The following is a 288,358-nucleotide window of genomic DNA, read 5'->3' as shown; positions in this document are numbered from 1 at the left end:
AAAAACAATATGTTTACTTTATACATATTTATGTTCATGCAAATTATGTTGAAATATTATTTGTTATATACCTACGTAGAACCGCAGTAATTCGGAGTATTTCCTTAATTTTTCTTTATTCCGGGTCAAATGAATGAGTTTGATTGGCAGTTATATGCGGTTTACTTCGGCTATGTCGAGCTGTTGTTAGGCTTTCTTCAAACCCGATGGAAACCTTAAAATGGCTCGAACACAAAATGATTTTGTCACAACGGTAACGGAACCCATAAAAATGTCACTTTCCTGCCATAAAGCTCCGACTAACAAAGTTAATAATTGAAAGTGATCCTTCAGTTGCATAAAATACATCCTGAGTGTATAAAAGGCATTTGAAGTGATAAATGCACTAGTAAGAGCACACCGGAGTAGATGCTCGAGGATAGAAGATAAACACAGAAAACGGAACAGTCCATCCAGTCAAAATTCCCTTTTTTACATACCATAACACATTAATCATCCCTTTAATGCGTTTTCATAAATATAAAATCCGATTTGACTAAATTGAAATATTAAATAAATATATTATTAAAACATGTAAATTTATATACAATGTAAATGTACACTTTATATTAAACAAAACTATTACGAATAAAAAGCAGCCCGAATAGACCTCTTCGTTCGTTAACAAGCCAAGTGAAATACATCGATAAACGGTCCCGTATATTTTGTTTTGAGATAAGCCAGTAATAAAAAGTTAACGTTTTCCAGTAAAACCCTTTGGATGCCTAGCGCCAGGGGCGAAGGAGTCATTTGTGGGATATGTGTCTCTGGTATGTCTTTGTCATAGTAGGAAAAAGGCAAAAGGTTTACGAATGAGCTTGTTTTCTGGATAGTTGTTGTTGTTGTTGCTACTGCTGAAGCCTCTGATGCTGCTACGAGTATAGTATACCATTAAAATATTGAAAAAAGTATTCTCTCCTGTGTGTGTGTACGTTTTGGCAAAAGGATTGCATCGTTAAAATATAATCAAATCTAAACTACTAAGTATTTCATTCGTATAGAAGCAGAAAATAGCATAGTCTTTTATAGGCAAAGAAATGTTTTTATATCTTTTCTCTCAAAAAATTAATTTACAAATTGATGTCACTCTTTAGCTTGTTTACATCGGTTTTGAACTATGGTGACCCATGTGAAAACCCCGATGAAGTCACGTGATTGCTCACCCTGTAATTGTACAGATTTATAAACAATATGTTTTTAATAAACAATTATTAACTTGAAAAACCCTTTATATGGTATGTTGTGAACCGAACCTGTATGTCTTCGTTCTCTATCGTTCTGATGTTGTTTATTTTATTTTTAGAGATAGCTGAGCATGATCCGATTCTTTGCCTACAAATCATTAATTGTGGCATTATGTCATTAAATCATGTTAATAATGTCTGTCTATCATTATATTACAGAAAAACAAGATATCTAGATGAATAAAATAAACAAAATTATTCTTAACAATGCAGTTCATTTGAAAATCATTAATTAACGTTTCTTTACACCTGATTCGATGACGTGTTCTAGCATCATTTAAGTCATTGACATTAATATAATTATTTTGGCATGCCTTTCACTCTCCTGCCAATGGTCCATGTAATTGAACGTATGTTTATATGTAAATGGGCTTGTACGTTTACGTTTTACTCTCCTGTCAATTGCGGTGGAACGGGTCTTAATACATCAACTGGCTTGTAGTTCAATCATCGAGTATTTTAGTTTAATCTGTACTTTGTTTGGAATTATGAATTAAAAGTTATGTACTTCAATGTAACAATTTGTGCCCTATTTCTCGTGACCTTTACCTGGCCGTGTATTACAAAGACTGATATTATAAAGTGGTTGATGACAATGAGGAAATGTGTTAAATGTTCAAATGAATAATATGATATTGAATGTGATCTCATGTAAATATTATATTAACCATTTAATTTTAGCAATACATCACAAATCACTCGATTCATTAACGGTCCGGATTAATTCTTATTTAAATGTTGTGAGTTCACAATGTGTCTTTTCAGTTTTCATTGAGACTTGGGTCATTCGTTTCTGCATATATCATTCGGTCAACTCTGAAAAGAAAAGGAAATAAGCCTGTTAAACTATGCCATAATCATAACGTCAATTTGACGGGACTGAAACAGGATATACCGTCTGCGAAACAGATGATTTTATAAAATATAACTTAGAATAAAATGCAAAAGCTTTACAAAAGGCCGTGGTAACATTATTTTCCTACAACATTAATCAGAAACAAAGATACGGAAACAAATGACTAAATGCCATCATATTGTGATTATAACATGGAGCAATCTTCAATTAAACAACACGAATATCCCTTACGTTTTACAGACGGACGGACACACTGTGCGGATGAGAATCGGGCTAGTGTTTGCTGCCATGATGTTTGAGCAATGAAATTCACAAAGCTCTGGTTTGATGGTGGACATGACCAGCAGTTGACGGAACTCAGCTGAAACAGGAAGTTGGGCCCATGTAGAGGACACACTTAAGTGAGCCAATGATTGTCGAAAGTGAATATTATCATGCGCTTTGTGTCTTTGGCACTAGCACGATTTACATTTTGATACTTTACCCGACAAAATATACGATGTTTTACCATATTGCTTTATTTCCTAAACCTTATAATTATTATGACTAAGGCCTCAATTCAAGAACCGCTATTACGTTATTCGGAACTTACTCCTCTTTTGCCTTTATTTTTGAGTAGTACATGATATATTATTGTACATGATATTAATTATAATATGAGTAATTATACAGTGTATATACCCTTCAGACAAACTACTCCTATATGATCATATATGCAACATCACACATATTATACATTGCATACCTTCAGACAGGAACCTGCGGCAGTCTGGCGGACACTGATGTAGCTCCATGTAGGACTGACTCTGAAACAGGAACCTTTTGGCTGGCGCGGCAAAGACGGAAACCACGAGGACAGCCAAAATACACTGTGATCTGTAATTTGGAAAATACGATAAGAAAGCTAATTTCTTATTTATTTTTACGGTCTCTGAAGGACTGATTTATTAAAAAAGATGACACTCTCAACTTGTGTAGTCTCACCAGAAACAACGAGGCCGATGGCATCAATAAAACAACGTATCTGATATGTTATAACTTTTGATAAGATTACCGGTGTGGTAACACGAAACAACGCGAACGCTTTCATGTTAACTTACGGCAGTAATATCTTACCATTACTCAACACTAAGCCAGCATTTTTACCCATATTTGTAAATGCAGTATTATATATATGTTTTGGTTTATCAATACTCAAAGATAACAAGGTAATAAAAGGTATTTGATAAAGTTGTTCAGCAGAGATATGGTAATACTTATGTGAAAAACTACAGAAACAAGCTCAGTAGCCAAAAGCCGTATATTTCTGTGAGCTTCCTTAAATTATTGTTAAAGATTAATGTCATAAATCTGTAGAAATGAATACAAAGTTAGAACAAATCAAATTCTCATACCGAAGCATTGTTGTTTATTATTCAGATGTCTGGGAGACGATCAATTCTGAAAAAATGTAATGCCCTTCAGACAACATTGTTTATATATATATGCGATAAATGGAAATGGGATGGAAGATTGTAGTGGGTGTGTGTCCGTCCCTATATCGCGTGGGATTGTTTCCTTGACCACACAGTTCCGTTTACCTTTACTTCCTTATCTCTAAGCTTAGATACAACTTGGTATATATGCAACCATGTACATTTTCTGGTAGGTTTCCCACACTAATAAGGTCTTAACTCCAGTATTTGTAAAACTAGTAGTAGTAGTAGTAGTAGTAGTAGTAGTAGTAGTAGTAGTAGTAGCAGTAGTAGTAGTAGTAGTAGTAGTAGTAGTAAATATCACAAACAATACAACGGTTGTCAGCGTAAGAGCATTGTTTTTATGCATTTCCCACTAATTCCACTAATTTGATACGGGAGTGTAGTCTTGTGGGTGTTTGGGTATACCTGTTCAATACGGGAATGTAGTCTTGTGGGTGTTGGAGAATTCCTGTTTGATACGGGAACGTAGTCTTGTGGGTGTTAGAGAATTCCTGTTTGATACGGGAATGTTGTCTTGTTGGTGTTAGAGAATTCCTGTTTGATACGGGAGTGTTGTATTGTGAGTGTTTGGGAATTCCTGTTTAATACAGGAGTGTAGTCTTGTGGGTGTTGTAGAATTCCTGTTTGATACGGGAGTGTAGTCTTGTAGGTATTGGATACTTCCTGTTTGGTACGGGAATGTAGTCTTGTGGGTGTTTGTAAATTCATGTTTAATACGGGAATGAAGTCGTGTGGGTGTTGGAAAATTCCTGTTTGATACGGGAATGTAGTCTTGTGGGTGTTTCAGAATTTCTGTGTGATATGGGAATGTAGTGTCGTGGGTGTTTGAGAATACCTGTTTTAAACGGGAGTTTAGTATTGACCAAGCGAGTCCGCTTGTCTTATCTGTAAAAATGGAGGCAGCTTTGAACAATTTTATCTGCGTAGGCTTCCCATACTGATAAGGTATTATATCCTATAGTGGTGATAGAGTTATCACCAACAAACAAATTAGTTTTAAGGTATTAGCATTGTTTTATGGGCTCGTTCCACTAGTTCCTTAGTTTAAAAAGTTCATAAACAAAGAATAACGAATGTATTGTGTATAGCATTGCTTATTCAAACAAAACAAAATAATTTTTGTATACTAGCACAAATTGCCAAAAGATCATACAAAATATTTAGCACGTTGCAATGTATGAAACTTATGCATTTTTAAAAGAGCTTGAATGTGATTTGTTAATTTAAGGAACATGAGAAACGTACTATCCATGTGAATATTCACTCTTATCTATTAAATGGAGATAACCGTTTTCACACATAAAATATTTCTTGAAGTGACGTTTTATGGCGGCCATCTTATACGCCATCTTGGATTTCACTGTTCGCACTTACGACGCCAGTTCCATATACTACATACTGTGCCGAGCAGTTTGGGGTAAAACATTGCTTGTTCAGTTTTGTGGCCACCTACTCGTCATTAAATAAGCAAGTTTGAGCTGATCAAAGTTGATATCCTCTTACCTCAACGAAAAGACTCAAACATCAAAATGTATACCTGCTAAGAATGTAGCAAGTTTAATCTGTGTTTTTCAAAGTAAAACATAAAGAAACAAGCCGTTTTCACTTTATTACAAAAACAATATGTTTACCTTATCCATTTTTTTCTACGCAAATTCTTTTGAAATGATATACCTACGTATAACCGCAATAATTCGGAGTAGTTCCTTAAGTTTTCTTTATTCCGGGTCAAAAAAATGAGTTTGATTGGCAGTTATATGCGGTTTACTTCGGCTATGTTGAGCTGTTGTTAGGCTTTCTTCAAACCCGATGGAAACCTTAAAATGGCTCGAACTCAAAATGATTTTGTCACAACGGTAACGGAACCTATAAAAATGTCACTTTCCTGCCATTAAGCTAATACTAACAAACACAATTATTGAGAGTTATCCTTCAGCATTCGGCATCTGTAGTGCTACATGCACTCGTAAGAGCACTCTGGAGAATAGATGCTCGAGGGTAGAACAAACACAGAAAACGGAACAGTCCATCCAGTCCAAATTCCATTTTTTACAAACCATAAAACATTAATCATCCCTTTAATGCGTTTTCATAAATATAAAATCCGATTTGACTAAATTAAATATTAAATAAATATGTTATGAAAACATGTTTATTTATATAAATGTAAATAAACGCAATATATTAAACAAAACGAATACAAAATAAAACAGCCCGAATAGACCACTTCGTTCTTTCATTAACAAGCCAAGTGAAATAACATCGATAAATGGTCTCGGATAATTTGTTTTTGGGATTAGCCAGTAGTTAACGTTTTCCAGTAAAAACCTTTGGATGAAAGCGCCAGGGGCGAAGGAGTCATTTGTGGGATATTTTTTTGTCTCTGGTATGCCTTTTTCATAGTAGGAAAAAGGCAAAAGGTTTACGAATGAGCTTGTCTTCTGGATAGTTGTTGTTGTTGTTGCTGCTGCTACTGAAGCCTCTGATGCTGCTACGAGTATAGAATACCATTAAAATGTTGAAAAAAAGTATTATGTCCTTTGTTTAAATCACTTGAAGTGCGTTCGTCTTCATTTCTCAATCATACACACTTTATTTTTTCGTCAATAAAAATTTAGAGAAAAGATATGAAAATAGTTCTTAGACTATAAAGGACTTTGCTATTTAAAACAAAGAATCACGGCGCACACAGCGTTGCACCGTTCTACAATACGTTCTACAATGAGTAACTGAAATAACTATGGCTGAATACACTGACAGTGTAAGATGAATACTCTCTATTACTATCCAAAGTTACTTAAAGCTGCCCTCTCGCAGATTTACCGTTTTTTTAGAACTTTTTTTCTTGGAAAGAGCAAATTTCTGCGTAAATATCTGCAAACCAATGCCAAAAATTGCTGACGAAAGATCAAATAGCAGAATTTCATATTTCTGTTCGAAAAATAGATAGTTTTTAAACATGTGTTTCAATACACCTTTAATTATACTTTAAATAGCCTATTATCAAGAACACGATGGTTTAAAAAAGTACTCAAAAAGGTTACTATCTATATTGGCAAGACATTAAATTAAGATTATAATGAAATAATGGTTCCACTGTATGTGAAAGAGAATTACACTACATTCGAACCCCGTTGGCTCGAACTCCCAGGGACCGGTAAAAGCTTTCTCGAGCCTCGGAAAAACCGAGCAAAGCGGGAATGCTCACCTTCAGTATAGAGAAATTCGTCCTCAACATCCAGTTCGAGGCAACGCGGAATTGGAGTCAAACGAGTTCGGGCCAGCAGGGTTCGACTGTAGATACTTATTTTTGAATAAGAGTCAGAGTGGGGCAGCTGAACCATTGGAAGGTAAACTATATAAGATCGTTATTAAAGCTGCACTCTCACAAATTGACCGTTTTGACAGCTTTTTATATTTTTTTTTCTTGGAATAAACAAATTTTGGGTTAATGTCTGAACACCGGTAGTACAGGACTACTGACAAAAGATCTGATCGGAGTTTACATATTAAAGTAAACAAAATGATGTTTCATGCCGAAAAATATTTTACTTAAAGCGTTAGTATCGCTTTTAGCCCTGATACATTTTCGAACGTAAACATAAAAAACTGCGTTCTGATCTTTTGTCAGCAGTCTTATGTCACCGGTTGCCATACATTTCCGCAAAAATTGGTTTATTCCAAAATAAAAATGAATAAAAAAAGTTGTCAAAACGGTCAATCTGGGAGAGTGCATCATTCATAAAGAGGGGCAATAAAGGTAGATGCAAAATTAGTTTTGTTGGTTAATGTACTGATATGTTGAACTCATTTCATTTGATACATGTTGTTGATTAAATTTCACAAATATTGTAAATAACATAATGGAAAAGATCACGTGGTCATTTAAGGTAATTGTAGGAATATTATGATATTTAATGCGGTGACCATGACGTTATTTGTTTTGTTTTTCAGAAAGTCCGAATTTATACACAGAGGAAAGTTCAGGAAGATTTGAAGGCGATATTGACATTTTTCCCGGTGAAAATCAATTCGAAGTTTTATTTGATGCATTATGCTGAAGAAATTGTATTATACATGTAAAATGTGTCACTTAAATTAAATATGGACTTATATATGTTTTGAGCATATCGTTGGCTTGCACTACTTTTCCACAAGAGCAATTGTGCGTATTTATATGTCAAAATATGGCGCAATGAAAATATTTCGTCTTCATTATCATCTATTAAGTTTTAAGCATTTTATTTTAACGATTTAATACGAAATGAGGCATGTTTTTATAATTCCAAACTGCTATTTGCAATTTAATAACATTTTAAACTACAAAAACAATGTTCATTTTTGATACACTGTGCTGAATGAAGAGTTTATAGCAAGCATCGAAAACTTTACTAGAAGGATACTTCTGCTATTGCCACTGCCACTGCCACCGCTACCAATACCACTACCACTATTACCACCACCACCACTGCCACTACCACTACCACTTCAACTACAACTACTACTACTGCTACTACTACTACCACCACCACCACTATCAATGCCACTGCCACTACCACTACCACTACCACTGCCACTGCCACTACAACTGCCACTGCCACTACCACTACCACTACCACTACCACTGTCACTGGCACTGCCACTACCACTACCACAACCACTGCCACTGCCACTACAACTGCCACTGCCACTGCCACTACCACTTCCACTAACACTACCACAACCACAACCACTACCACAACCACTACTACTGCAACTGCCACTGTCACTAGCATTACCACTACCACTACCACTGCCACTGCCACTGCCACTGCCACTACCACCACCACTACCACTACCACTACCACTGCCACTGCCACTACCACCACTACTACCACAACCACTACCACTGCCTCTACCACTACCATTGCCACGACCACTGCCACTGCCACTACCACCACCGCTACCACTACCACAAACACAGCAACTACCACTACCACCACCACTTCCATTACCAATGCCACTGCCACTGTCATTGCCACTGCCACTACCACTACCACTACCACTGCCACTATATGGCCGATATTTCGTTGTTTAAACACCTTACATGTTGGGCGAGGAAGTATTATGCTGTTTTTGTGTAATGCAGAATCACACCAACCAATTTTTCATGCTTTTGCAAGCAGACTCATATCGAAGATTATCGGGGCATTTTATTGTCCTAGTGAATTTATACACTCTTTCAATCGCAACAGTATAGTGTATATGGTACTATAATCATTTGGTGTTGCCACTTGCTGTTGCGTCAAACATTGTTTTGGCATGAAACACATCCCATGGTGGATATACACTTTATTCTGAAAGATCATAACAGAACACTGAGCATCTGCCAAAACTGTAAAGTAACTTTTTCAATCTTGATTGAGTTACAGCTGGTGTGACGGTTGGTTTGACCTCCTCTAGAGAAACAACATGTTCAAATGTTGGGCATGGTCTGTTAATTGGCTTTCTATACCGAGTGACGTTGCACAAGCTACCTCCTGAAACAGCAGAAATATTATGATATCTTATTCCGCTACATTATTATACATTGTCGCACATTAATACATAGTACGATGTGCAGTCAAAAAGTTCCCGGTCTGGTTATATATTGCACACTTTTGACGTCTGACTATGACGATACTTGTCACACATAAATCCTAACAACATGTTAACATTTTGTAAGCATAATTAATTACATAGCATTCATATTTTGAAAGAAAAATATGTTCATTGTAGTATATAACCTACTAAATTATTAACGATTACGAAACTATTTTCACTGTTATAAACGCTAGATATGCAATATTTTGGCGCCGTTTTATCATGTAAATTTACATGACGTCTCACTAACGTCATTTCTAAACACACGTCCAAAACAAACATCATCGCTTAAAAATTATTTAATTAGTATGCATTGTCTGAAGCCATGGAAGATATCGCCGGTGAAGAAACGTAAACGACATCCGAGCAAACGGAGCAACGGACAGTCATTAACTACTCTGCGAGAGCGGGAATGACACCAAAGGACGCATGGAAATTAATAAATCTGGTAGATGGTTTACGTAAATGTTCCCGGGCACTCGTATTGGATTGGCACAAGCATTTCCGGAACGGTCGTGACGACATAACTGACAGTAAAGGAACAGGATAGTAGCAGTTTTGACAAAATGCAGCGTGTCATTTCGGTAGATCGGCGGTAATCGATCGACGAAATAACTGATGTGTCGGATTTAGCCATGGGAATATACAAAACATCTTGACAATTATTTATTTATAATTGATTCCTGGCATTTCTTATGATATACATGGGGTTCATATTGAGTTAACATATGTTTGTGACTTTTAAGACGTGCAGAGACATCTCACGAACTCATTGAGAAAGAAACGTCGGACTGCGAAATTTGATCTTTCATCAAGACCACGCTCATGCACTTCCGGCCGAAGACTCATTACTAACAATAGATTTATCGGGTATGAAAGACTGCATTATCCGACTTATAGTGTCGACCTAGCGCCTTTGGACTACTGTGTATTTCCAAGATTAAAGGCCGACTTACGAGGTGGCAGATTTGAAGCGGCAGAAGAAATGACATTTGCCGTCATGTCGGCGGTAAGCAGCTGCGAAAAGGGGTGGTACGCAGACATTTTAAATAAGTGGGAAGATTGGCACAGAAGATGCATTGAATTTCAAGGGCAATATACTTTGAAACTCATTGACTAGCATACAAGCGCCTACATTGACGTAATTTCATTAGTGAACGTCAACAGTGCGTCATTTCCGTACGAAGTGATCCGTACAGTGTGAGTTATGTTTATTTGCTATGTAAAAAATGATTGTTTTATGTGTGATTAAAAGTTAATATATGTACAGTCATGAAGATTATAGTTTCAGCTTCAGTTTGATGCAATTTTATTTTTTCAAATCCCAAAAATGACAACAGTACAAAGGCAGTCCGGGATCATTTTGACTGCACCTCGTAGATATATATATAATTTTAAAGCTGATATTCAATATTTATGCAAAAGCTACAGAAACAAGCTCGGTAGCAAAAAGTTAAAACATAACCCGGTTTAGTGGCACTGGGTAAACGCCAGACATAGAACATAAAATCACAAACAAGAAACATAGAAGAACAGCACAAAACTCCACAAACAGCACAGTGCATACATACTATATATATAAAAAAATATAAATACTTTATAATTTGTACTTTTATTTATTAATTCTTAATTACATTTTATCACATCTTTCATGGCTTTTTTAAATTCATAGCATTAGTTTTATTTGATATACGTGTGTACATGCACTATAAAATATACTATCAGTGTAAATTATTAACCTGGGACGCAATTTTTCTCAAAACTTCAATTTGTCGATCTTTGCAGCCTCGGAATCTGCCTGTCAGCGCTGACCTTCGGTGAAACCAGTATAGATGTCGGGGCATGTGTGGGGCCCTTGCCATCAGCTGTTTTTTCGTTGTGATCCCAGTTGTCTGCTAACACTACAACAAGTTGGCCACCATCGCGTTTGTGTATTATATTGTCAAGAACAAGACCACCTGTTTCAGTTATGCATTGTGTTTTGATTGCATGTTCAGCAGCAAAGGAGAGAAACATTCTGAGTTCCGAATATGAAATTCCGTACCCTAGACTGTTCATATCTTCAATTAAGTGGCGGCTTCCAAATGCATTATACAATTGCACTGTAAGTCCAAGATGCTTTAGCGATTGAATTAAGTGACTAAACGTGTTACATCACAGGCAAGTACTAGGAGTTTAACTTCTTGTTTCTCATTTGGAATTTCAGTAGCATTTTCATAGTCCTAAGAATTTGCCATCCAACATATCATTTTGTAGTAGAGAGGATCAACAAACTTCTTCTGAGATGACAGAGACAATTCATAAACAGAAAAATATTCACTATCAAGTGGTTCAGATTCGTTTTTAATACACCAAAAGCTTTGTGTACTATGCTTTCATCAGTACCTACGTCAATTTCAATGTCCTCATCACTTGCATCATGTAAACTTTGTTCCAACTCTTTGTAATATCTCAAAGCTTCTCCTACAGTAACATATTTTGAGCAAACTAAGTCTGATTTACCATTTTGATACACAAATGTCAATTCAGGCCATACATCTTGCAGAATAATTTTGAAGTAAAAGCTTCTGTATGTTTCTACATTATCACCAAAGTCTTCTTTTGCAATTTAAATAAATCTTTTCCCCAAGTCAGTAAGTTTGTAAACCTTCTTTTGGTTCATGATAGAATCTGCATACTCTTCTTTTAATTGAAATGCTGCTGATCTATATCTAAATTTCTGAGAAATGTTGCTATTAATTTGGTCTGTCGATTAGTATCATAATATTTGGTAAGACAGCCTTTGTCCCTTATTGTATCACACTTTTCACCACACATAAAACATTGTGCCTTCCAGTCAAATGCAATTGAGGATGATCTTCTTGCTATTGTGACTTTTTCATTGTTATTTATTTAAGGATCAGTTTGCTCAGACATGATGAAAATGATTGATGGTACAGGCTTTGATATGTTGCTCTACAATTACGATGATAACTTAAAGGAAGATAGCCATCTTTTATAAATTCTTGATTGGCCAAAATCTGGCTGCCTATATAGTCGGCTCTTGATTTACATGATTGAAAAAAGAGTGTCAAGTTTTGAAAGATTTGGGTTCTGTACACATAGGTTACTGGTAGAAAATCCTCTTAAACAGAAGAAACATTTTTTAATGTTAAAGTCATAGTTATTATTTTCACTACTGAGATCATCCATTTTCCTGGTGGAAATATATGACCTCGTCTCATCAGTCCATCATCTGGATGTAAAAAGAAGTATATTTAAAAACCATAGATACTTTCCAACAACAGCAATACAATCATTGGTTGTTGTGTTTGATATAGCTAATAATATAAATGATTTTAATATCAATAAGAGTTTAATTGCTTTAACAAGTCATACTTATTAAATATGTCTATTAACAGTTTTTATAATATGTGTTGACTTAAATATACTCCAAAATAACAGTTTTTAAGATTTTGAAATTTATCCGGTAACTAGTGCTTGTCTGAGTGCTATTCAAGTTCAATGGAATATTTTTTAAAAGAGCTACGTATATAATTTTATTTCTTGTGATATTTATTTAAATTATGATCAAAATTTACTTCACTTGTATTAAAACAATGTCATTATTGTTAAAGTGATTCATGTATATCAATATATATATATATATATATATATATATATATATATATATATATATAATTAGTCTATTCGTCTTCGTCTTGGCCTCAATTAGCCGCAATATCATCCGGTAGGACTTGTTCACCAGTAAATGTCAACAAATAAAGTCTCACAGGTACATTTGTTTTAGTGACATCACATTGCTGAGTTATCAATTTGAAAACCGTTCTGTACTTTCGATGAAGGCACTTAATTCTTCAGCGTTAATTTGTTTATGCTCTTCCCATGAATCATCTTGTCCAGAAGTGAGGAGAAGGTGTTCTGTGACCTCTTTGTGCTGTATTCCAGTTATGTTGTAGAGGTTAGAGAACTTTTTTTCTCTTTAAGCACAGAAGAGATTGCAGTCAATTAGGTAATGAGAAATGGTTTCTGGTTCACGACATATACACCAGGGTGTTTCTTTGCCTCCAATTCTGTGGAGGTGATCATTCAATTTGCAGTGCCCACTCTGAAGCTGTAGCAGAATGCATTGGTTTGGGAGAGAGTGGAATTAAATTTTCTTCTGTTTAACAGAAGAGCGGTTGGAATGTAGTATTCTTGCTTTTTCTGAAATATCCCATCGTCTTGCCCATTTGATGTAAAGCGCGTTTGTTGCTGCAGATTTGAAGATCAAAAACATCGTATTGTCTTAATTCAATTAGCCGCAATAACTTCCGGTAGGGCTCGTTCACCAGTAAATGTCAACAAAAAAAGTTTCACAGGTACATTATCTATTGGAATAATAGATTTCATTTTTGTGGTAAAAAAACTTTAATAAAACAAAATATAAAACTGTTTAATAATAAAAATTCAAAGAGTGATTTTCATAAAACTTACCTTAGCCAAAAAGATGTTCCATTTTCTTCATTTCCTTAGTGAAAATACATCCAAAAAAATGCAATGTTATTGAACAATGACCTTCTGTTGTTGACATAAACCATTACAAATGTTTAACAAAGGGCAGCAACTCTTAGACCTTAAAATATTTTTTACTGTCATGGTATGTCATAGCATGCGTTAAAATGCATGCATCAATTACCTTTTCAAATTCATATACTTCTCTTAATGTTGTTCATATAATATATATCTGTTAAATTTGCTTAAGCTTAAGGTTTTATTGTACTCTTTCAGACATACTATCTTCATTTGAAATTTATTCCGGTCTTTTTCTGTAAAAATCTTAGATATTATGGGTAGAGTTCTATAATTTTGACACAATAATGTGTTCCCATTATCAATAGTATGTATTAAATAATGTTTTTATGGTATTCTGACCTTATTAACTGCATTTTTAGTCATTATGAATATGTAGGCTATAGTTGAAGCTTCTGATAATTTATGGCGGCCATCTTGAACGCCATCTTTAATTGCAATGTTGAACCACTGTGTTCACAATTGCAACATGCGTTTTTGTAAACTACAGACTTAGCCCGTTATTTTGATGTATAGAAACCCTTGTTTACAGACAGTGCCCGGTATGGTGTCACATTTACCAACTTATTTGCAGGAATATATGTATATATACCTAGTAATCTTTTTAAATGGTTACTTACGAAAAAACTGCGAAAAATTAATTATTTGTAAACTATGTGGTACATCAGTAAGTAAGTTTCAATGCATTGTAAACATCGATACCAAGTTTATTGCAGTTTTCGACAATTTTCTTTTTTTTCCCGCTATTTCATCATACTGAGTAAAGCCCCTTTAAAAGTATGTAGTTCTGAAAGTTGATATCACTCCTTATTTTGCATTGAAAATATCAAATATTTTCACTGTTGTTATTTCACTGATAAAACTGCATATTTCATCGAAAAGCATGAAAGAAAAAAGAATCTTCGAATATAGAAACTACATTAACTTGTTAATTAGGCGACATCAAAAGTCACTTGCAGACAAAGGGAGGGGTGGAGGTCTTCCATACGTCAAAGTTTACTTCTATGACAATATCGGAGGAAAAGGTTATAAAATACGTTATATACGGTAATACGTTATTATATATATATATATAAATTGTGGTTTTTACTCAAGACCATATTTAAGTCAAAACACATATTATAAAAACTGTTAATAGACATATTTAATAAGTATTACTTGTTAAAGCAATACAACTCTTATTGATATTGTAATCATTTATATTATTAGCTTTATAAAAAACAACAACCAATGATTGTATTGCTGTTGTTGGAAAGTATCTATGGTTTTTAAATATACTTCTTTTTACATCCAGACGATGGACTGATGAGACGAGGTCATATATTTCCACCAGGAAAATGGATGATCTCAGTAGTGAAAATAATAACTATGACTTTAACATTAAAAAATGCTTCTTCTGTTATAGAGGATTTTCTACCAGTAACCTTTGTGTACAGAACCCAAATCTTTCAAAACTTGACACTCTTTTTTCAATCATGTAAATCAAGAGCCGACTATATAGGCAGCCAGATTTTGGCCAATCAAGAATTTATAAAAGATGGCTATCTTCCTTTAAGTTATCATCGTAATTGTAGAGCAACATATCAAAGCCTGTACCATCAATCATTTTCATCATGTCTGAGCAAACTGATCTTTAAATAAATAACAATGAAAAAGTCACAATAGCAAGAAGATCATCCTCAATTGCATTTGACTGGAAGGAACAATGTTTCATGTGTGGTGAAAAGTGTGATACAATAAGGGACAAAGGCTGTCTTACTAAATATTATGATATTAACCTGAAGACAGACCAAATTAATAGCAACATTTCTCAGACATTTAGATATAGATCAGCAGCATTTCAATTAAAAGAAGAGTATGCAGATTCTATCATGAACCTAAAGAAGGTTAACAATCTTACTGACTTGAGGAAAAGATTTATTTAAATTGCAAAAGAAGACTTTGGTGATAATGTAGAAACATACAGAAGCTTTTACTTCAAAATTATTCTGCAAGATGTATGGCCTGAATTGACAATTGTGTATCAAAATGGTAAATCAGACTTAGTTTGCTCAAAATATGTTACTGTAGGAGAAGCTTTGAGAGATTACAAAGAGTTGGAACAAAGTTTACATGATGCAAGTGATGAGGACATTGAAATTGACGTAGGTACTGATGAAAGCATAGTACACAAAGCTTTTGATGTATTAAAAACGAATCTTGCGAAATACTGAAACACTTGATAGTGAATATTTTTCTGTTTATGAATTGTCTCTGTCATCTCAGAAGAAGTTTGTTGATCCTCTCTTATACAAAATGATATGTTGGATGGCAAATTCTAAGGACTATGAAAATGCTACTGAAATTCTAAATGAGAAACAAGAAGTTAAACTCCTAGTTCTTGCCTGTGATGTAACACGATTAGTCACTTTATTTCAATCGCCAAAGCATCTTGGACTTACAGTGCACTTGTATAAAGAATTTGGAAGCCGCCACTTAATTGAAGATATGAACAGTCTAGGGTACGGAATTTCATATTCGGAACTCAGAATGTTTCTCTCCTCTGCTGCTGAACATGCAATCAAAACACAATGCATAACTGAAACAGGTGGTCTTGTTCCTGACAATATAACACACAAACGCGATGGTGGCCAACTTGTTGTAGGGGTAGCAGACAACTGGGATCACAACGAAAAAAACAGCTGATGACAAGGGCCCGACACATGCCCTGACATATATACTGGTTTCACCGAAGGTCAGCGCTGACAGGCAGATTCCGAAGTTGCAAAGATCGACAAATTGAAGTTTTGACAAAAATTGCGCCCCAGGTTAATAATTTACACTGATAGTATATTTTATAGTGCATGTACACACGTATATCAAATAAAACTAATGATATGAATTTAAAAAAGCCATGAAAGATGTGATAAAATGTTATTAAGAATTAATAAATAAAAGTACAAATTATAAAGTATTTATATTTTTATATATATATATAGTACGTATGCACTGTGCTGTTTGTGGAGTTTTGTGCTGTTCTTCTATGTTTATTGTTTTTGATTGTATGTTCTATGTCATTGGCGTTTACCCAGTGCCACTAAACCGGGTTTATGTTTAAACTTTTTGCTACCGAGCTTGTTTCTGTAGCTTTTTGCATAAATATTGAATATCAGCTTTAAAATTCTATATATATATATCTCGTACTATGTATTAATATGCGACAATGTATAATAATGAAGCGGAATAAGATATCACAATATTTCTGCAGTTTCAGGAGGTAGCTTTAGCAACGTCATTCGGTATAGAAAGCCAATCAACAGACCATGCCCGACATTTAAACATGTTGCTTCTCTAGAGGAGGTCAAACCAACCGTCACACCAGCTGTAACTCAATCAAGATTGAAAGAGTTACTTTACATTTTTGGCCAATGCTCAGTGTTCTGTTATGATCTTTCAGAACAAAGTGTATATCCACCATGGGATGTGTTTCATACCAAAACAATGTTTGACACAACAGCAAGTGTCTCAAATGTTATGCATTTAACCCCAAAATCATGGCAACACCAACTGATTATAGTACCATATACACTATACTATAAATATATATGTATAAAGAGCGCATGAATGCCCTAGAACAACAATATGTCCCGGTAATTTTCGATATGAGTCTGCTTGCAAAAGCATTAGAAATTGTTTGGTGTGATTCTGCACCACACAAAAAAACTGCATAATACTTCCTCGCCCAACATACAAGGTGTTTAAACATCGAAAAATCGGCCATATAGTGCCCATGTATTAAATGGTAATGGTGGTGGCAGGGGCAGTGGTAGTGGTAGTGGTAGTGGCAGTGGCAGTGGTAATGGAAGTGGTAGTGGTAGTGGTAGTTGTTGTGGTTGTGGTTGTGGTAGTGGTGGTGGTGGTGGTGGTGGTGGTGGTGGTAGTAAGTTCCTATATGTTTCTCAACCTATTTTGGTGATCTACATGCATGTCAAAAATACTCGGGTATCATTGACGCATTCCTAATGCTGTTTAAGACACGTGTAATAATTTTTATTTTGACTGAAACAAAAGGATGCTAAACTATTCCGAAATAATTTAACTCAACTTAACTGATCTTTCATGGATTGTGATAAATAAATAATGTAAAAATAATGATTAATAATGACAATTATATTCACATGTTTCAAGCTTTTAACTTTACAAATCTCACTCACATACACATTTACTAGTTAACACATATAATAATGGTCTCAAGAAGTTTTAACGCAATGCAAAAAGTAAATGCCAGCAATTTCCACCGCCCATAAACAACACTGTGACGTCTGCAATGATAAACTGGTAGAATAGGGAGAAAATTGTGGAAAGTTACAGGTAGAAGAGGGGGAAGAGAGAGGGAAGTTGAAGGGTAGAAGAGGGGTGAGTCTATGGTGGGAAGAGGATGGGAGAGGGGAAGTTTAAGGGTAGAAGAGGGGGTAGAGAGAGGGGAAGAGAGAGGAGAGTTGAGGGGTAGAAAAGGGGGAAGAGAGAGGGGGGTTGAGGAGTATAAGAGGGGAGTTGAAGGGTAAAAGAGAGAGGGTAGTTGAGAAGTTGAGGGGTAGAAAAGGGGAGAGGGGGAATTTGAGGGTTAGAAGAGGAGGAAGAGATAGGAGACAGAAGATGAGAAGAGAGAGGGGAGTTTAAGGGTAGAAGAGGGGGTAGAGAGAGAAGGTAGAAGAGGGGAAGATAGAGGGGAGTTAAGGGTTGGAAGAGGGGAAGAGAGAGGGTTAGAAGAGGGGGAAGAGGGGTAGAAGAGGGGAAGATATAGGGGAGTTTAAGGGTAGAAGAAGTAGGGAAGTTAAGGGACGGAAGAGGGGCAGAAGAGAGAGAGGAGAGGGGGGGTGTTGAAGGTAGAAGAGAGAAGTGAGTATAGGGGTAGAAGAAAGAGAGGAAAGCTGAGAGGTAGAGGAAGTTAGATATAAAGGTAGAAGAAGGGAAAATGCATTTCGAAAGTTGAATGGAAGTAAGATAATGAGACTGAAGAGGGAGGGGTGCGAGGAGAGAATGAGGTTGAAAATAGGCTTAAGAGCAATATGAGTGGAGAGTAAAGGATTAGTTAAACTGAAAAGTAAGTGTTGGCAAGGGAGGCAGAAATGAGAACGACTTAAAGAAAGTCTAGAAAAAAAAACAGATCTCGTAGTATGCGCGACCACATACGCATGTACGATGCTGGCTAAAAGAGCCAGTAGGAAAGACAGAAGAGAGGAGACAGATCTCGTACCATGCACGACCACACGCACGAGTGGTGGCTCTGAGAGCCGGATCGAGAACCAGCACCGCTAGTTCCCGTACAAATTCAGCCAAGATTTGAAACCCTGGGGTATTGGTATAATTCAAAACTTGGAGGTTTATATGGCAAATTTATATTACACTTACCGTGGAAATGTTATTTATATAAAATCAAGCAGTGGTACGAGAAAACCCTACATCTTATAATATCATATTTTAATAGCACTATTCTGGGATGACATTTTTTTCAAAAATGAGTTATATGCCATATTTATGCGATTAAGTATTATTTGTCTGCTTCCGTTTATTGTTTATTCAGTCTATTTTTATTATTATCAACTTTTCTATAAATAAATGAATAATTATAATATCAATGCGTACAATGCAACTGTAGCGCGTTTTACCATCACAATGAAAGGTGCGAAAAAATGGCTATGAATGAGAAAATGTTTCTAACTAAATACCGGCAGTACATTTAAGCTTGAGCCTTGAAATACGAAAAGTGCTAAAATAGTGCCACATACAGACAGGCATGGAGGCACAAGGCCGCCGCGTGAACTACATGCGGCAGTTATGGCCACTTAAAGGTTGCCGCGAACTATATGCATTAAAGTGTCCCGCCGACAGCCTGTATGCTATGACAAACTGTATGTTTATTACCAGAAACCAAAAGTGTAAAATCTTTAACATTTACCATCCGTAACCATGCAATAGTTTAGCCGGCGGTCGAGGCGATCCTGGTGCGGCATCAGAATGCGGCGAAGCTTTTCGTGAATATCCGGTCGTACAAAACGTTGGCGGCAACACTGGAGAAGCACAACGTCCTCATAAATGTGGATACATCACGGCGTAAGAAGAGAGGAGACAAGGGTGTGGGGGCGTTTCTGCGGCTTTGCGTTCCGGTGAATCATTTCAACACTGGAAAATTAGACACTTTATTGCCAGAGTCATTTTACTGAGCAGTGTGTGTCCATTTATATTTGTGTGTAATGATTGTGCAAGTCAATAATCATGGGGCCGGGCAGGTAACATGGATACTGTCCTGAAATAAGATAGCAATATGATGTTATGTAGTGCGGTGTGATCTCTTGTCAATTCATTATTGTTGTTATCAAAACTCATAAACAGATTTCAATTATCTACAATGTTATCGTGGACAGGTTGAGTTTTTCTAGTAAATGAAGGTCATTCATAAGTTACACAAATCCTTATTAAAATGTCATCAGTGTCGTTGACATGTACATCGGGAACACTTTTCTCCCATGACTACAAAAACATATGAATCGGTATGATGAGAAATTTTTATAATTATACAAGTTCATTCATTATTACGGACAATGTGGTATGGAAATTAAATAAAACCGCCAGTTCAAGCCATTTGTTTACTTCCGGGTTTATGACAATTGACGAATATTTTCGCCTTTTTCTTTATCATTTTAACATAATAAAATTTAATATTAAATTTTTACAACTGCAATGATATTTACCTGTCAAAACTCGACAGAAGCATCCTCGAAAAGCAGCAAATGAAGACAAAAAACGTAAATGTTTGAAAATTTCTTGTTTGTCAAATACTAACCGGAAATTACGTATATGCATAAGGGAGATAACCTTGTTGTTATTATACTCGTCGCTATCGGTAACATCGTTGTCGGAGATTATGTATATTTTATGGATGCAATTTAAACAATTGTTGTACGTTAAAATTTAGAAATCTAACAAAGAAATGGTGACTTATACCAATTAAAGTCAGTGAAATAAATTAACAAAACTTTAAACACGTTTTTCTCGAAATTGAAATTGCCGACTTTGTACCCTTTTCTACAGGCGTCGTCACACTTTATGATTGTATTCATTCCTTATGTCGTTTCGTTGCGAAATAACGTACCGTTGTGTCAGACCTGTTATGACCTGTGATTAAGCACTGTGTGCGCGAGATCAGTAGCATGTTGTATTTATGGTAGTTTCCGATTATATTAGTTGACTAGGTCAATTCTATGGTTTCTACATGTTCACACAAAATGTTCTGTTTTCATCATCATTTCTTTTGATGCAGCACGAAACAGCACAAGAAAACTATGAACACATGTACTGTATGTAGTATATATGTACTTACCAGAAAGAGCTCGTGTATAATCTCATTATATCCTGCTGTGGGTGCCGTAACAGTAAACACATGTTATATGAAACGATGTGCTTTCAAGAGTAACATTCCATGCGACGTGTTGTTTTGCAAAATTTAATATATGGTCTTTGACGTTATAGAAGAGTGAAGACTTCGGATTTGCTATTAGTGAATTAAACGTTAACAAATAGATTAACGCAAACATTTGATTTAATACTTAAAGGTACACTGTTCGGGTTTGACACCCTTTAAAGTTATAGACAACCAAAATTTCCTACTAATAGTAGTAGTAGTAGTAGAAGTAGTAGTGGTGGTGGTTGCTGTGGTGGTGGTGGTGGTGTTTGTGTTAATAGTTGAAGCAGTGTTGTAATAGTAGTATTAGTAGTAGTATTAGTATTAGTAGTAGTAGTAGTAGTAGTAGTAGTAGTAGTAATAGTAATAGTAGTAGTAGTAGTAGTAGTAGTAGTAGTAGTAGTAGTAGTAGTAGTAGTAGTAGTAGTAGTAGTAGTAGTAGTAGTATAAGTCATAGTTGTACTAGAAGTTGTGGTGATTGAAGTGGTGATGGGGGGTGATTGCTGCGGTGGAAGTAGAAAAAATAGTATTAGATTCACTTCTACTTCATTTAATACCACCACCACCACCAACAACAACAACAACAAAAATACATTTATATTCAGATCGGGATGGGGAACGAAATTCTATACCGGGGGCGAGAGGGAGAGGAAGACTTTTTTTAAATTTCGAGAGCCATTTATTATATATACTAGATGAATGACCAGAGCTACACAGAAAACAAATCCCAGTCATTATTCTATATGGGTCATTATGTTCTGCTTTATAGACAAAGATTAAAGCAATGAATTAATACATAAACGATTATTTCCATCCATTGAATAGCTTCATTCCAGTAGTTTCCATTGTTTGGTTTTATTCAATTTTCATAACTTCATAGTCGTTATACTTCATCCAACAATCACTTCTTCATGGTTCAAATAGGACCTGTAAGATCAAAGTTGATATTGTATATCATTCTTTATGAGGAAATGAGAGCTGACATACTATCATGCATATTGTGTGATGAGATAATGAGGAGCACAAATATACTATTATGCATAATTTTGATGAGGTAATGAGAACTGACATATCATAATGCATATTTTTGGATGAGGTAATAAAACCTAACATATTATTATACATACTTTGTGATGAGATAATTCAACTATACTTTATTGTAAATAAAGGCCTCCGGCCCAGAATACAACATAATATTGTATATAGTATATAATTGAAACAGTGCCCCCTTGCTATCTCGATTATTTATCGGTTTTCAATAGCAATCATTATTTCTGAAACATAGTATGCTACTTGCTTTAAAGTGTATGCATCTTGGGTACTTATTAAGTTAATAAATGTTGACTGACATGTCTGACCATTGAACCAATTAAAAAGTAATTTGTTCTTATTTCCCCGTATTGAGGACACTCAAAAAAGGCATGATACTCATTTTTAATGATCTGTACGTTCAGACGTGTGAGACAATTAAAACAGATGCGATCATTACGCTGAACATTATAATGTCTGCCTAATTCTATATTTAGTATGGATAGAGTATCTAAATCGCGCTAGTGATCGTCTTATCTTAAATGGTATATCAATGAATTAATACTTCGCGAAGAGCTATCGATATCGTAATGCCAACTTTGCGCTATACAGTCTGTAACGCGCTGTTTGAATGAATATAAAAACATGGTCATGTCCCCGACCCAAACATACCCAAACCCAAACCTAAACAGCAAATCTTTAATACAAGTTGCCCATGTTCGTCTGCCAATGTCGTCTATGGATTTCAACATTAAATAACAGTTTACTGGAAATCTATGGTTTGGCATTTGCAGCAATGTACACCAATATTTGATACATTTATAATAATATATAGTGCAAAGTGGAAGACGTCCGCATTCACCCAATACCATGCTATTATTTATACTAGAATTAACACCCAAAAAGTATCTGCAAAACTCTACATGTGATCGTTCAATTATTTCACTGTGTTCATAGCCCAATATTTCAGATCCCAAGGTGAGTATTGGGGTGACAATGCTATCAAACAATTTAAAAATATCGGAATGGGTAAAATATCCAAATGGTTTTTGGTATTGTCTGATAGAGAGGCTAGCTTTGCGAGCCTGTGATGCCAAATATACAATTATACATACTTTGTGATGAGGTAAAAAGACCTGACATATTATTACGCTATGCATAACTTTGATGAGGTAATAAGACCTAACATATTATTATGCATACTTTGTGATAAGATAATGAGGAGCACAGACATACTATTATGCATAATTTTGATGAGGTAATAAGACCTAACATATTATTTTGCGTACTTTGTGATTAGATAATGGGGAGCACAAACATACTATTATGCAAAACTTTGATGAGGTAATAAGACCTAACATATTATTGTGCATGCTTTGGGATGAGATAATGAGGAGCACAAACATACTTTTATGCATACTTTGATGAGGTAATAAGACCTGACATATTATTGTGCATGCTTTGGGATGAGATAATGAGGAACATAAGCATACTATTATGCATAATTTTGATGAGGTAATAAAACCTGACATATTATTATGCATACTTTGTGATGAGATAATGAGGAGCACAGACATACTTTTATGCATAATTTTGATGAGGTAATAAGACCTGACATATCATTGTGCATGCTTTGGGATGAGATGATGGGGAGCACAAACATACTATTTTGCATAATTTTGATGAGGTAATAAGACCTAACATATTATTGTGCATGCTTTGGGATGAGATAATGAGGAACATAAACATACTATTATGCATAATTTGATGAGGTAATAAAACCTGACATATTATTATGCATACTTTGTGATGAGATAATGGGGAGCACAGACATACTTTTATGCATAATTTTGATGAGGTAATAAGACCTGACATATTATTGTGCATGCTTTGGGATGAGATAATGGGGAGCACAAACATACTATTATGCATAATTTTGATGAGGTAATAAAACCTGACATATTATTATGCATACTTTGTGATGAGATAATGAGGAGCACAAACATACAATTATGCATACTTGTTATGAGGAAATAAGAACTGACATATTATTATGCATAATTTGTGATGAGATAATGAGACCGACATACGTTTATGCATAATTAATGATGAGGTTATGAGACCGACATACATTTATGCATACTTAGTGATGAGGTAATGAGAACAGACATACTATTATGCGTACTTTGTGATAAGGTTATGAGAACAAACATACTTAAAGGCATATTTTGCGATGAGGTAAAGAGACTGACATGCAATATTGCATACTAAGTGATAAGGTAATAAGAACAGATAAACAATTATACATACTTAGTGATGAGGTAAAGAGACCGACATGCAATTATGCATACTAAGTGATAAGGTAATAAGAACAGATAAACAATTATACATACTTAGTGATGAGGTAAAGAGACCGACATACAATTATGCATACTAAGTGATAAGGTAATAAGAATAGATAAACAATTATACATACTCAGTGATGAGGTAATGAGAACAGACTTACTTTTATGCTAATTTGCGATGAGGTTATGACAACACACATACAATTATGCATACTAAGTGATAAGGTAATAAGGACAGATAAACAAATATACATACTCAGTGATGAGGTAATGAGAACAGACTTACTTTTATGCTAATTTGCGATGAGGTTATGACAACACACATACTACTGCTGTGCATATTAAGTGATGAGGTAATGTGAACAGACATACTTATATGCATATTTTGCGATTAGGTAATGAGACCGACATATAATCATGCAAACTTAGTGATGAGGTAATAGAAAACAGACAAACTATTATGCATACGTAGTGATGAGGTAATGAGAACATACATTCTATTGTGCATACTTTTCGATGAGGTAATGAGAACAGACATACTAATATTGCGATGAGTAAATGAGACTTACATACCATAATGCATACTTATTGATGAGGTAATAAGAACATACATACTATTATGCATACTTACTTCTTAGTGATGAGATCATACGAACAGACATATTATTTTGAGTGCTCTGGAATGAGGTAATGAGAATAGACCGACTATTATGCATACTTTGTGATGAGGTAATGAGCACAGACATAATATTCTGTATACTTTGTGATGAAAGAATTAGAAAAGACGTACTGTTGTGCATTCTTGTGAAGAGTAAATGAAAACAGACATACTATTATGTATACTAGGTGATGAGGTCATGAGAACAGACATACCATTATGCATACTTTGTGATGAGGTAATGAAAACAGACATACAATTATGCCACTTTGTGATGAGGTAATGAGAAAAAACTGACTTATGTGCATATCTTATGGTTGAGATACTGACGACAGACAAAGTATTATGCATATTTAGTGATGAAGTTATGTGCACAAACATAACATTAAATATGAACTTTGGTTTATGCTGTGACGAAAGACTGTTAACACATACAAAGATTGTTTAATTGATATGTTGAATTTTATTTCAATGTAAAAATACACTTCTACGCATGCTTCAATAACTTACTTTTTTTGAAATAATTTTCCTATCAACTAGGAAGAAAGTAAATTATAGACAATTGTTCAGAATGTCTGAAAACAGTTCAGTGATCGTCTAAAACAACACAAAGAACTGCCTAGTGTATTCTTAAACCACGTTAAGCAAATTTAATGAGATTAGAAAAAGTATCAAATACATTCTTATTTAAATACTCACGGTGTTTCACATAATGGAGGATATAAGTACGTATGTGAGCAGTATGTGTCTGCCCACTTGAAGTCGTATACAGAATAGAATATGGCACAATCCTCGCCATTTGTTGCGCCTTCATTGGGATGCCAATCTGTTCATGTAATGTACATTAAGATGGCATTTTCACCGTTCTAAAACCAATCCATACACAAAGGTCTACCTTTTATTATATCTAAACACGGTAAAAACGAATACATATCAATAGTCAAAGTCAATTGTTAAATGCGGTTAAAAAACAAAGCCATATTCAATGTTTTATAAAATAAAATATCATAATGTAAAAACTGATTCGATGAAGAGTGTTCATTTGGGATCGTATTTCATCAGAAAGTATGGAGAAAGCAGTCCACGTTTATCAGCAGCAATGTTGTTAAAAACCATAGCACAGGCTATTTTCAAAATTTGGAAGGATGGGCAATGACAACACTGTAGATAAAGAGTTGTTTTTCACGCTATTTGTCTACTAGAGATACATGATGTACAATATACAAAAACAGAAAACGTACCTAGTTAATTGAGACTGTTCGTTTATACAAATTGTTAGAACAACACTACCTAGGTCAACTAGTTTGTATTTATAATCACGGTTGGTGTCAAATATTCCCCAGGATATAGCATTTCACTAAGCTTGTTTTCTTTAAATGCTCGTACAGCTTGAAAATGTCATATCTTATAATGAGAGGTACAAAACAAAACATTCTATATTAGTTAGCACGTCATTGCGCGTTACCCGTTTTCATTAGGTTGTGGGGATTGGAATATCGATTTTCCAAGCACTAATCATATGACAATAAATCTTTATCCTGAATGCAAAAAAAACACAGTTAAACCTGTGAATGAGGCGACCGTGTCTGTATCAAACCATTTCCAAACTCCCTCGATATCTTCGTCAGTAAGTCCAATCCACCAGGTCGTTGCTAGACGAAGAAATACTCATTGCTAATTTGTTCATTAGTTTGAAAACAACTAGATTGCTAAACAATTAATTATCATTATAACGTCAATAAAAGGCTCGAAACAACAACAAATATATCACATTATAACTGGAGTGTAACTAATGCGTGATCATATATTTTGTTTTCGTCGTGGCTCAAATGCCGCGAATAGCTTAACTATATGAATGCCTTTGAATTTAGCAAAACTAAAAGCAGTCAATATCATTACGTTTTATTTCTCATTCAATGCAAGTTGTCTGGATTCGAATTCAATATGACCTAACGATACGACGTAGATTCATAACTCGGCATATGATCTAAATGGACCATGATCTGCTCGTTATTACGATGTAGGTCTCTGAGTTTGTCTTTATAACCTCAACTACTCGTTTTCATGCCATTGGTCTTTAAAACATCAAATACTCGTTATTACTTTGTTTTTCTCTGAGCTGGTCTTTGATAAACGCATTCTCCAGGGCATTGTTGACATGAACTAGATGTGCATTGTTGTGCTGGCGACAATATTGCTAAAACAGAGAACAGAGTTATACAATTATACTGAAATGTGTTTGTTTACCTTTAAATTTATTTATTTTACTTAAAACAGAACCTTTTTACGAGGTTTATTTTGTTGAATTCCAGATTTCAGTGTTTCTATTAGATCATAGTTTTCAAAAAGTTATTTTGTTCTTTTTTAGGACCAATACTTTGCAGGCGTACTAGACTTATCATTTTTACATATTTTAAAAAAAGCTGTGTTTGAGAGCTGATCGAAAATTAAATTCACTTATACAAATATTTACCTCAGCCCCTGTGAAAGTAAGCTGCATATGGTGGTGTGCAAACAAATAGCAGGATCCATTAAAGGGTATCCAGCCGTCCAGACATGTCGAGTAACCCTTTCCTGAAGAAATTATGTTCGTTGAGACACATCTTTCTAATAAAAAAGTTTTGTTGTACATGTGTATGTATGCATTTGTTGTAAGTTTTGAACTAGTTTTTACTTATATGTTTTTGTCATTAATTTGTCTGTGCAATCATTTTGAGAAATATTACCCATTTACCATAATATGCAAAGTTTATTTTTCGCTTACCGCATAAAGGAAGAAAAAATAGCAACAAACCCCAGCTTTTCAACAAAAAAGCAGCTTTCCAGCCAATATCGCAGCCTTCCAGCAAAAAAGTACATCTTCGTATTACAGTTTTTGCAAAGTTTATACATCAATTTAAGAAACCTTAAGGCTTTCTGATAAAGTTAATACAAACTGCAGCTTTAGTAACATATCGTTCATAAAGCAAGCGTTTTGCCAAGAAAATAGTCAAGCTTCCTTTTCTATGAGCTTAGTCTGTGATGGCAAAAACATGCTCAAGATACAATGCAGTATTTAAGCAAAAGTAATGTCCTATGTCAGAACAGCAAAAACTTAAATTGTAAGCCAGGCTGTGCTATTTATCAAAAGGAATTACATTTCTTAAGGTGTATGCATGCCTCTTCCCTGGTTTTACTTATTATGAACATATATCTATCTTACCATGAGTCCCTGAAGGGAAACTTAGAAAATACAAAGTTAATCCGATGCAAAGTAAGAGAAAAGCCATAATTTTAATATTTAGTCAATCGTTTAGGTGAGTCGTATTGAAATTTAGTACTGTTTGAGATAAAAACAAGCGATGTCATCAAGTTAGTGCAATTTAATATGCCAATCACTGTGTGCATGGTGCAAACACGTTTACTTATCGTTTTGCTCTAGATGAAAGACAATGCTTTGTAGTAAATTATTTCGATTGTATTGTAAAGATATTAGGCACAAGATACATGCGGTGAGTTGTATTTGGTCTGTCTTAAGTTGTCTTACGCTGTTGTATATGTATCAAACTATTCATTTTCTCATTTCATCATTTAAGATTCACACGCGATCGTTGTCAATTTAATGAAATATAATGTAATGCAATAACATGTAATGTATAGTATTACTGAATTTTAGTTTAATTGATTTTAATCGATAACTAACGCATGTCATATAAATCATATACCTGTATGAAGTATGAAAGCCATTGGTCCTAATTGTGTATGAGGTAGCTATTTATATATTTCTAGAAGGCGCTTTACTAACCAGACCTATTAGGTTATGTTTGGGTGAAGACCACATACGTCGTTTAAAGCAATTCATGGAATGATCAACGCAAAAGTTTTCTGTATGATCAGCATGCGCGTTTTCAAATAAATAACGATACACTATTCATTGTTTTAATAATAATAATAAGAAAAAAAAATGTTTAGTGGCCGGGCTTTGTGAAAGTTTATTTCCTTATCTCAAAATGTTCGGGTTTTGGAGCTTTTGATCTTTTGTAATTGGATTGATCACTTATATCATAACGGGTTGTTGTTAACCTTACGGTTGACAAAAAGTGTCTTATTATTCCCCTTTACTTGTTCAAATTGTGTTAACTCTTGGATAGGCTCGGGTAGTTCACCGCAATTTGTGTTTTAATGATCTCTGAATTGTTCATGTGACGTCACACGTCTGCAACGGTATTGCGAGTAGCTCAAGTTTATAAATAATTTTTATAAATCAACTGATACGTATTTGACGCGATAAAGGGACAATTGACGACAATATATGGCTAAACTGGCCCAATATCGCCCAAACTCGGCGACTATGAGTTTCCGCCGTTTTGATTGGCTACAAAACTCGCCAAATGCAGGATTAAAGAAATGGACCATTTTCATAGGCTGTCGAAACTCGCATAAATATTAGAAATATGCTGGAAATTATTTTAAAAGGCAGCCATTTTGTTTCCCGAGTTTCCGGCTGTTTTGAAAATTGTATGCCTCGTTTAAACATATTTGGAATAACTAGCCTTTTAAATACTTCAACCGTTTTGTACGGTTTGATATTACAGTTGTATTTAACCTGTTGGTGGAGTTTACGATAATTATCCTTTTGAACTTTTAGCAAACGATTTACAACGTAAAGACGAAAAGACACGCTTTCTTAGACCTGCACAGTGCATTATTCAGAAGAATGTGCAATGTCACCTAAAGGATGCATGTGAGAATCAGCATATTCAAGTCTAGAAAAGCACACAGCATGAATGAATATGGATAAATAAGCTTCAATATAAACTTAAGGTGAATTATTAGAATAAGGGCTTCGAAAAGACGTGTGACGGTTAAACCGTGTTCCAAGATCTCATCTTCACACTACATCATTTATTCATGCCGAAAACGGCGATGTTTAAGGGAATGAATAAACAGATACATTTATTTAGAACGTTTTATTCCAGTGGTTTCCCCTGTATGCTTGTATTCTAGTTATAATTCATCCGACAATCACCTCTTCCTCGCATGAACGCGAACTGTAATAACACAAAGATCAAAGAAATTGAATATCATATTATGTAATAAGCATACAACTCCTATCCAAATAATCATGTTTACATCTTGATGAGGCAATAAGCACAATTTGTCTGTATATATAATATGTGGTGAGTTGATCAACGAATAGTATATATCATTTGTAATCAGGTAACAAGCTCAAACCAATATTATCTGACCTTTGATAGCTTAATGAGAACAAAACTGAACAAATATGTATAAACACAAATCCAATGCTTTTGCCTCTCGGCCTCCAATAAGTACCACTGTTAAAAAGTGCTGTTTTACAAATTCACATCTATGACGTCAAAAACTTGCCCCATTCCTGCTGTAGACACGTTTCAATCTCAGTTAGCTAGACTTGTGAATTAAAATAATAGAGTAATACTATAACGCAACTGTGCACCAGATGACCAATTTGCAAGAAAAAAAGACGAAAACTGACATAAACTTGGTATTTATGTGTACAATGCATTTAAACTTAATAACTGAAACACCCATAGTTTACAATTTATTTAAGTTTAGCAGTTATTTCGTATTTTTCCATTTAAAAAGTTTACTGGGTATGTCTACCTAGTATAATTAATTCCTTATGCGTGATTGGCTAGTCGATGTTATCACGTGATATAGCTTATCATAGCTTAAATATACCACTCGTTTAGAGTAATTATTCGTAGCTCAGTGGATACAGCGCTCGACTGCAATTTTGGCGACACGGGTTCAAACCCGGTCTCCGGCACATTTCATTATTTCATATTTTGGTACTTATGATATTAAAGCGTAACACATTCTATTAAAGATTTGTCCCTAGATTCATTACAATAAGGTATTACATGAGGCTGTGTGTTCGCATTACACACGAATAAAAAAACATATTGACCTTTTGAAATGCGAAAGTGTCTTTTTGAACCACAAAATGGAAATTGATGGAAAAGTATATCCTCATACCAAATACTTACGATGTTTCACATATTGGAGGATACAAATTTACACGCGAGCACCATGTGTCTGCCCATTTGAAGTCATATCCGTAGTACATAACGACGCAGTCCTGGTCAGCTGTTGCGTGATCATTAGGTTGCCAATCTGACAATGCAAAAAGCAACATATATATAAATATAGTTTTCAGAGTGTTCAAACCATTATAAATAACAGAAGGCGATAAACAAAATGTACATATGCGATTTGGATGAGACATCATTTGAGAGCCTATATTAAACTAAAAGCTTAGATTTGCAGATTCCGTTCATTGGCAGCGATAAAGGTAAATGATTGCCAACAATCATAACACAGACTGAAACAGGTTATTAGCGAATATCATAGTATTTCTAAGTACCACAAAATGAATAACCTAACTGTACATAAAAAGTGTTGTTACTTTAAGCTAGTGGTAGACTAGTGATGTGTAACACTATGGAACATATAGAATAATGTTCTTGCTTTTTTGACAGCAATGGTAAAAGTAACCCTACAAAATGCCACCTAGTTTCCATTTGAAAAAAATCTCCTTTAACCATTGCATTTAACAAAATATGATTTTGTTTTTAAACATTACCAAATTATCTCTTTTAATGGGCGTGTTATTGCGAAATTCATCATCAAAGGGGCGAAATATTTGGTCACAATGCACCAAAAACCTACCTGTGAATGAGGCTACCGTGTCTGTATCAAACCATTTCCAAACACCTTCAATGTCTTCATCAGTTAGTCCAATCCACCAGCCATGTGCTAGAAGAGTTAATAGTTTTAAATGATTCTCATAAATACCAGTACTCCGAAAGCCTATTTGTAAGATATATCATGAATTGTACGAAACTGAATTCTACAGGTCGTATGTGAGTTATCTGGGCCGGAAAGCTCAGTTGGTATAAATCCCAATCAGCTCCGTTTAATTTCGGGACATAAAAATCCATACATAAACATTTAATACATTCCCAAACAAGTAATCTTACAACCAGGGCTTTAAATATATAAGTGACATACAATTCAAATGTGGCCGCGGCCCATGCATGACTATAAATAACGCTTAAATGCAAAATCAATTACTATAAATAGTAAGTGGTTCGACAATATAGTCGCTAATAGAGTCAACTTTGGTTACAAACAGGAACAAAGTGGTTAATATCATACTACTTATTTTATCATTTAGTATTAATGAATGAACGTGTTTACATTATAGATCTTTTATATCGTATTATTGAAAACTGAAATACTCTTTATTGTACCCTATAGTTCTTAGAGATGGCCTTTATTGATTTAAAAATTAGCATTTCGTTTTTAAGTTGTATATCTCAGAGACGGCCTCTTTTAAACATTAATTTTTCATTTTGTTACATTGTTCATAGATCGATGGGACACTGGCTGTGTTGTTGTAGATACATTGTATCTAGGTTGTCTAGTTAATCTAGTGATAAGCGCACTCGTTTATCGCATAGGCGTAACGGGTCGATTCGCGGCCTGGGCGCATGTGATTTTGGTTTGTGATCCCGAAGCTTGACACGTGGGTTTTCTCCGGGTCGTCCGGCACTACACAAGAAAACATTTTCGTGTCACATTGTGACAACGAGAGTGATAAAATAAATATTGAAATACCTTGTTCGACAATCATTGTTAAATAAATAAGTTTAATCTTTTGAAATACTTAAGTTTACGTTGTTTGTCTCTGAGATGGTCTTTGATAAACGCATTCTCAAGGGCATCGTTGACATGAACAAGGTGTGCATTGTTGTGCTGGCGACAAAATTGCTAAAAAAGAAAAAGGTTAATAATAATGAACAAAATGATCTATTTCCGGGTAACACGAAAACTATGTGTTTATTAATAATATATTTATGTATTTGGTTTGCTTTAAAATTTGTAAAACTAAAAACGATTGTGAAAGGGCAGTCACATATCTCTTCAAATGCCATATTTTATCTTAGAATCAATACGTTGAAAGTGTTCAACAAGTTTGCTAGCATGAATGTTATTAGCTGATGAAATGGGACGATTTACAAATTTAACAGTATTTAGTTCACCAAGCATTTGCATTCAATCGCATAACAACTTCCAAGTTAGTAATAGTTTAAGGTGACAGAACATGAGGCACAAAAGGCAATACATATTATAAGTTACGGGGTGAGTTGGTGACCCGACATGGGATATGGGGCAAAGGAACCCATATCGGGTGAGAGCGAAGCTCGAAGCCGAATATGGTTTCCTGCGTATATATCACGTCGACAACCTGTTTACATGTTTAAATGTTTCATTGATGTTATGCATCGGAATATTCATCGGAATCGGATAGTAAACGTCATTTTGGTACGATATAAATTGAGTGACCCAACATGGGGTCACCGCGTGAAAGTTCCTGGACCAATGGCGTTGCATCATTTATATTGGAGGCGTGGTATACAGTGATGTGTTGTGATTAATAACATTAATATCAATATATGTGTTCTTTTGTCACCAGGGTTAAATTAAGGTAGTAGTGGTCAGTCTGTGTGTTCTTTAAATATAGTATGAATAATCCACGATACATTTATTGGATACTTGGGAGTACCTTGGCAGACAAACTTTCTCGTGTATTACGTAAAACAATTTTAAACAAAATGATATCTTTAAAAAACGAAAATCTTCTTCAAAGAATATATATCTTAGCTTTGCAAAATACCCGAATGAAAATTATAGTTGTCAAAGGTTAACATCTCAGCCTACCTCACCTCCACCTAAATTGTCTACAATAATTAAACGTATTTTGTTTTACCTCAGCCCCGGTAAATGTTAGCTGCATATTGACGTGTGCAAACAAATAACAGGATCCATTGAAGGCTACCCAGCCGTCTAAACATGTCGAGTAACCCTTTCCTGAAAACAATCCATGTCTGTTGAAACGAACTTCTCTAAGGGAGAGGTCATACTCCAATATTACCAAACATTTAAAGCAAATGTATGATCGTATGTATGGAAACTTATAAAGATATATGTAATTTACATTGTAATGTTATTTTCCTTTTTTCGTTTTGTTTTTGTATAACAGTGAAACGATGTCCATGTTTGTTCTATCCAGTAACTTATCAATCAAGAAAGCAGAAGCCGTATTCATATAGCATTTTAGTGAGGTATGTTCTTTTACCTTTCAATAGAACTCTTTCTTTTTATCAAATATTTTAAACAAACTCGACTTTCGTTTATTGTATTAATATGTTTTTATTGTTTTAACCTTTTTCTGGCTTATGTTTATATGTAGGTATATAAGCATTGTTTGCCTTAAATTCAAGTCCGATATTTTTTTTGTATCTACTTTATAGTTAAAAAACAAGACTTTGTGAATACGGGCCAAGATCAGCGCTCTTGCTTAAAAGCAGAATCGCTATCGATTGCGGTAGTTATCAGATACATTTAACCTGTTACTTTCATTCAATAAAAGGTAGGCATCCTATAGCTTGGCATAAGGCTCTTGAGAAGGTGACATTCTATGTCAATGCGGGTAATCACTTGAATCATTGGAAATTCTTCAACGAGTCTTCCGTTGTTATTTCAATGAGTTGAAAATGGACGTCATTTATGACCAGGTGCTGCTTCCTTCACAGAATTACACGAGTAGCATAAACACATCGGGAAATGCTGTACCAGATGTAATTGACCATGTGTTGTGTTTAATGTTCCAAACAAAAACAAACTGATCGTATACAGCCTGCATAACTTTCTAGAAGTTATTGATGGTAATGGTAAATCCGAATTTTCGTTAAAAGTGTTATCGATCCATAGGTAATAAAACACATTTCTTAAGGCGTTTGCTTTCCAGAACAGTACCTTGCTGTGTTGTTAAAAGACCTGATACATGTCTTAATATGCCCTTCTAGATCCCAGTTTATCTTTTAATCTTTAAGAGATAAGGACATTTTATTTAGCTCAATTTCTTGCGGAAACTTGATTTTATAAACAAAAATTTAATTTGTCATAATTTATTTTGAATTAATTTCACATTTAATTGAGAACATTACAGTTAGTGCCAGTTATAAGAAAATGAGAGTTTTCGAAACTTAGGGCAACATACTTAACAGTTTACCGACTATTCCCAACCGTCATGGTGTAAATAACATAAATAACTTAGGGTCATATGGAACAAGCAGTGGAAGATTTCATCGCTTTTGATAAGCCTCCCACAGGATCTCCCTTCGTGACCATCAGTATTCCGATTGTTACACGTTACGATCAAGTTCAATATATTATAATCTATCATATGTTCTTTTTACCCTTCTTATTCACTAATATAACGTTTGATATTTTTCGTTTCTGTTACTGAAAAGTATGTTTGAATATGAAAGCTGTGATAAAGAAAATATTTTGTATATGTTTTTTATAGTTAATTATTAATCAACTGTTACGTATGTGACGCGATACGGGGACAATCGCGATACCATTACCAGACAATTGAAGACAATTTAAGCCAAACCCGGTCAATATCAACTAAACTCGGCTAATATGAGTTTTCTCCGTTTTGATAGGCTATAAAACTCGCCAAATATCGGATTTTAGAAATGGGCCATTTTCATTGGCTGTCGAAACTCGACTTATATGAGAAATATGATGGTTTGATATTACAGTTGTATTTAACCCATTGGTGGTTTTTACGACTGTTATGTTTTTTATACACCGGCAAAAGAGAGGACGAAGGTGATAAATAACGTTTTGACAAACGATTTACGAAATTTGGACGTTAAGACGTGCTTCCTTAGACTGCACAGTGCTTTATTCATAAGAATGTGCTATGTCAGTAAAAGGATGCATCTCAAAATCAGCATAATCAAGTTTAGAATAGCGGACACCATGAATGAATAGGGGATAACTACGGCTTCAATGTAAACTTAAGGTACGCAATTGAACGTTTAAACCAAAACGTCGTACCATACGTAAAAGTTAATTAATACAATACTTTTTAATTAGGTGTTTTATCTTAGCCGACTTATTCATCCTCGGTCAGCTGTATTTACCTTCGCCCTTTTGGGCTCTGGCAAGTACTGCTTTCTTCGGACAATATGAAATCACCTTATTAATGACATTATAGTATTACCTACGTAAATATGTTACTAACTGTATGTATCCATTTAAGGAATGGTGATGACACAATAACAAACTCTTTCTTTCTGGACAGATTGCGCTCCATGTGAATGCTGTAAACCTGGATCAAATTGCTCCTACAATGACAGCTTTCGCATCCAAAATTATTGCTCGGGGGGATGCGCGGACGGATACGGTGGCCCAACATGTGAACACGCTTGTGCTAGCAAGAATTGTATCACGTGCTCACCAGACGGGACATGTGATACATGTAAAGACGGTTTCTATGGCAAATCATGTAGAAGCAAATGCATTTTCAGATGCCAAGCTTGCAAATCAAGTAGATCTTGTACATCTTGTTCAAATGGTTACTACGAGGGAACGCTTGAGACAGGGTGTAATCATAAATGCCAACCAGAGTGTAGATCTTGCATGAATGGCAGCTCGTGTATTAGCTGCAAGAGCAATCAATACTTTGGTTCAACCTGTTCAACTCATTGCCCTAGTCTTTGCAAGCACAAGACGTGTTCAGTTAACGGCACGTGTGTAGATTGCAGAAACGGCTTTTATGGCATTGCTTGCAATGACACATGTTCTCCACAATGCTTAAATGGAGAATGTGAAAGAATAACAGGTCATTGTCTTCAATGTGTTGATGGCTACAAGCTCATTTCCGGGAAATGCGAAGCAAGTCATTGTGACTACTGCAGAGAGCATCTGTGTGATTTTGATACAAAGCACTGCTTGAGGGGTTGCGCTGATGGCTACAGAAGGGATACAAATCATTCGCGATGCACTGTAGACACAAGTCGTCATTCTAGTCATAAAGAAGGTTGTTTTTTCATTTTCTGCTTAATCATAACAGCCCATTAAACCAGTGATTGTAGATATTAACTCCAAACAAGATATGGGAGTTGTTTTATGACATCTCGGGTTTATACCTACATCGTTAATGCTATGATATAATTGTGCCAATCCTGAATCTGAATCTTCTTAAATAGCAGTAGCATGTTTTCGTCATTAAATCCTACTGAATTAAAAATCATTCAATTTTTTGTCATATATTTTCTAAATCTTATGCAAGGACTTACCTTTATTCAAACGTTTGCCTTTTAAAACGCGTATCTGTGTATCTGCTAAGCGATATACCTCTTAAGGCTACATCCTTTAAAATAATTCCAAAAATGTTTCAGTCAATTTGCCTAATGGTAAAGGAGCCATTGCTGGTGCAATTGTGGGTGCGATTTTTATAATAACATTTGTGGTAATTCTCGCTGTTGTTATTCATACAAGGTAAGCACATTTGGAGGGAAGTCATATTATAGCATGTGTTGCCGTTCTCGTTGTCTATACAAGGTAAGCACATTGAAAGTGAGGTCTTAAAATAGCATTTGTTGCCGTTCTCGCTTTTATTTTCCATACTAGGTAAGCACATTGAGAGGGAAGTCTTATAAAAGCATTTGTTACCGTTCCCGCTGTTGTCCAAACAAGGTAAGCACATTGAGAGGGAAGTCATATAACAGAATGTATTGCCGTTCAAGCTATTCTTGTCCATACAAGGTAAGCACTTTGAGAGGGAAGCTACATAACAGCATGTGTTGCCGTTCTCGCTATTGTTGTCCATGTAAGGTAAGCATATTGAGAGGGAAGTCTTATAACAGCATTTGTTACCGTTCTCGCTGTTGTCCAAACAAGGTAAGCACATTGAGAGGGAAGTCTTATAACAGAATTTATTGCCGTTCAAGCTATTCTTGTCCATACAAGGTAAGCATCTTGAGAGGGAAGCTACATAACAGCATGTGTTGCCGTTCTAGCTATTGTTGTCCATACAAGGTAAGCATATTTAGAGGGAAGTCTTATTCCAACATATGTTGCCGTTTTTGCTTTTGTTGTCAATATAAGGTAAGCACTTTGAGAGGGAAGTCTTATAACAGCATGTGTTGCCGTTCTCGCTTTTGTTGTCAATATAAAGTAAGCACTTTGAGAGGGAAGTTTTATACCAACATATGTTGACGTTCTCGCTTTTGCTGTCAATATAAGGAAAGCAAATTGAAAGAGAAATCTTATTATATCATTTGTTGCCGTTCTCGTTATTGTTTTACATACAAGGTAAGCAAATTGACAGGGAAGTCATATTACAACATATGTTCCCGTTCTTGCTATTGTTGTCCATACAAGGTAAGCACATTGAGAGGGAAGTCATATAACAGCATTTGTTACCGTTCACGCTATTGTTGTCCATACAATGTAAGCACATTAAAAGGGAAGTCATATAACAGCATTTGTTGCCGTTCTCGCTATTGTTGCCAATACAAGGCAAGCACATTTAGAAGGAAGCCATATTACAGCATTTGTTGCCGTTCTCGCTATTGTTGCCAATACAAGGTAAGCACATTGAGAGGGAAGTCATATAACAGCATTTGTTGCCGTTCTCGCTATTGTTGTCCGAACAATGTAAGCACATTAAAAGGGAAGTCATATAACAGCATTTGTTGCCGTTCACGCTATTGTTGCCTATACAAGGTAAGCACATTGAGAGGGAAGTCATATAACAGCATTTGTTGCCGTTCTCGCTATTGTTGCCAATACAAGGTAAGCACATTGAGAGGGAAGTCATATAACAGCATGTGTTGCTGTTCTCGCTATTGTTGTCCATACAATGTAAGCACATTAAAAGGGAAGTCATATAACAGCATTTGTTACCGTTCACGCTATTGTTGTCCATACAATGTAAGCACATTAAAAGGGAAGTCATATAACAGCATTTGTTGCCGTTCTCGCTATTGTTGCCAATACAAAGCAATCACATTTAGAAGGAAGTCATATTACAGCATTTGTTGCCATCCTCGCTATTGTTGTCCATACAAGGTAAGGACATTGAGAGGGAAGTCATATAACAGCATGTGTTGCCATCCTAGCTATTGTTGTCCATACAAGGTAAGCACATTGAGAGGGAAGTCATATAACAGCATGTGTTGCCGTTCTCGCTATTGTTGTCCATACAATGTAAGCACATTAAAAGGGAAGTCATATAACAGCATTTGTTGCCGTTCTCGCTGTTGTCCAAACAAGGTAAGCACATTGAGAGGGCAATCATATTACAGCATGTGTTGCCGTTCTCGCTATTGCTGTCCATACAAGGTTAGCACATTGAGAGGGAAGTCATATAACAGCATGTGTTGCCGTTCTCGCTATTGTTGTCCATACAAGGTAAGCACATTGAGAGGAAAGTCTTATAACAGCATGTGTTGCCGTTCTCGCTATTGTTGTCCATACAAGGTAAGCACATTGAGAGGAAAGTCATATAACAGCATGTGTTGCCGTTCTCGCTATTGTTGTCCATACAAGGTAAGCACATTGAGAGGAAAGTCTTATAACAGCATGTGTTGCCGTTCTCGCTATTGTTGTCCATACATGGTAAGCACATTGAGAGGAAAGTCTTATAACAGCATGTGTTGCCGTTCACGCTATTGTTGTCCATACAAGGTAAGCACATTGAGAGGAAAGTCTTATAACAGCATGTGTTACCGTTCACGCTATTGTTGTCCATACAAGGTTAGCACATTGAGAGGAAAGTCTTATAACAGCATGTGTTACCGTTCACGCTATTGTTGTCCATACAAGGTAAGCACGTTGAGAGGAAAGTCTTATAACAGCATGTGTTACCGTTCACGCTATTGTTGTCCATACAAGGTTAGCACGTTGAGAGGGAAGGCTTCAATATATATTTCGTAGAGGCCGAGTTTAAGCCTTCTTTCAGCGCCCCCCCCCCCAAAAAAAAAAAAAAAATCGGTGGAAAGTACTCAACCTCTGTGCATTGATCTTAATCTAATTGCCTGGTGTCGTCTTATTAGATCTCCGATATCTCTGAGTATCCTGCTTTGCAGTTTAGGAGGTTTTATTATAGAAATGGACCCTAAATGGCCCTGAGTCAGGAAATTGGCCCCTACTGTGACAATAGTGCAATTAGCAGGAGATGCACAACAAGGGATCGTCATGCCAAACATCCATTAAACAAGGCCTTTAAAAAAAGTAATTACGTTCAAATGGTATGATTTGTAATCAGAAATTTAATGAAAATAAAACATTATCTTTCTGTACCTTTCCTACGCTTAACAACTTTTTTGGGGAATTTACCGATTTTACCAATAACCTTCAAATTTGATTGTTGTTCGCATTTCAGGAAGTTTAAAACCAACTCATGTGATAAAAGCTTATTGATGAATTGTGTCACAACATTAGGAAGTTTTAAAGTAAACATTAATTTTGAACATTAAATCTTTTGAAGGTAACTGTTTATAATTATGATTATTATATTTTTATTTAGGCGACGAAATGCAAAAAGTGGTAGCGAACAAAGAAATTCAGAAAATGAAGGTAAGTTCGTATTCTAAAGTCTTTTTTAAGTGTCGTGTTTTATTTCAATTACTATACGAGTTATATTCTTTTATATAAAAACTGAATTAAAAAATCCCTATTTCGAATTTTTATTATTCACCTTTTTAGGGGTTTTATTCATGTTGTGTACGTTTATTTTATTTTAAATGAATAAAAATAAACCGTTTAACAGTTGTTGGTCATTTGTTTTATTCAAGTTATCAACATAAAGCTGCACTCTCACAGATTGAACGTTTTAACATCTTTTTAGTTCACCAGAGCACGAAGTGCTCAATGTGAGCTATTGTGATCGGTCTTTGTCAGGCGTCCGTCCGTCAGTCCTTCAGTTCGTCTATCCGTCCGTCCGTCAATCAGTCAGTCCGTCCGTCAACAAATGCTTAAAAAACTCGTCTGAAACTACTTAGCCAAATTCAATGAAACTTCCAGGAAGCTTCCTTGGGTGACCATCTTCAAAAATACAACAAGAGGTCACGATTGATCAACAACAACAACATCAACAAAATGGCAGACTTCCTGTTTTGCTATAAAAAACATCTTCTCTGAAACTACCACTCCAAATTCAATGAAACTTTACAGGAAACATCCTTTGGTGACCCTCTACAAAACAACAAGGTGTCACGATTGATCGACAAAGACAAATACAGCAGCAACAACAAAATGGCCAACTTCCTATTTTGCTTTGAAAAAACATCTTCTCTAAAACTACCTGTTCAAATTCAATTAAACTTTACAGATAGCTTCATTGGGTGACCCTCTACAAAAATACACCAAAGGTCATGATTGATCAACATCAACAAAATGGCCATTATGTTAAAATCTGATAGTTATTTAAAGTTTACTCTTGAAGCTAGGGCAGCAAGTCTTGCTATATTGTCTCCCTCTTTGTTGGAGATTCCACTACTTTCTATTTTTAGTAACAAGGGAATATATTTTAAATCTCATTAAGTCTTCAACATAGTCACTTAAAGGTAAGTATTGTTCTTGTTTTAGGTTCATAGATTAAAATAATGATTATACACTTAATTCTGTAGAAGAAATTTCTCATTTTTACTTAATGATAAATTTAAAAATGTTTTCCATTGAACTTCATGTAAGCTATTCTAAGCTATAATCTTATCTTCTGTGTGGATAGTGATAAGGCTTGATGTCTTTTAAGAAAATTTTGATTTTGAACATGTGATGGAAGGTGACGTTTACCTAGATGGAAGAAGCAATGATATTAGTGGAAGGTGCTGAATGTGTGCTGATATTTTATTTGTAGAGCTTAATGCAGTTTATTGATTTTATTGGATGGTGCACTGTTTGTTGTTTGTGTATCTATACTAAAAGTTCTCTCAGTGTGCCAGCAATTTGACATAGTTTTGTCAGTGTGCAGGCAATTGAACGAAGTCCTGTGTGTGTGCAGGCAATTGAACTAAGTCTTGTCAGTGTGCAAGCAACTGAAAAAAGTCCTGTCAATGTGCAGGTATCTGTATCAAGTGCTGTCAGTGTGCAGTCACATATCAAGTCCTCTCAGTGTGCATGCAACTGAACAAAATCCTGTCAGTGTGCAGTCAATCACCAAGTCCTGTCAGTGTGCAGGCAACTGAACAAAATCCTGTCAGTGTGCAGTAATGAGAATCAAATTCTGTCAGTGTGCAGTCAATCATCAAGTCCTGTTAGTGTGCAGGCAACTGAAAAAAATCCTGTCAGTGTGCAGGAAACTGTGACAAGTCCTGTCAGTGTGCAGGCAACTGTGACAAGTCCGTTGTCAGTGATTATCCAGGCAGCATGTTTGATCAGTATGTTTTTCAATATTCTTTGAGAAAAAATATCAAGCTATATTGATTACAAAGGTTAAACACTTTTACTCAGGTCAGCTATTTAGGGCCATTATGGCCCTTCTTGTTTTGTCTTGGAACGAGCCAATGTATTCGAAAATGCATAGAAACCAGTGATTTAAGCTGCTGACTAACAAATCAGATCTCAGATTTTCATATATAAGTTTTAAAATTGATGTTTTATGCATTTTTTTCTTAAACCGTTAGTAACGCTTTTTGCCATTAAACATTATTTTAGAACTGCAATATGAAATTCTGCGGTCTTATATTTTGTCAGCAGTATTATAAAACTGGTTTGCAGATATTAACGCAAAAATTTGCTCATTTCAAGACAAAAACTAAAAAAGGTGTCAAAACGGTTAATCTGTGAGAGTCAGCTTTAAGAGATGGAACAGCGTTTTGGTACACAGAAGTTGCAATTATTCATATGTTTTACTAGATGCATATTAAGTCCGTTATTTGGAACATCTTTAATATATCAATTGTTCTTATAACAATAACACAGGGTCCAAAACAGAGGGGGCTCCAAACAACATTGTTCTTGGGAATGTGATGGAACCACATAACTACGAAGACTTATGTGCAGAAACCGGGTGTCAGCCAGAGGCAAGTTACAACAGCATAGAAGACAAAGATAATGTAAGTTGATGGTTTAATGGGGAAAGACGGGTTTTGATCAATGAACCTTTATAGCTGCACTGTCACAGATTAATCATTGTAACAACTTTTGTTTGTCTTTGAATGAGCAAATTTTTGCGTAAACATCTGCAACACAGTGTTAAAAGACTGATGACATAAGATTAGATCGCAGATTTTCATATTTCCGTTCGAAAATTAATGTTTAATCGCTAAAGGGGTTACTAACGGTTTATGAAAAATGCATAACACATCAATTTTTGAACTCGCATAAATTGTCTCGTTTCAAGACAAACAAAATAATATAAAAAATGTCAAAACGTTCAGTCTGTGATAGTGCAGCTTTAAGTGACAATTTCATTTTAACAAATTAAAACTAACTGTACACAGATTTGGCCTAATATAGTCATATCGGGGTTAAATCGACTAAATGGAAAAGCCAAACTTGTAATCGTGTAAGAAACAGTTGGCGCCAGAAATCGGCCCATCAAATGTGAGCTTCGAATTGTGTAACCTTTCTAACATTACGGTTAGATGGGTTACATGCAATGTCGACCTGAAAACTCGAATTCTTTAGTAAGAACTTTGACGTAACCAATGTAACGCCGTTTAAACACACTTTTCAGCATACACGCCTTACAATAAACCAGTGTAACCAAGCAAAAATGCTTAATCTTTAAGCTCAACAATTTTATTATTAAAGGGCGCGTTACACTACGTGACACTCGTAAAGGGAACAGACCAACATAACTATGCAACCTTGCGCACCGAAAGTGGACGCCAGCCAGAGACAAAGTATTATAGCCTAGAAGGACATAACAGCGTAGGTTTAGTTCCGTTAAGTCATGTTATTTGTACCACAATTGCAAAACGATGCACACCAAACTTATTGCATTCGACTGCATACCAGCAAAGACATTCATAACATCGAAGTATGACGTTTACAAGATGATGGTCAGTCAGTGTCAAAGAAGTACAGTATAACTGTGTAAATTGAGTTGTGTTATGTCATACGATGTAAGCGTTGTTCAGTGAACAAAAATGCATGACTTCGAAGCATTCGTATACAAGGTGGGTTTCATTCAGAGGCAAAGTATAACAGCATATATGGCCAGGGCAGCATTACTATTATGTTTCATGTAAACTATATACTACAGAGGTTCGTCAGATCAACATAACCGTGTTTAGTTTAAACTTAATTATTTCACAACGATTGTGAACAAGTTATTGCAACATTATATTAATCACTTTCGTTGGCACGATTTTACGCGAGAGTGTGGTATTTTTTTGTTTGGGAAACCGGAGTTCCCGGAGGGAACTCACTTGTCCGGCATGGTGACCACAAATCAAACCAAACGCGCTCAGGCCGGGAATCGAACCCGGGTCGCCTAGGTGAAAAGGTAGTGCACAAACCTCTGCGCAAGCCGAATAACCGCGAAGTCTTGCGCACTAGGCAACTTATAGTACAGTTGGATAAAAGGGAGTAATACGAAGACTTATTTTATGAACACTAAATATATATATAATTGAGTGGCTTCATGAATACGTTTTACGTTTAATTGTGGATTTTTCGGAGTGTACGTATATACCGTATAGAACTCTTATCTTTTGAATAATGGAATTGATTATTTTATTTCAGATTGAGAAAACAGACAATGTTTACCAGAGTGTACACATATAGACAAAATAGACGAACACAACTTTGAGCAAGGTTTACGAAGGAAGATGTCTACTGTTATGTTATATGGTTTCGTGATTTTCTTTTTGATTTTTTATTGGGTTGGTGTTTGGGTGTGTTTTCCTTGACGAAATCCCACAAGTCTACAACTTTTCTCCCAATCCACAATGCCCTTAATTGAAGAATCTAACCTGAAAATCATACTTCTATATCTATTGTTGGTGAACATTTATAAGGTTTGGTGGCATAAACAAGTTTTTTTGTCGATAGCAGGTATGTGTATACAGTTACACATTTGGGTTCAACATAGCATCCGTCGTTTCTTGCTTGTTTTTTATTCAAAAGTCAGATGTACTATGTGGAATTATGTGCAAAGAATAACTGTAATAAATAAATCCTTTTTAATGTGTACTACAAGGCGCAAAGAATACTGTCACTTCTCTTGCAGGTTTAATGCTTACTAGTCCAAGTATGTTTGTAAGTGGGCATTTATTGAAATGTCATAACACATATATACAATAAATATAGAAAACATTATAAAGGTCGAGTTCTGATATGGCAGCAAGGACATAAACAAAGTCTTTAAAACGTCAATCACACCAACGTACTATAAGCTGAATCGAATGGTAGGTGGCCGTGTCCCATACAACACCATCTAGGTAGAACTACGCCTTCTTTACTCTAGTGAGTACCAGAACGAGTTTACGCGTAAACGAGTTTTCCCAGAATGATGAGAGTGGTAGGTTAGCGTGTCTCCTACAACACTCACTGGTGGTTTAGCGCATACTTAACTAAAGTGAGTACAAGATCATGCCGGAAAGCGTTTTTCGTGTCGTTAATGGTCCAATTCTATGCCAATTTACGGCATTTGTGACCATTTTGGGGCCTACTTTTCGAGTGCTTTGAATGAGAAAATGAGTTTTCCCCAGCTGGTTACCTATATGGAATGGTAGTCGATCGTTTCCCCTAAGACAGATAATAGGTGTTACTTTGCCTTTTTGATACTAGCGAGTGACCAAGCTGGAAAACGGACGTTATGTATGACCGATTTTCGAATGATTTCAACGAGTTAACCCAAAATGGTGACCCATTTGGTGTGGTAGGTGAACGTGTAGTTTAAAGTGACACTCTTATTCAGAATCAATACATACACATGTATAACAAAATATCAATTTTGAGTGATAATCCTTCAACTACTTACTAAATAATATATTTATGGAAAATACAAGTTACTGATAACAATATTGTAACCATGTATTTAATAGCATAAAGCGCAAATATACTAAACAACTGGTGACTGCTAAAATATTTACTGTGGCCTTCGATAGTTTTAAAAGGTAGAAATACCATTTTTTATGCTCATTTCTTTCAAATTCAACTCGGTATCCTTCATAAGAACAATTGTTTTCGACATTTATTCATCGTTTTTGGAATATTAAAACAATATTATTAATTGTGGTAAATCTTATTCGGGAGTTAAGAGTACATCTTTAAGATGGAATTCTAAACACTATGAGACGATATTATATACTTAATATTTAAAACAGTTATATGATACACTGAGTGTTACTGAAATTGAAAGTACCGCCAAACTTTGCAGTTTGACGTTCAGGTAATGAATGGTTAGAGGAAAATAGAATGTTGTTCTGGTGCGGTGAAGATAAAAAATATCGACCATTGCAATTATAAATTAAATATATATAGAACCTGTTTAAGACATCACGTCATACAGAACATTGCACATGCATGGAGAATACACCAAACAAATGACAATTACAGCACAAATGACAAAACAAAACGGACTGCTGGGGTGAAGTTGACCTGTCTACACATGTTTTATAGAAAATTAGCTACCAGAGTACAACCAGATGTGTAATTTGAAACACTGTATTCTACCGATAGTTAAAACACTTAGAGATACTGAGAAATCACTATGAGATGTAACAATGTAAGGAAATGAATTGTTATGACAATTTCTAAAATTTAGAAAGGAAGTTTATCCTCAATTTTTTCCATGTCTTTACGTATTTATGGAAAAAAAATGATGTTATATTCGATCAAAGCTTTCTCGGTAAAGGCATAATTATATAAACATACACATGTAAACTGAATTTTAAGGATATGTTGAATTTAAAGCACCTGGTATGAGTAGGGTCGATAATTTCCCGCAAAATATTTTAAAATTTGAGCATTAAAGCTAATATGTTTAAATTGTATGTTTTTTATTGTAATGTTCTCCGCCTATTTCATTTTAGTGAGTATCAGGCCCAGCAAGAAAACGTACTTTGTTTCGATTTTGGACTAATTTGGCGAGTGCTTTAAAGATGCACACTTAGTCCCAAATATGATGTACCACAATTAATACAATTTTACTAAAAAGGATATAGAAATATCGGAAACAATGGAAGAGCCTCGTTTTTGTTTCATTACCGGAGTTTGATTAGGTGGTTAGTTTCATCAAACACTTCGACATCCTGTTTCCAAAATAATGTTTTGACAGTGCTCCGTCAGGCGGCCGTTTGGTGAAAAGGTTTGTCGAAGTGAAGGGCGGGGGGACATATCAATAAAAAGGGAATTTGACCCTTAAATTTCTGGTCACGAATTTATGTGACATTTCAATCAAAAGAAGTACATTTTATCAATATACATGTAAACACATTAACGATTGGTTATCAGAACTGACTTTTACTTTTCCTATAACTTCAAAACTATTCATGCAATTCGTTTCTCACAAATTTAAAACGACCTGAACAAATATGTAAATTTTCATCAAATATGGTTGTATATTACGTAATTCAAAGTTATTTAAAAACAGACATGTCGGAGAAATTGGAGTACGGCTTGGTCTTTTACGCGATCGAATTTAGATGTCATACATCTACTTTACCAATTCAAATAGATCCGTAATATATTCTAGCTAATACAGCGGTAGACACTTAGATATATTACTGGCTGGTATTCCTCGTACTATTATTACATTTACATGTTCATAAACTTTTTATAAGCTACAACCTATGCAGTTACAATCGGATCATCTCAGCCACTTTCCATTAAAACAACCATGGATGTAGGTGACAAACCACTAAATAATATTCCAATATATTCTATAGTCAATTGACCATTTCACGTGCAAGATATCACTGAATTTTAGTGCTTCACGACCCCTAACACCATATAAGAGGAGAAAGCTCCACGTGAAGCTAATGAGTCGCCACATATGAAATATGTATCCGACACGTTTAACACACAGATTAACTTTGTTGACGATTGATTGACTAGGCAGTTTACTATTAATGTGCACGTCATTCGCTCTTATAATATGACATTCAAGGGCTGTATTTAATAAACACCTTAGATTGAACTTATATTTAAGATTTGAATCCAAGAATTTTGATTGGCCAGTATATTTAACTGACCAATAGATTGAAGGGAACCACTGAAGTATGTCTTAGAATAAGGATACAATTCATATTGAATACTGGCCAAAGAATTGGCTGCTTGAAAAATAGTTTAGCCATGGAGGCTCAATTACACAATATATAGAGGAAAAGTGGTTGTTTGTGCGCGCCAAATTGAATGCGAACGTAACGTCATCTCGTCGTATAATTTGTGTCCCAGCCGTGTGCGCGCTGGTGTTGGATATTGAATTGAGAGCCGACTAAAATTTCAAAACAGTGAAAAATATCAAAATGTTATTTTACTGTTTGAAACAGTGAAATATTATTTTTATTTCACTGATGAATCTCTATAAATCAACAAAAATCATATAATAAATAGAATTGCTATATTATTTACTCGCATATGCAAATACGATTATAAGTGTGGTCACCTGTGAAAGACCTCAGAGTGTGCTTGCTCCCTCCAGCGACGGCGTACAGTCGCAGTGTCTCAATGTTGGCGCCGTACATGTGTTAGTAGAACTTGACGCAGTAGTCGCCCCCTGGGTAGGTCTTGGAGTCAAGGTAAGCGGCTTTGTGTGTGTGGCCAGACGCTTCCAGGTAGATGTAGTAATTTGGGTTACGAAGCAGAATCTTTAAATAAATAAATGTATGTACACTCGCTATATGGTTGCACTGCCGAGCAATCACCGAGCGAAAGTATAATATTTATTAAGTTCGAGTAAAATTGGTTTACAAATGTAAACAACTATCGCCTTATAACATAGAAATACTTCTTTTCTGCACGGTATCCTTCACAAAAACCATTGTTTTCGATATGTATTCATCACTTTCGGTAAGTTAAAACAACTGTATTAATTCTGGTACTGATATTTTGGAGTAAGAGTGCATCTTTAATATAACTTTCTTCACAATCTTTATAAAATAAAGTTTGAAGTCTATAGGTAGGAGTACGAATGAAAACATTCGGAACTCCTCGGCCATTTAATCGAACACAAGTCGGCCGAAGAGCTCCGAATGCGAATGAGGGAAAAACAAATACGCACGTGAGGTACTTCCACTATGGCCAGCATTAGGCCCGGTGTGTGTGCTTGGTGTGGTGCCTTTGTTACGGGTCCAGTCCATGGTGTCAGATTGCGAATTGTGCCAGTCACAGAAACCAGATTGGAACGTGCAAACGTCCGCTGCATAGACAGGATAATACTCATCTTATTTCCTTTGGGAATGAAAGTGTTAATAAAATACAGTCGAAACCTATTGGCTCGAATTTGCTTGGCTCGAATTTCTCGTTGGCTAGAACTGGATGTTAAGGGCCGATTTCTTTATACTGAAGGTAAACGTTACCGTTTGGCTTCAATTTTCCGAGGCTCGATGTATTTCCGCCGTCCCTGGGAGTTCGAGCGAACGGGACTCGACTGTAATTTAATTAAATTGTGCTGATATGGGGCGTTGTAGCTACTACCAATATTGCCCATGTACAGCTTCAATTAAACCTAGACTGCTGTCCTTAAGGAACTGGAATGTAGAATCTGCTTCCGAATGAGCTATTTCCTATAATGTATTCATATACAGTCAAAACTCGCTATGTCGAAGTCGTTCGGACCTCGGGAAATACTTCGAGTTAACGAACATTCGATATAACCGAACTACAAAACATGTCTAGCAAAACCCAACACATTCGAAAAGTTCGACATAACCAGAACATTGTGATAACAGAGTTCGAGAAAACGAGTTTCGACTGAAGTTATACATAAGTGTAGGATCAATATGTTAGTCAAGTCCAAGATTAAATCTGGGACCGATTTCACGACCAATCTAAGACGAGAACATATTTTACCGTCTTAAATAATATAATTCGATAAGATGATTACACGCGTCCAATACGGTAGCCTTAAAGGGACTCACTCATAATTTTGTAAACTGCACTTTTTTTATTTATGACGACATAAAGAGTCGCAAATCATGAACGAAACCCTTAAAGTATCCTTCGTCTGCAGATAAAGTTTGAATCCTTAACCATATCTGTATTTAAGGCTTACCCCGTATTCTAATTGTTATTTGTTTTTGTTTTTAATATATTTCGAGAAAAAAACACACTGATATAATTTACAATTTTGTAAAATAGTTTTTTTAAAAATAAGAAATGTTTAGTTATTAGATATGTATGCAAAAATAGCTTATTCCAAGACAAAAAGTAAAAAATAAGATGTCAAAACGGTAAATCTGAGAGAATGCAGCTTTAACGAATTTCGAAAACTAAAATACCTGATTTGATATTATTGTAGTGTATCATGACGTTATTGTCCCGGTCTGGTCTGCTCTGTTCATGGTGGAATCTTAGCGAGTGCAATAGCTCGTGGATGATCGTTTCCGCGCACATCCGTGACCAATTGTGACGTCAGCATTTCGGTTCACGTGACCCACGTGAGTAAGGCAACTTAACGAAAAAACATGAACATATATAAGCAAAAAATGTAGCAACTAAGTGGTGTACATGTATGTTCTCTTAAATGTATTGTTATCGCTCTCTTTGCTTGATTTCACACACCAGTGAATATCAATAGCATATGTCCTTGGTCCATGTCTTTTTCGTATGTAAGAAATATAGTGATAAACGTCAGCAATTCTTATTTAATTGGTATTCTAATGGCACGGATTTGAATGGTTTCTACACTCCTTCGAAATCGAACCATTCCGAAACATTACACAAATAAACTTCTTATGCACCAGTCAATTGTAACCACGGTCCCTATTACCGAGGAATAGCGGGGACTTTGACTTTCTGTCCAGCCAAGCCCTGGTTAAATCCCCTCCCTGCTGGTAAAATGCCTGACAAATGCCGCCACACCCCTTGGACCTTAGGTATGGCCCATTCCCCGTTATTTTTGGTGCGAAGACAAAACCACCCAATTCACTCGGTAATGCGGTGCCACCTTGTAGGTAAAAACACGGCCCATTTCCCCGGCTATCCCCGGAAAATCCCCGGACTTGGGGGCCCCCGGTTACAATTGACTGGTACATTATGGCACACGTATAGTCAAAGGAAAGTAGCCATTCCCGTGACACTACTTCATATATGCTATGTATTTTGTGGCCTTATAATAGTATGACCAATAAAACAATTTAGTTGACCTGTCCGGTTGTTGTCTCATGTTTAGAAGGAGGTTGGGGAGATATTTAAACACATATTTTGGGTAAAGGTGAACGTTTATTTACACAACATAAAAAACACAAGCTTTAAGCTCGATTTTCAAAGGTAGAAATTGTCAGTCTGATTAAACCCAGAACATTTGTCTTCCATCTAGCGGTCTATGATAATTAACAGCAAGGGAAATTCACTCGAAACGCGTGATATCACATATGTTTCTTTCGCAACAACAGCCAAAGGACCAACTTTGAAATAACGACAGTATAGTTTCCGGGGTTGCTATTAAGAAGGCTGATTGCATCATGTTTCTTTTGTATTTCGGATAAGTCGAATGGACGTTCTCTCGAATATTTCACAAGGTATCGACGGCTTCGACATAACGGGTTTAGATTGAGCTACTACCACTTATAATAAAACTGTCTACGGACGTTATACGACGGACGTGTTCAACTATAAGTGGTAGTACTTGAACGTGCAGCTCAACTCCCAAGATCATGTACAAATAATGCTCTCTAATTACGATCATACACGTACAAGAGCACGTACACGCATTGTTTAGCAAATTCTCTACAGTCGAAACCCGTTAGTTAAAAAATGCTTGGCTCGATTTTCTCGTTGGCTCGAACTAGCTGATAAGGACCGAATTTTTTATAATGAAGCTAACATTCCCGATGGGGTTCGACACTGTAGTCACAACAACATACCCATCTCCTCCTACAAACTTGATGAATGAGGTCTCGCCGGCGTTGGGTTTGAAATGGATACAGGTTTTACCATTGTGCATGGCGGCGTGCATGATGTTCTGTACCGTGGAAGCTGTGAGAAGAATAAACAGACGACAGTTGTGTGTTGATGTAATACAGTGCATGATGTTCTGAACCGTGGAAGCTGTTGGGAGAAGAAACAGACGACGGTTGTGTGTTGATGTAATACAGTGCATGATGTTCTGTACCGCGGAAGCTGTTGGGAGAAGAAACAGACGACGGTTGTAGTGGGTGTATACCGCGTGATAAATTATGTCTTAAATTATACGTTAAAGTAACATGTTTATTTTTTATTGCGTTTAACTGCTTCATTGAAATGGCTTGATGCATCATTATCTATGTATATTGCGGCGTGTGATGTTCTGTACTGTTGGTGTTTGCATTTGTGCATGGGCCAATGATAATCGAGGATATTTCAAAGATTGTATTCATTAATTGTACGTATATTGATTCTGACGATTCTGACGAATTTCACTTAAAATAGTTTCAAAGAGTATATTTCAGTCAGTGTTTGGCCTAGGTACGACCTCGGGGGAATTTTAAAATAAGTAGCAGCAGCAGCAGCAGCAGCAGCAGCAGCAGCAGCAGCAGTAGCAGTAGCAGTAGCAGTAGCAGTAGTAGTAGTAGCAGCAGTAGTAGCAGTAGCAGTAGTAGTAGTAGTAGTAGTAGTAGTAGTAGTAGTAGTAGTAGTAGTAGTAGTAGTAGTAGTAGTAGTAGTAATAGCAGCAGTAGTAGTAGTAGTAATAGTAGTGGTGGTAGTGGTTGTTTTTGTGGTAGCCGTGGTAGTGGTAGTGGTAGTGATAGTGACAGTGGCAGTGGTAGTGGTAGTGGTAATGATAATGGTGGTAGTAGTGGCAGTGGCAGTGTAGTGGTAATTGTAGCGGCAGAGGCAGTGGCAGTGGTAGTGGTTGTGGTAGTGGTAGTGGTAATGATAATGGTTGTAGTAGTGGCAGTGGCAGTGGTAATAATAGTGGTAATAGTTGTTGCAGTGGCAGTGGTAGTGGTAGTTGTAGCGGCAGAGGCAGTGGTAGTGGTAGTGGTCGTGGTAGTGGTAGTGGCAGTGCCAGTGACAATGCTATTGGCAGTGGCAGTGGTATATATATCTACAAGTACATTCCCGTATCAATGTCCTATGAAATGGTTCCATAATTAAAACAGGTAATTTTTGCCATGATCTGTATTTTTGTCGAAGGGTTTTATAACACCCGTTATTTGACGATGGCCTTGAAAATACCTCTCAATACATTCAAACCCAATTCTGAAGGCATTGTTATTTTAAAATGGTTAAATATGAATAAACTGCAAACACCGTGCAAAGATATTGCACAAAAGTACGCTTTCAAACCAAACCAACATAAAAACATAATTATGTGTGTTGCTACCGTCAAACAGAAAACATAGCGTATTTATGTAGACACATGATTATTTTGAGTATGTGATCATGCATTGCGTTATGTCGAAGGTAAATGACCTCCGGATACCATTTTGGGTAAGTGCTTTCAACATTGCGCAATAAGTTTTGAAAACAATGCCTTATATAATGTGTTTGAATGTGTTTTCGTAAAACTAAATATTCTGCTTATAGCAAACGTTGGAAAGTTTTAGGCCATCCGATTTTCAGTAAAACATTATGTCTAAAATACATAATTATAACATCAGATTTCGTCCAAATTAAAACGAACACATACCTCTGCGTTGAGTTATAGTTTTTCGACATACATGTAAAACAATTTTAGGGGCATATCCTGTACCTGACATTAAAGGGGGCGTAAATTTTTAACTTGCGCGCCTCCCTAAAATACGAAACGTATTTGGCATTTTAGGGGCATATCCTGTACCTGACATTAAAGGGGGCGTAACTTTTTAACGTGCGCGCCTCCCTAAAATACGAAACGTATTTGGCATAACATGTTTGGGGGTTTGGGGTTACTCCTTCAAGAAATGTTTCCCAATTTCTAGTCCAAAATAGAGCATGTTAAACTCAACGCAATACTATTGTATGATATCACAGTTTACATTTAAGTAAAAGCATATGAAAACTCAGTATTACTACATCAACAAGTATAAAGAGATGGATGATAGCGGCTTAATTAAAGGTTTGGAATTTATCATTATTCAAAATAATTTTGATGAAGTAGGGGAATGTGGTAAGATTAATTAATATCATTTGTTTTAATAAACATGTAATCAAATGGTTAATCAAACTCACTTATTTAACTAAGATTTTAACAAAAAATACTGTTTTTCTTAAGGTATCTTACAGTTTAAAACTTCTCTAAATCCCGAGCATGACATTTGGTCTTGAGTAAAAACCACAATTTTTATATATATATATATAATAACGTATTACCGTATATAACGTATTTTATGACCTTTTCCTCCGATATTGTCATAGAAGTAAACTTTGACATATGGGAGACCCCCTCCCTTTGTCTGCAAGTGACTTTGGAGGTTTGCCTAATTAACAAGTTCATGTAGTTTCTATATTCGAAGATTCTTTTTTCTTTCATGCTTTTCGATGAAATATGCAGTTTTATCAGTGAAATAACAACAGTGAAAATATTTGATATTTTCAATGCAAAATAAGGAGTGATATCAACTTTTAGGACTACGTATTTTTAAAGGGGCTATACACAGTATAATGAAATAGCGGGGAAAAAAGAAAATTGTCGAAAACTGCAATAAACTTGGTATCGATGTGTACAATGCATTGAAACTTACTTACTGATGTACCAAATAGTTTACAATTAATTCATTTTTCGCAGTTTTTTCGTAAGTAACCATTAAAAAAGATTACTAGGTATATATACATATATTCCTGCAAATAAGTTGGTAAATCTGACACCATACCGGGCAGTGTCTGTAAACAAGGGTTTCTATACATCAAAATAACGGGCTAAGTCTGTAGTTTACAAAAATGCATGTTGCAGTTGTGAACACAGTGGTTCAACATTGCAATTCAAGATGGCGTTCAAGATGGCCGCCATAAATTATCAGAAGCTTCAACTATAGCCTACATATTCATAATGACTACAAATGCAGTTAATAAAGTCAGAATACCATAAAAACATTATTTAATACATACTATTGATAATGGGAACACATTATTGTGTCAAAATTATAGAACTCTACCCATAATATCTAAGATTTTTACAGAAAAAGATCGGAATAAATTTCAAATGAAGATTATATGTCTGAAAGAGTACAATAAAACCTTAAGTTTAAGCAGATTTAACTGATATATATTATATGAACAACATTTAGAGAAGTATATGAATTTGAAAAGGTAATTGATGCATGCAAATTAACGCAAGCTATGACATACCATGACAGTAAAAATGTTTAAGTTTAAGAGTTGCTGCCCTTTGTTAAACATTTGTCATGGTTTATATGTCAACAACAGAAGGTCATTGTTCAATAACATTGTATTTTTTATGTATTTTCACTAAGGAAATGAAGAAAATGGAACATCTTTTTGGCTAAGTTTTATGAAAATCACTCTTTGAATTTTTATTATTATACAGTTTTATATTTTGTTTTATTAAAGTTTTTTTTTTACCACAAAAAAAGAAATCTAATATTCCAATAGATAATGAACCTGTGAGACTTTATTTGTTGACATTTACTGGTGAACGAGCTCTACCGGAAGTTATTGCGGCTAATTGAACTAAGATGAAGACGATGTTTTTGATCTTCAAATCTGCAGCAAGAAACGCGCTTTACATCAAATGGGCAAGACGATGGGACATTTCAGAAAAAGCAAGAATACTACATTCAAACCGCTCCTCCGCTGTTAAACAGAAGAAAGTTTAATTCCACTCCCTCCCAAACCAACGCATTCTTCTTCAGCTTCAGAGTGGGCACTGCAAATTGAATGTTCACCTCCACAGAATTGGAGTCAAAGAAATACCCTGGTGTATATGTCGTGAACCTGAAACCATTTCTCATTACCTGATTGACTGCAATCTCTTCTGTGCTGAAAGAGAAAAAAAGTTCTCTAACCTCTTCATAGCTGGAATACAGCACCAAGAGGTCACAGAACACTTTCTCCTCACTTCTAGACAAGATGATCCGTGGGAAGAGCATAGACAAATTTACGCTGAAGAATTAAGTGGCTTCATCGAAAATACAGAACGGTTTTCAAATTGATAACTCATCAATGTGATTTCACTAAAACAAATGTACCTGTGAGACTTTATTTGTTGACATTTACTGGTGAACGAGTCCTACCGGAAGTTATTGCGGCTAATTGAGACCAAGACGAAGACCAAGACGAAAAGACTAATTATATATATATATATATATATATATATATATATATATATATATATATATATATATATATATATATATATTGATATACAAGAATCACCATAGCAATAATGACATTGTTTTAATACAAGTGCAGTAAATTTTGATCATAATTTTAATAAAAATCACAAGAAATAAAATTATATACGCAGCTTATTTTAAAAAATATTCCATTGAACTTGAATAGTACTCGGACAAGCACTAGTTACCGGATAAATTTCAAAATCTTAAAAACTGTTATTTTGGAGTATATTTAAGTCAAAACACATATTATAAAAACTGTTAATAGACATATTTAATAAGTATGACTTGTTAAAGCAATAAAACTCTTATTGATATTAAAATCAATTATACTATGAGCTATATAAAACACAACAACCAATGATTGTATTGCTGTTGTTGGAAAGTATCTATGGTTTTTAAATATATTTCTTTTTACATCCAGACGATGGACTGATGAGACGAGGTCATATATTTCTACCAGGAAAATGGATGATATCAGTAGTGAAAATAATAGCTATGACTTTAACATTAAAAAATGCATCTTCTGTTTAAGAGGATTTTCTACTAGTAAACCATGTGTACAGAACCCAAATCTTTCAAAACTTGACACTCTTTTTCCAATCATGTAAATCAAGAGCCGACTATATAGGCAGCAAGATTTGGGCCAATCAAGTGCACTAACCGTCGAAAAAAAATATGCAAAAATTCAACGAAAAATAGCTAAAATAGGTACAAGAAAGGTGCCCTTTGACTAAAAAACACAGTTTCAAGTCACGCAATTTTCTATTTCCACTTTGTAAACAACTAATCGCTCAGCTTATACATTCAATAACTGTTAATGCCTCTAGAAACATAACTTAAAAAACTAAGAGAAGCTTACATGTGTGGCCTCTGGGTAGGCGCTTTTATATTAAGAGAAAAGTGATCAAACTTTCTTACCAGGTAAAAATATCCTCCCAAAACACCAAAATCTCTTCGAACACCGCCATTTTATTCCGCATCACACATTTCCCCAACTTAAAATTCGACAGGCACAAAATACGTCGGACCCCCTGAATTGGCGGTGTAGTAATTTGGATATGTATTCATACCACGCTTAAAATAAATTATTTTCGTTATTATCGAAACATGAATGCACTTATAAAACTTCATTGATAACTGTTCATTATATATTTGCACTAAACAACGAGCGAATAATAAGCTATAAAACAGAATATCAGAAAACTCTGTCTCAATAAACCGGAAATAGAAAATTGACAGCTATAATTTTGCATGAGGGGCTTCGCCATTCGTGAAGATATGTTTTTCTATGACACTCGTGAAATAAAATACGATCTTACACTAAAATAACCAAATAGCCTTTATATCCTATTAAACAATTGTGAATCGATACAACGTAGGCAAAACACCTAATTGCTTGCTAAACACTTTTTTACTAAGCCTTCGAGTAGCATAAAGGCTTTTTTTTTTCAAAATATTTTCTACAAACCATCAGTTTGGATGTAAATAAAAATTGACCAGCCAAATATTAAAAAGACAATAAAATTCAAAAAAACAAAATCAATTGTTTCGCGACCTTTTTAATTTTGAACTTCAATGACCTTGATCTTCAAGAGGTCAGTTATGTATTTTAACATGAAGCACATTGTAAAATACATATATGCCATGCATTTAGATATACTTTTAAGTGTTATTCTAGAAAAAAAAATTGCCAAACGCTCTTACAAAAAAGCGTTTAAAAATGTATTGAATGTTATATGTCAATTTCAAAAACATGAGAGACAGATTATCCATGTGGATATTCACCCTTATCTATTCAATAAAATTTTCCGTTTTCACGCATAACATAATTGATGTGGCGTTTTATGGCGGCCATCTTTTACGCCATCTTGGATTTCACGGTTCGCACCTATGCCTCCAGTTTCATATACTACATACTGTGCCGAGCAGTTTGGGGTATAAATTGATTGTTCTAGTGTTGAGACCACATACTCATTAAATAAGCACGTTTGAGCTGATCAAAGTTGGTATCCTCTTATCTCAAAGAAAAGACTCAAACACCAAATTGTGTACCTGCTAAGCAAGAATCAAGCTCAATATGTGGCTTTCCAAGTAAACAAAATCGTCTAAATTTAATGGTTATTGCTCTTCATTTTCTAGTTAAAACACTGATGACAACTTCTACAAAGGGCTTGAGCGAAGCGAACGTGAAGTTGTATGTTCATGAAGTAAAAACGATTCGGACGTGACATTTAAAAATATTTAATAAATAGTGTTGACAAATAATAAATTTAGATCCATTATTAAATTTAAACAAAACAAAACGATTTTCAGATATTTACAAAAACAATATGTTTACTTTATACATATTTATGTTCATGCAAATTATGTTGAAATATTATTTGTTATATACCTACGTAGAACCGCAGTAATTCGGAGTATTTCCTTAATTTTTCTTTATTCCGGGTCAAATGAATGAGTTTGATTGGCAGTTATATGCGGTTTACTTCGGCTATGTCGAGCTGTTGTTAGGCTTTCTTCAAACCCGATGGAAACCTTAAAATGGCTCGAACACAAAATGATTTTGTCACAACGGTAACGGAACCCATAAAAATGTCACTTTCCTGCCATAAAGCTCCGACTAACAAAGTTAATAATTGAAAGTGATCCTTCAGTTGCATAAAATACATCCTGAGTGTATAAAAGGCATTTGAAGTGATAAATGCACTAGTAAGAGCACACCGGAGTAGATGCTCGAGGATAGAAGATAAACACAGAAAACGGAACAGTCCATCCAGTCAAAATTCCCTTTTTTACATACCATAACACATTAATCATCCCTTTAATGCGTTTTCATAAATATAAAATCCGATTTGACTAAATTGAAATATTAAATAAATATATTATTAAAACATGTAAATTTATATACAATGTAAATGTACACTTTATATTAAACAAAACTATTACGAATAAAAAGCAGCCCGAATAGACCTCTTCGTTCGTTAACAAGCCAAGTGAAATACATCGATAAACGGTCCCGTATATTTTGTTTTGAGATAAGCCAGTAATAAAAAGTTAACGTTTTCCAGTAAAACCCTTTGGATGCCAAGCGCCAGGGGCGAAGGAGTCATTTGTGGGATATGTGTCTCTGGTATGTCTTTGTCATAGTAGGAAAAAGGCAAAAGGTTTACGAATGAGCTTGTTTTCTGGATAGTTGTTGTTGTTGTTGCTACTGCTGAAGCCTCTGATGCTGCTACGAGTATAGTATACCATTAAAATATTGAAAAAAGTATTCTCTCCTGTGTGTGTGTACGTCAGATTGAAATTTTGGCAAAAGGATTGCATCGTTAAAATATAATCAAATCTAAACTACTAAGTATTTCATTCGTATAGAAGCAGAAAATAGCATAGTCTTTTATAGGCAAAGAAATGTTTTTATATCTTTTCTCTCAAAAAATTAATTTACAAATTGATGTCACTCTTTAGCTTGTTTACATCGGTTTTGAACTATGGTGACCCATGTGAAAACCCCGATGAAGTCACGTGATTGCTCACCCTGTAATTGTACAGATTTATAAACAATATGTTTTTAATAAACAATTATTAACTTGAAAAACCCTTTATATGGTATGTTGTGAACCGAACCTGTATGTCTTCGTTCACTATCGTTCTGATGTTGTTTAATTTATTTTTAGAGATAGCTGAGCATGATCCGATTCTTTGCCTACAAATCATTAATTGTGGCATTATGTCATTAAATCATGTTAATAATGTCTGTCTATCATTATATTACAGAAAAACAAGATATCTAGATGAATAAAATAAACAAAATTATTCTTAACAATGCAGTTCATTTGAAAATCATTAATTAACGTTTCTTTACACCTGATTCGATGACGTGTTCTAGCATCATTTAAGTCATTGACATTAATATAATTATTTTGGCATGCCTTTCACTCTCCTGCCAATGGTCCATGTAATTGAACGTATGTTTATATGTAAATGGGCTTGTACGTTTACGTTTTACTCTCCTGTCAATTGCGGTGGAACGGGTCTTAATACATCAACTGGCTTGAAGTTCAATCATCGAGTATTTTAGTTTAATCTGTACTTTGTTTGGAATTATGAATTAAAAGTTATGTACTTCAATGTAACAATTTGTGCCCTATTTCTCGTGACCTTTACCTGGCCGTGTATTACAAAGACTGATATTATAAAGTGGTTGATGACAATGAGGAAATGTGTTAAATGTTCAAATGAATAATATGATATTGAATGTGATCTCATGTAAATATTATATTAACCATTTAATTTTAGCAATACATCACAAATCACTCGATTCATTAACGGTCCGGATTAATTCTTATTTAAATGTTGTGAGTTCACAATGTGTCTTTTCAGTTTTCATTGAGACTTGGGTCATTCGTTTCTGCATATATCATTCGGTCAACTCTGAAAAGAAAAGGAAATAAGCCTGTTAAACTATGCCATAATCATAACGTCAATTTGACGGGACTGAAACAGGATATACCGTCTGCGAAACAGATGATTTTATAAAATATAACTTAGAATAAAATGCAAAAGCTTTACAAAAGGCCGTGGTAACATTATTTTCCTACAACATTAATCAGAAACAAAGATACGGAAACAAATGACTAAATGCCATCATATTGTGATTATAACATGGAGCAATCTTCAATTAAACAACACGAATATCCCTTACGTTTTACAGACGGACGGACACACTGTGCGGATGAGAATCGGGCTAGTGTTTGCTGCCATGATGTTTGAGCAATGAAATTCACAAAGCTCTGGTTTGATGGTGGACATGACCAGCAGTTGACGGAACTCAGCTGAAACAGGAAGTTGGGCCCATGTAGAGGACACACTTAAGTGAGCCAATGATTGTCGAAAGTGAATATTATCATGCGCTTTGTGTCTTTGGCACTAGCACGATTTACATTTTGATACTTTACCCGACAAAAATAAAACAAAATATACGATGTTTTACCATATTGCTTTATTTCCTAAACCTTATAATTATTATGACTAAGGCCTCAATTCAAGAACCGCTATTACGTTATTCGGAACTTACTCCTCTTTTGCCTTTATTTTTGAGTAGTACATGATATATTATTGTACATGATATTAATTATAATATGAGTAATTATACAGTGTATATACCCTTCAGACAAACTACTCCTATATGATCATATATGCAACATCACACATATTATACATTGCATACCTTCAGACAGGAACCTGCGGCAGTCTGGCGGACACTGATGTAGCTCCATGTAGGACTGACTCTGAAACAGGAACCTTTTGGCTGGCGCGGCAAAGACGGAAACCACGAGGACAGCCAAAATACACTGTGATCTGTAATTTGGAAAATACGATAAGAAAGCTAATTTCTTATTTATTTTTACGGTCTCTGAAGGACTGATTTATTAAAAAAGATGACACTCTCAACTTGTGTAGTCTCACCAGAAACAACGAGGCCGATGGCATCAATAAAACAACGTATCTGATATGTTATAACTTTTGATAAGATTACCGGTGTGGTAACACGAAACAACGCGAACGCTTTCATGTTAACTTACGGCAGTAATATCTTACCATTACTCAACACTAAGCCAGCATTTTTACCCATATTTGTAAATGCAGTACTATATATATGTTTTGGTTTATCAATACTCAAAGATAACAAGGTAATAAAAGGTATTTGATAAAGTTGTTCAGCAGAGATATGGTAATACTTATGTGAAAAACTACAGAAACAAGCTCAGTAGCCAAAAGCCGTATATTTCTCTGAGCTTCCTTAAATTATTGTTAAAGATTAATGTCATAAATCTGTAGAAATGAATACAAAGTTAGAACAAATCAAATTCTCATACCGAAGCATTGTTGTTTATTATTCAGATGTCTGGGAGACGATCAATTCTGAAAAAATGTAATGCCCTTCAGACAACATTGTTTATATATATATGCGATAAATGGAAATGGGATGGAAGATTGTAGTGGGTGTGTGTCCGTCCCTATATCGCGTGGGATTGTTTCCTTGACCACACAGTTCCGTTTACCTTTACTTCCTTATCTCTAAGCTTAGATACAACTTGGTATATATGCAACCATGTACATTTTCTGGTAGGTTTCCCACACTAATAAGGTCTTAACTCCAGTATTTGTAAAACTAGTAGTAGTAGTAGTAGTAGTAGTAGTAGTAGTAGTAGTAGCAGTAGTAGTAGTAGTAGTAGTAGTAGTAGTAAATATCACAAACAATACAACGGTTGTCAGCGTAAGAGCATTGTTTTTATGCATTTCCCACTAATTCCACTAATTTGATACGGGAGTGTAGTCTTGTGGGTGTTTGGGTATACCTGTTCAATACGGGAATGTAGTCTTGTGGGTGTTGGAGAATTCCTGTTTGATACGGGAACGTAGTCTTGTGGGTGTTAGAGAATTCCTGTTTGATACGGGAATGTTGTCTTGTTGGTGTTAGAGAATTCCTGTTTGATACGGGAGTGTTGTATTGTGAGTGTTTGGGAATTCCTGTTTAATACAGGAGTGTAGTCTTGTGGGTGTTGTAGAATTCCTGTTTGATACGGGAGTGTAGTCTTGTAGGTATTGGATACTCTCTGTTTGGTACGGGAATGTAGTCTTGTGGGTGTTTGTAAATTCATGTTTAATACGGGAATGAAGTCGTGTGGGTGTTGGAAAATTCCTGTTTGATACGGGAATGTAGTCTTGTGGGTGTTTCAGAATTTCTGTGTGATATGGGAATGTAGTGTCGTGGGTGTTTGAGAATACCTGTTTTAAACGGGAGTTTAGTATTGACCAAGCGAGTCCGCTTGTCTTATCTGTAAAAATGGAGGCAGCTTTGAACAATTTTATCTGCGTAGGCTTCCCATACTGATAAGGTATTATATCCTATAGTGGTGATAGAGTTATCACCAACAAACAAATTAGTTTTAAGGTATTAGCATTGTTTTATGGGCTCGTTCCACTAGTTCCTTAGTTTAAAAAGTTCATAAACAAAGAATAACGAATGTATTGTGTATAGCATTGCTTATTCAAACAAAACAAAATAATTTTTGTATACTAGCACAAATTGCCAAAAGATCATACAAAATATTTAGCACGTTGCAATGTATGAAACTTATGCATTTTTAAAAGAGCTTGAATGTGATTTGTTAATTTAAGGAACATGAGAAACGTACTATCCATGTGAATATTCACTCTTATCTATTAAATGGAGATAACCGTTTTCACACATAAAATATTTCTTGAAGTGACGTTTTATGGCGGCCATCTTATACGCCATCTTGGATTTCACTGTTCGCACTTACGACGCCAGTTCCATATACTACATACTGTGCCGAGCAGTTTGGGGTAAAACATTGCTTGTTCAGTTTTGTGGCCACCTACTCGTCATTAAATAAGCAAGTTTGAGCTGATCAAAGTTGATATCCTCTTACCTCAACGAAAAGACTCAAACATCAAAATGTATACCTGCTAAGAATGTAGCAAGTTTAATCTGTGTTTTTCAAAGTAAAACATAAAGAAACAAGCCGTTTTCACTTTATTACAAAAACAATATGTTTACTTTATCCATTTTTTTCTACGCAAATTCTTTTGAAATGATATACCTACGTATAACCGCAATAATTCGGAGTAGTTCCTTAAGTTTTCTTTATTCCGGGTCAAAAAAATGAGTTTGATTGGCAGTTATATGCGGTTTACTTCGGCTATGTTGAGCTGTTGTTAGGCTTTCTTCAAACCCGATGGAAACCTTAAAATGGCTCGAACTCAAAATGATTTTGTCACAACGGTAACGGAACCTATAAAAATGTCACTTTCCTGCCATTAAGCTAATACTAACAAACAAAATTATTGAGAGTTATCCTTCAGCATTCGGCATCTGTAGTGCTACATGCACTCGTAAGAGCACTCTGGAGAATAGATGCTCGAGGGTAGAACAAACACAGAAAACGGAACAGTCCATCCAGTCCAAATTCCATTTTTTACAAACCATAAAACATTAATCATCCCTTTAATGCGTTTTCATAAATATAAAATCCGATTTGACTAAATTAAATATTAAATAAATATGTTATGAAAACATGTTTATTTATATAAATGTAAATAAACGCAATATATTAAACAAAACGAATACAAAATAAAACAGCCCGAATAGACCACTTCGTTCTTTCATTAACAAGCCAAGTGAAATAACATCGATAAATGGTCTCGGATAATTTGTTTTTGGGATTAGCCAGTAGTTAACGTTTTCCAGTAAAAACCTTTGGATGAAAGCGCCAGGGGCGAAGGAGTCATTTGTGGGATATTTTTTTTGTCTCTGGTATGCCTTTTTCATAGTAGGAAAAAGGCAAAAGGTTTACGAATGAGCTTGTCTTCTGGATAGTTGTTGTTGTTGTTGCTGCTGCTACTGAAGCCTCTGATGCTGCTACGAGTATAGAATACCATTAAAATGTTGAAAAAAAGTATTATGTCCTTTGTTTAAATCACTTGAAGTGCGTTCGTCTTCATTTCTCAATCATACACACTTTATTTTTTCGTCAATAAAAATTTAGAGAAAAGATATGAAAATAGTTCTTAGACTATAAAGGACTTTGCTATTTAAAACAAAGAATCACGGCGCACACAGCGTTGCACCGTTCTACAATACGTTCTACAATGAGTAACTGAAATAACTATGGCTGAATACACTGACAGTGTAAGATGAATACTCTCTATTACTATCCAAAGTTACTTAAAGCTGCCCTCTCGCAGATTTACCGTTTTTTTAGAACTTTTTTTTCTTGGAAAGAGCAAATTTCTGCGTAAATATCTGCAAACCAATGCCAAAAATTGCTGACAAAAGATCAAAAAGCAGAATTTCATATTTCTGTTCGAAAAATAGATAGTTTTTAAACATGTGTTTCAATACACCTTTAATTATACTTTAAATAGCCTATTATCAAGAACACGATGGTTTAAAAAAATACTCAAAAAGGTTACTATCTATATTGGCAAGACATTAAATTAAGATTATAATGAAATAATGGTTCCACTGTCTGTGAAAGAGAATTACACACTACATTCGAACCCCGTTGGCTCGAACTCCCAGGGACCGGTAAAAGCTTTCTCGAGCCCCGGAAAAATCGAGCAAAGCGGGAATGCTCACCTTCAGTATAGAGAAATTCGTCCTCAACATCCAGTTCGAGGCAACGCGGAATTGGAGTCAAACGAGTTCGGGCCAGCAGGGTTCGACTGTAGATACTTATTTTTGAATAAGAGTCAGAGTGGGGCAGCTGAACCATTGGAAGGTAAACTATATAAGATCGTTATTAAAGCTGCACTCTCACAAATTGACCGTTTTGACAGCTTTTTATTATTTTTTTTTTCTTGGAATAAACAAATTTTGGGTTAATGTCTGAACACCGGTAGTACAGGACTACTGACAAAAGATCTGATCGGAGTTTACATATTAAAGTAAACAAAATGATGTTTCATGCCGAAAAATATTTTACTTAAAGCGTTAGTATCGCTTTTAGCCCTGATACATTTTCGAACGTAAACATAAAAAACTGCGTTCTGATCTTTTGTCAGCAGTCTTATGTCACCGGTTGCCATACATTTCCGCAAAAATTGGTTTATTCCAAAATAAAAATGAATAAAAAAAGTTGTCAAAACGGTCAATCTGGGAGAGTGCATCATTCATAAAGAGGGGCAATAAAGGTAGATGCAAAATTAGTTTTGTTGGTTATTGTACTGGTATGTTGAACTCATTTCATTTGATACATGTTGTTGATTAAATTTCACAAATATTGTAAATAACATAATGGAAAAGATCACGTGGTCATTTAAGGTAGTTGTAGGAATATTATGATATTTAATGCGGTGACCATGACGTTATTTGTTTTGTTTTTCAGAAAGTCCGAATTTATACACAGAGGAAAGTTCAGGAAGATTTGAAGGCGATATTGACATTTTTCCCGGTGAAAATCAATTCGAAGTTCACACTTTTATTTGATGCATTATGCTGAAGAAATTGTATTATACATGTAAAATGTGTCACTTAAATTAAATATGGACTTATATATGTTTTGAGCATATCTTTGGCTTGCACTACTTTTCCACAAGAGCAATTGTGCGTATTTATATGTCAAAATATGGCGCAATGAAAATATTTCGTCTTCATTATCATCTATTAAGTTTTAAGCATTTTATTTTAACGATTTAATACGAAATGAGGCATGTTTTTATAATTCCAAACTGCTATTTGCAATTTAATAACATTTTAAACTACAAAAACAATGTTCATTTTTGATACACTGTGCTGAATGAAGAGTTTATAGCAAGCATCGAAAACTCTACTTGAAGGATACTTCTGCTATTGCCACTGCCACTGCCACCGCTACCAATACCACTACCACTACCACTATTACCACCACCACCACTGCCACTACCACTACCACTTCAACTACAACTACTACTACTGCTACTACTACTACCACCACCACCACTATCAATGCCACTGCCACTACCACTACCACTACCACTGCCACAACTATTACCACTACCACTACCACTACCACAGCCACTGCCACTACAACTGCCACTGCCACTACCACTACCACTACCACTACCACTGTCACTGGCACTGCCACTACCACAACCACTGCCACTGCCACTACAACTGCCACTGCCACTACCACTACCACTACCACTACCTCTACCACAACCACAACCACTACCACAACCACTACCACTACAACTGCCACTGTCACTAGCATTACCACTACCACTACCACTGCCACTGCCACTGCCACTGCCACTACCACCACCACTACCACTACCACTGCCACTGCCACTGCCACTGCCACTACCACCACTACTACCACAACCAATACCACTGCCTCTTCCACTACCATTGCCACGACCACTGCCACTGCCACTACCACCACCGCTACCACTACCACAAACACAGCAACTACCACTACCACCACCACTTCCATTACCACTGCCACTGCCACTGTCATTGCCACTGCCACTACCACTACCACTACCACTACCACTACCACTACCACTGCCACTATATGGCCGATATTTCGTTGTTTAAACACCTTACATGTTGGGCGAGGAAGTATTATGCTGTTTTTGTGTAATGCAGAATCACACCAAACAATTTTTCATGCTTTTGCAAGCAGACTCATATCGAAGATTATCGGGGCATTTTATTGTCCTAGTGAATTTATACACTCTTTCAATCGCAACAGTATAGTGTATATGGTACTATAATCATTTGGTGTTGCCGTGATTATGGGGCTAAATGCAACATTTAAGACACTTGCTGTTGCGTCAAACATTGTTTTGGCATGAAACACATCCCATGGTGGATATACACTTTGTTCTGAAAGATCATAACAGAACACTGAGCATCTGCCAAAACTGTAAAGTAACTTTTTCAATCTTGATTGAGTTACAGCTGGTGTGACGGTTGGTTTGACCTCCTCTAGAGAAACAACATGTTCAAATGTTGGGCATGGTCTGTTAATTGGCTTTCTATACCGAGTGACGTTGCACAAGCTACCTCCTGAAACAGCAGAAATATTATGATATCTTATTCCGCTACATTATTATACATTGTCGCACATTAATACATAGTACGATGTGCAGTCAAAAAGTTCCCGGTCTGGTTATATATTGCACACTTTTGACGTCTGACTATGACGATACATGTTAACATTTTGTAAGCATAATTAATTACATAGCATTCATATTTTGAAAGAAAAATATGTTCATTGTAGTATATAACCTACTAAATTATTAACGATTACGAAATTGTTTTCTCTGTTATAAACGCTAGATATGCAATATTTTGGCGCCGTTTTATCATGTAAATTTAAATGACGTCTCACTAACTTCATTTCTAAACACACGTCCAAAACAAACATCATCGCTTAAAAATTATTTAATTAGTATGCATTGTCTGAAGCCATGGAAGATATCGCCGGTGAAGAAACGTAAACGTCATTCGAGCGAACGGAGACACGGACAGTCATTAACTACTCTGCGAGAGCGGGAATGACACCAAAGGACGCATGGAAATTAATAAATCTGGTAGATGGTTTACGTAAATGTTCCCGGACACTCGTATTGGATTGGCACAAGCATTTCCGGAACGGTCGTGACGACATAACTGACAGTAAAGGAACAGGATAGTGGCAGTTTTGACAAATGCAGCGTGTCATTTCGGTAGATCGGCGGAAATCGATCGACGAAATAGCTGATGTGTCGGATTTAGCAATGGGAATATACGAAACATCTTGACAATTATTTATTTATAATTGATTCCTGGCATTTCTTATGATATACATGGGGTTCACATTGAGTTAACATATGTTTGTGACTTTTAAGACGTGCAGAGACATCTCACGAACTCATTGAGAAAGAAACGTCGGACTGCGTTATTTGATCTTTCATCAAGACCACGCTCATGCATTTTGGCCGAAGACTCTTTACTAACAATAGATTTTTCGGGTACGAAAGACTGCATTATCCGACTTATAGTGTCGACCTAGCGCCTTTGGACTACTGTGTATTTCCAAGATTAAAGGCCGACTTACGAGGTGGCAGATTTGAAGCGGCAGAAGAAATGAAATTTGCCGTCAGGTCGGCGGTAAGCAGCTGCGAAAAGGGGTGGTACGCAGACATTTTGAATAAGTGGGAAGATTGGGACAGAAGATGTATTGAATTTCAAGGGCAATATACTTTGAAACTCATTGACTAGCATACAAGCGCCTACATTGACGTAATTTCATTAGTGAACGTCAACAGTACGTCATTTCCGTACGAAGTGATACGTACAGTGTGAGTTATGTTTATTTGCTAGGTAAAAAATGATTGTTTTATGTGTGATTAAAAGTTAATATAATTATGTACAGTCATGTAGATTATAGTTTCAGCTTCAGTTTGATGCAATTTTATTTTTTCAAATCCCAAAAATGACAACAGTACAAATGCAGTCCGGGATCATTTTGACTGCACCTCGTAGATATATATAGAATTTTAAAGCTGATATTCAATATTTATGCAAAAGCTACAGAAACAAGCTCGGTAGCAAAAAGTTTAAACATAAACCCGGTTTAGTGGCACTGGGTAAACGCCAAAGACATAGAACATAAAATCACAAACAAGAAACATAGAAGAACAGCACAAAACTCCACAAACAGTACAGTGCATACATACTATATATATAAAAAATATAAATACTTTATAATTTGTACTTTTATTTATTAATTCTTAATTACATTTTATCACATCTTTCATGGCTTTTTTTAAATTGATATTATTAGTTCTATTTGATATACGTGTGTACATGCACTATAAAATATACTATCAGTGTAAATTATTAACCTGGGACGCATATTTTGTCAAAACTTCACTTTGTCGATCTTTGCAGCCTCGGAATCTGCCTGTCAGCGCTGACCTTCGGTGAAACCAGTATTGATTATTATTAGTGATAATGGTGGTGGTGGTGGTAGTAGTAGTAGTTGTAGTGGTAGTGGTAGTGGTAGTGGTGGCAGTTTTAGTGGTAGCGGTGACAGTGGCAGTGGCAGTGGCAGTAGCAGTAGCAGAAGTTACCTTCTAGTAGAGTTTTCGATGCTTGCTATAAACTCTTCATTCAGCACAGTGTATCAAAAATGAACATTTTTTTGTAGTTTAAAATGTTGTTAAATTGCAAATAGCAGTTTGGAATTATAAAAACAGGCCTCATTTCGTACTAAATCGTTAAAATAAAATGCTTAAAACTTATTAAAAGATAATGAAGACGAACTATTTTCATTGCGCCATGTTTTGACATATTAATACGCACAATTGCTCTCGTGGAAAAGTAGTGCAAGCCAACGATGGCGAGTTTTTAAGCGGATGTTTCAGAGATATGCTCAAAACATATACATATATTAGTCCATATCTAATTTAAGTGACACATTTAACATGTATAATACAATTTCTTCAGCATAATGCATCAAATAAAATTGTGAACTTACGAATTGATTTTCACCGGGAAAAATATCAATATTGCCTTCAAATCTTCCTGAACTTTCCTCTGTGTATAAATTCGGACTTTCTGAAAAACAAAACAAATAACGTCATGGTCACCGCATTCAATATCATGATATTCCTACAACTACCTTAAATGACCACGTGATCTTTTCCATTATGTTATTTACAATATTTGTGACATTTAATCAACAACATGTATCAAATGAAATGAGTTCAACATGCCAGTAAATTAACAAACAAAACTAGTTTTGCATCTACCTTTATTGCCCCTCTTTATGAATGATGCACTCTCCCAGATTGACCGTTTTGACTACTTTTTTTATTTATTTTTATTTTGGAATAAACCAATTTTTGCGGAAATGTATGGCAACCGGTGACATAAGACTGCTGACAAAAGATCAGAACGCAGTTTTTTATGTTTACGTTCGAAAATGTATCAGGGCTAAAAGCGATACTAACGCTTTAAGTAAAATGTTTTTTTGGCATGAAACATCATTTTTTGACGTTAGTATGAAAAACTCCGATCTGATCTTTTGTCACTAGTCCTGTATTACCGGTGTTCAGACATTTACCCCAAAAAGATTTATTCCAAGACAAAAAAATAAATAAAAAAAAACGCTGTCAAAACGGTCAATCTGTGAGAGTGCAGCTTTAATAACGATCTTATACAGTTTACCTTCCAATGGTTCAGCTGCCCCACTCTGACTCTTATTCAAAAATAAATATCTACAGTCGAACCCTGCTGGCTCGAACTCGTTTGACTCCAATTCCGCGTTGCCTCGAACTGGATGTTGAGGACGAATTTCTCTATACTGAAGGTGAGCATTCCCGCTTTGCTCGTTTTTTCCGGGGCTCGAGTTTTTGCCGGTCCCTGGCTGTTCGAGCCAACGGGGTTCGAATGTATTGTGTATTTCTCTTTCACAGACAGTGGAGCCATTATTTCATTATAATCTTGTTCTTGATAATAGGCTATTTGAAGAATAGTTAAAGGTGTAATGAAACACATGTTTAAAAACTATCTATTTTTCGAACAGAAATATGAAATTCTGCTATTTGATCTTTTGTCAGCAATTTTTATCATTGGTTTGCAGATATTTACGCAGAAATTTGCTCTTTCCAAGACAAAAAAAACTTGTAAAAAACGGTTATTCTGTGAGAGTGCAGCTTTAAGTAACTTGGGATAGTAATAGAAAGTATTTATCTTACACTTTCAGTGTATTCAGCCATAAGAGTTATTTCAGTTACTCATTAGTAGGAGGGCGCCGACTATATTTGATATTGTCAAAAAATATACCTTTAACTTACGGATCAGAACTTGCAAGAGTGCTTTTCAAATTTTCCACGTTGCACGTAATGTACGGTGTGCTAAAACAAGTTCACTGTGTCTTAAATTGTAAGCGCTCTGAATATTGTTTTTTGAAAATATCGATTTTAAATAAGAAGTTTTCGCCGAATGAACGTTTCTCCGCACTATGACAAGTTCCTATATGTTTCTCAACTTTTTTGGTGATCTACATGCATGTCAAAAATACTCGGGTATCATTGACGCATTCCTAATGCAGTTTAAGACACGTGTTATATTTTTTTTTATTTTGGCTAAAACAAAAGGATGCTAAACTATTCCGAAAAAATTTAACTCAACTTAACTGATCTTTATTCTTTCATGGATTGTGATAAATAATGTAAAAATAATGATTAATAATGACAATAATATTCACATGTTTCAAGCTTTTAACTTTACAAATCTCACTCACATACACATTTACTAGTAAACACATATAATAATGGTCTCAAGAAGTGTTAACGCAATGCAAAAAGTAAATGCCAGCAATTTCCACCGCCCATAAACAACACTGTGACGTCTGCAATGATAAACTGGTAGAATAGGGAGAAAATTGTGGAAAGTTACAGGTAGAAGAGGGGGAAGAGAGAGGGAAGTTGAAGGGTAGAAGAGGGGTGAGTCTATGGTGGGAAGAGGATGAGAGAGGGGAGTTTAAGGGTAGAAGAGGGGGTAGAGAGAGGGGAAGAGAGAGGAGAGTTGAGGGGTAGAAAAGGGGGAAGAGAGAGGGGAGTTGGGGAGTATAAGAGGGGAGTTGAAGGGTAAAAGAGAGAGGGGGGTTGAGAAGTTGAGGGGTAGAAAAGGGGAGAGGGGGGAATTTAAGGGTTTGAAGAGGAGGAAGAGATAGGAGACAGAAGATGAGAAGAGAGAGGGGAGTTTAAGGGTAGAAGAGGGGGTAGAGAGAGAAGGTAAAAGAGGGGAAGATAGAGGGGAGTTAAGGGTTGGAAGAGGGGAAGAGAGAGGGTTAGAAGAGGGGGAAGAGGGGTAGAAGAGGGGTAGAAGAGGGGAAGATATAGGGGAGTTTAAGGGTAGAAGAGGTAGGGAAGTTAAGGGACGGAAGAGGGGCAGAAGAGAGAGAGGAGAGGGGGGAGGGTTGAAGGTAGAAGAGAGAAGTGAGTATAGGGGTAGAAGAAAGAGAGAGGAAAGCTGAGAGGTAGAGGGGTGATAAAGGAAGTTAGATATAAAGGTAGAAGAAGGGAACATGCATTTCGAAAGTTGAATGGAAGTAAGATAATGAGACTGAAGAGGGAGGGGTGCGAGGAGAGAATGAGGTTGAAAATAGGCTTAAGAGCAATATGAGTGGAGAGTAGGTTAAGACATCATACATGTAAAAGGATTAGTTAAACTGAAAAGTAAGTGTTGGCAAGGGAGGCAGAAATGAGAACGACTTAAAGAAAGTCTAGAAAAAAATACAGATCTCGTAGTATGCGCGACCACATACGCATGTACGATGCTGGCTAAAAGAGCCAGTAGGAAAGACAGAAGAGAGGAGACAGATCTCGTACCATGCACGACCACATGCACGAGTGGTGGCTCTGAGAGCCGGATCGAGAACCAGCACCGCTAGTTCCCGTACAAATTCAGCCAAGATTTGAAACCCTGGGGTATTGGTATAAATCAAAACTTGGAGGTTTATATGGCAAATTTATATTACACTTACCGTGGAAATGTTATTTATATAAAATCAAGCAGTGGTACGAGAAAACCCTACATCTTATAATATCATATTTTAATAGCACTATTCTGGGATGACATTTTTTTCAAAAATGAGTTATATGCCATATTTATGCGATTTAGTATTATTTGTCTGCTTCCGTTAATTGTTTATTCAGTCTATTTTTATTATTATCAACTTTTCTATAAATAAATGAATAATTATAATATCAATGCGTACAATGCAACTGTAGCGCGTTTGACCATCACAATGAAAGGTGCGAAAAAATAGCTATAAATGAGAAAATGTTTCTAACTAAATACCGGCATTACATGTACCTATAAATGAACGCAAATGCACATTCTGCAATGTGTTAGAAGATGAATTCCATTTTGTATTACAATGTAGAATGTACTCTCAATTAAGAACACAATATATCCCAATTTGTTACTGGAGATCTCCAAATATGTGTAAATTTATAGAATTAATGAATACTGAAAATCAATTGTTAATTAGAAAACTGAGTATATATATTTCAAAAGCATTCGTGATGCGCTCAGATATTTTATATGGAGCTGATTAGTATGTTATTGATTTTCAGGTGTGTCTATACTTTTGTTAAAGCTAGACTTATAGTACTACAGTGTATGTTTTCTCTTTTTATATCATTGTTCCAATTAACATGTTGATCAATATATGTTAGTCATATGAATATGTGATATTTCTTCAATTTCAGCCATGTAAATGTGTGATACATCCTATATAATATAATATTTTTTACAGCTCAAATATATGTATATCTAGATGTTTATTTTACAAGCGAAACTGCTGTTATCTAATTGTTCCTCCTCATATCTTGTCATTGATGGCAAGATCTGGGATAGAGGAAATACATAAGTAAACGTAAATCTTTAGATTTACCGGGTGGCTAATCTTGTATTTCGCTTTTTGACAAGATTATGTCCCTTAAGTTTTCAATCTATTCTTCATATAAAGTAGTTCAGTAACGCTATATACATTTGTTTGGATAATGCACATAAATATAGCAGTTTAATCTATTTCATTAGGATATCACAGCTAATCAATTTAAGAAATATATTATATTCCATCATATTGGTATAGCGGTGTCTATTTCTATACGGTATATTAAACGTTAAACAACGCGATATATAGGTCAGGTGATATGACCATATTGATTATCTCCCAAAAAATCGCACAATACGTAATGTTCGCTATTAGTAACCAAAATTGTTTGGACAATACACATTTATATACAAATTTGTTCCATTTTATTAGATAACTGCAATTAATTATGTTAAGAAATTATATTGTAACTATGTCAATATATTGTTAAAGGTATAGTGCGGCGGATGTTACATAACTCGATATACAGGTAGAGTGTTAAGACCATAGCAATTATCTCCCGTGCACAATCAAATCAAATTTGTTAAATAATTTCTTTAAATATTACTATTGCAAAATTGTCGAAAATGGTGTATGCAATATGTAAAAATGTATGTAAAATTCACACTTTCGTTATCAATGTGATTTAAATTCAATATGAGAAAGGTTTCAATTTGTCAAATTATCTACAGCACTAGTGATAGGTCTAGTCTAATATGTAATGTCAGTACAACTGGATTTTTGTCACACTTTTTATTTTTTTAAGTCTTATGTTGCATATATACTTTTGACACATACGACGAAAATGTGAATTATTATAAACATGTACATCATGTAATAGGTGAATATATGTCTTCATTTCCTATGTAAAATGTGCTACCGTAATGCATGTATGAGATCATGTCAACTTAATATTGATCCACGTTTGCCATATTATATATTTTGCAAATTGTACCACATGGGTCTATGACCTTCTGGGAAAAGATGAATAAACTAAAACTAAAACATGTAAGCTTGAGCCTTGAAATACGAAAAGTGCTAAAATAGTGCCACGTACAGACAGGCATGGAGGCACAAGGCCGCCGCGTGAACTACATGCGGCAGATATCGCCACTTAAAGGTTGCCGCGAACTATATGCATTAAAGTGTCCCGCCGACAGCCTGTATGCTATGACGAACTGTATGTTTATTACCAGAAACCAAAAGTGTAAAATCTTTAACATTTACCATCCGTAACCATGCAATAGTTCAGCCGGCGGTCGAGGCGGTCCTGGTGCGGCATCAGAATGCGGCGAAGCTTTTCGTGAATATCCGGTCGTACAAAACTTTGGCGGCAACACTGGAGAAGCACAACGTCCTCGTAAATGTGGATACATCACGGCGTAAGAAGAGAGGAGACAAGGGGGTGGGGGCGTTTCTGCGGCTTTGCGTTCCGGTGAATCATTTCAACACTGGAAAATTAGACACTTTATTGTCAGAGTCATTTCACTGAGCAGTGTGTGTCCATTTATATTTGTGTGTAATGATTGTGCAATCAATAATCATGACTTTATGATTGTATTCATTCCTTATGTCGTTTCGTTGCGAAATAACGTACCGTTGTGTCAGACCTGTTATGACCCGTGATTAAGCACTGTGTGCGCGAGATCAGTAGCATGTTGTATTTATAGTAGTTTCCGATTATATTATTTGACTAGGTCAATTCTATGGTTTCTACATGTTCACACAAAATGTTCTGTTTTCATCACCATTTATATTGATGCAGCACGAAACAGCACAAGAAAACTATGAACACATGTACTGTATGTAGTATATATGTACTTAACAGAGCAGTTTAAAAACTACCGTGCGGATATTAAACAACAGTATCCAAATGAACAAGAGCTCGTGTATAATCTCATTATATCCCGCTGTGGGTGCCGTAACAGTAAAAACATGTTATATGAAACGATGTGCTTTCAAGAGTAACATTTCATGCGACGTGTTGTTTTGCAATATTTAATATATGGTTTTTGGCGTTATAGAAGAGTGAAGACTTCGTATTTACTATTAGTGAATTAAACGTCAACAAATAGATTAACGCAAACATTTGATTTAATACTTAAAGGTAAACTGTTCGGGTCTGACACCCTTTAAGGTTATAGACCACTAAATAAATTTCCTACTTATATAAGTAGTAGTAGTAGTAGTAGTAGTAGTAGTAGTGGTGGTGGTGGTGGTGGTTGTGGTGGTGGTGGTGGTGTTTGTGGTGTTAATAGTTGAAGCATTGTTGTAATAGCAGTAGTAGTAGTAGTAGTAGAAGTAGTAAAAGTCATAGTTGTACTAGAAGTTGTGGTGGTTAAAGTGGTGATGGGGGTGATTGCTGCGGTGAAAGTGGAAAAAATAGAATTAGTTTCACTTCTACTTCATCTAATACCATCATCACCACCACCACCAACAACAACAACAACAATACATTGATATTCAGATCGGAATGGGGATCAAAATTCTATACCGGGGGCGATAAGGAGGGAGTTTTATTTTAAATTTCGAGAGCCATTTATTATATATACTAGATGAATGGCCAGCGCTACACAGAATACAAATCCTATTCATTATTCTATAGGGGTCATTATGTTGTGCTTTATAGACAAAGATTAAAGGAATGAAGTGACACATATACAATTATTTACAACATCCATTGTATGGCTTTATTCCAGTAGTTTTCATTGTTTGGTTTTATTCAATTATGACTTCATAGTCGTTATACTTCATCCAACAATCACTTCTTTCTGGTTCAAATGGGACCTGTAATTATACAAAGATCAAACTAAGTTGATATTGTATATTTTCCTTGATGAGGCAAGGCGACAACCCTACTAATATACATATTGTGTGATAATGAGGAGCACAAACATACAATTATGCATAATTTTATTGAGGTAATGAGAACTGGCATATCAAAATGCATATTTTGCGATGAGGTAATGAGACCGACATACAATTATGCATACTTAGTGATGAGGTAATGAGAACAGTCATAATAATATGCATATTTAGTGATGAGGTTATGAGAACAGAAATAATAATATGCATACTTTGCGATTAGGTAATGAGAACAGAAATAATAATATGCATACTTTGCGATGAGGTAATGAGAACAGACATTATAATATGCATACTTTGCGATTAGGTAATGAGAACAGACATTATAATATGCATGCTTTGCGATTAGGTAATGAGAACAGACATAATAATATGCATACTTTGCGATGAAGTAATTAGAACAGACATAATAATATGCATACTTTGCGATGAGGTAATGAGAACAGACATACAATTATGTAATTTAGTGATGATGTAATGAGAACAGACATGTTAATATGCATACTTTGTGGTGAGGAAATGAGAACAGACATTCTATTATGCATGTTTTGCGATAAAGTAATGACAACAGACATTTTATTATGCGTACTTTGTGATGAGGTAATAAAAACTGACAAACTAGTAAGCATACTTTGTGATTAGGTAATGACAACAGACAAACTTTTTTGCATATTTTGCGATGAGGTAATGCGACTTAAATACTATTATGCATACTTAATAATGAGGTAATGAGAATAGACATAATACACTGCATACTTTGTGATGAAAGAATTAGAAAAGACGTACTGTTGTGCATATCTTGTAACGAGTAAATGAAAACAGACATACTATTATGTATACTAGGTGATGAGGTAATGAGAACATACATACCATTATAACACTTTGTGATGAGGTAATGACAAAAGTCGTACTATTGTGCATAACTTGTGATGAGATACTGACGACAGACAAAGTAATATGCATATCTAGTGATAAAGTTATGTGCATAAACATAATATTAAATATGAACTTTGATTTATAATGTGACGACAGACCTATAACACATACACAAATTAGTAACAAAAAAACAACAACAAATGTATTCTTATTTTAAAACTTACGGTGTTTCACATATTGGAGGATATAAGTACGAATGTGAGCAGAATGTGTCTGCCCACTTGAAGTCGTGTCCAGAGTAGAATATTGCACAATCCTGGTCATTAGTTGCGTGATCGTTGGGCTGCCAGTCTGGTAATGTTATAACCATTTTGATAGTACTTTAAGAGTTCTATAAATATGTAAACACAAATGTCTAGTGGTAAAGCGAAGACATATCAATAGGCAATGCCAATTATTTAATGCGGTTAAAACAAAAGGCTATATTCTATAATATATTTAAAAATACATCATGCGATGACTGATTTGATGAAAAGTGTTCATATGGGATCATATATTAATCCCAATGTATGGAGAAAACAGTCAAATTTCATAGGCAGTAAACTAGTTAACAACCCTAGCACAGGCTATTTTTAAACTTTTAAGGGCCAGGAAATGATAATAGGTGATTGCAGACAAGGGATGACTTTTTTATTTAAAGCTATTTGTCGACTAGCGGTATAGGATGTACAATATACAAAAACACAAAAAAAGTATGAACAGACTCCCTCGATCGTTGACACCAATTGTATTTGGGTAACTACCAGCGCTAACTAGTTTGTTTTCAAATTAACGGTTGACATCAAATGTTCACAAATGAATAGCACTTTTACAGAGCTTAATTTATTAAACAATTGTACTGCTCTTAAATGTCATTTCAATATGAATGGAACATTTAAAAGAAATTGTCATTGTTTGTAAGCACGTTATGTCTTCGTTTTTTTCAAGCACTGAACATATGACAAAAAATCTAGTTTTCCCACCTCAGATAAGTAGATCCAATAATTTAACCAGGATATAAATTTTTCTCTTGCCCACGGGAAGATTAAATACCCGTATTAAACTCCTTTTTAATGGTCACCACATTGTAATAACCTCCCTTGTTGAAGACTGTCGTCTGTAGCATCATGGAAATCTTGTCTTGTGACAATATTTAAAACGCTAATTAAGTATTTCTCGCTTCAAATGTCACCATAAAACGGGTTTCACGCACATGTCAAGAAATAGTGCTTCACTCTCCTTAGAACTATTTACTTAAAAACCGATTTGACTATTAACTTAATCTGAATCACTGCGCGCATATCCACGACAACCACGAATTATTGCATATCCATACGCAATTATTTTCACTTAGCACAAAAGAAATCCAACAAAAATACATTTTTACTTAATTTTGTTTTTCTGAGGTGGGAGAAAAAGTATCTACCACAGCCGCTCGTGTAAAATAGGTTCATCCCGACCCTCGCGCAAGGTGTTTTGCAGAAACTCAGTAAACCTCATTTCCGCAAAACACCCTACGCTCGGGTCGGAATGAAACTATATTTCACTCTCGGCCATGGAAGATACTTATAATCCTGAATGCAAAACAACAACAGTCGTACCTGTGAATGAAGCTACCATGTCTGTATCAAACCATTTCCAAACTCCCTCGATATCTTCGTCAGTGAGTCCAATCCACCAGCTCGCTGCTAGTGGAACTTATACTTTTAAAAAATCATTGTCAACCAGATTATAAGTATTACAGTATTACATCTTTATTGAAACACGATTCCTTTATATTCTGATAACGTCAACAGGCGGCTTGTAGTGACAACACAAATATCGTGATATTTTTTTAGTGTAACTACAATGCAATAATATATTGTTGATGACGTGCATGTTGACAAAACGCTCAAATTCTAACATGATTCCTTTATATTATAACGTGAACAAACGGCTTGTAGTGACAAAACAAATATCTCGATATTATTAGAGTGTAACTACAAAGACATAATATATTGTTTATGATGTGCATGTTGACCAAACGCTCAAAGTTCGTAGTTTCAGTGTATGAATACCTTTGAATGAAGTAAACTGAAAACATTCAATGTTTATAAGTTCTATTTCTCGATCCTTGCAAGGTGTCCAGATTTTAATTCATTATGAATTATCGATATGAAGTAGGTTTATAACTCGGAACATGACCTTACTGGAACACGAACTACGTACGTTATTACGATGTAGGTCTCTGAGTTTGTTTTTATAGCATGAACTACTCCCTTAAATGTATGTTTTAGATCTCAGAAATGGACATTGAAAACATCAAGTACTGGTTATTACTTTGTTTTTCTCTGAGCTGGTCTTTGATAAATGCATTCTCCAGGGTATTGTTGACATGGACTAGATGTGCATTGTTGTTAAGTTTTGAATTAATCATTGGTTAAATGGTTGTGTTGTTAATTCTTACAAAATTAAGTTGGCGTTTGTGCAATTATTTGCCGAAATATAACCCAATGGCATGTGGCAAAAATATGCGAAGGTTTGTGATCACTTACATCATAAAAATAACACACTCCAGGTTTTCAACCAAAAAAACAGCTTCCAGCAAAAAAATACATTTTTGCAACAAAAGGTAAGCTTTTGCAATCCTTAAACATCTATTTAAGAAAACGCAAGGCTTTTGCAAAGTTTTATGATAAAGTAAAAAACAGCTGCAGCGTTAATAACATAGCTTTCAAAAAGCAAACGGTTTGTCCCAAAATAGTCAAGCTTCCATTTCTATGGACTTAGTCTGTGATCGCAATAACATGCTCAACATACAGTGCAGTATTTAAGCAAATGTTTTGTTTTTGTCCTATGTCAGAACAGGAAAACAAACGAAACTTTGATTATAAGCCAGACTGTGCTATTAAGCCAAATTAATTACATTTGTTAAGGTGTATGCATGCCTCTTCCAATGTTTTACTTAAACATATATCTTTCTTGCCATGAGTCGCTGAAGGGAAACTTAGAAAACACAAAGTAAATCCGATGCAAAGTAAGAGAAAAGCCATAATTTTAATATTCAGTCAATCACTTAGGAGAGTCGCATTAAAATTTAGTATTGTTTGAGATAAATACATGCGATGTCATCAAGTTAGTGCAATTTTCATAGTTAAATCACTGTGTGCATGATGGATACAAATTTACTTATCATCTTGCTCTAGATGAAAGACAACGCTTGGTAGTAATTTATTTCGAGTGTATTGTAACACAATTGAATAGGAACAATAAACATATGGTGATTTTTATAATGGCTAAGGATATATAACAAACTATTTATTTTGTTCTCATCTCATCAATAAAGATTTACGCGTGATTGTTTCAATGTATTGTTATAAAATAAAATGTATTGTTATAAAATAAAATGTCATGAAGTTTAATGGAATTTAATTTAAAGTTGTGTAAGGTAATGTTGTACTTTGTACGTTTATATATGTGTATGAAGCGGTCGGTCCTAATTTCATATGAGTTAGCTATCTATATATTTAGAACGAGTGTCTGGACGTAAATTACATGAAAATAAAATGATGACACTACCTTTTAAAACAGAGGCAGGTGTTAAAAATGAAATGTAGAATATTTCTCACATTAGAACTACAATAACGGGCCATATTCAAAGTTTAACAAACAGAATTATCGGCATTACGTTGAAATACAACATTTATTGGCAAAATGCAATAAATATCTCAAGTATAAATGAAAACGCGGTTTGTCGGAACAGTATTAACAGACTGCCGCCTACCGTAAACGTTCACAAGTTAGCATTCCACCGCAGCTCTCATTGAATTAACAGTCAAAATTCAATGTTTTACTCATACAATTATCTGAATTTCGTTCGGATAAAACATACTTGATACGTATAATTCATTATACAAGCATGATTTTAGGCGCTTACCGTCGAAGCTGTCATTAAACATCACCTCCAATTCAATGTTTGACAAACAATTCTATCTGCATTATGATCGGATATAAGACAACTGGTTCTTTGACGTCTGTGCAATAACAGATAGCAATTAGTCATTGACAAGATATGCTACAAATTCATGCAAAGATGCCTTACCTGACAGTTCACAAAATAGAATATCACCGTAGCAAGCGTTACAATGATTTAAGACTACATTCTGAATTAAATATTTTACAAACATTATTATCTGCATTTCGTTCGAATACAACATACCCGACAGTTGTAATTCATAATCCTAGCATGATTTGTTATTGCATTCATTCGTAGGTTCTATAAACATAATTTGATGCCGGTTCAAAGTCAACGTTTTCCTTACTACTACTACTATCTGCATATTGTTCGTATACAAGACATGACATCTTGTAGCTGTTTGTCATTGGCAAGATATACTGCATTTGCATCCAAAACAAGGAAAAATTCAAGAAACTGAAATCGCGGTATGTCGAAGCTTTGCTACACGACAGTCACCTGACGTAACAATTGACAAAATTGCATTCTACCGCAGCTCTCATTGAGATTACTTGAAACAACCATTGGAAATCATTGTTTTACAAACAAATTTAGCTGCCTTTCGTTCAAACACAACATACTTGATAGTTTATCATACAAGGATGATTTTAACAATTCCTGCATTATGGTTTGATACAAGACAAATGGAGGCAATTATTCATTGACAAAATATGCTAGACATGCAATAAAGACGAAAAATAAAATAAAAATACGGTCTGTGGGAGCATTGTTAAAAGACTTACGCCTGGCGTGACGAATCACATAATGACATTCCGCCGCAGGCTCCATTAAAATAACTTGAAACAATGGCCCTAATTCATCGTATTACAAGGACAATCATCTGCATAACGTTCAGACCAATATACCTGATAGCTGAAATTTATAATACTTGCATGACTTGCAAAATCATGCGATCGCAACTTCGATAAGAAATACCTCTATACACCTCCAAATTGAATGTTTTCCAAACCAATACTCTCCGAAATATGTTCGGATTCAAGACGCATAATAGCTGTTATTCATAGGCGCAATATGCTATTCAAAATTCAAAACAATAAAATGCGGTCTGTCAGTGCATTGTTAAAAGACTGTTGCCTCACGAAACAGTTCACAAAATAGCATTCTGCCACAGCTCTTCTTACAGTTTTCAAAGTTTTATAATCAGAATTACCTGATATTTCGCTCGGCGGGTGATTGATAATGTGCGTTCCTTTCCGACCCCTCAACATGATTAGAAATGGAATGACAATTTATCGAAAACTTAAACTTTATCGACACATGTGACATTCAGCTCAAACTCGTCATTTGTCTTTGTAATATGTAACTGTGTAGTAACCAAGTGACTGAGGCCAATCCTTGACGTATGAAAGGCAGGTGGGTGGTAATCAAGCGACTAAGGCCAATTATTGACGTATTAATGGCTGGTGGGTGGTAACCAAGCGACTAAGGACAATTATTGACGTATAAATGCCTGGTGGGTGGTAACCAAGCGACTAACGCCAATTATTGACTTATAAATGGCTGGTGGGGGGTTACCAAGCGACTTAGGCCAATTATTGACGTATAATTGGCTGTTGGGTGGTAACCAAGTGACTTAGGCCAATCCTTGACGTATGAAAGGCAGGAGGGTGGTAACCAAGCGACTAAGGCCAATTATAGACGTATAAATATTGGTTGGTTGGTGGTAACCAAGTGACTTAGGCCAATTATTGACGTATGAAAGGCAAGTTGGTGTTCCAAGCGACTAAGGCCAATTATTGATGTATAAATGGCTGGTGGGTGGTAACCAAGCGACTAAGGCCAATTATTGACGTATAAATGACTGGTGGGTGGTAACCAAGCGATTTATCTCAGGTACCCTAAGGGTATAAACCACACTGCCGCGCAAGAAAACAAATACGTTTGGAGAAGACAAGTTTGCGATAACTTTTAATTTTTCAATCTTAATTATTAAAAAGGCGAAATATTTGTTTTATCTATGTTAAATGAATGTACACGAACCTCTAAAATAACAAGCAAAGCTTAACGCTATACGAATAAAGTAAACATATACTGGTTTGCGCTTTGTACAAAAACAGGGTTATTTAATATATATACTTAAAAACAAACTTAACATTTTGGAAAGTGATCAATGTCAATAGTGTTTTCATTTCAGTGTACTCATGTTGTCTTAAAAGGATGTAATGGGCGTTATTTATACTGATATTGACTTTCGTGTTTTTACGCGTTTCGCTTTTGATTATTAATTGTCTTGTTTACTTAAAGATGCACTCTTACTCCCAATAAGATTTGCCACCATTAATACAATTGTTTAAATATACCAAAAATGATGGATAATGTCAAAAAGAATAGTTCTTAATGGATACCGATATTAATTTGAAAGAAATGTGCAGAGAACATAGTATTTTTACCTTATGAGACAATAGTAGATCAGAATAAATATTTTAGCATTTAATAGTTTAGCGTTTTCAGCTATTAAATACACGGCAACAAACTTCAGTGTTCAGTTATTAATAATCGCCATAAACGCATTATATCGTAAGTTGTTAAATATTTAACACTCAAAATGTATTTTTGTTATACATGTGTATACGTATTGAATTTTTAGTTTCACTTTAAACAGGACAGAAGCCCTTCTTAAGGTGCTTGACTGAAAGCGTTTTGCTTTTGAAAATATAACAAATGAAGATTATGCTTGTCCTTCCGAGGCTTTATAATATCATGCAAACTGGGGGAAATCAAAGGCAAAATGTCAACCAGTGTCAATCAAAACCGAAATATCCTATAATATTTCATTGAAGTCTTCATGATCACAAACGATTTTAAATATTAAATGGAAATATGAAACTCTTCTTAATTGTAAGAAGCACGTTGAATTGGATCTTATTCAACCTAAATACAATACTAAAACAATACTGTCTATGTGGTGTATTGTCCCAAAGTACACATTATTGCTATGTTAAATGATAGAATAAACTTTAAAACTAAATCAAATCATTTTGACACGATTCTTTAAATTGCCTTTCGACGAAGGATTCATGATGCAATTTATCACGTGGTATAGTACACCCACTGAGATAGATGTTCAACGAGCCATGCAAACTACCGATTATATAATCATCAAGCCCGGGTGTATTCTGCACTTCCATAGAGATACAACCATAGCTGACTGGTACGCTTTACAAACGGTGAACAATTGTGTAACATAAAGGAGTATTTGTTTTGCTGAGCGGAAACCTGCATGACGAAGTAAGTTTATAGTTTATTTTGCTTGGTTATGATGGTCTGCCATTATTTATTTATTCATTCTTTTATCTTTTTATTCAATTAAAAACTTATTTATTTAATTATTTATTTATTTATTTATTTATTTATTTATTTATTTATTTATTTATTTATTTATATATTTATTTATTTATTTATTTATTTATTTATTTATTTATTTATTTATTTATTTATTTATTTATTTATTTATTTATTTATTTATTTATTTATTTGTTTATTTATTTATTATCTAATGTCGCGATATATTCAACTCTGTTTTATGGATCATTTAACACATGTTAACATAATGAGACGTGACTTATATACAAACCTCGACCATAAGTCTGATATAAGTGCCTTACATTATGCAGCAAAATGTCTATATTAATGTTGCCCTTTAACATAAACATTTCCTTTCCACATTGCTACCATTAAAATATACAACTTCGGGATGTTGTTTGTGGCATGTGTCCCTTCAACAAAAACCGAAACAAATATGGTTTAAATGACGACAAAGTTATATGGGTTCTCCCCGAAGAACATTTTGGCTATGTTTAGTCTAAAATTGAGGATGTTCGTGTGTTTTTTTCTGATATTGACAAACAATATCTGGACAATTCAGGGTACGTGCGTCGAGTGAGCCAGTCCTCCCCAATAAACCCGCTAGTTTAAATATAGAGAATTAATTAGGTAGTAAAGTATTTTATTCAATTAAGGCTAGATTATTTGAAATATAGCTTTAAATGTGTAAATAACTGGTTAAAAGCATCAAATACCCGCCATTGCAAAAGATCACTTTAAGCTTTGCGCTAAAGATTTTCTTGAAAAACCACAATTGTTTCAGAAAGTTAAGTTGTCGAAGTTTTTGACTTTACTTTTGTTGGCCGTCTTGACAATATATAAATTTTGTCCATTATAGGGTTGTAATATATACACTAAACGACACTACCTTCGTACTCAGTTTAGGCATATTTCCTTCTTTAAACAGGGCCGGATGAAATTTGACAAACAAATTCAATTTATCCTTGCTTGCTATGCTTTCCTTTATTAGACCTTAATAAAATACATAAATTAAGCTTTGATTTGATAACACCAAAAATGAGAAACATTGATACAGTAATAACAATGGATACTATTAAAGTCACACTCGTTTTTAAAATCAATACATACACATGCAGATAAAACATAAATTTCCAGTGGTAAACCTTAAACTACTTACTGAATAATGCACTTATGGAAAATATGAATTAATGCTCACAAGGTTTTAACCGTTTTTTAATATCTCGAAACGCACATATCAAATCACTGGAGGGTCCTAAAAGATTTACAGTGATCAACTTTCCTAGAAACCCATATTTTGTTCCTCCATTTAACACGGTATATTTTATTAGAACCATTGTTTTTGATACATATTCATCCATTTCAGTGAATAATAACAATTGTGATACATCGCATTTGGTTGTAAGAGTGCATCTTCAAGATATAATAACTGGCGTATTAAACCCGTTCTACACCTAAGTGCTATCCAGTGAAAGTAAAGAACAAAAAAAAAAAAATAAATACAAATAATCTATTTACCAGACCAGTGAAGTGAAGAACTGGCCGTTGAAATCCCCTGTCGCAATAATGCGGCTGCCTGCGTTGATATAAGTAATGGTGAAAGGCCTCAAACTGTCCATTATATCAGAGATAGAACAGCCCACACCGCACGCAGTGCCTCTGCTTGTTTTGCGATTACATAATTGACAGTTTGAGGCGTTTAACATACTTAAAACGTGTAACCAACGAGGTTCAGCTCATGAATTTCTGACGCTATTGTCAAATTCATGGACACTGCCACAACATTTGAAAATATACTTATTATGTAAAACTCTTAGGCAAATCAAAACAATGTTGCGCTAGTTTACATGTTCATATTAATTTTAAATATGTTTTTTGGTTATTATTTAAAATAAATCCTTGTTGAAAAAAGCTATGTTAACAGCCAATTAATTTGCAGATAGGCAATGATTAAGTACTAGGCTTAATCAATAAGAATATAAACTCGCGGTTGTTTAAAGATCCGCCCACAATCCCTGCGTCAGATTTGCGTTGATAATGTGCTAGCCAATAAGGCTGTTTTCTAAGTCAGTGAGATGACCTGAATTAAAATTTTATGATTCAGAATTTGCTGAGTGAGCGTAGCGAAGATTTTAATTCATGTCATCTTACTATCAATTAAAACTCAGCTTAACGGATAAATAACAAGTGCAAATTAAAATTAACATTTTAATAATAATGTATTAAACCTAAAGGACATAAGGATTTAAAGTGTGTGTTTTTCTTCAAATAGGTGCATAGTTTTACACAAAACAAGAAGGACAAGTTTGTCAACACACGTCTTGATCCACCATACGGTATGCCCAAAAACGTTTGTCCTTTTTGCTGGGGCTGGGGTGGGGTTGTTATTCACTGTCGCGGTTACGTGGGATCAGGTGTTGCTCCTCCCACTCCTCCTTCAAACCAACTGCCGGTACTTGATTCAATGTCATCATTGATGATTGGCACCAGTTCTTCTATAATTCGAATATGCTGCATCGTTTATTCAGGCATTTGCTTTGATTTTCCCATGTACTGTCACTTCCTTCCATGGGCAGACCTTTCGGACGCACATGCTTATATACAGTCACCAAGCCACCGCTTACCGCTGAAACGCACCTCTGAGCATGATTTTCATCTGTGATGCGTTTTTAAAGCATAGTCTGCTGCCGTGTTCCAGTTAAAAACCTGGTCTAGTTGGGAAACAGATTTATCATAGCTTTCAAAAGCATTTTCTTCTCAAGCATCTGAATGTTATATGATCTCGGTCATTGTAACTTCGTCATCATTCAAATCTTCCCTATAACAAAATAAAAATATTTAATTACTACATTTACAGAAGTGTGGGGGATTTTTAACACCTTGGTTCGACAATAATGCTATCTCACGGTGTTCAAAACCAAATAATGTAAGGATATTAATTACCTCTAATCGTAATCAGCGGCTTACAAGTCATAATAATTATATGATAATCATTATTAAGCGTTTAAGACTTTATTCAAATGAATAAAATTAGTATAGGCTTTGTGATCTCGTCTACAGGGGTCCACTTTAATAAAACCATTAATTAATTAAATCCATGTGATCGCTGTGATCGCATACTTAATAAACCTCCCGCGTATATATATCTGATCTTAATCACGGGTAGCGTAAAACAAAACATGGCATTCCTCTGATAGCGTGTCAAAGGTAATTGAAGTCCTCTGATTGCGTGTTTAAGGCACTTGAATCAACATCAAACGTTTTGTTTTTAACATGGCTGATAGAGTGTATTTCGATGAAATGCTATCAAATTGGAGTGCTGAATTTTCGAAATACATTTAATGAACGGCTATTGCAATCTTATTTCAGCTCTAACTTTAAAGTTACTTTAAACAATTAAAAACATGCTCAATTCAATTTTTTGTTCTGTTCCTGAATAAAATAAAGAGAATTTAACTCGTCAAGTTGAAATGTTTAATGTAAGTTTTACAGTATTTGTTTTGACAGACAAACAAATATCTTTATTATTTCCGAATTCACTGCAACATAATATCGCCTTTAAGTACGTCTATTTATATCATTTATTTATATAGTATATCAGTACTATATTTTCAAAACTTAAAAAATTAAATAATAATTCCATTCCTTAATGTCCCTTCAACATGGTTTACAAAGCACCATTCAGGAGGCGCCTAAGCTTCCACAGCATCTTTCAAGTTGAGCTTAAGTCATCCCTCTCTCCTGCAGCATCAAAGCGTGAATCTCGTCAACAGCATGAATGCGTCTCTTTCTTCAGAAAGCTACAGGCCTGTCTTTTTAGTAGCCATAAGGCGTCTCCCTTTCAGCAGCCTTAGGGCGCTCTCTCTCTCTCTCTCTTCTCAGCAGCATCAACGGGGTCTCTCTCATCAACAGCAGTAAGGCTCTCATTCTCCTCTTATCAGCAATAAGGTGTGTCTTCTCAGCAGCCTTTTGGCGTCCCTCAGCAGTCTTAATGTATCTCTTTTCTCAGCAGTCCAAAGGCGTCTATCTCCTCAACAGCCTTACGGCAACTCTTACGTCAGCAGCCTTGATGCGTCTCTTTCCTCAATAGCCTAACGGCGATTCTTCCGTCAGTAGCCTTAATGCGTCTCCCTTCTCAATAGCCAAACGGCCACCTACTTGTCAGCAGCCTTTATGCGTCGCTATCCTCCGTATCTTGAGGCAATTCTGTCGTTAGCAGCCTTAATGCTACTCTCTCCTCTTTTCCCCAGCAGACTTAATGCGACTCTCTCCTCAGCTCCTCCGCAGCCTTAATGCGACTCTCTCCTCAGCTCCTCAGCAGCCTTAATGCGGCTCTCTCCTCAGCTCCTCAGCAGCCTTAATGCTACTCTCTCCTCAGCTCCTTAGCAGCCTTAATGCGACTCTCTCCTCAGCTCCTCAGCAGCCGTAATGCTACTCTCTCCTCAGCTCCTCAGCAGCCTTAATGCGACTCTCTCCTCAGCTCCTCAGCAGCCGTAATGCGACTCTCTCCTCAGCTCCTCAGCATCCTTAATGCGACTCTCTCCTCAGCTCCTCAGCAGCCTTAATGCTACTCTCTCCTCAGCTCCTCAGCAGCCTTAATGCTACTCTGTCCTCAGCTCCTCAGCAGCCTTAATGCGACTCTATCCTCAGCTCCTCAGCAGCCTTAATGCTACTCTCTCCTCAGCTCCTCAGCAGCATTAATGCGACTCTCTCCTCAGCTCCTCAGCAGCCGTAATGCTACTCTCTCCTCAGCTCCTCAGCAGCCTTAATGCGACTCTCTCATCAGCTCCTCAGCAGCCTTAATGCGACTCTCTCCTCAGCTCCTCAGCAGCCTTAATGCGACTCTCTCCTCAGCTCCTCAATAGCCTTAAGGCGTCTCTCTCCTCGGCAGCTTTTCAGCGACTCTCCCTTTAGCAGCCGTAATACGTCCCTCTGATAAGAAGCCTAAACGCTTCTTTCTCCTTAGCAGCCAAAAGGCGTCTCACTTCTCAAACAGCCTTATTGCGACTCTCTCCTCGGCAGCCTTTTAGCGACTCTCTGTTTATCAGCCGTAAGACGTCTCTCTCATAAGAAGACTAAATGTTTTATTTTTTCTCCCTAGCAGTCTGAAGACGTCTCTCTTCTCAACAGCCTTTAGGTGTCTCTCTCCTACTCAGCCTTAAGGCGTCTCTCTCCTCAGCAGCCTTAAGGTGCCTTTCTCCTCAGCAGCCATAAGGCGTCACTCTCCTCAGCAGCCTCAAGGCATCTCTTCTCAGCAACCGTATGGTGACTTCTCCTCAACCGCCTTTTGGCGACTCTTTCGTCAGCAGTATCTAGACGTCTTTATGTGTCTCTTTCCTCCGCGGCTCAGCAGAATATAGAAGGACAAGGGGTATAGGTTTTTCCATTTAGTGGGAGCCCTAAGAACGGTTCACGCCCTTTGTGACAGACTAAAATTGGCTTTATGGTTTAGGCTGTACCTTTATTAACAGGCCTAAGATGGGCTTGGGGCTTAAGTTTTGGAGTTTTAGAACTATAAGTGAGTGTTAACAATCTATCAAATTAATTTATGTTAATGTAGTAAAACATTCAGACTATTTTGAGAGAAAGTTTCGTTAACTTTTTTCTGATGAAACGTTTCTTGTTAAAGATCTTCATCTGTGTCAAGGATAAAGATCGTAAAAAAACGATATTGTATTATAAAAACAAGACAATAAAACTATTTAGCTTTTGGAGATAATATTAACGTCCCTTGAATCGTTTAACTAAACCAGATACAGTGTGTATACCACGTGGTAAATTAAGTCATAAAGCATACATGGGAAGGCATCATTAAAAACATAAGCCAAAGATAACTTTTCTTTTTCTTCACCATATTAAATGAACCCATGAGCAGTCCATGTCGCTCAAAGAGCCTCGCCTCGTATGATTACTGAAAATTGATTAGGTAGTTAGTTTACTCAAACACTTAGATAAACTTGTTTCGAAAATAATGGTTTTTCAGTGCTCCGCCAGACGGCGCTTTTGTGAATTAGTTTGAGAAACTAAACTTTCAATCAAACTCTGGTAAACGATCGTACGTGGGACTATTTGAGCCGCTTAGACTGCGCTGTGTTTAATCTAATATGGTTAAGAAATAGTGTAAGTGATCTTTGTTTAAAGTCTTAATTCGAAGCAAAAGATTGCCTTTTGACGTAGGATTCATGACACCATATATTACGCAGTATAGTACACCCAATGAGGTATATGCTCAATGACGCATGGAAACTGCCGATTATATAAACATCAAGCCCGGGTGTATTCGGCACTACCAAAGAGATACAATCATAGCTGGCTGGTACGTTTTACAAACGGTGAACAAATGTTTATCATATTGGAGTATTTGTTTTATTAAGGGGAAAACTGCATGACGAAGTAAGTTTTTCGTTTAGGTTGTGTTGTCTACATGTAAGTGCAATATAAAATATTTTCAGAAATGTACAATTAAACCTTTTCAGTTTCACTACAATAACTTTTGGCCAATAACCAGGGTTTCCAAAAGCTTTAACTAAAGGTTAATGCAACTATGTGGACAGTTATATATTCATTCATTCATTCATCCATCCATTCATTCATTCATTCATTCATTCATTCATTCATTCATTCATTCATTCATTCAATCATTCATTCATTCATTCATTCATTCATTCATTCATTCATTCATTCATTCATTCATTCATTCATTCATTCATTCATTCATTCATTCATTCATTCATTCATTCATTCATTCATTCATTCATTCATTCATCCATCCATCCATCCATCCATCCATCCCTATCCATGCATCCATCCACTCATTCTTTCATTAATGAATTCATTCATTCATTCGTTCGTTCGTTCGTTCGTTCTTTCGTTCGTTCGTTCGTTCGTTCGTTCGTTCGTTCATTCATTCATCCATTCACTCATTCATTCATTTATTCAAACATTCATTCGTTCATACATTCATTCATTCATTCATTTATTTATTTATTCATTTATTCATTTAATTATTCAATTATTTATGTTTTATATGCTGTCGCGATATATTCAACTCTGTTTTATAGATCATTTAACACATGTTAACATAATGAGACGTGACTTTATACCAACCTCGACCATAAGTCTTATATAAGTGGCTTACATTATGCAGCATAAAGCCTTAGTTCATGTTGCCCTTTAACATCAACATTTCCTTTCAACATTGCTACCGTTAAAAATATATAACTTTGGTCTTAAAATGCGCATGTTTGTGAGTTTTTTTTTCTGATGTTGACAAACAATATCTGGACAATTCAAGGGACGTGCGCCGGGTGAGCCAATCCTCCCCATACATCCGCTAGTGTTATTATAGAGAATAAATTAGGTAGTAGTATTTTATATCAATTTGAGCTAGATTCTTTGAAATGTAGCTTTAAATGCGGAAATAATTGGTTAAAGCAACACATACCAGCCATTGCAAAAGATCACTTTAAGCTCTGCACTAAAGATTGTCTTGAAAAATCACACTTGTTTCTGTAAGATGTGTTGTGGAATTTTGACTTTACTCTTGTTTGCCCTTTTGACCATATAATCCGGTGATTTTGTCCATTATAGGTATGTAAAATATACACTAAACGACACTACCTTCGTACTCAGTTCAGGCATACTTACTTTATTAACAGGGCCAGATGAAAGTTGACAGGGGAATTCAATTTATCCTTGCCTGCTATGTTTACCTTTATTAGACCTTAATAAAATACTTAATTTAAGCTTTGACTTGATAATACCGAAAAAGGATAAACATTAATACAGTTATAACAATATATACTATTTAAAACACACTCGTATTTAAAATCAATACATACACATGCAGAAAAAAACATAATTTTGAGTGGTAAACATTAAACTACTTACTGAATAATTCATTTGAAAATATGAATTACTGTTCACAAGGTTTTAACCGTGTTTTTGATATCTCGAAACGCACATTCAAATCACTGGAGAGTACTAAAAGATTTACAGTGATCAACTTTCCTCTCATAAGGTAGAAACCCATATTTTGTTCTAAATTAAACACGGTATATTATATAAGATCCATTGTTTTTGATACATATTTATCCATTTCGGTGAAAAATAACAATTGTGGTACATCTTATTTGGTTGTAAGAGTGCATATTCAAGATATAATAACTGGCGTATTAGATTCGTTCTACACCTAAGTGCGATCCAGTGAAAGTAAAGAACAAAATGAAAAAAAACAATTACATACAAATAATCTATTTACCAGACCTGTGAAGTGAAGAAACTGGCCGTTCAAATTCCCTGTCGCAAAAACGCGGCTGCCTGCGTTGATATAAGTAACGGTGAAAGGCCGAAAACATTCCATTATGTCAGAGATAGAACAGTCCACAGTGCACGCAGTGCCTCGGCTATTTTTTGCGCTGATAAATTGACAGTTTGAGGCGTTTCACTTACTTAAAACATGTATCCAACGAGGACCAGCGAGCTATATTTACAGCCTATTAATTTGCAGATCTGCAATCATTAAGTACTAGGCTTAATCATTAAGAATTTCAACTTTCGCGATTATTTTAAGATCCAACCACAATCCCTGTGTCAAATTTGCTTTAGCCATAAGGTTGTTTTCTAAGTCAGTGAGATGACCTGAATTAAAAATTGATTATTCAGAATTGGCGGAGTGAGCTTAGCGAAGATTTTAATTCATGACATCTTACTGTTTCTTAAAACTGAACTTCTACGGACAAATAACAAGTCCAAATTGTGTTTTCATTGTGCATTATTCACTTATTACGGAAACATTTGAAGTTTGAGATATGTTCTACTCTTCAAGGAACATACAACTAATAAACATTTTCCATTGCCCTTATTGCTGTGCAAACCTTAGGTACATCTTCATTGGGCATTGAGTTGTTACAAATTTTATTATTTAAATCAACATTTTAATTATAATTTAATAACCCTAAAGAACATAAGGGTTTAAAAGTTTTTTTTCTTCAGATATGTGCATAGTTTTACACAAAACACGAAAAATAAATATGTCAACACACGTCTTGATCCACCATACGGTATGCCCGAAAACTTTTGTCCTTATTGCAGGAACGGGGTTGGTAGGGGGTGGGGGGGTGGGGATGGTTTCTTCGCGGTGACGTGGCACCAGGTATTGCTTGTCCCATTCATCCTTCATGATCCACTGCCGGTACTTGATTACATCAAAACATGTCATCACTGATGATTTGCACCAGTTCTTCTTTAATTCGAATATGCTGCATCGTTTATTCAGGCATTTGCATTGAATTTTTTTATGGACTGTCACTTCTTGCCATGTACAGACCTTCCGGACGCACATGCGTATTAAAGGTCGCCAAGCCACCGCTTACCGCTAAATCGCACCTCTGAGCATGATTTTCATCTGTGATGCGCTTTTAAAGCATAGTCTGCTGCCGTGTTTCAGTTAAAAACCTGTTCCAGTTTGAGAACAAATTTGTCATAGCTTTTGAAAGCATTTTCTTCTCAAGCATCTGAATGTTCTATGATCTCTGTTATTGTAACGTCGTCATAAGTCAAATTTCCACTACAACAAAATAATAATATTTAATTACTACATTTACAGGAGTGTAGGGGAATATTAACACCTTTGTTTGACAATGATACTATATCACGGTGTTCAAAGTCAAATAATGTAAGGATATTAATTACCTCTAATCGTAATCAGCGGCTTACAAGTCATAATTATTATGTTTAAGACTCTATTCAAATGAATACAATTAGTATACGCTTTATTATCTCACCTACAGGGGTCCACTTTAATAAAATAGTTATCCATGTGATCGCTGCGATCGCATACCAAATAAACCTCCCGCGTATATCAATCTTATATCACATCTTACTCACGGGTAGCGTAAAACAATACATGGCATTCCACTAATTGCGTCTTATATATAATTGAAGTCCTCTGATAGCGTGATCAAACGTTTTATTTTCAACATGGCTGATAGATTGTATTCCGGTGAAATGCTATCAAATTGGAGGGCTAACTTTTCAAAATACATTTAATAAACGGCTATCGCAATCTTAATTCAGCTCTAACGTTAAAGTTACTTTAAACATTAAAAACTTACTCAATTCATTTTTTTTGTTTCTGAATTAAATATAGAAAATAAAACTCTTTAAGTCAAATGTTTTATGATAGTCTAACATTATTTGTTTTGAAAGACATCTAACTTTAAAGTTACTTTAAACATTAAAAACATACTCAATTCTTTTTTTTTTTGAATTAAATATAGAAAATAAAACTCTTTAAGTTCAAATGTTTTATGATAGTCTAACAGTATTTGTTTTGAAAGACAAACACATATCTTCATCATTTCCGAATTCACTATAACATAATATCGAGTTTAAGTACGTCTATTTCTTTCATAAATTAGTAATACAGTATATAAGTACCATTTGACCAAAACTTTCTTGTTTAAAAAAAAAGATAATCAATTTCCATTTCATAATGGCCCTTCAACATGGTTTACAAAACATCCTTAAGGGGGGGGGGGCTTTCGCCTTTCCAGGCATCTTTTACGCTGGAGTTGTGTCGTCTCTCTCTTTAGCAGCATTAAAGCGTATATTTAATCATCAGACTGAAGTCGTCTCTCTCTCTTCAGTAACCTTACGGCGTCTCTTTCCCCAGCAGCCATAAGGCGCTCTCTCACTCTTCTCAGCAGCATCAAGATCCCCCCTTCTCAAAAGCGGTAAGGGTCTTATTCTCTTCAAAACAGCAATTATGCGTCTCTTTCCTCAGCAGCATTAAGTCATCTTTCACTTCAGCACCATTATGGCGACTGTCTCCTATATAGCCTTTTGATGAATTACTTGCCAGCAGCCTTAATGCGTCTCTCTCCTCAGCAGCCTTAATGCGTCCCTGTCCTCAGCAGCCCGTATGCGTCTCTCTCCTTAGCAACCCTAATGCGTCTCTCTCCTCAGCAGCCCTAATTTGTATGTCTCCTCAGCAGCTGTAATGTGTCTCTGTCCTCAGCAGCCCGAATGAGTCTCTCTCCTCAGCAGCCCTAATGTTTCTCTCTTCTTTAATAGCATCCTTAATGTTTCTCTCTTCTCAGCAGCCCTGTGTGCCTCTCTTGAGCAGCCCGTATGTGTGTCTCTCCTCAGCAGCCTTACAACAGCTTTCTCATCAGCAGCCGTAATGTGTCTCTCTCATCAGCAGACTTAATGTGTCTCTCTACTTAGCAGCCCTAATTTGTCCCACTCCTCAGCAGCCTTAATGTGTCTCTCTCTCCTCAGCAGCCTTAATGTGTCTCTCTCCTCAGCTGCCCTAATGTGTCTCTATCCTCAGCAGCCTTAATGTGTCTCTCTACTGAGCAGCCCTAATGTGTCCCACTCCTCAGCAGCCTTAATATTTTTCTCTCCTCAGCAGCCGTAATGTGTCTCTCTCCTCAGAAGCCCTTATGTGTCTTTCTCCTCCGCCGCCTTAATGTGTCTCTCTCCTCAGTAGCCTGAATGTGTCTCTTTCCTCAGCAGCCCTAATGTGTCTCTATCCTCAGCAGAGTGCCTTCCAGCAACTCTCTTTTCAAAAGCCTTTGAGCAGCTCTCTCGTCAGCAGCTCTTAGGAGTCCCTCTTATTACCAGGCTTACTGCGACACTCTCCTAAACAGTCTAACGGCGACTATTTCGTGTGCAGGCTTAATGCGTCCATTTCCTCTGCGGTCTCATCGCGACTTTCTACTCGGCACACTAATAACGACTCTTTCCTCGGCAGCCTTATAACGACTTTCTATACAGCAGCCTTATAACGACTCTCTCATCGGCAGTCTAATAACGACTCTCTCAGGGAGTCTAATAACAAATTTCTCCTCCGCAGCCTAATAACGACTTTCTTCACGGCAGCCTAATAATGACTCTCTCCTAGGCAGCCTCATGGTATCTCTCTCTCTTCGACAGCCTTATAGCGACTCTCCCCTCATCAGCCTAAATGTATTTCTCTCCAAATTAGTCTCAATGTATCTCTTTACTCAGCAGCTTTAAGGTGTCCCTCTCGTCAGCTGCCCTAAAGTGTCTCTCTACTGAGCAGTCTTTAAGTGTCTTTCTCGTCAGCAGCCTTGAGATGTCGTTCCCCTCAGCAGCCTTAAGGCATCTCTCTCCTCAGCAGCCTTAAGCTGTCTCTCTCCTCAAGAGCCTTAAGCTGTCCCATTCCTTAGCAGCCTTAAGATGTCCCTTTCCTTAGCAGCCTTAAGATGTCCCTCTCCTCAGAAGCCTTAAGATGTCCCTTTCTTCAGCAGCCGTAAGGTATCTCTCTCCTCAGCAGCCTTCAGATGTTCCTTTTCTCAACAGCCTTAATGTATCTTTTACCTCAGCAGCCTTAAAATGTTCCTTTCCTCAGCAGCCCTAATGCATCTCACTCCTCAGCAGCCTTAAGATGTCCCTTTCCTAAGCAGCCTTAAGGCATCTTTCTCCTCTGCATCCTTAAGATTTCTCTTTCCTCTGCAGCCTTAAGACATCTCTCTCCTCAGCGGCCTTTAGATGTCCCTTTCCTCAGCAGCCTTAAGGCATCTTTCTCCTCTGCATCCTTAAGATTTCTCTTTCCTCAGCAGCCTTAAGGCATCTCTCTTCTCAGCAGCCTTTAGATGTCCCTTTCCCTCAGCAGCCTTAAGGCATCTTTCTACTCAGCAGCCTTAAGATGTATCTTTCCTTAGCAGCCTTAAGGCATCTCTCACTTTAGCAGCAGAAGGTGTTTCTCTCCTCAGCAGCCTTATAAGTATCTTCCATGGCCGAGAGTGTAAGATAGGTTCATTCCAACCCGAGCGTAGGGTGTTTTGCGGAAACGAGGTTTACCGAGTTTCCGCAAAATACCCTGCGCGAGAGTCGGGATGAACCTATCTTACACGAGCGGCTATGGTAGATGCTTTTTATCCCACCTCAATTAAGTAAAAATGTATTTTTTTGCCGGAACTCTTTTGTGCTTAGTAAAAATATTGCGTACGGATATGCAATAATTCGTGGTTCTCATGGATATTCGCGCAGTGATTCAGAGTAATTAAATGGTCTGATCGGTCTTTGAATAGTTCTAAGAAGAGTGAAGCATTATTTCTTGAAAGGTGTATGAAACTGTTTTCTGGTGACATTTGAAGCGAGAAATAATTAATCCGCGTTCTAAATATTGCCACAAGACAAGGTTTCCATGATGCGCTACAGACGACAGTCTTCAACAAGGGAGGTAATTACAATGTTGTAACCAATAAAAGAAGTTCCATACGGGCATTTTATCTTCGCCCGTGGGCAAGTTAAGAATTTCTAGCATGGTTAAATTAACGGATCTACTTATCTGAGGTGGGAGAATAATGTTAGTCTCTTCTAAGCAGGCTCAAAGTGTCCTTCTCGTCAGCAGCCTGAATTAGCCTCTCTCCTCCGCGGTTAATAGCGAATATCTCACAGCAGTTAGTCTTAATGTGCCTCTTTCCTCCGCGACTCAGCATACTTTAGAAGGATAAGGGGCTTAGGTCGTGAAATTAAAAAAACGGTTCAGTCGCTTTATGACAGTCTTTTGGGGTTAGGCTTTACCCTTAGTTACAGGCCTTAGATGAGCGTGGGGCATATGCTGTGGTAAAATAAAAACCTGAAGTATGCTGATAAATGAAATACACTTGCAAGCAACGCCCCGAGAAGCACTTGATTTTAATCTGCTAATAACTTTAAACTGTAATCATAAATTTAACAGACGAGGATTTGTTTAATAAACACTTACGCTTTTGCTTGCAAATATCACCGTTTTTTTCCAATATAAGGAGTTGAAGATATTTAACATTTTCAAAATAACGACATTATATTATAAATCAATTTCAAAAAATGCGTAATCAAGACAAGCCTTTTCTCTGATGTTCTTGACTATTGTGTTTGTTTAGACTATCATTCATCGCTTACCTGTTCTAGCTGATCAACAGCAATTTGTGCGTTAGGACATGAAGTTTGAAACGTAGGGTCACGGAACAAGGCCTTTAGATTAGAGAACCAGTTCTTGAGGTCGGCGTCAGTTACATCTAGACCCGGATGCGCTTTCCAAACTCACGCACCTATATTTAGAAGTTTAAATGTTAAGAATAAAAGTGAGATGCAATAAATAAAGACTTACGTTTGCTTTTGAATAATAAGAACGCTGCATCTGATATTGATCGTATTGTGTAATCGAATACCGCGCACTACTTCTGTGTCGAAACTTTTATGTTATAGGACACTATTAATGAATGTCTGGTACGAGTTTAGTTCATATTAAGTGTGTTTTGAATTGCTGTGTTCGCTGTACGCAAATGATAATGGGAAGCAGCATTGAATGTATGAATACATTAGTGAATTAGATACAACGTTATAGGTCATGTCATTGAACGCAAATGTGCATATGTTTTTGCATACAATTACGTTTGATTTAACCGCCATTTCTTTTAAGTCGACTAAATAATTTGCTAGATTTCCGTCCTCGCTCGCCCTACAATTTTATTGACTCCAATAAAAATGTCCATTCATACCATCCGGTGTCGATGTAAACACTCGCATATAAAAAGGAGAATTGTAACGATCGCTAACTACAGATGGATGAAAATCTAAAAACTAATTTTTATTGGCCTATGCTTATATTTTACTTTGGGCAGAACTTTATGTGATACAATCACATTACATAATTTACAGTCCAGACGGCAACCTATCTCTTAAAAAATCGGAGCTGCAACCTATCATTTTCTTTGCGTTCTCATATCTTTTAAAAATATTAAAATATTCGCTCACAAATGCACATACCTGGTATGTTTAAACAATACTTTAGTGTTTTATGCGGTTTTCCCGAATTATAACCTCATTTCCCGCTAAATCCGAGCCAAAATGATAAATGGGACTGTAACCTACCAGTCGAATTTCGTACATTTTGGAAACATTGCAGAAGTGTTCTCGATGACGGTTTAAGTTTCAAGGAAAACATGGATATGCTATAACACACTAGGTAGGTGGGCATATGACAGTCTATGTTAAAAATTAAAGAAACTATTTTAATTATATGAATTATCTTGGTTTTCGACTCGAGTCGAGCGTTTTGGTGACGCCATCTTGCACTGAAAACAACTATTTGGTCACGTGAATTACCCGCCCTGATGCGCATACATCCCTAAACGTTAATGAAAACGATGACCTCAATGACAATAACAACAACAACAACAACAACAGCAGCAGCAACAACAACAACAATAACAACAATAACAACAACATCAATATCAACAACAACAACAACAATAACATTAATAATAATAATAATAATAATAATAATAATAATAATAATAATAAAAATAAAAATAAAAATAATAATAATAATAATAATAATAATAATAATAATAATAATAATAATTATAATAATAATGTAATAATAATCATCAAAATAATAATATTGATCAGAATTCGAAATACCGCTAAACGTTTAATTTGAACCATTCTACCTTTTCTGAAGAATGTACCACTGGGGCGCATCCCTTGCTTTCTTTAACCAGTAGATAACAGTTTTCTTTATCTAATGTACATTATGGTTGAATAAATACAACAAACATCTGAATATTTTTTTTAAAAGTACGCCTCACAAACTGACCTGAGATCAACATTACGTTACTAATAGCAATGGTAAAGCTAAACTTAACCAGCACCTTTCGTCGGGTAGTTGACAGTGATGCATTAAATACTGCCGTATATGAACCGTCCCAATTAAACAAATGATGTATTTTCAAAAAATATCACCTTCTGGACTGTTTTTTACAAAACGGTTGAATATAAATGGCCAAATATTCTATTCTTTGAAATCAACCAAATATGTTCATATTATTATACATAAGCTTGAATTATTTTTCTTAAACATATTTCGATTTTGTTTCAGGTTTAAGGCAGCAAGGAGCCTATGCGGCAATTACATATTGATACCATGGATGATTACACGAAACACTTCGAAACACCAGGAAACAAAAACTGGCTCAAAGGAGCAGTTGCAGTGAACATTACAAAACGTGGACTAGCTTCGTTCGCGTGTCAGGTCTGTGACGAAATTCGGGTACACAATTTAAAATTAGCATTGAAACAATTATTTCCTGATCTTTGTGGGAATTGTTCAATTGTTGAAGCTATACCGTGTGACCCTGCAAACACCATCTGTAATGCAGGAAAGTGCCTCTTTCACAATGGGCGTGTTTTCCGTCCGTGTCCCATAGTGAAATGTAACAACTATCGTAATACCATCAGCGATAAGATTACTAAAGGAATAGATATAGGAGTTACTTGCAAAAGCTGCAATACACCAGAAATTGTCCATTGTAATCCCAAAAATAGAGTCTGCAATCATGGAAGGTGCAAATTCCATCATGACCCAACCACTAAAAAAGTAATCCTTAATAAACCGTGCCTGAAAAACATTTGCGATACACTTCGAAATGCTATAGAACATTCACACAGGTTTAGTAATCCATCTTGGAAGAATACCGATACAAGAAAATGGTGTGTCAACGCCTGGGATATTGCCAAGTGCTTTATGCCTCCAGATGGCTACGCTGACGTAGACAATCAGGACGACACTGACTTGAACGGGATAATCAGCGTCTTCATTAACTGTGAAGAGATCCAACCCTATTTTACAGCTGATTTGTCCCATGCACAGAACATTTGCGTGAAGGTAGTCATTAACGACTGTCTTTAAATATAATAAAGATGATTGCATATTTCTTAAACTGGTATCATTCTTTATTACAAATGACTGTAATAAACACTTAACAAATATAACGTTTTTAGAATAATTACTTTAAACACATTTCTTAGGAAGGCAAATAATCTAGAAAACTTCCGTATATTTGACATGGAAAAATGTATGCCATGCTTCCAATACCTTTGGAGGTGTTTCGATTTTATTTGGTCTGTTATTCTTGCAAGAAAGTTGTTTTTACCATATCTCATAAATATCGTTTATTTAGCAGTGGACACAAGTATTTAAACCATTAAATTTAGGTTCGTGAAGTTGGGAAGCGCCTTCGCCACGCTCCAGGGCTGGATGTGAATGACGCCGACCTCAAAAACTGGTTCTCTGATCTAAAAGCCTTATTTTGTGACGTAACGTTCAACACCGCATGTCCTAATGCGCAAACTGCCATTGACCAGCTAGAAAAGGTAATATATGTAGGTTTGTTTACACAACCTTGTAGAGTTAAGGAAAGTACTGATAGGCATTAATTGATCACGTTTTAAGGTATTCCTTTACTTTACAAATTGACGTTCTCTATATGTTGAAATAACCGTATATAATGTTTGGTCTAGTAAAATGGATGTGTAATGTTGTGAGCGTATTTTTTATTAAAATATATCTTAATAAGTTTTTTATATGTCAATTAAATACTGTTTACCTAACAACGATTCCAAAATATCTAATAATGTATCTCTCTTTTTTAACGCTTAAAGTAATTGCTAAATCATAATACAATGTTATAATAATGATATTATACTGACATCCTGCTGTCATAACTGTTTTATTTATTTTCATTCGCAGTCTTTATTTGTGAAACAAAATATGCTACCTGTGTTATAGTTCACGAATCGTGGTTATTCAGTAGATGATAAAATAAAATTTGACATCACTGATTACTGTACCAACTCAAAAGATAATTTATCCTTATTCCCCAAGGACACTCGATAAAAGCATGTCACTCGTTTAATGGCTTGTACATTTAAATGTGTTATAAATATGCAAACAAATTACTTTAGCTCTTGATAATGTGCATGACGTTATTTGCAGCATTTCAATCATTGTAATTTACAGCTTGAAAATGACGATTTAAAGATCGAACGTTCAGATATTATTGCAGCCATCAAAGACTCCGTGAGCTGTTTGAAAAGGCTGAAGCCTTCGTTTGATCCCGAAGCGCTTGACGACATACGTCATCAAATTGGTATCCTTGAAAATACACTCGAGGAAGTAATTGCGGAAGGAATACACAAGCTTGAGAGAGCCACTGAAGCTGGCGTCAAGGACATCGTGCATGCAACAGAGGAAGGACGGGAAGATATCAGGGACGAAATAAACAGAGGCATAGTAACTATACGAGGCTCGAGTGAAACAAGCGAAATTGCTGTAGATGAATTTACTAGAGGTCGGTTCATGTTTATATCAATTATTACTAAGCATATAAAAATGTATGCTATTAAAAGTTAAAATAATAAATATTACATACATATTGCATTTATACGAAATAATTTATTTTCTATTGTATTCACTTTCCAATAAGAGCAATTCCTTTTTGAATGCCTCTGACAGTATATAAACTTTAATGAGTATTGTTCAAATGAAGTGTAATTGTGGCTAATAGTATGCGACATTGAAGAAACAACCGACGTCACTACAGCTGCCTCTGTATATTCTGCACTACCGAATATATACTATATGTTCATTCAATTATCTGCAGAGATTTTTCACTTTTTTAGGTGGAAACTGTTATAATAAGTATTAATATAATCATCTCACCTAATGTCTTCATAAAAGAATAAACCGCCATTCTTAAACATTTAATTTTCAAGTTTGACTTACTTTTAATCGAAACAGTAAAATCGACATATTATTTGTGTACATATAAACATTATTAACCTTTATAAATGTGTTCAATTAAAATCAACTTGGCCAGAATGTTAACAGTTAAAATTAAAAAAAACGCCAAAATATCGCTTATATTATTTTATCGGTATTCAAATCATTTTTTAGCATTAAAGTCAAATGAGTTCAAAATATTGAGGCATTTCAATTGATAGCATTATTTTGTGCATACATCTAATGCTTTGTACCTTTAAGCAAAAGCGCATACCGTTCTGAAAGTTCGTACAATAGCATCGTTTTATATCGTGTGTAAACATGCTGGGCCTGATTGAGTTTATTTACTCTGAGTTTAAACGAGTGTAAACGTAGCACAGTCAATTTCGATTGCACTAATCTATTTCCATTTACAGAGCTTAAGAAGAACCTAATTAACTATCATCGGAAATACAACTCCACGTTAACACTTGGTCCTGTCCTCGAGCTTCATGATGCGAAACTAGAGGACTTCTATGTGCCGCCTAAGATAGTGAAAAGGAACCTAATTAACTATAATCGCGAATACATCTCCACATTAACACATGGTCCTGCCTTCGAGCTTGATGATGCGGGACTCGAGGACTTCAATGTGCCGCCAAAGATTGTGAAAAACATACAAGTTGCATTAGACAATGTAGAAGAAGGACACGGATATACCTCAGGAACTATTACAACATTTGAGCAGTTGTTTGATTCCAAACAAATCGTAGTCATAACGGCGGACGCTGGGGTTGGAAAAACATCATTATGTAAGTTTTTAGTTGTTTTGTGGTGCGAAGAACAAGCCGAAAGTGATAAGGTTATATCCAAATTCAAAACATCTGACATCTTTTTAAGCGATACCGAATACTTAAAACGATTTACTTACTTGTTCTATATTCCTGGTCAATGTATAAAATCCGATAATATCGAAGATATCATTTATTCACATACAAAACTAGTTCATACTGATTTGCGAATAAAGAATAAGTCATTCGATGAAATGTTGTCAAAAGAAAATGGTTTAATTTTGTTAGACGGTTTGGATGAAAGTTTTGTTTCGTCTATTAATCCCATACCAGCAAACAGGAAATATACTGTTGTCTTAACAATGCGCACATGGAAGCTTGCAAACATTACACTTCCCAGTAAACGTTCATATCAAAGTGTTCAGATTGAAAACATGGACGCAACTGCATCAACAAATCTTGTGTGTCATGCAAATGATTGTTTAAACAAATATGCTGGTACCTTATATGACATCGAAGATTTCATGTCTGCAGTGAAAAGTTACTATGTAGATACACTGCTTCTAAACCCCATGTTTTCCATTCAGTTGCTATGTGTGTATCACGACAGACGAAATGCCATTATGTCCCGCACAAAAGGGTTTTTAACAGACACACAAGGTATTGATTATGGAACACCTACTAACCTCGGTAAAACTAGGTCGCATATATTTGCGTACATTATTGAAATGTTGTTGCAAAACGTTCAAGAGACGGACAAAGAAGCAGTCAAGCAATTAAATCAGTCGTATGCGATGGCGATTAATATGAGAGATTCTCTTCCTATTTGCTTTCGTGAGAATACTCTAATATACAATGAATTGGCAAATTTCATTCTTCATATAGGCGAGCTTGCATTTAATTGTTTAATGAACGAAGATAACGATGTTATAAGGGAGCACGAAATGAAGAATTATCTTTCCTCAGAGGAAATATACGTACTTCTTAAATCCGGACTTCTAACAGCAACAAACACAGAAACATTCACTACAAAAAGTGTTATGTATTCTTTTTTGCATCAAACCTACAAGGAAATGCTTGCGTGCGTTTATTTATCTTCTCTTTCCATTGAATGTGAAAAATGGCAACGGTTTGAACAGCGAATAGGGATCAAATTATCACCTGATATGCTGTCCTTCTTGTGTGTGATGAACTACACACAGGGATGCAGGTGTTTCGATATATACCAAGCTGTAAAAAGAACGTTTCTTAGAGATGATACAATGTACATTTCTGAGCTGACAGACTACCAAACTGCTGTTCAAATGGCGTATGACGAATGCCGCAAAAATGGTATTGCTGTTCCTCAGCTCTTTTTAAAACATGCAATTTTTGGAAAATACTCAGAGGTCAAAATAGATCCCGCTTTATTGCAAAGAAGTTACATTTCCATTGAATCGGTAGCATTCATAGACCAGAATGAGTGCCTTGACCTCTCACATTATCAGAACCTTCGGGAACTGTATCTAAGCAGCATTCAATTCACAGACGATGTGCATTTAGATATCAGTGGTCTAAGAAATCTCTTTAAAATATATATTCAAGTCTGTCGCCTGGCACGAGTCACCATTAACCCATCTTGCATACATACATTTTGGATTTTCATGGGGCAAGAGTTTAAACAGGAGGTGCCGCCCATGAATGTGTCATTTGATGGCGGGGAACATTTCTCCAGCAGCTTACAAAACCTCTGCTTGTCGAACCTCATTGTGAGCGATCCCGCTGACCTCTTACATTGTCAGAATCTACACGTATTGCAGATTCACAAAATCAATTTCCCAACAGACGCGCATTTGGATCTCAGCGGTCTAATATATCTTACCGATATATATTTAACGAATAATCGTTTGGCTCATATCACCATCGATACGTCTTCCCTAGAGGAATTATGGATTTCTTTGACAAAAGAGTTGATAGAAGAAATACCACCCATGAAAGTATCATTTGATGGCCGGCAAGAGTTTTCCAGCAATCTAAAAATCCTTAGCTTAGTATACGTTGATATGGAGGTTCCCCTTAACCTGTTACATTGTAAGAAGTTACAGAAATTGCTGGTTCACAGCATTTATTTCACAACAGACGCGCATCTAGATCTCAGCGGTCTCACAAATCTAATTGATATAGAGATAAACAACAATCACCTGGTCCATGTCACCATCAATCCATCTCCCCTAGAGAGGTTTTGGACTTCCGTTACGCCAGCATTGATACAGGAGATACCGCCCATGAAGGTATCATTTGATGGTGGGGAACAGTTCTCCAGCAGCTTACAAAAGCTCAACTTATCGAACATCACTATGGACGATACCGCTGACCTCTTACATTGTCAGAATCTACAGGAATTGCAGGTGAACAACATTATTTTCCCAACAGACGCGCATCTTGATCTCAGCGGTCTTACAAATCTCTCCGAAGTATATTTAATGAGTAATCGTTTGGCTCGTATCACCATCAATACGTCTTCCCTAGAGACGTTATGGATTTTCTTGACAAAAGAGTTGATAGAGGAAATACCGCCAATGAAATTATCATTTGATGGCCGGCAACATTTATCCTGCAGTTTAAAACAACTTAGCTTAGTAAACGTTATTTTGGAGGTTCCCCTTAACCTGTTACATTGCAAGCATTTAGAGAAATTGCTTGTTGTCAACATTCCTTTCCCAACAGACGCGCACTTGGATCTCAGCGGTCTAATATATCTTTCCGTGGTATATTTAACGAATAATCGTTTGGCTCGTATCACCATCAACACGTCTTCCCTAGAGACGTTATTGATTTCTTTGACAAAAGAGTTGATAGAGGAAATACCGCCAACGAAAATATCATTTGATGGCCGGCAAGAGTTCTCATGCAATCTAAAACACCTTAGCTTAGTAAACGTTGTTATGGACGGTCCCCTTAACCTCTTACATTGCAAGAATTTACAGAAATTGTTGGTTGACAATATTCCTTTCACAACAGGCGCGCATCTAGATCTCAGCGGTCTCACAAATCTAATCGATATAGAGATAAAGAACAGTCACCTGGCCCATGTCACCATCAACCCGTCAGCCCTAGAGACGTTTTGGACTTACGTAACGCCTGCATTGATACAGGAGATACCGCCCATGAAAGTATCATTTGATGGTGGGAAACAGTTCTCCAGCAGCTTACAAAAGCTCAACTTATCAAACCTCACTATGGACGATACCGCTGACCTCTTACATTGTCAGAATCTACAGATATTGCATATTAACAACATTAATTTCCCAACGGACGCGCATTTGGATCTCAGGGGTCTAATATATCTTACCGATATATATTTAACGAATAATCGTTTAGCTCGTATCACCATTAACACGTCTTCCCTTGAGACTTTAGCTATTTCTTTGACAACAGAGTTGACAGAGGAAACGCCGCCCATGAAAGTGTCATTTGATGGCCGGCAAGAGTTCTCCTGCAGTCTAAAAAACCTAGGCTTAAAAAACGTTGTTATGGAGGTTCCACTTTACCTCTTACATTGCAAGAATTTACAGTATTTGCTGGTTCACAACACTCCTTTCACAACAAACGCGCATCTGGATCTCAGCGGTCTCACACATCTTATCCGGCTAGATATTGTGAACACAACCTTTGACCATGTCACCCTGAACACATCATCACTTGAAGAGTTCTGTGCCACCATACGGCCAGATTTGATCAAGAGAATGTCTCCCATAAAGGTGTCGTTTGATGGCGAGGAACAATTTTGCAGCAGTCTTAAAAAACTATGCTTAGTCAACGTCATTATGGATGCTCCTCTTGACCTCTTACATTGTAACAATCTACAGGAATTGCAGTTATGCAACGTTTCTTTCACAGAAGACGCGCATCTGGATCTCAGCGGTCTTACAAATCTTTCCCTTATATCTATAATGTACGACCGCCCGACCCGTGTCACCAGGAAAATATCTATAATAGAGACGATCTGGTCTTATATAAGGCCTGAGTCGATTAAGGAGACACCACCCATGAAAGTGTCATTTGATGGCAGGGAACAGTTCTCAGATAGTGTACAAATTCTCTACTTAGCAAACATCCTTATGGAGGTTCCTCTTGACCATTTATATTTTCAGAATCTACAGGAATTACACATTGAAAACATACCTTTCACAACAGACGCGCATCTTGATCTCAGTGGTCTCACAAATCTCTACAAGATCACAATACGGAACAATCGCTTGGCTCACGTCACCTTAAACCCGTTTTTCCTAAAGACTTTCTTGACTTACATAAAGCCTGAGTTGTTAAAGGAGATACCGCCAATGAAGGTGTCATTTGATGATGGGGAACAGTTTTCGAGTAGTCTACAGAACCTCAGCTTAGTGAACGTCCTTATGGAGGATCCCTTTGATCTCTTAAATTGTCAGAACCTAAAACAATTGGTTGTTATCCACAGTCATTTCAGGAAAGATACACATCTCGACCTCAGCGGCCAAAGATACCTTTCCAATATAAATATTCAGAACAGTCGCCTAGCCAACGTAACAATAAACCCGTCTATGGTACAAGAGTTTTTGATATACTTTAGGAGTGATTTGATACAAGATACACTGCCACTGAATATCTCGTTAGTTGGCGGGTCCCAATTCTCGAGAAGTCTACAAACACTGATTTTAGAGAACGTCACCTTAGATTCCCCCCTCGATTTCTCACATTGTCAGGAACTACAGGTACTTAATCTTAACCTAATTGAATACTCTGCTGATTCGTGCCTTTAAAATGATGGCCGTACACATCCATCCAAAACATTTTTACGGAGTAGCCGCCTGATACACATCACATTTAACTGTTAATAGGTACAGTATGTATTTGATCCACAGTGAAGATACATTAGGCCTATACAAGTTCAGCCATATATCGTTTGTTTATATATGTATTGGATCATTTAATCAAGTACTTTCTTTGATGAAACATCATAGATTCGACCGCAGTCGAATATCATATCACTACGCAAATGTGTCATTATTTCGATCGGCTTGTTTTTTGGAATACACAACGTTTTCAGCAATAATTTATTTAGATTCTTCATTTATGCAGTTTTAAAGGAAGTTTCCTCAAGAAATAATTGTAAAGTTTGTCAGAATGAATTTGGCATTGTTGAATATGGGCTAGTTTCTGTGCAACTCACAATAATTATTGCAGTACAGAACTGTTTGTTAAAATAAATTCATCACACATTTCTAAAGGATTTATGAAATATATTGGGGCTGACACAATACTATCGCATACAACGTTTAACAATCGTGAGGTGTTTTCATAGACTGGCTCGTACGTGTATTTTTGCTAGTATGCATTTTTTATTGCAGGTGTTCAAATACACTGATTCAATACGTAATATATTGCTATGCAATGTATACTAGATTCAGTTATTTTTGCAATAGAGCAATATATTAATAACATATAGCTATATCAGGTCATATTTGGATATTAATATCACTGGTATTTTCATGACTTTGTGTAAATACTACTCATGTAAATATATTATGTTTGGTTTCTATTTTTTAATCCGATTTTATTGAGTGGGCATTATTTACATATTTATGTGTTTAATACGGGTATATATTCACTAATGTATAAATTGATTGTATGTCGTCGGATATTTATATGATTTTTGGAATTGAAATATTATAAAACTGTTTGCACTACGCTATAAGTAATGCCATGTTGTTGTCTGTAACAATCATAAACTGTATGCATGTATGTAGATGTAATTGCTGATTGTTTTAACGACATATCTGTTACATACCATTATGATTGTTATACTGTGTAATATGATACTATTATAATACCGGACTTATTATTTTTAAACAATTTCTAAATGATCATTTTAAAATAAATGAATAGTATTCTTAAAGTAGTGTGTTTCTTTCTGTGCGAAAACAAAACAACTATGCTAAAGAGCATGCTACGCTGCATGTCCCGTGCGTTTTATATTCATTTAATGATATTACCCACGCTTCTAATGGTTTACTCAACATAAACATTTTATTAGCTAGATCATGGTATACGAGGGATGATTAATAATTACGAAGATTGATCACATAACTTTTCATACTACTTGCAACATCTTAAAATTGGTACCATTTGAATGCGTAAACCTTTCTCTATCGACTGCCTTGATTAGAATAGCATGACATAGCATAGCACGAAAGAACATATTATAACGCAACCATAGTAACGTAACGCACTACCGGCCCAGGTGACGTTTTGTCGTACGCATGCTGAACTAAAAACTTAATAAAATAAACATCAGCTGCAGAAATTCTTTAAAAAAAATCCGCGATTCTGTTAGACGACGTCTGCGCGAAGTCATCTGAAAATATGGCGTCAATCGACCTTTGCATTTTGAAATAAACAACGTCTGCTCTATGGCAGTCACACATGCGATGAATTTAAATATGCCGTCACAAGAACGTTTGGAAATTCGTTCAAATATTACATTTTGTAAAGAAATAGGGAAAACATCAACAGAAACGTATAGGGTACTAAAGCTGACACGGGGAGAAAAACTGCGTTTGCCGTGCACTGGTTTCAAGGGGCATAGACTCCTTTCTGATGGCCGACAGTCCCTTGAAAATGATGGAGGTCGTGGACGGAAGTCAACAATCGGACCGTCAGCCGTGACGTCAATTGAAGAGAAACTTAGAGCGGACTGCTGATTGACTGTACGGGAGCTGTCAGAGGCTGCCAATGTCAGCTATTGAACTGCACACAGCATTCTGACCACCGAAATAATTATGCGGAAGGTATTTTGCAGTATCCACTTCTCTTGTACAATAATTTTTAATTCGCTAAAGAATAGTAATACTTTAATATTGGATCGATTGGGAAATATTCAAATTGTTGCAAATTATTGTGATGAACACTTAATAAATGTTATAAATTGTTACAAGAAAGGCAACCGCAAACAGTTGTTTTTATCACATTCAAAATCGCAAAATCATATTTTTTATTCTGATACAGGATGCATTTGCAGACGACGCGCGCGTTGTGCCACGCATCCTGACTGGCATCGAGAGAGACAGGCGCGTGAAGGAGTCGGGGAAGTTTCTACCAAGGCACAGTCGGCTGTATGGAAGAGAGCTGGGTCAACCCCACCTGAGAAAACCCGAGTTTCACGTTCCGCCGGTAAACAGATGTACATGATGATTGCTAAATGACGGCGAATGATCCTGTGCCACGCGGTACCTGTAAGGAGGCCTGTAAACGCTGAGTATTATTCGAAGGAAATATTTATTTAAAGTAAAAAAACACAATATTATTGCTGCAGATGAAGTTCAATTAATTATAATTTGTATATTACATATTGTTACATATTGTTAAACCTATTCAATATATCAACAATTGGGGTAAATCCACTTTTTGCAAATTCTTAAATTATGAAAGAGATAATCATACCTATCTTGTAGCTGCCAAACACCTGTTATGAATATAAAATCAAATTAATTAGCAAACTTCTAGCTACAATGTGAAAGTATGACTCTAAAAATGGTTTTAACATTGTGAAAAGGTCGCCAATTTGAAAAATTACGAGAGTTACAGACGGCTGCAAACGCATTGATACACCAAAATCCGGCAGAGTACTATCGAGATATCATCTTCAACAAATGGCAAAAGAGATACGAACGCTATTTCAAATGGTCCGGTGCCTACTTTGAGAAGAAGTGAGATCACACAAGACGTACCTCGAGCACCTTCAGCATAGGCGACGTTTTTGACGTCGTCACATATATATGACGACTCGGGGCGACAGCGCGACAGTGTGCCTCTTCAACTCGCCGTGATTTGATGTAGGAGGGACAAACACGTCAATCGGCCGTTGCATTTTAAAATAAACAATGTCTGCTCTATGACAGTCACGCATGCTATGAATTTAAATATGTCATCATAAGAACGTTTGAAACTTTTCACAAACATTAAATTTTGCAAAGAAATAGGAAAAACACCATCCGAAACATATAAGCTTCTAAAGCTGACACGGGGAGACAACTGTGTTTTGCCGTGCACTGGTTTTCGAGTAGCATCGACGCTTTTCTGATGGCCGACAGTACCTTGAAGATGATGCAGTTCGTGGACGGAATTCAACAATCGGACCGTCAGCCATGACGTCAATCAAAGAGAAACTGAAAGCGAATTGCAGAATGACTTTACAGGAGCTTTCAGGGGTTGCCAATGTCAGCTATGGAACCGCACACAGCATTCTGACCAACGAATTAAAATGCGGAAGGTATTTTGCAGTATTCACTTCTCTTGTACAATGAGTTTTAATTTACTGAAGTATAATAATACTTTAATATTAGATCGATTGGGGAATACATGTATTCAAATTGTTTCAAATTATTGTGATGAACAATAAAATGTTTTAAATTGTTCCATGTTAGGAAACCGCAAACAGTTATTTTTATCATTTTCAAAATCACCAAATCTTACTTTTTATTCTGATATAGGATGCATTTGCAAACGACGCGCGCGTTGTGCCACGCATCCTGACTGGCATCGAGAGAGAGAGGCGCGTGAAGGAGTCGGGGAAGTTTCTACCAAGGCACAGTCGGCTGTATGAAAGAGAGCTGGGTCAACACTACCTGAGAAAACCCGAGTTTCACGTTCCGCCTAAACAGATGTACATGATGTTTGCGGATTGACGGGAAATGATCCTGTGTCATGTGGTGCCTTTTAGGAGGACGGTAAACGCGGGGTATTATTCGAAGGCAATATTCATTTAAAGTAAATAACAATGATAAACATTCAGTAGAAGTTCACTTATTTTTTTTTGCATTACATATTGTAAAACAAATTCAATATATCAACAAATGGGGTAAATCCTTTTTGCGCAAATTGCTAAATTAAGATAGAGATAATCATATTTATCTTGTAGTTGCCAAACACCTGTTATGAATATAAACGCAAATTAATTAACTTCCAATGTGACAGTATGACTCTAAAAACGTTTTTAACATTGTGAACAGGTACTCGACCGTGATCTCATCCGGGCGCTTAGAAAGAAGAGCAGTGACATCCCGGTTGATAATTTCATCCTCCATCAGGAAAATGCCCCACCTTATATGTGCTGACCACACAGCTTGTGATTAGCGTCCTACGATTGGAGGTTCTTTCACATTCCCCGTACTCACCTGACATGGCCCCGTTCGACTTTATCATTTTTCCGGAGTTGAAGTCCCACCTCAAAGGTCGCCGATTTGAAAGTTTGCGGGAGCTACAGACGGCTGCAAACGCATTGATACACCAGAACTCCGGCAGTGTACTATCGGGATATCATCTTCAACAAATGGCAAAAGAGACACGAACACTATTTACAATGGTCCGGAGCCTACTTTGAGAAGAAGTGAGATCACACAAGACGTATCTCGAGCACCTTCAACATAGGCAACGTCGTTGACGTCGTCGAACAGATTACGACGTTGGCCGACAGCGCGACAGTGTGCCTCTTCAACTCGCCGTGATTTGATGTAGGAGGGGCAAACATTTCTGATATTTACAGAAGCAGTTGTGGATAAAACGACGTTTAGTAATGCATGTCTTTTACTATTATTGAAATAGAGGCAGTCTACGTAATTATTGATCATCCATAGTATGCATACATTGTTATGGAGAAGACTAAGATAGATACTTTTTTAAATTAGATTTCATACTCAACTCAGCATGAATTTAGGATGAGGATATAAGTTTCCACTGTCTGTCTACTTCATAGTGGTTATTGCGAACCTTTCATAAAGCATTCGAATTTAAACGTTGCCAACATGTTTATTGCCCATCTTCTCTACAACTATATATGTTCAAGCATTCTTATTGAACCTTGGTTATGTAACAAGTCCTAAAAATCAAGAAACGTGTGTTAAGGAGACCCCATATTATTTTTGAAATCATCTGAATTGGTGTTGTGTGTGTAGAGACTATACAATAAATGTATCGAAAACAATATTTCAAACAATTATTTATTATGGACTATTGCAAAGTCGGCAAGCACACGTACGATTTCAGTCAAAATAAGGTACAGCTATACAAAGTACAATATCTATATTTGTGATATATTATAAGTTTAATATTGTGACGTAAAATACGCCGTACCCTTAAAATAATCTTTACTTTTTTGATCTTCACATTGAACCTACTGATTGACCTTGAACTATATAGACGATAGTATGCAAAATTGTACTGACTGAATGTCTGGTCATATAAGATGGGTCAAGTTCAAGTATCGTATGGCCGTTGAAATACACATACGATAGTTTGCGAGATTGTACGAGCTGTGTCTCGAGTTTAAATAGGGTCAAGTTTAACTATATGTATCATAGTATTCAACGTTGTCCTAACAGTGTTTCAGGTGACATAAACTGGGTAGCATTCAGCGCGTGTATGGCTCATGTAATATACAGACGATAGTATGCAACATTGTCTTTACTGTATTTCTCGAAATATGCGTTGGGTTAAATTCAAGTGTCTTACGGTCCCTGCCTATTAATATTTATTTATAATGTCGTATATACACGATGTGTATGTGTGCGTGCGTGTGTGTGTGTGTGCGTATGCACAAGTGTGTACATGCGTTTCTAACTTGTGGTAATCTCTGTTGCCAAAGGCACATTGCATTAAAGTTGGTGCCACCCGCATGTCACATGTACACATGTTAAAAGTATTAAATTGTACAAATTATCATATTGAACGAACTATTTGTTAGCCGTATCTTATCCTTTAAAATTCGTGTATGCCGCAATATGACCAGGAAATAGTGCCGTATACTTTGGTGTAAAATTCCATGTTTCGGATGACCTTTAAAAAAGGGTACACGATTCTACATGAGTACATCCTTATGACACACAATTGTACACACTTATCGTTCCGCATGAACTATTGGTTCGCCGCAATTTGCATTTAAATTCGTGCATGCCATTTATATGACCAAGAAATAGTACCGTTTCGTTTGGAAAATGATGCAATGTGTATAATGACAATTAAGACCAGGTACACCAGAATATATGTACATAATTATCCTTATGAGACAAAAATGTACAAACAATCGTTTCAAACGAACTATTGGCTGGCCGCATTTTGAATTGAAATTCGTGCATGCCGCAATATTACAAGAAAATAGTGCCGTATCGTTTGAAATAAGTGCCATATTTCTTATAGCAATCACTAAAGTACAACTTTGGTACCTTAGTTTTAGACGTTATCTGATGCAAAACATTACACTACGCTAAAGCTTTGATGATGTTATATTTAACTTGGTATACAACTATTGATCCAAAGCGCTTCAAAATGGAACTAGAAATGGACGTAGGCATTGTCTTTATTAGACAAAGTTTTACTTTTCACCTTTTACCAGCCGATGAAGAACGAACGTGGCTTGATCATTGTCGGGATACATTCAGACCAGCTGTAAGTCGGCATCTGTCGCAAGGATTGGCAATGATGCTGTCCTCTGAGTACCTCTCGGATACCCTAAAAAGATGTCTGAAATAATGATCAATGTTAGCATAGGTACTATCGAAATTTAAAGTGCTATTCCATACGGCTAAACCAAAGAGTCCAAATCATGCTAATAAAAGTTTGACTTAGTGCCCAATGTATATTGAAACTTTATATAATTAGGGGAAGATAGTGAAACCCTCGTTCGAAATATTGCTTGATGAAATTTGCGCTGCACATTTATGTTTTATTTTAATTAACAAAACGTCTACTGGAATTCATCAAGTGCAAAAATAGCATTATTTCAGCGAATACACGTCACAGAAACGAGATTTGTATATTTTCAATGAAACTCAACTACTTATCCGTACAGACATCTGCATGATATTTGAAGTCTACATAAATGGAAAGTTTTTGCAATAAAACAAATCTTTGCTTCATATTTCTTATGACGTTTGTCGACCAACAATCATATTTTTACTTATAAATATTCTTTTTTTAAGCAATTAAAATCAGTTTCATCTTTTGCAAGTTTATCAAAGTTTTCAAAGTATTTGTCTTATGCAAAACAAAACAATTTCGCGTAAGATTTGTACGTTAATTATCAAACGTTACGCGTAAAGATTACTTACAACTTTAAACTTATACCTTTAAAAAATACCTAAATATTTTCTTTTCCTTAGAGTATTATTATGATACAGAATAACTTGATAAATATCGCGATGTTCCGCTCTCTCCAGCTGAACTCAACTTATTGAAGACATGTATGAGTGATCCCATATGATATACGGCTTTTTAAACGCTTTTGATAAAGTTTTTACAGTTTGACGTATATTTTTTTTATCTAAAATCAAACTCTGGTTTGAAATGACACATGTCTAATTATTCAAGGCGCAAAAAACGTTTGTGTTGTATCAGTATATGTTAAGCTATAATATCTCAAGTTATGAAACGTTTCCAAATGATACCAAAATATCATTGAGTCACCAGGCCTGTTTATCGGATACCTCAAATACAAACTGCAATGCTGAAAGCTGAATTGATTAAGTTAAAGAAGCATTGTTGAGAAGTATAAATATTCACATCAAACCCAGTCTAGCTTATTCCATAATATGCAAGACAATTGCATTTAAGAACGTTTACCATAGGCGCTATGGAAATAATGGTCTTCTTATTGTAAAGAAAAGACAAAATATTCAAACACGAAGTTCGAAATGGTTTGCATTCCAGAAACGGAAGTATGATAAAACAAAGTTGTATAAGAATGAAACTCACTGACCCCAGTGTGCTACTATTCGATCGGCATGTCCGTACTAAATAAATTGATAAAATGTTCGATGGCATTGCACGGGTGCTGTGAACAAGTAGTAATTGTACTAACCGAAGCCTCAATAATGATATGTCTTAATCAATATGGAATCTCGACTAGCCCAATTTATCTTGGGGACCGAAAACTTAGATGGACGAAGATATAACTTCAGTCATACAGTGGTTCCAGATGGCCCTCTTCTCCGTTGTCGTGCCCTTTTTGTTTTGTAATGGCGGTAAGGAATCCGGCACGATTGAGCAGCTAACGCAGCAAGATTTCTTTCCTGGTACGGTAAATATAATATTATTAAGAGTATAAAGGAAACATGTGAACATTTCTGCAGCATGTATGATATCAGAGTAGACAGGACAAACTTCATCGTATAGATTCCCGTCAGGAAATCACTGGAATTTTAAATGTTACTTTGGTAAGGCATATCTGTAGATCATTGGGGCCATGGCATGGCGATATGCCTTGAACGCGTTTTCTGTTATTTGATAAATCAAAATGGAGTTGATAGTGTTCCCCAAATAATGAAACAGATTAAAATAGTTTTGTATTAACGCATTAGAAATAACAAAGGTCGTCCGAAGCTTGCATAACTTTCGAAAGGTGCCTATTTTCAATATCGCAATCTGGCATTATAAGTATATTCCATAGGCTTTTACAATATGGATTTAACCGTAACAGAGCGCATTATTTTTTACGGAAATGAGGGTTACAATCATGCGCGAGGGTATGGATAAAAATTATCTCACACGAGCATTCTCATGGATGTTGTTTCCGTGCAAGAAGCTGGTGGCAGTCTTGATGCCGTTGCATTTGGGTCAGGTCAAGCGTGTGCGACAGGTAAGGGTGCATGTCAGTTCAAACTGCCATTGCTGTGCGTAAACTGTTCAAGAGACATTCCTTAGCTTTAGAATGCAACTCCGCGAACACTAGCAACGTAATCTGAGATTAAAAATGGGCTGTGGTTAAGCGCCTGCATTTCTATCGGATACAGCATACCTTTAATGAGGTTGTTATTCATTATTCTAGAATTATTTGTAAATGATTTCCGACAGAGCATTTATAAACAATACCTTGATGCCGGTCTAAATTCAATGTTTTCTATAAAAAAAACTATATGAATTTTGTTTTCATACTAGATACATGGTAGCTGTTTTTATTGGCAAGATATGCTAATCATACATGCAAAAAAAAAAACATTCAAGAAAAAAACGCGGTTAATCAAAGCATTGCTAGACTGACGCCTGACGGAACATTTCACAAAATAGCATTCTGCCGCAGCCTTTATGAAATGGTCCAATTATAATGTTTTACAAATAGCATTACCTGAATTTTGTTCGGATACAACCTATCTGATAGTTGCTATTAAATATACGATCATGCTGTGTAAGTACCTTCCTTCGCTGATTCCATTAAGTTATACCTTCATGCGATTCTAAATTCAATGTTTTCCAAACAATATCATCTGCATTACTAGTATGTTCGGATACTAGACACATGGAAGTTGTTATTAATAGGCAAGTTATGCTAAACATGCATGCAAACCAATGAAATATTATGCAATTTATGAGGGACGATGGTCCAAATTCAATGTTTTACAAACAAATGTATCTGTTTTACGTTCCGATAAACATACTTTATAGCTTATAATAAATTAATGTTATTATCATGATATGTGATTGCAGTTTTCGTAGCTTCCATAAAGAAATACATTCATGCCGTTGTAATGTCAATGTTTTCCGAACAATACTATCTGTTTTACGTTCGGATAAAAGACACCTGGTAGCTTGTATACATTGACAAAATATTGTCGTCTGATGTAACCGTTCACAGAATAGCACTCCGCCGAGGCTCTCGTCGAAATGACAATGTCCAAATAAAGTAATGTACTAACAGAATTATCTGCATTTCGTCCGGGCACACATTTCTGATAGTTGTTATTCATTATACTAACATGGTTTGTAAGTGCATCGCGTCGCAGCTTCCATAAACATACCTTGATGCAGGTCCAAGTTAAACGTTTTCCTTACAATACCGTCTGCATTATGTTCGTATACAAGGCACGTGATAGCTGTTATTCATTGTCGAGATATGATGCATTTGCATGCAAATCAATGAAAAAACAACAACAGAAAATGCGACCTATCGGGTCATTATTAGAAGACTCACGCCTAACGCAAAGGTCTCAAAATAGCATTCCGCCGCTGATCTCATTAAAAAGTGGAACAAATGTCCATATTCAAGGTTTTGCGAACAATATTATCTGCCTTACGTTCGGATACAACATACCTGATGATTGGTATTGATTATACGTCTAGCATTATCTGTAAGTGTATTCCACCACAACTTGCATTAACATACCTTAATGTCGATCCAAATTCAATGTTTTCCTTACATTTTACTACTATCTGCATTATGTTCGGATACAAGACACATGGTAGCTGTTATTCATTATCTAGATATGCTACACATGCATGCAAAACAGTAACGAAGAAAAGTTAGAAGACGTCCGACTGACTCGACGGTTCACAAGTTAGATAGCATTCCATCGCAGCTCCCCTTGAAAAATCTTTAAACAAATGTGTTGCATCACAAACAAAATAACTGTTTTTAGTTCGGAAAAAGCATACTTGATAGTTGTAATTCATTATACTAGCATTGTTTGCAAGTGCATTCCGTCGTAGCTTCCATAAACAACACCTTGATGCCGGTCCAATATCAGTAAAATACATATCTTTACTTTATATTGTTGATATGGCCATACAATATAATCATGAAACAATGAACTCTTTTTTTCCTTTAAATATATGTTTTATTGACCTTTATTTTCCAAACAATTCCAAGTCGTTGTAACTGAAACAAAAAACAATATGGTAATCACATTTTATGAAGGTAACAGTTTAATAAAAAAGCTCGTTATTTGATTATTGATCAAAAACATTAAGGGAATGGTATCACATGACATTTGGGGATTTTATCACATGAAACCTTGGGATGGTATCACTTGGTATTTAGATATGGTATTAAAAGACAATCGGGGTTGGTATGACATGACACCATGGGATGGTATCGGGAATGATATAACATGATACTTAGGGAGGGTATCACAGGACACTCGTGTATAGTATCAAATAATACTCATGGATGGTATCACATGCCACTAGAGGAGGGTATCACATGGCACTCTGGGATGGTATCACATGACACTCGGGGAGGGTATCACATGCCACTAGGGGATGGTATCACATGAAACTCAGGGATGGAATAACATGACACCCGGGGATGATATCACATGCCACAAGAGGAGGGTATCACATGACACTCTAGGATGGTATCACATGACACTCGGGGAGGGTATCACATGACACTTGGGGAGGGTATCACATGACACTCGGGGTAGTATCACATGACACTCGGGGAGGGTATCACATGACACTTGGGGAGGGTATCACATGACACTCGCGGGTGGTATCACATGACACTCGGGGAGGGTATCACATGACTCTCTGGGATGGTATCACTTGACACTCGGGGAGGGTATCACATGACACTCGGGGATGATATCACATGACACTCGGGGAGGGTATCACATGACACTCAGGGATGGTATCACATGACACTCTGTGATGGTATCTCATGACACTCGGGGACGGTATCACATGACACTCGGTTGTCATGTGACTCGGGGATGGTATCACATGACTCTCGGGGATGGTATCACATGACACTCGGGGATGGTATCACATGACATTCGGGGAGGGTATCACATGACACTCGGGGTAGTATCACATGACACTCGGGGATGGTATCACATGACACTCGGGGATGGTATCACATGACACTCGGGGATGATATCACATGACACTCGGGGATGGTATCACATGACACTCGGGGATGATATCACTTGACACTCGGGGGTGGTATCACATGACACTCGGGGATGGTATCACATGACACCAGGGGAGGGTATCACATGACACTCGGGGAGGGTATCACATGACTCTCGTTGATGGTATCACATGACACTCTTGGATGGTATCACATGACACTATGGGATGGTATCACATGACACTCTGGGATGGTATCACATGACACTCTGTGATGGTATCACATGACCCTCGTGGACGGTATCACATGACACTCGGGGGTGGTATCACATGACACTCGGGGAGGGTATCACATGACAATCGGGGAGGGTATCACATGACACTCGGGGAGGGTATCACATGACACTCGGGGAGGGTATCACATGACAATCGGGGATGGTATCACATGACACTCAGGGGTGGTATCACATGACACTCTGTGATGGTATCACATGACACTCGGGGACGGTATCACATGACACTCAGGGATGGTATCACATGACACTCGGGGATGGTATCACTTGACACTCGGGGATGGTATCACATGACACTCGGGGAGGGTATCACATGACACTCGGGGATGGTATCACATGACACTCGGGGATGGTATCACATGAAAATCGAGGATGTTATTATACGACACTCGGGAATGGTATCACACTACTCTCGGGGATGGTATCACATGAAAATCGGGGATGTTATCGTATGACACTCGGGGGTGGTATCACATGACACTCGGTACAGATGGGGACCATATTTCCAGAACGATATATGCACTAATGCTTACTATATATCATAGATAAGGATTATCTAATTATACACATGATATCTGCCCTATTTATTACCGCGTCTTGCAGATGTGGAACATCTAGCCATAACAGTCGATATATGTACCAATGCCATGTGTTTTACAGATGGAAAGCGTCTGCCCATTACAAAATATATTTTCACTTATGCAAACTGTATCTTTTGGATGAGGAACGTCTTTTCATTACACACGATTTCTGCACTGTATCTGACAGATGGGGAAGTATATTTATTACACACGATGCAGGCACTAAGACTTACTCTATCTTGCAGATAGGGAATGTTTCTCCATAGCACACGATAACAGCAATAATGCTTAATGTATCTTACATATGTGTTATGTATGTCAATTACACACGATATCTACGCTCATGCCTTCTGTCTCCTACAGATGGGGAACGTCTGTCGATATACACGATATCTGCACTAATGATAACTGTATCGCACAGATGGATAATATCTGCTTTTACGCACGATATCTGCACTAATGTTAACTGTATCTTACAGATGGATAACATCTGCTTTTACGCACGATATCTGTAATATGTCTTACTGTGTCTTACAGATAGTGAATGTACATCAATTAAACACGATATCTGCACTAGTGCTTACTGTATTCTACAGATGGGGAACGAATATCCATTCTACATGATGTCTGCACTAATACTTACCGTGTCTTACAGATGGTGAGCGTACATCAATTAAACACGATATCTGCACTTACTGTGTTCAACAGATGAGGAACGTATATCCGTAACTCACGATATTTGCACTTATATTTACCGTGTCCAATCATGGGGAACGTAAATCCATTTTGCATGATGTCTGCACTAATACTTACCGTGTCTTACATATGGTGAGCGTACATCAATTACTCGTGATATAATTATGCACTATGACTTACTGTAATTTACACATATGTGAAACGAATATCCATTACACATGATATCTTCATCTTCACTAATACTTACTTAATACTTACTAATGTCTTACAGATTGGGAACGTCTGTCTTGAACACACGATATATGCTAACTTTATCTTGAAAATTGGATAAGCCTTGTAAGTAAATATCTCTATTATTCATTACATCTTTCATGAAGTAGCGAACAATTTACTGCACATTATCTGTATTTCAATTCATACTTTATCTTGCAGATGGGGTATGCATTTATGCTGCAGGCGACATCAGCCCACTGGAAATTATGAACTGAGGCATATATCGCACAGTCTTCTTGATTGTGGTCTCCTAGATCACCCGGCTTGAAATCTGATTAGAATAAACGGTATGTATAAATATTTCACCAATATACCATGGATTGTATTCAATAGTGGTCTTAATTGGGTATGAGAACGATATAGCTAATAGGATCACCCAGTTTGAAATTCGAATAGAATAAACGTTTAGTATAGCTGTGTCACCAAGCAACCATGGCTTGTATTTAATATTGGTCATGATGGGATCGAAGAGCTATATAGCTAATCGGATAACTTCTATTTATGACTGATCAATAGAGTAAATGATGTCAATGATGTATTATCATAAGATTAACTTACGTTCAATATTTAACACACTTTTATTAACTTTAAGTAAATAAAGATTGATTTCACCTGTAAATGTTGTTTGTTGCTGGCTAGCCACCCAGTGCCAAGAACCCTCAGTGTGTTTGTCCGTCAGTCCTAGCCACCAGTAGGTGGTTCCCACTCTCATATCACGGAGATAGTCCTTGATCCACGCGTTTTCATCCGCGCTGCTAACGTATAGCATTTTCCCCATGCCTCCGCTCTCATGGTCACAATGTTGCTGGAAAGAGTGATACAGCTATAAATGGTACAGTCACACACACGGATAAGTCCGTGCGTTGAGGTACGGCACAGATGATATTGGTCCGTGTGTGTGCTGGTGAAGGGCGAAGAAGTACGGAGAAATACAGAGAAGTCGCGGAGATATACGGAGAAATACGGAGAAGTCACGGAGATGTACGGAGAAAAACGGAGAAGTACTTCCTAGAACGGCAAATTGGTGTGAAACGGGGACGAAAACTTGCAGGACGAGGATAAGTAGTACGGATAGTTACGGCGTTCATCTGTGATCTCCATTTTACTGCAGCTGGCAACATGCCAAGCGCGTAGACGGGTCAGCGGTGATCTACGTTAAAGTACAAGGACGGCCTCGAAAAACTACGTTCAAGTACGGATCAATATGCATACAAACATAGTGAGCTGCGGTGATCCGTACCAAAACGTAGTTAAACGTATAAACGCGGGGACAGCCGTAGTGATCCGTACCAAAACGTAGTTAAACGTGTAAAATGGGGTGAAAGGCGGAAAGTGTAAGAACATTTGTCAAAATATGGATATGTACGTTTTAATACGGATAACTACATTTTAGTACTATTGACTACGGATTAATAATTTTCAACCAGGTTGGACAAAAGTCACGCCCAAATGGTCATGAATCGTTCCAAATTTTGTGCATGTTCACTTCTTTTAGGTACGTTTCATGCAGGCACAGATCGATTCGGATAACTACGTTTTTATCCGTGACATGACGTATCTACCCGCGCCATGTTTGTGACTGGTACATTATTAAGGCATACACGTTTTTGTATGGGAAAAATTAAATACAAAACATCTTCTAAAAACTTCAAATACGCTAATAAGCATGGAAATAAAAACAACTATAGCAACAGAGCAATTCAGCGATATTTTGGCGATTTTTAAGCTGGTAATATGTGGCCACGTAGCTATTAATTGAGAACCACCCTTATAAATGCTGGCATTTTAATACAAATTATGTAAACAAATCGTATATTATCGTTCTGTTTTTTATGATTTAAGTAAAAAGTGTTAAACATGATGATGCATTAACATAAATATTTGTTTTTCTTTTGAGCACAAATCAAGCTCAAAACTGAATTGATTCCCTTTTAAAAAGAACCTTTATTGATACATGTTTGGTTTTCACCATAAAACTGTCGGCAAACCATAGAGCTTACTATGGTCACACAATGTATTTACCTTGGCAGCGTCAAACGTCAATGGCTTATCATGCCGTATCCAGTAACACGATTCCTGGTACGGCACCCACCCGTCGGGACAATTCGCGAAGGCTTCACAAAATCCTGTTTATATAAATAAACACCGTTTATAGGTATCCGCTGTTCCAAACACGAGCCTCTCCTCTTAAAAATGCATCTTGATTTTTTTTTCGACGATAATTCATGATATAACAAGAGATGTGTGTTAAGAAACTTACAGCAAATAATGCATTAATGGAAAATATTAATAACTGATAACAAGATTGTAACAGTGTAGTACATAGTTGAAATCGCACAAATATTAAATGACTGGTCGGTCCTATAGATTTACATTGATCAACCATCGTCTCTTTCTTTCAAATTAAACTTGGTATCCTTCATAAGAACCATTGTTTTTATACTTATTCATCCTTTTTGGTAAATTAAAACAATTGTATTAATTGTGGTGCACCTTATTTGGGAGTAAGAGTGCATCTTTTGTTTTTGATATGCATTCATCCTTTTCGGTAAATGAAATACTTAATAATAATTATTGAGACTAAGTGGTATCAGCCAATGATGCCGAACGATGTTGAAATAATAGCGACTAACTGAATAATTTCGGCGTTATACTTTCACGTCCAGATTGAAATAAAATTGTCTTATATGAAAATCAATTACTTATCTGTTTATTTAAGGTAAAATGTTTGGAATAATGGGAATTTAATTGCAAAATTGCGTGTAGTCAGTGTCATTACGACAGAGTGTAGGCTATATTTCATCTTTTACACAATACGGCAATCTAAAAAAGCATAAAGCTTGAAGAACTAATTAAAATTGATATTTCAAGCGCTACACAATTATATCACCGATAAGCATAACACAAATCAAGCTGCCAACTGAGATATATGTACAACAGAATTAAAATCATGTAAACTCACCGAGATATATGTTTAACAGAACAAAAATCATGTGAACTCACCGAGACAAACGTATAACAGAATAAAAATCACGTGAACTCACCGAGATAAACGTATAACAGAACAAAAATCATGTTAACTCACCGAGATATACGTATAACAGAACAATAATCATGTGAACTCACCGAGATAAACGTACAACAGAACAAAAATCATGTCAACACACCGAGATAAACGTATAACAGAACAAAAATCATGTGAACTCACCGAGATAAACGTATAACAGAACATAAATCATGTGAACTCACCGAGATAAACGTATAACAGAACAAAAATAATATTAACTCACCGAGATATATGTACAACATAATTAAAATCAAGTGAACTCACCGAGATATATGTTAAACAGAACAAATATCATTTTGACTGAACGAGACCGACTTGCTAATGAACAGAAATTATGTTACCCAACGAGTCAAATGTACAGCAAAACAAAATTCATGTTACCCACCGATGCAAATATGTCGCAGAACAGAAATCATGCACACCCACTAATATATACGAAAAAAACAGTATGAAAAACATGTTATTCTAACGAGTCCGACTTACCGCAGAACAAAAATCATCTAACCTACCGATCCGACTTAAAACAGAACATCCATTTTACCCACCTAGACAAACGAGCAACAGAACAATCATACAATAAAAAGCTGATTGAAATTTCAACATTGTATCCCTCTGTCTTCCTGCCGTTATCCTTCCGACAATCGTTCTCTATTTAAATACTATTTATCTATGTAGGTCAACTATATGTAACGTCGACAATGTAGGAGTACGCATTGAGTTTATCAGTTACTACTCCCAACAAAGTTATCTTAAAGGGTCAATATAGGCTGATGCCATATTTGTTTGAATTCAAATGCATTCATATGTGTAAAAACTCATTTAATAAAATTTGTGACATGTTTCGGAATAAAAATTATTGCGATATACTGGCGAATATTTTGCCATGTTGCTATTACTTTGAAAATATACTTTTATAAAAGCTAAAAATGTTGTTCATGTTAACAAAAAAGAAATGCTATTCTTTTGGTTGCATTTTGAAAGTCAATTACTTTTTAGCATCAACTTATAGTGTGCCTCTTTAAAGCTGCACTCTCACATATTGAACGTTTCGACAACTTTTTTTTATTTTTTGTCTTGGAACGAGCCAATTTTGCAAAAATCCATGGAAACCAGATATATAAGACTACTGACAAAAACATAGATCGAAGATTTTTATATATAAGTTCAAAAATTGATGTTTTATGCATTCTTCTTAAACCGTTAGTAACGGTTTAAGCCAAAAAACATTAATTTTCGAAAGCAAATATGAAAATCTGCGATCTGATTTTTTGTCAGAAATATTTTATCATTGGTTTGCAGATTACGCGAAAAAATTCTCTTTCCAAGACAAAAAATAAAAAAGTTGCAAAAATGGTATATCTGTGAGAGTGCAGCTTTAAAAACAAGAACATAAAAAAAACAACATAACATCCCAAAATGTGACACTTTCTGGTCACTGATGATAGTTTTATTATTTAATAGCCTGGCCCCAATAACACAAAAATCAAATCTCAATCTCAGTCTCATTTAACCACAAAACATGAACAGAATATGTCGATTTAAAACTTTGGTCAAGATTAAAAAGAAAATAAAGATTCTACAGCATATAATGTAATTCAGTTCAACTCAACACAACTGTTTTTGACAATCAATCAAGTTTATTTTTGCCCTAAAATTCATAGAAATATGGACAAAAGGTTTATATAAACACATTTATTAAGAAAATATGTTTTAAAATAGTAAAAAACATACAAGGTTTTAAATCATATTTTATGCTTCTATGTGGCAAAATAAGTTGAGACTGAGTCTGAGATTCGACTTGAGTATATTGGTGATGCATGGGTTTGGTCATGAGTGTAGTAATAAAACTCGTTCACTTTTAAAATCAGCATTTCTCAAAAACGTGACCAAATGATGCTTTAAATACTTAAATACAATTTATATAAAACAACGAACTGACAGAAAGTTGACACCTTTTGCGTGATCATGGACGACCTATTACCTCACCCAGAACTCTGCAGTATTCAAGATCCGCCAACTCTATACTCGAGCGCGCTCATACTAGCAAACCCAAAATTTGCCATGGATTTGCGGACAATCTTACTCGGAGATAAACATGTTTCATGATACTGGATTTTAGATATTGAATTATTGCAGTTTTTTAAAATAAAAATCGTCTAAAACAAGAAATACTTGTCATAAACGTACATGGTAACATATTATTTAATAAAGTGAATACATAAATATATCATCTTTTGCATAGTGATGGCAAGTTTTAAAACCTTTTGTTGGATTTTGAACTTGAACTTTTTGAACTTTGGACTTTAATTAAATTACTCATGGCCTATTACAGGCATACAGAGTTAACAAACAAAATGCAATAATAAAATTGAATGACGAACAATGGATACACATAACATACAAATTATGACATGGAAATTACTCTCTACAACACTACAACAAGACATATATACAATGAACAATGACCGAATAGTTTGCATGAGAAGAAAAAAGGAAAGTTGGAACTAAATAGAATTTAAAATTTATATTTGAACAACATATTTTTTAGAATTTAACTAATCTAATTATAGTACAGGTGTCAGTGCTTCACATTTATTTCTGGAACTTAAGTGTATTTGGATACTGTCAGCAATAATTATCAATTAACTTTTTCCTATATACATCGAAAAAGAACATCTCAAAAGATAATGAAACTCATCACCAAGGTCATTTATATCACATAATGTACACTTTCGCAATGCCATATCAACATTCATTAACGACCACTCACAACAGTAATAAAATTGTTTAAACGTCTAAATTTACATATCATATAAGCAAGATTCCATAAAACATTTGTAAGATAGTTTTCCAACTTAAATTATGTTTTGAATAATCTGTAGCTCATATATTTAGAAAAACTGTTAATGACACTTGACAAGGTTTGCTTATTCTGATCTTGCAAAGACAATTTTACTTTACTTTTAAATGTATTTACATTTATAACCGACTGAGATAGCCAATATTCAGACAAACGTTTACCAATCCGTGGGCAACTGTATACATTATTGAAATGCAAATTATACATACATTTATATAGGACAGCACTATATTTATCTGCTTTACCGGAGACTAACGAACTCCAAAAGTTGAGCATTCTTCCCTCAATCTTGAGATTAATAGGGTAAACATCAAGTTCACCAAGAACAATAACAGTTGGAGTAGGTTGTTTAAGTAAAAAAGGTAGAAGGTACAATGTCATTTGTGCATAGCTTTCATTATGAGTTACATACGTTGTTTTCAATTGCTCCCTATCAACTGCCATCCATGCAAAGGCATGCTAGTATAAAGTGCACATGTTATATCTAATTTCTAGAGAAAACCATATTAAAAAGTCAGAGCTGTGAAGCCAATCTAGATGTCATTCATCGCAGGTCTCGCGGTATTTTGTGTACAAAATACTCCTTTGGCAAATTTTTCGTCAACTGGTGATGGCAAGACTCCCCCATTGTATTAATTTGTTTGTTTAAGTCACACTTGTGGATGTGACGGAGTCAAGCCACAATGCAGCCATCATAGGGCTTGTGAAGACTTTTATAAACTCAACGGCAACTTTTCTGAGTGTCAACTAGCCAGGTTAGGAGCACTCTAAAATATAACTCTACATGGCACTTTCCGGTACTCCCTGCCTGTACGACTCACCACCAACAACATGCTTCTAATTCCATTTATCTTCATGGTAGCGCAGTTTGTTTAAAATGTGGCGATTATCCTTTTGCAAGTTATTTTGGACACAGTTAGTCATTCCAAAACCGTTCAATGGTTTTATTGGTTTAAGCCTTTATAAACATTTTCGTAATATCTTAATATTAAAATTCAGAACGTCCCAATCTAAAAATAGATAAAGAACATTCACTCGAAACTAGCTGATGATGTTTTCCAATTTACTTGAACATTGTCATAAGAATTCTTGCGTTGATCGGACGAAGGGTACCACATAGACCCCCTCTAATATTCAGACATATATGTCGAAGGAAAAGTAAAATTTTATTTGTACATATCGGACCCAAAATAAATAAAACGTGGCAATATTGCGCCGTATGCGACGCAACCCCTGTAGACATATATAACTCATGTAAATGAGCTTCTTGTCAAAGGCTTTCATCGTAAGAAGTGTTATTTATTTACGGTGCAGTTTTAAGTGACGCCGAAATTGGGTTTACGACGACATGAAATATGCTATGTCGAATCATGTTTTTTGGACGATTCGATTCAATTTGACAGAATGATCACTGTGACAATCTGTTAATTTGTAAGAAAGACTGTGCACTGCAGGCAAAGCATTGGTAAAAATCAACATGCAAAAAAACAGATGTAATGTTGGACTATTTTATGATTTGTATTTGCGTCGATAGCAAAAAGCTTAATTTGTTTGAAGGTTCCATCACACGGATGGCCCGTGGCGGCCTTGTTTATTCATATTTAAAACAACATAATGGACTTAACAACTATTATCTTGGATAACTTTAGAAACATTTATTGAACTTATTTGAATATCAACAACCATTTCCATTTCTGTTTAACAAGCATCGGAAATAAGTTACATGCATTGTTAGAATGCTTTATAGTAAAATAGTACTAAGCACACTCAAAAAGCATGTACCCATGTTTTGAGCTGTTAACAATAAAACTATTCTGGAGATATTTTAGTTTTGTTTACCCAACCCGATAGACATATAGTGAGGTTTTTAACAAAGGCCTGATAAGGAATTTTTTAAAAACGATGTTTTATCCAATAAACAAATGATATTTCATACAATCTTATGTTGCAAACTTTTATTTATTTAGTGGGTTTTTTTTTACGAATGATGGATATGCAATAATCTTGTTACCTTTTTCTTATGAACTATAGGAACAACAATTAGCTTTTATTGGTACTAATAAAGGGATACATCCCACAATATACATTTTTGGGGAAATTTCTACTATAGACTTAAAAAATCAAATTGATCTCATATACAGTAACTAGATTCACAAATCCTACATAGAATAAAGACACTTTATGGGCACGATAATAGCAGTTTGTTACAAGTTTTTTTAAAGTCTCATTATGGTTTAGTGTTTTTTTTAGGTGTACCCAAAAGACATATCTTAAACTTTTTTTATATTTCTAACTCCCAGAATGATTTAAAAATGCATTTATGGGAATAACAAAATGCAACAAAAAATAAAATAAAACATAAATTTAGCGTGCATATCGTCATTACAAAACTTGCATATCACGTGACTTTTGTAATACCAAAACTTCTTGTTGTTATATATCCTTATGATTTCCATTTTTTAACGAAGATTTTTTTTTTCTTGGAATAATTTATAATCGAAATAAAAAAAACTTTCATAATAGATATAAAATAATTTACTGACAATAAGTTTTCAGACAATAAGTATTGACAATATTGGTAAGTTCTCATTCAAAAATGCTTGCATCACATTTAAATTAGAAACAAGAGCTTTATTTTCTTCATATGCAATTTCAGTTGATAGTATTCAATAATTCTCTAGTTATTTATCAAGTCTAATCCTGCAACTGCTCAGGAACAGTTTCCAAAGCACTACGCTCCGCCCACATATCTACCTCATTAGCATATAGTGAGTCAGTGGTCGAGGTGGGGATTTCGTTGGTATTTCCCATACATTTCTTTTTAATAAAGCATCGTTTTGACCTCTTGATTTTATCAGACTTATCTGATATTTATTTTAATTTTTTAAATATATAATGCCTATTAGTTCCCTTTTTAATATCCGATAGTGCCTCATGCCTTTTCCGTTTACAAAAATAGTAACGCAGAACTTCTCGTTTCGGCAATATCTCCCGGTCGTTGTGCGGCATGCTCGAATTTCAATGAAAATGCGGTGTACCAATAATTCGTTGCGAACGAAAACAAACCATTTAAGTAATCCTAAGGATGTCAACAGGTTGAGGGATGAACTTAGGTTTCAAGCTGTCACAAAAAAACACGACACTTCATACAAGTTGTCACGGAATTCCACCCCGGTCAAAATACATTTTTATAATCCTAAAGTAGTAAACTCGTCGAAAGTGGAACCCTATTCTGTCAGTCCCTAAAAATATTAGCATTTCGTAACGAATATTGACCACATTAGGATTACAAAGATGCTTATTTTTTCGTTCAGAACGAACTGCATTTTTTAATACACCGCATTTTACATTGAAAATCTTTCATGTTGCAATATGGCCTGGATATATTGCTGTAACGTTTGGAAAAAGTGCCGTGATTTTCTGTAACAACCATTTAAAAAGGTTCAACTTTTGACCTGTTGACATCATTAAGTATGCCGTCAAATAACTTGTACCTGCTAGTCAACGCGTTTGTCAATGTCTTCAATAAAGACTTTCTTTCAAACTGTTAACCAACATATTAATTACGTACATGCTGTCTGAAACCGACTTTTTCATGCTCTACATGACAGATATATCAAATATTATTTTTCGTATTTATTTCCTATTTTTGTACAAACTTTTATACAACTCTATAGTTACATGCTGTCTGATACCGGCTTTTTAATGAGATCAGAAACTTTGCTCTACATGACAGATATATCAAATATTATTTTTCGTATTAATTTCCAATTTCTGTACCAACTTTTATAAACCTATATAGTTACATGATGTCTGATACCGGCTTTTAAATTTTCGTTGTGATCTGAAACTTTGGTTTACATGACAGATTTGTTCAATACATAATCATGTTCTTATTTAATGTCCATTTAAAGCAATACTTAATCGATACTTTTGTTCAATACTAATACAATCAAATTATCTCCTTTTCTATTAAGTCACAATTAATCTCCTTTACATGTCGTATCATTTTCAAGAGAAGTCCCATGAAAGAAACTTTAACGGTTAGATTAAATATGCATTAGAGCAATAAATGTGTATTTTAAGCTCATATTCGGTTACCCTTATTTTGTCATGATTGTTTATTTAAAGCCCATGTTTGTTTCACGTTGTTTTTTTTTTTGGTATAATCCAGACCCGGAAGATATCTGTCAGCGATTTAATGTGTATAATCGTAAACCTTTTCATTATTCTTTAGCTCTCATTCAAATACTGTGCCTTCACGCTAATCCTGATCTAAATGCTTTAAGATATTTTGTACTCAGTATATCGTTTGAGAAGATCGAAAATGTGGCGCAATGCTTTACTTGTTGTGAATCTATGTGTTTTTGGCTTTGTTGCTGGCAAAAGGTTAGTTATTTTATTATTTGTAAAAAATGAGACATAATTGTGTTGTCGTCGATGGTGGTCGTATCGTGCTCAAAGTATAATGTTGGCTATACTATAAAAATATTTTACAGAATACTTGTGAAACATATACCTTTTTTTCTTCTGATTCAGTTGAGTTGAAGAATGAACAAATAAACCTATAGTGGGACTAATTTACAACCAATTCTTTCCTTTACCTCCACCATGTTCTGAAATATTCATTACGGTTTGCAAACATTCTTGAGCATTTTGAGGTTTTGAAGCAATTTATAATGGCGATGATCATCTGCCATTATTCACAATTGCATGCAAAGACAGTTAATACTAAATTACTCTTGTTGGCATGATGTTGAGCGAGAGTGTGTTCTTGGGAAAAGCGGAGTGACCGGAGAAAACCTTCTATCCGTCTTGGTGACCACTAACCTAAATTATATGCGCTTAGACCGGAATTCGAGCCCGGGTCGCCTTTAAGTTTCGAGAACATCCAATCGCAACCAATTATAGGGATGGAAGGGTATTGAAGCAAAATTAACATATTGCGTTCTTACTTAAACATATTGCTTCTTCCCATGCTGAATTCGTCAATCGAGCAACTGTATTTGAAGCAGCGTGAAAGTTCCCTCGATTTGTTTGGTTTATCCAAAGTGAAATACAATTGTAAACGTTTTAATATACATCAATGTGCATATGTACGTAAATATGTACGTGTTCGGAATTATTTGTAAGGCAATTATCAATTTATATATAAATATCAGACAAAATTGTGTTAAAACTTCTAATTTAAGCAATCTAAGATTATAGCTATCTTGATAGCTAACTTCCTACCTCACTTTCTTTACTAGCTTAGTATTCCACAACTCATCTTAACTCAGAAATGTCAACAAGCATCAGATAAGGACGAAAACCACATAGCCTTATTTAGATAGCATGATGCAAAACGTCTTACTTATGCTGTTTATATTTGTTATTCGATCAAGCCATTATTGCGCGGTGTAAACATAAGGTTTAAAATTAAGCTGTATTGAAAATACCATCAAACAGATTGACCAATATTACATATAAGAATGTAACTATACAGTCCATCGAATATGGAATTAAGTAAACAAGAAAGATGTTCGAGTAAAAAAATATATGTAAAAGTCAGAACACTTTAATACCCTTCATAGTAGGTATGTTATACGGGACAAACCGCTAAATTCCAACATATGGGGAAATTTCCGTTCCACAACAGGCAAAAACTGCATAAACTGCAAATTCTAACATGGCTAGGTCTTTAAATCCGTCTGTAGGTTTGAATCAGAATATTAAAGGGACTAGATACCAGATGGTCCTTAAATTGGCAAACACATTACTTCCTCAAAACAACAATACACTTGTCAATACCAGCTAGTACGAGGCCAACAATACATCACTTTACATAACTTAAATAATTTGTCGTTGTATCAGCCGAGTTTACCCTTTCAAAAACATCGCATAAGGGCTTTTATTGTGTATATATAACATGTGAAAGTCACTTTACATATACTGACACAATTTTGAAATTTACTGCGATCTACATGGCAGACAAACCAAGTAAATTTAGACTTTGAAAAACAGACATAATCTGTTAAAGATGCAAGCGATGTGATACATCAGAATTTCCGATTCAATGTGTTGTAAACAACGATATAAATTTTATGTCAGTTTTTGGCATTTTCTTTTGTTCAATGGTATCATCTAGTGTCTGTCCTATTCAAGTTTGATCGTGATATTGCTGTGTGTAACGGATGTTTATGAAATTGTACACTTCTAATACAACTGTTAAATACTATTTAAGTGCAAACAAAGTATCAAGATTAAATCATTGCATAACCTTTTCTATTCTGGGTTAAATTGACCTAGGGATGGCTTGAATTGCAAATTTTATACCGCACAAAGTGCAGAATACTCAAATATCACCCGATCATGTTTTAAAAACTTATTTGTAATATTTCGCACACCTCTGCATTAAACATTAAATTGATAAGACTTCGTTGCGCAATACGATCTGCATTCACTGTGAATTGGTATTTTAGTGGAACGTTTTATCTGTATATTTATGACTCGCTAGCGTATGAAAGAATACCCAGTAAAAAATACGCTTGCGTAATGACAATGTAATCTAATCTAAAGTATGGGAAAGTACACGTCTATTATTTTTGTTTAAACAAATTACACTCCCATTCAACATGTTGACGATAAAGTTATTTAAAGCTTATCATTTCGTTACGTGTTACTTAATTAAAAAGTAATCAATTTTAATGTAATACGTGTTTATTAGGTCCAAACTTAAGAAATAGGTATGTCGAATCTAAAATTAATTTTTTGGATGATAAAAAAAATCCCAACTTCGAATATAAAAGTCAATGGAGCATTTAAATTAGAAAGTCAGACCTAAATTAAACGAAAATGGCATATGTTCAAGGATTATGCTTGATTTTGGCTCTTGCCTGTGTTGATTCGAGAAGGTACTTAATGAATTTTATAACATTAATTGTACCACACATAAAACGTATAATTGTTAGATAGCATATGATTTGCAGATTCAAGAGAATAACATTAAGTGCAATTATTTGTAATGCATAAAAAAGCAGATTTATTTTTTTATTTCATTTGTAAACGTAATTATATTGCATTTCAAAGTTATCAAAAACATAATATTTAGTTAGTCCAAAATTATTTAAAAAATGAACACTTTGCGCAAATTCCGTATACATGATTCATGATATTTATACATACCTTGTTTATCGTGTAAAAAGTAGGCAAAACGCTCTTACAATATTGATTATTTTTCACCCTTCAAAATTTAAAAAAATACCAACAGGAATATGCTGGAACTGATAAACAAAATTTGATGTCGATAAATTGAAAACAAAACCATATAGATCACAAAAATACTATCATCTAACTGTATAGTATGCCAATATTGACATTATATGTTCTTAAGACCGGGTAAAATCAGTATTTTAAAACGTAACTGTTAATTTATAACTAGTTCGAACAATTTTCAGCTTTCCAGAGGTGAATGGTGGATGGCACATCCACGTGACACTACACGTGTTTTCCGGTCGGGCAGATCCCACGTGGACAATTCCATACAGTCACGTGGACTACAAAGAAATCATTCAGCTTATGGACACGAAACCTGACAGCCGTCTTTTTAGCAGTAAGATTTGTTTGGAATGTGAACTAATATTATTAAATAAATTGTATCGCATATTAAAACTTTTCCTCAGCAAATATTTTGCGTTTCTTTTTCAGGGCTTGGTTACAAGGGATTTACATTGGTGCATGTGCCGCCGGGACATTTTGTCACTTCCGGTTCTCATTACAATGCAACAGTGACGTCATATCCTGAGTTAGAAATGAAAATTCTTATGACGTCACTTGAGAAAAAAGAAGAAAGTGGGGTTGACGAATACATAATTGACCATACAAAACAAGCGATATTAGAGGTATTCTTTTGAAATTTAAGAAAAATCTAGAAATGCCGTTAGATTTTTGTAAACCATTACACAAAAAGATGCTGCTATTTCATATAATTAAAAAAGTACTTATTCCGAGTTTATAATACTTTTTATAGTAACCACATGTGCTATAGGACGGGTAATGCTAAAATAGCAGAGTTCTGACTAATGTATATTTTAAAATAAAGTTGATTTTATAATGACTTGTTTTTACTAGTCACGAAGACATCGTCGAAGTTCCAACAATCTTTATGATTCCCTTTACCCGGACTACGGTTACGGTGACCTACTTTTCCGCCCGTCCACCGCAGACCCCCTCAACCTCCTGACGGACAACGATATGTACAAGCTGATCAAGCTTCTTGGGGACGATAAACGTCTATTGAATAAATCGACCACACCCCCGCCAAGCGGCCCAACCCAGTTTGATCCTCTCAAGTGGAACAAGTACTTTGTGAAGGTGGGTTCAGAATAGAACAAAACATTTATTTAACTTAAAACATAATGATTTCTCATCACATACATACAATAACATATAAATACAGTCGTTATAGGAATGAACATGCCTGTGATGATGTAGAAAATAGATGGTGTAGAAAAAAGATCAATATTTAACTGAAAATACATATGTATATTTTTACAATAACACAGGAAGGTCGTCTGCAACATATTAATGTTTATTCAACTGTTTTATCGCAGTGAGTTGATCTATAATCATCTATCTATTTTATCTTATTTTAAACGTACTTAATTATCGTCAAGAAATTATCTAAAAAGAAGTACTCAAACTGTTAGGGTCTGGAGCAAATAGCAATCAGCAATTAAGAGTTTGTCATGAAGCCGAAAATGAACACTTATCTTTCACTACAATATTAAGGCTCACAAGCTAAGACCGTCAAAATATTATCTGATCAGAAATTCTAAAACTGTTAGGGTCTGGAGCAAATATTAAGGGTTGGTCGTGAAGCCGGAAATAAACACTTGTGTTTGTAATAATATCGCAGGTTGTGTTAGATTGCTATCTACAATTCACACACGTTTATGTAAAAAAACATCCTTTTTATAGGTGTTTAAATAAACTGCGTTCTATTCTTTTTAAGGACCATAACAATTGTTATAACTACGCCAACAACAAAATAACGGACACGTTTGCTCAGCCAGGACGTGCCGGAAGTTGCGAAATTGGCACACACCCTACCGGAAATGACTTCAAGCGGGCCGCTCTATGTGACGGTCTTAAAGAAATACTGACCCCTAGAGATGTGCCCGTTCCTGACAGTGGTTGGAACCTTGTTGCTCTCGTGTTCTGGCCGCCAAAACCAGGAAGCATGCTGTTCGACTTTCATTGGTATAGGTAAGTTTCCTATACATGTATTTAGAGACCGTTCCTAGGCGATAGCCAGTTTACTGGTGTTTTGTTATACGTGTAATGCACTTGTCTTGTGAGGTGGTATGATTCCCTTTTATTGTCTGTTGTACTTTAAATCAGGTTTATTGGTTAGATGTTAAGCTACTTGTCCCTCCTCTGAATAATTAAGTGCATTTACGCGTTCAAAAGTAGATAAAGTATACCATTTAAAACAAACCTTCATTGATGCCATGAAGAAAACTCAGGTTGTTCGATTAGCAACAGGTTAACCGGCTAGCGCAGTAGTTAGCGCATTCACTTCGCACCTAGGCGACCCGGGTTCAATTCACGGCATTGGCGCATATGCGTTTGGTTTGTGGTCACCAATTCGGACAAGTTGGTTTCTTTCGGGTTCTTCGGTTTTCCCCACAAAACAAGACCACACTCTCGCGTAAAATCGTGCAAACGAAAGTGATTGATAAAATGTTGTAAACAGAATTGTTTCGAAATCGTTGTAAAATATCTAAACAAACATTTCGAGCAATGGCATCTGGATCGAACAGCAAACAACAAAAGAGTAGCAACACTATTGACTGAACAAGACAGCATATTGATCAATGATGATAGTTAAAGTGACACTTTTATTCAAAAGCATTACATACACATGTTTAACAAACATTAATTTTGAGTGTTAAACCTTTACTACTTACTAACAAATGCATTTATGCAAAATATTAATTACTGATAGCACGATTGTAACCGAGTATTTACAAGCTGAAAACGCAAAAGTATTAAATGATTGGTGAATGGTAAAAGGTCTACTCTGATCTTCTATCGTTTCATAAGGTAGAAATACTCTGATTTCTGCACATTTCATTCAAATTCATCTCGTAATCCTTCTTAAGATCCATTGTTTATGACATTTATTCATCCTTTTTGGTATATTAAACCAATTGTATTAATTGTGGTTATTCTTATTTGGGAATAAGAGTGCATCTATAAAAGCATCCAGTAGGCAGTGATTTTACCGTGCAATAAGTATTACAAATAATAAACATATCAAAGGTATTTCAATATACCAACCTGTCTAAATGTACTGTATGCTTAACATCAGGGAAAAGGACAGTTAGTGCAGCCAACCATATTGATTGGAATAACATATAACTCGCGCTTCGCTATAGCCCGTGCAATAATAAATACTTGTTTCACTTGAATACTGATATATTGACGATTTAAGCAACACATATCACTTATTTTTGGCCATGTAGCACAAAAGCCAGCCGATGCCTAGATAAATGGAACCAAAATCTTATAAACGAACACAAAACAAGAAACACATAAAGTGACAATGGTAGTCTTTCTGAATTAAGTTGCTTTAATGGCATCGTTATTTATTGCTTTATTAGGCGCCAAGGCACCTTGATTATTTCTGGCAAATTATCAAATAATGTATATTTTAAACCAGATTGGATGGCAATTCCCGATGGTCGCATAAGCCTGGCCGAACTGTAGCTACGAATGTGGACGACAGCAAGAAAGCAATCAGAGACCCGCGAACTGCCGACAGAGGACCATACACCGAGTTCGTTGCCTTCTTAGAGACTCGCCAAGATAAAGTGCTCCTAATCTAACAGAAAAATCCACCTGAAGCCCTCGGACATTATACGGATTCAATTAAGCTGAGAAATAGCACATGGACATAAATTGATTGGTTTACAGAAATATTGGACAAATATAAACCAATCACAAAACAGAATTACGTCTTTTACCTACAATATGACAGTAAATGAGATAATATCGGATAGAAAGTGGTAACTTATTGTCAGGATTATGCAATTATGGCTAATATTAAATCGATACCAATAAACAACTAGATATTTTTTATTAAACCTGCATTCTCACAGATTTACCATTTTTACGACTTTTATTTTTTGTCTTGGAAAGAACAAATTTTTGCGTAAATATCTGCGAACCAAAGATATAAGATTGCTGACATAAAATCAAATCGCAGATATTCATATTTCCGTTCGAAAATTAATGTTTTGAACTTAAATATAAAAACCTGCGATCTAATTGTTTTTGACAGCAGTCTTATTTATCTGGTTTCCATGGATTTTCGCAAATTTTGGCTCTTTCCAAGCCAAAAATAAAGAAGTTGACAAAACGTTTAATCTGTAAGAGTGCAGTTCTAAGTAAAGATAGTATAAGTTGTTTGCAGTTGGCTGCAGTTGCTCAAATCTTGGATAGTTTATTCAATTGGACAGGCAAAATAATTTCATTCAAATTGTGTGTGTTAGGAAATGCAAAATAAGTTGTCATGTATTTAGTATCGTATTTGTGTTGTTTGGATTCCATTTAGTTACGCTTGATTGTGAGAATAGCTGAAAGCTGCCAGGAATCGCTTTAAATTCCGTTTCCTGGGATAAAATCAGTACCGATATTCGTTTTTAGAAGTTACGTGAGAGCACCTCGGTTTTGTAGGGGGGGGGGGGGTATAAAGTTGTATGAATTGTTAAATAATGTACTGAAATTTGAGGAACAAGCAAATTGCCAATATACACGAAAACTTATTGATTATAAGGTAGACTCTTGGATGAGACTAAGACTAAGGATGATAAACCGATTCAAGGGAAATAGTGCATACTGTTATATATTTCATGCTTTCCGTATGCTTTTAGAAATTCCAAATTGAAATAAATCTGATGTTTCTCTTTTTTAAAACAGTGGAAAAACATTTTAAAACAGTGAAATAACATTTTGATAGTTCACTGTTTTAAAAAAGGAGTTACTTTTTCCTGATTTGTCTCCCTGTTGTTTTTTTTAAATTAAACTTTAATTACCTTTCCTCCCCTGGTGGTAAACTTATAAAATACTAGAAAATAAAACTTTTTTTTCCCACCTAAACGTAGTAGCTGTCTGACCTTCTCAAATGAGCTGTGATAATCGGCACACCTTTCAGTAGCGTTCGTTCAGGGGGAAATGTCATGATCAATCCGAAGATAAAACTACGCTGCCAAAAACACGCAAATATTTATGTGAAAAAGATGCTTTATGCACACCAATTATTTCACAAAAATCCGAGAAGCTAGATATCATTAAATAATTATTGCAAAGCAAACAAGTTTTTCGGTCATCAGAAAGTCGCCATTCGCTAGTCTGAGTCTTTCAGTTCGATCACACCCAATCCGACAAATACAAACTATTCCTGACGTACAACTTTTCTCAATATTGAAATGTTACATGTTTTTAATAAATTAAAAAGAACAACAATCTAAGATTGTATTTAGTAAGCATCTGGACTGTCAATTGAATAAAAAGAACTGGCACCTTATTGCAAAACACTTGATGGACCTGCCTTGGAATCATATGCATCAATACAATCGTGTATTAACATCAACAAGTCACATTATCATGGGAGATTATCCACTCTGCAAGAAATATTTAAAAATCACAGTTATTTCGCTTTACTAAATCAACATGTTATGCTAGCATTCTGAATTTCAAAACAGCATTTCCAAACATCCCCGTTCCATTTCATATTTTACATTATATTGCTTCTCGGTGGGTTAATCAAAAATGCTTATAACAATGACGATTTCCAACAAGGACACACTAACAAACCTCTTGCACTATCGTAAGCCATTGTTTCAACGACTCTATGAATAACTGCAAAGGGCGGCAGAAACAATCCTAAGTGACCGCTCCAGTTTTCCGCAAATGCATCTATACATAAACAATTCGGATTCCAAAGTTTTGAGTAAAATATCGGTAATTTTGCAACTTGTAATTGACAGTAAATCTCAACAATCTTTTGCAAAATGATACTAGATGTTCCCCAGTCTTCAAAATTAGATACCCTTGACAAATTAGCAGCCTTTTCATTTCCAGACTAAGGTATTCACTTATTCTAGTGAAATAAATGTTTCATGTACCTGGAAAAACTGAAAGCAGCATCCTGTAATTCCCTTTTTATGGAACCTTTAACAGCAATTTGTCGGACGCCTTTATTATCAGTATACCATTAAACCTTTTGATGCCTTACAATATGTACCGACAAAAAAACTCTTAACACTTTTTAATTTGACCAGACTTTTGCGAAACTCCATTTACAGTACTAACCTCATACCCTGCGTAACCAATATCACTAGCATCTGAATAAACTAATTTAGTACGGCTATACAGGCAAGCGATTGGTAGAAAAATCACGGCCATTAACCCTTGAAGAGCGTTTCTTCTTGAGGGTTCTGCTCTCAGCCCTTTGAATTTTAGTTTCATCTTCACTGTCGCTTGCTACTGGAATAGTCTCGTACTGACGTTCTGTTTCCTATCCTCTCTCGGAACTATCTGCGATCATTATCCACTTATTTCTCGTGTGTAATTTGTCCGACATCTCACTTAACTGTGTATTGCAAAATTCAATTTCCCCGTGCTGTAAAGCCCATTGTAATTGTTTCACAGTATCTATAAGTTCATTATTATCAAGGATTCCGTAGCCATAACATAGCACGTGGTCGCGCACAATGAAATAAATCCGGTTTTTAAACACTAACAAAGAAGCCAAGTATTGCCAGTCTGACTATCCAAAGCTGCATAACCAATTCACTGACCAATACTACATTTCCTCGTGCTGACTTACAGTGCCAACTAGTGTTCGTTTCATTTAACTAAGGAAATTAATTTTCTTCTAATTCGTAAACTCAAACTCGGAAAATTACATATCTGCATGCTGTCCGACAGCAGTAACAGCGGCAATTTAAAACTGGTTTACTTCCACGTTTATAATCAGCAGACACTTTGAACGTTAAAGTGATACTCCTATTCAAAGTCAATACATACACATGTATAACAAACATAAATTCTGAGTGATAAACCTTTAACAATTTACTAAATAATGCATTGATGGAAAATATTAATTACTGATAACAAGATTGTAACCGTGTATTTAATAGCTGAAAACGCAAAAATATTAAATGGTTGGTGAATGCTAAAAGATTCACTGTGATCCACCATCTTCTCATAAGGTAGAAATACTGTGTTTCAAATTACACTCGGTATCCTTCATCAGAACCATTGTCTTCGACATTTATTCACCCTTTTTGGTATATTTAAACATTTGTATTAATTGTGTTAAATCTTATTCGGGAGTAAGAGGGCATCTTTAAAGTTATGTATTTATTTTCAAGTGTATGCCATAAACCCATGTTGCAAATTCATCCGTGACTTTCTGAATGAAATATTGATTTATTAATGTATTCGCAATCCGGTTTTTTTAGCAATTGCAAAACAAAACGTTTATTCAATAATACTCAGCATGTACTGAGTATATTACTTATTTGAAAGATTTTAAACGAACTATTCTTTCATATCAAAACATAGAATTATAATGGTGATAACTTCAATTGAAAGGGAAGTATTAGCTGCGTTGAGTTTTGTTATTTACACCAGCGTTACAACATATTCACTATAAATACAAGCAAATTCGTATTATCGCCTCAAAACACTTATAAAGATATTGGTGGAACTATCTGACTCGTTACTTTTATTGAAGATGTTAGCAGTTAGTATGAAAGCTATTAATTCGATGCCTGTCTAAATCACACAATGTACTCTAGATCTATTCGAAACAAAAGCAACATCACAAGATCATTGATAAGACCGTCATTAGATCTTAAAACTCGTATATAGGACGGTCCCTTATATTTGAAATACATTTATAAGGTCAATCGACTTGCTTATAAGACGATCCCTTTTACTTAGAATTCAAACTTTGGGTAAAATGACCCGTCATAATGACAACTTAAGCCTGTAAAACCATCAAAATTGATTTAATTTTAATTTCTGATTCTGGTAAATAAAAGTGCCTTCTTCATTATTTTAATGCATTTCATGTTGCACATTTAATAGAGTGAAGAAAATGTTAAGTTTACCCTAAATTATGATTTTATTACATTAAAATCTATCCTTCGTTCCAGTCCTCAATGTCTTGCCTTTGTAATTCTTAAATACAAAAACAATCTCATTTAATATCAATACTTTAAATGACTAATAGAGGTTACAAATACTTAACTTTTATTTTAAGTGTATCGTCATTAAAATATCGACATCAAGATATGGGCTTAATTATCAGAACGTTTTCAAGTTTACGATTTCACTAACCCATCCTTATGATAAACACTTAGTAGGGAATTTCCCTGATACGCATCTTAAACACAACATCCTGTAGCATGGGTTGTAAAGTAGAGCATATCGATGATTAAACCATATTTCTACGCTTCACAAATTTCACATTTAAAGTTAAAGCGACGCATAATCTTATGTATTAAAAGGCCCATCACTTATTTGCATTTAAATGAAATAAAACATTGTACATTAACTTAATCAAATTCTTCATCAGGTCTAGTCTTTTTTGTGTCAAAAATATACATAGCTTCGTTGCCCTTCGTCAACCGCATAATGTTACCAAATAAGACAATTCTAAATTCGTTTAAATAAAATAAAAAGATACATTGGTCAAGACATACATAAAAAATAATTGAGGAAAGAAGTTTGAGCTTTTATTATATCCTCTGTCCTAAATTTAAAATTATCGACTTATCCTTCAGTATCATGAAACTATATGCATGAACGTAATTATAGAAGTTGGATTTTAATTCGCTGGCTTGTAGACGTCGCAAAGAGGAGTTGCTTTGGAAGAGGACTATGTTATACAGTCGACAACCGATGGGATTAGTAGAGTTGTCTGCCCATCTGTTGAGCCACTGCTAAGATTGCGGTTTTCCACACCATATTATACCATATTTGCTTTATTGTAAACCTTATTAACCGATATGGGGTATATTTTCCAGTCCTATAGAGTCGGTGTTTTTTTCTTGATCAGGTTCATACATAAGTTATTCATGTTTGGCTGAAAATATGAAAAAGTAAACATAAATTAAAATATCCTTAGGAACACTTAAAACATACATAATATTAAATGGAGAATAACTAATCATCATATTAAAAAGTAAACCAATGGAAAAAATAAGCCAAAACCTCCGTCCAGAAGGTACGATATAAGATTCAATTAAATTCTGAACTAATTATATCACAATTTTCGAAGTGGATTGAAACGTTATCCAAAACGATAGGTAATGGACCTTTAATCAATGTTTGGTTTTGTTTATCAGATAGAACGTATGCCCGAAAGAAATAAAATAGTGTTTTATCGATGCAATTTAACGAATACAGCATGACGAATTTGTGGTATATTCTCAATATTCAAGCTGGAGGTTTAGAAAGAGATGTTAACGTTGAACACTCCCTGACTTTAGACGTAGTAGTTAAATAGATGGTACTTTTGCATGTTATAAATCAAAGAAAAGAAAAATCGTCTGTTGATAAACCAATCTATTCAGAGGGCGGTTAAGCCTCGCTACTATATGGAATTACCCAATTAGGAATTACTCATGATACTTATTCGAATAAAGAAACGCAAGGATCAAAGTGAACTCTTTCGAATAAATTTCGCATATAGTATTGATTTGTTTACTGCTGCATGATACAAAGTTTAAGTAGTATCTGAATTCATTGAAAGGTGATTGTTTACTTGTTACTTTTAATATGAAAAGGAAAAGAAACTTGAGATACGTACTCAAGTAGGCGTGACGCTTAAATGCGTAGACAGAACACTCAAATCTCGAAATACCAATTTGAAACGTATTAAACTTTAAACTGTTGCACCACATAGCTTTTGTAAACAGTGATTTGTGTGTTTTGGATTTTTTCCCGTAACACATATAAGGATGGGTGCTACCTTTTCCATAGTGTTAAGTGTTATTGGAGCTGTACTTGTAATAGCGGTCATTATCGCTGTAATATGTTGCTGTAGACGGTCACCAGGACAGCGAGGTCAAGTCAACCAGCTTGGTAATGCCCCGGAAATGATAGGTAAACAAATTGATGCAACAAGTTAGATATTGTTTACATTATCACATGACCTTAATACTGAAAATGTAGAAATGTAGTTTGCAAAATGCTTTCAAATTGGCTATAAAACAAAGATGTTCATGGACGAGCGCATTCACATTCGATTTATTAAACGCAGGACATCGGTTATTAATTACAATCTATATTGTCATCATGTGAATATATTCAACTCATACATTGTTTCAAAATACAAAAATATTCTTCTTTTTTCAGGGCCAAATGTTCAGGTCATAGCAATGCCACCATATCATACATCAATACCTCCGACATATTATCCACAGACAGCCGTATACAGTGGCGGGACCAATCAACAAACCACAAATGTACATGGCACATCGCCTAGCTTGAATGGTCACACTCACATCGCGCATGCGCAGCTTAAAACCACAGAATCCCCGCCAAATTACGAGTCCCTGTCCTTTCAATCTAACAATACGTCAAACACAACGCATGTTCCACAGCCATCATCAACTACTGAGCATGAAGATAACACATACCAACCACTTGCTCACCGGGAGAACAGAACAGATACAGATTACACCCAAATACCGTCGTCAATCAACACTTATTTAACTCTGACAAACGACGGAGGACATTTGCAAAACAACGACAATAATAACAGGGACAATTACGAAGTGACCGAAACATCAACTGGAAGTTACCTAACAATGACACAGGCTGATAGCCAAGCAGAAGGCAGTGAACATCCTGCCAGGGACAGTTATTTAGTGCCCCAACCCTCAGGAGGAAGTTACCTGACGATGCCGACAGCTAATGAACAAGTGCAAAACAGCATTGCTCCTGCCAATGACAGTTACCTAGTGCCTCGACCATCTAGTGACTCCCAATATGAAAGTATAAACGACTACAGGTATTCGTGTTCATAGTGTGACTCTGGTGTTATAATAGTAACGTTCTTGATAAATGGCACTTAAAACAGAAAAAAAGGAAACCTAACATTACAGTAACATAGAACACACTGTAATATCACATCTTGAGATGTAATTAAACTATGAATGTGACATTTTTGATGATAAGTTTTCGAATGGAGAAAAAACCTCTTAAAATTCATTCATGGTCTGACGTTTCGCTTTGGACATTTGTAAGGAAATTAACAAACCAGTTCTGCCCACCCAAATAATCAACGGCCACAAGAAACAATAAAACAGCTACACGACCAAACCGATCATTTCCAGGGGTAAGAAAGAGCAAGACATGAACGGCACCCAGGAAAACATCTAAAGTAGCAAGAAGAGCAATACACGAACGGTACCCAGTCAAATTTCTTCAATAGCAAAAAAGCAATACACAAACAGAACCCAATAAAACACATCAAGCAGCAAGAGCGACCAAACCAGTTACACCAAGCAAACAATGTCAGCAGCAAGAATGAACAAATCACTATAATCACCAGTCAAATAAACTCAAACTTTAACATATCTTAATCATCATTTCTAATCATTTTTACTACCACAAGAAGCAAGAACGAGCGAAACGCCAATGGAGCCAAACCTTTCCGACATCTAAAACGAGCAGACCATCAGTACTCCACAAATTATATCCAGCAGCAAGAAAGAAAAATAACAGCACCAAGCCAAACCTTTCCATCCTAAGTCTCGACACTGAAATAAAACTTGTACTGCAACCTTTCATTCATCTTAAGGACTACACAATTAAAACTTTGATTGTGAAGGTTCCAACGCAAGAAGTCGCAAGGACGTTTGTTTCTGATGCGCCATGTTTGTTTCCAACATCGATTGGACTGTAATTCAAATATTTATTCTTTAAATGTGTATACTTTTAGTAGGACATTAAATTTTATACCTCAATGATTTTAAATTAAAGTCAATCATTATTACTTGCAGTAATCTCGTATGTTTAAGCGCATCCGCTTGATTTTGTTTCTTTGATAAAATGTTAAATCGATCATTTTATTAAACATCCATACTATGTTTTCACAGTTTGCAAAAACGAGTTCGTATTACCGCATAAAATCAAGTATGTTTTACTGCCTAAAATAAAGTATGTATTACTGTCTAAAATAAAGTATGTATTACTGCCTAAAATACAGTTCGTATTACTTCCTAAATTAAAGTTTGTATTACTGCATAAAATAAAATTCGTATTACTGCCTAAAAAAAGATTGTTTTACTGCCAAAAATACATTCTGTATAACTGTCTAAAATAACACTTGTATTACTGCCTAAAATAAGTATGTATAACGTCAAAAATAAAGCATGTATTACTGCCTAAAATAAAATAAATATTACTGCCTTAAATAGATATGTATTACTGCTTTAAAAATGTTTTTATTACTGCTTGAAATAAAGTGTGTATTACTGCCTAAAATAAATATGTATTACTGCCTTAAATAAAGTATGTATTACTGCCTTAAATAAAGTTTGTATTATTGCCTAAAATAAAGTATGTTTTACTGCCTTAATTTAAGTTTGTATTACTGCGTTAAATAAAGTTCGTATTACTGCGTTAAATAAAGTTCGTATTACTGCCTAAAATAAAGTTTGTATTACTGCCTTAAATAAAGTATGTATTACTGCCTAAAATAAAGTTCGTATTACTGCGTTAAATAAAGTTTGTATTACTGCCTTCAATAAAGTTTGTATTACTGTCTAAATTTACTAATAATTCCGCACACAAGGAACACACTCTTAAATCTGTACTTCGTACAAAATGCCTTGTGATGATACCCCCCCCCCCCTACCCCACATGATCCTGTCATTGTTATTTGTTTTATAGTAAATCGGATCATCTTACAGAATACCAATTCTTTGAATTGCTACTAGGTTGATTTAAATACTAATAAATTATATTAGCTATGGAGTATATCATAATTAATGTATCGCCATCCAGACAAGATTTTAAAAACCACGAACCGTTTTAACGTGCACTATTTCACTTACCAATCCTTATGATATACACTTAGTTGGGAATTTCCCTCATACCCAGCATCCTGGTGGCCTTGGTTGTGAAGTGAAACATATTGATAATGAAACTACATTCCTATGCATCAACAGTTCCACGTTTTAAGTAAAAGCGACCCTTAACCTTAATACATTGAAAAGCCAATTACCTGTGTGCGTAAATGAGATAAAGTGTAGATACAAATTTATTTCAACTAAAAGCAAAACATATATTCGTGTTTTGAAATAATGTTTAGGTTATAAGATATAGCTTGTGCCTGCTGTTTCCACTATTTTATTAACATTAACAGTCTTAGTGGGACGCTAATTATGTACTGATTTGATATGATTATATGTTTATATAAACCTGTCTCATTTTAAAAGTTGCAAAATCATTTAATCTAATTGACGAAAGGTATAATCATTCAATCATAGTCTACGGTTAAAGTATTTATAAGCTTTCTTGACGGTAACCTAGACATAAGATAGGGTCTAGATCAAATTGCAGATTATTGGGCATGGTTCGATACTTAATGCAGTCTGTGTCTGGAGCAAGCACCGTGTCTAATGCAGGTACAAAAGCTTCAGGGCATGGCTTCACAAGCAAACATAAGTCACACATAGCAATGACTGTTTAGATATATAATTCGACTTAAGTCTATAGAATATCAGGCTTGAATATATTTCCGGCCCGAAGCTCGGCTATGTAGATTGGGCAACAGCGTAGTCGTTATTCGGAACTCAAAATTACTTTGTGTTTGTGGTTCATGCACGTGCCATGTGGTACAATCAAATGGGTGTTTTGGGTAACATTTAAATGACTGAGCAATTTTCGAACGTTTTCCAAAAACCTCTAAGTATACAATATTTATGCGACCTTGTAATATGTAATATGTAAGACCGTGTGTTTGATATCTCGGTTACAATAGATTTAAACATGAAATCATTTGGTATCTTTGAAATAACCTCGGCGACATAAAAATAATAAATATCATACAGGAGCATAAAGATTGATGGAGTTAAATAAATTATGTAATCTACGAAATGAAGCATGAAACAGTTGTTATATAAGCTCTGTACCAGGAAGAGATGCTGACATTGAACAACCCATGACTATAGACTTGAACCTTTAAAAGAGTCGGTACGTTTGAATTTCATATATTAAGACATGAGCACTCTTGCGTCGATTAAACAACATGCTCATTGGATGGCAAACTATCGTTACTATATGATACGGGAGTTCCAAATTAAGATTTTCTAATGACACAGAATAAACAGACGCAAGTGCAAATATTATATTGAACACTTAACAGGTGAAATACCAATTCCAAACGAATTAAACTTCAGTAAAGGAATCTAACTTATTTCATTTAGAAATAGTTTTAGAATCTTTACTGTTGCATCACACAGCGTTTGTAAGCATAAAACGGTAGTTGGTGTATATTGGGATAGTTTCTCGTAACAGAAACAAGCATGAGTCACACCATAACCATAGCGTCAAGTGGTGTCGGAGCTGTACTTGTAGTAGCGGTCATTATCGTCATAATTTATTGCTGTAGACGGAAGAGCAGGGCAGATTGGTCACGTCAACCAGACTGGTAATGGCCCAGTAATGAATGGTAGGTGTTTTATGCAACATGTAATATATTGATTTCATTATAACATGGCAAATACGGACTTTAATTATATTTGAAAACGGTATAGCTTATCTATTTTGACATACATTTGACATACATTTTCTATGTCTTTGACGTTTATCTAGTGGCATTTAACCGGGTTTATGTTTAAACTTTTTGCTACCGAGCTTGTTTCTGTAGCTTTTCGCAAAAATACATACATTGTTTAGACGAATGTTTGGAAGAGTATTTATGTACTTTAGATAATGCCTTTGAATTGTACAAAGGCATGTACATGAACTTATTCATTAACTATAAAATCATTTAACGCAGGGTATCAAACATGGATAACACTGTATTTGACAACCACGTTTATGCAATTTTCAACTCATACACTGTTTTATCATAAACCGTTTTTCGTCCTTTTCAGGCGCAAATGGTCAGGTCAGAACAAGGCCATAATATAATACATCACTACCTCCGACATATTATCCTCAAGTAGCAGTAAACCGTGTCCGAAGCACACCATTCCATGACACAACGCCAAGCATGAATGGTCTCAATCAAGCCTGGAATGCGATGGAGCAAACCACAGAGGGTCTGCAAAACTACGATTCCCAGTGCTTTCAATCTAAAGGCGAATGCGATTTCATGATGTGATTTTGATGTAACAATAATAATTTTATTGATCAACTGGCAGAAACATTACAGAAAAAATACCACTAAATTCAAATATATGTTCTTCCTGTATGTTACAACTGGCATTGTGAGGAAACAATATGAATGTGACATTTTTGTACTGGAATCAAAACTGACGTACAGCTACTTTTATACCTAACAATATTTGATAAACGTACCTAGTTTTTTTATATAGTATATATGCACTGTGATTTCTGTGGAGTTTTCTGATGTTTTTCCATGTTTCTTTGTTTATGATTTTTGGTTTTTGTGTTCTATGTCTTTGGCGCTTACCCTGTGCCATTAAACGGGGTTTATGTTTATTCAAAACTGAAGAACGGCTATTTTCTATTTAAAGTGACAGTCTTATTCAAAATCAATACATACACATCACAAACATCAATTTTGACTGATAAACCTATAAATACTTATTAAATAATGCATTTAAGGAAACTTTTAATTACTTATATAAAAATTGTAACCGAGTATTTAATAGCGGAGAGTGCAAAAATATTAAATGATTGGCGAATGCTAAAATATTAACTGTGATTCTTTCATAAGAACCATTGTTTCCGACATTTATTCATCCTTTTTGGAATTTCAAAACAATATTTTAAATTGTGGTAAATCTTATTATGGAGTAAGAGTTCATCTTTAACACCAATGCACCGATAACCTTGCTGGTAGAAAATTTGAATTATAAAAGTGTCGTATAAAAATGCAACAAATGAAATATTATTGTTATTATATGACAATCTTCGTCAAGAGAATTTGTATTCATTTTTCGGTAAAAGGTTTGGCGCTTAGTTATATGAGTAAAATGGCACCTACGTTAAGTATCACTACTTTGCGCTCGTGTCAGTGTAAGGGTTGTATTGCTTTTGAAATCAGGTAACGCCATGTGATTAATTAACCTATAAGCAATAAATATAAAACAAAATATGACACATTTTATAGTACAGTCCGTGACCGTGGCTTAAGCCACTTGATTCGAATTTTATATGTGTAATTTGCTTTGTTGTCACCATGTTAATGTAACCAGAACGGTGAAGAGACACAGAAAAAAACATTATTTTCTGTTTTGCAATTCTGTATTTTTTATGTTTTGCTAATTTCAAAAATAGCACATGCTTCTATATATCTGATTAAATGCTTATGTTTGGTGAATTATTCATTGAATAAATACTGGTTAAAACACGGATTCTTTCAGCTTTAGATTTCAGACTCTTGTAAGGTGCAATTATATATGCAAATTGCATTCGAGATGTCGTCAAATTACATGCACCTTTAGCATTGTTAAATATTGAAAGCAAACCATTCTAATCTCGACTTTGTAAAATTCTGACAAAATATGATATTGTTTTAAATCCTAAAACAAGTTTTGTCATTGCGTAAAAGTCTTTGAATAGAGAAGTACTCATTGAAATGCGTGCAAGGTCTAACGTTTGGCTTTGGAAATAAACCAACCAGCACTATCCACCCAAAATATCTACGGTCACAAGAAAGAACAATACACCTGCAACACCCGGACAAAATTCCCAAAGACGATAAAGAGGATACACGAACGGCATCCAGTCAATCATCTCCAGAGACGAAAAGAGGAAGACACGAACGGCACCCAGTCAATTATCCACAGAAACGAAAAAGAGAAAGACACGAACGGCACCCAGTCAATCATCTCCAGCGGCAAGAAAGAGCAAAACATCAGCATCACCAAACAAAACATCTCTAGAAGCAAGAAAGAGCAATTCACAAACAACACCCGATAAAACATATCCAGCAGCAAGAAAAAGCAAAACACAAAATAAGACCCAAAAAACATCTCCAGCAGCAAGCACGAGCAAACTCTATCGGCACCAAGCCAAAGATCTAAAGAAGCAGAAAATTTCAATCTTTAACATATCCTATCCAAATATAGCAAGCAGCAAGAACATGCAAAACGGCGAACCTCTTCGGTATCAAAATAAAGCAGACTACAAACAGCACATAGCAAAACATTTCAGACTAATTGAAATCAGTTTTCGTTATTGAAAACTTGGCTAGCTCGTCAAGTTAACAGTGACATCTGGCTCCAGCAGTTTTATAGTATTTCCCCAAATTGAAATCAAAATAAAGGTTGTGTCTACATTGTCACTTAATAAAGCGATTAAATACGAACATGTATTTAAAAATTGATTATTGATACTTACTGTAACGGGACATTAAAGTGGATGTTTCCGTTAAGTTTAAGGATGTTTTTTCGGGAAACATTAATAAATTAGTCAGTTTAGTTCAATTTTGTGATGTTTTTCATAATGCTTATGTTAATATTGTGTGCATATCTTGGAACTGGAGACGCTGTCAATGGTAGCTATAATTTTGCTAATGCTGTTTCGCAACATAAATCGAAACGTTTTACTTGCTTACTTATCACTTATTTATTAAGTATTTTATTACATGTTCCTACAAATGCTTTGATGATCAACTATATGTTCCTTAGAGTTTTGGAATTATTACCTTAAAACGTATTCACCGACAAACTGTCAAAAGTGTGTGTGTGTGTGTGTGTGCGTGCGTGCGTGCGTGCGTGCGTGCGTGCGTGCATGCGTGCGTGCATGCGTGCGATTAGCTTGGTGTATCATTATGTTTTCCTAACAAGTGCAACTTACTATATGTTAACGAATCCATTTAAGGAATAGTGAAGACACAATAACAAACTCTTTCTTTCTGGACAGATTGCGCTCCATGTGAATGCTGTAAACCTGGATCAAATTGCTCCTACAATGATAGCTTTCGCATCCAAAATTATTGCTCGGGCGGATGCGCGGCGGGATACGGTGGCCCAACATGTGAACACGCTTGTGCGAGCAAGAACTGTATCACGTGCTCACCAGACGGCACATGTGATACATGTAAAGACGGTTTCTATGGCAAATCATGTGGAAGCAAATGTATTTTCAGATGCCATGTTTGCAAATCAAGTAGATCTTGTACATCTTGTTCAAATGGTTACTACGAGGGAACGCTTGTGACAGGGTGTAATCATAAATGCCAACCAGAGTGTAGATCTTGCATGAATGGCAGCTCGTGTATTAGCTGCAAGAGCAATCATCACTTTGGTTCAACCTGTTCAACTCCTTGCCCTAGTCTTTGCAAGCACAAGACGTGTTCAGTTAACGGCACGTGTGTGGATTGCAGAAACGGCTTTTATGGCATTGATTGCAATGACACATGTTCTCCACAATGCTTAAATGGAGAATGTGAAAGAATAACAGGTCATTGTCTTCAATGTGTTGATGGCTACAAGCTCATTTCCGGGAAATGCGAAGCAAGTCATTGTGACTACTGCAGAGAGCATCTGTGTGCTTTTGATACAAAGCACTGCTTGAGGGGTTGCGCTGATGGCTACAGAAGGGATACAAATCATTCGCGATGCACTGTAGACACAAGTCGTCATTCTAGTCATAAAGAAGGTTGTTTTTTTCATTTTCTGCTTAATCATAACAGCCCATTAAACCAGTGATTGTAGATTTTAACTCCAAACAAGATATAGGAGTTGTTTTATGACATCTCGAGTTTATACCTACATCGTTAATGCTATGATATAAATGTGCCAATCCTGAATCTGAATCTTCTTAAATAGCAGTAGCATGTTTTCGTCATTAAATCCTACTGAATTAAAAATCATTCAATTTTTTGTCATATATTTTCTAAATCTTATGCAAGGACTTAGCTTTATTCAAACGTTTGCCTTTTAAAACGCGTATCTGTGTATCTGCTAAGCGATATACCTCTTAAAGCCACATCCTTAAAATAATTGCTAAAATGTTTCAGTCAATTTGCCTAATGGTAAAGGAGCCATTGCTGGTGCAATTGTGGGTGCGATTGTTATAATAACATGTGTGGCAATTCTCACTGTTGTTATTCATTCAAGGTAAGCACATTTGGAGGGAAGTCATATTACAGCATGTGTTGCCGTTCTCGCTATTGTTGTCTATGCAAGGTAAGCACATTGAAAGTGAGGTCTTATAACAGCATTTGTTGCCGTTCTCGCTTTTGTTTTCCATACAAGGTAAGCACATTGAGAGGAAAGTCTTATAACAGCATGTGTTGCCGTCCTCGCTATTGTTGTCCATACAAGGTAAGCACATTGAGAGGGAAGTCTTATAACAGCATGTGTTGCCGTCCTCGCTATTGTTGTTCATACAAAGTAAGCACATTGATAGGGAAGTCTTATAACAGCATTTGTTACCGTTCTCGCTATTGTTGTCCATACAAGGTAAGCACATTGATAGGGAAGTCTTATAACAGCATGTGTTGCCGTCCTCGCTATTGTTGTCCATACAAGGTAAGCACATTGAGAGGGAAGTCTTATAACAACATTTGTTACCGTTCTTGCTATTGTCCAAACAAGGTAAGCACATTGATAGGGAAATCTTATTATATCATTTGTTGCCGTTCTCGTTATTGTTTTCCATACATGGTAAGCACATTGACAGGGAAGTCATATTACAACATATGTTGCCGTTCTTGCTATTGTTATTCATACAAGGTAAGCACATTAAAAGGGAAGTCATATTACAGCATGTGTTGCCGTTCTCGCTATTGTTGTCCATACAAGGTAAGCACATTGAGAGGGAAGTCATATTACAGCATGTGTTGCCGTTCTCGCTATTGTTGTCCATACAAGGTAAGCACATTAAAAGGGAAGTCATATTACAGCATGTGTTGCCGTTTACGCTATTGTTGTCAATACAAGGTAAGCACATTGAGAGGAAAGTCTTGTAAAGCGTTCGTTGCCGTTCACACTATTGTTGTCCATACAAGGCAAGCACATTGAGAGGGCAATCATATGACAGCATGTGAGATCTCCGATATCTCTGAGTATCCTGCTTTGCAGTTTTGGAGGTTTTATTATAGAAATGGACCCTAAATGGCCCTTAGTCAGAAAACGAATAAACAGGAAATTGGCCCCTACTGTGACATTAGCGCAATTAGCAGGAGATACACAACAGGGGATCGTCATGCCAAACATCCCTTAAACAAGGCCTTTAAGAGAAGTAACTACGTACAAATGGTATGATTTGTAATTTGAAATTTAATGAAAATAAAACATTATCTGTGTGTACCTTTCCTACGCTTAACAACTTTTTTGGGGAATTTACCTATTTTACCAATAACCTTCAACTTTGATTGGTGTTCGCATTTCAGGAAGTTTAAAACCAACTCATGTGATAAAAGCTTATTTATGAATTGTGTCACAACATTAGGAAGTTTTAAAGTAAACGTTAATTTTAAACATTAAACCTTTTGAAGGTAACTGTTTATAATTATGATTATTATATTTTAATTTAGGCGACGAAATGCAAAACGTGGTAGCGAACAAAGAAATTCAGAAAATGAAGGTAAGTTCGTATTCTATAGTCTTTTTTAAGTGTCGTGTTTTATTTCAATTACTATATGAGTTATATTCTTTTATATAAAAACTGAATTAAATACATCCCCATTTTCGATTTTTATCATTAACCTTTTTAGGTGTTTTATTCATGTTGTGTACGTTTATTTTATTTTAAATGAATAAAAATTAACTGTTAAACTGTTTAACTTCATAAAAGTATATGCAACAGTTGTTGGACATTTGTTTTATTCCAGTTATCGACATAAAGCTGCACTCTCACAGATTGAACGTTTTAACATCTTTTTAGCTCACCAGAGCACGAAGTGCTCAATGTGAACTATTGTGATCGGTCTTTGTCAGGCGTCCGTCCGTCAGTCCTTCAGTTCGTCTATCCGTCCGTCCGTCAATCAGTCAGTCCGTCCGTCAACAAATGCTTAAAAAACTTCTCGTCTGAAACTACTTAGCCAAATTCAATGAAACTTCACAGGAAGATTCCTTGGGAGACCATCTTCAAAAATACAACAAGAGGTCACGATTGATCAACAACAACAACAACAAAATGGCTGACTTCCTGTTTTGCTATAAAAAACATCTTCTCTGAAACTACCAGTCCAAATTCAATGAAACTTTACAGGAAACTTCCTTTGGTGACCTTCTACAAAACAACAACAACAAGGGGTCACGATTGATCGACAAAGACAAATACAGCAGCAACAACTTCCTATTTTGTTTTGAAAAAAACATCTCCTCTAAAACTACCAGTCCAAAATCAATTAAACTTTACAGATAGTTTCATTGGGTGAACCTTTACAAAAATACACCAAAGGTCATGATTTATTGATCAACAACAACAACAACAACAACAAAATGGCCATTATGTTAAAATCTGATAGTTATGTAAAAGTTTACTCTTGAAGCAAGGGCAGCAAGTCTTGCTATATTGTCTCCCTCTTTGTTGGAGATTCCACTACTTTCTATTTTTAGTAACAAGGGAATATATTTTAAATCTTATTAAGTGTTCAACATAGTCACTTAAAGGTAAGTATTGTTCTTGTTTTAGGTTCATAGATTAAAATAATGATTATACACGTTATTCTGTAGAAGAAATTTCTCATTTTTACTTAATGATAAATTTAAAAATATTTTCCATTGAACTTCATGTAGGTTATTCTAAGCTAAAATCTTATCTTCTGTGTGGATAGTGATAAGGCTTAATGTCTTTTAAGAAAATTTTGATTTTGAACATGTGATGGAAGGTGACGTTTACCTAGATGGAAGAAGCAATGATATTAGTGGACGGTGCTGAATGTGTGCTGATATTTGATTTGTAGAACTTAATGCAGTTTATTGATTTTATTGGATGATGCACTGTTTGTTGTTTATGTATCTATACTAAAAGTTATCTCAGTGTGCCAGTAATTTGACATAGTTTTGTCAGTGTGCAGGTAATTGAACGAAGTCCTGTGTGTGTGCAGGCAATTGAACTAAGTCCTGTCAGTGTGCAGGCAACTGAAAAAAGTCCTGTCAGTGTGCAGGTGTCTGTACCAAGTGCTGTCAGTGTGCAGTCACATATCAAGTCCTCTCAGTTTGCAGGCAACTGAACAAAATCCTGTTCGTGTGCAGTAATGAGAATCAAATTGTGTCAGTGTGCAGTCAATCATCAAGTCCTGTTAGTGTGCAGGCAACTGAACGAAATCCTGTCAGTGTGCAGGAAACTGTGACAAGTCCTGTCAGTGTGCAGGCAACTGTGACAAGTCCTGTCAGTGATTATCCAGGCAGCATGTTTGATCAGTATGTTTTCAATATTCTTTGAGAAAAAATATCAAGCTATATTGATTACAAAGGTTAAACACTTTTACTCAGGTCAGCGATTAAGGGTCATTATGGCCCTCTTGTTTTGTCTTGGAACGGGCCAATATATTCGAAAATGCATAGAAACCAGTGATTTAAGCTGCTGACTAACAAATCAGATCGCAGAGTTTCATATCTAAGTTTTAAAATTGATGTTTTATGCATTTTTTTCTTAAACCTTTAGTAACGCTTTTTGCCATAAAACATTATTTTAGAACTGCAATATGAAATTCTGCGGTCTTATATTTTGTCAGCAGTATTATAAAACTGGGTCGCAGATATTTACGCAAACATGTGCTCATTTCAAGACAAAAACTAAAAAAGGTGTCAAAACGGTTAATCTGTGAGAGTCAGCTTTAAAAGATGGAACAGCGGTTTGGTACACAGAAGTTGCAATTATTCATATGTTTTATTAGAGGCATATTAAGCCCGTTATTTGGAACATCTTTAAAATATCAATTGTTCTTATTACAATAACACAGGGTCCAAAACAGAGGGGGCTCCAAACAACATTGTTCTTGGGAATGTGACGGAACCACATAACTACGAAGACTTATGTGCAGAAACCGGGTGTCAGCCAGAGGCAAGTTACAACAGCATAGAAGACAAAGATAATGTAAGTTGATGGTTTAATGGAGAAAGACGGGTTTTGATCAATGAACCTTTATAGCTGCACTGTCACAGATTAATCATTGTAACAACTTTTGTTTGTCTTTGAATGAGCAATTTTTTGCGTAAACATCTGCAACAGTGTTAAAAGACTGATGACATAAGATTAGATCGCAGATTTTAATATTTCCGTTCGAAAATTAATGTTTTATGGCTAAAAGAGTTACTTACGGTTTATGAAAAATGCATAACACATCAATTTTTGAACTCGCATAAATTGTCTCGTTCCAAGACAAACAAAATAATAAAAAAAAATGTCAAAACGTTCAGTCTGTGATAGTGCAGCTTTAAGTGACAATTTCATTTTAACAAATTAAAACTAACTGTACACAGATTTGGCCTAATATAGTCATATCGGAGTTAAATCGACTAAATGGACAAGCCAAACTTGTAACGTAATCGTGTAAGAAACAGTTGGCGCCAGAAATCGGCCCATCATATGGGAGCTTCGAATTGTGTAACCCTTCTAACATTACGGTTAGATTGGTTACAGGCAATGTCGACCTGAAAACTCGAATTCTTTAGTAAGAACTTTGACGTAACCAATGTAACGCCGTTTAAACACACGTTTCAGCATACACCCCTTACAATAAACCAGTGTAACCAAGCAAAAATGCTAAATATTTAAGCTTAACAATTTTATTATTAAAAGGACGCGTTACACTACGTGACACTCGTAAAGGGAACAGACCAACATAACTATGCAACCTTGCGCACCGAAAGTGGACGCCAGCCAGAGACAAAGTATTATAGCCTAGAAGGACATAACAGCGTAAGTTTAGTTCCGTTAAGTCATGTTATTTGTACCACAATTGCAAAACGATGCACACCAAACTTATTGCATTCGACTGCATACCAGCAAAGACGTTCACAACATCGAAGTATGACGTTTACAAGATGATGGTCAGTCAGTGTCAAAGAAGTACAGTATAACTGTGTAAATTGAGTTGTGTTATGTCATACGATGTAAGCGTTGTTCAGTGAACAAACTGGCATGACTTCGAAGCATTCGTTTTCCAGTTGGGTTTCATTCAGAGGCAAAGTATAACAGCATATATGGCCAGGGCAGCATTACTATTATGTTTCATGTAAACTATGTTCTATAGAGGTTCGTCAGATCAACATAACCGTGTTTAGTTTAAACTTAATTATTTCACAACGATTGTGAACAAGTTATTGCAACATTATATTAATCACTTTCGTTGGCACGATTTTACGCGAGAGTGTGGTATTTTTTTGTTTGGGAAACCGGAGTTCCCGGAGGGAACTCACTTGTCCGGCATGGTGACCACAAATCAAACCAAACGCGCTCAGGCCGGGAATCGAACCCCGGTCGCCTAGGTGAGAAGGTAGTGCACAAACCTCTGCGCAAGCCGAATAACTGTGAAGTCTTGCGCACTAGGCAACTTATAGTACAGTTGGATAAAAGGGAGTAATACGAAGACTTATTTTATGAACACTAAATATATATATAATTGAGTGGCTTCATGAATACGTTTTACGTTTAACTGTGGATTTTTCGGATTGTACGTATATACCGTATAGAACTCTTATGTTTTGAATAATGGAATTGATGGTTTTATTTCAGAATGAGAAAACAGACAATGTGTACCAGAGTGTACACATATAGACAAAATAGACGAACACAACTTTGAGCAAGGTTTACGAAGGAAGATGTCTACTGTTATGTTATATGGTTTCGTGATTTTCTTTTTGATTTTTTATCGGGTTGGTGTTTGGGTGTGTTTTCCTTGACGAAATCCCGCAAGTCTACAACTTTTCTCCCAATCCACAATGCCCTTAATTGAAGAATCTAACCTGAAAATCATACTTCTAAATCTATTGTTGGTGAACATTTATAAGGTTTGGTGGCATAAACAAGTTTTTTTGTCGATAGCAGGTATGTATATACAGTTACACATTTGGGTTCAACATAGCATCCGTCGTTTCTTGCTTGTTTTTTATTCAAAAGTCAGATGTACAATGTGGAATTATGTGCAAAGAATAACTGTAATAAATAAATCCTTTTTAATGTGTACTACAAGGCGCAAAGAATACTGTCACTTCTCTTGCAGGTTAAATGCTTACTAGTCCAAGTATGTTTGTAAGTCGGCATTTATTGAAATGTCATAACACATATATACAATAAATATAGAAAACATTATAAAGGTCGAGTTCTGATATGGCAGCAAGGACATAAACAAAGTCTTTAAAACGTCAATCACACCAACGTACTATAAGCTGAATCGAATGGTAGGTGGCCGTGTCCCATACAACACCATCTAGGTGGAACTACGCCTCCTTTACTCTAGTGAGTACCAGAACGAGTTTACGCGTAAACGAGTTTTCCCAGAATGATGAGAGTGGTAGGTTAGCGTGTCTCCTACAACACTCACTGGTGGTTTAGCGCATACTTAACTAAAGTGAGTACAAGATCATGCCGGAAAGCGTTGTTCGTGTCGTTAATGGTCCAATTCTATGCCAATTTACGGGATTTGTGACCATTTTGGGGCCTACTTTTCGAGTGCTTTGAATGAGAAAATGAGTTTTCCCCAGCTGGTTGCCTATATGGAATGGTAGTCGATCGTTTCCCCTAGGACAAATAGTAGGTGATACTTTGCCTATTTGATACTTGTGAGTGACCAAGCAGGAAAACGGACGTTATGTATGACCGGTTTTCGAATGATTTCAACGAGTTAACCCAAAATGGTGACCTATTTGGTGTGGTAGGTGAACGTGTAGTTTAAAGTGACACTCTTATTCAAAATCAATACATACACATGTATAACAAAACACCAATTTTGAATGATAATCCTTCAACTACTTACTAAATAATATATTTATGGAAAATACAAGTTACTGATAACAATATTGTAACCATGTATTTAATAGCATAAAGCGCAAATATACTAAACAACTGGTGACTGCTAAAATATTTACTGTGGCCTTCTATAGTTTTAAAAGGTAGAAATACCATTTTTTATGCTCATTTCTTTCAAATTCAACTCGGTATCCTTCATAAGAACAATTGTTTTCGACATTTATTCATCGTTTTTTGAATATTAAAACAATATTATTAATTGTGGTAAATCTTATTCGGGAGTTAAGAGTGCATCTTTAAGATGGAATTCTAAACACTATGAGACGATATTATATACTTAATATTTAAAACAGTTATATGATACACTGAGTGTTACTGAAATTGAAAGTACCGCCAAACTTTGCAGTTTGACGTTCAGGTTAGAGGAAAATAGAATGTTATTTTGGTGCGGTGAAGATAAAAAATATCGACCATTGCAATTGTAAATTAAATATATAAAACCTGTTAAAGACATCACGTCATACAGAACATTGCACATGCATGGAAAATACACCAAACAAATGACAATTACAGCACAAATGACAAAACAAAACGGACTGCTGGGGTGAAGTTGACCTGTCTACATATGTTTTATAGAAAATTAGCTACCAGAGTACAACCAGATGTGTTATTTGAAACACTGTATTCTACCGATAGTTAAAACACTTAGAGATACTGATAAATCACTATGAGATGTAACAATGTAAGGAAATGAATTGTTATGACAATTTCTAAAATTTAGAAAGGAAGTTTATCCTCAATTTTTTCCATGTCTTTACGTATTTATGGAAACAAATTGATGTTATATTCGATCAAAGCTTTCTCGGTAAAGGCATAATCATATAAACATACACATGTAAACTGAATTTTAAGGATATGTTGAATTTAAAGCACCTGGTATGAGTAGGGTCGATAATTTCCCGCAAAATATTTTAAAATTTGAGCATTAAAGCTAATATGTTTAAATTGTATGTTTTTTATTGTAATGTTCTCCGCCTATTTCATTTTAGTGAGTATCAGGCCCAGCAAGAAAACGTACTTTGTTTCGATTTTGGACCAATTTGGCGGGTGCTTTAAAGATGCACACTTAGTCCCAAATATGATGTACGACAATTAATACAATTTTACTAAAAAGGATAGAGAAATATCGGAAACAATGGTAGAGCCTCGTTTTTGTTTCATTACCGAAGTTTGATTAGGTGGTTAGTTTCATCAAACACTTCGACATCCTGTTTCCAAAATAATGTTTTGACAGTGCTCCGTCAGGCGGCCGTTTGGTGAAAAGGTTTGTCGAAGTGAAGGGCGGGGGGACATATCAATAAAAAGGGCATTTGACCCTTAAATTTCTGGTCACGAATTTATGTGACATTTCAACCAAAAGTAGTACCTTTTACCAATATACATGTAAACACATTATCGATTGGTTATCAGAACTGACTTTTACTTTTCCTATAACTTCAAAACTATTCATGCAATTCGTTTCTCACAAATTGAAAACGACCTGAACAAATATGTAAATTTTCATCAAATATGGTTGTATATTACGTAATTCAAAGTTATTTAAAAACAGACATGTCGGAGTAATTGGAGTACGGCTTGGTCTTTTACGCGATCGAATTTAGATGTCATACATCTACTTTACCAATTCAAATAGATCCGTAATATATTCTAGCTAATACAGCGGTAGACACTTAGATATATTACTGGCTGGTATTCCTCGTACTATTATTACATTTACATGTTCATAAACTGTTTATAAGCTACAACCTATACAGATGCAATCGGATCACCTCTGCAACTTTCCATTAAAACAACCATGGATGTAGGTGACAAACCACTAAATAATATTCCAATCTATTCTATAGTCAATTGATCATTTCACGTGCAAGATATCACTGAATTTTAGTGCTTCACGACCCCTAACACCATATAAGAGGAGAAAGCTCCACGTGTGTGCTAAACATTAAACAACCTTAGAAAAAACATTTACGTTTCTCCTAAGTAAAATTAAAATTGGTTGAACGTAACCATTCGCTAAAATGACAATATCCGCCGAGGACAAACGCTGCGATGAAAACAAAAATTAGATCCAGTAGATCCAGCATGATTTATTTTTTTAAATTACAAACCATTCAGCTACAAAACCTGAAAAGATGGTATAATATGTACCATGCTTTGATTCACTGTCAAGTGTCAATTAAAAGAAATAAGGCATGTAACAATGAGTAGGCACTTCAGACAATGTTGCAATTTGCCATGTGTATGGGCGGTTTACAATGCCAGAGTTCTTTACATTTAACTACGCTGCAAGTAGATCGCGTAGTAATTTCAATTTAGCAGTTAAACCTAAGAACATGACTCTTAGGAATTTAATCATTTATGAAGAAATACGCTTCACTGGGAATTTATTTCAATTTAGTTATACAAATTACAACACTATAATTAATTAATATTAATTATTATCAATTCGAAGAACTATTTCTACAAATGACGTCCCGGCATGCGTCCGTTTCATGGAAAATTGCCGATAAGGCATCCGAATGAAACGGGTATATTTTATTGCTAAAAAGGTGGTCACGTGATTTTAAGAGAGTAATTTAGTTGAATTTTAGATGGGGAAAAAATGCCATAAACGATGTGACTGCAACTTAAAAATATCAAGGTGATATCGAAAAAGTCAAATGAAAGCCTCTTATCCCTGCTAGTGAACTGTTTTGTAATAGTAAAATGACATGAAGTAACATTTTAATGATAAAGAATGGGCGGGGTGAGCCTAACTAACGAGCCCTTCTTGATTTTTAAGATGACAATTCAGGTCATCTTACTGACTTAGAATACAACCTCATTGGCTGATGTGCATCGGATGATTGGCAGTAGGCGGACATTTAAACACTCGCTTAAGTTGAAATTCTCAATGATTAAGCCTAGTACTTAATGGTTGCCTATCCGCAATTTCATTGGCTGAAAATTTAGGTTGTATTCTAAACAAACATAAATAATATCGGTTTGGGAATGTGAAAAAGAACAAACCAATTCGATTCTTGCTATATTTATCACCATTTTAACAGTTACCAGAGTGAATTTCAATGTCATCAATAGCGATATCTCCCTTTGCCGCGCTGCCGGTGTGGCCAGAGAACTGGAACTGAAATATACATAAAGGTTAAGTTAATTAAATTTTAGATTAAGTTTAATTACAGTCGAACCCTGTTTGCTCGAATTTGTTTGGCTCGATCTCATCGTTGACTCAAACTGAATTCAAATGACCGATTTATTTCTACTAAAGGTAAGCATTCCCCCTTGGCTCGAATTCCTCGAGGCTCGAAGCAATTTCGACGGTCACTGCGAGATCGAGCCAGCGGGGTTCGACTGTAGTTTAGTTTATTATTAATGTTCTATATACTAAAACTTGGTTTAGCTCGTGTATAAAGCTCGTTCAGCTCGCTCTCAAGTGAGTGCTGTCCCTTGGTCGAATCATTGCCGGTGTCCTTCTAAGATGTCACGAGAAATTTATCCTGCTCAAAAACATGACATTTTTATTATGATGTGGACGCTCCCATAGCAGACCAAGCCAGTGCACTCCATCAGCAGTTTACTTGTTTCAAGATCAGTTCGGGGATGGTTATTTCGTGTTCAACTTAACTTAAGATAACAACATGAATGGAAGGACGATATTACAAAATACACATGCCCACCAGGGAATGCTCAGCAACACAATAAAATAAAATTATAAAACAAGACACTGAAAATGTCAAACGTAGATACATAATTAAGGTATGTTAGTTATCACTTCGTTTTTGAAAATATCAACACAAATATTTATAACATATTTGTTTTCGAAAATTAATGATTCATGCCGAAAACTACTTTTTCTTAAAGCGTTAGTAACGCTTTTAGCCATTAAACTTCAATTTATTTTCGAACGGATATTTGAAAAGCTGCGATCTTAGCAGTCTTTTATCACTGATTTCAAGATATTTACGCAAAAAAATGGCTCATTCCAAGACAAAAAATAAACAAGTTGTCAAAACGATCAATCTGTGAGAGTGAAGCTTTAATAGAATAAAATATCACCCCATACTCACAGTTTATGTTGTTTTAATTCTCAGTCTTACAGAGAGGGAGCCAGGTAATCCCTAGTTTAAATATTCCTAGCCATGTTTAAGGCTTTGTGTGCCCTTAAACAGGGTTTATTTTTTAATTATCGATCACCAGGCTTGTCCCTGTATTATTAATGTTGAACTTCGATACCAAAGAGTGATAATACTCCTGTCTGTTTGTAGTGTATACACTATAGATGTGATTTCGAAGCCAAAGTGCTGTGAGAACCGCGTTGAATGCTACCTCGATGATGCCAATTTGTAATGCTTTTACTGAAGGTAAACATTCCCGCTTGGCTCAAATTTTCCGAGGTTCGAGGCATTTTTGCTGGTCCCTGGGAGTTCGAGCCAACGAGCTTCGACTGAATGTGAAATAATAGAACAAATAAAATGTGTAATAACTTACATGGAATGTCCCAGTGGTGTGGATGTGTGCATTGATGGACTGGTGGTGCCAAGTGTTGCCATGGTCACCTGTGTAGAAAGAAATAAGACTGTAAACATTCATAACGAAGAGAATTCCTACTAACCTTAAAGGTGCACTCTCACAAATTAATGTTTTGACACTTTTTTATTTTTTTGTCTTGGAATGAGCGAATTTTTGCGTAAAAATCTCGAAACCAGTAAAATATGACTGTTAGCAAAAGAGAAGATCGCAGTTTAAATATACAAAAAAATGATATTTATGGCTAAAAGCGTTACTAATGATTTAAGAGAAGTGGAATTTTGTGCAGAATTTCCAAACATTTGATTTCCATTCTAAAGTGGGTTTTGTTATATGACTGATTTGAAGGCATTGCTTCCAAAGTCAGCTGATTCTGAGACAAAAAATAAAAGAAGTTTCAAAACTGTCAATCTGTGAGAGTGCAGCTTTAAAGGTCATGTCATCCGAAACATTAATGAAACAAGTAAAACCAATAGTACAGTGTTTAGAAAAATTGCTGAGACAAGAAATGACCCATAAACATGGATGTCATCCATTATAAAGAGACTGAAGCAAATGAGTCGCCACACCCAAAATAAGTATACGACAAGTAAGACACATAGAACAGCTTTCGGAGATTGACTAGGCAGTGTTGGTTATATGTTGACTACGTAATCATTCTTAGTTTGTCATCTTTACCATCACAGTGTGTGTATACCACGTGATAAATTACGTCATATATTCTACGTCGGAAGGCAACATTTTGCTTCAAATGAAGACTTAAATCAAAGATAACTTTTCTTTTACAACATCATTTTAAATAAAATAAAGGAATGTAAATGCCGCTTCAAGAGCCCCGCATTTGTTTTATTACCGAAATGTGATAAGGGGATTAGTTTCATCAAACACTGTTTCCAATATAATGTTTTAACAGTGCTCCGTCAGACGGCCGTATTGTGAAAAGATCTGTCGAAGTGTTTTAAGAAACTAAACTCTCAATCACAGTGTGATAAAAGACCGAAGGCAGGGCTCCGAAAGCGGCGTAAACTGTGCTATGTTTCATTTAAAATGGTGAAGAAATAGTGAAGCTATCTTTGTTTAAAGTATGTTTTCAAATCAAAATAGTGCCTTCCGACGTAGCATTTATGACGCAATTTATCACGTGGCATACACAGACTGATGACGCAATTTATCACGTGGTATGCATACACTGATGACGCAATTTATCACGTGGTACACACACACTGATGACGCAATTTATCACGTGGTACACACACACTGATGACGCAATTTATCACGTGGTACACACACACTGATGACGCAATTTATCACGTGGTACACACACACTACATCAATTGGCCGATTGTTTAGAACCTTGTTAAAGTTAACGACGTCGTTCAAGTAATCAATGATAATTTTCAAATCTTTACTACTCTGAATCTATAATGGATCTGCAGTGTTTCTAACAAGATTAGAGACAACTGTTGCAGCTGATATTGTTTTTTTTTAAATATATGAGCTCATTTCATATATTTTACGTTTAAAAGTTAACAAAGATGTCGTTAATCATGTTGTTAACTTTAAAAAAAGTTCTGAACAATCGGCCCATTATGTACGTCATTCAATCTTATAAAGTGAAATTCAGGACTTGGGTGCCTGAAAATAGTGGTTAGACACGAAGTCTCATTTACACAATATATAGAGGATAATTGTTGTTGTTTTCTGTGTAAGATTGTAATTTATTATACCTCACTTTTGTCTACAATGGTAAAATCCCATTACCCGAAAAAGAGATATTTTGACTGTCAAAAACATGTTCAACCTTTTTGACACGTGACCAAGCGAAAATTCACTGTCAGGTCATGTGACCGCAGTGACATTTTGAATGTCATAAAAGGGCAAATACCTGCCTCAATAATTAAGCTAAATCATGACGTGATTGCCTCCCTTATACACATACAGCAGTGACGTCACTATTCAATGTGTACACAAAAACATCAGACGACAGGAACTGTCAGTTTTTGAAGGAATTTTAGCATAATTAACGGTGGAATTTTGTTCTAAATACAGTTAATTTATTATGTTATATTTTGTTTACCTTGTTAAAGTCGTTTAATTAAATGAATTAAAAAAACAACAACTTTTTAAGAACTTAATTTTGTTCGGAATAATAAAATAAATATCACCCTCGGGTGACATTCTGCTCTCGGGTTGACAACATCAATGTCACACAGGCTGCCATATGATATTTATATAATATTTCACTTAGTGAGCACCAAAAGCTATATTTCACGTGTGGCCACGAGATAACTTTTTACTTTTGGTTTTTACGAGGTGAATATATTGCGATCTTACACTGAAACATTTTTTTTCTTTTTGTTATTTGCCGAAAAAGGTTATTAAATGACAGTTTCATGTAGTTTTTTTGTTCAGAAAAACGCGCCAAATTGAATGCGAACTTAATGTCTTCTCGGAAATGACATCGAACAATTTGTGTCCCAGCTCTATGCGCGCTTCTGTTGGATTTGGAATTCAGAGCGGACTAAAATTTCAAAACAGTGAAAAATATCAAAATGTTATTTTACTGTTAGAAACAGTGAAATATCATTTTTATTTCACTGATGAATCCCTATAATTCAATAAAAATCATATAATATAGAATTGCTGTATTATCCACTCGCATATGGAAATACGATAATTAGTGTGGTCACCTGTGAAAGACCTCAGGGAGTGCTTGGTCCCTCCAGCCACGGCGTACAGTCGCAGTGTCTCAATGTTGGCGCCGTGCATGTGGTAGTAGAACTTGACACAGTAGTCGCCCCCTGGGTAGGTCTTGGAGTCAAGGTAAGCGGCTTTGTGTGTGTGGCCTGACGCTTCCAGGTAGATGTAGTAATCTGGGTTACGAAGCAGAATCTTTCAATAAATAAATGTATGTACGCTCGCTATATGGTTGCACTGGCGGGCAATCACCGAGCGAAAGTATTTTTATTAAGTTCGAGTGAAATTAGTTAACATATGCTAATTCCCGGGCCACGATGAGCTATTATTACCCGAAAGAACTACATGTGTACTTTATAATTTATTGTTCATCCATTATTAAGGGAATAAAGCTAATGAGTCACCACACCCGAAATAAGTATACGAAACGTAAAACACACAGAGTAACTTTTCGAAGCTTTACTAAGCATCGTTGACCAAGTTGTCATCTTTAGTTTGTCATCTTTACCATCAATGTGCACGTCATACGCTCTTAATAAGTGAAATTCAGGGTTTGGGTGCTTGAAAAAAATAATAATCGTAATTTGGAGAAGGTGTGCATCTTTACTATAACTTTCTTCACAATCTTTATAAAATAAATAAAGTTACAAGTCTAATGTTTCGAGTACGAATGAAGGCATTCGGGGCTCCTCGGCCATTGTTTTCGAAAACAAGTCGGCTGAGGAGCTCCGAATGTGAATGAAGGAGAACAAATACGCACGTGAGGTACTTCCACTATGATCAGCATGAGGCCCTGTGTGTGTGCTTGGTGTGGTGCCTTTGTTACGGGTCCAGTCCATGGTGTCAGATTGCGAATTGTGCCAGTCACAGAAACCTGATTGGAACGTGCAAACGTCCGCTGGATAGACAGGATAATACTCATTTTATTACCTTTGGGAATGACAGTATTAATAAGATACAGTCGAAACCTTTTGGCTCGAATTCGCTTGGCTCGAATTCCTAGTTGGCTCTAACTGGATGTAAAGGACCGATTTCTTTATACTGAAGGTGAACGTTACCGCTCAAATTTTCCGAGGCTCGATGTATTTTCGCCGGTCATTGGAGTTCGAGCGAACGGGGTTCGACTGTAATTTAATTAAATTGTGCTGATATGGGGCGTTGTAGCTACTACCACTGTTGCGAATGTACAGCTTTAATCAAACCCAGGCTGCTGTCCTTAAGGAACTGGAATGTAGAATCTGCTTCCGAATGAGCTCTTCTTATTATGTATTGATGTACAATCAATACTCGCTATGTCGAAGTCGTTCTGATATACAGTCAATACTCGCCATGTCGAAGTCATTGGGACATCGGGAAATACTTCTAGATAACGCCCATTCGATATAACCGAACTTAAAAACATGTCGAGCTAAACCCAATACATTTAAAAAGTTCGACATAACCAGAACATCGACATAACAGAGTTCGAGAAAGCGAGTTTCGACTGAAATTATACATAAGTGTAGGATCAATATGTTAGTCAAGTCCAAGATTAAATCTGGGACCGATTTCACGACCAATCTAAAACGAGAACACATTTTACCGTCTTAAATAATAGAATACGATAAGATTGTAACACATGTCCAAACCGGTAACCTTACTCATAATTTTGTAAACAGCACTTTTTATTTATGACGAAAAATGTATCGCAAATCATGAACGAGTCCAACAAAGTATCCTTTGTCTGCAGATAAAGTTGGATTCCATCATCATAGATGTATTTAAGGCTTACCTCCTAATTTTTGTTATTTCTTGTTGTTGTTGTTGTTTTTTTTTATATTTCGACAAAAAACAAACACTGATATAATTTACAATCCTTGTAGTAGCAATGGCAATGGTAGTGGTGCTATTTGATAATATTTCATATATGTTGATCGCGGTCGAAATGGAAGCGGTGCGATTTGTATGTAAAGCTTTTCTGTTGGTAGCGGTCGTTATGGTTGCGGTGTTATTTGCATGTAACGCTATCCTATTGGCAGTGGTATTTATGGTTGCGGTGTTATTTGCAAGTAACGTTTTCCTGTTGGTAGCGGTCGTTATGGTTACGGTGTTATTTGCATGTAACGCTATCCTGTTGGTAGCGGTCGTTATGGTTGCGGTGTTATTTGCATGTAACGCTATCCTGTTGGTAGCGGTCGTTATGGTTACGGTACTATTTGCATGTAACGCTATCCTGTTGGTAGCGGTCGTTATGGTTGCGGTGTTATTTGCAAGTAACGTTTTCCTGTTGGTAGCGGTCGTTATGGTTGCGGTGCTATTTGCATGTAACGCTATCCTGTTGGTAGCGGTCGTTATGGTTACGGTACTATTTGCATGTAACGCTATCCTGTTGGTAGCGGTCGTTATGGTTGCGGTGTTATTTGCATGTAACGCTATCCTGTTGGTAGCGGTCGTTATGGTTGCGGTGCTATTTGCATGTAACGCTATCCTGTTGGTAGCGGTCGTTATGGTTACGGTACTATTTGCATGTAACGCTATCCTGTTGGTAGCGGTCGTTATGGTTGCGGTGTTATTTGCATGTAACGCTATCCTGTTGGTAGCGGTCGTTATGGTTGCGGTGTTATTTGCATGTAACGCTATCCTGTTGGTAGCGGTCGTTATGGTTGCGGTGTTATTTGCATGTAACGCTATCCTGTTGGTAGCGGTCGTTATGGTTGCGGTGCTATTTGCATGTAACGCTATCCTGTTGGTAGCGGTCGTTATGGTTGCGGTGTTATTTGCATGTAACGCTATCCTGTTGGTAGCGGTCGTTATGGTTGCGGTGTTATTTGCATGTAACGCTATCCTGTTGGTAGCGGTCGTTATGGTTGCGGTGCTATTTGCATGTAACGCTATCCTGTTGGTAGCGGTCGTTATGGTTGCGGTGCTATTTGCATGTAACGCTATCCTGTTGGTAGCGGTCGTTATGGTTGCGGTGCTATTTGCATGTAACGCTATCCTGTTGGTAGCGGTCGTTATGGTTGCGGTGCTATTTGCATGTAACGCTATTTTGTTGGTAGCGGTCGTTATGGTTGCGGTGTTATTTGCATGTAACGCTTTCCTGTTGGTAGCAGTCGTTATGGTTGCGGTGTTATTTGCATGTAACGCTATCCTATTGGTAGCGGTCGTTATGGTTGCGGTGTTATTTGCATGTAACGCTATCCTATTGGTAGCGGTCGTTATGGTTGCGGTGTTATTTGCATGTAACGCTATCCTGTTGGTAGCGGTCGTTATGGTTGCGGTGCTATTTGCATGTAACGCTATCCTGTTGGTAGCGGTCGTTATGGTTGCGGTGTTATTTGCATGTAACGCTATCCTATTGGTAGCGGTCGTTATGGTTGCGGTGTTATTTGCATGTAACGCTTTCCTGTTGGTAGCGGTCGTTATGGTTGCGGTGCTATTTGCATGTAACGCTATCCTGTTGGTAGCGGTCGTTATGGTTGCGGTGCTATTTGCATGTAACGCTTTCCTGTTGGTAGCGGTCGTTATGGTTGCGGTGCTATTTGCATGTAACGCTATCCTGTTGGTAGCGGTCGTTATGGTTGCGGTGCTATTTGCATGTAACGTTTTCCTGTTGGTAGCGGTCGTTATGGTTGCGGTGCTATTTGCATGTAACGCTATTTTGTAGGTTGTGGTTTGTTATTCTATTGGTAGCGGTCGTTATAGTTCTTACTCTGTCATAATATGGTATCCTTGTAGCGGTAAATATTGCTGCGGTAATACTCGTTTGTACTGTGATCGTACTTGTAGTGGTCGTTATGATCTCTTTACTCTTTGATAGAAATGTTAACCTTGTAAACCTGTAGTTATGTTTGTTTTAATATTATCCTGGTGGCAGCCGTCGGTATGGTTGCGGTTATGTTTCGTCGCTATATATTTCTGGTGGTTGGGACATAACGGTTGTGGTTTTTTTGTTAGTTATCGCATTGCTATGGATGAACTGATTATCTTTAAATTTATTACAATTTTGGCGGTTCAAATGTTCCACATTACTTACATCCGCTAGGGGAAGGGTCAGTTGTCGGCGCAAGGGACACGTGGGGATCACTCGTGTGCCCGCTGTGGTCGGGTGCGACACAGTCATAAAGCAGCTGGATTTCCTTGATATCAATTGGACTCAGGCCGATCCTTTGGCCGATGGTGACGCCAGATTGTTTGGGTTCTATGGTTGGTTTGGACTTGTCGATGGCAAATGCGTGTGCACTAGCGGGTAACAAATTGTAAAACTATTAAAGCTGCACTCTAACAAACTGGCAGTTTCCATGCACAAATCTTGTATCATGGGTAATTAATGATTTCCCCTAGACTATAAGTATCTTCCATGTCCGAGAGTGTAAGATAGGTTAACCGAGAATTTTACAGACAGTTTTGACCATTTTCGATGCACAAATTTGGTATTTGTACAAAAAAAATACTAAATGTTGACATTGTCAGAATAAAATACAATTGACTCCGCTGCAAGAAGATCGCATAATAATTTCAATTAAGCAAATAAGCCTGTGGACCTAACTCTTAGGCATCCTAATGATTTTTGAAATTATTCACTTCACTGAGAATTAATTCAAACTTATAAAAAATACACGTCAAAAGTCTTCAATTACGTTATATAATTATTATGTATTTTATGAGCTACGTTTACTAGTGCACAGGAATTCATTCGAGGCTCGTCGTATGACGGAGATGGTCGAGGTGTTCCGATTGTTCTTGTTCAATTACGGAAGAGATGAAAACTTGCATCATTGTTAAACACTGGTGCATGTTAAAGAGCCAGGGCCGGTATTCAATATTAATATTTTCCTTAGACATGCCTCAATTATTCCATTCAGTCTATTGGTCATCTTAATATACAGGCCAATCAAATCATCAGTTTCTAATCTTAATTTTAAGTTCAATCTTAGTTGCATATTGAATGTTATTTTCTGTCTGTGCACTATGCAGGTCATACATATGATGAGTATAAGTATCTATCATGTTTTTGGGTTCGGAGAAGTAAAATCCGACCCGTGGGCAAGCGCGTAAGACGGAAAAGAGGCTTTCGTCATCAAGCGAAGTGTTTTTAAATCACTATTGACATCAAAAATTCAATAGTTCCTCTAAATTCGCGTTTTAACGAATATTTATTTTAATTTTAATTCAAAGTCTTGCATACATATATACTTAATTGCGCTTCATTGAAATAAGAATGGCGCGTTGTTGCGCGTGATTCATGGGTGTTAGCCGGGATTTTCCAGCACTAGTCACATGACCGGTAACACACGTTCGGTATGCAAGGAAAGAATGCGCGCGCATGTTTTATTTTGCAAAGAAATGGTATTATGTAACCTGTAGTGCAATACGCTTCCATAGTCGTACGGTTGTCCCAGCGTGTCAACTTCGTTCGTTGAATATTTCTTGAAGTTTCCTTCCTCGCCTGTAGATGTAAATAAGTATAATTAAAGTAGATTGAAGTTTAGTGTAATACAATATCCTGACTTAAAGCTGCACTCTCACAGATTTACCTTTTTTTTTACTTTTTGTCTTTGAAAGGCCAAATATTTGCTTAGATGTCTGTAAACCAATTATATAAGATTGCTAACAAAAAATCAGATCGTAGATTTCATATTTCCGTTCGAAAATGATGTTTTATGGCTTAAACCGTTACTAATGGTTTAAGAAAACTGGATAAAACATCTGTTTTTTAACTTAAATATAAAAACCAGCGATCTAATTTTTTGTCAGCAGTCTTGTATAACTGGTTTCCATGGATTTTCGCAAATATTGGCTCGTTCCAAGAAAAAAATAAAAAGTTTTCAAAACATTCAATCTGTGTGAGTGCAGCTTTAAAGGTTTATCACGTTCAAACTAAATAATATGAAAAACGTTTCCGATTATCCTGACACTCAAATTTGTGGACATTCGAACAAGTAGTGCTTATCTTCAGTATAGTTACAGAATATTGCTGTGCTTTATTGAGGGGCATTTGTTGGCTATTTACACCTGGGCTGAATTCTATTTTGGTCTAAATTGGATCTATGAACGATGTAGCTAATCGGATTATTTGAGTTAAAAATGACCAATAGAGTGAAAATGAGGTCAATAATGTATGACCATAAAATATTAACTTGTGTTGCATATTAAATACCAGCCAAGATATGGACAAAATGTGTTACAGAGTCTTCCTTTAGTCAGTGAGCCTATTGGTTTTGCACTGACGAACATTATTGTCATATTAATAAAAATACTATAAATGACACTCTTATTCAAAATCAATACATACATGTAAACATGTATAACAAACATAAATTTTAAGTGATAAACGTTCAACTACTTCTTAATTAATGCTCTTAAGGAAAATATCAATAACTTATAACAATATTATAACCATCTTTTTGATAGCTGAATACGCAATCATATTTAACGATTGGTGAGTGCTAAAAGAATTACTGCGATCTCTTATTGCTCATTAGGTAGAAATACCGTGTTTTCTGCATCTTTCTTTAATATGCAACTCTATATCCTTCATGATTTCGACATGCATGCATCCTTTTCGGTGTATTCAAACAATTGTATTGATTGTGGTAAATCTTATTTGGGAGTAATAGATCACCTTAAATCGAATGGGCCGTGAATCGAATGAGCCATTAGTCAGTCGGATGGCCTTTATGGCATTGGCATAGTGGGTCAAGGAAAGCTTGATAACGCCTATTCTTATTAGCATATCCCAAAACCGTTTTCTACTCATGGCCTTTCTTAAGCTTATTCGATACCTTATATGATTGTTTAATGTTTAAGTTGTTCGTCTTGCATCAAAAACGTTGTGTGTTCGGTCTCAATCAGGGGCAGATAATGATTGCCTCTAGACTATAAGGTTCTTCCTTGGCCGAGAGTGTAATATAGGTTCATTCCCACCCGAGCGTAGGGTGTTTTGCGGAAACGAGGTTTACCAAGTTTCCGCAAAACACCCTGCGCGAGGGTCGGGATGGACCTATCTTACACGAGCAGTTATGATAGATGCTATTTCTCCCACCTCTGTTAAACAGAATTAAGTAAAAATGTATTTTTTGCTGGAACTTATTTTTGCTTAGTGAAAATAAATGCGTATGGATATGTGATAATGGATATGCGCGCAGTGATTAAGATCATGTTAATAGTTAAATCGGCCTTTAAATAGTTCTAAGGAGAATGAAGCATTACTTCTTGAAGGTGCGTGAAAACTGTTTTATGGTGACATTTGAAGCAAGAAATATAATTAATTACGGTTCTAAATATTGCCACAAGACAAGATGTCCATGATGCTACAGACGACAGTCTTCAACAAGGAGGTAATTACAATGTGGTGACCATTATAAAGGAGTTCCATACGGGCAATAAATCTTCACTCGTGGGCAATATAAGAATTTATAGCATGGTTCAATTATTGGATCTACTTATCTGAGGATCGAGAAATCAGTACTGGATTCTACCCAGGACACGGACTCGGTTGTGAACCAATTGACCAATAAGCAATTCGCTTTGTCTCATTCAAGATTAATAATATATGTTATGTGTTTCCGGTCCGGATCGAAAAATCCGACCCGCGGGCACGAGTGTAAGCCGGCAACGAAGCTAACCGATGGTCAACATCCGGAACGGAAAATATGCATGTTTTTTCTTCAATACATTAAACCATCAATGTGTGGAAAAAGATATGCTTTTTTGTAAAAAGCGCGTGCGACATTGTTTACTGACGTCATGAAGCAAAGTAATTATTGATCAAGGTTGACGTAAAATAGTTCCTCTTACAGATTATGCGTTTAAAAATGATGATTAATACCTTTCATTTTGTGATTAAGTTGCATGTTTAAATACATATTCGATCGCGTTCTAATGAAACGACATACTTGACTTTCTATAAACTACAAAATAAAAGCAATAAGAAGTGGGGCATTGTTGTGAGTGACTCATCTAAAAATGGGGTGCCAGATCGAATTTTCCAGCACGCCCGATTTTACCGGAAATGCCTATCCGGTGTGCAAGAACGAATAATTAAACATTAAGTATAACTAAGATACCTGATTTGATGTTATTGTAGTGTATCGTGACGTAGTTGTCCCGGTCTGGTCTGCTCTGTTCATGGTGGAATCCAAGCGAGTGCAATAGTTCGTGGATGATAGTTCCTTTCCGCTCACACCCGTGACCAATCGTGACGTCAGCTCTTCGGTTCACGTGACCCACGTGAGTATGGCAACTTAACAACAACAAAAAACGTGAACATATATAAGCAAAAACTGTAGCAAATAGGTGATATACATGTATATTTTCGGATTTCTTTCTATCAAAACATTGTTATCGCTCGCTTTTGTTGATTTCACACAGCAGTAAATATCGATAGCATACGTTATTTGTAAAAGTGATTTACGTTTTTAATTTGTATTCTAATGGCACAGCTTTAGCTGCTTTCTTTACTCTTTTGAAGTAAAACCATTCCAAAACATTGCAGAACTTATTTTTCTTGTAATCCTTTATTTAGCTTTAATAAGGGAAGGGAAGGAACCATGTTTAAAACATAAACTACTAGTATGCTTGTATTGATGTTTTTCCGTGAAACAACTTCTTGTGTGCTATGTATTTAAGAACGGTGGCTTCATGTGACGAATTAATCAATTGCACTAGCGGATCCAGGGGGGCGAGCTTCCGGTACGACCCACCCCCCTCAAATCTTCCAAGTTAACATTTCATTTTTATATAGGAAAAAAAAGGTAATAAAATACGCCCATACCCGTCTCCTCCTACAAACTTGACGTAGGAGGTCTCGCCGGCGTGGGGTTTGAAATGGATACAGGTTTTACCATTGACCCTCGTTTTTGTTTCAATCTCCTGCATGGCGGCGTGCATGATGTTCTGAACCGTGGAAGCTGTGGGGGAAAAACATTCGGAACTCCTCGGTTATTTTTCCCGAAAACAACATCGGATGTATATGGACTGATTACGTTCTCAGAAATTGGTATGTTTACGTCCGCTGCAAGTAGACCGCGTAGTGATTTAATTCAGTAGCTAAACTTAATGACTTAAATCTTGGGAATTTTAATTATGTTTGCAAAAATACACTTCACTGGCAATCAAATTAAACTCAGATCAATAATTTCAAGCTAAAACACTACATTTATGTACCGGCATGCATCCGAGATTGTTTTCGATAAAATGGCATAGCTCCGAATGCAAAAAAACAAAACAGACGGCAGTTGTTAGTTGCTGTCATATACAGTATTTGTATACCACGTGATAAATTGGGTCATAAATGCTACGTCGGAAGGCAATATTTTGATTTGAAAAAAGACTTTAAAAAAAGATAACTTCACTATTTCTTCACCATTTTCAATATGCGCAGTCTACGCCGCTTACGGAGCCCCACCTTCGTTCTTTTACCAGAATTTAATTACGAGTTTAGTTTCTTAAAACACTTCGACAAACCCTTTCACAATACGGCCATCTGATGGAGCACTGTCAAAACATTATGTTGGAAACAGGTTGTCGAAGTGTTTGATGAAACTAATTACCTCAACAAATTTCGGAAATAATACAAATGCGAAGCGCTTTAAGCGGCATAGACTGCCCCTTGTTTCATTTGAAATGGTGTTGTAAATGAAAAGTTATCTTTGATTTAAGTCTTTATTTTAAGCAAATTTGTGCCTTCCGACGTAGCATATATGACGTAATTTATCACGTGGTATACACTCACTGATATATCTATATTCTATTGCGTCGAACTGCTTCATTGAAATAATATAATTCCTCATTATCGTAATACATGACGGCGTGTGCGATGCTCTAAACTTTTGGTATTTGAATTGTATTGTGTGGGTCAATGAAATCGATGGCATTTCAAATTTTCTGTTCATTATTTGTACTTATATCGATTCTAATGAATTTCACTAAAAATAGTTTCAAAGAGTAAATTTCTGTCAGTCTGCGGCCAAGGTACGCCCGTTCTGTTTTCTGTTGATTGCAAAACTTGGACTCTAATACATGCATGGAAGATATGTGTTTGTTTTAGTTATATATTGCTTTTAACTTCTTTGAAATTATATGATTCCTCATTAACTACGTACATGTATTTGATACAGACGGAACTCAGGGCTTCCATATTCCAACACAAAACTGACAGAGACTTATGATACACATCGCCTATGTGCTGTGTGGCTATATTGCAGAATTTATTTGTTACTTATACATGTTCTTATAATAGTAATTGTAATCTAATATACATTATGCAATGCACTAATTGTAACCCCCCCCCCCCCCAAGATCCGGGAAATAGGCTAGCAGGGGACTTTCGGTCCAGCCAAGGGTAAAATCGCCACCCTGCGGTCACGAATTGCTGGAAAAATTCCCGCGAAATGCCCCCGCACCCCAATGACCCTAGACAAAACCACCGTATTCAATAGGCACTGCGGGGCCAACTGGAAGGTAAAAACACGGCCCATTTCCCCGGCTATCCCCGGTATACCACCGGACCATGGGTTTGGGGCGTGGTTACAATTGACTGGTGCATAAAGTAGGCCAAAGAAAACAACGTAATTACGGTATTCCGACGATATTTCGTACGGGACAACTCCATTTGGCCATCGCAGGTTGCGGTTTCGCAGCGCGTTGCGATGCTAAAAAAGAAAAAGAAAAATTCTGTTTAGTGGTAGTAGTAGTAGTAGTAGTAGTAGTAGTAGTAGTAGTAGCGGCAGCGGCAGCAGCAGCAGCAGTAGCAGCGGCAGCAGCAGTAGCAGTAGTAGTAGTAGTAGTAGGTGGTGGTGGTGGTTGTGGTGGTGGTGGCGGTGAAGGATGTGGTGGTGGTGGTGCTGGTGGTCGTGGTCGTGGTCGTGGTAGATGTTGTGGTGGTGGTGGTGGTAGTGGTAGTGGTAGTTGTAGTAGAAGTAGTAGTAAAAGTAGTGGTAGTGGTAGTAGTAGTAGTAGTAGTAGTAGTAATAGTAGTAGTAGTAGTAGTAGTAGTAGTAGTAGTAGTAGTAGTAGTAGCGGCAGTAGTAGTAGTAGTAGTAGTAGTAGTAGTAGTAGTAGTAGTAGTAGTAGTAGTAGTAGTAGTAGTAGTAGTAGTAGTAGTAGTAGTAGTAGTAGTAGTAGTAGTAGTAGTAGTAGTAGAGTAGTAGTAGTAGTAGTAGTAGTAGTAGTAGTAGTAGTAGTAGTAGTAGTAGTAGTAGTAGTAGTAATAGTAGTAGTAGTAGTAGTAGTAGTAGTAGTATTAGTAGTAGTAGTAGTAGTAGTAGTAGTAGTGTTAGTAGTAGTAGTAGTAGTAGTAGTAGTAGTAGTAGTAGTAGTAGTAGTAGTAGTAGTAGTAGTAGTAGTAGTAGTAGTAGTAGTAGTAGTAGTAGTTGTAGTAGTAGAAGTATTATTATTATTATTATTAGTAGTAGTAGTAGTAGTAGTAGTAGTAGTCGTCGTAGTCGTAGTCGTAGTCGTAGGTAGTAGTAGGTAGTAGTAGGTAGGAGTAGTAATAGTAGTAATAGTGGTTGTGGTTGTGGTAGTGGCAGTAATAGTGGTGGTGGCAGTGATAGTGGCGTTGGAAGTGGTGATAATAAGAGTGGTAGTGGTAATGGTAGTGGTGGCAGTGGCAGTGGCATTAGTGGCAGTGTTATTGGTAGTGGCAGTGATAGTGGTGGTGGTAGTGGTGGTAGTGGCAGTGGCAGTGGTGGTGGTAGTGGTGGTGGTAGTGGTGGTGGTAATGGTGGTGGCAGTGATAATGGTGGTGGCAGTGGCAGTGGCAGTGGTGGTGGTGGTTGTAGTGGTGGTGGCAGTGGCAGTGGTGGTGGTGGTGGTAGTGGTGGTGGTAGTGGTAGTGGTGGCAGTGTTAGTGGCAGTGGCAGTGGTGGTGGTAGTGGTGGTGGTAGTGGTGGTGGCAGTGATAGTGGTGGTGGCAGTGATAGTGGTGGTGGTGGTGGTAGTGCTGGTGGAAGTGATAGTGGTGCTGGCAGTGGTTGTGGTGGTGGCAGTGATAGTGGTGCTGGCAGTGGTTGTGGTGGTAATAGTAGTGGTAGTTGTAGTGGCAGTGGTAGTGGTTGTGGCAGTGGTAGTGGTTGTAATAGTAGTGGTTGTGGTAGTGGTGGTGGCAGTGATAGTGGTGGTGGTAATGATGGTAATAGTAGTAGTGGTAGTGGAAGTGATAGTGGTGGTGGTGGTGGTGGTGGTGTGGTGGTGGTGGTGGTGGTGATGGTAATATTAGTGGAAGTGGTTGTGGTACTGGTAGTGGTGGAAGTGGCAGTGGCATTAGTGGTAGTGTCAGTGGCATTAGTGGCAGTGGCAGTGATAGTGGTGGTGGCAGTGATAGTGGTGGTGGTAGTGGTGGTGGTAGTGGTGGTGGCAGTGATAGTGGTAGTGGTGGTGGTAGTGGTGGTTATAGTAGTAGAAGTGGTAGTGGTAGTGGCAGTGATAGGGGTGGTGGAAGTGATTGTGATGGTGGTAGTGGTGGTGGCAGTGATAGTGGTGGTGATAGTGATAGTGGTGGTGGCAGTGATTGTGGCAGTGATAGTGGTGGTGGCAGTGATAGTGGTGGTGGCAGTGATAGTGGTGGTGGTGGTAGTGGTGGTGGCAGTAGTAGTGGTGGCTGTGATAGTGGTGGTGATAGTGATAGTGGTGGTGATAGTGATAGTGGTGGTGGCAGTGATAGTGGTGGTGATAGTGATAGTGGTGGTGATAGTGATAGTGGTGGTGATAGTGATAGTGGTGGTGATAGTGATAGTGGTGGTGGCAGTGATTGTGGCAGTGATAGTGGTGGTGGCAGTGATAGTGGTGGTGGCAGTGATAGTGGTGGTGGCAGTGATAGTGGTGGTGGCAGTAGTAGTGGTGGCTGTGATAGTGGTGGTGGCAGTGATAGTGCTGGTGGTTGTGGTGGTTATAGTAGTGGAAGTGGTAGTGGCAGTGATAGTGGTGGTGGTGGTAGTTCAATAAGCAAAGTGTATCGAATATGAACTTTTTCTTTGTAGTTTGGAATGTTATAAATTGCAAATAGCTGTTAAGAATAATAAAGGCATGCATCATCTCAAATTAATTCGTTAATATAAGATGCTTAAAATTTGTTAAATGATAAAGTAGACGAAATTTTGTTATTACTCTGTGTTTTGAAATATTAATACGCACAAGTGCTCTTGTGGAAAAGAAGTCCATCCCGGCCAGCCTTTTTAAAACAAACGGATGTTGTAGCAGATAGTCAATATTTAAATACAGCCACTCATTGTATATTTATAAAAGCTTTCCAGGTGCAAATAGCATCAAATAAAATTGCGAACTTACGAATGGATTTTCGCCGGGAAAAATGTCAATATCGCCTTCGAATCTTCCCGAACTTTCCTCCGGGTATAAATTCGGACTTTCTGGTAAAAATAACAACAAATAACGTTATCGTCGCCGCATTAAATATCATGATATTCCTACAATTACCTTAAATGACCACGTGATCTTTCCCATTATATTATTTACAATATTTGTGACATTTAATCAAAAGCATAGTTTTATAACGTCAAATGAGTACAACATATCAATGCATTAAAATTAAATAAAAGAGTTTTACATCAACCTTTATTGCGCCCCTAAAATAATGATCTATAATGATCTTATACAGCTTACCTTCCAATGATTCAGCTGCCCCACTCTGACTCTGAAAAAAAAATGAAATGTCACTTGTTTTTACAATCCAAAGTTTTATTCAAAAAGGTATATATATGTACAGTCCGAGACTCTTTGGCTCGAACTCGCTTGGCTCGATTCCTCGTTGGTTCGAATTCCTCGTTGGCTCGAATTGGATGTTATGGACCGATTTCTTTAAACTGAAGGTTAGCAATGCCGCTTGGCTCGAAAACCCTCTGAAGCTCGAAAGTATCTTAGCCGGTCCCTGGGAGTTCGAGCCAACGGGGTTCGTTCGACTGTATTGTGTATTTCTCTTTCACAGACTGTGGAGTCATTATTTCATTAGTTTATATAATGTTTTTATGGGACGGTAACCTTTTTGTGATTATTTTGTTTTTCAAATACTTGACGTGGAATTTTATATGTCGATTGACTGGCTCCCGTTTCACCGTCATTTTATGAATCAAAACCGAGAGCCAGTAACAATTAACTATAGCGCGTATAGCAACGCCAAGGGAAGCAATTCAGTCCCGTGTTTCGGAAAATGCGAAACAGTGCCTGGTTTGTGACAAGCCTACCAGCTTATGAAAAAAATTGATACTTATCAAAAGCTTGTATGTATTAAACTTGAAAATAATTTGTTACATCGTTATGTAGAAATTGGGTGTCAAGTACGATCCAGTTCTACTTTAAAGCTTTACGTGTATTGATACAGATGTTTTTAAACTGTCGACGTAACGTCAGGAACTGCCCCGTTAACGTAACACATCCACGTTAGCTTGTGACGCGTGTTGTTTATTGCATAATAAGAGGAATGAGTACATACTTTGAACACAGACAGACAAACAGACAGACAGACAGACAGACAGATAGACAGACAGAAATGTGTATTGTCGTAAACATGTTATTTAACTGTGTCTTGACAAAATATAGAAAATATAAACAGGCATATAAATAGTAAGTATGGTCACAACCATGCATGGCCTAGTATAAATACAAAGAAACGGGAATAGTGAGTTAAATTAAAGAACAAAATATAAGGTTCCAACAAAGGGGAAAAAATACATATAAAAATCAAACTGTGATACATATATTTATATTAAATATAGTAATGAACTTATGAACTTTAAGCCAATTTGATTTTAGTTCGAACATTTTATGTGATAAAAGATTTTAGCTGTTGACCCTTTTCATAACGTGTATGATAATGTACGTCAGAAAAAAAAAATTTAAAATGATTTCAGCAGCTTGCCTTATATTTAACTATTTTTTATGAATTTTATAAAACTGCTTTATATTTTCAAACATCGAAAAACTGCTCTTTTCCGAAGACTCACAAGATCAATCAAATGATTTTTTTCCATGTGTATCAATAATGTGTTCGTTTGAACTTTAGTTTTCTGTTAACTGAAGTTTATGTAACCAGAAACTGTTTTGTTTATATCATAATCTCTGATAATGCGAAAAAAAAAATATATAGAAATAATATTACTGGTCGCTCTTCGTAGCCCTTGGAGTTTGGGGGTGGGTGTAATAAAACATAAATAACTTTTTTTTTAATCACGGTAAAAAATCTTCAAATTTTAGATAAAAGTCCCATAGTGTACCGTGATTATACCTATGTTGTCGCAAGGGGTCCAACGTGATTTGTGTTTGCCGAAATTTAAGTGAGGGAAATTGTGTGAAGCCGAATCAAATGGCGGCGTTTGAAGGGATTTCGGTGTTTCAGGTAGATATTTTGACCTTGTAAGTAAGTTGCATCACCATTTTCGCAATATAAATACGCCTACCCGGACCACATGTGTAAGCGTCTCTCGTTTTTTTAACTTTTGTTTCTAGAGGCCTTAACAAAAAAGTTATTGAATGTATAAGATGAACGATTGATTGTTTACAAAGTGAAAATACAAAATTGCGTGACTTGAAACTGTGTCCACATTTACCATTCGTGTACCTATTTAGCTACATGTTATTGAATGTTTGCATTATTTATCTTTTCGACGACTAATGCACTTACATGGGCACTATACGGCCAATTTTTTTATGTTTAAACACCTTTTATGTTGGGCGACGAAGTTTTATGCAGTTTTTGTGTGAAGCAGAATCAGAATATGCATGCATTAATAAAAGTGTTATGAAGACACGAGCTGTAGCACATTTTAATATTTATAGCAAAATCAAATTTGAACATACCGTGTATTTGCTATGCAAAATAACTTATATATAGTATTCCAGCAATTCATCTATATGTACTCGGAAATTAAATATATTGCTCGATATATCAATGTAAGAACTCTTGGTGTAACATGAACGTCTCGCAATACGGCAAATTCAATGAATGCAATATTTTTTTCAGTCTGATATTATCTGTCAACTAAAGGGATATGCAAATCAAACAAATTCATCACACAAGAATATATTGAAATATCCACACTTTTATTATTTTAACGCCACTATTATTATGATTTGACAAATATTAATACGATGACCGCCGGGAACCATGCGTCGGCGTGGAATCATTTAAGGCAATCGGACTCTTTGCGTGGAATCATTTAAGGCAATCGGACTCTTCATAAACAGTCAAACAACCATTTCACAAGATTTATATGATACTTTGGCAAGAAAATACAACATAACATAAACACATTACATATAACATAAAAACGTTTGAGTTGACTAAAGCAATAAAACTTTGTCCGCAGAAAACACGATCTAGAAAAATACTTATTCCATTTTAAGGCTTAGGCTTTTACGAAGAGTAGCCTTCAGAAATCAAGCATCACCGTGAATACGATGAATACATAACGGTTCGTTGTGCTATTGCATGTTATGGAGCTTGGTCGAAAATAGTGTAAACAATGAAAACTTCTTTGTTTGTTGATGTTTTCATTAACCACATGGAATCATGTCAGCAAGTGCACGTGACGTACGCTCCTGCCATTGAATCAATGTCGTGTTAATTGAGATTCGTGAATGCTGGCGTTCGAACAATACTACTCTGCATTTACCTCATCCTAAGGATTTCGCTGTGAATTCACTTAAAATCTAGAAAAACAATAGTAATTGAACTACATTTACTCATTATTTACTCACCTCTTGTATGTATTTTCCAGATATGTTAAGGTTATAACTAAGGGAAATTACTGTTCATTTTTACACTAGATGCAAATAATTATTCCATCTTGTTAGGTAGAAGACATTATATATCCGGGTATATTACCATATAATTATACTCAACAATTTTTTCTAGACCCTGTAAGACTGCCTACCATTAGTACACGTACTTCAGTGAACATAAGTTATTAAGTGCAGTGAAGTGCTTATTCCCTCAACATCGTCGATGAGTTGAAAGTGGCTGTGGAGTCCTCCAACACGAACAATTTATATTTGGTCAGTTAAGAGTATTAAATGTTGCTTAAATATTAAACAAGTGTATCTGGTGGGTAATTTTGCATAACAAATACGCGTTATTTTCTTATTGGGTATTTGTTTTATCTTATTATTAATATTAACATGTGCTACAGTTCATGACTTAATTACACTTATTAAAGCACGCTCATTCTGATTCTGCTTCACACAAAAACTGCATAAAACTTCGTCGCCCAACATAAAAGGTGTTTAAACATACCATAATCAGCCGTATAGTGCCCATGTAAGTGCATTAGCCGTCGAGAAGATAATTTATGCAAAAATTCAATAACAAATAGCTAAAATAGGTACAAGAATGGTAAACTTGGACTGAAAACACAGTTTGAAGTCACGCAATTTTTATATTTTCATTTTGTAAACAATTAATCGCTCAGCTTATACATTCATTAACCTTTTTGTTAAGGCCTCTAGAAACAAAAGTTTAAAAAAAAACGAGAGACGCTTACACATGTGGTCTCCGGGTAGGCGTATTTATATTGCGAGAATGGTGATGTAACTTTACTTACAAGGTCAAAATATCTACCTGAAACACCGAAATTCCTTCAAACGCCGCCATTTGATTCGGCTTCACACAATTACCCTCACTTAAAATTCGGCAAACACAAATCACGTTGGACCCCCTGTGTCGGTTAAAGCTTTTATAAAAGTGTGTATTACGCGGCTAATACCTTAATCAACGTATAAGGTAAACTAGTATTTGCCACAAACCTGGTCAGGAGATGGCAGCGACAAGGAAAGTCCCACAAGAGCAGATAATAGAAGAATTTTCATGCTTGCTGGTCCAGAGTTGTAGCCGCAACTGACATATAGCCAGACCTTCAGAGATATGGCTTATCTCTCCATATGGGGCGGTATAAGTATGTCAGGCGTACTAGAATGGCCTAAGACCGACTGTGCAGATTTGAAAGATATGTAAAGAGGATAGTCATATATCTTACTCCTTTTTCTAAAATGGTTTTGGTTTGCTCTTGTCTAAATTGGTGCTGTAATTATATGTCACTTCGTCTATTCGTATAAGGTTTTTCGGTGTTCTACATTTGAGTGACACTCTTATTTAAAATCAATACATACACATGTATAACAAACATCAATTTTGAGTGATGAACTTTTAACTACTTACTAAATAATGCTTTTATAAAAAATATTGATTTTGAATATGAGTGTCACTTTGACTCAACGTGAACACCAAAAGTAAATATTTCCCACCACTCGTGAAATAAAGCTTTAAGTACTCACACGGTGAAATATATTGCCATATTATTTTGAAAATAATCACAACACAATAATAATAATAATAATAATAATAATAATAATAATAAATACTACTACTACTACTACTACTACTACTACTACTACTACTACTACTACTACTACTACTACTACTACTACTACTACTGCTACTGCTACTGCTACTGCTACTGCTGCTGCTGCTGCTGCTGCTGCTGCTGCTACTGCTACTGCTACTGCTACTGCTACTGCTACTACTACTTCTACTTATAATAATATATAATGATAATAATAATAATTATGACTTGGTGTTACATTAACAGAACATACAGTCGAATCCCGTTGGCTCAAACTCTTTCGGCACGAATTCCTCTTTGGCTCGAACTGGAGGTTAAAAACCCATTTCTTAATACTTAATGTAAGATTTCCCGCTTAACTCGAACTTTCCGAGGCTCGAGGTATATTCGCCGGTACCTTGGAGTTCGAGCCAACGGGGTTTTACTGTATATGTTCGTTCTAACAGCGCTGCAAAAGTATTGTCCTTGGACTTTATTTGCCGCTTTCCATTCGAAGTGTATACACAATTATATCCGATGTGTTTTGCCTCTAGTTTTGCCTGGAGCTTCTATTTTGGGGACTACTTCTTGACTATGCATTCCAATGATATGAAATGTTCATACCAGGTGATCCCATGTTATGTTTGTATATCATTTGCAAGGGTTAACAGGGGCTGCTCAAGGAATTGACGTTAGAGGGGGCGTAACTTTGCGGGACAACCTTTTGTCATTCGCTCCTCCCTCAGAACCGAAATTCATATGGTTTAAATGTTGTCGAATAGGGGGTTTGGGGGATTTCCCCCAGAAAAAAATACAGTCGAACCCCGTTGGCTCGAACTCCCATGAACCGTCGAAAATACATCGAGCCTCGGACTTCGAGCCAACGGGGTTTGACTGTACATAGTCCAAATAATGGTGCATATTGAGCATCTTGTATTACCCTTTTCGCCTATATTGACAGAAATAGTTAACCTTCATGGTTTAAGGGGGGCCCGCGCCTGGTGCACCCCTCCCTGAGTCCGCTAGTGGTTTTATGTGTAGCAAATTTGTTTATAATATACCGATAATTTCATTGCGAAAACGTTATTTTGATCATGGAGGGCCGATTTCATTTCAAATGAAAAACAAAAACACAAACAGCCATAACTTTATCTATTATATGTTTATCCGTCATGTATTTTACATACAGTCGAACCCCGTTGGGTCGAACTCCTTTGGTTCGAAGACATAATTGGCTTGAACTGGATGTGTAGGACCAATGTTTATATACTGAATGTAAGAATTCCCGCTTAACTCGAATAATCCGAGGCTCGATGTATTTTTGCCGGTACCTAGGAGTTCGAGTCAACGGGGTTCGACTGTACTAGTATTCAGTAAGCAATACCGTTTAATTGATACCAAAATACTGTCACCGGGCCTCACGGAACCCCAAAATACTTTCACCGGGCCTCAGGGAACCCCACAATACTTTCACCGGGCCTCACGTAACCCCAAAATATTGTCACCGGGCCTCGCGGAACCCCTGATTGCGGTTAGTAGAGCTCGGGGCAGAAATAAGCACCACCAAAGGTCGTGTCAAATTGCTATAAACGTATGACACGTAGATAAGAAATGATTTATTACAAAAATAGATTCTGTTTAGCACACAAAACGGCTTCAGTGTCAACAACACAGGGGGGAAGTGCAATTTTAAATCGTATGGTTATTAAAAGTGACAAATTGTAAAGCGTAATAGGCTGAACTTCATTATGATTGAATATAATGTCCGTATGCAGGGGCGGATCCAGGATTTGACGTTAGAGGGGGCGTAACTTAGGGGGCGTAACCTTTTGACATGCGCCCTTCCATCATAACCGAAACTGATTTTGTTTAAATTGTTGGCAGGGGGGATTAGGTGTCGTCCCGAATGAAAATTGTAACAATTTTTAGTCCGAAATGGTATATTTTGGGCGTTTTTTGTTTCTTTTTTCCCCCTCATATATCGAAAATATAGGTAAACTTGAATCCACTAGTGGTATGGTTCATTTGTTGCTGTTTATAGAAACATACATAAGTATGTATTCATATAGAGTCATTCAGAATACATGTCGCTGTATTAAAGTTGCATCATAAGGCTCAAGACCACAATTATCTGCCCCAAGATCCGGATGTGAATACAGAAAAAAAGAGTGCTTGTGTTCAAGTATCAATATTTTATTAAAATTGAATGAAAAAGATGCAAAAAATGTTCTTTTTGCAGAGGGCTTGACTGAATTTGACACTCTAATGCAGAAATTGATAGTTTTCAGTGTAAATATTGGACAAATCATAGCTTGTGGAAGTCTGAAAATTATTTGTTTGTAGCCGATTGACTCTTTGGTGGAAGGGTTATGTATTTGAACTCAATTTTGACAGTCGGGTCAATGGTCAACATGGTGTTTTCTTGTGATTATATTTTGTGTCTTGAATTGTTCTAGAGATGCCATGTCCTTGTTTTTCAATTGGGGTGTGTATAAAGTCAAAAGCCAGGTTAGTGTCTATATGAAACATATAGTAAAAATAACTGTGGTCTCACGCCTGATATTACCCCGACGCACATCTTTTTCAACATTTCTTGATATCTCGGCCTTTGGACTGTGTGCATCATGGCGTTAGTAAACAGGTTGGGGAATGTACAATAATTTAAGAAATAAATAAAATAAAAATAATAAGCATGTATTGCGCAATCCTCGTTACCGGCGTCCACGCGTGCCCTTAGATCGTTTTTTTTCATCCGGCGCGGCAACACATAAAATAATTTATTACAGTTCCTTTTACACAAAAACAGATGTCCAGTTGATGTTGAATCTAAATACTGGCAGCTGTAATAGTTCTATGTCACCAGATTAAGCCGTACCTAATATATTGTTTGTTTACAGTGACCTATTCCAGACGTTTTCGAGTGGGATTGTATATGTTTCATATATGAGTACATACCACTCGCATCTTCTTGACCATTTCAGTTTTAGGTCGGAAATGGATATGAAGTAATACAACTTCTCGGCAATCTCCGCATTGGTTTGGAAGTGTATCTCGCAATAAATACAACTTCTCGACATTTTCCGTCATGGTTCGGAAATGGATATCTGAAGTAATACAAGTTCTCGGCAATCTCCGTATTGGTTCGGAAATGGACATCGGAAGTAATACAACCTCTCGGCAATCTCCGTATTGGTTCGGAAATGTATCTCGCAATTAATGCAACTTGACATTTTCCGTGTTTGTTTGAAAATGGATATCGGAAGTAATACAATGTCTGAGCAATCTCAGTATTTGTTCGGAAATGGACATTGGAAGTAATACAACCTCTCGGCAATCTCCGTATTGGTTTGAAATAGACATCGGGAGTAATACAACTTCTGGGCAATCTCCGTAGTGTATCTCGCAATAAATACAACTTCTCGACATTTTCCGTCATGGTTCGGAAATGGATATCTGAAGTAATACAAGTTCTCGGCAATCTCCGTATTGGTTCGGAAATAGACATCGGATGTAACACAACTTCTCGGTAATCTCCGTAATGGAAATTGATATCGGATGTAACACAACTTCTCGACAATCTCCGTATTGGTTCGAAAATGGACATTGGAAGTAATGACCGGATTATGTTAATTTATATCAACTTTTGTAAATGCTTTCAGAATTTAGATATTCAATCTTGTACAAAATTCCTGAATATACAACAATTTCGGAAATAAATGTTTGCTGAGTTGTTGGTGCTGCACACAAACATTATTTAAGAATGGCCTTTCTTCTTTCTTGATGAGGAAACTGTTCTTATATCTGTCGTTAATTACCAGCAGGTGGAATAACAAAATACACCTGTTATTCAATTACTCTTCATTACGTTGCTATTATACCTGGCTTGAACATGCAACTACGGTACACTCTGCCCAACGCATTAGGTCTCACTGTATTGCATCGCTTGCTGCACATGCATCTTTTGCAATTTATGCGCAATTTTCCAATTCGAAATTTACTAAGGTTTACTAGGGTTGTCTACCATGTAATGCACCAGTGAATTGGTTGGACCCCGCCCCACCTGTCCGGAGGTATACCGGGGATAGCGGCGGGGGAAATGGGCCGTGTATTTACCTTTCAAGTGGCCCCGTAGTGCCGAATTAATGTGGTGGTGTGTGGTAACAATTGACTGATGCATAAATCCCAGTAAATTTTAAAAAAGCGTCGGTATATTTATCTGTATTCCTAAACAGATATTATGTATTCGTGGAAACCATTAAGCGCTATTTAACCGGGAAAACACAGATGAGACAGCAACATGATTGTTGCATTTATTAGTTTAACGTGTAATGAGATTTATTTTCGGCCTCCTACTATGAAGTTTTGAAAATAGGAATATATACATGCAAGCACAGTTACAACATGCATCGATATGCCATATTTGCCGAGAAAATACGAAAAATTGTGTATAAAATCAACACGTTTATTTGTAAACATTGCCTCCCAAGCCACAATCTTTTCAATAACTTTTTTTTATCTTTAAATATGTTTTTCGCCACATACTGGACGCATACATTTTTCAAAATTTTAAGAAAAAGTCCACTTACCAGGCAAAAGTTAGTACCCGAATCAGTACTTTTCATTCTAAATCCGCCATTTTGTTTGCCATGAAACATTTTTCTCACTTAATGTTTGCACGAAACGAAATTACGTCCTCCCCCTTGTTTTTTCTTTGCTCGCCTGCTGCATTTCCCCATGGCAATGGGAGGCCGCACCATTCTGAAAAAAGAAAACATTTTGTTTGATTAAATCATTGACCCTCTTTATTGTGCAGATAAACATGGTTTTGCTTCAGTTGTTCGACATCGAGGTTTATTACTGAAGTATCCACTTTAACATATGTCTATCAATATGCATTTAATCAAGTTTGATAATGAAAAAAGACGAAATGGCAACGTTTACTTCAATGAACGTTTGTTTAAGTTACATTCAAATGTTTCATGGTTTTAATTGAAACACAATTAATGTGAACTACATGTAGGTGCACTTCTAACCTACCGACGACACATAAACTCCATTTTTGTCAAAAAATACCAGACAAGCTTATGAAGAACATGCAACGTATTGATGGAGTTGTGCAGTTTTCTGATCAATAAAAAGAATGACATACTTAGCAGTGACATGTAGTTGTCATATATGTATATGTCTTTTAATTGCTGTAAAACATAACCGATGCTCATTGCAAAACAGGTTCAAAGTGGGCTCATTGCAAGATGGAGAGAGGTCGGCAATTGTTCCCAGAAAACTGCTTTTCGTTATAACCAAATAGGTTTTGCTTTTCGTCATAACAAAATACAAACATTTCATATTTCTATATACTGTATGCCTTATTTGTAGGTATGTATACTTCCTTAGGATAGAATATGCATTCCGAGACTTCCGTTTTAAGGCAAACATGGTGAATATATATATAAACAACTTTTTGGACCAGAAACCTAATTTGCTTCTCTTCATAACAAACAATATTTTGTCCATTTTCAGGATTTGCCCACGAATTTTTAAAAAACTATAAATTACTCAACATGTCGCTAAGTAACCGAGTGTAGTGTACATTTTTCCGCTTAGCCTCCGCTAGGTTTTATAAAAATTGATATAAAAATAACGCACTTACAGCGATAATCCTTTTTGAGTCGAGCGGTATTTTACTTCACGTTGTAACTAAATGTGACGTCACAAACCACGTGGTATGTCCACACTGACTAGCTCGCATTGACAATTCTAGGCTTGTTTCGGGGAAATACAGTATTTGCCAATTTTTGGACCATCTGGTGTCTAGCCCCTTTTAAGTGACACACTTATTCAAAATCAATACATACACATGTATAACAAACTTAAACTTTGAGTGACAAACTTACTAAAAAAACTGGAAAATGTTAATTACTGATAATAAGATGGTAACCGTGTATTTAAAAAATGAAAAAGCAAAAATATAAAATGAGTGGTGAATGCTAACATATTTACTGTGATATACTTTAGTCTCATAGGGTAGAAATACTGTGATTTCTGCACAATTCTTTTAAATTAAACACGGAATCCTTCATAAGAAACATTGTTTTGGACATGTATTCATCCTTTCTGGCATATTTAAACCATTGAATAAATTGTGGTGAATCGTATTTGGGAGAAATAGTGCATCTTTAATAATATCTGCACAAGTTTCTTCGAAAATGAAGCATAAAAACAATTACAGCAATGAGAGTGCAATTATATGAGTACGCTGATAATTATAACTACACGAACAAGCTTACTTGTGTTGTTTATTGCAACTCATATTCTATGAAAACTAACATTCTTCGGATACCTTTGTACAGTTTCTGAAGAATTGTAGCGTACCCTGCCAGACTCATATATACAGCTTCTTGTTTAGGCATACATAAAAAATGTTTGTTTCCACAGACCGACCCTATTTTCTCCTCCCGACCTGGATTTTTGTTCCATAATTTTCCAAAGAAATCAGCTTTTTTTTAGTGAATATTCTAAAATTTGAGCAATTTATATCTAACATTTTCTATAATAATGATATACCCTGATATAGGTCGTTTTGTTACAGAAGTACGAATCTCAAAAAAAAATAAAAAATATGCCTACATACCTACATACGTATTTTTTTGAGAAAATAGTGAAAACAAAGATCTTTTTTATTGGCCTTATATTAGACTGTGTTGCAATGTTTTTGCACGTTGTCTGAACAGACAAGATCGGCAATGCAACATTTGTTCAGTAAACGAAATAGAAGAAGAAATCCATTTTCACGTTACATGTGTCCAATTTTTTAACATAAGGAAAAGATTAGTACCTTATGTCAACATATAAATATTCTTCATTTTTAATCTTTTATAAGTGCGAATGACGTCACAACGTTAATGAATGTCAGCAAATTTGTTCTGATAATTATTCTTTTAAACATTGCCAAATCCACCTGACATGCACTGAATGGTCCTAGAGCTGTATTTACCAGCATGTACGTTAATGTTTACTAAATTTTCGATATGGAGTGGTATTAAATAGTGGTCTGAATTGGATCTAAGAACGATGTAGCTTATCGGATTACTCGATTACTCGATATAAATAACGGACCTATACAAAGAATGAAATCAATAATGTATGACCGTAAGATTTACTTAGGTTGTATATAGTTTTAAATTTGTAGGCTGTACTTAAAAACCTTTAAGCCACTAGGTTGAACTGTTTATATTTGAACTGTATAACAATGTCGTTTGATTTACATGTATTGACCTCATTTCACATGTTGTATGTGTCGCTTGGCTCGAATTCCTCGTTGATTTGAACTGGGTGGTAAAGACTGATTTCTTAATACTGATTGTAGGAATTTCCGCTTGGCTCGAATTTTCCGAGGCTCGATGTATTTTCGCCGGTCCCTAAGAGTTCGAGCCAACGCGGTTCGAATGTACAATGTAATGATTATTTCACCATTTTTTATTAACTGTAAAGTAATGTCGCATTATTTCTTTGCAAATGATATATAACGCAGAAGGTAAAATTCATGTTCAATGTTGTAATTGTTTCACCAAACTCGTAAAACAGAATGCATTGGCGGTTCCAGGGGGGCGCACCCGGAACCTCACAACCACATTTCATCATCAATTTTAGTTTCGTTTTACGTTACTATTATAACAAATATAATGAAATACGCTTAAATGCACTATTTCGGAAATTGTAGGCTCCAAACTCCCTTCCAACATTTTAAAACTTTTTCAATTTCGGCTGTGAGGGAGGGGCAAATGGCAACACGTTGTACCCTAAGTTACGCCTCCTCTAACGTCAATTCCTCGGTCCGCCCAGGGCATTTTTGTTATAAATGCTCCTTTCCGATTTAAATTCGGTTGAAGATGTTTTAACATATGTTTTTGTTTGTGGCCCTTCAAACCTTCATATACATCGTAGCGATCCCTTATTCCAATAATATAGTTTTAAATTTCAAATCTTTTAAACCCACACGATCAATGAAATGGATTGTGCAAATCAATGTGTTGTATAATATCGCTAGAGAGCACTTGATCCGGCCATAGAAAAGAAAATCATGTTAAAGTTTGATAAACCTAGCCGTAATATGTGAGAAAGAAATATAGTGCCGTACGGTCTATTAGGGCGGCTACAGAATTTGACCTTAGAGGGGGGGGGGGGAGGCCTCCGCTAAAAAATGGTCTGGCGTCTTCTCAACATATTTTCTCTAGCTGACATTGAGAATTTTTGGGGGATGGCGTGTCGGACTTGCCCTACACCCCCTTGCCTCCGCCGCGGACCCCCCCCCCTCAATGGTTGTAACCTTCGCAGGAAGAATATCAATGGGTAAATTTATGGGTAGGTGTTATATATTCACGCTTTTAATAAAACATTTATTATCATTTACACGATCTTAATATTAAAAATGCTTTCATTTGCTTGCTCTTATAACAAAATGTACTGTCATCTAAGTAAACTTCGATCGTAGTAATTCACCAGTCAATTATAACCACCACCCCCCCCCCCCCCGGTCCGGGGAATAGCGGGGACTTTGACTTTCGGTCAAGCCAAGCCCGGGCAAAATCCCCTCCCTGCGGAGACGAACTGCTGGTAAAAAAAAACCGCCAAACGCCCCCGCACCCAAGGGACCCTGGGTAAGGCCCATTCCTTGCTATATTGGCGCGAAGACAAAACCACCGCATTCACCCGGCACTGCGGGGCCACCTTGAAGGTAAAAACACGGCCCATTTACCCGGCTATCACCGGTATACCCCCGGACCTGGAGGGGGGGGGGGGGGGCGTGGTTACAATTGACTGGTGCATAAACTTGAAACAAATATAATTGTCTAGCTTTTGTCGGTCAAGTTTTAAGAAAAAAAATCACTTATGTCATATTATCATCTTTTTTAATCATGAATGCCAGTATTTTCATAATTTGATAGGCCCAAATCTTTAACAGATTTTAAAGACAACCAAAAATATGTTTACATCGCCCCGGGAATATCGGATTATATTAAAACCTATTGTCTTTAATCGTTTTATTGAATACTATTTATACACTAATTCCAATTCATAACCTTATTAATATAACAGAAGCGGATTTCTACGGGTAGATTGCATTTGTCTATCGATCTATTGGCTCAAGAGCTGGCGTTCTATACAGCAGTATTTGTGTATTGATTTTGTACATAGTATACGGCGCTATATATACAGTAGGCGTTTATCCAGTTTATTTGTTATGGTAGTCGTCTTGTAACAATAACAGAAAGACGTGGTTAAAGATGTTAAATATAAATTCATGAGACGTTTAATACCTGTTTTATTCGGATAATTTCCTCCGCGTGTATAATAAAACGGAATAAGTGTCGCTCTCGGATTAAATTGATAACAGACTTCGTTTATACACTAGTGTTAAGAATTTATTTACTTCTGAATAACTTCTCCCAAAGTGTGCGCGTGCCGGTGGATATTTAAGGTGTCTCTTGGATTTTAAAGACGGGCCCAGCATCTATGGCGAGTTTGTGACGTCATAAATGAGCAAGGATTGTAGCCACGTCCAAAATTTAGTCATGTAGAATGCTTGGTTGCTACGGACGCTCTGAAAAATACAGGTACATTTTAACACGTGGTGTTTAATTGTATACATGTATACGATTTATCACACGTATATATATGCATTGACTTGTTTAGTACCTGCCGTTTAAGTTAACAACTGCAGTATTTATGGTGAACAATTGGTGGACTGTTCAGAACTTTGTTAATGTTAACATTGTTTTTAACATCATAATTGTTAACTTACAAAGTGTTTCTGCTCTAGAAGTTTAATGCCTACACTAGTCATCTGCTGTATTACAGAACGTTGTTAAAGTTAACATCTTTGTTAACATCATCATTGTTAACTTACAAGCTGTTACTGCCCTGGGAGTGTAATGTTTACACTAGTCATCTGTTGTACAATATCTGAGACAACTGTTTCAGCATAAATTGGTTTATTAAAAATTGTGAACCCATCATCAACTATTTCAAGTTTAAAAGTTAACAACAATATTGTTAATCGCGTTGTTAACTTTAACAAAGTTCTGAACACTTGGCCCTATGTGTACTAAAGAATTTACTGTTTAGAAAGGTCAAGTGTAAAATAAGACATTGTTATTTTTAATAATAATACGTACCTATGAAGGTCTTATAATCTGGTAAACAGTATTATAATCATAATGAATTCAATTGAATAGTTCAATTTGTCCTCTTGATCTGTGGATTGTCAAAATATTTGATCACTTATGTCTGTCGTATTTGATTATTATTTTTCCGACATTTACCTTTATTAAATTAAATGGGAAAAACAGATACAAACTAAGTAACATTTATACGCACATATCTGATATAAATGGTATTTCTTTTCTCTAAATAAGAACTTATTGGGTCGATTTCATTATCGTTAAAACATAACATGTATGATCTTATTCTTTGGTGGGGGTATGTTTGATTTACAAATAATTTTCAATGGGTATTTCTCTGTTTCTTTTGTGGTGTATATTCAAATTGAATATCCCCGGTGTTTTCCCTAACACTTTCGCTATGAATGTCAGCTATGACCCGCATCCCCTCCATATCATTATCAATGCCCCCGATACCCCACCCATATAAATATAAACTTCACGAACCTGTGGGTTATATATCTATGTCAATTTAAGCCTCTATCAATATCAACGTCACGAACCTGTGGGTTATATGTCTGTGTCAATGTCAGCCTCTATCAATATCAACGTCACGAACCTGTGGGTTATATGTCTGTGTCAATGTCAGCCTCTATCAATATCAACGTCACGAACCTGTGGGTTATATGTCTGTGTCAATGTCAGTCTCTATCAATATCAACGTCAGGAACCTGTGGGTTATATATATGTGTTTATCAATATAAACGTAACGAACCTGTATGTTATATGTCTGTGTCAATGTCAACCTCTATCAATATCAACGTCACGAACCTGTGGGTTATATGTCTGTGTCAATGTCAACCTCTATCAATATCAACGTCACGAACCTGTGGGTTATATGTCTGTGTCAATGTCAACCTCTATCAATATCAACGTCACGAACCTGTGGGTTATATGTCTGTGTCAATGTCAACCTCTATCAATACCAACGTCACGAACCTGTGGGTTATATGTCTGTGTCAATGTCAGCCTTTATCAATACCAACGTCTAGAACCTGTGGGTTATATGTCTGTGTCAATGCCAGCCTCTATCAATATCAATTTCACGAACCTGTGGGTTATATGTCTGTGTCAATGTCAACCTCTATCAATACCAACGTCTCGAACCTGTGGGTTACATGGCTGTGTCAATGCCAGCCTCTATTAATAACAAGGTCACGAACCTGTGGGTTATATATCTGTGTTTATCAATATCAACGTAACGAACCTGTATGTTATATGTCTGTGTCAATGTCAACCTCTATCAATATCAACGTCTCGAACCTGTGGGTTACATGGTTGTGTCAATGCCAGCCTCTATTAATAACAACGTCACGAACCTGTGGGTTATATGTCTGTGTCAATGTCAACCTCTATTAATATCAACGTCACGAACCTGTGGGTTATATGTCTGTGTCAATGTCAACCTCTATCAACATCAACGTCTAGAACCTGTGGGTTATATGTCTGTGTCAATGTCAACCTCTATTAATATCAACGTCACGAATCTGTGGGTTATATGTCTGTGTCAATGTCAACCTCTATCAATATCAACGTCACGAACCTGTGGGTTATATGTCTGTGTCAATGTCAGCCTCTATCAATATCAACGTCTAGAACCTGTGGGTTATATGTCTGTGTCAATGTCAACCTCTATCAATACCAACGTCTAGAACCTGTGGGTTATATGTCTGTGTCCATGTCAACCTCTATCAATATCAACGTCACGAACCTGTGGGTTATATGTCTGTGTCAATGTCAACCTCTATCAATATCAACGTCACGAACCTGTGGGTTATATGTCTGTGTCAATGTCAACCTCTATCAATATCAACGTCACGAACCTGTGGGTTATATGTCTGTGTCAATGTCAACCTCTATCAATATCAACGTCACAAACCTGTGGGTTATATGTCTGTGTCAATGTCAGCCTCTATCAATATCAACGTCACGAACCTGTGGGTTATATGTCTGTGTCAATGTCAGCCTCTATCAATACCAACGTCTAGAACCTGTGGGTTATATGTCTGTGTCAATGTCAGCCTCTATCAATATCAACGTCTAGAACCTGTGGGTTAAATGTCTTTGTCAATGTCAACCTCTATCAATACCAACGTCTAGAACCTGTGGGTTATATGTCTGTGTCAATGTCAACCTCTATCAATACCAACGTCTAGAACCTGTGGGTTATATGTCTGTGTCAATGTCAACCTCTATCAATATCAACGTCTAGAACCTGTGGGTTATATGTCTGTGTCAATGTCAACCTCTATTAATATCAACGTCACGAACCTGTGGGTTATATGTCTGTGTCAATGTCAACCTCTATCAATACCAACGACACGAACCTGTGGGTTATATGTCTGTGTCAATGTCAACCTCTATCAATATCAACGTCACGAACCTGTGGGTTACATGTCTGTGTCAATGTCAGCCTCTATTAATATCAACGTCACGAACCTGTATGTTATATGTCTGTGTCAATGTCAACCTCTATCAATATCAACGTCACGAACCTGTGGGTTATATGTCTGTGTCAATGTCAACCTCTATCAATATCAACGTCTAGAACCTGTGGGTTATATGTCTGTGTCAATGTCAACCTCTATCAGTATCAATTTCACGAACCTGTGTGTATTATTTGAAGATGTTATATGAGTTTTCAGAGCCGATTTAAGCTAAAATATATAACAAAAAGCTTATAACAATAGCTTAATTTCTTGTGTCATTTCAATACATATTAGGATAAATGAGCAATGCCCTTGTTATATATACCAAACTCGTATCGACATATTACAAAATTTAAAGTCAAGGAAATGACATGATGTACTGTTCACAGATTACCGAAAATGCTCATAACCCCATAAAAAATTTAAAAAAAAAATCCTTACCCTTGATCAATCTTAAATTTAAAATTGTCTCAACAGGAAGATGGGCTGTGGATCGAGCGCAGAGTTTTCTGATGATGAGCCACGGACGGTGGTGGTATTTGGAGCCACGGGACTTTTGGGAGGGGCCGTCGCCCGCATGCTCCTCGAGGACCCCTTGCGCTTCAGGGTGCGCGCCGTCACCCGCCGACCATCCAGTGAGCGCGCCCGGAAGTTAGCGGAAGAAGGTAAATTGATTGAGCTAATATCTCTTGTTAGCATATTCTCGACTTTAAATAAGCATTGTATCTTGTATCTTGGTTGACTGAATGCATCTTTTCCGGGCTGGTGTCGTCAAAGGGGTGAAAGGGGTCCATGTCGGCGTTGTCGTGCTAACACTTAACCCTCGTCCATATCAAGATATTTGCATTAAATATTATGCGACATATTTTACGAGTAATGGTACCCATATGGATAGCCAGCCCATAATTTCTTGTTTATGATTGCGGTCATTAAGTACTGCCTATAATTGCCTCAGAAAAATGGACGAGCATTAGACTCCGACGTGTTCTTGTTTAACGTTATTCTCGATTTACTGAAATTTTCAAAAAAGGGTAAAACTAATGAAGAAACAGCCGTTGCTATTGGATGAATTGTATATATGAAATATATTTGATCTATGATGATAACTGTACTAGCCTAAACAATAACAAGTCGATTGCACACGCTACACTTGTTGGGATGTTTACCGTATATGCTTATACATGTACTTTCTAGAAAAGAATGGCAGTCAGTTTTGATATCTTCTATGCTTTTTATTGCCCCGAAAGAGTAGCGTATTATTCGCATTGTTAGTCCGTTCGCCCGTCTTTCAGCCCGGAACAAAACGCTATCCGCACAATAACTCGGGTACGGTGGTATTCAATTGGTCAGTAGGTCAAAGGTCAAGGTCACAGTCAATAATCTTATAAAAACTTTGAATGCACAATAATGTGGGAACAGTTTGACCCTATAACCATCAAAGTTAAGTGTTTTTGCCCTTAAACAGTAGATTACTACTAAAGAAATGTGGGTCAGTAGGTCAAATGTAAGATGATCCTATGAATTTGTAGTCGCTATTTCAAAGGTCAATAATTAGTGCATCTCTTTCTGAAAACACCTCGGTTGTTTCCTCTCCGAAAGGTTTCTGACAAAATTGCACTCATGGGGATTCATCATGTTTTACAAACATCTTGCCTTATACATAAGTATACATTATTTAGTATGGGCGTTTATCTTGGAATTAAGTTTGGGTACGGTTTTGGGGGTACCATTGAATAATATATGAAAAAGCTGACTGATAGTGGAATTCCCAGACATATTTACGTTTATGTTGGAATTAATTGTTGGAAAATGATCTATATCGTTGTCTGGGAGCTGCTAGTGTGTGCAGTAAATGTTATTTGATATTACACAATTCGCAATAAATGTTATTATATGCATGTCAGTGTAGCTGGCTCGTAGTATAAACATCTTACAATATGTAACTTAATATAGTCTCCATGCACCACCGCCATTCATTTATTTGTACGGAGAGAACATAAAGCAAAAATATTTATTTAAATAAGGATGATTGTGAGAGTATCTGAAGCGAGATATTTTGAAAGGATCAGGTGAAAGAGGTTCAAAGCGGGTGAGAGGGGAGAAAGTAAGCTAAAGAAAGTAGGAAGATGGTGAGAGAGTTTGGCAAAAAAAGGAGTGGGGGTGCGGCGAAAGATGTGGAAACATAGGGGTCAGAAGAGGGCGAGGGAATAAGGCGAATAGAGATGGTTAGAACAGGAGGAGTGGGCGTTGAAATATGAAGGTAAGAGGAGATTAGGGAGTGATAAAGGGAGTGAGAAAGAGTCGGATGGGGAGGATATATGGGGTGAGATATAGAGAAAGGATAAGAAGAGGGTGTTTGGAAGGAAAGGGCAGGAAAGGCTTTGGCGGCGAACGATGACGAGGAAGAAGTTGAGAAGGAAGACTTGGGAAAGTGAGGTGTAAGAAGAGGGTCACAGCCCGGAGAAAGCTTAAGATAGGGCAAGAGAGTGAGGGAGAAAACGAGAGTTTAGTTATTCTCATAGCATGCACGACCACATGTGCTTGTATGAACATGGCTCTTTGAGCCAAGCAGACAGACAGAATAGAGGAAAGATCTCGTACCATGCACGACCACACGTACGAGCGGTGGCTCGGAGAGCCGGGCTCGAAAACAAGCACCGCTAGTTTCCGTACAATTGTATCCAATAGTTAAAACACTGGAATGTTGTGTTTTATTATTATATAATTTTAGGGCATTTATATATATTGATAGAAATATATCATTTTCTGGGGAAACAATCAATCGTACTAATGCATAAAATGTTACATAAAAACCTATATTTTATAAGAACTTATTTTTAGAGTTTTGTTCTGGAATACTGATTCAACAAACATGTTATTATTGTCGCATTTTATGGATTAATTAATATATTTTCTGCCTTCCGGTTTAAGCGTTATTCTATTTATATAATTAATTAATATTGTATTTATAAGTTAACCTTTACCACAGTGGCGCATTTTTCCTGTGTCAATGAAAGGTGCGAAAGTATGTCCATTAATGAAAAAAGGGGTTTAAGACTTAAGTAGTACTTAGTGCGGCTGTATTTAATCTGCACTCTCACAGATTGTCAGTTTTGACACTTTCTGGACACATTTGTCCCATAAACAGCTGATTTTGGAATCAATGCCTTAAATTCAGACATATTAGATAACTCACTCATAGATCTAATATGAACTGATCAGATTTTGATTGAGAGTTTAGTTTCTTCAAACACTTCTAAAAACCTTTTCAAAATACGGCCGTCTGACGGAGCACTGTTAAAACATTATAATGGAAACAAGTTTGTTGAAGTGTTTGAGGAAACTAATCACCTCATCAAACTTCGGTAATAAAACGAAGGCGGGGCTCTTTAAATGGCATAGACTGCCCTTTGTTTTATTTAAAATGGTGTTGTTAAAGAAAAGTTATCTTTGATCTAAGTCTTCATTTTATGCAAAATGTTGCCTTCCGACGTAGTATATATGACGTAATTTATCACGTGGTATACACACACTGTTCTTCTACTTTTAATTATCGGTCAGTCCCGTTTCTATTCTTAAATTATTTGAAAAGAAAATCATAGTTGTCTCTTTCAGAGACACCGAGTCTGGCCCAAATGTACGGTCTTAAGTCCCTTATAACAGGATTAAGCTAAGCCCACTATTTAAGATCGGTATAAAATGTGTAATGTTTGCATTCTTAGCATCGTTAAGGACTTTAAAATGAAGTTTTCTTTATGGTTATGACGATCAAACTAAATTGTTTTTAGAAAAATCAAGATTAAGTAGGCAATTGAGCTTCATGAAATAATGTATTTGAGGTTATTACGCTTAAGAACTTTCGAGAATGTTTGAGCCTCTATAGAGCATAACCATTTAAAATTACTAGTTCTTATTTAAGGTAAAAAAATAGTTGACATGCACCGCCACATTCGCTTTTTACATCCCATTTAAAAAATAACATAATATTTTGGCATTTTTTGAACAATACGCTTTTCTAAATATGGTGTTTGCTAATATAATGAGACTATTGGATTATTCTATTCTAAATAATCTATTCTACAAACAAATTTATATACATTGTGAAACGTTGTCTTATGAAAGATGTTTTGAAACATCATCATCATCATCATCATCGTCATCGTCGTCGTCGCCGCCGCCGCCACTACCACCACCATCATTATCATCATCATCATCATCATCATCATCATCATCATCATCATCATCATCATCATCATCATCATCATCATCATCATCATCATCATCATCATCATCATCATCATCATCATCATATTATTATTATTATTATTATTATTATTATTATTATTATTATTATTATTATTATTATATTATTATTATTATTATTATTATTATTATTATTATTATTATTATTATTATATTATTATTATTATTATTATTATTATTATTATTATTATTATTATAATTAACATTATTATTTATTTTTTCTATTATTTTACTATAAACACTGTTGGCCAATCGAATTGCCTTTATGTTCGAACTAGCCAAAATATAGCATTGGGATATGTTATCAAGTGTTTTTACATATGCCGCACTGTCCTTAAATTTAACCAAGATCCTGGTTAAAGCCACATGACTGTTGGTTATATATATTAACAATGTACATTTTTCTTACAATTATTCTTATAATAGCTGTGTCGTATAACAAGTGTATATTGTGGTATGCCTGGGTAACGTTTACGACTACGTGGTTATGAATAAAACATGAATGGAACGCTATAACTTGTCGCTGCTAATTCACTCTGTCATAAAACATTACTCCGCGTATACTAAAACATCTATATAGATGGTATAATGACTTTTGCTGTGACGTAGCTACTTTAGGGCCACTAACGCTACGAGTCTTAGTTTCAGACTCAGACTCAGAAAAGCAAAATATTAATGTTGTTGTAAGAGTGCTTTATAACAGGAGCTAAAAATGAAAAAGAAAAATTATGTTACCTTTAACAAATAATCTATTCTACAAACAAATTTATATACATTGTGAAACGTTGTCTTATGAAAGATGTTTTGAAACATCATCATCATCATCATCATCGTCATCGTCGTCGTCGCCGCCGCCGCCACTACCACCACCATCATTATCATCATCATCATCATCATCATCATCATCATCATCATCATCATCATCATCATCATCATCATCATCATCATCATCATCATCATCATCATCATCATCATCATTATCATCATCATCATCATCAATGTTTGTCAGTATGGTCACACATTTATAACCACAACAAAGGTGATTTTTTCACAAAATATCAATTATTTCTAAATGTAAATGGCTGTTACCCAACTGTTTATTACTTTGTGTGTCAAAATAATCTGAAATGTTTTGCCCACCATGTCAAAATGATGCGGGAGGTTTTGTCCACCATTTCAACATAGCATGGGAGGTTTTGTCCACCATTTCAACATAGCATGGGAGGTTTTGTCCACCATTTCAACATAGCATGGGAGGTTTTGTCCACCATTTCAAAATAGCATGGGAGGTTTTGTCCACCATTTCAAAATAGCATGGGAGGTTTTGTCCACCATTTCAAAATAGCATGGGAGGTTTTGTCCACCATTTCAACATAGCATGGGAGGTTTTGTCCACCATTTCAACATAGCATGGGAGGTTTTGTCCACCATTTCAACATAGCATGGGAGGTTTTGTCCACCATTTCAAAATAGCATGGGAGGTTTTGTCCACCATTTCAACATAGCATGGGAGGTTTTGTCCACCATTTCAAAATAGCATGGGAGGTTTTGTCCACCATTTCAAAATAGCATGGGAGGTTTTGTCCACCATTTCAACATAGCATGGGAGGTTTTGTCCACCATTTCAACATAGCATGGGAGGTTTTGTCCTGCATTCCTTTCCACCTCTTTGTACATAACGAAACAAAAGTACTAGTAGTTGTTTTAGGATGCTATGATGAACTCATACAACACACCGTGTGCCAAAGCATAATGAAGTTTATGGTGACTTTATTATGGTAAAAATATATTTCAGATTTGTTACCAAGCTTTCATAGAACTTGTGGTTTTCTTTATTGATATGCAATGCTGCAGTTAGCATATTAATAATTGAACAAGTGCTATTGATCATCTGCAGCGTAATAAAACGTTCGTAATTTAGGATATTAAGACTCGTATTAAACATATGTTTTGTATTTGTAGTAAAGCGAAACATTCTGAGAAAGAGTGCACATACATATGCACCATATGAATTATAAATATATGGATATATGTACATGGTTCATCTGACTTATTATCTAACCTATATTTAGTATCGTTTTTCACCTAACTTGAATTTAGTACCGCTTATCAGTAATAAACCGTTGTCACTGGGCCACTGTGTGGTTACCCTAACTTTAATATGATACAGTTTATAAGTAGTTAATCGTTAGCACTGGTTCGGTGTGTGGTTTACCTAACTTTAATTTGATATTGCTAATCAGTTTATGATATCTGAAAACTATTATAAAACACAAAACATTAACTAACTATAAGTGATAATCGTTTTAAAAAGGAGTAAAAACATACACTACATTTGACTACTTTTGATGCTATGTTTTAAAATAGATTAAGATTGAGAATTTATTGAACTACTTTCTTGATATTTGGGGCAGGTTGCGGTATTGCAAAATAACCTGTTCGAGCGGCGGCGTCGGCGGCGTCGGCGGCGTCGTCGGTGGCACGACGTCGCCATCGTGGTTTTGCCTTTTGTTAATTCTTGGTTGCATCTCAAATCCTTCAATATTCTCAGTATATGCTATTTACTATACATATTACGATAGAAGCAAGGTCGACAACTCTGGCATAATTAATTGTCGATTTATGCCCCTTGACCGATGAGTGTATGTAGTAGCATTTGTACGGTATCCCATTTGAGCTAGCTTTTATAGAACACGGTAGAATGTCGGCATACAGAGCTTGGTGTTCGCCGATTGGTGGTTGTGTGTAAGCTTATTAATACTTGCAGTCGGGCAAGGCCCATTCGGCGAGTGCTCCGATGAGATTGTTAGTCGTTTTAGTTTTGTGTGGCGTAGTGCACAGACAAAATGTAACCCTGGTTAGAGCTACCCTGGTTCTTTAACGTGCACCACTGTATAGCATTGTCACACGGGACCCCTCGATTGACAGTCAAGAGGGTTACCACTAGACCACGGATTCGCCACTTCGCCGATTGAAGTCCGATCAAATTATTTATTCTAAAGCAGCCAATCGGAAGAAGGAAGCGATAACTATTGTTTCATGTGCGGTGATTATAACAGCCAACGATAACTATTGTTTCAAGGGTACTGGTTGTAGCAGCCATCGATAACTATTTTTTCAGGGGTACTGATTGTAGCAGCCATCGATAACTATTTTTTCAGGGGTACTGATTGTAGCAGCCATCGATAACTATTTTTTCAGGGGTATTGATTGTAGCAGCCATCGATAACTATTGTTTCAGGGGTACTGATTGTAGCAGCCATCGATAACTATTGTTTCAGAGGTAGTGAAAGTAACAGCCATCGATAACTATTGTATCAGAGATTGTGATTGTAACAGCCAGCGATAACTATTGTTTCAGGGGTAGTGAATGTAACAGCCATCGATAACTATTGTTTCAGGGGTACTGATTGTAACAGCCATCGATAACTATTGTTTCAGGGGTAGTGAATGTAACAACCATCGATAATTATTGTTTCAGGGGTACTGATTGTAGCAGCCATCGATAACTTTTGTTTCAGGGGTGGTGAATGTAACAATCATCGATAACTATTGTTTCATGGGTACTGATTGTAGCAGCCAGCGATAACTATTGTTTCAGGGGTAGTGAATGTAACAACCATCGATAGCTATTGTTTCAGGGGTACTGATTATAGCAGCCATCGATAATTATTGTTTCAGGGGTACTGATTGTAGCAGCCATCGATAACTATTGTTTCAGGGGTACTGATTGTAGCAGCCATCGATAACTATTGTTTCAGGGATAGTGAATGTAACAGCCATCGATAAATATTTTATCAGAGATTGTGATTGTAACAGCCAGCGATTACTATTGTTTCAGGGATAGTGAATGTAACAGCCAGCGATAACTATTGTTTCGAGGGTAGTGAATGTAACAGCCATCGATAACTATTGTTTCAGGGGTATTGATTGTAACAACCATCGATAACTATTGTTTCAGGGGTAGTGCATGTAACAACCATCGATAACTATTGTTTCAGGGGTACTGATTTTAGCAGCCAGCGATAACTATTGTTTCAGGGGTACTGATTGTATCAGCCATCGATAGCTATTGTTTCAGGGGTAGTGAATGTAACAGCCATCGATAACTATTGTTTCAGGGATATTGATTGTATCAGCCATCGATAACTATAGTTTCAGGGGTAGTGAATGTAACAAACATCGATAACTATTGTTTCAGGGGTAATGATTGTAGCAGCCAGCGATAAATATTGTTTCAGGGGTAGTGAATGTAACAGCCATCGATAATATTGTATCAGAGAGTGTGATTGTAACAGCCAGCGATAACTATTGTTTCAGGTGTAGTGAATGTAACAGCCATTGGTAACTATTGTTGCAGCGGCGGTGATTGTAACAGTCATCGTTTACTATTGTTACAGGGATAGTGATCGTAACAGCCATAACTTTTGTGTCAAGGGTAGTGATTGTAACATCCATCGATAACATTTTTTTCAGGGGTAGTGATTGTAACTGCCAGCGATAACTATTGTTTCGGGGGAGGGATTGTAACAGCCAGCGATAGATATGTTTCAGGAACGATTATTATAACAGCCATTAATAACTATTGTTTCAGGGGCGGTGATTGTGACAGCTAATCAGAATGACATAGCGAGTCTGGAGAAAGCAATGGAAGGGGCGGATGCCATGTTTCTCACAACACATTACTGGGAAGACAAAAATAAAGAGAAAGAAATTGTTAGGGTAAGACTTTGATTTGTATTGTTAGGTTGGATGAGTTGTTTGAATATTCGACCGAACGTGAATAGTAAGCACTCTTAAAGGGACTCGCTCATGAAAAGGTGTGTCAACTCATCAGGAGTGTTATAACTTAGAAACTGACTGTTGGAACCCTTCAACAAGTAATAACACATACTCAAATATTGTCTTTGAAGTCCACAATTTCCAAAACCGTTGCTAAGGTCATTCAGCAAAAGACTGTATCGTGATTGGTTGATTAGCATCATCACGTGATGCTTTCAAGGTATCAAATAAATGTTATAATATCCAAGCAGGCATGAATGGGTCCCTGTGGCCGAGTGGTTAAAGCTATCGGGGGGTTTTGTGTTGTTATTTTTTCGGTTGTAGTTTTTTTACTTTACCAGCGTTGGTTCGCTCCCGACTTCAACCAGATTTTGTTTTTTACTTTTATTGTATTTTTTCTACAATTTTAGTATCAAGGAGTAAACTGATTATAATATAAGTGTTTTCAGATGCATTACCGGTATATTTTTTTATGTCAAACATGAGCGAGTCCCTTTAAACACACACCATTTAGAAACTACATTTCAAACATATCATATCCTTCTCGTTTCTTAGATACGTGATCAGGTAACTATACAAGCCAATCAAAACACTGAATTTCTTAAGTTAATTTTATGATCAATTAAGCTGCTTATTGAACACGACCCACGGGCCCACGGCATTTAACATTTTGATTTGAACCATTTTTACCCTTTATTCCAACAATGCATTCAGGTATTTTCGTGCTTATAGCATATACATTTACAGATATATTCCATACAATGCATGGACATGAAAATTTCCTTAGATGCAATTATTCAGAATGCGAATATTTCCATAAAAAATACAACAAATACATATTATGGATAGAGAAAATATGAGGTATAGATTTTGCAAGTCATCAAAGTCGAAGAATTTGAATAATCAATATGTTGATAACAAAATATATTGATTCGTTCGAAAATTCTTTGTGTATTTCTCTCATTTCACGAGGCATGAATTTGGGATTTAGTCATTTCGTACTCTAGTTATTTTCTACCCTCTATTTTGTCGTCACTTTGTAACAAACCGTAGGTCACTTTTTACCGGTGTCTCCTGAACTCGTACCCTAGTCATTTTGAACACACTAAATTTCGATCATTTTTGCGCTTCCTTCGGTCGGTCACTTTGTATCTTGAGGTTGGTGATTTTGTACCCTACCGATCGATCAATAGTTTTCTCCTCGTTACACAGGGCTTGAATTCCATCGACGCTGCCGTTCACAAGGGTTTGACCCACATCGTGTACAACGGCTCAGAAAACGTGAAAAAGAGTATAGGGCGGGAGTGTGGCCACCTAGACAGCAAAGCAGCCATAGAAGAGTACCTCAAGGAAGTCGGTGAGTACTTGAGAGTACTCTAGAGTTTAATTTCTGAGTACATCTAGTAACGCAATCGGAGAACGTCGGTCATTTTTCTTTGGGACAACATCAGATTGTATGTGGACGGTTTGCCATGTCAGAATTCTTTACATTTAACTACGCTGCAAGTAGATCGCGTAGTAATTTCAAATTAGCAGTTAATACTAAGGACTTTATTTTTAGCAATGTTTATGCTTTATGCAACAATACCCTTCACTGGGAATCAATTCGAACTTAGTAGTAAAAAAACACGCACTAAAACACTACAATCAATCATTATTATAAATTTTACGAACTTCTTTTACTAATGCACCGGCTGTATGACGAGGCTCCTTTAATGGCGGAGATGGCCAAAGTGTTACGATGATTTAGTAACTGGTTGTATTGATCGATTGCTATTTATTAAGCTTACAGCATACGCAATGTACTCTTGACATTATGTAATACAATAGAGTAAATGTTAACATTAGACTTTAGATATACCAAAGTACTACTGAGTACATATATCACACTGAGTACCCTATGTAAGTAACGCGTGCTCATAGAACGTGACAAATAAAGTAAGAGGTGGATTGGAAGGGGGGATAAAGGGCAAATTACACCAATTTGGAAGTGCCTACTCCTTGTGACATGCCTTATTTCTTTTAATAAACACATGAGAGCGAATCAAATCATGGTTTTACAATCTGAGACCATTGGCTACCTTCCATATTTATAGGTTTTGAACCTAAATGGTTTGTGATGTCAAAAACAGAATGAACATGCTGGATCTACTTGATCTACAATTTTTTGTTTACATTATCACCGTATTGTTTGTCCTCGTGCACCGGATATTGCCATTCTACCGAAAACACAGTGGTTACGTTCAACCATTTTTATTTTTCTTAGGAAAAACGTTACTTTTTTTCTTAAGCTGTGTAATGTTTAGTACAAAAGTGGAGCTTTCTCCTCCATATATGTTGTAGGGACGGTAAAGCAATAGAAAATTAGTGTTATTTCGCATGCAAATTGGTCGATTGTCTATAGAAGAAATAGGGAATTTATTTGATAGTCTGTGACCTATGAAGGATATAAAAGTCTATAGAAAACGTACTTCATAGAACAAGATCTTTTCCTTAGAGTTCAAACTGACTACCTTAACCTTAGAAAAGTAGCATGTAGTTCCACTACACTGAAAACGCTCAAAGGCTTAAAGAAATAAACTAACATTTTCATATTACTTATTTGCAGGTGTGAACTACACTATCATTCGGTTGCCATTTTGGTATGAGAATTTCACCACGGTATTTAGGCCACACCAAGTTAAATACGGAGTGTACGCTATACGTAAGTGGATATTTATTCAGTTTGGGGAGAAAAATAAAGCTCGGTCAGCAGTATTGGCATTCGCCCTTCAGGCTTAGGCCAATACAACTGAGCTCGGACGAATAACTGGGCCAATATGAAATCACCTTATTAATAAAACTATAATATTGCAATAGTAAATGATTGACCCGAAGAGGTAAGGTCCAGTAGTATGAGAGAGGGCTTTGACGCCCTGTCCCATGAATTACTAAAAAACATACAAACTGAGAAATTGTTGTAAATTCATTTAAAGTTTCTGCAGCCCTTCTCCCCAGCCTCGAGTGAAACAAACTTAAATATTTGCATAATGATATTATAAACATGTATAGTTTCATTATTTTATTACTTATTTCAAAATAGACCAGTAAGACAAACATAAGTGGGAGAATGGAAATCTATATTGTGTATAATATTTTCTTTTTATTTGTTTTTCTTTCTCAGCACTGCCAATGGAGGACAAGCCTCTGGACATGATCTCCGTGGCCGATGTTGGGGAATGTGTTATGAACATTTTCTGTCGTCCTAGATTTTACTCCCGCAAAATAATCTCCCTTGCCGGCGACAGACTAACTATGGAAGAGATAGCTCACGTCTTCAGCAAATATGTAATCAACAAGAAATTTATATGTCCAAAGGTAAGGCAATTTAATTGTTTGCAAGTTGTAGCAGTTTATAATACCAGCTAAATTGCCATGTATATTACTGGCTTGATAATAATTTATGTGACCAGATAGATGGCAAATTAATGAATGAACTTAAATGCATTTTTCATTACCAGCTAAATAGTAGTTTATGTGAACAGCTGAATAGCATTTTATGTCACCAGCAGATTATGTTCTGGGGCTAAATTGCAAATAAGGTTACCTGCGAAATAGCAATTATATAAACCAGCTTAATAGCAGTTTATGCAACCAGCTAGATGGCAAATGATGATACCCGCCGAATATCATTTTATGTTACAAGCTAGAATGCAATATATGTTAAAAGCCAAATACCAGTTCATATTGACAGCTAAATAACAATTTGTTACCAGATAGATACGCCTGGAATACAGTACTCGACTTAGCTAATATGCAGTGTATATTTAGGATTTTATTTTAACCAGATTGCAGATTATGCAAGCTTTATACATAATTTTATATGTTTTATTTATTCTTAACCATCATTTGCAGATTCGGATAAAAGACTATGAGAAATTCGACTTTCCCGGAGCACACGAATTGGCAGCCATGTTTGAATTTTACAAAAACGGACAGATAACTCGTGACATAAAAATGGCCAAGCGGCTTAACTCGAACCTTCAAAGTTTTGATAAATGGATGGATTATGAAGCAGAGACCATAGAAAACGCCATTAAGGAAGGTGATAAGGAATTAGAAATTACAAAAAATACTCTAGCCGTTACTAAAGAGACAAAAGTGAATAAGAAAAAATGACCAAAGTAGGTCTTTTAGGAATGTTGAAATTATGGACGACTAGCTTTTTAATGAAAGCTAAAACTGCATTGCTAGGAGGAATGTCGACGAGTTTTTACAGAAAGCTTATATTTCTTTAAAGTTCGGTGTCTAGAAATGCTTCGAGGAATCCAAATGCCATTCAACAAAAACTCACTTGAATGCGAGTTTTTGTTATAGAACAAATTGAGTGTTTTATAGAAAACTTACGAGTGTTTATTGAAAAAATGTCTATGCTGTTATCAAGTCGTTAATGAGGAGAGCAAATGCCACTCAACAAAAACTGTCTTGAATGCGATTTTTTATAGCAAACTTGAGTGTCTTATAGAAATTGTTAAGTTTTTTTTTAATTTGGAAATTAATATAATGCTTCAAATGAGAAGAATGCTCAACAGATTGTTACACAAGACAGACATGTTGCACCAAGATAGTCAACTGTAAGGAGTTTCACTGTTTAAAATGTGTACTATAATTACGAGAGCATCATTGGAGAGACACGGGGGTGATTTCAATTTACGGACCAAGTTGTGTGTATGAGCGTCATGTCAATGCTTTCTGTGCAATTTGTCATTTTAAGCTGCACTCTCACAGATTGAAAGCTTTTTTCCCTTTGTGTCACAAAATAAGGTAGTTTTGACAGCAATGCCTTCAATTCAGTCATATAAGATAACTCACCAAAGAACAGATCTTAATTGTTTGGAAAACCGCTGAAAACGTTAGTAACGCTTTTAGCCATAAAACATCAGCTTCCGAACGTAAATATGAAAAATGCGATTTGATTTTTTTATCAGCAGTCTTATATATCTTGTTTCCAGATATTTACGCACAAATTGGCTAATTCCAAGACACAAAAAATGTCAAAACGTGGAATCTTTGAGAGTGAAGCTTTAACGGGACTAGACACCAGATGGTTGAGTTTACCCTATTTAAAATAGCGCATAATGGTTTCCCAGGCAATAATGTGTATGTCTAGCATGTGAAAGTCACGTGATTAGTGAAGATACATACACCGACGCTATTTTAAAATTGTCTGGGATATACGTGGTAGACAAACCCAGTAAATTTTCGAATTAGCAAACAACGCAAAAAATCCGAAAGATACATGCGTCTTTATCGATGTGATATATCAATAAGTGAGATTTAATGCGTTGTGCACACCGATATAAATTTTATAAATTGTTTTTACAATTTTCGTTTTGTTTTATTGCGAGTGTATCATCTGGTGTCTAGTCCCTTTAAACCTTGTCTGTGATAATTCAATTTGAGTTTTACCTAATGCTGAACCAGTGAAGTGTGAAGTGTGTTTGGAGGACTAAGTCAGGCGTTTTGGTCGAAAAGTAGTAACTGTACAAGGCGCTCAAAAAACTGTGATATAATTTGTGCGTTAGAGAATCATGAAATATATTTATAAAACATTCTTACTGCTAGTGATGAGATTCGAACGTGCTCAATGTTTAATATTGAAAGTTGACCTAGGCGTTGTTTGGATATTTCATAACCCAAAATGTATATGCATTTATTATTTAATATGTTATTGAATGAACGTGATCACAGTGGTAGATCAAATTTCTGTTTTAGGAAAGAAATGGTCATTTTATGTTTCCTGGCAGAAAAGTCAATTTTTTGCATTTTCTTTATCCTATAAGGCCAAAATAGCTCTCTATGGACAGATTGACATCTTTATTTTATAATGACCGGTTTGTGAGTGATTTTATCAACCATATTGGGTTTGTCAATCTTCGTCTGGTTGATTGCATAATAAGATTAAAACCACTGACTAATATCACATCGGAGCGATATTTCGAATATAAATTCATGAACACAGAAACATTCACCGTGCGTAATCAATATTTGTGCTATATGTCAATCACAAGGCATTTAAATTTCACGTTTATATAAATGTGCATAGTATTGTTTGTTTACCATGTTCTATGATTTAAGCATTGACAATCCGAGACAAACATTGTGATTTTCTTTCCATTTTGTGTGCGATATTTCATTTTGAAAATAAAGTGCTTAGAAATCACTAGACTCATAGTGTGTTCAGATGTTCAACAGTCACTAGTATTTAGTATTTAAACTAAACCGCCGTTTGATTGATAAATCCTACCCCCCCCCCCCCCCCTCTCCCAACTAGTCTAAATGACTAGGTCATTAGCAATAATGTTAAATGTTGATGCCTGGTCACCCGATTTAATTGCGTATGGAGTTCAAAGGGAATGCCCTAATTTTACAAACAAACTCAAGTAAATCCCCGATCCCCCCACACACATACACACACACTCCTCCAACAAAAAACCTAGTCTCGATGTCAAATTCAAAGCCAATAGCAATACTGTCCAATAATTTGATGCCTGGTCACCAGATTTAATTTGGTGGTGAGTTCAAGGGACTGGCTCCAATAAATCACAAATATACATAAGCCAATACTTATGTGAAAAACTACAGGAACAAGCTCAGTAGCCAAACGTTTAAACATAAACTCATTTTCAATTAATTTTAACCATAAACGTTCATTATAATTATGGTCAAAATTCTTGCATGTTTTTTACTGCTTTCTAAAAGCGTATTTTCTCAAAGGGTGTGCTGATAAAATCCTTCTTGTTAATATTTCCAAAAATAATTATTCTAGAGCAAAAACTATACTTGAGTAATTGCTCAAAATCAATAAGTTGAACTCAAGTTCATGTTTTTCCCTTGAATATTTTTTCTTTCGAATCATGTTTTTAAAAACTTTGAAATCGCATATTTTTTTAAGAAAACCTTTCAAAAGGGAGTAAACACATACAATTCAAAATATCTTTTGATTTTATGTGTTAATTTTTTTAGATTGATATTGAGTTAAGCTTAAATACTTTTGTGATATATGGTCCAGTACCTGCTGAAGACTTATGTATTTAAATGTTAAATAAATTACCAAAAATACAATATTCTTGAAAGTATAACCGTTTGATTATTTGCATTTTTTCAACTGAATTTCGACATAAAATTTTACAATCTTACTAGGAAAAGCAATTCTGGCTCAGTACATTATTTGAATTATACTTTTTGTTCATTTTTTCTTCACATAAAACCATTTCAAATAAAACCCAAAAGTTATTGGGTCTTCGCAAATAAACTCCTTTCAAATAAGACCAAAACGTTATATGGTCTTCGCCAAAAACACTTCCTTTCAATTAAGACCAAAAAGTTATAGGGACTTCGCAAAAAAAAAACCTTTCAAATAAGACCAAAAAGTTAGTGGGTCTTCGCAAATAAACCCTTTCAAATAAGACAACAAAGTTATAGGGACTTCGCAAAAAAAAACCTTTCAAATAAGACCAAAAAGTTAGTGGGTCTTCGCAAATAAACCCTTTCAAATAAGACAACAACGTTATTGGGTCTTCGCAAAAAAAAAACTTTTCAAATAAGATCAAAACTTTATTGGGCCTTCGCAAATATACCATTTCAAATATAAGATCAAAAAGTTATTGGGTCTTCGCAAAAAAAAAAAAATCAAATAAGACCAAAAAAGTTATTGTGTCTTCGCAAATAAACCCTTTCAAATAAGACAAAAAACTTATTGGGTCTTTGCAAATAAACCCTTTCAAATAAGACCAAAGAAGTATTTGATCTTCGCGATAAACCCTTTCAAATAAGACCAAAAAAGGTATGAGGTCACTAAGCATGCATAATTGGCATTTATATATACAATATATTGATAACGATGTCCGAACGCAAAACACAATCTTCATGAATATATCTACATAACCTTACAAGAGAACTAATGTTCGTTGTTTGAAAAAGCTCGACATATTTTGCAATACTTGGACTTACATAAAAAGCTTTCTTATCGTTTTGTAGATTTACAAATACATAGAAGAATTTTTACTCATCTTCTAAATCACCAGATCCGCATACAAGATTGTGTTTTTGGTTATGGTATATTCTACCAATGCCGTATCTGCCAGTTTCCACGCGGGTGTGAAGATTTTGTAATGGCAATGCGATTTGTTTTCGGAACTTTGTCCAAATACAATGAAATTTCATTTACAAAGCTCCAGCAAAACTCGACCTAGGATTGCATAAGGTTGTGCATCTCTGAGATCATTCTATGATCATATGTAATCGTACTTCATTTCAAATGATAGGTTGCTGTCACACTAAACATATAATTATAAATGATCGCATGGCAGGTCAGTCGCAAGGAATCGTACTAGTTGTCGATAATCGTGCGACAGGTTAGTGTTATTTGTGTCATAGTTTTATGATTTTGCTACATATTGCAGTCAAATATAATCTGCTACGTTTGAGTGAAACGAATTAGAAGAAAATTATTTTCCCTTGGATTGTAATGCAATAATCGTTAGGTGGCGTTGTATGTATGCACGAAATGTTCGTGCGATAAGTTATTGAAGTCATTCAGCTTTGGAGAACCGATGCGGTCAGTTCGACTAAATTGATTATTTTAATTTGTTATTTGTAATTTGAGGTTAAAACCTCACATTTATAGTTGAAAAGTTTACGAAATATAGACATGCCAATTCAGGGAATTTTCATATCATGGTTGGTTCCAAGAATATCTAATATAAATTGTATGCTGAACTTTGTTTGAGAACAATTAAGTATAAAGTATGTAATGTATGAATGTATTGAGTGGTATACATGTATCGGTTCTCCCAAGTGCTTTCTCTACAATGAGATTTCCAAATTACAAATTTGAAATGGTGTTATGTGTTGTCATTTATCTGTAAGTGTTATGGAATGGTATTCAGGGAACTAAGCAAGTGCATCCTATCTGTGTTATAAATGAGAACAAAGTTGAAGCAATATAAAATCCTTTCTCTTGCCATTTGTGATGATAATACATATTAATAATTATCGAAGTTACGAATAAAGTCCTTTATAAAAGCTGCGCCGAGACATAAACGGAGTAAAGACTGTGAAGATTAAAGAGAAATTTAGATGTCAAAAAAATATATAATTCTAAACTAAAAATTATAATACCGAAAATGTGAAAAAAAATGAAAAACATTTTTTTAATAAATATGCACTTTGGTCTGTATATTATACTAACATAACATACAAAGAAAAAAAATGATTGAGTTTGAAAATCCGGTCCCAGTGGATTTACCCTCATACTTGAATGGGGTATCATCGAATGAGAAAAATAAGCCCAAACAAGTGGTTGTGATAAAACGATGAATGACATCTACCGAGCGAGGAAAAGTAAGAGACGTCAGTCCCTGTTAAATTATCGTCGGCAACCACGGTACTTAATTAAGGTATACTTCATAAAAACCGTGGGACAATTGATAAAATCTCGTTTAAATGAATATGCATGAGGCAGGGGAGATAACACTTCTTCTAATAAATTCGCGTGTTACAATTAAATATTCTTCAAGTACTCTGTAGTGCCAGTAGCCTCCATAGCTCAGTGGTCTTGAATGCTGTCAAAAATATTGTATTGAAAAGGCAGACCTGGTTCGCTTTTTCCAGAACATTTTTCTACGGGAAAGCATCTGGTAACTTGCGGAACCAATGAAACTGCCTCATTAATAATTCATGAATATGAGATCTCCTAGACGATGCTGGCTCTGTGTGTGACACCTTGGTTCTGTTTCAATGATACGCCTTCAAGGGAGGCTCAGATCCTCGACTTACACATACTTATATAATATACAGTCTTTAAATGGAAACAGTTTATACGACTAATCACACGACAAAACGAATATTCAAATACCTGTCCAAATATTTTATTTTGCTAAGCAACACTTTGAAAACGTACTATAAAAACATAGAAACAATAGAATTTGAAGTCAGTGAGATTTAAAATGAATAATCTTGTAAGTCATGTACATTATATAATAGTTTTCCAAAAAACGGTTAAACCACTGCACCTGGTTGTCTTAAAGCTACACTCTCTAACTCCCTATAGAACATATCTCCATTGTTTGGCAAACTGCCGAAAATGTCATTACTCTGAAACTGCGGCGTAAATAAAGCTTTTAACCATAAAACATCATTTCGAACTTTAATATGATCAACTGTCATCTGATCTTCGGCAGTCTAATATCACTGTTTTCCAGAAATTTGCGCAAAAATAAGCTCATTCAGAAACAAAAACAGAAATTTTCCAAAAAATTGTGCAAAATAAGCTCATTCAGAAACAAAAACAGGATATAAGGTGACAAATGTTCAGCGTTTTTTTCACGCCCACTCCCTCCCCACCACCAAAAAGCAAATTAAAGTGCAATTCAGTCTAGGCAAATGTGAGCCACTTTGTGGATTATGTTTCAAGAGCTTGTACACAACATTTTGGGAAATCCCTCTCGTCAACATCCGGGGAACTACGCTTAACAGCAGGTGCGAGAATCCATGACCACCATATTTCATCTGAAACAAATAGTGGAATGTAACCTAAATGCGTATCATACTAAAACAGATTGTGATTTGGAATATTCATATTGAATATATCAATAAGACAATAATATTTCAATTAAAACTTAGTCTAAGAGCATAATTATTATATTTTTTCTGCTACATTCGGTTTTTTGTTTTATTTTACACTTACCACATACATACCAACAGAGGTGGTTATTGTTCCAGGGGTTAATAGTAAGCTAGAAGGGTTTTATTTTTGCAGTAAATAACATGCATCTATCCATATGTGACATAAAAGGTATTTCCAATGAAGCCGCGATTCTATAGGCGTTCAGTTGCCCCCGCTCATGGGAGAAACATAATTAATTTTAGCATCTTACTCATGAATAAATGCATTTCACAATACAGTCGAAACCCGTGGCTCGAATTCGCATGGCTCGATGTCCTCGTTGGCTCGAACTCGATTTAAAGTACCAATTTCTTTCTACTGAAGGTAAGCATTTACGCTTGGCTCGAATTTTCTGAGGCTCGAGGTTTTTTCAGCGACCCCTTGGAGTTCGAGCCAACGGGGTTCGACTGTAAATCTTAATTGAACAATGATTTTAATAATACAGTTTCGTGTGAAAAATTCGCCAAAAATATTTGACCATTTTATTCTTAAAATAAAAAATAATTAAAACAACCGACCAGTCTATGTTTGGTATGGATGTCGTGAGCCACGGTGATCCTGTCTTCAAACCCCGCCTCCACGAGTGTCTTTATCCTGTGGATGCGCTCCCCGTCTCCTGGCATGTCAATTTCCGGCAACAACTGATAAGGTTAAACACAACTATTTGTTTAGATTAGGTCAAACATAATTACATAAAATTATTAAGATGGTTGATTGCTCATGAGAAAAACCTTCAAAAACATTCGGTGAGTAGCTTAGCGGTTCGTTATCGAACGCTTTATAAAACTTATTATATGCAACATATTTTAGCCGACAGCGCCTCCTCTCTATTTATTTTTTTCATTTTTTCCTTGCCGTTGCTTATGGTGGAACGAGACCCTGAGCGAGTTTTCGAGTTAATGTCCTAAAATTGCTATACAAATTACAGCGTATGCACGATTAGGAACTGTTTTCACATTTTCAATATTCAAAACAGTTTTGAAACTCGCGCAGGTACTGCCAACTTTTTAAATAGGACACTACTTGTGCTAGAACCGACAACCTCCTTGTTTGAAAGTGTTCGTTCAAAGGCCAAACACAATAACATATATATTTCCAGTTCGTATATTTCATAGAATAAAAACATCCTTCAGTAAATGCGAAAAGAATCTAAGCAACATTGAAAAAACAATTATTTTGAAGAAAGTCCGACCGGTTTTTTTTTACATTTAATATTTAATATAACCATACATCGATTTAAGTATCTTTAACGCCTCTGAAGCAAGTCGCTTTAATTTCATAATATGAATTAATTCAAAAATAGTGTCCCGGCTATCGGTAGCATGAGATTTTCCTCTCTAATTTTTTATATCATTTTCAACATTTCGAAAAAAAGAAAGAAAATCAAACCTGGTAGAATGACGTCTCTAGGCCGAAAAGATCATACTCAATATAGCAACCCATGGCCGCAAACTCCAGCAGTTCCGACGTCTCGATTATCGTTCCTGACATTGGAAATCGGTAAGAGGTTATTACAGACTACAAACTGTAACAGTTATCATGATATACGGTCGATGCAATCAGCTACGTAAACCTGCAGCCAATTGTGTAATACTTGTTTTCCACAGGTTATATTTGGCCATTCTCGTACAGCAGAGTGATGGTGCGATTCATCATTACCAAACCTCTGGTGAATGAGAATGTCTTTGGTCATTTTGAACATTTAAATGACTTGATTGGTTAATTAATACTGAACTATTGGTGACCTAAAATTATCCTGTCCTTTTTCAATTTTACAAATATAATTGCTTACTATCCATGTGTGACATCACGAGCCGCTCCGGCCGTCCGCCTGCCTCCTGGTACACCCGGACCATCTCGAAAGGCGCCCGGCAGTTTCGTCCAGGATGCATAATAACCGGACATCCGGTGGCGTTCTCGACGTGCGCCGCGGCTATCAGGCATCGCCTCTCAGATTCTGAAATATAATTGTATTTAAATGAATGTGTATTATACTCAGAATTTGCATATATACCATCGAGTTAGAACCTGTTTGCTCATTAATTTGAGTTATATGCGTGTGTCTTTTACATCGTATTTTAATGACTTAAAGCTGCACTCTTACAGATTTACGGTCTGTACAACATTTTTTAATGTCTGTCTTGGAATTAGCATTTTTTTGCGTAGATATATGCAAACCAGTTATAAATGACAGCTGGCAAAATTTCAGATCGCAGATTTTCACATTTAAGTTCAAAAATTGATGTTTTATGCAGTTTTCTTAAACCGTTAGTAACGGTTTAAGCCATAAAACATTAATTTTCGAACGGAAATATGAAAATCTACGATCTGATTTTTTTGTCAGCAATCTTATGTCATTGGTTTGCAGATATTTACGCAAAAATTTGCTCTTTCCAAGACAAAAAATAAAAAAAGTTGTAAAAATGGTATATCTTTGAGAGTGCAGCTTTAACTTCACGGAAGAAACTACTTTCGTCTCCATTCGAACATTAACAAGCTTTCGTTTGAATTGCCTTACAATACTTAGTCTGTGTTGACGTTTTTAAATTACAACTGCTTTTCGCCATATCATTAATTAACAACACATCAAACACTGTTTCATTCAAGTAACGCTACCTGCCAGCGGCCAAGAGCACCCCAACTCGCCGATGACACCCGCTTTGATGTCACTTCCGGAACAACCCACTGTTATCTCCTTCGTCATAACGTCAGCCATTTCCTCCACCGTCATACTCGTGGTGTCAGGGCGTGACGAATCCACGTAGTAGCCTGTAATTAGAAATTAATTAAGGTCAAAACATACGTAATAGAAATTGGCGGCAAAAATGAGAAAGGCATTATACAGTCAAAACTCGATATGTCGAACTTTGTTATATCGATGTTCAGGCAATGGCCAACCGTTTTCAAATTAGTTGGATTTAGCTTTACAAATTTTGTTCTTCGGTTTTTATCGAATGTTCGTTATCTCGAAGTATTTCCCAACGACTTCGATATAGCGGGTTTGACTGTAGCTCATGTTTGTGATTCAATATGTTACGTTAGGATAAGGTTATTTCTTCCTTTTCATTAATTTTCTATTTACTAAAAAATAAAACAAAATGAAGCGTATCGGTTCAAGTTATTCTTCATATGGTCGCAGACTCTGACAATGCCACTCACCGGCACCAGCAACTACGTGCACACCCGACTCCTTGGCAATGCGCACCTGGGCGTTGACATCCCTCTGAATCCCCAGGGTCGTGTTGTCCACCACTGTCCCGCCCCCGTTAGCCTTAAAATTCGAAAAGTTAGGTTAAAATTATAAACAAAAGGAGGAGTTAAAATCTTTTGTTTTCACGTACATGTATATATAAATGCTCGCCCATATCGTCATCGAATATGTCGCTATTAAACACCAGCGCACATTTATCTTGCTTGTTCATTCGCCATGTCTGTGTTTATATATGTGGTTATGAGGACGATGTACCTGTATCTGTTCCGTTGTGTTCTGATACATAACAATGCGGAATATATTATGTATTGAAACACAGTCCAGAGCACATATTGCATGACCAACGTATGTTCGATTTTTGATCACATTCGGCAGACCAGAGATAGGTTGCAACACGGATAAACCACGGACCTATAAACCATGGATTGGCAGCTCTCATCTGTGTTAAAGCGATAAGCTCAAACTCGCGTGCAGCGCGATTTCATTCCGAGATCTTACCGTGTGGTCGTTTTCGAGACGTCCGACATCGGCCGAATGTATACATGTAGGAAAACATGAATTAACTAAATATAAATTTAATCAGGAACATATTAGATCCTGATAAATTCTTCGATAATTAGAGAAAATGCAATAACGACAAACTACAAACATATTACATGCGACATGTCGATCGGTGTTAAAAATAATTATCAGCAAAGCTGGCGGAAATAACCGAAGATCGCCGTTAATCACCGATCGGAGATTCGGTGGAATTTTCCGATATTTGCCGAGCGCGCGCTAAGAATTGTGGGTAAATTATATTTTCTTAATCGTTTCACCGATATCGGGCAGTTGCCAATCCAGGTCCATGGTTGCAACTTGTCTTTGAACTAGGACACTGGGATCCGAAAAGTCCAATAAATTCAAACATAACAGAAATTCACTATACCACTTAAAGCTTCACTCTCACAGATTGAACGTTTTGATAACTTTTTTTATTTTTTGTCTTGGAACGAGCCAATTTTTGCGAAAATCCATGGAAACCAAAGATATGAGACTGCTGACAAAAAATTAGATCGCAAAATTTCATATTTAAGTTAAAAAATTCATGTTTCATGCATATTTCTTAAACCGTTAGTAACGATTTAAACCATAAAACATTAATTTTCGAACGGAAATATGCAAATCTGCGCTCTGATCTTTTGCCAGCAATCTTTTATCATTGGTTTGCAGATATTTACGCAAAAATTTCCTCTTTCCAAGCCAAAAAAAAAAAAAAATGTATAAACGGTAAATCTGTAAGAGTGCAGCTTTAAGTCATTAATGGATTGATGACTCCAAATCGACCATCTTTTAGGAACAGGGACAGGGTGCGTGGTTATGCCACGCGCGTATGGCCACATCGCTAGAGTTATAGTCGGTGATCGGAAATGAGCGGAGGAACGCTATTGTGAAGGCATTTAGTTTAGTTTAAACGAATTAAGATTACAACCTACATTTTCAGCCAATGGAATGGCAGATGGGCAATCATTAAGTACTTGGCTTGATTATTAAGATTTCAACTTTCGCGGGTGTTTAAAGGGTCGCCTACTGCCACTCATCCTATACACACTCCGTGTATCAGTGTTTTCGTTGACAATGTGTACAGCCAATGCGGTTGAATCAAAAGTAAGTTTGATGGCCAGAAGTAAATCCCAATGATGAAGAAGGGCTCGTTCGCAACGCTCAATCCGCCCATTCCTCAGCATTAAAGTTTTACTTCATGTCAATACACACACCATCGTCGGATACCTCGAAACACTACTGCGATATGCTTATGGGCATCGTCGGCAACCACGGTACTTTCTCTCATTACACTTCATGCATACCGTAGTGTGTATGGGGGTATCCGACGATAGCTTATGGAGTGTAACGGAGGAAAGTGCCTTGGTAGCCGACGACGTGTTAAAAAAATGATACATTTATATAAAAAAATTATTGTAATGTTAGAGCAAGTATAGTTTATTTGCTAAGAAATAAAATATTACAGTGTAGGCATTTAAATGGTCTGACCTTGAAGAACTTCATCTCCTCCACAACCGCATCCATTTCTTCGTAGAGATGAGTATTGTCGAAGTTAGAATACCTAAATTGAGAGGAACAACTTAAAAAGTAAGTCATTACGTACCAACGCAATAAGAGCAGTATAGAGCGGTGTACCGGGGCGCATCAGAACCGGTCTGTAAAAAAATCTCTGGACCGGTGTGTAATCCAAGCAACCAGTGCAGAGTTTAAAATAGACATTTATACATGTAATTCTTAAAATATGAAACTTATAGGAGCTCATGGTAAATATCTATTAATTTCTGACTTGCGGGTGTTTAGTAGCAGGTGATATATAAGACTGGACACTTACGGATGTTGCAGCAGCCACCACCTCATGTCCGCCGTCACAGGTTTTCGGCAGAGTTCTGGAAACTGTACAGGCGCTTCTTTGACCATGAGCGCCTCCGTACAAGCGCTCAGGTGCTCGTGAGCGAGAACGACGCCGGCATCCCCGGGAGCTATGCATCCCAGAACTGAAAATGATATTCTATAACAAATAAGTCTTTAAAAAGGAAAAAAATAGGCTGCTCTTAGGTTGAACAAGGGAGTTTGCAAAACACTTGATGTACGCATTCGGAACACCTCGGTCATTTTCCATCGAAAACAACCTGATGATGTTTGCCGGCACATCAGTAAAAGTAGTCCGTAGAAATTTAAATAAAACTTGTAATATTAATCAATTATATTGTTTAAGCGTGTTATTTGTATAACTAAGTTCATACTGATTTCCATTGAAGTGTTAAATTGCAAAAATAATTAAAATTCCCAACAGAGAAATCTTAAAGTTTAAATGCTTAATTAAAATTACTACGCGATCTACTTCCAGCGTAGTTAAATATAAAGATTTCTGACATTGTAAACCGTCAATAATCAATATACATGCGAGGTTGTGTTCTATGGAAAAAGGCCAAGGTGTTCCGAATGTTTCTGCACGGGAACGTGTACTTGTGGTCGATACGTCATCTAGGCGCCGATTTTTCAGAACTTTGTTAAATTAATCAGCGTTGTCAAAGGCATCGCTATAAACTTTTAAACGTGAACTATTTGATGATGTGCTCAAATAAAAAAACTTGATCAGCTCGCAGTTTATCCTATTTACGTTCGAAAATTCATGTATTATGACAAAAGGCATTCCTTACGCAGTAAGAAAAATTAATTTTTCGGCAGTTTACCAAACATTTGATATCTGTGGGTTATCTTATATGACTGAATTGAACTGTGGGTTATCTTATATGACTGAATTGAAGGCATTCATACCAAAATAAGCTGGTTCCAGTAAGACAAAAAAAATATCAAAACTGACATTTCCACTGTGTGGGAGTGCAGCTTTAACTGCTACCTATACATGTAGCTACAAGTCTACATGAATATGTACGCGAGGTGTTTCGTGAAGCTTATATTCAGATTATTGCAATATAATAGCTATTTCTAGCCCGCAGTTAACTGTGGTTTGGTTGAATTAACACGGTTTTGTATACGTATAAGTGATGCACGGCCTATGCGATAAAGTTGTGCAGGCATGTAGCTGTCTGTACGCAAATACGCAGTTGCGTAATAATTTTTTTACAGATCGAAGTTTCTGTCATACCAAAAATTTTAAATTTGAAATAAAAACCCTAAGAATGGTAGGGGGTGAAGGGGCTAACACTAGCGGTTCCAGGGGGATGGGGCGGACCCGGCGCCCCCCCGACCCCCTAAAATCGTCCAAAATAGAAGAAGAAAAGTGATAAAATACGCCCAAAATACCCCGTACCCCCTCAACACTTTAAACCAAAGTAATTTTGTTTCGGAGGGAGGGACACATGTCAAAAAGGGTACGCCCCTAAGTTACGCCCCCTCAAACGTCGAATACTGGATCCGCCCTTGGTTAATATACCCAAAGGCATCGATCTTCGTAATCCCAAATTGGCCCTAGCTACGCACCTGTTGTGTGTGACTTAAATGGAACTTAAACCTAAACTGCATAACACTTACCATCACTTCTAATGAACTATGAAATGACTATAATTAAAAGCTTATAAAATTTATTTAAGAATGTTAGAAGAGATTGAACAGCCTAACATTATTTTTTCGTTTTTTTACGTCTCACTTATGCACCAGTCAATTGTAACCACGCCCCCCCCCACCACCACCCCCAGGTCCGGTGGTATACCGGGGATAGCCGGGGAAATGGGCCGTGTTTTTACCTTTCAGGTGGCCCCGCAGAGCCGGGTGAATGCGGTGGTTTTGTCTTCGCGCAAAATATAGCGGGAATGGGCCTAACCTAAGGTCCATTGGGTGCGGGGGCATTTGGCGGGGATTTTTCCATTAGTTCATCGGGTATTTTAGCCGGGGTTGGCTGGACCGAAAGTCAAAGTCCCCCCCCCCACTCTATTCCCCAGACCTGAGGTGTGGGGGTGGGGTTACTATTGACTGGTGCATTATGTACATAGACAGAACATGTAAAAGTCATTTACATAAAACACATAACCATTCATTATGAGTTATAAGAGACGATAAAAGCTTAAAACAAATCAGATCTAACAGTATCTCTAAATTGATATAAAACGAACTCTAATACTGAATCTTTCCAATTGGATATATTTACTATGCAAGCGTTACAAGATGCACCAAAGAATATCATAAAATACAGGTAAAATTACAGGTAAAAGAGAAAGGTTTATCTTTACATTATTGTTTAGTAGGAATAATAATTGTGTGTACCCTGTAATACTTATGCAATACTTATGCACCAGTCAATTGTAACCACGGGCCCCCAGGTCCGGGTAATAGCGGGAACTTTGACTTTCGGTCCAGTCAAGACCGGGCAAAGTCCCCGCCCTGCAGGGACGAACTGCTCGTGAATCCCCCGCCAAAAGCCCCCGCACCCAAGGCCCATTCTCCGCCATATTAGGCGGGAAGACAAAACCACCGCATTCACTCGGCACTGCGGGGCCACCTGGAAGGTTAAAACACGGCTCGTGGTCACAATTGACTGGTTCTTTAATATGGAATGCGTATGGAGTCACAGGTTGAGTATGAGCCATGGATATCGATATATTCAATTAAATGTACTTAAAAGGGATAATAATACATAAGAAATAGAATTACAATGTTACAAGGCTTCTACTCAACATGCAACATCATTAGTATGTTAGTTACTCAAAACATCAAACATTCTTTTATAATATATATATGATTAAATTTACAACAAATCCTCAGTGTGTTCATCGTCCTAGTTATTGAACTCAAAATAGATATGAAACTATCAAGTTATCTTTGTGACTTAAATGAGCTTTATTACAATGTTGAACACGGAAGATAAACGTTGTTTTGTTCATCCTCACATTAATAGATCATATTACTTAATATCAAAATCAAATGCTACAATTTCATATATCATGTTTTGCATTTTATACCTGATCATTCACCATGCTATATAACTTGCGAAAGACAATATACAGGTATTAATAAACTATCTATTATGTTCTGTTCTGTTCTCTTCTCTTCAGTTTATATGAACGTTCGTATTTAATGAGACAAAAACTATAATAAAACTTAGAACATTACCTGTTTGTATTTTCCCTTTAGCGTCACACATAATTACAATACTTTACTCTGGCAAACTAAGCAAACAAAGCTGAATCTAACGTACTACTTCTTGACCCCTTATAACAGCGTCAAGTTTAACTATTGAATACTTGAAATATACATGCAGAGAGATATGCTGTGTATAACTTCATGACTTGAATGCGATAGAATAATTAAAACTGAATTGTTACATGCCTGCTTACAAAAAAAAACATTTAAAAAGTTGGTCACATGATCCACTACCGGCCGCGGGCGCACTTGACCCCCCCCCCAAAAAAAAAAAAAAAAACTCGTCCGAGTTCTCTTGTTAAATATAGCGGAAAATGTAATAAATAACGCTCGAACTGCAACAAATCCGACTAGAAAATGATAAAAAAAATCTTTGGGAAGAACACTGGCCCGAATACCACTGCCAACACTTAAAGCTGCACTCTCACGGATTTACCATTTTTGCCATTTTTTTTTTCATTTCTTTTGTCTTGGAATGAGTCAATTTTTGCGAAAATATCTGCAAACCAGTGATTAGAGATTGCTGACAAAATATCAGATCGCAGATATCTTATGGCTAAAAGCGTTACTAACGCCGGTTTAAGACAACTGCATAAAGCATCAATTGTTTAACTTAGATATAAAAATCTACGATCTGAATTTTTATCAGCTGTCTTATATGACTGGTTTCCATGCATTTTCGCAAAAATTGGCTCGTTCCAAAACAAAAAAAGTTGTCAAAACGTTCAATCTATGAAAGTGCAGCTTTAAACAACAGCAAAATCGATTCTGCAGGAGGAGTCACATGGAAGTGCAAGTCAAAAGCTTAAGCTGGTGGTAGCGCTTTGGGTCCACTGTGGAAGGCGGTCGATAGTTCCAATCCAGTTTTACTTGGTTTATCAGTAGCGCTTTGGGTCCACTGTGGAAGGCGTCGATAGTTCCAATCCAGTTTTACTTGGTTTATCAGGGCCAGGACCAGGAATTGACGCCGGTAGGGGGTGCGTAACTTAGGGGCTCAACCCTTTGGCATGTGCCCCATCCCTATAAACCGAAATGTATATGGTTTAACATTACAGCACGGTGGTTTTGGGTACTCCTCGATGAAATCGTTGTCAATTCAAGTCCAAATGATGCATTTAGACCCCATGTTATTATTCTCCGAAATAGACATAAATTGTAAACTGTAAAGATTTTTGGGGGGTGGGGGACAGGTGCACCCCATCCCGCTAGTGTTTACCGGCGGGCAAGGTCTAACATTTCTAAGCGGGATGCGCACGTTTGAGTGTTATTTGCCTTTATAAAAAGTTCCCAACTTCCATACCAACCTTATTTGTGGTTATACATGTATGTAAACTGTATCAAATTTTATAGGCATTGATTTCTTAAAATATAAAAAAAGTTTGTTTTTATTAATACGGGAAGTGCTCTACGTGCAAACACCAACCTCCGAGCCTCTCAAAAAGTAGGGAAATAAACAACCCTTAAAACTGTAATATTGTTCGTCAATTCAAAAGGACTTCTTTACTCTATTCACAGAGTGTTTAAGTACTCAAAGTCATCGTTTAAAGCAAAATATTGCGATCCGACGTAGCATTTTTGACGTTCTTTTCATGTACCATGCGTATAAAATAATGATAATAATTATTCAGTATATGACACCTTTTGCTGTTTTCAATTGGAAAACAAAACGATTAAAGAGGTTTCCCAGTTGTTTATTGCATGCGAAGCGTTCAATTGAAAACATATTCATCGTAAAATGTTATCGCGAGCCCCTGATTGGCCAATCGCTGGTCAATGATTGGTCAGTGTTTGAACTCTTACTTTCAGGGATGAAGTTTGCATAAGTTCAAAGGTCGTTTGATAAACTCCCATTGTTACAGAACAAGCACATGATAGCGGAATGATGATTGTCTTTAAACCTCAAGTGAAACATGGTCATGACGGTTCTTGTCCATTTTCAGTATTTAACGCCCTGGATTTTTCTAACAACATCATTCGCATTAACATATTCCAACATTAAATTACTAAAACATACTTAAAACAACGGCTTAAACAATTGACGGAATTGCAATCAATTCAATAAAAAATGGGCGTTTTTGAGTTACCGGACAATCTCTACTTTGCCGAAAATGTTAGTGAAGCAGCCCCAACGTATGAGGATGTTTGCGCTTTTGGTTTCCCGATGGTCGACCCGTCTTTTCCCCCGAAAGGAGCGTCGATCCCCGGCCACATGTCACCGCCACCGGCTCTCTATCCACATGAAGCCGCTCCACTGCATGCAGCCGCTCCCCATCAGCAAGTTGCACAGCGTCTATGGCCGGAAGTACAAGTACGTCCCTGTGAAAGATGCGGAACGCCGCTCCTATTTCCACTTCAGCCGCACGTATGCGATGCGGGATTTATCCGACGATTAAACGTCCAAATGGCGGAGTACTACCCAGAATGTCCCAACTGTTTCTGCGTTATCTCACATCCCGACCAGCCCCACAGGTGCCCCGCGATGGGATGTGGCCTTCCTAGGACTGATGGCGCTTTCGGTTCTTCAGCCCAGACAAAATCTTCGGAAAACCATATGGATATGGACAATGCTTGTGCACAGAGACTAGTTTACTTCGACGACGCTATAGCAGACAATGCGGATTCGAACTCTGAAAATGTTCTGACGTCTGAATTTGGTTTACCAACGGATAAAGGCCAACGATATGAGTGTGCAGTTTGCGCATGCGTACTGGCGTTTCCGCTTCAGGAACACTGCTGTCCGGAGCGAGAGTGGCCACTTTTGAACTCTTATATGTCATGTTGAGCATCTGCATCTGTTGCCTGGTAACAATGGCTTCCGGATGCGAATGTTATATTCTGATGATAAATGTTTAATGTATCTTTAACATATACGGATATTCTCAGTTTACAACATAAGATATGAACTAAAAATGTGAACTTTTAAACTAATCCAAGTTTCTCTATCTGTGATATTGCTTTCATGTTCATATATGTGATATGCTTAGTTATCATTGCATTTATTAAACATACGAAAATAAACCGTGAAATACTATACCTGGTCATTTAATAGTTCAAAAACTGCGAGAGCAAATCGCGTATATGACAGTCTTAATATACACTTCTCAAGAGCAAGTCTAAATGTACACTTCTCATAAACCAATCGAGATAAACACTTCGCGTAAGCCAGTCTTAATATACACTTTGAATGAGCCAGTCAGTGTAAACACCTCTCGTAAGCCAGACTTAATGTACACTTCGCGTTAGCCAGTCTAAATATACACTTCTCGTATGCCAGTCTAAATACGTGTATACACTTTACACAAACAAGTAAAGTCTCATAAACCAGTCTAAATAGACACACCTCGTAAGCTAGTATAAATACGTGTATACACTTTACGTAAACACGTAAGGTCTTGTATGCCAGGGCGATACTATTTCCCGGTCCCGGTCTCACCCCATCCCGGTCTCAGCCGGTCTCTTTTTTCAAAATTATAGAGTAGGTATCGGACATAATTGAGAACGTGCGAATGACCGGGAATTAATAGGATTACAATTGATTAGAGTTGTTAAGAAAACAAATCAACATATTAATATCAATAAAACAATTATAATTAAAGGTTTTATATAACAATATGATTCATAAAGTCGAAGATAAAAGTATGTACGCATGCACTAAAATAATAAAAGTCATAAATATATATTGTTTCAATGTTAAATTTAAAAGTTAAAACCATTTCAATTGATAGAATTAAAACAACGCGAAGAGAAGAGTAGATAGATTTATCCTTGGTGTCCGGACACCAATATAATTTTAATGTGGCTTGCAAATATTTAGAATACTCTGTATTCTTCGCGAAACATGGTTTGATAATTACTCTACGTGTTCTGTGTACATTTTAGAATGTTTCCATTTATGTTTGAATTACTTAGCAATACAGTTCTGCTACAATCCATCATTCCAGTCAAATACTTGCTTTAATTGTCAAATTTGTTAACCAAACAGCGGCAACACAAGTCATTGCCTGAAGCCATAAGTTATTTCAACACCTTAATTGGGACCGGGAATTAGGAGACCGGATGAACCCGGATAATACGGCGAGAGACCGGGAAATGGTATCGCCCCGTAAGCCAGTCTAAATACGTAAATACGTAAACAAGTAAGGTCTCTTAAGCCAGTCTAAATATTTGGATACACTTTCGGTAAACAAGTAAGGTCCCGTAAGCCATTCTGAATACGTGAAAACACTTTTTGTAAACAAGTTATGTATCGGAAGACAGTCATTACACTTTACATAAACAAGTTAGGTATCGTAAGCCAGTCTAAATAAGTGAATACACTTTGCCTATATGAGTAAAGTTTCGTAAACTAGTCTAAATACGTTTCGGAGATATTAACCTATGCATGTGTGCTTACATGCAAAACCTTAACCAGAATTTCTAAGTCGAATAATAAAGGGCAATTATTTCCATTAAATGCAAACTAGAGTTATCTAACTTCGTTAATTAGGTAGGTTGGATGGTTGAGTACCATTGTATCAAGTATCAATGCAATACATCAAGTAGTTGCTGAGATATTAACCTATGTGTGCTTGCACGCAAAACCTTAACCAGAATTCCTAAGTTAAATAATAAAGGCCCATTTTTTGCATTATATTCAAATAATTGTTATCTAACTTCATTAATTTAGTAGGTTAGATAGTTGGGAATACATATCCAAAGTTTCAATGCAATAAATGATGTATTTACTGAGATAATGACTTAAAGGTGCTTACATGCAAAACCTTAACCAAGGTGTGACGCCAACGCCGCCGACGCCGACGCTAGGGTGAGTAGTAACGCTCTCCTTATTCTCCGAATAGTCGAGCTAAAAATGTGTCAAAACTGACATTTCCGCGGTGTGGGAGTGCAGCTTTAACTGCTACCTATACACGTAGCTACAAGTAAACATGAATATGTATGCGAGGTGTTTCGTGAAGCTTATATTCAGAGTATCGTAATATATAGCTATTTCTAACCCGCAGTAAACTGTGGTTAACTTGAATTAACACGGTAGTGTATACTACGTGGTGCATGGCCTTTGCGATTATGCTGTGCAGGCGCGTGGCTGACTGTACGCAAATACGCAGTTGCGTAATAAAATTTTGACAGGTCGAAGTTTCTGTCATACCAAAAACCCCGAATTTGAAATAAAAAAACTAAGAATGGTAGGGGGTGAAGGGGCTAACACAAGCGGTTCCAGTGGGTGCGCACCCAGCGCACCCCGTAAAATCGTCCAAGTTTACTTTTTAGTTCACTATAAAAGAAGAAAAGTATTAAAATATGCCTAAAATACCCTATATCGGACTAGAAGTTGTAGAACAAAAATGGGGGAGTATCCCCATACCCCCTCAACACTTTAAACCGAAGTAATTTTGTTTCGGAGGAAGGGGCACATGTCAAAAAGGGTACGCCCCTAAGTTACGCCCCCTCTAACGTCGAATACTGGATCCGCCCTTGGTTAATATACCAAAGGCATCGATCTTCGTAATCCCAAATTGGCCCTAGCTACGCACCTGTTGTGTGTGACTTAAATGGAACTTAAGTAAACCTAAGGCTGTATGACACCTAGCATCTCTTCCAAATAAAATTTGAAATAGCAATAAATAATAGCTTAATTAGAATCTCAAAAGACATATAACAGCCTAAAATCAGGGGCCATGATTACGTAGTCTCACTTCCAAGTCTAGACACAGACTCAGAAAAGCATTTTGATAAAGGATCAAACAATCATGTTTATTCCATTTCTTTTAATACCAAAAAAATATGTAGACAATAGTAAAACATTCAAATAGTAATATATTTCAGCAAATTTCACCATCAATGCTCTGATAGAAGGAAAATTACAATGGAAGGAAGTTTTTCAATAATGAGTATTAAGTCTGAGCTCAGACTTGAGACTGTTCGTAATCACTGCCCAAGATATAATTTGATGATTCCATTTACAACTCATCCGTCTGTTCATCGTCCGAGTTATTGAACTCAAAATAGATATGAAACTATCAAGTTATTTTTGTGAATTAAATGAGCTTTTTTACAATGTTGAACACGGAAGATAAACGTTGTTTTGTCCATCCTCACATTAATAGATCATATTACTTCATATCAAAATCAAATATTACAGTTTCATATATCATGTTTTGTATTTAATACCTGTGTAACGTGCGACGTCAATGTAACAAACACCAGATAGCCGAGCTTTCTGGCGTAATGAAATTAACACAAACAGATCCCTTCAGGGAAAAGCATGCTCTACCCTTAAGGGGTCCACTGGTCTTTATATACACTAACTTCTCTAATCTTACATAGCCCGGGCTTTGCTAATTTGCATATTACCAAGTTTACATACGTACTACGACCGTACTTCCGTTTATAACGGAATATCATTATAACCGCATATCCGCCGCTTTCAGCGGACAGTTACACTATGAACGCACATCCGCCGCCTACAGCGGACCGTTACACCTGATCATTTACCATCATGCTATGTAACTTGCGGACGACAATATACATGGTACAAGTATTAATAAACTATCTATTATGTTCTGTTCTGTTCTGTTCATGTGAACAATCGTAATTAATGTCTTGAATTATAATAAAACTTAGTAATATCTTGAATTATAATAGAACTAAGAACACTACCTGTTTGTATTTTCCCCTTCGCGTCACACATTATCATACTACTACCGCAACATTCGCTGCCTCGGCAGCGAGTAAATGGGGAGTGGCTTATTGTAAATTTCCTCAGCTATGTACCTGTCGATTAAACTCAGTGTTCTATATTTAGCACACACTGGAGAAATGTAAACAAACAGGGCTGGCCAGAGCAGACGATGTATTTCTCCACACTACTATCTACTATATGAAATAAAGATGACCAAGCCAACTTTTCCAGATATTTTCATTGAAATGATTGTTTTCCTTTTTCTGACTGGCATTTTGTAATTTTTGTAACTATACTTTTTTTCTGTACGGGACATCCCTCTCAAATGTTTAGAATCTATATTCTCGTTCCAGTACAAAAGCATAGTTTATTCTCAATTTGGAATCCAAAACTAATTATTTTGTCAACATTCTATAATAATGCTTTAGTGAATGCATCCACAACCCAAGTACAAATTAACCTTGTTGTAAACGAGTTCAGGCCAGATACAGTTTAGTCTGCCATAACATAATTCATATAGTGTTGACACATGTTGACATATGCAGTGTTTAACTTCAGGACTTGAATGCGATATATAGAATAAGCAAAACTGAATTGCTACAGTAATATATGTGCTTAAAGAAACCCCATTTAGAAAGTTTGTATCCACTAGCGCTGCCAGCCAGGGGTGCACTTGGCGCCTCCCCCCCCCCCCACAAAAAAAAGAAAAGAAAAAAAGACCGACCAAGATCACTTTTTTTAAGTAGGGAAAAATGTCATAAATTACGCTCGAACTGCAACAATTCTTTCGGGAGTACACTGAGCCTGCCAACACGAGATGCACTAAATTACTCTCAATTAAGATTTACCACAATTAATACAATTGTTTAAATATACCAAAAAGGCTGGATAATTGTCCAAACCAATGCTTCTTATGAAAGAATCCGAGTTTAATTTGAAAGATTTGTGCATATAACACGGTCAAGGGCGTAGCCAGCGTTACACACATACGCATTTGCGTAACATCAATTTGAAAAATGAAAAAATAAATATGGCCAAAAATGGCATCAAAGTCGAGGGCTAAGCTAAATATTGATATCAGATAAAAGGGAAGATCCGCTATAGTAAGCATTGTTTCTCTGTGCTTACTGAGCCTAAATCAAACACTTGGTAACGACAAAGTCGGCGGCCTCGAACCTATAAATCCCTCCAAATACACATCAGTGCTCAACATGTTAGTTCCATTTTCCATTTTTCCCTGGGGAGCCCCCCCCCCCCGAACCCCCCTACGGCTACATGAATATCCTTCCTCCCACACCCTCCCCCTTTCGTGCGTAACATTCAGTAAAGCATGGCTACGCCCCTGACGGTATTTCTACCTTATGAGAAAAAAGCTTTTTTTATTAATACGGGAAGTGCTCTAGTGCGAACACCAGCCTCTGAGCCTCACAAAAAGTAGGGATGTAAACAACTTTAATCTTGTTTGTCAATTCAAAAGGACAATATGTGCTCTATTCACAGAGTGTTTAAGTACTCTAAATCATCGTTCAAAGCAAACAATTGCCTTCCGACGTAGCATTTCTGACGCATTTTATCACGTGGTATACACACACTGAATCAGCAGCATAGAAATTGACACCCCTCGTACCGCGACCTACCACAGGGTGTGTATTAATATATAACATGCATATTTTTATCATTATTTTAAATAAAGGAAAAAATAATTTGATTTTTAATATGTTTTTTTCCCTTCAACGTGCGCATAAAATCCTGATAAAAATTATACAGTACATGACACCTTTTGATGTTTTCAATTGGAAATCAGAACGATTAAAGAAATGTCCACATTGTTTGTCGCAAACGAAAGCGTTCACTTGAAAACATATTCGCAAAATGTTATCGCAAGCCCCTGATTGGCCAATCGCTGGTCAATGATTGGTCAGTGTTTGAACTCTGACTTTCGGTTATCATATTTGCACATGTTCTAAGGTGGTCTGATAAACTCCCATTGTTATAATATAATCATTTGTAAGCGGAATAATGATTGTCTTTAAACCTCAAGTAAAACATGGTCAAGACGGTTTTTGTCCATTCTCAGTATTTAACGGCCTGGATATTTCTAACAACATCATTCACATTAACATATTCCAACATTAAATTACTAAAATATCACTTAAAACAACGGCTTAAAAAATTGACGGATTTGCAATCTATTAAATAAAATATGGGCGTTTTTGAGCTACCAGACAATCGCTACTTTGCCCAAAATGTTAGTGAAGCAGCGCCAACGTATGAGGATGTTTGCGCTTTTGGTTTTCCGATGGTCGACCCGTCTTTTCCACCGGAAGGAGCGTCGATCCCCGGCCACATGTCATCGCCACCGGCTCTCTATCCACATGAAGCCGCTTCACTGCATGCAGCCGCTCCCTATCAGCAAGTTGCACAGCGTCTATGGCCGGAAGTACAAGTATGTCCCTGTGAAAGATGCGGAACGCCGCTCCAATTTCCAATTCAGCCGCACGTATGTGATGCGGGATTTATCCGACGATTAAACGTCCAAATGGTGGAGTACTACCCAGAATGTCCCAATTGTTTCTGTGTGATCTCACATCCCGACCAGCCCCACAGGTGCCCGGCGATGGAGTGTGGCCTTCCAAGGATGGATGGCGCTTCCGGTTCTACAGCCAAGACAAAATCTTCAGGAAACCATATGGACAATGCTTGTGCACAGAGACTAGTTTACTTCGACGACGATGTAGCAGACAACGCGGATTCGAACTCAGAAAATGTTCTTACTTCTGAATTTGGTTTACCGACGAATAAAGGCCAACGATATGAATGTGCGGTTTGCGCATGCGTTCTGGAGTTTCCGCTACAGGAGCATTGCTGTCCGAAGCAAGAGTAGCCACTTTTAAACTCATATATGTCAGGTTGAGCACATGCATATGTTGCCTGGCAACAATTGCTTCCGGATGCGAATGGTATATGCTGATGATAAATGTGTTTAGTATCTTTATCATGTACAAATATTCTCAGTTTACAACGTAAGCTGTGCACTAAAGATGTGAACTTTTAAACTAATACATGTTTCTCCATCTGTGATAACGCTTCATGTTAATATATGTGATATGCTTAATGATAAGTTGTATTTATTAATTTTATTTAACATAAATAAATAAACTGTGAAATATAATGTGTGGTCATTTGATAGCTTAACAAAAATCGCGTATATGCCAGTCTATATATACACCTTTCAAAATCCGGTCCAAATTACGACTTCTCGTACGCCAGTATACGTGTCTACGTGTAAACAAGTAAAGAATCGTAAGCCAGTCTATTTACACACTTCTCGTGAACTAGTCTAAATACACTTTGAAACAAGTTAGGTCTTGTAGGCCAGTCTAAATGCGTGTTTACACTTTACGTTAACAGGTGAGGTCTGGTAAGCCATCCCAAAAATACACTTCCAATAAGCTAGTCAAAATAAGTGTATACACTTTACGTAAACAAGTTAGGCCTCATTAGCCAGTCGAAATACGTGAAAACACTTTACGTTAACAAGTAAGGCCTCGTTAGCCAGTCTAAATACGTGAATAGACCTTGGGTAAAAAAGTAAGGTCTCATAAGCCAGTCTAAATACACACATCTCGTAAGCTAGTCTAAATACGTGTATACACTTTTCGTTAACAAGTAAGGCCTCGTAAGCTAGTCTATATACGTGTATACACTTTTCGTTAACAAGTAAGGCCTCGTAAGCTAGTCTAAATACGTGTATACACTTTTCGTTAACAAGTAAGGACTCGTAAGCCAGTCTAAATACGTGAATAGACTTTACGTAAACAAGTAAGGCCTCGTTAGCCAGTCTAAATACGTGTATACACTTTTCGTTAACAAGTAAGGTCTCGTAAGCTAGTCTAAATACGTGAATACACTTTTCATTAACAAGTAAGGTCTCGTAAGCTAGTCTAAACACGTGAATACACTTTTCGTTAACAAGTAAGGTCTCGTAAGCCAGTCTAAATACGTGTATACACTTTTCGTTAACAAGTAGGGTCTCGTAAGCCAGTCTATATACGAGAATAGACTTTACGTAAACAAGTAAGGCCTCGTTAGCCAGTCTAAATACTTGAATAGACCTTGGGTAAAAAAGTATGGTCTCATAAGCCAGTCTAAATACAAACATCTCGTAAGCTAGTCTAAATACGTGTATACACTTTTCGTTAACAAGTAAGGCCTCGTAAGCTAGTCTATATACGTGTATACACTGTTCGTTAACAAGTAAGGCCTCGTAAGCTAGTCTAAATACGTGTATACACTTTTCGTTAACAAGTAAGGACTCGTAAGCCAGTCTAAATACACACTTCCCGTAAGCTAGTCTAAATACGTGTATACCCTTTGCGTAAACAAGAAAGGTATCTTATACCAATATAAACATACACTTCCCGTAAGCTAGTCTAAATACGCGTATACTCTTTGCGTAAACCAGTAAGGTCTAGCATTGCAGTGTGACTGACGACGAAAATGAGCGAACCGTCATAATTATGAACTCTAAAGGTTAAATGAGGTGTCCTTCTCCAAAAATCAATGTTCATGATATCAGTCTTAAATGGTGCAATAAATGCACAGTTGTTCGACTATAATTAATTAATTATATTGACATAAAAATATCATCTTGACAATTTGAATCCGCTAGAATTTGAATCTACCACTCATACTAGTTATTTTCCCACACCTAAATCACTCCCTTGACATTTGCAGAACCTTCCTTGTGAAATCAATAGTTACTTTTTGGTGCCTTAATCGGTCACAAAGTTGCATGCAAATGCAATCATATATTTTGATCTTTTCCGAAAAAGACAATTCATACGATACTGTTTTACTACTAGTTTGCCTGTGAACGAGTTAATAGAGTTATTGAACGAAACCAAAAAGACAAAACAAAAACAAAATGTATTTTTGTTTAAAAAAAATCATTGTATTTAAGTCGAACAATGTTAATTGCGGAAGTTTAACGATTTGTTTTCTTCATCCTCACGTTAATTGATCAAACTGTTTATATTCAGGTATCATCATTTATTAACATATACATATAAATAGTTAAATACCCAAGTTGGCCAAAAAGATGAACAACGCATTTTGTCACCTGAGGAAGAAGATCAAGGGGTTCAATCCCTTCTTACCTGGTTTACTGGTAGGAAAGGCCCAACGTTTCTGCGGGAGTGTGCATATTTTGGTTTAATTTGCCTTAAATTAAAACTTCTCAATTCCCATGGTAACCTTATTTCAGCTCAGTGTCATAATCTTCAGGCCTTGATTGTGAATCAATGAAAAATCTGTTATTAATTATAGTATTTGAAATTGTATAAACTAAAATCCTGTTTATCAACTACAAAAAAAAACGTTCTTTTAAGCGAATCTAGAGGGAGGCCTTCATTATTGCAGTGCAAGAGTAGCATGGAATTTGGCAACCCTCAGACCTGTATATCGATCAGGGCTTGAAAGATTAAAATATATTTTACATATTTCTTTCAAATAAACTGCCCAGAAAATAATCATAAAAACTATACAGGATAAAGGACACCTTTTGCTTTTTTTCAATTGAAAGACAGAACGATTAAATAAGTGTCCGCATTGTTTGTCGCAGGCGAAGCGTTCAAGTGAACGTCTTCATCGTAAAATCTTCTCGTGGGCCCCTGATTGGCCAATCGCTGGTCAATGATTGGTCAGTGTTTGAACTCCGACCTCTGGGGAACAAGTTTGTACTAGTTCAAAGGTGGTCTAATAAACTCCCATTGTTATAGAATAAGGACTTGTTAGCGGAATAATGATTATCTTTAAACCTCCCTGTGAAACATGGTCAAGACGATTCTTGTCCTACTTCAGTATTTAACGCCCTGGATATTTCTAACCCCATCATTCGCAAAACAGTATTCGGACACTTAAATACTAAACTATTACTAGAAACATTGGTATACAATTTTGACGAAATTGCTATTAGCTTCTTAAAAATATCGCAATGGGCGTTTTTGAATTACCAGACAATCGCTATTTTTCCGAGAATGTAAGCGAAGCAGCACCAACGTATGAGGATGTTTGTGGTTTGGGGTTCCCGATGGTCGATCCGTCTTTTTCGCACGAAGGAGCATCGGTCCCCGGCAACATTTCACCGCCACGAGCTGTCCATCATCATGAAGCCGCTCCACAGCACGCAGCCGCTCACAATCAGCAAGCTACACAGCGTCTATGGCCGGAACCACACGTACGTCCCTGTGAAAGATGCGGGACGCCGCTCCAATTTCCGCTTCAGCCGCACGTATGTGATGCGGGATTTATCCGACGCCTCAACGTCCAAATGGCGGAGTACTACCCAGAATGTCCCAGCTGTTTCTGTGTGATCTCACATCCCAACCAGCCCCACAGGTGCCCGGCGATGGAGTGTGGCCTTCCAAGAATGGATGGCGCTTCCGGTTCTACAGCCCAGACAAAATCTTCGGAAAACCATACGGACAATGCTTGTGCACAGAGACTAGTTTACTTCGACGACGATATAACGGACAACGCGGATTCGAACTCTGAAAATGTTCTTACTTCTGAATTTGGTTTACCTACGGATAAAGGCCAACGATATGAGTGTGCAGTTTGCGTATGCGTACTGGAGTTTCCGCTGCAGGAGCACTGCTGCCCGGAGCAAGAGTGGCCAATAATGTATGATTATATGTTTGAGCATCTGCAGCCATTGCCTGGTAACAATGGCTTCCGGATGCGTATGTGATATATTGATGGTACGTGTATAGGTGTTATGTTTCTTTAACCTTGATGATGTAGGAATATTCTCAGTTAACATCGTAAGCTATGCACAAAATATGAACTTCTAAAATTATTTCCTGTTTCTCCATCTGTGATATTGATATTTTGTACATAAACGTGATGTTATATATTAATCATTATATTTATTCTTGTTTATAAAATATAAGAAAATAAACTATGAACTAGAATAAGTATGTACGTTGTTTATTATTGTGACATTTGTATATACAGAACAGAAAATCTTAAAATATAAAGAATCGAACAGATAACACCCGGCCCTGTGGGCTGTTCAGTCACTAGTTAGGAAAGTTAATAATAATTCAGCTTAAGATGCATAAAGGAAAAACAGATATGAATTGATGTTGAAATTCGTGATGCGCCTGTTATTTTTTGATAATTTACGTTTTATGTATCTTTAACATGTACGAATATTTTCAGTTTTCATGTAAGATATGTAGTAGAAATGTGAACGTTTAAATGAATCCATGTTTTTCCATCTGTGATATTAATTTCGTGTTCATATTCGCGATGTGCTTAGTTATCATTAAATTTATTAGTTTTCATTAGGCATAAGGAAATAAACTGTGAAATAGTATACCTGGTCTTAGTAATAAGATGTTATAAATGATTTTATTGAGATATATCGGGAACGGCTTCTCTAACATGAAACAGAAAAGATTTAAACAAAACATTGAGCCAGAAAATTATTTCCATTTCAATCTGATTAAAATCATATCCGAAATATACACTTCGCGTATGCCAGTCTAAATTAACAACTCGCGTAAGCATGTCTAAATAAACACTTCGCGTAAGCCAGTCTATATGAACATTTACATGGGCTAGTCTAAATATGCACATTTTCGAAAGCCAGCCTGATTATTCACTACTCGTAAGCTAACTGTCTGAAAACGTGTATACACTTTGCATAAACCAGTATGGTCTAGCGGTAGAGTCTGACTGACGACCAACATGAAGGATATACATGAGCATTAAACGTTATATGTGGAGACCTCCTCAAGAAAGCAATGTTTAGGTTATTAGTCTAAAATGGTACAATTTGGTGTATTATAATCTATTTCGATCTTATTCGAAGAAAACATGTTACACGATATTATTTTACTCATTTGTCTGTGTACAAATTTATTCAATTGAGTTTGAAATAAAAAAATTAGACAAAACATATAAATTTATCTGTTTTTTTTAAAGAAGCTTTGTGTTTAAGTCGAACAATGTTAAATATGAAAGTTTCATTATTATTTGTTCGTCCTCGCCTTATTTGATCAATTTATATATATTCAGATATTAAAAGAGATGGACAACGCTTTTCGTCAACTGAGGAAGACGATCGAAGGGTTCAATCCCATCTTACCTGGTTAACTGGTAGGAAAGGCCCAACGTTTCTGCGGGAGTGTGCATCTTTTGGTTTAATTGGCCTAAAATACAAAGTTCCAAAATTTCATAGTAACCTTATTTGAACTCCATATGAAATTATTCATGCCTTGGTAGTATATGTATATAAATAAATAAATAAAAATAGTTGTAATTTTGACAAGTTGAGTCTTATTCGTCAACCCAAAACGACAAACAAAGTTGCAATCGTAACAACTCGGCCATCTCCGGCAAGCTTCGCCATATCTTGATACTAGCCGAGGAGTTCCGATTGACAAAGTTGTTTTAATTAAACGACTCTAGAGGGAGACGCTGAATCCCGAACTCAACATGCAGCAGGATGTACACGCATTTTTTCTAGTTTAATGACAGAATCCAACTTTTCGAAACTTCTTAAGCGTAACAAACCTTAAAGCCAAGTTTCTTCTGAATCTTGATTTCACGAAATAAAAATGAATTTTTCGTGATTATCACCAAGATGATTTCCTTTTAATTTCCAAAAGTTCTTAAGAAAGAAAATATTACCTATACAATACCAAAACAAAACATAGTGAGTTTTAAACTTTATCCTGTTTTAAGGGAATTAACATTTGGCTAGATATAGCCTTTTACTGGCTAGAAAAAGATAACTTATTTTGCATATTGTTTGTACACTGTTCCCACAAATTTATGGTCAGAACAGACGAGTAAACATTAAGACTCATACATAAGTACATGATAACATAGTCTAAACGCGTATGAAATTACATTATATACTCACCCAAATAAGAAACGATACTATATTAATATTACATGTATCTCTATAGCTAAAGATTGTTACTTACTGCACGGGGTACGAGGTACATGTTGAGTGTACGTCAATTTGTGTAAGGGTTGAAGTACAGTTGAAGAAAAACACATTAATTATCAGGTTTCTTCCGTATTAAGTATGCCACATTTGTCTGCTGATGTACGTAATCACGCTATTGGTATGTTACAGGTAGGTGCACGTCATAGTGACGTCGCTGCACGTTTTGGTGTGTCGCGTGTGACAATATCTCGTCTGGAAGGTTCTTAATGAACATTTGGCACAGTTAATGGTCGCCAAAGATCAGGCAGGCCGCGAGTAACGACCCTTGCATAAGACCGCTATATGAGGACGTCACATCTACGTAACAGATTTTTGCCGGAAACGACCAACGCAGCTATAACACCTGGACGTACCAATGCCAGAATATGTGGCCGAACGTGGACTTAGGGCTAGACGCCCACATAACGGCCCGTGCCTTACAGCCGAACGTCGACGTAAACGTCGGGATTGGGTACACCAACAGCACCGTTGGACTCAACAACAGTGGAACACCGTGTTATTTAGCGACGAATGACGGTTTTGCTTGGATCACTCTGATGGACGCATACGTTGCTATAGACTACGCAACGAACGTTTTTCGGACTTATGTGTACGTCAGAGGGATCGATTTGGGGGACCTAACGTTTTGGTGTGGGGTACAATATCCTTTCATTCTCGAACCCATTTAGTGGAAGTGCAAGGTAGGCTAACAGGACAGCGATATCGAAATGAGATATTGGAGCCAGTTGTTGCACCATTCATGAACGCCAATCCGAACGTCACTATGTTCCAACAGGACAACGCTAGGTGCAATACCGCTCGAGTTTCAACAACCTACCTTCAGGAGAGAAAATCCAAGTTCTTCCATGGGCTGCATTCTCACCTGTCTCCAGTCGAGCATTTATGTAGCGCCCTGAAACGCCGTGTTTGACGGCGTAATCCTCAAAACGCTAATGAGCTTACACGTTTTGTGCACGAAGAGTGGGCAGCGATACCACAGGAGACAATTAAGACCGTGATTCGCTCAATATGACGTCGCTGTATTGTAGTTAGTGACGCACAAGGTGGACATACCAGATACTGATTACTTGTGAATTGAGTTTTCGCATGATCGTTGTTGAGTTTTCGCATGATTGTTGTTACAGCATCAAATAATCTGCCAGTACTGATAGTTTTCTACTAATGTTATGAAAATTTATTTAAATGGTTGTTTAACATTACATTTAAAAATAGTTTAGGAAATTGCCATAGAGAGAAAAAATGAAGTGTAAAAGATTCTAGTTAGCGTTTCTTTTTGACTGAGGGTATAAGCAGGTGTATGCAGTTTGTAAGTGCGAAAATAAGCATACATTCTTTATTACATAAACACGATATAGAATTTACTATTGTTGTATCTGCCATAATATTCAAAGGTAAGTTTATGATACAATAATATTGCAGTATGGTCACAGTGATACACATTGTTGAGATGAATGGTTAAAGATGCACTCTTACTTCCAAATAAGATTTACCACAATCAATAATATTGTTTTAAGTTTTTAAAAAAGATGAACAAATGTCAAAAACAATTGTTTTAATGAAGGATACTGTGTTTTATTTGAAAGCAAAATGCATAAAACACAGTATTTCTACCTTAATATACTATAGTATATCATGGTATCGTAGAGTTAGAATTCATCAATCATTTAATATTTTTGCGCTTTCTGCTATTAAATACACGGTTACAGTCTTGTTATCAGTAATTAAACGTTTCCGTATATGCATTATTGAGTAAAAAGTTAAAGGTTTATCACTTAATAAGAGTGTCACTTTAAGAATAGCATAAAGATTACGAATAATTAAATATTTACGGCCATTATTGAAATATTTACTTTTCTGTTCGTTAAACGAATTTTCCTTGGTCCCATAATCAAATAATTTCATACCGAAATGATTTTTTACAATTCGTTTTAAAAGAATTCAAAAAAGATCTTATATTTAATGATGCATGACATTCCGGTTAAAATGTATATATACCTTTAAATTTAAATTCGTGACCAAATGCAGTCTCATTAATATTTTGTTCATCATACATACGCAAACTTATGAACATTTAAGGGGCATAGTCATGACCATAGTCATACATAGGTAAGACACATCTTTTCAATTGGAAAACCAAACAATTAAAAGAGCACCCCGATTGTTTGTCGCACACGTTCAAATGAAAACATGCCTTCATCGTAAAATCTTCTCGCGAGCCCCTGATTGGCCAATCGCTGGTCAATGATTGGTCAGTGTTTGAACCCTGACCTTCGGGGAACAAGTTTGCACAGGTTCAAAGGTGGTCTAATAAACTCCCATTGTTATAGAATAAGGACTTGTTAGTGGAATAATGATTGTCTTTAAAACACCCCGTGAAACATGGTCAAGAAGGTTCTTGTCCTACTTCAGTATTTAACGCCCTGTATCTTTCAAACAACATCATTCGCAAAACAATATTCGGACAGTTGAATACTAAACTATTACTTGAACAAAGATATACAAATTTGAAGGAATTGCTATTAATTTCATAAAAAATACCGAAATGGGAGTTTTTGAGTTACCAGACAATCGCTACTTTGCCGAGAATGTGATTGATGCAGCGCCAACGTATGAGGATGTTTGTGCCTTTGGTTTTCCGATGGTGGATCCGTCTTTTTCACCGGAAGGAGCGTCAGTCCCCGGCAACATGTCATCGCCACCGGCTATCTGTCCACATGAAGAGATTCCACGGCACATTCGGCATCACACGGTTCCGGAGCATATGGTGCTGCATCCAGCTGCCCAGCGCCTGAGACCGGACGTTCACGTAAGACTCAACGTCCAAATGACGGACAATTACCCAGAATGTGACATCTGTTTGTGCGTCAGTTCACATCCAAACCAGCCACATAGGTGCCCGGCGATGGAGTCTGGCCTTCCAAGAATTGATGGCGCTTCCGGTTTATCAGCCCAGACAATATCTTCAGAAAACCATATAGACAATGCTTGTGCACAGAGGTTAGTTTTCTTCGACGACTTTATAACGGACAACGCGGATTCGGACTTAGAAGATGTTTTTACTTCTGAATTTTGTTTCCGGACGGATAAAGGCCAACCATATGAGTGTGCAGTTTGCGCGTGCGTACTGGAGTTTCCGTTGCAGGAGCACTGCTGTCCGGAGCAAGAGTGGCCAGTATTGGACGTTTTTATGTTTGAGCATCTGCGGCCGTTGCCTGGCAACAATGGCTTCCGGATGCGTATGTGATATTTGTATGATTTATTTTATATGCTCTATGTATCTTAAACATGTATTGATTTGCTCAGCTAACATGCACACACTGTGAAAGCCTAATTTATTTTTCGTTTCTCAACCTGTGATATTGATTTCTGGTGCATATTGATGACATAAAACAATTATTATTATGCATATTTCTGACATAAAACAGCAACTATTATTATTATTATTATTATTATTATTATTATTATAATTATTATTATTATTATTGGTCATTAAAGATATAAAAAAATGAGCTGTGAATATTATACCTGGCCTTACCATATGTTAAAGATGCGATAACAGAGAGGACAATAAACCCTGCACTGAGGGAAAAGACAATACATGGGTAAGAAAGAAATCAAAACGAAAAATAACAACACTTTATTTATTAAAGTGACACTCTTATTCAAAATCAATACATACACATGTATAACAAACATAAATTTTGAGTAATAAACCCTTAATTACGTACTGAATATTGCATTTATGGAAAATATTATTAACTGAAAACAAGATTGTAACCGTTTATTTAATCGCTAAAATACAAAAACATTAAATGATTGGTGAGTGCTTAAAGATTTACTGTGATCTACTATCGTCTCATAAGGTAGAAATACCGTGATTTCTGCACCTTTCTTTCAATATAAACTCCCTATCCTTCATAAGAATCATTATGTTTTTTACATGTATTCGTCCTTCTTGGTATATTTTAACAATTGCATTACTTGTGGTAAATGTTATTTAGGAGTAAGAGTGTCTCTTTAAAGCTGCACTCTCACAGATTGAACGTTTTGACAACCTTTTTATTTTTTTGTCTTGGAACGAGCCAATTTTTTGCGAAAAAACATAGAAACAAGTTATAAGATTGTTGACAAAACTTAGATCGATGAGTCTTATATTTAGGTTCGAAAATTGATGTTTTATGCATTTTTCTTTAACCGTTAACGGTTTAAGCCATAAAACATTTAATTTTTAACCCACTAGGTCGCCTAGGTGAGAAGCGCGTGCATCAACCACTGCGCTAACCGGAAAACCGAAACTATTCTAAATATTCACTTCGTGTAAGTCAGTCTAAATACACACTTTGCGTAAATCAGTTAGACATTTGGAAGACCTCGGCCAATTTTCATCGAAAACGACATTAGGTGAATATTTTCGCGTTTAAAGTTGATGAATTTACTCTTGGGAATCTGAATGACTTATGCTACAAAATACACGTTAAAACACTATAGATAAATATATTAGTATTTAAAACCTCGACTGATGTATCGGCATACATCCGAGGTTGTTCCATTCGGAACTCCTCGGCCAATTGTTATCGAAAACAACCTCGGATGTATGCCGCTAGATGTGGAGAGTAGAGAAGAAGTAGTTCGTAAAATTTTGAATTATATTATGACTTAGTGTAGTGTTTCAAGCTTGTATTTGTAGATCTTAGTTAAAATTGATAGCAAGAGAAGTGTATTCTTTCAAACACAATTAAGATCCCCAAGAGTAAAGTTATTAAGTTTAATAGTTAAATTAAAATTACTACGCGATTTACTTGCAGCATTGTTAAAGTGTACCGATTTCTGACATTGTAATACGTCCATATACATCCAAGGCTTTCGTAGAAAATGGCCGAGGTGTTCAGAATGCCAGTAAGATCGAGCATAATGGTCAGATTGATATGAGGACACAAATCTAAAACGATGCAAACCACTAGCGGATCCAGTGTGCGGATTTGGTGGTCCAGCGGTGAAGACGTTGAACTGCAGATCTCAATGCCCGTGGTTCTATCCCTGGCTTCGCCAATTTTATTTTTTGATTTTTCACCGTCATTTTTTCCATGTTAAGAAGGTTCTTGTTATATGCTATGTTTGAAACCTCGTTATGATATTAGAACTATAGGTATGCCCCTGGATCTGCTAGTGCAACCTTTAGAGTGATCAAAAGTTACGCCCCCCCCCCCCAACCCAAAATCCTGGATCCGCCCCTGCAAACTTGTGTAATATATATATATATATACATATTCAATGTCTTCCATTTTCTAAGGGTAATATATGATTTGTTGTTCTATATTTGCATAAAATTTTACGAACTAACAAGCTGTAAGGTAATATATCTAGATGTATTTCTCAAAACATAATTCACTCCAAAATGAGCGATACACAATACGCTTTGAGTTAGCTAAAGAGTTTTGCTAATTTTGCCAAAAACTGAACGCGCTATTGATTGTGGGCACTTTCATTAAAATAAATTAGGTTATCAACTTGTGGATTTAAAAAGTACTTATACAACCTTAGTTCATCTAGGGTATTTTTCACTGAAAAAATCAAAGGAGAAATAGGTGTATTTTTATTTTATCATCAAGCAAAACTAAACAAGTAGTGTGCAGTGTTTTAAAATTTTTGCTATTACATTGTTCTATCATTTAATATGTTTCCGAAATTACAAAGCATTCTGCATTACATAAGAATGTATGTCTGTTGTTAATAAAATTCATTATGCTTTATCGTCCTCCATACCATCTCCAATGACTTACATGCTAGAACTGTCCCAAAAAGCTAAACATAACTTAATTTAAAGATACATATATGTAGAGAGAGAGAGAGAGAGAGAGAGAGAGAGAGAGAGAGAGAGAGAGAGAGAGAGAGAGAGAGAGATATTATACATAATGACTTCCGAAACAAATGTAGATTTAACTCCTTACATTTATATGAACCACACCACGCCAAAACAAATAACGATGGGGACAAAATATGGACTTTTGGTAATACCTCAACATCTTTACTGCTAGATAATACTTTTACAACTTTTAGTTGAATAAGTTAAACAGTTTCAGTAAAACAAAGTGTTCACTTTGTGACCTGCATTAACCCTACATTGTACATAATCCCAGCTTTGTCTCAACTTTTGAGCTTTAATTTCGCTCATTTATTGACAGGATGATGGCCGTTTGCTTTTATGAAATTATGGCTGGTGTTAAATGTAGTCATAGGTAGGTAAGATGACCGTTAATGTGGCATGGGAGATCACTGTGTTGGAGTCTAACTAATGGTTTAAGGTAACCAAATGACGATTCAGACGATCTTATTCGCTAACTGGTATCTCGTTGTCAGCGAGAAAATACGTGAGCTTATCCTTTCCGGAAACAGCCAACATGGGTTCGTACTGAACATTTTGACCGTAGACCTGCAAAATCGATCAACATCTTAATATTAAACTTTTAACATGGGATAAAAGGTTATAAAATGGTTAAAGGAGACATTAATATAACTATCTACCAACATTTTGGCTGTCATTGCGTTTATTTACGTTTAAAACATGAACTTTACTATTTTGAGACCTGATTTTTTTTCCACTGTTTACAGGTATTTCCCGTGACAAGTGGCATAAACGCAGGTCGACTGGTGGTCGTGTCAACCAGCTTCGACAGAAGCGAAAGTTCGAACTTGGTCGTCCACCATCAAATACTAAAGTAAGTGCTCTTTTCTTTAAAAAAACACGAACTTAAAATAGTTTTTTTTTGCAATTGAACGAATGTGCGTTAAACATAACGTTAGAAAAAATAATAATGTCATTGGTGACAAAGTTGAAGTGGCCAGAATTTGTCTGAAAAAGGTGTAACTAGAAAGCTTATTTCATGCGTTTAGTTTAGTTTAAATGTGTATGGAAAATTGCTGAAATTTGGGGATCACCTCATGTTACAAAAGGGCAGTTAGAAACAGACCCTGGTGGGTCAATTCAGATAGCCAGGGTTTTTAACACCGCTACCTGGTTATTTTGAAAGTGTTAAGATACACCATTGCACTTCTTACATTTAAAAAAAAAATGGCATGCATTTTTTACAGCTTGGACCAAAACGAATCCACACTGTGCGGACACGAGGAGGTAACAAGAAGTACAGGGCTCTTCGTCTTGACACTGGCAACTTCGCTTGGGGATCAGAGGGTAATTTCATGAGTTAAAACGTACTCATTTCTCTTTAAACAAATCTTGGAAACCAACCACAAATCTCTCGTATATGTTTCAGTTCATTTTCAAATGGAAAAATGTCCAAAGAAAATTTGGTAGGTATTTTTTCTTGCCAAATTCAGAATTATAGAACATAACTTGTTTCTGTGAGTTTTTGTTTCTGTGAGTTTGTTTAAAGTTAAACTCTGAAAAATCTTCTAAGTATTAATTATATCTTTAACACAAGTTAAAGTGAAAATTTAACAATGAGATTGTATTGAATTTCTATCCAATGCCATGAACACCTTTACATTGAACGAAGAAAACAAATAGTGGATTAGAACAATATATGTAAATCTCACTGTGTGGAAGACAATGATGATTTTCATAACACCATCTTTCGGCTGAGTTCCATGATGGCAATCTATTGATCCTGATGTCTTCCATTATAAACATGAAAAGCGGTCTAACGCAATTTCGTTTTTTAATTTGCTTTGGAAAAATTAACGGATTAAGTGAAGGCCATGTAGATCTCGCTTTTGGGAAGACAATGATGATTTTCATAACACCATCTTTCGACTGAGTCCATGATGGCAATCTATTTATCCTGATGTCTTCCCAGTATTAAGATGCAGAGTCTGACTGAATTTCGTTTTTGTTGTATTTGCTTTGGAAAAAAAAAATATTTATTTATGGTGATGACCACAGGGCTTTTTCACCAAAAATTGTGAAGAGGCCTAGCCTTTTCATTTAGGGAAATTTAAACGCGTGAAATTCTGCAAATTTGGAAATTTAAATGCGTTAACGTCTCAAAATGGGAAATTGAAAACAATATAAATCTATGGAGTAATTGGCCCTCGAATAACGTTTAAATTATACAGCTTTCTTCTTATTTCAACTTTAAAGATAAAAAAGAATAATTTGCTCAATCAAAATAAATTTTTATTGTAAATTTTTTAAGTAAGATCTTCCTTTTTGGGAAAAATATCTGGGAATATGAAAAAAATATCTGGAAATTGGGGAAAAATGCCACTTTTACCAATTGTGAAGTAGCCTTTTTAAGCAAAGAAGGTGAAAAAGCCCTGGACCATGTAGATCTCGCTGTTTGGAAGACAATGATGATTTTCATAACACCATCTTTCGGCTGAGTTCCATGATGGCAATCTATTGATCCTGATGTCTTTCATTATAAAGATGCAAGGCAGTCCGACTGAAAAAAAAAATGAATATGGTGATGACCATGTTTGGAAGACAATGATGATTCTTATTACACCATCTTTCGGCTGAGTCCCATGATGGCAATCTATTAAACCTGAAGTCTTCTGATTTTTAAGATCAAAAGCAGTCGGACTGAATTTCGTTTTGTTATTAAACTTGCTTTGGAATATTATATATATACGTAATGGTATTTGTAAAAAAAAAAAATTCCTTTTTAAATTCCAGTTTATCATGAAAAGCAAAATTGCAGTATTCATCTTTTATTATCTTCAGCTGTCGCCCGTAAGACTAGGATCATCGATGTGGTTTACAATGCCAGCAACAACGAGATGGTGCGCACCAAGACCCTGGTGAAAAGCGCCATCGTCCAGGTTGACTCCACACCATTCAGACAGTGGTACGAGAACCACTATGCCGCTCCCCTCGGACGCAAAAAGGGTGTTAAATTGGTAAGGTGGAATAAATGATGTTTTATTTAGAATTTTGAATATATCTTTGACTTGGCTTTATAAATGTGTTTATCAATGTAAGCTTGAATTCGAATCAAGTAAAGCGCAAGGTTTGTTAAAAAAACGAACTCATTTTGTTCTAAATAATTGTTTATAATGAGTGACCTGGAACTATGGCAAGTCCTGCTGGTGGAGTCATATATACCTAAATCTTACTGTAATACATATATATTTGGGCTTGTATTACAGTTTTATGATTGGTTGTTAAGAACATAAAGTATCTGGCTTGGTTAAGAAAATAGTCTTTGCAACATCGTGTGGTGCTAACCATCAGTAAGTTTGGAAATGTAAGAAATACATATTTTCAAAGATGAAGACCTTTAAAAATATCTTGACCTGTGCATTGCGTATCTCCTTCCTTGGCTTTGTGCTATTGAGGGTCTTTTGTCAATGCTACATTAAAACAGGCTTGGCATCGTTGGACTGCAGAGACAGTGACTGTAGTCTTGGTATTTACACCTGTGACATTCTCCCATGTATAACAAATTTAGCTATTGTAAACAAATTAAATTCTTCCCATCAAATGCTCTCAGGTCATTTGTAATTTGTTAAAAGTAAAACTTAAGGAGATTTTCAATTGCAGGTTTAAAATTTTCGCATTTATATGTGTTGTTTTTAGATTGTTGTATGACATTTTCCTTATGTTAATTTTAGGAGGCAGGTCTGCTTGTCTCCAAGCCAGTTTGAAACTTCATCAGTCTTGCTGTTAACTGCTTTCATTAGACCAATATAAAACTTTCCAATAGTCATAACTCTGTAACAGAAAGTAGCAGGCAGAGTTTCCTTGATTGACCACATGGATCAACCAAGCTATTAACATTTTTTTCCAGTTGCCCTTAAACTTGCTTAAATCCTGCTGTTGCCTGGATAGGGCTATGCTTCTTCCCCACTGGGAGCCTTATATATTTTCACTCAAAAAATATTTTTGAATGTACAATCATTTTGTTATGTCTGGTTATATCATCGCGATGTTTAAAAACCAGTGCACTGCGTATCTCCTTCTCTGAATGTCAATTGTCACCGAGGGTCGCTTATCAATGCAACATTAATACAGGCTTGGCATCGTTGGACTGCAGAGACAGTGACTGCAGTCTTGGTATTTTCACCTGTGACATTCTGCATAAAAGTGTTGACTGTTAATGACTACTATTCTGTACAATTTTTCTCACATTTTCCTATCCCTGGTTATGGGCTATAGAGGCAGTGATTGAAATGTGTCCAAAACAACTAGCCTGAAAGTATATCTTTGCAAAGCTGTGTTTTTGTTTTTTCTTTAATTCTTCATCGTGAAGCTCCTCGACAATTACACTAATTTCATTGATATATAATCGGTAATCAGTTTGACTGAAATGAATATATACCGTATTGACAATGCTTTTGATGGTATAATTTACAAACTTTAAATTAATTATGGTGTTCATGTCTGTTCAAAGAAAAAGTTGTGTAAAAGGTACGAAATATGTGATGTTCAGAGTTTTGATGGAAAAATTTCAGTTGTATTTCCACATGCATTGCGTATCTCCTTCTCTGAATGACAGTTGTCACCGAGGGTCGCTTGTCAATGCTACATTAATACAGGCTTGGCATCGTTGGACTGCAGAGACAGTGACTGTAGTCTTGGTATTTTCACCTGTGACATCGTTTCTAATTAGTGGACAGTTGCTGTGTATGGATTAGATGATTCTACTACCCTTGATAGGACCTCGTAGTATGTTCTATAATGAATAGCTCCATTTGTTCCATCTCATTTAAAACTTGTGAGAAAAGATCGAACCTTTCCAATTTCCTTTACTGCTAATTTTGTAAAATATATTTGTAAACACCTACATTAACACTTTAAAATGAACTTGTATAGAGAGTAGTCCACCTTAAGTCGCTATCATGAAATTCATCTCATTGTAAATAAAGGGAGTTAAAAGTTTTTTAATGCATGAATTTTAAATATGACACTAAGTTTGCAATGATGAAATTCTTAGGACACCTTTTAATGTTCCATGAGAAAAACTTCAGCGTTACCAATACTCTGAGCAAACTTTGTGCCAACAGTCGTTGACTTCTTGACATACAGATATGATTAACTTAAAGTAGCTCTGACACCCTGAATGTATTTGACAAAACGGGCTTTAATAACAATGATCATTCTCGAGTTGTTTTGAGTCAGTGATGGAAGTGCACATGAGGATGGAAGTGCACATGAGGCAGCAGAATGGAAAAAGTTTCGAAATCTGTATTTTGAGAGTTCTTTATTGTGGAGCTGCCAGACCAAAATATTTTACTTGAAACATAAGGCCTAAAAAAATAGATTTGGTTCGGGTTAGAAAAGAAAATTGTGTGTAAAAGTTGAAATTCATGTTGGAAGGCATTGTCTATATCATGCTGCTAATAAAACCTTAAACAAGTGCATTGCGTATCTCCTTCTCTGAATGACAGTTGTCACCGAGGGTCGCTTATCAATGCAACATTAAAACAGGCTTGGCATCGTTGGACTGCAGAGACAGTGACTGTAGTCTTGGTATTTACACCTGTGACATCTTTTCTAATTTGTCAATAGATACTCTTTATGTTGAAAATGATTTCACTTCTTGATCATAGGACTTCATGATATGTATTGTTAAATGTTTGATTAGCTCCATGATTTGTTCAATGTCTTAAAACTAGCGAGATATTTGGATTAAATTTGACCAATTTACTACTGTTAATCTTTTTAAATGATTTTATAAACACTGAAATTCACACTTTAAAACATACTTTTAAAAACAATGGAAGTCCACTACAAGTTGGCTGTCATGAAATTCATCTCATTGTTAATAAAGGAGTTTAAAGGTTTTTTAAACTCTGGAATTTAAATTTGACACAGAGTCTGCAATGATGAAATTCTTAGGACACCTTTTAATGTTCCATGAGAAAAACTTCAGCGTTACCAATACTCTGAGCAAACTTTGTGCTAACAGTAGTTGACTCCTTCACTTACATTGAACCAGTACCTTGATAAATTTAAAGTAAAGCAACCTGAATATATCTTTCAAAACAGGCTTTAATAATAATCATTTTTTGGTTGTTTTGGGATTTTGGAAATGCACACAATGTGCCAGAATGTAAAAAGTTTGGAGAGCCAGGATTTTTTAGAGTTCTTTTCTTCCTTTTTTTAGCTGCCAGACTTAAAATTATTTGACTGAATTATTGTAATTGTATAGAGTGAAGTCCTTGTATTTGAAAAATAAGCGCACCGCCTCATTATTTTGAAGGTCTTTATTTGAGAGTTCATGTCTGTTGAAAGAAAATTATTTGTGTGAAATGCACAAAACATGTGGTGTTAAAATAATATTAATGTAATTTAAACTCTTTGAAACCAGTGCATTGCGTATCTCCTTCTCTGAATGTCAATTGTCACCGAGGGTCGCTTATCAATGCAACATTAATACAGGCTTGGCATCGTTGGACTGCAGAGACAGTGACTGTAGTCTTGGTATTTACACCTGTGACATCTTTTCTTATTAGTTGATAGATACCGTGTTTGTTCAAAATGTTTCCTCTAGTCTTGGATCATAGCACTTCATAGTATGTATTGTTTATGTTGGACAGCTCTGTGATAAGTTAACTTATTCAAAGCTTGTGAGATGAAGATCTACGCTAACCCAATTTCTTACTGGTAATCATGTAAAATGTTCTTGTTAAAACCAGATGTAGTTCACTAAATGTTCGCTGTTGTTACATTGTAAATTCAACTTGTCATAAGCTATGCAGTTGCAAGAAACTTTACTTCAAGAAATACAAATCTGAGAACTTAATTGCTAGTTTCCAGTAAATGCATACTTTGCGATGATGAAATTCTTAGGACACCTTTTAATGTTCCATGAGAAAAACATAGCGTTACCAATATTCTGAGCAAATCTTGTGCAAACAGACATTGAGATTGATTACTCATTTTAAACAGACCTGTTGAATAGTAAAGCCAGAGTGTTAAATGTAAAAAATATGACTGTGGTATCTTTATATTTTAGTGTGTTAAAAGTTTAAATCCATGAAGAAATAATCTCTCTATACAACTATAAATATATATTTTTATATTGTCTTTCTTTTTATGACTCTTGACTTTCTGTTAACAATCCTTAAAAACCAGTGCATTGCGTATCTCCTTCTCTGAATGACAGTTGTCACCGAGGGTCGCTTATCAATGCAACATTAAAACAGGCTTGGCATCGTTGGACTGCAGAGACAGTGACTGTAGTCTTGGTATTTACACCTGTGACATCTTTTCTAATTTGTCAAAAGATGCTCTTTATGTTCAATACGATTCTACTAGTCTTGATATAAGAAATCGTAGACCGCTTGTATGAATGTGTTTTTGATCGTGCTTGATCTATGACTCATTTGTATTGCTGAGGACTTGCACTAGGAGCGATTAAAAAAAACTTTTTCCTACTTGTTGATAGGATATTACCATCATCTTCATGAATAGTAACAAGAGTTTGCAATGATGAAATTCTTAGGACACCTTTTAATGTTCCATGAGAAAAACTTCAGCGTTACCAATCTTCTGAGCAAACTTTGCAATCAGTCATTGACATTGAATTCTCCTTTTATACATACCGGTTAATAAGAATTGTAGAGTATAAACCCAGACTGTATTTGACCAAAACAGGCTGTATTAAAAACAGTGATTCTTGTATTTTACAGAGCGAAGAGGACACCGCTCGTCTAAACAAGCAGCGTTCCAAGAAGACCATGAAGAAATACGAGGAGAGGCAAAAGACAAAGGCAGTGGAACAGGCCATGGAGGATCAATTTGCCACCGGCAGAGTTCTAGGTATGGCGAGTCAGGGGCTGGTGTTAAAGCTGTTTTAAGGGAGGGTTTAAGGGGTCTCCGATTGTTTCGTCAAATACAAGAAGTTGTAGAACCAGTGCATAAGCGAGTGATTGCACAAGTAACGAGTATAATAGTTGACGAGTTTTACTCATCAAAGGGTATATTGCTTTGCACTTCTTTTTGTCTATTAGTCAACCAAACCTTGTCTGACTGATAGAAGTATTAGGCCTACGGTCCTCAAACTTGGAAGGTAGTTTGGTCAAGCATAGTAATGGCTGAGGTTGGTAAATCAAAGTTAAAATTTACAGTGACTTTGAACATTAAACGCTTGTCCCATTAATAAACAGAAAAGTCTAAGGTCCTGGAACTCGATGTCAGTACACAGTTTGCTATGATGAAATTCTTAGGACACCTTTTAATGTTCCATGAGAAAAACTTCAGCGTTACCAATCTTCTGAGCAAACTTAAAACATATTGAAAATCAAACAACATGGTTCCCTTATCTACTGTCCCGTTATTGTCATAACTTAAAAAAAAATAACCTGCATGGGCAATTAAAATAAGGTATAAAAAATCTACCATTCATTTTGTAAACCAAGTAATGTCCTGTTTGAGTAAACTATTTACAGCAAATGTGCAGTATATGTACCTTTCATTTATGGTGTGTTCCAACATATGATGAGGCAATTGTGCGGAAACCTGAACACACATGATGGTTCATTGTAGCTCTGATGTTGGAAACTGCATGGACCTCTTGTCATTTATCTCATTTTAACACTGATTCAAAACATACCATGGCCAATCAAGTTTTACGTACTTCGAATTTTAATATTCTGCACCATGTTTGCTGTGATGAAATTCTTAGGACACCTTTTAATGTTCCATGAGAAAAACTTCAGCGTTACCAATCTGCTGAGCGAACATCTTGCATTCATTTATAAGGCTGGGCTTTTTGACAAAAATAGCTGATGGCAAACACTTAAATGAGGATTAATGTTTGTTTATCCAAAAATCTAATTGTGATGACTGCCGTCTGTATGGGTATGAGGGTTGAAGAAGGCTTGGGTTAAGGAATTGGTAAAGGGATCTGAGGTTGCTTGTCAAATAGGGGGAACAACTAGACAAGCAGGTGGAACAAGTCCTTCAAAACCAGTTTGCCGCTGGCAGAACTCTAGGTATTTGGAGTTTGGCTAAGGGGTGTTGGGAGGTCTGGGTGTGTCAGACCTAATCATGATTCTGTAATATATCAGTATCTACCGAGCTCTGCGTCAAAACCTTAGGAAGAGCTTGTACATATACATGCTCGTCTTCGATAAGCGATCATGATTTTTTCAATGTTCGGCCAAAAAAAAAAATAGGTCTGTTTCCGGTCGCCCGACCGACCCTCTTATTTCCGCGCCGACCCTATACTTTTTATTGGTGTAAAAGTTAACTGTGCGCATATTTAGTACTTTTCGGTACTTTCTTTCCGTTAATTCTTTGGTCTCATTACGAATTCGGTAATTTGATAAGCAGTCTATTAAAATGGCGGCACCCATGTCGAGTTCGTCAGTCAATAATCGTACAGTTATATATTAATCCTGCATAGCAATGTCCATGCTCTCCACGAGATCCTCGTGGGTATAACTGTAAGTTATGTGACGTCACACAGTGTGACTCTTTGATCTGAAGCCGATAGAATGTGTTTATTCAGTTCAATGCATGTATAAAATGGTGTTTTAATTAACTTGATGAAGGATTTTCACTACAGGCTTAATAAATAAGTTTATGACCATTGATTACTACGGATAAATTAATAAGTGGTAAAATGCAAACATGAAGAAAAAAGGCAGGTTAAACAAACATGTAAATAAAATGTAAAAATGGTAATTTTCTATGTTTTCGGACAGCGAAAAAAATAATTAATTTAAGGTGTCCGAACTCTTAGGTGAATTACGGTATCACTTTCAAATAGTTAGTGTCTTAAATTTAGTACTAAACATAGTTTTGAGATTTAAATAAGAAATTAAGTTTCATACTCTTAATTCAGTTGAGAATGGAAACGCTTTGTGAACACGGGTCAGGTGTACTTCGGAGATCATTGAAGTGACAAAAACAGCTTCTGGCAATGTTTGGAATTTTAATATTCTATCAAATATAAGAATAGCATTATAGCACAAATGTGAAATTGGTAAAAATGAAAAATTGACAAATCTGAGGCACTCTTTTTCGACATCTGTCATACAGACAAACATGTTCAACAATACATGCATTTATATTCTAGAAAATGTATATCTATACATTATAATTAATACACATTATACAGTTCTTAATAAATGAATGGACTTGTATTTACATTTTATGCTTTAGTACCTTTTAAAATTGTCTCATGCGCAGTTAATATGGTTGTTTTTGAATAAAAGTCAGCCACCTTCTATTCTAGATCACTTCCCCCCCCCCCCCCCCCCCCCCCCAAAAAAATAAAAAATAAATAAATAAAATGCCTACCTACCTACCCTCTTTTTTTTGGGAAGGAGACCGGAAAGGAACCTATTTTTTTTTTTTGGCCTTAGTTCACAGTTTGTTATGATGAAATTCTTAGGACACCTTTTAATGTTCCATGAGAAAAACTTCAGCGTTACCAAACTTCTGAGCAGACTTGTGATAAAGCTAGAAAATGTATACTGAAATAAACTCTTACACAATAAATATTGTCATAAAAATACAGATTCTCGTAAACTCACACATGGAAATGTGTTTCTTGTAATTTAAACATTGATGAGCTGGAAAAACTATGAATACTTCTGTTATCCAAAAAATCCTTTTCTCAGTAATGAATGTGCAGGACTTGAGGTAAAAATCTTAATATTTTCCAACAACTGATGAGGCAATTGTGCATAAACCTGAACACAAGTGATGGTTCATTGTAGCTCTGATGTTGAAATCAGCATGAACCTGGGTTGACTTGAAAATTCTTTTAGATTTAGACACTGATAAAAAGCGAGTTTAAAATATTACTGCCAGTTCAGTGTTATTTATTACCTATGAATTAGGATTTAATAATATGTAAAACGATTAAGTTTGCTGTGATGAAATTCTTAGGACACCTTTTAATGTTCCATGAGAAAAACTTCAGCGTTACCAATACTCTGAGCAAGCATCAAGCATAAAATTATTATACCTTCAATGGATCTAATAATCAATTGGACTTCTAAATAAATAAATCCAGTTCAATTTTTACATTTTAAGTAAAAAAAAATAATAATATAATGATATCAAAATGACCTCTTCATATAAATGACCATGTTTTGACTTGAACGCCGTTGAACTACTTAAGACCAATGCTTTGACAGATGCCAGGATGCTCTAAGGAAACTATAAACCCATGTTGCATTACGGGTTGTGGGCTTTTAGAAAAAAAATACCATGCTCTTTGGCAATTCTGTCCTATCATCCTAACATATGATGAGGCAATTGTGCGGAAACCTGAGCACATGTGATGGTTCATTGTAGCTCTGACGTTTAAAAATCTTCAACATTTGTTGTTGGGAACCATATTTTTAAGAAAATTAGAATTGACCACATTTTAAACATGCAGTTAAATAATGGTCTATGTCATGATCAATTGGCAGTTGATTTAAAAACCTCCTATAAGTATCAATATGCACAATATTTTGCAATGATGAAATTCTTAGGACACCTTTTAATGTTCCATGAGAAAAACTTCAGCGTTACCAATACTCTGAGCAATTATTGAGCAGCTGTTGTCCAAAAATAAAAAATATATCCCTTATTAATATTTTGGCAGAATGATGATATTTCATACGGGAAAGGTTATAATTATATTGACCTTGGTGATTTCCATAGTCATAGTTACCCTGACTGCCGGTCCAGGATGAAATTAACCCTTTGCATGCTGGGTAAATTGTCGTCTGCTCAAAAATGTCGTCAGGTTTATTCTAAATTTCTTTCAATTTACTTAAAACTTTGGGCATATATTGACTGAGTGGCAAACAGCTTGGAACCTGACCAGGCGCCGAGTTACTCGGTGTCTGGTCTGGTTCCAAGCCGTTTGCAAAGCCTTTAAAATCGCCATCAGCAGTCTAAGGGTTAAACATATTTTACAAACCCAAGATAAGTGGGACTTTAGGCCACCAATTGTGATCAAAATTAGGGCAGGTAGTATTAACAGACTTGTAAGAATGTTTTTTCAAGCAAAGCAGTGAATGAATCATGGTTGCACAATGAAAACATTAATAGTCTTTAATTTTATGCGTTGTGTAGTTTGTCATACTGTGTCATTCTCAAAAGATTTTTTGAGGCGTGATTGGAGTGATTTGTTGGTGTTAAAAATGAAACTTGGGCTGATCAAATGATGAGAAAAAATACAACTGATCTCGTGATGGTTCATTGTAGCTCTGATTAACGTGACTACACTATCCGATAGTGTTACCACCTAAGATCTGGCCTTCTTCATCTAATGATCTTGCATCTCTCACTTTTCTGATATTCTGCAATAAATCTTTAAAATTACAAATTAGTACCAATTTAATATGATGCCCCTAGATTTATTTATTCCTATTTCAAGAATTTTCCTTCAAAGGTGTACATATTAAAACCCTAAAATTTCCAGAAAAATGCCTGCAGATTATTTTGTGAATCTGATTGTATTTCAGCCATGTAATTTGCAATGATGAAATTCTTAGGACACCTTTTAATGTTCCATGAGAAAAACTTCAGCGTTACCAATCTTCTGAGCAAATAAATAAATGTTGGCTGAAATTGAAGGTCTTTAGATAGTTGGTCAAGAATTCAAGAGATTCGATAGTTAAAATCGTCGCATTATGTTGCCAGTGATCAGACACATCTGTGTAAAAATGGCCCAAACAAATTATTAACAAAAAAATAATTGAGACTACCCAATTGATGGACGAACAATGGAATTCTCTCTCTGAATAATAACATTACTTGCTCAACTGTGGCTCTTAATTTTTGCTACATTTGTAAAATTAGTCATTTGAACCTTAAATACGCAACATTGCGAACAATTATTAACAGTATTGATCAAGTTCTAGAAGTGAAGGCAGGATGATGATAATTTAGACTCTGGGAGGGCAGACTTAGGTCGTATTGACCCTTACAGCTGTCCAAGGACCTCGTCTCATGTCATAGTTACTCTGACTGCCTTCATAACTTGTTCTAGTTGCAGCAAACAAATTCCAATCCAAGTCATACATATATATCATGGAAAGTTCCGTAGCAGTACAAAATGCCCTAATACATGCTTGTATAAGACATTGTGATTTTTTTTATTTCAATGTAAAGCAAAAATTGGTCGGCTACCTATAAAAAATGTTTTTAAGAGTCCTATAGTTTGCAGTGATGAAATTCTTAGGACACCTTTTAATGTTCCATGAGAAAAACTTCAGCGTTACCAATACTCTGAGCAAACACAAACACTTTGAAAGATGATACAGACCACTTTCTTAAGGCCAAAAAAAAAAGGTTTGTTTAGGGTAACCTTCTCAAAAAATTTGGGTAGGGATTTTTTTTTTCAAAATCTGTGGTAAGTTCAGAGTGTTTCCTTGCACATAGCAGTCTTTCCTACATTACTGTCATTGCCTGACTTTGTTTTATCATATAAACAATAATTCTGATCGTCCAATTCGCATTTATCAGCCCTTCGTAACTCTCTATTCGCTAACAAATATTTTTTTGCTCAGAAACGGAAAAAAATAGTTAGGGTCGGCGCATTTTTATAGGTAGGGTCGGGTTACCCGAAACAGACATTATTTTTTTTTTAGGCCTAATCATAATGCAGAGTTTAAAATAATACCTGATGCTGGCATGTATATTTTTGTAGAATGGTAAAGTAACCAGTTCACAAAAATATACATGTTGGCAATCTTAATGGCTTCAAAACATTGAAATAAAATTTGAAATAACCAGCCCAAATTCTCACACTAGTGCTTGGTATCAAATTCTCTAACAGGCCCTTTTATATAAAATATGTATTTTAGCAGGGCCGGAAATAAACCATTTTACTAGTGCAGTTCGTACTTGCATGTTTTATTTTATGTATTACTCAGAGGGGCGTTACAAAATCTGTATGTGGATGAAACTTTTTAATCATTTGAGAGAAGTTTGCAATGATGAAATTCTTAGGACACCTTTTAATGTTCCGTGAGAAAAACTTCAGCGTTACCAATCTGCTGAGCGAACTTCTCTTAAATTGTTGTGCTTTCTTCCAGTAAAACTGAAGGAATAACCAGTTGAAACTTAAGATTAAATATTTCTATGATAATCTTAAAAATGTTTGTTATTCTACAATACAAGCCTTGTACATTGTATTGATTTCTATATTTTCAGCGAAAATTGCTTCTCGTCCTGGGTGCACCGGTCGCTGTGATGGGTACATCTTGGAGGGCAAAGAGCTCGAGTTCTACATGAGGAAAATCAAGACGAAAAAGGGGAAATAGATTTGATAGCCTGTACAGTCTGCAGAAAAATAAAGAGAAAAACACTAATTTGTGTCCTAGTTATGTACTCGAACATGTGGTGTGTTTGTATTTGACCCAATGCAATAGTTGGGTTACATAAGAATGTCTTCACTTTGGCACTCTCCAGGTTTTTCCAAGATTGCTGAAATTCAACTATAAACAATGATTGATTCAAGGGTAGCTGTTAACTTGGATGTCAAATTGAGGTCAAGGAATGGTATTAGATATATATAGTTTAGTGTCAACATTTGATAGAATGGTGCTATCATAAATTATGCAATCAATTTGCAGTGATGACAATTTACCCTAAGATACATGTTGCATTTTAATTTACGTCCGAGGAAAATGGTCATCTCTCGTTCAAGTAAACCATTAAATAAACTAACACTTTACAGATAAGGATAAAATCTGGAGTTAGGTTAACAGGAGTTGGAAGATTCCTATTTGGGTGAAGGTCATCGTCAAAATTGTTGATCCTCTGAATATTCCGAATGTTTGATTAGGCTGATCAGCTCTATTTTAAAATAAACATAAGCTCACAGCTTCTTTATTTTCGACAATGTATAGTTAAATGTACAAGAGAATCATAACACTGGTTAAATGGATAGATCAAATGTAACCAAAATGTTCAATGATTGGTCAATATATATGACCGTGCAATAATATTCAAGGTTTGTTCAATTTATATGTATGTATGATCCTGAGTGCCAAAATAATTGGTCAATAGATGTGATTAGTTGTCACAGTAACGTCAACATTTGCCATTTTAAGGTTTTTTTATGAAAATATGATGGATGATGTAATCAATGGTGACTGGTGATAATCCTCGACCACACTTGACGGAATCCCTGAACTCGGGAGTATTGGTGAACATCATTTCCCTGCAGTGCATCGAGAAATAACCCATATATAAATATATGGCATTTGAAATAAACCATGCATGTATGGAGTAGTGTCACTGAATAACAATGTGCCACATTGCAATATTCTTTTATCTGAAGTTAATAAAAAACGGACCAAATTGGATCCACCAAATCATCTGCTCTTGACCGATCACATTTCATTCCAATTATATTTCCTGGTAGGTGATTCATGGTAAAACCTGTCAGTCAGGAATTGCATTGTCTTAGCAGGAGCTCGATTGAATATATCTTAACATTTCGCTGATGTTTTTGGACCAAAATATTTGTTTCCAGTAACTAGACCACGTGATGAATTGCGTCATAAATGCTACGTCGAAAGGCAATATTTTGCTTCGGATAAAGACTTTAAACAAGGATAACTTCACTATTTCTTCACCATTTTAAATGAAATAAAGCGCAGTCTATGCCGCTCACGGAGCCCCGCCTTCGGTCTTTAAAAGAGTTTGATTGAGATTTTAGTTTTTTAAAACACTTCGACAAACCTTTTCACAATACGGCCGTCTGACGGAGCACTGTCAAAACAGTATTTTGAAAACAGGTTTATCGAAGTGTTTGATGAAACTAATCATCTTATCAAACTTCTGTAATAACACAAAGGCCGGGCTCTGTAAGCGGCATAGTCTGCCCTTTGTTTTATTTAAATTGGTGTAATTAAAGAAACGTTATCTTTGATTTAAGTCTTTAATTTAGGTAGTGTTGCCTTCCGACATATATGGCGTAATCTATCACGTGGTATACACACACTGAGTAATGCATCTGAAAAAAATGCAACGCATAAAATGAATCTGGCTGTAGTGGGGAGCGAACCCACACTGGTACAGTCAAGAATTTATTTTGAAAACTGGCAACAAAACCACTCGCCAACGAGGACTCTTACATAAACTCAGGGATAATTTAATCTTTAAGCATTTTGCTTAAATGGTGGTCTTTAGGCAATATTTAAAATATATCAACATTTGTTATAGGGCTCCAGCCATTAGTATCTTAGTTTCATCAATCCTAATGATTTGCCACTCTATTTTCTCATAAAAATGCATGTTATAACACATTCGGGAGTCCCAAATTTTGATGCTCCAATTGATGTTTTATTTTGGAGGTTCTTGTAACATTAACTAACAAAATGATGGGAGTAAGGGCAGTTTGGTTAAGTTTTGAAAACTTATGGGCCAACCAGTTTTTGGTAAGATATCCAAAGTGCCAATAAACGTTGACATTACCAAGTTTGGTACTCCAGTCAAAAAAGAGCAGACGAGGTCGAATTAATTTTATTCGTAAACGATCCAATCTGCTGAACGACTTGTACGAGTTTGCTGGTTATCAAGACCTTCAGGAATATGACCAGTAAAGGCATATTACATATTTGTACAGTAATAATTAAGTAATGAAATATGAACTATAGGTTCATCATCAACATATTCAGTGATTGCGTCAGTCCGCAAGGAGTAGACTCGCAAGTGAGTAAACAGTGTATACATACACAGCAGGCAGGACTGTTTTCAAAATGAAAATTCCACTATTTACAATTACCATTTAAAAAAAGGATAAAAACATCGATCTCCTCGTGACTAGTATTTTGTATGTTGACTGGCCAGAGCTGATTGGAAAGCATCCATGCTGGTCTGGTCAACAACATCTTGTGGCAACTTGTTCCAAAACACGATGGTTGTGGGAAAGAAACACTTTTAGAAGATGGAAATGCGGGCTCGGATTTGGCTAAAGCGTTGGTTCTTCCCCGAAGAGGTCGAACATATTAGGTCTTGAAAGCATAAGACTTGGCGTTTGGAGAGCTAGATCGTATGTTTCGCCTGGTGAAGGACATGCGGAATTGGCATTTTTGGTGATGTTATATGTCCAAGAGGGGTCTGAAGAAATGGCAACTCTTATATATTTGGCATGAACTGCGGTGCGGAGTACTTGCCGCGGATACTATAGGCGTTGTGGATAGGCTTTTCTTTTTATGAAAATGTTGATGACCTTACATGTTTTTAGATTTAAAGCCACCTCCTTATTATTTCCCCTGAATTAAGAGTTACGTGACGAAAGAGCGTGTTGTTTTCTAAATCCATGTCGGAGAGGGCTGTTGACATCAGTCTTTTCAACCCTTTGTTTGTCATTTGTGAAATTAACTCCCCTCAAATCCTCTGCCCTTAAAAAAGACTTATCAATCCCTAATAAATGAAGACTTATCAACCCATTTTTACCTTTGTAAAGATTAAAATGATACTTCGTTTAAATGTCTTTGAAATGTTTTCAATATGGCAGTTAAAATATTTCACGTAGATGTTGTTTCAAAACGTCTTCAAAATAAGGGTTGAAACGTCTAAACAGATAGGGGTTGAAAAGTTTTTGAAGAAGTCTTCGTTCTGAGACGGGGTTGAAAAGTCTCGGGCTTGAGAAGCCCTGTTCCCTCGGAAAGGATGTTGTGCGAGTCAAAGATAGACATGATGTTGCTGAAGATGTTGTGTACCAACACCTTGCAGTAGACAATATAAAGGAGATGAGTCTGTAGTGGGATAGTTAGGAACGATTTCCCTTTTTAAGATAGTGAAACAAGGGCGGGTTTTCCAGTCAAATTTGGAAATGAAATAAATCCAATTAAGATATAAGAAAAAACTCAGGATATATTGATAAAAAATCAGTATCAGCATATTATTAGTTTCTTGACATAGTAAGGTAGTCGGGTAGTAAGAAATGTCAAGAGGCGAATTACATTTACAAGCTGTTATTTATTGCTGTACTGTATTGTATATGTGAATAAAGTATTGCTTTGATTTTAATTTAATTTGGACGGATTAGCAAATTCCCAAATAATAGTGTTTCCGATCACAAACTGGCATAGGCAGATAATCAAGACCTTGAAAAAATGTTTTATAAGGTAGTGCAATGTAACCTTTCCTTAGTAGGGTTAAGTAATTTAGAACTGTATTTCATTTCCTGTTTATACTGACAACCATGACCTATTTTGCCAAATCCCTTTCAAAAAGATCTTTTTTTCTCAGTGACAGCGCATTGTAAGACGTTTGAATGATTTGTTTTATCTATCTTTCGTCAAAAGCAATGTAATTGCTGTAAATAATTTATTAAAAATAATGATTTGCTGTCTATTTTTGTCTTTTTCCATCACTTACGTTATGAAGTTGTGACTTATAAATCATTAAATGTCTGTATTCTCAGACACAAAATGTGTCACAGCCACACTCTCAGATTTAAACAAATAAACACTATTTCCTGATTTGTTCAATATTTTTACCCTTGGAATGATTTACCATATCAAAAATTGTAAAAATAATCCTTTCAACGTAAAACTATCTGATATCAGACTCAGAGACACAGCTAGGTCAGGTCTGCCAGGATTACACATGTAGCTGTAGTTCAAATGAAAAATAATGCTTCAACAATCATTTAACATTTCGATATTCTAAAACTCTTTTGCAGTTGACAATTTTTATGGAAATGTAAAAAAAAGAATATAATTGAGTTTACTTAAAACTTTAAAAAAAATAATCACAAATTCAGATGTCATGCATATTTTAGGTTTATCATTCCATCATTTTTCATTTTTTTTGCATGCAACAATTTGCACAAAAATGAAGAAATTTATATGTAAGTTTACAAAAAACAAACAAACTGATGTCATACATATTTTAGAATAGATTTTCCATTCAATATATATCTGCTTGTAATATTTTTGAGCAGAGGATAATCAGAAATGGAAGTACGATCAGAATCAACTGCTCAGTGCTGTAGATGACAACTTGAGGCATATGCAAGCCATGGATCGCGTTGATCGTGAGACCGTGTCGAGTGCAGTGACCGTGAAAACTGACACAGGCAGCAAAGTTCTCCCAGGGGACAAACGGGGACTGCCATATGAGATATGGGCCATTATCTTGTCATACCTAGGTGTGGAAGACCTTAGCAGGTAAGCTTAATTGTGTTGAAAACTGAATTTACAATAGCAGCTGCGTAATAGTTAGATGACATGAAATCAATTCTTAAAGAATAAGAATGGGCAGAGTGAGCTTAGCAAACGAGTCCTTCTTAATCATTAAGAAATTGATTCAGGTCATCTAACTGACTAAGAATACAACCTCATTGGCTGATACATTGCCAATGCAAAATCTGACGCAGGGAGTTTGTATCAGATGAGTGGCAGTAGGTGGACCTTTAAACACCCGCGAAAGGTGATTTCCTAAGTCTAGTTCTTTATGATTGCCTATCTGCAATTTCATTGGCTTAAAATGTAGGTTGTACTCTAATCATTGATAGAGGTGGCCATAATTGTCCCTTGAAACAACATGTACATGTACATAATTAGATTTAGAACCCCACTTGATGATCTAATTAAAACTACTTTGTTTAAAAAGGAATATATTGCATGCACGTCTATGTGTGCATTTACATTTTGTTTGCCCGGCATAATATGACTTGTAAATCTCTTCATTGGTGCAACAGTGATGAGTATTAATATCGGATTTGTATCATCATCATGTCAAATGAGGGTGTACATTTAATGATAAAGAATAGAAATCACACATTCATAACTGATTATGCAGTTGATTGTGACTGTGTAATTTCATAGTTTTTATACAGTCATTTATCTCACTTCTTTATGAGATCTTTTTAAAATAAATCTTATGTTATCCTTCACTTTAAGTACTTTACCTGAATCATGTTTAGGTATTCACAATTTATCTGGGGGGTTTACGAAGTGGCTTGGAATTGCTTCCCCCATAATAACTGACTATGTACAAATGCCAGCCAGTCTCTTAAAAGTATAAAAATCATGTATAAACAATTCTCTTTAAACAGGTCTGCGATGGTTTGTAAGACTTGGAATGAAGTTGTTCTCAGTATGGACCACACCAAGTGGAAGGAGCTATACCTTCTCAGCACGGACTGGAAACACCCTTACTGGCCTCTGAATCTACACTCTGAACCCATCTCCTGGCGAGAGGCTTATAAACACCAGTACATCGCCACAAACTTTTGGACTCAGATAGATCGTCGACCCGGCAATGTTACTTGTATGTCGGTTTTTAAGAAAACAAAAGCTCGAAAGACCATAACTGTCGGTGTTGGGAAGGATTTTGAGTCATTAAAAGCAGCTTTAGCTGTAGCAAATGACTATGATAGAATTATGGTGTACCCGGGGATTTATGATGAACAGTTTGAGATGTCATCAAAAATTCCGTTTGAGCTAATAGGTGTAGGTGAACTTGGTAGCGTGATTCTTGTGGTGTGTATAGAACAGACAGCGATCACAGGACGCATCAGTAACCTTGTGTTTAGGGCTCCATGGTTCACAAACTTCATACTGAAGGTGAAAGAAAGTTTTGGATGACTTGTAGTTTGTTAAATTGATATAACTATACTCATGTAAACAACTGGTAACAAAATTAATGCTCAAATTCTGATTTTCTTTATAAAGCAGGGCTTGCTCAGTGCTGAATTCTTTTTATGGCAAGCACCAGTATAAGGATTTGGACATGTTCATCCAAATGACTTATTTCTATGACTGTATAACTATTCATTAATTACTTTATTTCATTTGTATCATGGATCATTAATACAAAAGAATTACTACATTTTCTAACATAATCACTACAGAGTACAGACCGTGTTGCTGTTTCTTCATTAGCACAAGGAGAAGTTTTGTAGATTGTAGGATTTTAAGCAGTTAAAAACTACTGTTCAAAATCTCGCCTAAGCAATGATTCATTATGAAACAGCTCCTCTCTATCAAATTCAAAACTTCAAATAACTGTTGTCAACCTAAAGGTTTTCTTGATTTCAAACATAAACTTTGTTTTGATCTACTGTTCAAAATCTCTCTTAGGTTGGATTCTACATGAAACAGCTCCTTTGCGAGACTAGCTGTCAAATTAAAACATTGATGAACTTTTGTATTTTTTTTTAGCTTTACCTTGTTTTAAACATAACCTTTGTTTTAATCTAGGTTAGGTCAGGCTATCTACAGGTGGACAACTGCATTCTGGAGGATGGAATGATGTATGTTCAGAATCCCGGCACAGTGACTCTATCCTTTTGTACATTTCGACACGCAACCATCATCCTCCAGCATGTTAATGCCAGCATTATACAGGTAAATATGATAAATATAATTTGAGAGTTTGAGGAATAATTTAATAAACTTGAAAATGATAAAAATGGTCAGGAGTTAGAATATTTTGCCTGCATACCGTGACTCTTCTTTGTCACACAACCATGATACTGCAGCATGGTAATGCCAGCATTATATACTAAGGTAAATTTGATAAAGATTAGTTGAGAATTTGATGAATAATTCATTAAATCTGAGGTAATAGTCTGGGATCTTGTCTCCATCCACAATATGTTATTACATGTCAGCCATTATCCTGTAGCGCGCAAATACCCGCCTAATACAGGTAAAATGTCTTAAAGGTAAGTTGAGAATTTGAGGTATAATTGATTAAATCTGAAGTAATTTAAATGGTCAGGCCCTAATATCACAAATATGCTTTTAAGTCAAATCTCAATTTCAACTCATCTTACCTCATAACATCAAAAATCTATCTTTAAAAACAATTATTCTCTGATAGAATGTGTTGATAAAGACCTTGGATTGATATTTCATAATAAGGTATACAATCAGGACCTAGTTTAAAATTCTAATTTCACGAGCCTCAGTCCAATAAATATTGTTCATGGTTTCAGAACTGTATGTTCTCCCAGACGGATACGGCAGCCATAACACTTGAAGGTTACCCTAAAGATGACAGGAACTGGACATTTCGGGCACTCAACGCCAAAATAACAAACACTTGTAGTCTACAGAAGAAGCCCGAACAGCCTCGTTTAGGGGAGGGGCTGATCCCTAAATCTGCATTTTCGCTCTCAACAGCAACGACTAGTCATAAAAAATCGGTGTCAAAGTCGCATTTGTTGAGACAATCTTCTGTTGATACAGAGGCCTTGCAGAGAAAGATGTCACATGATATGAATGTTTCATTTAACGCAAATGTTGAAGGTGCTGTGGGTGGGGTAAATATTCGTCCTCTGGATCGACGAAGACAATCTGCGTGTGATTCTACGTTCTCACGTCACACGCTCGAGCGATTAAGCAATGGTGACGAGGAGGATGATCTGGGGCATTTAGGTACCAAGTCTCACACACATATGACTGCAGTGAAACACAAAGCACATTCGCTTACCACGCATGAGCTGACTGAACAAAACGTGCATGCGCATGATTCCCGACATCATAAGGAAAAAATTAAGCGTATAGAGAATTTTGTATCCGACTGTGCCAAATACAGCAACGCAGGAACATCAGAGGGAGGAAGCACTGTGGGTGACGAAAACTCAGATGACCTTCACCCCAACGGAAACCATGACAACGATTTACACCACCAGGGTCATCATCATCATCAACAACATCATCATCATCAACACCATCATCATCACCAGAATCATCATCCAAGCCAGGGTCAAGGACATGGACATTTAAGCCATCAAATGCCAAACACGCAACTAACAACACCTCAGAGAAAAACACTCTACGATTCGCAGGAATCTGACTGTGAAAGTGATATAATGAACCCTAAAGGCTTGGAAAAAGTTCCCGCCCTAGATCTGCACTCGTTGACCTCTCCCAATCGACAAGATGGTAGCCAAGGGAACCGGGGTCATGGTGGCTCGTCTGGGGTAGGGCTTGACCAAGGGTTGCGGCTTGCTCCAAGGGAGAGGAGTATTTCAAGTTCGGAAGTTTCCATACACACGGCTAGCAGTAATGATGTTTCAGAGGAGGATGAGGGTGGGGGATACGATTCAGGTAAAACTTGTTACACCAGTTATCAAAATGCTGTGTGTAAATTGCTACGTGATGTGTTTGAATTTTTTATGTCAGTTGTTAGCACAAAGTTTATATTTGAAGTGAAATTTTGTAGTTTAGTCTGACGGGTTGTTTTTGTTGTCTTTGTTTAAACTGTTATTACTTGCTTACTTTGAGGTTCCTGTTTATTACAATGGTTGAATGATGAGTTTCTTCAATAACTTCACAGACTTATCTTAATATCAACTTGTTAATCTTTCCTTAGCCAAATTTGTCCACTGGTTGGTAATCATACTTATATCTCTTATGAAATAATTCTCAGTAGCCAAAGTAAACACAACTGTTTCAAGTCCTACACTGATATAATGTTTAAAATATGAATTTTACAAAGCAGCGTTTCATTGCAGTTTTTAACGAAGTTCAGAAGTAAGGTTAATCCTGAGTTCCTAAGGTCATGGAAAAGTCAGGGAATCTTTTAATTGGTCAGGGAAATTTGGTAAACAGGAGAAAGTCGGAGGGGAAATTTGGTAAACAGGAGAAAGTCGGAGAAATTTGGAACCAAATATTGAGGGTTGTGGAAACAAATTGTAAAATACCACGCATTCAAACATTTTTTCTGTCACTGTCAACAAACATGGAGGCTGATTGCGGCAGACGATTTTGACATTTTTTTATGTATCCTTTAACCCAAAACATAGATTTTTTCTCGGATTTTCCACGGATTTGTTTGCCTGCGCCTTATACCCCCTATCGTCTTATACCCAGTCATTTACGGTAACAGAAGTAGTTCCTTCCCTTCTGGTAAATTTAAATACCGGTACTTTTTATTAGTAAGGGTTGGCTAATGGGGAGGATGAAGGCCAACATTATTGATTACGCTCATAGATGACCAAAAAAGCTCCTATGAACACTGGTAGTTTGGTCAGTGAAAATTGGGATTTGGTCAGGGAAATGTTAGGGAATTTTAATTTCTATGATTTTTGGAAACCTGAAGCTGGTTATCAGGGCAGGTATTCATTAAGCATCTTAAGTGGTTACCGTGACTTAAGTCATTTCCCTAATCGTAAGTATCACACTGGTTGTATGATATAATTGCTTGATAACATCGTGAATACTTTATTTTATTGATTTTTGTTTTAAATGCATACCTTTACGTTTAAAAAACATGTTCACAACTCTTTTTTTTCAAATTTGAAAATACAAGTATTAAGAAGCTGGGAAGTGTCACTTTAGATGTTTCATGAATACTACCCCACTCATGAGGGCTGTTTAGATCACTGAATTCTTTATTCGAAGACAGAGAGAAGGTGACTAGTCTCTGGATACTAACTTACTTATTTTCAATTACTTTATTCGCTGATGCAGACAAGACAACAAGTAGTCTGTTGATACTAACTTGGATAATTTGATTCTTTATTCATATATATGGAAGCAAGACAACAAATCTGTTGAGGTCAATTTAGGAGACTGAATTCTTTGTTAGCGAATGCATACAAGACAAGTCTGTTGATACTATCTAAAATGATTGAATTCTTTATTGACAGACGGTGACCAGACGTCAAGTTCCTCAGACGAAGACAGTCTGCCGTTCAGTGACCGAGACAGCCAGTTCTCCTCCAGTGAGGAGTCAGTTATAATGCTCACCTATCCAGACCGACATCAACCTCGATCTGTGTCTGCACAGGGGGACCTTAACGATGTCGCTTCTATAAATAGCCAAAACCAGTCAGAACATATTGATATTATACAGGTAGTCAACAAACTCTTTAACTTATTATTTTGTTTAAACAATGCAATCAAATAATTTGAAGTATTGATGAATTGCCTTTCCTGATATTATTAAAACTTATAAATGCAGCAAAAAGCTTGATGATCCTGATTCTGTTTTCTCTGAGTAAAAATCACCTGAGTTTGTTTCCTAGGTAGAAACCAGTGCTCAGGTGTCTTTTTTGAGATGTAAAGAGAATTGTCCCCTGGTGGGGATCGAACCCATCGACCTGATCTGCTGTGTGAGTCTGACACCTAAACCACTATACCACTGTCTTTCTATTTGTCCCTTGATCAATTTTACAGTAGTAACTGCATTTGAAATGCTCAACCCCTATCAGGGGAAAATAAACAGTGACAGTTTGAAAAAATTGTTTAGGGGATTTAGGTGCTTATCTTGGTTTCAAGGTCCTCCTTTGTGATTTGCATTTAAAAGATTGGTATAAAAGTGATATTCTGCTGTATTTGAGTACCGGTAGATGTTTTGGACGGAATGTTTTTATGGGATATTTTTAGCAGTGGTTGAATTCAGCACTAGTTCTTAAACATGGCACTGGTAAATTACTTTCTCAAATTCAGGGCTTGTACTCAATATTGATCTTATCCTTATCCTTACACATGCCTCAGTGATTCCATTTAACCTATTGGTCAGCTAGGAATACAGGCCAATCAAAATACTTAGTTTCTGATCTTAGTTTTGATTTCAATCTAAGTTGCTTATTAAGTTTGATGGCAATAGCTCTAGTGTAAGAATACAAGATTGTTTATCAGAAAAGTATAATTATGATAACTGTTTAAGGTAGACAAGGACAGGATGTGCCTTCTTAAATCCACTCTTGATTACTCATTTATTAGTAAGCCATCATTATCAGGACAACAAATGTGTCCAATAATCAACAAAGGTAGAGAAGGGCTGGGATTACCTTTCTCAAATCCACAACTGATTACTCATTTATTAATAATCCATCATTTCCAGGACAACGACATGCGTAGAATGCTCAATGAAGTTAGAGGCTGTTTAATCTACAAGTGCCGAGTGACGCAGAGTAAAGGCGCTGTCATGGTCAGCCTCCAGGCTCATGGTATCATCATGGAGTGCGAAATCAATTGTGTGGGATACGGCATTAGATGCATACAGAACTCAACAGTAAGTTTATATGAGGCTGAGCACTGAGATGATTAGAGTCCAGTGGTTAAAATTAAGACACCAGATGATACAAATGCAAGAAAATAAGAAAAATTTCAAATACTTACATAAAATTGTCATTGCTGTGTACAACACATTGTATCTTACTTACTGATATATCACATTGCTTACGACACATGCATCTTTCGCAGTTGTTGCACATTTTTCCTATTTGAAATTTACTGGGGTTGTCTACCATGTAAATCCCAGTAAGTTTAAAAAAAGAGTCAGTATCTTTATCTGTACTCATTAACATATATGATTTTAACAGTTACTGGGAAACCATTATTCGCTTTTTTTCAACAGGGAAATACATGAGACAGCACCATGATTGTTGCGTTTATTCTTTCGATCGGCCTCCTAGCTGGGATTGACAATTCTAGGCTTGTTTGAAGGAAATACTGTATTTTTGTCTATTTTTGAACCATTAGGTTTCTTGTCCCTTCAATACAACCTGCAAGCCCTGCACTGGCAAAATGCTTTCCGGGCTGGCCCACTGCCGATGAATATATTTCTAGTTCTAGCAAACAACATGATTAGTATATTATTTAAGAGTGATATGTACATAATCACATGCTTATGTATCATGTGTAGAGTGTTTTTTATGATTTGATATTTTTAGATAAACTTACTTTCAGTAATATGGTGTGTATTTATTATTACAGACTGTTGTTCTAAAGAATGAAATCCATCATTGTCGCACTTCTGCTGTATTTATGAGGCTGGCTGCCACTGGACTTATTACTGGTAAAAACAAAACAAAACCTCAGCCTGATTGTTCAGAACTCTGTTAAAGTTAACAATGCTGTTAACGTAATTGTTGTTACCTTTTAAATTGGTACTCAATCTCTGGAAGGTTAATGAATACACTTGTGATCTGCCATTATTCTTACAAGATTTGAGACAACTGTTTCAGCTGTTCTTGTTTATATTCAAATACAAGAGCAAATTATCAAATAGCTCACATTTATAAGTTAACAATGATTTCATTAATCATGTTGTTAACTTTGACAAATTCTGAACAATCAGCCTTATTTATTGTGATATCATGATTTTCAGTTGAATTATAATCTAGTGAGAATCCCAAATCATAGTAAAATTTTACTTGCAAAATCTAATAAACTTTCCCTAAACTCATTGGTTGTCCAGTTAGTGCAGTGTTAAGCGCACTGCTTTCCCGCTTAGGAAACCCGGGTTCAATTCCCAGCTTGGGTGCATGTGAGTTTGGTTGGGGTCACCAAGCCGGACAAGTGGGTTTTCTCCGGGTTCTCCGGTTCCCCCAACAACACATAGACCACACTCTCGTGCAACATCATGTCAACAAGAGTGACTTAGCAAAAGTTAACACATATCTTTTTTCACAATCGTTGTAAAATATAAATATGTTTAAACTAAAGCTATAAGGTTGAAATGTATAGTGCAGTAGTAAGGTACTTGTAAATATTGAACCAATCAGGTACATGTGTAGATAGAAGTCACCATTATTGCTAGTTTTTATTTAGTGTAAAAGGCTAATGTTTTTGAAAAAGCTCATGAACTTTTTTGATTATCTTCAGGCAATGATATTCATTCTAACGGTGAGGCAGGCGTAGATATCAGAAAAAACGCTGACCCTATAGTGCAGGTAAGCCGTTTGTTAATTTTGAATTTGAACTAAATATCATGACAATATGAGTCTACCGTAATTGTTTCTGCTTTGAATAATGGTCCTTAGTCCTTTAACCTCACCAGTGCAGTGAAATTGTTAATCATCATATGTGGAAGGCCAAGGATTACGACCTGAGTCTGAAGTATGAGTCTAGACTCAGAAAAACACTTTTATTAAATTACAAACATTCCATGCTATTCCATTCGTTTTACAAAAGTAAATATCAAATAGTTATAAAATTAAACCAATTTTGTCAATACCCAACTAGGTCCCAATTTCTTGAAAATTATCAAGCAGCTGAAGTTTATTAATTCGTATAGCCAAATTATCTACTTAAACTATATACAAAATAAAAAATAGTTGAACGTTCTTATCATATATATGTATAAATTCCTTAAAGGTATCAAAACCTTTACAATGAGAATATAACATTGAATATACCACAAGAAAAATAGTGAGATGAACTAAATCTTGCTATAAGGGACTTTGGATTGTTTGCGAAATTGTGGCCTGGCTTTGTTGTATTACAAAACATATTCTTTGTTTAACATCAGGTTCCAATTTCAAACCTTATCTGCCAAGCTGGAAGAAAACAAAGTAAAGATATATAATAAAAATAATTTCTTCCCTTGACTTCAGTGTAACCGTATTCACCATGGGAAGCGGTCTGGCGTGGTTGTTCTGGGCAGTGGGCGGGGCCAAATACGACACAACGACATTTACCAAAACAAGGAGGCCGGGGTATACATTCTGTACCGTGGAAACCCAACAATCTGGTATAACCCCATTATCATGTTAAAGAAATGTTTAGCTAGTATGATGACTAGGTGTTTTCATATTTCTTGGTGTCCTCTTTGCCAGGTGTGCAAAATCATTGGACCATACATGCCATATTTAGAAAGGTTCCCCAGGGGACATTAATTTTAGTTTTCAATCAAACCACTTTCTTCTTGGTCTGTATTAAACTAACATCTTGAGTCTGATTTCTAAACTCAGACTCAGAAAACTTATTTCTTAAATGTAACTTATTTTGACAAAAGGTGTATGCCTGGTTGTATGACAGATTATTTGAAGCAGTTACAGCAATTTTTACCGTATATAATCCTATGATAGGATTTTCAAAAAAAGCCTTCTGCTTAATGACGTAAGTGAATACAGGCCCTGAACTTTGTTTTAATGTGTTTTAATATCAACCAAAATAAATGGGGAGTTTCAAAAATAGACTCACTTTTGTGTCCTTTACCTGGGCAATTACCCACGATATCCTTTTCAGAATACAAGATAACACTCCTCTCATCACCTAAATCACTATAGTTGTTTGCCCTCTGTTTCAGCAACAATCAGATCTACAGTGGGAAGGCTGCCGGTATCGCTATCAACGAGGGAGGTCGAGGATACATTTACGGTAATGCCATCGTTTAAATTGTTTATATCAATTTGTGAATGTATATGTTCATCAACGATGAGCACTGGTTGTTTCATGTACATAACATAAATTATTTTATAAAAAAATGTAGCAGATATTAAAGAAAAAAAATGTCTGTTATGTTGTGAGGGTTTTTTTCAGAACTTTATTAAAGTTAACAAAGTTTTTAACATAATCATTGTAAATTTTCAAATTGTTACTGCTCTGGAAATTTAAACGATACTTTTTTGAACTGCCTAATTCACCAGTCAATTGTAACCACGGCCCCCCCAGGTCCGGGGGTATACCGGGGATAGCCGGGAAAATGGGCCGTGTTTTTACCTTTCAGGTGGCCCCGCAGTGCTGGGTGAATGCGGTGGTTTTATCTTGCTTTAAATATAGCGGTGAATGGGCCTTACCTAGGGTCCCTGGGGTGTGGGGGCATTTGGCGGGGATTTTACCATCGGTTCGTCCCTGCAGGGCGGGGATTTTAGTCCAGGTTGGCTGGACCGAAAGTCAAAGTCCCCGCTATTCCCCAGACCTGGGGGGGCCGTTGTTACAATTGACTGGTGCATTATTTTAACAAGAATTAAGACAACTGTTATATTGTGAGCTGTTACATGTTAGCGCATCATCAAATATTTCATGTTCAAATGTTAACAACGATGTCTTTAATCATGTTGTTACGTTTAACAAAGTTCTGAACAATGTGCCGTTTGTGGCATAAAACAAATCTTACCTTCAGCTAAACCTTTAGAGAATGAAAGCGCCGAAAGCATTGAAAGGCTGTTGGTGTAACAATCGGGATTTTACTTCTTATACAATTCTGTCCACAGGCCTGTGGTCTTCAGCCTTAAAATGACAACCAGCATAAAACACTATGAAGCACGAATTAAGCTTTAAAGCTTGAGTTCTCTTTATTGGAGTTAATGATGGTCTGTCCCTACATATAATGTATGGCTTTATAATTGCTTGACCCATCACTTTCAATGCAAAAGAGAGGAATTCACTTCAACCCACTGGTTGGGGTAACATCAAAGAAGTGATTTTGAAACCAAAACATTATAGAAGCAGAGATTAATTATTTCTGAATTGTCTGAAAACGCTAAGAAAATGCTGCCGTCTTTAGAGCAAACCGGCTGGTTTTCATTTAGGCCTCATTGGCTGCAGGCAACATATTTACATCTTCATCCCAGGTTCTCAACAAGCACATGAAAGCTGAAGTTTCTAAGTCATCTGTCTGCTGTATATCTAGTCATACTAATATTTTGTTTAGTTTGAGTGCTAAACACCAATATAATGATGACACAGCATATGTATTTTGGCTAATTGAAATAAGCGACTTAAGCCTGTTAAGCTTAAGAAGTTTCGAGAAATTGGGGCCAATATAACGATGACACAGCATATATGCAAAATAACATTGGCACCAATTCTGAAATTTACCACAACACAATTCTCAAGATTACAGGCTTATTATCATTCATATTATTGTCTATATCATAGTTTACAGCAAACACAATAAGGGGTCATTGAGGAGACCTTCTAGTGCACCACAATGCAGTATGTTGCGGAGTATATAACAACTGTAGTGTCTTGTATTACAGGGAACACAATTACGGGTAACCAGTGGGGCGGTATAGACATCCGCCATGGTGGGGATCCCATAGTGCACCAGAATACTGTATGCAATGGGGTATCGGACGGCGTGGTGATCGGGGAAGGGGGACGTGGCATCATACAAAACAACATCATCACTGGTAGGTTACCTTATACTGATTGTATTGATTACATTTCAATCATGACTTAGAGATGACATTTTTAATCTTTGGCTGTGCTACTTTTCCTATAAGACACCTATTTTCCTCCACCGGAAAATGACATTGGCATGATTTCTAACTTATTTTTGTTATATTGTCTTTTACATTTTTATGTATATTCAGTTTTTTTTTACATATGACATGCTTGTATTACTATTTTTTTTATTAGAGGAGGCTATTTTACTGGATTCGTTGCTCGTTGTTGTTTTTAAAATGGTATATTCTAAGTTTTCTTCATATATTAATAAACTATACATATGTAACAAATTGCAAGAATATGCTTCATGCATTTGGCTTTGAATTAACCCACAAACCCTTGCTCTACAGGTGAACTCTTTACGGCGTTTCTATAAAAGCTAGCTCAATAGGGAGACAACTAACATGTGTCACTGTATACTCAATATATAATAACTCTGGGATCATATTTTGTTGCTAGGCAACGCAGGTTGTGGTGTTTGGATGATGTCGGCGCAGCAACCCCTTATCCATGGCAATGAGGTCCATAGCAACAGGGACACTGGCATCTGTCTGGTCAACAAAATAGTATGTACATGATTACAGGTTTTGAAATAAGCACAAGACCACAATCCCTTGGGCGTATTCACTAAAGATGTATGTTTAAAATATTCAAAATGAAAGTAATCTGTTTAAGCCCATACATAATTAAGATTTCATTAGCAAAGCTAAGGTGGTAGTTAACATGTTGATCCTGGAGAATTTCCATGTATATTTTCAATAAATACATGATTATTTAGGACTCCAGCCACAAAGTAGAGGCCCCAATAGCTGAGAGTAAAGATACACCCAGTCAGACCAGCCTTGACTTCTGGGGCGTGGTTCAGGATGACCCTGCCCCAGCTAAACGCCCTATCACCATGGCAACCTTGGAATACAACAAAGTCTTCAATAATCTAGGTTTGTTAATTTAACATACAGTCAAACCCCTTTGGCTGGAACTCACAGGAAACGGCAAAAATACATGGAGCCTCGAGGAGTTCAGGCCAAGGGGTATTGCTTACTTTCAGTATAAAGAAATCTGTCCTTTACATCCAGTTCAACCCAACGAGGAAATCCAGTTCAGCGTGTTTGACCAACAGGGTTTGGCTGTAATTTTTAATTAAATAACAAGAATACATACATCTCAATAATCTATGTTATGATTTAAAACTCAATGTAATTATTTATTAAGTAACAAGAATACAGTTACTTCCCAAAAAATTAGGAATATTTTCTGAGAAGGGTAAAAAAGATGGTTGTTTTCAGCATGGAATTAACTTGATATAATAATAATAATTGGTGATTGAATCCCTGAAAGTTTGAATCAATGAAAGTAAGTATTATACAAGGTCTTTAATAATCTAGGTATGAACTAACTCACATCAACATCTGAGGGTCCAGAATTAGTTTTTGAGAGCATAATTTGTTTCTGTTTTTTATGGGGGTCAATTTTCTTAAATATTTTCTTGAACTGTCAAAGTCCTTGTCCATGTATATAAAACAGAAGAACAATAAAGATTATTTAATTAAAAAAAGTCTGATATATAACATTGTATGTATTTTTTTACAAGATATAATTATAAGGAGATCACACATAGTATATGCTTAACTTATTCAGGCAAATACAAGTTATTATAAGACAGTAAGAATTTTTTTATATATAGTTGTAAGGTGGCCGCACATTTTATGTACAGTCGAAACTGGCTATGTCAAACTCTATGATTTCGATGTTCTGGTCTACATTGCATGTCAAACTTTTTCGAATGTATTTGGCATAGTTAGACATGTTTTGTTTTTCGGTTATATATTGAATGTTTGTTATCCCACAAGTGTTTTCCCAATGACTCCAACTTATCAAGTTTTAACTGTATGAAACTTATTAAGGTAATTACAAATATTATACAAAACAGTTATATATTGATTCTTCTCTTTAGGTCAGGGAATCTCCCTGCAGTTTGGCGAGCCAGTGACAGTCGACAGTAATCTTGTTCACGGTAACCATGGCAACGGTATCCATGTGGACCAGGCTTTCCCTGCAACTCTAACTAACAATTGTGTCACATGTAACACTGGGTCAGGGGTCATGGCCAAAGGACAAGGAAAGGTGAATATAAGGTTTACTTAGACCCTCTCCAACACAAGGGAAAGTTCTTAAAAAATACATATTTATAATGTTTATTCTATATAATAAGTAAGAGAAACCCCATTTGGTGACCTTTTCAATATAATTGGAAGTATTTTGCATAGCAACCGTAACTATGAACTGTTTGAAGCATGGTTTCTATGGCAACCATAACTAACAACTATGTCACGGTCAGCAATTTGTCAAGAAAAAAAGATTTGGAAGAATTTTGTCTTGCATCGTTTCCATAGCAACCATAAGTAAGTAAAGTCAAAAATAAAGTTTGAGATCTATTTTTGTCATAGGTTTGTATCCGTGGAAACGGTATCTATGACAACCGGGACCATGGTGTATGGTGTCAGTGTGATGCGGAGGTAACAGAAAATGACATACTTGGAAATCGCTGGAGTGCCGTCCATCTTAAACTAGCTCACCAGGCAAAGGTAAACAAATCACCTTTTAATGGCTTTGATGTATTTTATTCACAAGGCTTAGAGTCAGTTATTTCTTACTTATGGATCATAATATGAGCCACATCACACGATTTTAGGCCTTCGGACATAATTATTACAAATAAATTAATCTTAAATAAAAAATGCCAAATATAATTATTTTTTCTATGTTTATTAATTTCTTCCAAACTTCTTTCTTTAAAAGGATTTTCATTGGTGCATCTTTTTCTCGTTGATTTATGCCCATTAGTTTTCCTATGTTTCCATAGCAACCATGGATTTCGTCACAACTTAATTTGACTGCATTTATTAACTGTGTTTAAAACAGCCCAGTGGATAAAAGATACAACAAAGAATCATCATTTTTTTCTTAATGTATGTTACATAAAGATTCTGTGTTAGGAAAACAACCAAAGTTAGAAAATAGTTGTAAAAAAATATTAGTACATAAATGATTAATTCTGAATGTCATTTCAGCAATGCACTTTTGAAATGACGTCATGTACTTGACATCAAATTTGGTTTTCAAAATGTGCAATGTTTGGTTACACTTGTAAACACATATCTTACGTGGTATAAATATACAATCATAAAACTTTTGGTATTACCTCCTAAAAATATCATTTAATTCAAATTCCTAATAAAGTCATAAAAGCTAATTTATGTCTGAAGGCCTAAAAATCGTGCAATGGGGCTTATCAATGTTTAAAATTTGCACAACCCCGAAAGACCTGTACTAATGGTAAGGTGATTTTCTAGATTTAATACATTGTGCTTTGCTGAATCATTTGTACCAAGCACTAGTATAAGAATTGGGTCTTTTTTCTGCAAAAGTCTCAATTAGATGACTGCATGATGTGAGTAAAAAATTAAACTTGTGTGTGAGCAATCAGTCATTTCCAATAAATTATTAAGATTTGGTGGGAGTAATCAAAATTAGACTGAAAATTGAAACATTTTTAGCTGTTTGTTTCCAAGCAAACAGTCACTTCGATAAATGCAATAAGTTCTTGGTGTTGATTAATGCAGCTTCAGGCTCCATACTTATTGACTTAACATAAGAAGTAATTTATATTTTAGATATTCAATAAATGTAATAAGGCGTTTTTGTAAAAAATATATGGTTTTGTTAGAGTTAAATCCATTTCAAAAACAGATAGGGTAGGTAGATAATTATGTAGTCCAAACTATCATGATTTGATTGCCAACATTTCAGGTACAGAACAATCGGTTACACGCAGCAGATGACTTTCTTATTTGCCTTACTGGTATAAGACACTGTGAGATGGAGGGTAACTTGTTCTATGGGCCTAAGGATCGGTCAGTGAGCGCAGACGAGGCATCACACTGTACATCGATGGCCAATCAGGTCCTTCCAACACCTCAGAGCAACAACGACATGTACGTTTTAAATATTTTCTTTCATTGTAGTGTTTGTTTCTGTTTATGTTGTTATACATTTCTTGTATGACATTTCTTGAGCCTAGATGTGGTGTAACTATATAGTATTTGAACCATTTATTAGAAGATTTTTAGCTTGAATGTTCAAAGAAGGAGGCTATACTACTTGTATTTTCGCTCTTAACTCCAAAACAATTCTTGGGACTAGATGTGGTGTAATTATTGAACAATTATGAGAGGATTTATAGCTCCACTTTTAGAAGAATAAGGAGGCTATACTTCTTGTCAGAGTCTGTGTCTGCGTTGGCGTCCAGTTAAACTTTTAGGGCAATTTCCCATTTTCTCTTTTAACTCTCTAATAGCTTTCATTAATTTCATTTAATATTTCACACAGTTGATCAGGACCATCACACAATGAGGTTACATAACTTCATTTTATCCTAAATACAAATTATGGCTCCTGATTGACTTCGGTTTAAGTTTTAAGGCCAGTTGGTATTTTCAGTTATTACTTCTATTTCCTTCATTCAATGTTAAGATAATCATTATTGTATTCATTTCAAAGAGAAGCAGTGTTTGACAGCTCTTATTTTTGATCTTGCACACGCAAATTATTAACATTTCATAAATTACCAAGTTGACAACTAAGATAACATTGTATGTTTTCATGGAAAACATGACCTTTCCTTAGTTTTTTAAAATCAAGATTGAGTTTTACTTGACAACAAAAGAGATATAGACAAAAATTTGCCACCCAAACGCAAAGTATTTGTTTGAAATTTCTGATATAAAGCTAAACTTTCATGAAAATCGTTTTACAGTAGGTCATTTGTTTGAACCATTATTATATTTCAGCTCCAGGCGATGTGACCCACCCGACATGACCCCTCTTGGGAAGACCCGGTGGCAGTTAATTGACCCCGCCCCACGGCCCCATCTTCTTCCACCCCCTGCGATAAGCCACGCCCATCAGGGACAAACAATTATTACGAGGCTAACCATACCTGCCGAGAATTGTGACCATGGGGGGTCAAAGTTGTGCATTATTTTGTGACTTTAAACAGTGATATTTATAAATGTTGCATGTCAATGAAGGTAAAAGTAGATGTTAATTCAGAAAATTAATAAGTAACTCGCATCAAGGCAAAAAAAATTCTAAAATATGTGGCTTATCATTCCGACAGAGGAGATTCAATGCCATCCACCATTTTGAGATCTTATGTTATAGTTAGATGACATGAAGTAAAATCTTTATGATCAAGAATGTGCGGAGTGAGTGTAACTTATGAGACATTCTTAATCATTAATATTTTACTTCATATAATCTAACTTACTTAAAATACAACCTCATTAGCTGACAAATTGTCGATGCAAAATCTGACACAGGGAGTGTGTATCGGATGAGTGGCAGTAGGCAGACCTTTGAACACCTTGAAAGTTGAAATTCTTGATTATAAGCCTAGTACTTAATGAATGCCTATCTGCAATTTCAATGGCTGAAAATGCAGGTCCTATTCTAAAGAGTGATATTCATGGATACTGCATTCCACTCAGTCACTGAGGATAATTTCATAATACTGCATCTCTTTGAGAGTAATATAATAGCCTAAAATCACAGCTGAGAAAACTAATATCCGTATAATTTTATCATCGGTTGTGATTGCATTTCAATACAGGGCCCCGTTTCAGTAAGATATCTAAGTTGTTTATCTTACTCTGCTTAAAGGGACGGTACACCAGATTGGCACCAAAAAAAGTTTTTTTTCTGAAACAAATCTCAGGACAATTATTTAATAAAATGTTTTACTCTTTGATATCATGACTGTAAAAAAATACCAAAATGTTAAAAAAAAAAATTGAGTCGGAGACTGGGTTCTAATTGGGGTCGCCAAAATTGCAGTCCAGTGTCGTATTGACTGTGCTACGAAGGCTTACTCTTACCGGGTGGAATATTTCAGCTATATACCTAACTTGGTAATATCACGTGATAACATCGACTAGCCAATCACGCATAAAGAATGAATTTAACTAGGTAGATATACCTAGTCATCTTTTTTAATGTAATAATACCAAAAAACTGCGAAAAATAAATTAATTGTAAACTATGAGGTACTTCAGTTAGTAAGTTTCAATGCACTGTACACATCGATACCAAGATTATGTCAGTTTTCGACATTTTTCTTTTATTTTCGCTATCTCATCATACAGAGTACAGCCCCTTTAAGAGTACTCGGGTTTAACAGTAAAGTTACGGACAGAATCTATGGGATAAATGTCCTTACGATACTTTTATTTAAATGCCATAACATTAAAAACAGAGTTATGCATAGAATTATTTAGTTATGATCTTAAGCCTAATGATCTTTATTGGAACAGGGCCCTGGAAATTGAGATGCAGTATTGATGTTATTATACCAAACTGTTACGGAACATTTTGTTTCCAAACCTATGAGAGATATTCATCTACTTAATTATAAAATCAGCTCACATTCATTCTATGTAATTCATATATTGAAAGATGAGGATTCTAAGATATCTTTTTCTCCCACCTCAGATAAGTAGATCCAATAATTTAACCA

At 36.1% G+C, this 288,358-nt stretch overlaps 13 protein-coding genes, 1 long non-coding RNA gene and 12 other non-coding genes across 30 annotated transcripts; 21 read left to right on the top strand and 5 right to left on the bottom strand.

The window, feature by feature from the left end:
- Positions 1-22,063: 22,063 nt before the first annotated feature.
- Positions 22,064-29,010, bottom strand: LOC128204797 (asialoglycoprotein receptor 1-like). The gene is made up of 6 exons (XM_052906205.1): positions 28,989-29,010; positions 27,758-27,858; positions 27,388-27,481; positions 26,850-26,936; positions 25,984-26,110; positions 22,064-22,179 (listed from the first exon to the last, which is right to left on the bottom strand). Exons 1-6 carry the CDS (start codon positions 29,008-29,010, stop codon positions 22,143-22,145), a joined length of 468 nt encoding a protein of 155 aa, XP_052762165.1. The 3' UTR covers positions 22,064-22,142.
- A 1,208-nt stretch (positions 29,011-30,218) lies between these two features.
- On the bottom strand, positions 30,219-35,403 carry LOC128204796 (asialoglycoprotein receptor 2-like). Its single transcript, XM_052906204.1, has 6 exons — positions 35,388-35,403; positions 34,079-34,179; positions 32,985-33,078; positions 31,975-32,061; positions 31,293-31,419; positions 30,219-30,314 (listed from the first exon to the last, which is right to left on the bottom strand). Exons 1-6 carry the CDS (start codon positions 35,401-35,403, stop codon positions 30,278-30,280), a joined length of 462 nt encoding a protein of 153 aa, XP_052762164.1. The 3' UTR covers positions 30,219-30,277.
- Positions 35,404-36,474: 1,071 nt separating this feature from the next.
- Positions 36,475-45,432, top strand: LOC128206615 (scavenger receptor class F member 2-like). Its single transcript, XM_052909197.1, has 6 exons — positions 36,475-37,207; positions 37,569-37,668; positions 40,703-40,752; positions 43,099-43,232; positions 43,933-44,052; positions 44,869-45,432. Exons 1-6 carry the CDS (start codon positions 36,808-36,810, stop codon positions 44,908-44,910), a joined length of 846 nt encoding a protein of 281 aa, XP_052765157.1. The 5' UTR covers positions 36,475-36,807; the 3' UTR covers positions 44,911-45,432.
- A 40,007-nt stretch (positions 45,433-85,439) lies between these two features.
- LOC128205361 (uncharacterized) lies at positions 85,440-111,005 on the top strand. Of its 3 annotated transcripts, XM_052906940.1 has the most exons (6): positions 85,440-85,523; positions 101,497-102,282; positions 102,612-102,770; positions 103,417-103,747; positions 104,595-104,969; positions 109,082-109,214. In XM_052906940.1, coding segments are annotated over exons 2-6 (1,632 nt in total). In that variant the 5' UTR covers positions 85,440-85,523; positions 101,497-101,517; the 3' UTR covers positions 109,084-109,214. The 3 variants fall into 3 exon arrangements, with proteins under 3 accessions (XP_052762900.1, XP_052762898.1, XP_052762899.1); XM_052906938.1 differs by having other exon boundaries at positions 104,595-111,005; XM_052906939.1 differs by lacking the exon at positions 85,440-85,523 and adding an exon at positions 91,912-91,991 and having other exon boundaries at positions 104,595-111,005.
- A 557-nt stretch (positions 111,006-111,562) lies between these two features.
- LOC128206987 (uncharacterized) lies at positions 111,563-114,935 on the top strand. Its single transcript, XR_008256627.1, has 3 exons — positions 111,563-113,235; positions 113,456-113,732; positions 113,975-114,935. It is a non-coding gene; the product is annotated as an uncharacterized LOC128206987 (long non-coding RNA).
- Positions 114,936-120,542: 5,607 nt separating this feature from the next.
- LOC128204226 (perlucin-like protein) lies at positions 120,543-127,130 on the bottom strand. The gene is made up of 5 exons (XM_052905614.1): positions 127,036-127,130; positions 125,446-125,549; positions 124,036-124,228; positions 123,571-123,694; positions 120,543-120,606 (listed from the first exon to the last, which is right to left on the bottom strand). Exons 1-5 carry the CDS (start codon positions 127,091-127,093, stop codon positions 120,576-120,578), a joined length of 510 nt encoding a protein of 169 aa, XP_052761574.1. The 5' UTR covers positions 127,094-127,130; the 3' UTR covers positions 120,543-120,575.
- A 6,434-nt stretch (positions 127,131-133,564) lies between these two features.
- On the top strand, positions 133,565-141,860 carry LOC128206206 (uncharacterized). Its single transcript, XM_052908515.1, has 6 exons — positions 133,565-133,739; positions 136,787-136,941; positions 137,037-137,230; positions 137,460-137,702; positions 138,343-138,596; positions 140,056-141,860. The coding sequence occupies exons 1-6, from the start codon at positions 133,678-133,680 to the stop codon at positions 140,219-140,221; spliced, it is 1,074 nt and encodes a 357-aa protein (XP_052764475.1). The 5' UTR covers positions 133,565-133,677; the 3' UTR covers positions 140,222-141,860.
- A 3,962-nt stretch (positions 141,861-145,822) lies between these two features.
- Positions 145,823-148,507, top strand: LOC128206071 (uncharacterized). The gene is made up of 2 exons (XM_052908209.1): positions 145,823-146,516; positions 146,769-148,507. The coding sequence occupies exons 1-2, from the start codon at positions 146,372-146,374 to the stop codon at positions 147,440-147,442; spliced, it is 819 nt and encodes a 272-aa protein (XP_052764169.1). The 5' UTR covers positions 145,823-146,371; the 3' UTR covers positions 147,443-148,507.
- A 5,481-nt stretch (positions 148,508-153,988) lies between these two features.
- LOC128206449 (cell death abnormality protein 1-like) lies at positions 153,989-161,835 on the top strand. 2 transcript variants are annotated; one of them, XM_052908874.1, is made up of 7 exons: positions 153,989-154,116; positions 154,485-155,222; positions 155,584-155,683; positions 157,105-157,154; positions 159,481-159,614; positions 160,320-160,439; positions 161,256-161,835. In XM_052908874.1, the coding sequence occupies exons 1-7, from the start codon at positions 154,053-154,055 to the stop codon at positions 161,295-161,297; spliced, it is 1,248 nt and encodes a 415-aa protein (XP_052764834.1). In that variant the 5' UTR covers positions 153,989-154,052; the 3' UTR covers positions 161,298-161,835. The 2 variants fall into 2 exon arrangements, 1 of the variants encoding a protein (XP_052764834.1); XR_008256476.1 differs by lacking the exon at positions 159,481-159,614.
- Positions 161,836-165,560: 3,725 nt separating this feature from the next.
- On the bottom strand, positions 165,561-187,603 carry LOC128206579 (zinc metalloproteinase nas-6-like). Its single transcript, XM_052909154.1, has 12 exons — positions 187,506-187,603; positions 183,372-183,402; positions 183,039-183,118; positions 180,328-180,403; positions 178,525-178,660; positions 177,818-177,993; positions 175,110-175,197; positions 173,785-173,990; positions 170,530-170,667; positions 169,763-169,945; positions 167,034-167,101; positions 165,561-165,672 (listed from the first exon to the last, which is right to left on the bottom strand). The coding sequence occupies exons 1-12, from the start codon at positions 187,566-187,568 to the stop codon at positions 165,589-165,591; spliced, it is 1,329 nt and encodes a 442-aa protein (XP_052765114.1). The 5' UTR covers positions 187,569-187,603; the 3' UTR covers positions 165,561-165,588.
- A 9,693-nt stretch (positions 187,604-197,296) lies between these two features.
- Positions 197,297-215,981, top strand: LOC128204148 (nmrA-like family domain-containing protein 1). Its single transcript, XM_052905521.1, has 7 exons — positions 197,297-197,694; positions 201,207-201,394; positions 209,587-209,714; positions 210,987-211,131; positions 212,383-212,478; positions 212,938-213,131; positions 213,669-215,981. The coding sequence occupies exons 1-7, from the start codon at positions 197,660-197,662 to the stop codon at positions 213,930-213,932; spliced, it is 1,050 nt and encodes a 349-aa protein (XP_052761481.1). The 5' UTR covers positions 197,297-197,659; the 3' UTR covers positions 213,933-215,981.
- A 3,688-nt stretch (positions 215,982-219,669) lies between these two features.
- Positions 219,670-236,060, bottom strand: LOC128204156 (phosphotriesterase-related protein-like). Of its 2 annotated transcripts, none has more exons than XM_052905527.1 (9): positions 235,994-236,060; positions 226,068-226,230; positions 225,725-225,797; positions 223,642-223,753; positions 223,099-223,251; positions 222,275-222,439; positions 221,872-221,966; positions 221,001-221,123; positions 219,670-220,325 (listed from the first exon to the last, which is right to left on the bottom strand). In XM_052905527.1, the coding sequence occupies exons 1-9, from the start codon at positions 236,028-236,030 to the stop codon at positions 220,140-220,142; spliced, it is 1,107 nt and encodes a 368-aa protein (XP_052761487.1). In that variant the 5' UTR covers positions 236,031-236,060; the 3' UTR covers positions 219,670-220,139. The 2 variants fall into 2 exon arrangements, with proteins under 2 accessions (XP_052761487.1, XP_052761488.1); XM_052905528.1 differs by lacking the exon at positions 235,994-236,060 and adding an exon at positions 229,307-229,484.
- A 15,337-nt stretch (positions 236,061-251,397) lies between these two features.
- On the top strand, positions 251,398-265,272 carry LOC128206209 (40S ribosomal protein S8-like). The gene is made up of 6 exons (XM_052908520.1): positions 251,398-251,442; positions 251,650-251,756; positions 252,130-252,229; positions 253,724-253,899; positions 258,637-258,766; positions 265,115-265,272. Exons 1-6 carry the CDS (start codon positions 251,439-251,441, stop codon positions 265,222-265,224), a joined length of 627 nt encoding a protein of 208 aa, XP_052764480.1. The 5' UTR covers positions 251,398-251,438; the 3' UTR covers positions 265,225-265,272.
- Positions 255,915-255,991, top strand: LOC128207054 (small nucleolar RNA SNORD58). Its single transcript, XR_008256647.1, has one exon. It is a non-coding gene; the product is annotated as a small nucleolar RNA SNORD58 (small nucleolar RNA).
- LOC128207055 (small nucleolar RNA SNORD58) lies at positions 256,820-256,896 on the top strand. Its single transcript, XR_008256648.1, has one exon. It is a non-coding gene; the product is annotated as a small nucleolar RNA SNORD58 (small nucleolar RNA).
- Positions 257,774-257,849, top strand: LOC128207060 (small nucleolar RNA SNORD58). Its single transcript, XR_008256653.1, has one exon. It is a non-coding gene; the product is annotated as a small nucleolar RNA SNORD58 (small nucleolar RNA).
- LOC128207052 (small nucleolar RNA SNORD58) lies at positions 258,429-258,505 on the top strand. Its single transcript, XR_008256645.1, has one exon. It is a non-coding gene; the product is annotated as a small nucleolar RNA SNORD58 (small nucleolar RNA).
- Positions 259,153-259,229, top strand: LOC128207053 (small nucleolar RNA SNORD58). Its single transcript, XR_008256646.1, has one exon. It is a non-coding gene; the product is annotated as a small nucleolar RNA SNORD58 (small nucleolar RNA).
- Positions 259,611-259,687, top strand: LOC128207056 (small nucleolar RNA SNORD58). Its single transcript, XR_008256649.1, has one exon. It is a non-coding gene; the product is annotated as a small nucleolar RNA SNORD58 (small nucleolar RNA).
- Positions 261,327-261,403, top strand: LOC128207057 (small nucleolar RNA SNORD58). Its single transcript, XR_008256650.1, has one exon. It is a non-coding gene; the product is annotated as a small nucleolar RNA SNORD58 (small nucleolar RNA).
- LOC128207062 (small nucleolar RNA SNORD58) lies at positions 261,827-261,903 on the top strand. The gene has a single exon (XR_008256655.1). It is a non-coding gene; the product is annotated as a small nucleolar RNA SNORD58 (small nucleolar RNA).
- LOC128207059 (small nucleolar RNA SNORD58) lies at positions 262,420-262,496 on the top strand. The gene has a single exon (XR_008256652.1). It is a non-coding gene; the product is annotated as a small nucleolar RNA SNORD58 (small nucleolar RNA).
- On the top strand, positions 263,431-263,507 carry LOC128207051 (small nucleolar RNA SNORD58). The gene has a single exon (XR_008256644.1). It is a non-coding gene; the product is annotated as a small nucleolar RNA SNORD58 (small nucleolar RNA).
- On the top strand, positions 264,120-264,196 carry LOC128207061 (small nucleolar RNA SNORD58). The gene has a single exon (XR_008256654.1). It is a non-coding gene; the product is annotated as a small nucleolar RNA SNORD58 (small nucleolar RNA).
- LOC128207058 (small nucleolar RNA SNORD58) lies at positions 264,890-264,966 on the top strand. Its single transcript, XR_008256651.1, has one exon. It is a non-coding gene; the product is annotated as a small nucleolar RNA SNORD58 (small nucleolar RNA).
- Positions 265,273-269,115: 3,843 nt separating the features above from the next.
- LOC128206286 (F-box only protein 10-like) lies at positions 269,116-287,354 on the top strand. The gene is made up of 18 exons (XM_052908653.1): positions 269,116-269,179; positions 269,865-270,090; positions 270,981-271,491; positions 272,128-272,274; positions 272,868-273,984; positions 275,529-275,734; positions 276,728-276,898; positions 277,603-277,684; positions 278,494-278,561; positions 279,225-279,361; positions 279,920-279,990; positions 281,595-281,747; positions 282,244-282,350; positions 282,563-282,722; positions 283,739-283,908; positions 284,232-284,369; positions 285,595-285,779; positions 286,635-287,354. The coding sequence occupies exons 2-18, from the start codon at positions 269,933-269,935 to the stop codon at positions 286,831-286,833; spliced, it is 3,780 nt and encodes a 1,259-aa protein (XP_052764613.1). The 5' UTR covers positions 269,116-269,179; positions 269,865-269,932; the 3' UTR covers positions 286,834-287,354.
- The last annotated feature ends 1,004 nt before the right edge of the window (positions 287,355-288,358 follow it).

This window comes from Mya arenaria, chromosome 10 (genome assembly GCF_026914265.1).
Source record: "Mya arenaria isolate MELC-2E11 chromosome 10, ASM2691426v1".
NCBI classification, from domain to species: Eukaryota; Metazoa; Mollusca; class Bivalvia; order Myida; family Myidae; genus Mya; species Mya arenaria.
This window is presented reverse-complemented; position numbering and strand designations above follow the sequence as displayed.

What these genes read in the sequence shown, in the direction of transcription:
- LOC128206071 (XM_052908209.1), top strand. Translation starts at nt 146,372, where the DNA reads ATGGGTGCTACCTTTTCCATAGTGTTAAGTGTTATTGGAGCTGTACTT. An exon ending in TAATGCCCCGGAAATGATAG is followed by an intron (nt 146,517 to 146,768) that starts GTAAACAAATTG and finishes TTCTTTTTTCAG; the next exon opens with GGCCAAATGTTCAGGTCATA.
- LOC128204148 (XM_052905521.1), top strand. Translation starts at nt 197,660, where the DNA reads ATGCTTGGTTGCTACGGACGCTCTGAAAAATACAG. An exon ending in CCGGAAGTTAGCGGAAGAAG is followed by an intron (nt 201,395 to 209,586) that starts GTAAATTGATTG and finishes CTATTGTTTCAG; the next exon opens with GGGCGGTGATTGTGACAGCT. An exon ending in AGAAATTTATATGTCCAAAG is followed by an intron (nt 213,132 to 213,668) that starts GTAAGGCAATTT and finishes CATCATTTGCAG; the next exon opens with ATTCGGATAAAAGACTATGA.
- LOC128206449 (XM_052908874.1), top strand. Translation starts at nt 154,053, where the DNA reads ATGTTTTTCATAATGCTTATGTTAATATTGTGTGCATATCTTGGAACT. An exon ending in AACTGGAGACGCTGTCAATG is followed by an intron (nt 154,117 to 154,484) that starts GTAGCTATAATT and finishes CTTTCTGGACAG; the next exon opens with ATTGCGCTCCATGTGAATGC. An exon ending in TCATTCTAGTCATAAAGAAG is followed by an intron (nt 155,223 to 155,583) that starts GTTGTTTTTTTC and finishes AAAATGTTTCAG; the next exon opens with TCAATTTGCCTAATGGTAAA.
- LOC128204226 (XM_052905614.1), bottom strand. Translation starts at nt 127,093, where the DNA reads ATGTTGAAATTTCAATCAGCTTTTTATTGTATGATTGTTCTGTTGCTC. An exon ending in TCTGTTGCTCGTTTGTCTAG is followed by an intron (nt 125,550 to 127,035) that starts GTGGGTAAAATG and finishes TTATATAAACAG; the next exon opens with GATTTTGTGAAGCCTTCGCG. An exon ending in TGACGTTTGACGCTGCCAAG is followed by an intron (nt 124,229 to 125,445) that starts GTAAATACATTG and finishes CACTCTTTCCAG; the next exon opens with CAACATTGTGACCATGAGAG.
- LOC128206579 (XM_052909154.1), bottom strand. Translation starts at nt 187,568, where the DNA reads ATGAAAATTCTTCTATTATCTGCTCTTGTGGGACTTTCCTTGTCGCTG. An exon ending in AAGTTTGTAGGAGGAGACGG is followed by an intron (nt 177,994 to 178,524) that starts GTATGGGCGTAT and finishes GTTGTTGTTAAG; the next exon opens with TTGCCATACTCACGTGGGTC. An exon ending in TGACCCTTCCCCTAGCGGAT is followed by an intron (nt 170,668 to 173,784) that starts GTAAGTAATGTG and finishes CTGTCTATCCAG; the next exon opens with CGGACGTTTGCACGTTCCAA.
- LOC128205361 (XM_052906938.1), top strand. Translation starts at nt 101,518, where the DNA reads ATGCGGCAATTACATATTGATACCATGGATGATTACACGAAACACTTC. An exon ending in CACAGAACATTTGCGTGAAG is followed by an intron (nt 102,283 to 102,611) that starts GTAGTCATTAAC and finishes CATTAAATTTAG; the next exon opens with GTTCGTGAAGTTGGGAAGCG. An exon ending in TGTAGATGAATTTACTAGAG is followed by an intron (nt 103,748 to 104,594) that starts GTCGGTTCATGT and finishes TTCCATTTACAG; the next exon opens with AGCTTAAGAAGAACCTAATT.
- LOC128206206 (XM_052908515.1), top strand. Translation starts at nt 133,678, where the DNA reads ATGTGGCGCAATGCTTTACTTGTTGTGAATCTATGTGTTTTTGGCTTT. An exon ending in GGCTTTGTTGCTGGCAAAAG is followed by an intron (nt 133,740 to 136,786) that starts GTTAGTTATTTT and finishes AACAATTTTCAG; the next exon opens with CTTTCCAGAGGTGAATGGTG. An exon ending in GGAACAAGTACTTTGTGAAG is followed by an intron (nt 137,703 to 138,342) that starts GTGGGTTCAGAA and finishes ATTCTTTTTAAG; the next exon opens with GACCATAACAATTGTTATAA.
- LOC128204796 (XM_052906204.1), bottom strand. An exon ending in CACGGTAGCCTCATTCACAG is followed by an intron (nt 31,420 to 31,974) that starts GTAGGTTTTTGG and finishes TTGCATTGTCAG; the next exon opens with ATTGGCAACCTAATGATCAC. An exon ending in CCTCCAATATGTGAAACATC is followed by an intron (nt 30,315 to 31,292) that starts GTAAGTATTTGG and finishes GTGTTATTACAG; the next exon opens with TTCGCGTTCATGCGAGGAAG.
- LOC128206286 (XM_052908653.1), top strand. Translation starts at nt 269,933, where the DNA reads ATGCAAGCCATGGATCGCGTTGATCGTGAGACCGTGTCGAGTGCAGTG. An exon ending in TTAATGCCAGCATTATACAG is followed by an intron (nt 272,275 to 272,867) that starts GTAAATATGATA and finishes TCATGGTTTCAG; the next exon opens with AACTGTATGTTCTCCCAGAC. An exon ending in GGGTGGGGGATACGATTCAG is followed by an intron (nt 273,985 to 275,528) that starts GTAAAACTTGTT and finishes CTTTATTGACAG; the next exon opens with ACGGTGACCAGACGTCAAGT.
- LOC128204156 (XM_052905527.1), bottom strand. Translation starts at nt 236,030, where the DNA reads ATGATAATGTGTGACGCGAAGGGGAAAATACAAACAG. An exon ending in AGGAGATGAAGTTCTTCAAG is followed by an intron (nt 223,754 to 225,724) that starts GTCAGACCATTT and finishes TCGAATTTTAAG; the next exon opens with GCTAACGGGGGCGGGACAGT. An exon ending in GTGCTCTTGGCCGCTGGCAG is followed by an intron (nt 222,440 to 223,098) that starts GTAGCGTTACTT and finishes ATTATATTTCAG; the next exon opens with AATCTGAGAGGCGATGCCTG.
- LOC128206615 (XM_052909197.1), top strand. Translation starts at nt 36,808, where the DNA reads ATGAATGGCAGCTCGTGTATTAGCTGCAAGAGCAATCAATACTTTGGT. An exon ending in AAGAAATTCAGAAAATGAAG is followed by an intron (nt 40,753 to 43,098) that starts GTAAGTTCGTAT and finishes ACAATAACACAG; the next exon opens with GGTCCAAAACAGAGGGGGCT. An exon ending in GCCTAGAAGGACATAACAGC is followed by an intron (nt 44,053 to 44,868) that starts GTAGGTTTAGTT and finishes ATTTTATTTCAG; the next exon opens with ATTGAGAAAACAGACAATGT.
- LOC128206209 (XM_052908520.1), top strand. An exon ending in GTCCACCATCAAATACTAAA is followed by an intron (nt 251,757 to 252,129) that starts GTAAGTGCTCTT and finishes CATTTTTTACAG; the next exon opens with CTTGGACCAAAACGAATCCA. An exon ending in CTTCGCTTGGGGATCAGAGG is followed by an intron (nt 252,230 to 253,723) that starts GTAATTTCATGA and finishes TATTATCTTCAG; the next exon opens with CTGTCGCCCGTAAGACTAGG.
- LOC128204797 (XM_052906205.1), bottom strand. Translation starts at nt 29,010, where the DNA reads ATGGCTTTCATACTTCATACAG. An exon ending in CCAGCTCAGAGAAAAACAAA is followed by an intron (nt 26,937 to 27,387) that starts GTAATAACGAGT and finishes TTCTTCGTCTAG; the next exon opens with CAACGACCTGGTGGATTGGA. An exon ending in CACGGTCGCCTCATTCACAG is followed by an intron (nt 26,111 to 26,849) that starts GTTTAACTGTGT and finishes TTACATGAACAG; the next exon opens with ATTGGCATCCCAATGAAGGC.